Consider the following 288,358-nt stretch of genomic DNA (forward strand, 5'->3'; position numbering starts at 1 on the left):
CCCAGGCCGCTGCATGTCCCTGCACTGGCCCGGCCAACTCTAGAGGACTTTAGAGGCAGTGCAAACATGCTTTACGGAACGTTTGTGACCCTTCTGGGTCAGTGCAAGGAACTTGCGTCAGTCCAAGGCACACTCTGGATTGCGCCCTTAGTGGACTTTTTCTATTCCCCCCCCCCTTTTATTGTGCATGGAAAGCCATCGTATCAGAATATCAAGACTGTACTCAGTCCAATTTTGAAGCCTTCAGACATAGTATGAAACATTGTGTACTGCTGCTTTATTGAGTTTTTAGACCATTCTGAGAGTTGACTTATATCCTTCTCCTGCCTGTCTGCCATGGCCTGTGTCACTTCCTAATAACTGGGATTGCAGAAAGCAACAGAAGTATTAACCTCCTTCCAGTCAGAGGTTTCTATCTCCATATAATAGATGCTCAGACATTTTTTCATTGTCAAGGTCAGGGATGTACAATGTCTCAAGAGGGGCCTCTAATCCTGTGACAAAGATCTGAACAAGTGACTGGGAGCTGTGACTCCAAGAACACGACTCCAGCACAGCCTGGAACAAGGTGATTTCACAGATTTATGCCAAGTATAAAAGAAAGTGTTTCAGAAAAAAATCATACTGTCAATTACCAAAGTTACATTTTTTTAACCGTCGAGAGAAAACAGGGTGTGCATCAGAAGATATGTCACCAAAGTTGGGCTGGTGTGGAGTGACTCACTGTCTGTGACTTTCCAGTTGCATAACTGAGGCAGACGTGCATCTGTAGTGAAACTGGAGAAGAACATCGAGATTCTGATTCAAAGCTGTGCTGCGAATTCAGCACCCACCTGTCGTTTCTTCAACGACGGTCAAGAACAAGGTGTGTGTTAAAATTGACACTGTGGTGCATCTGCACACATTTACGATGCTCTATGCTGGCAAATCGCTGGCGTTGTGTCAACTGTGGCTTGAGCTTGTAGGCCCTGAGGTTTGAACTGCGAAGGAAAGGGAAGTGGCGTGGGGAAGAGAAGCATGCACAGAGGCTCTTTCAGGCAACCAGTTTACTTGATCTAACTGGAATGCTGCGCTAGCCCTAAAAGTGCTCATGCAATGGATGTGGTGGGCTCTTGCTGCAACAAGTGCGTGTATGCAGGATTGCAATAGGAGAGGGCTCCACAATGCATGGCTCACTGTGCTAAACACAGTCTAACAGTTTGTACCACAGCTTGTGGGGCACACAACTTCCCTGGACTTTTTTGGTATTTGCAGGCACACAACAAAAAGACAGTGGCCCTCCTAGGCTCCCATGCACGGATCTTGGCTGTGATCAGCTCAGCGGGTCATAAGTTGGGCAGGTCTGCGGTGGAGTATCTAGAATGACTAAATGTGCATTTTGTTTTTTGCCCAGTTTGCTTCAGTGGTCTATTCCATAGCAGTACATGGAACCTGCAGAAAGAACAAATGCAAAAAAGGTTAGATGGAGGGTGGAATAATAACGAGCTACATTTCAGACTAGCAGGATTAATACAGACAGTAGCAAAGCTAGAGGGGAAACGCTAAGTACTGCAGGAACTGCAAATCGCCATGTAAGTGGCTCCTCCCACTTACCACTGGAGCCATTGCGGGCAGCGGTGGCAACATGCAGGTGCTCGCAGAACCAATGGCAGCTCCTGTGCATTGTTATCACTGCCCATAACAGCTCTGACAGCGAGTGAGAGGGGCCGCTTACATAGTGCATTGCGGCACCTGCAGTACTTACTATTTTGCCCACCCACCCCCAGCTACATACTGAGTACAGTCCCCAGTGTGACTTGTGAGTGCTAGATGCTTGGTATCTCAGCAGATGTGACAGCAAAGGAATTTTCTAGGAGAGCCCTTGGCCTGGAATACACTTGTGGTTATTGTACCTCAGAAACCAACTTGGAAACGGTTTTGTGTAGTGTATGCAAGAAGAAAAGTGGAATGTATTCTTGGTACTAGAACAGCTCATTGTCTTACAAAAAAGCCTTACAAATGCCACAAAGTAGAGCAATCTGTCAGGAACATGTTTTAATATACCGAAAGACAATGGCTTACAGCCAACTAATACAAATGTAAGGACGCTTGCAGAAGATGAATTCCTCACACTCTTGTCTCCTCTGCACCCTCCAGAAAGTTGCTCTGGGTGACCAGAGGACCCTCAGGAAGAGGAATTGGATGGCCTGGGCTCTGGTCTGGGCAGGCTGGGAGCTGAAGGGGGAATCTAGCAAAATGAAGGGTTTCACCTTCCATTCAAACTAGTCTGCATACAACCCATGCATAATTTTTGAGCATTCAAAAGGACGTGCCCAACAGATTGTTCTTGGTGGCACTGTCTTTCTTTTCTGTTTGCTTGTTTTTGCTCTAGAAAACAATTGGGCTGATGGGTTAAATTCAGTATTAATTGTGAAAAGACACTCCTTTTGTTTCTATAGTTCTGAAAGGACAATGGAAACCTGCTCATCTCACCTACTCTTCATTGATCTTGCCTTATATAGAGTTTGCATCTTGTGATTAGCCTCCTGGTTGGACAGATCTGGGGCCAATTTGTGTGAGAGGCAATGATAACCTTTGCATTCATCACACATAGTTTTGCAACTGCCTCAGTGCCTGATTTCTGTACTTGGGTACATCAGCCACAGACGTTCCTTTGCCTGATGGATGATTCCATTTTTAGGAGAGGATACAGTACTCCCAGGGGAGAAAAAAATGGAAAAGAATGAGCCTGCTTTCTTAGTTCTGCCTCCATGTCCTTCCCCTTTCTTTGTTGCCTTCCTTACATTTATTATAAACTCTACATGGAAAGATCTTGTTCTATTAGCCCCAAAAACACTGATGGTGTTATACAAAAATCTCATCATCCCTACAAAAAATGCTTTTCTAGTTTTAGTACTAAGCTCATATGAAACCTATGCATTTGTTTCCAGAGAACTGCTTATATTTTCCCAATGATCGGTACAAACATCATGAGTTGTTTTTTTCCCCCCTGGAAATAAAAATGCTCCCATAACCCTCTGGATGCTGCAGCTACACATTTCCTGCTGGCTTCTCTTCTGTCATGGGGAAAAAATAGTTTTATCAGGTTTTAAGCCACAAAGTGTGAAGCTAGCTAAATTTGATTCTCCCTGCTGTTGTTGGAGTGTGTATGATTATCACAGGCACCTATTGGGTAGTATCTGTGACATCTCTGGTGATGAATGTAGCCTGCTTCCCCACCTCAACTTCCCCATGCACTGTAACATTTGGAAACTGCTCTCAAAAGGAAGAGTTAATGCCTCCTCATTTATCCAGTTTATCAGGCAAGCATTCATAGCATCCTTAAAAAGACTGTGTAAAAATGATTAGACCACAAGCTGTTTAGGATCCAATCTAGTCATTTTCATCAGTCCATTGACTTGTATGAGGCTAAAAGAAGCAGCTGTAATTTGAAATTAGGGAAATTGAGTGAACTTTTTTCCTCAGAGTGAGCCCTCCCTTCCCCAACTCCATTGTTGCAACTATTGAGCATCAAGAGCTGGATCACAGTCCATGTTATGGTTAGCACCAAAGGGGGAAGTCACTGCCCATTGCTTAGCAGAAATGCTTCACTATACCCAGCCTTAATGAGTGAGAAAGTGGCCCTCGGAATACTATCAACATTTGAAAAAGCATTTCTTTATGACAGTTTCTGACAATAAAACATGCCATTTTTTAAATCTGAAGAGGTTACTATTTCTGGAAATGAATCTTCCTGAGTGACTTTGGACCAGTCAGTATATTGCAGCCTTACCTACCTACCTCACAGGGTTCTGTGAGGTGGTTGTTGTGTGTAATCAATTTGTGTTTCCACATATTCTACAGTGACTTGCAATATGGTTTCTAGCCCATCCATGGAGTCAGTTGAAGCAGTTGCCCAACTCTGGGCATCCATCGCTTCCTTCCTCCACTGCTCCTCCTTCTCTTCTCCTCTGTGGCTTGGGAAAAAAAGAGGAGACAGAGAGGAGGAAGAAATGTGGAAGGGAGGAGGGAACTGAACTAGAATATTGGAGGGTGGGAAGGGCACAACATCGGATAAGGACAGGGCAACATTTGGCATGATACATTAGGCTTGAGGAGGTCTTGGGCCAGCTCTGACCATATTGCCTTAAATTTAATCCATTGTTTGTCCAAGTCCTGTACACATGGACAGAGTCACATGTTTGTAAAAGCTGTCTGCTGTTTGGGTTGGGGAACATCCCAGAGCAGCTGCGGACCTCCGCAGCCCAGCACCTGGGGCAAAGCTCCGTGATGGTGCCCCCCCACCGGCTATCACTGCCCCTCTGTGCAGATATCCTCCCCCCTACTCACCAGAGGCTCATGGAGCTTCGCGCAACCGCAGCCCATGCCAGAGAAACATCTGTGAGGTTCCCCGGCGCTATAAACTGTGCTTCCGGCAAACCGGAAGCACAGTTTCCGCCCCTGTCAGGAGCCTCAGAGAGGCTACCATGGGGTCCTTGTGGCCAACGCCTGGGGCATTTGCCCCATCAAACCCAACGGTAGGTACACAGCTGTCCCAGAGCTTGGTCAGACAAGCACAGAGATTGCCTCTCTCTTTGCCCCAATGCCTTTGAGTTTTCTGAGCTTTGACAACCATTATCGGTAGCCTGAAAAACATGCTCTGTGTCTGGCATTAGATAAAAAAATAAAATTGAATGCATATTGTGTACTTGTGCAGAAGCTTCTTTTCCATTCTGAGCTACAGAAGAGCTGCTGGGGGAAAGAACCATTAATCTGTTTTGAAATCAAAAGAGTTAGACAAACTCATATTCCAAATCAGATAACGCCCACATTTGGCAACATCACAAGTTAACTTTAAGTGAAGACAGGACCTGACAAACTAGCAACCTTCAGAGGACTTTTGCAGGCCAATCCTACCTAAATTCCTGCACAGCGTGCAGCAGCACCACCAGTGCAGCTTCTGCTGCACTCTGCTAGGGATTATCAGCTATGGGAAATCTCCTCAGGATAAGGGGACACAAGCTATTTTGCAAGGAGAGGAAGCAGTCAGGTCTGGGCAGTGAAAGGGGGATAGAATCCACTGTGAGCAACTGCTGCCAAGGTCCTCCCCCTCCCACCCCTGAATTGTTCCCTGCTGTCCATGCCTCAAACCATCCATGTTCCATCCCCATCTCCACCTGACTTGGGCACAGGCTAGGTTCACTGATGGCATGCAGAGCTGTCAGCCTTTTCTTCTTCTGATTCCAATACACTCAGCAGTGGCATGCCATTTAAAGTGCTGCAGAAGGATTTATGATGGCAGATCACAAGTTCCACCATCATAAATGCCACAAAGTATATGAGATGCAATTGGGCTCAGGATAGATTCAAGGAATTGCAGACAGAGCAGAGCACTGAACATTCCTTTTTTTTCTGAAGGATGTTGCAGCATCTCCTTACATGGAGTTTAGAGAAGCAACTGTACAGGGTTGATATCATGGAGAGTTCTGGACATTCTAGCCCAAGAGGATTGAATATATGATCTTTGTGTTTTTCCTCCAAATGTTTGATTCTGTGAAATTTCCATATTCTGGTGTAACTGCCATGTTTGTACATGCATGGAGTTATTCGGCTGATGAAAACATCTCCTGTTATAGTTTAGTTGTTCCTCATGTTGACTTGATGGTATATGTAATAGCTTCATACTCATAAGGCATCTTCAGTACTTTGTTATTCATTCAAGACCATGATTAAATTGCTGTGATATGGTGACTAATGATGATATATTAATGGATTGTGAACATAGTCTGCAGATTAATCAATTTAAGATTTCATCACCATTTCAAGCAATCTGTGTGGCTGAGACTGAAGGGCCGATACAATGGCTCCCTCCTTGCTACAATCCCATGCACTTTCCTGGGAGTAGGCCTCATTGAACATAATGGGATTTACTCCTCAGTAAAACCTGTATAGGATAGGGCTGCATGTCAATTTGATGAGCAATCCATTTCCAGATGGTTTTCCTTCCAGGATGCACACAAACCTACAGAATGTTTTATATTTTAGGGATCTTTATGACTTTACTGCGAGCGAAAAGCACCACAAGCAACTACTGTATATCCAACAGTGCTCAGCTGAAATCAATGACAGTGCATCTTTTAAATCCGGATCTCCTACAGCACTGATGGGATTTTAACTTATTCATAGTGTGTTATTAGAATAGCAGTATTTCATATATCATGTTCCCATGTTGATAAAAATAAGCATTCCTTTGTTTCCCTAGCTCAGGAACACAATTCTCATCTCCTTCTCACTTCCTCCTCCTCTGCTCCATTCCCTTTGTCCTTTGGGAATCCAGATATCAGCTGGAAGGTGGGAAGTGAAGGCAAGTGAACAGAGACAGTTGCCCCTTGCCAATCAGTCCCTGGAGGCAATCTCTTCAGTCAAACTCACAGATGGACCCGTTCTGCCTGATGACAAACATACCTGCAGCTCAGTTCCGTACAACTTCAGTCAGACGTAGGCCCTACTGATTAGTGAGGATTGCTTCCTAGTAAGTGTGCATTGCATGGCGGATTTGGTGTCAGTTCACACAACACATGGGCTGAATGAGTAAATATGAGTTGTGACTAAGTGGTTGTGTGATTTATTTGAGTTCCTATTGACCCTACTTTTCAACACAGCCTGGCGCATAATCATGCTGTCACTGTGACCAGAGTTCTGCTCCTTTCCCTGGGGCAGCCATTTTCAACCACTGTCTCTTGGCACATTGGTGTGCCGCAAATGGTCTCCAGGTGTGCTGCAAGAATTTTGGAGACGGTCATTTGTTAGTAGGGGATGTGAGCCCCCACTGGCAGCACAGTGTGCCTTGTGTTTGTGTCAAGGCACACCAGTATGATGGTGTGCCTTGATCATTTTAGTGCCTTGTCAGTGTGCAGTGAGATGAAAAATGTTGAAAAATCACTGCCCTGGGGTGTGCAAGTGGGCTTGAGTCTAGCTGGGTAGGATAAAATAACCTTTTTTGGAGTAAGTTCCATTGAAAACCACTGGGACTTACATCTTTGTAAGTATAATTAGAATTAGGATGTGGATGAGCTTAAAACCAGTGACATCAACTGTAATGAGTGATGTATTGCATTCAAAAACATTCAAGTACTGTTGCATGTATCACATGATCTATTATGTCCTTTCAAAACAACTAAATGCTTGAATGATTCATCATGATAAGGCCTCTCACAAGGTGCGTGAAATGAAAATTTTTTAATGGTGAGACACAACGACAGTTGCAGGATTGCAGTCATATAGTTTCACAATACTGATAACTGTCTGCTTTCACTAGACTACCATAGCAGGAGCTAGAACAGTAGAGTGTAGCTTTTAATATCTAATTGGTTTTCTCCATAGTGAGTGATTCAAAAAAGAAGATAGCATTTTGTCTCCCTCTGCCAGAAGTGGGGGAATGGTAATAGATCTACCACTTATAAACCACTGTCATCTAAATAGGAAATGTGTCTAGTTAATGGACCGGTATGTACCTCTCCATGAATGGCTCCAGCTCACTTCAGGTACAGATAGCTATGTTCTTTCAGAGGATCTCATTCATTGAGGATCTTGTTAGTAACAGGGAAATACAGCAAGCTAAAAGCTACATATCAGTTTTCTTTTCTTCTTTTTTTTAACATAGCACAGTAAAAAAAACAGTTACGGGAGTTATAATTGTCAGTCACAGTAGTTTTTTTATGTATATTTGCTATTCACACACTGCAGAATATTGCCAAGTTACCTCACTTGTGGGGACTGACAACATGGAGATACATGCATTCATGTGAGACCATATTCAATTATGTCTATACTGATTTAAGCACATTCATTTTTAAACATCTTCCAATAAAATTGACCCTTTTTAATATTTCTTCTTTTTTTGTTCATTGTTGTTTTTTCAGTTCGGTTGGCTTTTTCTTTAAAATCCACAAGCACGCACAAAATAAACTGTAAACAATTTTGACATTACACTTATGTACAAAGTGAACCACATAAGAAAAAAGTCGAAGAGGTAATTCAGTGGGTGCCACTTGATCTACATCAAAGTGCGGCAGACTGACTCAGCCCCGGCAAAGTCATGAATAGAAGTGCTCACATGAGGTCAGAAAAACGCAACATGAGCAAGGCCCCAAATAGATCACAATATCACAGAAGTCACAAAAGAAACACCAAATCCTGTGTCCACTGTGAAAATATTGCATTGTATGCATTTACTCATTTGTGTGTGGATAAGTATGCAGGAAATCTAAATAGCCAAGGATACAATTGGAAGGTCTTCCAATTAAAAGGTGGTGAGGGGGAAAGACCTCTTGCTACTCCTTCTATAGAAAGGTGCCCATACGTTTTGTCAAATGAGAAGCTCCGTTTCGGAACAGCGGCAATTTTGCCAATTTTGTCTCTAAAATAACACAACTTGATCCAATTCTTCTTCTGTAGACACAGAATGGCACTTTCCCTCTTATGTAGTCTTGAACCCTTACTATAGTGGTAACATCACATTTATGGAGAGCAACCCAAACCTATTTGTGGAAAAATCCTATTCAAGCTCATAATAAATTGCTTCCTAATCAATTGCACCATCATGAACATAGCTGATTTTTTAAAAATTACAATAGATTTCCTTGTCATCGAACACTATACATTTGAATTACCTGACTTTACTTGAATGAAAATAACTAGCCTACATAGGCTCTGTGTGTACAATGGGGCTTCAAGGGATCTCTGTTATTTCATGGAATCTTTAATTATAAGATCACTTTAGTTATTATAAGATCAGTTTAAAAGAACCTTTTGTTATAGGACCAGTTATAGGATCTTAAATGTAATTGATATAATGTTTTCCCAGTATTCTTCAAAATTCACATTTCGGACTATAACCAGTCACAGTATCTGTTTTCTACATAGTGTACAGTCAGCCTTATGCATAAGGGATTTATAAATTAAAAGTCCAATATTAACCATGACACTCAGAAGTAAGTCCCACCAATGTCAATAGAACTGATTTCCAAGTAAGTAGTGAAATGTGGAAACTTACCACCACCACCAAGGTCCCTTTGTTTTCAGTTCCTTGAACCTTCTCCTAAAGAGGATCTCCAGTTTTTACTTTGAAATTTCATTGTAGGTGAACCTTGGTAGTGATTCCAATCTGATGTTAATACCACTTCCCAATACATGGAGAGTTATTTTTAGCAGCCCCAGATTTCCAATCAGTGCTTGTGAATGGCAGGAAGAACCCACTGTAGGCTGTCAAACACTGCTTGTCTGACAGCCTACACGAACATTTTGACCCCAAGAAGAGAGAAAATTTAATTGAGTTTTCACATCCTTGAAATTCTTCAGATGTTTCCTTCAGGTTCCCAATTCAACTCAAATTTTAGATGGAATTTGGTAGCCACTGTATAAATCAGAATGCTTAGGATTCAAGTCTGAAGTCTACATGCATGTAAACTAATGAGGGAAAGAAGCCAATTAGAGAAAATACAACTGACAGAGGGAATTTCTTTAAAAAAAGTGATTTGACAAAATTCTGAGCATTGTCCAAAGCACTTGGATTCATTCCCATTTTCTCTTTTTTTCACCAAAAGAGTGATCAAATTGACTGTTCAGTAAAGGAATGAAAGTCTTCAATATGTCCTACTTTTGAAGGAACAATGAAATAAAATATTCTGTAAAACATTTATTAGATACACAAGAAAATATTGCACTTTTTGTTAATAGCTCTGATTCAATAGACTGGATGCTAGGCAGCTGGGAGGTCTAAATGGGAAATTGAAATAGAGTGCTACACACACTGTTCTTCAGGCCAATCTAGCAGCAAAGCATTCTTGTGCAGAGAGCCTGTCAATCAACAATTGAGCAGAAAAGGGCAAGTGGGAAAGAAAGTCTGAATCTACCCTTCCCTATTCCCTCTCCTGAATGGCTGGGGCAATTGGCTTTTTAAAAGGGTCTTGGTATGCTCTGCTGGGTTTAGGCTGGGTTGGGTCATTGTGTGCACAGCACACATTTGTGTATTCCACTCCCCGTTCAGCTTGGAATAGATACACTGAAGCCTGCTTTTGCGACCATACAGTCCCAAACTGGATTATGGCAAACATATATCGAAAAAGGCATCTTAAGAGTTCCTATGGGTTTATAAAAAGTTAACAGGTTCTCCTTTGTTCATCCCAGTGGGATTGTTTGTTTCCCTATACCTGGAACAATTAAAAAGAAATGTTCAAAGCAAGCAAAGTAATGTTTCTTAAGGCGATTGCAGGTTCTCCAAAAGAGAACCCTCCTTCCAATGAAACGGGGCGCTAGTTTACTGTGGTTGGCAAAGTTGTATTTCTTGCACTAACAGAACATTTCTTATGTTCTTATGGCTCCCATCATTCAGTGTAATCAACTACACTCCCCATGATGTTTGCAGGGAGTGAGTGATGGCAGTTGACTTCCAAGGTGCACTTGTGCATCTTATTTAGTATAGATATTTACAATAGACTTCTGAATAGTTATTCCAATATATATTTAAGAATATTGACGTTTGTTCCTAAAGGACTACAAAAATAAAAATCAAAGTAAAAAATTATGAGCAGCCATAACCATATAAGACACTTGTTCACTTACAGAACTGATGAAGTATGAGTTACAAATGAATGAATGGGCACGCCAAGGAAGCTGATTCTTTCCATTAATTCAAAAAAACACATGCACACATTGGACTTCTTTTCTACTAAGATGCAATCCTCAATGGGAGTTTTACTGCTTATTTAAATAGAAAGAGTTAATGTCAGAGAAGTATGTGACAGCCCAGGCTTTATGACAGCAGAACAGTGGTTCCACTGTCATAAATAGGTTTACAGCAGTGTGTGCAGCCATTCTGGAACCACCACCACGAACAGTGGCAGTGTCTGTAGCTGCTGTAGCTGGCTACTGGCAAAAGTGCAAGTAAGCCACTGTAGGGGACAGGCAGTGGGAGGAATGGTGCAGGGAGAGGGAGGAATGAGGGAGTGCCTGGGCAGGGAGGGGGGCAGACAAGAGACAGGGAGGGGTGGAAGGGTCAGGAAGGGGTGGATCATATTGGGACATTGGAGGCTTCCCTCAAGGTAAGAGAATGGAAGTTCCCTTATATTGAAAAGAGCTTAGGACTCCCCCCACCCCACTGGATGCAACACTCTCTCTACTGGTATGGCTGCATCAGAAGGGGGGATGTATTTAGAATTGGGCTGTTTAAAAGACAAATGGGTTCACAGCCATTAAAATGGAATCACTTGGCATTGATTTGAGATTCTAGTCAGGATATTATTGAAAACTCAAAATTGCACCTAATTATTGGAGGCAGGAAAATGGCTACCCCTTGGAAATGTACCCCTTGTAACAATGCAGGATATGCACACGAATGGCTACATCAGCCTCCTGAGAAAGGACCATAGAACAAACCAATGTTGAAATGAATTACATTGTTGAGCAACATTCCTCACTTCTGGGCTGTTTAAAGACAGAGCCAGTGTATAGTTGGTGGGACATCACCTCCAATTTTTACTCTGTTAATGCCTTTTACTCATAAGCAATCTATCTAAAATCAAGCAACACTTTAATGAGATTTCCGGCCAAATGCTCACAGGATAAAAATCTTTGGTGGTGCACCACTAACACTGCATCTGGGGTTGATACATATGAAGGAAACCAGTTCTTAACTACCGTAAGTTCCTTCTTTGCTCTTATTTTAAAGCTAACTGACAGCCCAATCCTGAACTGCCCAGGGCGCATGGCTGCAACGCTGCCAAAAATGGCTGCCGCCGCATCCTGCGCACTTCAGGTAGCTGCCAGCAGCTCCTTGGGATAAGGGGACTTTTGTAGAGAGAGTAGCTCTGCAATGGGGCTACTCGATTCACCACAAACCAGAAGGTTAGCAGTGAATCAAGCGCCTCCGTGTCGGGTGGTGTGCCCAACACAGAGGCTTTGGATCTGGTGGAGTGTTGCTCCACCAGTCCTGCCTCCCTCCCCACTCCCTCCCCCCGGAACGCCCTCCCTGCCTTCTCCCCACCTCCCATCTCCCCGTAACACCTACTCCCCACCCTCTGCCCACCCTCCGCTCACCTTCCCACTCCCTGGAACGCCTCCTCCCCGCCTCCCCCCAAGCCCCCACTTACCTCTCCACTGCTCAGCGGTCCGCACAACCACCGGGTGACAGAGGTTGGGTGCCCGCCCGGCGGTAGCCTGGTGCTGGGCTACCACCAGTGCTTGCCCAGCAGTAGGGTCCGCAAATGTGACTTATGGCACGGTTGCGACAGTGCATGCCAGCAGTGAGCCAGCGCGCCAAGCTCAGGATTGGGCTCTAAGTGAAAAAACACCCTACCACACTTCCCTACCATAGTCTCACTTCTTGTTCAGCCTGTAGTGCCAGAAACAACTAAAGCTCTGGCTAATGACCCTAGTTGCCTATGTTTAGCCTTCCCTTCCCTTTTGATTCATGTGAATCCTCAAAGAAGTCTTTCATCTCAGAGGTTTTATCAAGGGAATTTAAAAAAAAACTCATACCTGATTTTATGAATTTGCAATTTCCATTTAAAAAAAAACATATAAAGTGTACCATCTCAGACCAGGTATTTGTTATAGATGTGGGAACTCCCATGGGCACCAAGAGCTGGACCTGCCTGTGGAGAACTTCCCCATTCATTTCAGCGCAGTAAGCAGACAGAGCATGCCTCTATTTTCTCCATTCAAACAAAAGGGGCAAGGGGTCATTGTGCACCTCCAAGCACCAATGGGGCTCTGTACTGGACTATACGGTCCAGATTCAAGAGGAAAACCTGTTCCCACTCATGAAAAGGGCTGTTACTGACCCGGCAGGGCCAACCCACCCATTAGGCAGATCAAGGAGTTGCCTCAGACAACTGATTGGGTGGGATGCCACCTCTGTTCCTTTGCACCCTCCATCTTTGCCCCAGCTATTCCTGCACCTCCTCCTGTGCTCCCTGGATTACAAAAGGAAGAGGTGAATGGAGAGGAAGGGGAGAGGAGAGTGTGGTGGAGAGCAGCTCCTCTCCTCTATCTCCTTTTCAAATTAACTGTTCTGAAGAGGAAGAAGAGCAGTTCTCTTTGCGTACTGCTTCTAAGCAGTAGAGAAGGTGGTCGCTGGTGACTGCATCAATAACATCAACAACGGAGGCCTATGAGGAGTAAGTAAGCAGGTGGGTAGCATTTGGCATCCTGTTTCCACCTCAAACATCCACAGGTGTTGGGTTGCCTTGGGAGCCAAGCAGAAGAGTGTTACATGAAAAAAGTTACCCCAAATCCGGGGGAGTTCCTCTGTTTATGTAAACTCCGCTGCAAAATTTTGCATGTGCTTGATTCAGAGCTTTTTGTGGCTCACAGCAGTTGATGTGCAACCACATGTATTTTCTTATGCACCATGTTCCTCATTACTGTAAGGCAATGCCCAATAGATTGGGCCCCTGCAATGCAAGACATAAGAGTGCACAAAATATCACAAATACATTTCTCTTCCTGTTCACAATTCTTTGAAGCCAAGCCTATGTTTATAGGGTTGTGAACATCATAGTGAACATCATCTGTACTATATATGGGTGTATACATTTGATATACATACACCAGCTTGGTAATGGACATTCCATTTGAAGGATATTGTTTTCAGAATAAGTTCAGGACATCTAAAACAGGCCAAATAAGGACACATAAATCAAATTTATTTTGACTAATCTATTCTTAATGTGGTCTAACTTTTTACTGCAGAAATTAATCACTGACTGTACCATCCTATGTAAATGGATCCCCATTTTCAAGCACAGAAGATAATATTCAGCTCCTCTCTCTCCCCCCCCCCCCTTGTTGGGCAATTGTTTGCATTTACAGATTATAAAGAGAAACTGGCTGTTGTTTGCAGGGTTTCAGCTATATTGCAGCATCTGCAGCAGGAAAATAGTACGTGTGTTGCCTCATTGACAATCCAACATGCAAACAGTTGATAAATATAAGATAAATCCCTGCTGAAGTGCTATTGGTTGAATGAGCCCCTCACTCATTTTCCTCTATAATTTGCTATTGAGATGAATTAATGCTAGGATCTTTGTGACACACAGTGAGAAGAACTGCGAGCACATGATGATGCTGAGGAATGACTGATCCTTATCCAACTCTTCTAATAATGGAAAAGACTCATTTTAGATTTCCTACTGTTCTGCAGACCTGTCTGGTGGTGGCTGGGTTGCGATAGAAATATCACCTTCTCCCAAGCCTTAAGAGCATCAAAAACAACACCATTAGGTGGAACCCAACCAAAACCATATTATTGAAGGGAGTCATACAGTATCTATATAGTACATTTCAGGAGCTAGACTTGGACTCTGGAGGGGGCATCACTCGTACAAATTTATTTGGTACAAATGTTGTAAAAGGGAAATAAGGTGTGTTAATGAAAAAGTGTTTTGTTTAAGAACCAGAAGGCAAGAGGAAAGTAAAAGCCTGCATATATCTACAGGCATTTTCACTGGTGAGGAATTTGAGTATCTGAAACCTCTCCTTTGAGTACTCAGTCACTGATCATTAAGGTAAGTCTCCTGTTTGTCACTTTTACTCCTGCCAACCAATACTAACTGCCAATATTCTCTCTCTCAAAGTGTTTTAGTGATCTTCAAAGACTGATAGTAATGAGGCAAAGTTGTGCAGAGTCAGGCTTTGCTGAGTCCACAGAAACAGAATTCAAAATTTGATTTGTTTTATGCATTCTTCATACATTTCCTCTGTTTTAATACCTATTCCTGCCAGATCTGATAATGCACAGATCCCACATTCCAGAACAATGGGGGGGGGAGCATTTTCTGATTTCAGCATGGTAAATCAATCTGATATGCCTTTTTCTCTACTTTTTACTTGCTCACACATGTAAAAGGAAAATAATTTTGTAATAAGCTATTTTTAGGGCTCCTTCAAGCATGAACTGCTTCCCCATGGGACAATCCCAAGCTGACAAGAAATATCTCTCAACCCTGTGGGTGGAACCAATCATATGGGTCTTTCCCAATGAAGTGGCTTTCAGATGGAAAAGTACCATACTAACAGCCCTATGTACATATTGGTGGAATTTACATATAGCCTCCTGCTGTGGGATCAAGCTAGAGGGAGCAACTCTGATACTCCAACACATCTGAATTAAGAGAACCTGAAGCAGCCCCTAAGTGAGACTGAACAATGGTTTGGTTCCACCTGATCCCAAATATACAAGACACTGGAGTGTTTATGAAGCAAGAACAACCCTCAAGACTTATTCTGCAATAAATGGACTTTGAATCTAGAAGAGGTACTGCATTTGACTGAGGTTGAGATATATCACTGCCAATTCACTTGCAATGTCTCATCCATGCTGATTCCATTTCAGAAATATGGGAGAAAATTGCACTCATTAAATCAGGAGCCTTTGCTTCAATGCTGATGAAATAAATGATAACCATTCTTATGTATTACCCAGTAGCATAGCTAGAGGGGGAAATGGTAAATACTGCAGGAGCCACAACGTGCCATGTAAGTGGCCCCTCCCACTCGCCATCAGAGCCATGCTGGGCAGTGACAGCACAGGTACCAAATGGCATCTCCTACATATTGCCAACACTGCCCAGAATGGCTCCAATGGTGAATAGGAGGGGCCACTTACATTGTGGCACTTGCAATACTTATCATTTTGCGCCCACCCCTGCTATGCTATTGACTGTCCCCTCATGCATGCCTCATGGAATGTAGGACTTTGCTCTGAATTGCTGTGAAATAGTCTAGCAAGTCGTAGCTATGATGCGGAGGCTTTCCAGGCTAATTTGCAAAAGACTTGTTCCAGTATGCTTGCATTTAAGTCTGTTTCATTGAATTCATGTCCAATTAACAAAATCAGCATACATCGAAGTTCTCTGGTGTAAATGCTTTCTTGGACAAGCTGTTAAAAATGCCACTAACATGAAACATCATTTATGACTACTATACCCACTTCCTACAGCAGAGCATTTTATAAATGAAGCATTTTATAAATGAAGTGTTAGACGTGCCAAACTTTGAAGTTTACTTGTTTCCTCCAGTAGTTTTGAAGCCCTTAATATTTGTCTGAGTAACAATGTAGCAGGGTTGGGGGGGGGGAAATAAACCTTGAGAATAATTTAGAAATATTCCTTTGAAGTCCCCCTAGAATTTCACACTGAACTTCCCAATTCTCCCATTTTCATCCAGCAAAATTCTGCACCCCATTTCTGAACTTAGAAGTCAATTCTGCAAATCTATGCACACTTACCTGACAGTAAGCCCCACTGAAGTCAATGAATTTTGAATAGATTTACATTGGGTTGCCCATATAACTTCAATCTATTATTTCCTTGGAACTGATTTCCACAGAAGGGTATTCAAGTTTTTTTCCATAAGATAGCCATTTTCTTGCCTATTGAAAAGTTTGTTTGAAGGGGCTGCTGCATTGTCTGATGCTTACAGGAGATAAGTTTGTATTATGTCAAGTGCTGAGTGTTTGCACAGCTCCAGCTAATCTCCGGAGAGAGGTCCTTCTCCCACATCACACACATGCACTTACACACACATACACACGTCTCCAAGCATCTAGTGCCCGTCTCTCATTCATGGTGATGCTTTGTGTACAAATGCTAACTAGTAAGTGAACTTCTTACCCATGAAGGGGAGATCTACTGTGCTGAGAAGGCTGTTTCCATTAGTTGAGTGCATTTGGATTCTTTTCAATTTTTAATTTCATTTTCAAGTGCACGCAGCCAGAGTGGCATGTTGCCTGTCACTTGAACAATCAATTTCCTGCAAGTCAGAGTGCAACATGCATCTTGTTAGGCCTATCATGTCTTCTAATTGCATCTATGTGAAAAGGGGATGGTTGTCTGCTCTCTCTCCTTTTGTTTGGACCGAAGACATCTTGGCAGCAGTGCTTGGCAAAACTCAAATAAATCAGCAACTTAGCTGCTTGACCCATCAATGCACTTGCACAGAAGCAGCAGGGAGGGGGGATTCACTACCTCCATTTGCAATTGCCTTCTTTGATTTTAAATCTTTGTCTCCCGGATATTTGGATAATAGGACAACTCTATGGAGGGAGGAAGCGGATTGGTAGACAAAATAGCATACATTATACAAGGATGCCAGAAAATAAAAGGATCATTTTACACACAGCTAGAACTGATACTGGTCTCTTCCCGCACCCCCCACCCCCAGTTCCCAATGAAACAAAATAAGGCTTCAGGAAGAATCCTGCTACTGGAACAGAGTTGCCACTTTAAAAACAAAACCAAAAAAAGTGCCTTCCACTTGTGCCTTTAATAGACACCTGGTACATTACCTGTTGCCAACTTGTACTTGTTGCCAACAAGTGAGGTACATTAACAAAAAATTGCAGACAAATCATTTCTGATCTATTGAAGTGATAGGAAAATAAAGTGATAGGAAAAGATTTGCTTGCTTATTTTCTACATACATGTCAGGCTGCTATTAAGGGAACAGGAGTAGGGCCAGTAAAAAACCTTGGTAACCAGAGCAACAATCAACAAGTGTCGATTGAGCAACAATCAACAAGCGTTGAAAAAACAAGTGTACATGTATTGATGTGCATCCCAGAGTTCTTCTTTAGTACATACTTCAGCAACTCCCCCTGTTGAAACCCAGACTATTTTTTTTAAACTCTCCCAAGCGTTAACAACAGAAACTGAAGGGGCTGCTATGAAAATTGCTGAAATTGAGAAAAAAAAAAACTCAGATGCAAATCCACATGAAACACACTCTTTGCCCATGTGCTTGTCACTCCACTGGATTGCCACCACTGACTTGTCTGGTGTTTCTGAAATGCTGAGAGCAGTTTGTGCTCCACAGACATTCATGGTGTGCAAACAGAGCAAATCGGAACATCCAGATCAACCCCTGATACCAGATGAGTCGACTCTCCAGTTCAGAACAAGAAGGGAGCAAATGCTTCTTCTGTACATCATTCTACAGGGGTAACCAGAACATCTAAGGATCTCTAGTCATTGTCTTGAAAGAACACATAGTTAAAAGGAGGGAACAGAGAAATATTTCATGTGGCACATGACATATATACACTCTCTCCTAGTGTAAACTTGCATGACATAAATTTCTTCTACATCATTGGCGCCTGCCTAGCCCAGCCTCCTTCTTCCAAATAAATGACATTAAAAGAGAACTCAAGAAGGCATGCAGCTTAGAAAATCACCACGCGCACAAGCTCTGCCTGTTCATATGAGATTTTTTTTTCCGTTAGTGGCGCCACGATCATACTGCACATGTCTCTTGATCTCATTGTGCCTATGGCATTGCAAGCAGTTGGCTTTGTGTTAGGAGCTTAACAGATGAGTGCATTGTTAATCCTCCTACCACAGGGAGAAAAAAGGGAAAACAAATATTGTTATAGTGTGACTAGAAATGTTTCAGTGAAATAGGCAAATTAGGCAGTACTATAGCAATGGACTTTATGTTTTTGTGATCTAACAAAGTATTGTTACTATCTATTTCTGTATCATGTAGAATCCCATTCTGTAAATGGTTAATAAGCTGATATTCCCTGCCCCAGCCCCCACTCTATAGATGATACTTTCGCAATAGTTCAGATTGCCAGGGATGCTTCCGTTCTGGAAACCTGTCTGGGATTTTGATTTTGAGGAAATCCTGGATGCATTTTTCTAATTCTTCCTCAATGGACAGCTTTTCTTTCACTGCTTTTTTTTTGCTAGAGTTGGATTCCCTAGAGCCAGAGGTCAGAGTTCGGAGCAGGTCGCTTTTCCTCCGGATTTCGGACTGCTGAAGTAGCTGCACTGGGCCTTTCTTGATTGGTCGATCCAGAGTCTGTATATTAGACTGGCGGGTGACTGGGCCACAGATGACAGTCTCTTGAGGGGAGCTGGCTTCTGACTGGCTGTCACAGCTAGAAGTGGAGAGTTCATTACAGGATGTGCCACTTTCTCCTTCTTTATCTCCTTTGCCATTTTTGCAGCAGCAGTCACAGTGTGATGAAGACCACCTTGAAGGCTCACCTGGAAGGACAAACAAAGGGCATGGCAAGATTGCATTAGACCTGATGAGAACCAGAAGAGAGAGAGAGAGACATTCAGTGCAGCTTTCATTCATATGCTAACAAATACAACTTACTTCGCATATTGCATTATTGACATGATAAATGAAGTATATAAGTGAGTATGGAAGCTCTGCTGGGAAGAAAAATGACTGGTCTTGTGGTTTATCATCAGCCAGCTGGCAACCCTCTGGCATTAAAAAATGCTTATGACTGCAATTCTCTGACCAGTTACAGGCATTTAGGTTTGACTGCAATCAATAGGACTTAAGTGTGCCTAAGTGGGTTCAGCACTGGAGACTAAATATACCTTAATTGGTTTCTTGATTCATATTTTTTAAATGCTGAGCTGAAGATCATTCTGCCCAAAGTAATAATCCATGGCTAGGAGAAAGAACTAGAACAGATTTTTAAAAAACACCCTTCTGGATGAAATGCTGAGCTAATCATGGATTTAAATGTCATTTGCAAGATCTGTCCAAGTAAAACATAATTATCATTTCCAGCCTGTGGAGACCATAACCTTCATTTTGATCAAGCAAGCTAGAAACCAGTTCACTGAGTAATAGCTTTACACCAGTGACACAGAATCTACAAGCAAGAAATTAGGTCAGTTTTCTGAGATGCAAATCAGGTTGTTGTTTTTAATTTACTACATTTTACATCTCACCTTTCTTTCATCATGGTGGTGTGCATGGGGGTTCCTGGGTGATCACCCACCAAGGCATGAAATAGACCTACTTAACTTTAGCAAGGTAGTTGAATCATGTGCCCTGACCTGGAGCTCTGATTAGGCAGTAACGATGTTATCTTTCCCTCTAAAAGCCAGTTTCCAACATGATGTTATACTCTAGTTTGTACAATCTCCTGACCCTTTCATTCAAAGCCCTCCATGGCCTTGCCCCTTCTTACCTCTCAGCCCATATACCCAGTGGTGTTTCTAGGGGGGTGCGGACCGCACCGGGTGACGCACAAGAGGGGGTGACGTGCACTGGGAGGGTGACGCACTAAAATCATGGTGGTTGGGAGTAATACCATCATGTTATATACTGTTGGATGTGGAATGTCGAGCAGAATGCAATTCAAAAAATGGGAGTGAAATATCTCCTTTCTATCAAAAGTTATTGGCAAAAAACCAGAAAACAAAAAATGCATGGAGCCCAATGGAAAGAGAAACCAAGGGGTATCACGCATTTACTCGTGAGTAGGTGAACATGCCTTAGTCCATCTGAAAGGGCAGGCTGAGAGGAATCCAACAACACCAGAATGGTCCTGATCCAATGAATGCAGCCCCCAAAAAACACCCGAGAAGGAGGTCCCTCCCTCCAAGCTGGCGAATGTTTTGAGCCTATGGAAAGCAAAACTAAGCCACATGGTCACATTTACTCGCGAGTAAGCAAACGTGCCTTGGCTCCTGGGCAGGTCAGGCAAAGGGAAATGTGAGGCCACCAGAATGGTCCTGATTTGATGCAACTGGAGCTCAACAAATGCTCCAGAAGGCAGCCCCCCCCCCCCATAAAAAGAATGAAACAGGCTTGACAGGGCAAGGTGAAATTTTTTTCTGTTTTAGGTTGCAGTCCTATCCACACTTTCGTGGGAGTAAGCCCCACTGACTATAATGGGACTTACTTTTGAGTAGACAGGCATAGGATTGGGCTCTCAGACTTGCAAAGCCAGGTGGGTCCTGATAGTGATATGCTTGAAATATAAGAACTTAAATTGAACTGGGTACTGGGTAGGGGTGAAAATCGTACTGATTCTTTGGGGGGGGGTGTTATTGCAGGCAGGCTACAGAGAAAATTCACTTGGTGGGACAGGGCTGGCTTTCCCTTATTTATTGATTTTACTTTAATTTATTTATAATTATTTTAAATTTGCTTTATGATGGGTCCTGGACAGATTGTCATTCTAAGAAGTGGATCCCAGTGCTAAAAGCTTGAGAACTGCTCCAATAAGGTGTTAGTAAGTTGACACCCTGGGGGGAGGTGACACCACTAGTGATCAAAATCACTAAAATCAGAGTTTGGAGGAATAATACCATCAACAACAACAACAACAACAGTATTTATATACCGCTTTTCAACCATCATGTTATATATCAAGCAATGTGTAATTTCATGCAGAATGCGATGAAACAAACTACGTTGAAATATCTTTATCAAAAGGTACAGCCAAAAAACCAGTGGGGGCGGGGAAATGGTAGATCACCATGCCCACCACCTAGAGTGTTACCCCGCCCACTGCAGGGGGTGACACGCTGGCCTCCAGCACTGGGTGACGCAAACCCTAATGATGCCACTGCATACACCCTGTTAGTTACACTCCTGCCTGTGACCTTCAGTCCTCCAGCACGGCCACACTTGGCCTTCCAAAGACCTCCTGATCCCTCCAAAGACGCAGCCCTTCCCCCTTGCTGTCCCTTCTCCTAGTATTCCCTCCTAGTTCACCTGCATGATGACTCCTTCCTTCCTTCCTTCCTTCAAATTCTTCATCAAACCCCACCTTTTCCATGAAGCCTTTGGCATGACTCTCTAGTTCCATTATTTTAGTACAGCTAAGCCTGCACGTGTTCATGGAATAACAGCATATCCTTCCCCTAACGTCCCTCTCTCTCTTCCTCTCTCAATATCTTTTTGTCTGTTTCAGGACTGACCTTTCTCTGATGCAGAGAAAATAAAGCAATGGCACTTTATGCCATGATTCATAAAATCCATAAAATCCATAAAATCACCACAACCACCAAAAACCAGACCTAAGGCTGGGGCTATTCAGATAGGAGCAGGCCTGCTCCTCCATTAAAAGAAAAAAGGGGGCAGGGAATGGCCTCCACCCTCTACATGCCTATATGCCTCTTCTTACTTTTTCCAACACGAATGAAAGGCCAGAATTCATTCCTAGGCAGAAACTAAAGTATTGCATGTGGAAGCACTATTGCAGCAAGGACAAAACCTGCCTCCCAGCCCTGAAATGAAGGACCCAGCATGTGCTGTCAGAAATCCTGGAAGTCTCCACACACACTACTGATCATATCAATCAGCTATCATTTAAAAGGAAAACCATCTGGAAGCCCTCTAAAGCAGTGGTTCCCAAATGCTTTAGAGGCCCTAGGTCAGCAATTTTCAACCTTTTTCATCTCATGGCACACTGACAAGGCGCTAAAATGGTCAAGGCACACCATTCGTTTTTTGAACATTGACAAGACACATCATGCTGCTGGTAGGGGGCTCACGTCCCCCAATTGCCCTACTAATAAATGACCCTCCCCAAACTCCTGCAGCACACCTGCAGACCATCCACAGCACACCAATGAGCCACGGCACAGCAGTTGAAAATCGCTGCCCTAGAAACTGCCACCCGATAATCTGCCCTGTCAGTTTCACCAACCATCAAAAATTGGGTCACGACCCACTGGTGGATCCCAGAACCACTGCTCTAAAGAATATAAAACAATTTGCCAAAAATAACTAAATTCTTTCATATGACCATTTGGCTTGCCAGATCCTAAGCGCTATCCCTGATTTCAGGATAAGCCCTTGTTAAGCTGCCAAGTAAGAAGGCTTTCTGAGTCACAGCTGCAAAGGAGATTCACACCTGAAGCTAGAACAACCTCACTGTGTCACAATCGATGATTGTGTCATTTTTCAATAACCAGGCCTCAAGACGATTTGGAAGTCTTTCCATCTGGGACAATGTTTGTCACTTGACAGAACTCATAGCACATTCCAGAAGCATGTTGGTACTGAAAATGGTAATGTGGTCTCTTTCTTCTTGCACAGCACCAAGCAGATGGTCAGGATGAATCATTTGAATGGATAAGAGCTTGGCCTCTGCAGAAGCACCAGCCGATGACATTTTGCAGCATGAAGTAGAGCACCAAATGGTGTCCCCTTCTTCTGTGTCTTTTTTTTAAAGACTTATTACCATCACACCTCCAGTTCCTTCCTTCTTTCAAACATCTTTTCCTTCCTTCCTTTTCCACTAGGAAGGTTAGAGAAAAATAGCATGGTGCCATTTTGCCTTCCGTCCTCTATATGCCACCTACGGCAGGGGGTGCTGGTGGGCTGTCCTGCTGCCCCTAAAAACTAGCTCACAAACTGCCAACTGAAGGCCCAATCCAACTTCCCAGCACTGATGCAGCTGTGCCAATAGGGCACATGCTGCATTCTGATGTTGGGAGGGGGCAGTCACGGAGGCCTCCTCAAGGAATGTTTGTACCCTTAACTCAGGACTGCGCTGCTGCTGCATCGATGCTGGAAAGTTGGATAGGATTTCACTCTACTTTATGGTATTTAGTTAGTTTGTTTGTTTCTGGGTTAACGTTTACTTCACTGGAGACATTTCCTTCTATTGGACCATTCAAAACAAAAACATACAAAGGCCTGCTGGATTAGGAACAAAAAGATCTTGCTTGTCCAGCTGCGAGGAGTAACCCTCAGAGCACCCAGGACACTTATGTGCTTTCCGAGATTTTTCTGCACAGCAGCCACAGCTGTTAAATACACGGCAAACTGCTGATTCTGTTTCTCCCCATGAAGAAGCCACCATCACTGAAGTGGAACATGACATTGCAAACTCCTAGAGTGGTCATGCGTTTTTAAAATATGCATTGCTCAAACCTCCCACTATTTGCCTTTCCATTTCTCTATCCCCAAACATCTGATAAAAAAAAAATGCCTCACTTGTCATTTACAGAAATAGTGAGGGAAACAGCTTCTTTCCCCACCTTGCTACTTGTTCATCCGTGTTCATGATGAAGGAACCCAGCAGCCTGTGAGCTGTGTGGCTAATTTAATTTATAGACTGGCTTTGAGAGTCCTTCTGTATCTAGTCTGGAAAAAGTCAATAATGGCTAAATTGAATTTTTTTTATAATTCTTCTAGCTCTGGAAGAGTGATTACACACTGAAGTTTAGTAAAAACAAAAAAACAAAAACAGATCATGTGAAATTTTGGAAAAAAATGCATCTATGGGCCATATTGATTCACAATTCCTTAGTTTGTCGCTGACATTTTAACTCGATGGTAATTTTCTGCTGCTGGAACTACCTATTTTCCTTACCAAAAAACCCACAAAAAAATAGATTAACAACCACCATATTCCACAATCACAAAATGATTTGTTCCAACAAGCAACTGCCAACTTTCAACAGGCAAAAAACAACAACAATCATTCAAGAGCAAAGCACTAGATCAAAATGGATGTGACTGAGCTCTTGACAGATTCAGCACAGACATAAATCTTTCTTCCTCTTTTTTTGAGACACTTGTGCCACACAGCACATTCACAACGGGCATGAACACACTTCCAAAAATTCCTTTCTAGTCTGCCACTGTTCTAGCTAAGCATGCAATGCTACAGAATTCCATTTAGCACTTTACCTTCATCCAGACTCCTTTAGGGGCAAGTTTATATATTCAGCAGAATCAAGTGGGGAAAAAATAGCCTGCACCACTTCAGCATATGGAAGGTGATGTGACTGAATGCCTTGCTTCACCAGAAATTCTTCATGGGTAGAAAAACAGCAGAGTAGAAAGAAGACAAGGCTGAACCTTTCTTCATGACATGCTGGTTTGCTATGTATAGGTTTTTTACCCCCTTCACTACTTGGGGAGCCTGCAAGCATGCACTCCTCCCATTTGCAGCCTGAAGGCTTTACAACATGGTTCCGCTGAATGGGTAAACTAGTTTTGTTACTCATGAGAATAGGATATGGGCTAAAGGTTGCAAGCGTTCTACCAGACGAGCTTGACGTATTGAACTCCCCTGATCAAATGTTCGCAAGAAGAATCAAGAGAAGCATGAATGTGGCCACAAAAGGTCAGAGCTTGCTACCACTGATTCCTCGCAAAGGTTCGTTTTTGTGGAACCATTTAAGGCTTGCAAAGTGCTGGCCTTCTGTAGGCATGTTTGAGTTTTTGGAAGCAGCTGACTTGACAGGTTCACAAAGATTCATGCTTTCGTGGACATTCACTCAGAACACGCACATACAGAAGCTCAACTCAGTTTTGGATCAATGCTTGTGCATCCCTAAAGAAAAGACACAATGACTTGTTAAGCACAATAGTGGCTATATTTCATATGAATGACTGATAACAGAGGTGGGCCTAAGCCTACCAAATTTTGAGTCATGGCATCAAAACTTACAAGAGCTTAGTATTGGGCTTCACAAGGACTTAATAGTCCATTTGGCTTATTATGATTCCTAAATCCCTTGGTTGCCACTTCAGACTTCTCCCATATCATGCTTGAACTTCTTAGACTTGACTTCTGCCATGCCATTAGATTGCACATTTGGTGATCATCTTCAAATATTGCTATTCACCCATCTTATTCTGTGTTGCGTTCTCTTTTACAGGCCATTGTGTGATCGGTTGTGATAGTCATTGATAGTGGTCTCTTCCATTAGATGGCTAATGCCTAGAAATGTTTATTTCCTGAGAGTAAGACTGGGTTACCGCTTAACTGAACACAATGAATGGACTGAGTAATGTAAATAACACAGTTTTCAAACACCTCTACCAATGCCCCTTTCAGTTCAAGACAAGCAAGAAGTCCAGTTTGGCTAAGAATTCTTTAGCAGAGCATATCTGTAAATGCATGAAACTTTCAGAGTTCATAAATAATTTAACAAGGGAGCTGCGCCTCCAGTACTCAAGTAGGCCAAGTCAGTGATGTATGTATAATCAGAGCATAAGCCCTCAATCAGAAGATCTCTTACACCAAGCAATGTGTTATGGGTCATCTAATACAAGTGTTGATTCAGGTTTCTCCCAAGCCCAAATGACCAATAGGGTTTCTCACTTCAACTCCCAAATTCCAATGAAGTGCTCTTATCTTGATATTGACTGCTGCCAACTGACATTTATTTGTAATGCATTGCTGCTTGAGCCAAAGAAAGCAATGATCCTGTTGCAAATAAACAAACTAGCAATTTGCTTATGTGTTTGCTTCTTGCAATTCTGATTGGGCACCATCCTGTTAAAATGAACAGTGTGCCTTGGACAGAGGGGAAAACTCAAGCTGATTTCCTTCATCTGGAGGTGTAAACTGCATAGCTTTACTTTATTAGCCCAACAATTGACCACATCAGCCATGTGGTTTATGGAAGTAACAGAGAATGCAACTGCAGAGGTGTGTGTAGCTCAGTGGTAGATATTGCATACAGGCATTCCCAGGTTCAGCATTCAGGTAGGGCAGCGGGAGATCCCTGACTGAAATTCTGCTGCTGGCAGTCACTGTACTGAACTCGCTGGAACAGTCTGATTCAGTATAAGACAGCTTCATATGTCCCTGTGTAGAACTTAGGAGACAGTCAGACATGAGAATTTTAATCAAACTGCATGAGAATTCGAATGCCTGAAATGGTATATGAAAGTGCACAATTTTCCTTACTAGATTTCTTTATGATTGTTGTCAAAATGCTCTGTTTCCCGTCACTCACTGGAAACTTGCATTGGTCTACAGCTCCTACGTTATATGTATCCTTTTTTTTTTTTAAAAAAGCATCAAACTGATCCTTTGCTAGGCCAAGGAATCTGTGACAGCTGCTGGATTCCTCATGACTGATGACTACTCCAGCATTCCAAATAAGAGCAGATCATAGGACTAACCATGCCACACCAGTCCACGTTCTTCTCTCCAATTGTATCAAATATTCCTTTGCTAGAAGCAAACACACACACACAAAGACAGCTCTTAGATAACCTCTTCCAAAATGGAGGATTTTACTAAGAATCCCCATGATTTGGGGGCTTGTATCATGATGTACAACATTTTTTTCTTTCAATTTCAAGTACTACGTTCAGTCAACAGTGTTAAGAAATTTACAAATGGAGTTAGGCAAGGATAACTGAGGTATGGATAAGAAATTAAAATCAAGCTGCTTTTGATATGAACAGCATCACACCCTGTATCAATACTATACTGGACACCAATTGGTATGCAGTAAAAATACCTATAGCAGAGCACAAAAAATGTACATGTTCCAAAAAAAAAAACCCAAGCTGTTGTTAGAGGTTAAACAAGTCATGTACCATTCTGCCAGCACCACTGCAGGCCTCCACATGCGCTGGAACAGGTAGCAGAACAGCAGAGGGCTGCGGAAAGGCTGGGGGAGGGCAGGGAGTGGTATACCAGGGCGGGGGAAGGCAGGGAGCAGGTGGGGGATGGACAGATTGGGTCTGGGAAGGGAGCAGGATCAGTTGCACTGGCACACACCGTATCCTATCCCCCTTCCTGGGCCAGTCCACTGACATGGATCCACTTGAACTTGCGCTAATGATTTAGCAGGCACAGGTCTAAATAGACCCATTGCACGGCTCAGGGCATGAATGCCCCCTTACCTCGAAGAGACCTCCGACTGCAAAATTCCCTTGCAGGATACAGCGCAAGCCCCACTGGTCCCACTGCATCGACGCAGAGAAATTTCAATAAGATTTGGCTGTAAACCTCTAACATCAATGGCATCTTTTTAGTAGCATTGCTAATTATGTGACGAATAGACCACTATAAGCATGCCAAGCATAAAAGAATATTGCCTTTTTAATATGCTCTTTATGAGGATGACCACAGACAGAGCTGAGTTATAAAAAAAAAATGTGAACGATTCCTGCAAGTAATCTAGAATCAAACATTTATGTTCCTTCAAATAGTCAGCATAGTGAACAAATGATGTGACATTTGTGATATTAAAAGGGATGTGTCAGAGTCACACGTCCCTACACTCCACCTCTTAAATTAAAATGAAGATAATCGGGGGTTGACATGGTGTCTGTACAAGGACAACACTGTCTGTCATAACAATTTCAAGGTCTGTGGCATTAGCAATGGGTGTACTGCAGTTCCCACCTCCTTCCCACAGTCTTCCCCTTCAGTTCTGCCTCCCTGCCTTTTAAAAAGCAGAGGCTGATCCTGGAACAGAAGAACAGCCCTGCTCTGCCGGACCCTGAACTCTGTGTTGGCCGAAAGGCCTGACAGAGAGTCTCTCAAGTCTGTGCAGGCAAAATAACCAACACAGACTTGAGAAGCCCCATTGCAGGGCTTGGGGCTTTCCCCAGGGGAAGGGGTGCGAAAGTTCCCTTCCAGAGACCTCTGGTTGCTTCCTGGTGCCCACCGGAAACAGCAGTAGCAGCTTTGGCACTGCTGCTCCAGTAGGTGCCAGGAAGCTCAGGATTGGGTTATAAATCAGTTTTGTGGTTGGTGTTCAGGTGCCATCTGATTTCCTGATTGTAACTACTGACTAGATAGTTATTCAAAACAGTTCTTCAGAGCATGATACTGGGTTCAGCTGAGCATCACCACCACCACAGCCCTTGGGAACGAAAGCCTGCAGAGATCAGTTCCCAACCTTGAAGTTAAAAGGTAAGCCAATGGAAGCTGGACAGTTCCCACTGGCTTGCCAAACTGCTGGATCAAGACGCTGGAGTTTTATCTCATGGGAAGCAACATAATTATTGAGAAAGTGTATAGGGCATATTAATTATTCCCATTTTCTTTTGCCTGGTTGCCAACGGTATACTCATGGTGAGTAAAATCCACTGTGTTTCCACTTTATATATAATTTTGAAATGTTTCCTGAAACTCTCAGAGTCTTCTATACATCCTTCTCAATATCATAGCTACTGATTTAAAGTGGGTATGACTCCACAGATTCTGTTCTTCTCATTTATTTTGATGTTAATGGTTTCAGCATGTTAGCCTCAGGTTTCTAGATGACCTGAATTGCAAGTAGTATTTTTCCCCCCTCTTCTTGCTCTAAGTGTGTGAAGCTCATGGCTTACTCTGAAACCCTATGGCTGCATAATTATAAGAGAACCAATCAGGCTAACTAGGCCTGTGCACTACAGAATCTTCCGGGGAGAGGGAAAAGCAAAAAAGAATTAAGCAATAATGTATGAAGAAAAGATCTTTGCCAATCAGCATCAAATTAATTACTATCCAGAATAAGGGATATTTCAAATGATAGTTAAATAAGTGCCACTTTCCACATTTCTGTTACACATTCCAATGATAAAATACATCCATACTGATTTCTTGGCTTGCAGACCCTCTTTTACAAGCCTCTCAAAGATAGAAGGGTCTTTTTCTTCTTACTAAGGATGGAAAGGCTTGTTTGTGTCTTTGAAACTCTGGAAGCCCAAACACAGTCACATGCAAGTGCGCGCACACACTAAAGAAAGCATGTATCTATTTATTTCATAGTATTTCTGCACCCATTTCCTACAAAAGGGTATCCAAAGAGGTGCACAATTAATTAAAAACAAAACCAATTAAAACAATGTGGTTTAAAAAAAAAACCCAATAAAACAAACAGCATTAAAAAAAGCGGCCAGAGGTCAGTAAAGGCAAAAAATCAAATGCTCACTGAAATAAAAGTGTCTTAAGAGCCCATCTGTTGATGGGAAGAGAATGACCTGATCTGGGTCTCTCCTAGATCAACTGAGAAGACAGCACCAAAAAAAGTCCTCAATCTATTAACCACCAACCGCATAGTTAGTGATGAGGGGCCTGCTGTGTGATTCTTCCCCAGTATATCAGAGGTTAAGCATGAGATCTTGCTAATACCTGGCATCCAAGTTATGTAAGCTCACTGTCATGACCGGGGGTGGGGGTGGGGGTGGGAGATGGGGGTGGGAGATGGGGATGAGTAAAACAGTCAATGCCCTACAGGACTTACCATCTCCTATCTAGTAACTCCCTCACTTGAAATAACATCAGAAGAAGACGATAAAATCCCACTCTCTTTAATCACATGTAAGGAGATTCCTTTACAATGGTAACACATTCCACTGGTGACAAGATTCAGAAGCACTGAGCTGTTACTCCAGTAGCAGCTGTTTGACCCCATAACCAATGGAAATGCTCTGATGGGAATGGGGAGGGGCAAGAGATCATCACCATCTTATGTGCCACTTGGGCCAACAGAAACCCCAGAGGGATTACAGGTCGTATTTTGCTTGCTGGGTCTAACAAGAGACTAGTGTTTTCTAGACATTGCATCATCTTCAAACTACAGCACAAAATCGTTAGCCAAGAAACATAAACCAGTAAGATAACTAGAACTGCTCCGCTATCAATGCTTGCAATCCTATGCATGCACATTTCCTTTCGGACAGGTATCACTGAACTCACTGTCATCTGAATAAACATGGGCAGGACTAGTGTACAACAATTTCATTGGATCCAACTAAAAGCAGCTTCAAATATTAAGGGAAAGCACTGCCAACCTAAGGCACAAACGTTTCTGCATTCAGCTGGTAGTGCTGCTCTGTAGTAGTCAGAGCAAACTTGTACTGGAATGTGGTCCAGGGGGAGTCGAACTCCTTTGACGGCCAATGCAAGAAGGGAAGTTGAAATGGAAAGAGGACTTAGATTTTGAGAATCTGCAGAGTCCACCATAAGTTGTTCTGTATTTGGAGGCAATAAAGAGTTCCTGTTCATCTACTGCAATCTCTGTCATTCATTGAACAGAAACTGGAGCATCTCCCCACAGTCAGAGGCACAAGCTGGTCCCACATGAGGACATTTTTATGCATCTGACTGTAGGCAGAGGGGCATAATTATTCTCTGGACATCATGAAGAAGCCCAGTCAAAAAAATGTGGAAGAAACTGAGCCGAACTGGTGGCACTGCTCTATAATAAGAAAAAGAAATGGTATCTGTGTCTTCATTGGAACTCCCTTCCTTGAAGCCGGTCTAGCAATTAGAAATGCAGCTCGGTAATAACACCAATCCTTTTGCTCAGCTTCACGTGTTTCATGCTGGCATGATGTTTAAAAATGCCAGTTCTACAACTATATTTGAGAAGACTGCTTTATCAGGTTAGGCCGTCTGTTCCTGAGCAGCTGCTGCTGGGTCTTGCTAGATTGATTCTGTAGCCTAGGTGTCTAGAGTCTAATTCTACAATCAGGATTCATTATAGTGTTTGTAAATAATGACATACTATGATAGATGTGCAGTTCTGTTAATTACCACTTCCTTACAGGCTTAATGTGTAAGCCAGCACTTCCTCATTTTGTCAGGATGTTGAATCTTAGCGTCTGATCTTGCCTTTCCATGGCAAAGCTTGAAACGGAGTTCTCCCCATCAGGCAAGTCACACTCCATGTTTTCCGAGAGCCTCAGCCTCTCTCCAAAATTGCTTCTCTTGTTTCATGTTTGCATCTTTAGATCTCAGTATGTCCTTCTGCGTTGTTAAGGTAACTCAAAGTTTTTCAGTCTGATTTTGTAATATCAGTTTTGACAGGTGGTAGCAGGCAGGGGGAGTAGAAACACAGGGAAAATCACAGCAGTTACAAAAGTAGGGTTATTTGAGAGATAGTGAGTTGTCAAAGGTCACTAATCTAACTGGTTTTCCAAGATACAACCCATTTATCTCAACTTGTTTTGGAAAAATAAACCCTAAAAATATTGGAGGGGGTTGATGTGCCCTGGATCCCCACAGTGCTGAGTGAGCTTCATGCTCACTGCGAAATGCCTTGGAGGTGCCTGGTGCCTGAGCCGATCCAAAGAGAGGTAGGTCTCAGACAGCTACTTCTCAGTTTTCAGACTCTGATCCTGATCTACCACCACTTCTGTTCTTGTGGTCTTGGGCTGATGAAGGGGGCTCTTGAGCAGTTCTGGGGGGGGGCATCCAGACCCCCTCCCCGAATCGCAGGTTTCTTGGAGGGCATATCTATTGATTTCCTGTGGTTCCTCAAGGGCAAGATGGCGATTGGTGCCAGAGGCACCTGCAAATGCTTGCTCCTGAGAGAGAAACTTTTTTTTAAAACAGCCAAATTTCTAAAAACTCAACCTATACATTTATCAGTCAAAAATGCATCTGCCAGTTAAATGAATTCACCCAGTGAAGCACAGAGGTAAATGACTAAAAGCAAGATCCTAGTACTTTAGCACATTTCTGTGGAGAAAAAAGTTTCTACAGTACATGAAGTCATCGAAGTCTGAGCCTCATTGTAATGCCATTCTGATATATTTCGTGCCAGCCTGAGAGTCCCAGTCCAATAATAATCAGGATGTAAGTAACTGCATGGGTTTAGCTTAGATTTACACTGGTTCCTTTAGAATCGGAATATCTGATAAGAAGTGAGATGGAGAGAAAGACTCCACAATGCCAAGGCTAGTAATATTTCATTTTTTAAAATTCCACATAGCATTCTCCATCAAATTTAAATGCCAGGAGTAAGGTCATAACATCACAGAATATGTCATCAAGTTTTTTTATGACCCTATCCACCGAGAGAACCAATAAAATGATTGATTTCCAGGTCCGAGAGACAAGGTGATTCAGGGAAAAGACACAACCAAAGACCTGGCAGAATTTAACATTTAGAAGAAAGGCAGGAGAAAAACGTGTAAATTGGACCACAGTGTTGAGGATGGGGAAGAAATAAGAATATCATCCCAATGTACTTTGATATCTAATCTGGAGTGGAGGCCTAACTCAGGGCCAAATCCTATCCAATTTACCAGCTCTGGTGCAGCTGCAATTTGCACACAGTGCGCAGTGTTCAGGATTGGGCAGACAGTCTCTTCTTATTATTATTTTTCTGTCTTTGCTGTTTAATTTTGTAATGTGTGGCCTTTTTTTTCTCTCCTTCAAGATGGGTCCAAAGCAGCTAATATAAAACAAACAAACAAAAATTAAAAATGTTGCCCCCACCTTTAATTGTGGAGACCTCCCAGACAGTTGATGTCAGAAAGCTGAAAATAATAACAGTTTGAGCAAAGGATGTATGGTCTGGAGGCTGAGCTGTTGCCTTGACCGAAAAGGTTAAGCAGGATCAACTGCCTTAGATGCGAGACCCAAAGCCGAAGACCAATCTCTGTGGAGAAGTGTGAAGGAATGCAGAAGAGTTAGCGGGCAAGATAACATTTGACGTTTGATTTGCAACTGCCTGCGAAAGCTTGGAAGCTTAAAGGGCTGGCAAACCAGGACTACGCAATGAAGGAAAACCTCTGAAGAAATGGAGGGTTCTATTAGACTCTCATGGAACAATACTTGTAAAAACCCCATTGAAAAATGGGATTTATGACTAGCCTTGAATCTATGAGAAAGGTGGTATATAAATACTGTAATAAACAAACACAGCAGAGGTGCCCATTGTTATTTCTAATCTGCTGAGATTTCCCATGTCCTCCCAAACATGGGGAAGAACCAGTTAGTGAGGATAGGTGATAGAGAGGCTGGATTCCTGATTTCAGGTATGTGTGGTTATCCTCATGTTGCCAGTAGTGCAATATTTTAAATGCACAAATTCTCAATGCATTCTAAGTAAAAATTAGACTTTCTGCAAATTTCAAGCCCTGCAGGAAGTACATGCAGCTGCATAGGCTGAGCATATGTTGGGGATAATGGTAATAATAACAACACTGGACTGTAAAGGTCACATTTACATGATGCGTGCCCAGCACTTGGGGCATACGTGAGGAGCCATGGCATTGTTCTACAAATTACATACCTTTTTTTTAAAAAAAGTTCAAGTCAATTTCAGCTATGAAATGCATTCACCACACTGCCAAAAGAGCAAGTGTCTTTTAGAGTGCCTATGCTAAAAAAAATGCAGACTGCAGGCACAAGGTAGGCATCTAAGCTCATAATAGTCTCCATTGAAGTTGTGAGCAGAAGAACATTGTTGGGGCAAGGAAAATCACATTTGCATACTGCAAGATGGGGATGCTTGCACTGCAAGCCAAATATTGTCCACCTCCAGCAACATCACACATACAGCACAATCCTAACTTGCGCTGGAACAGGGAGGTCAACTAGCCTGCCCCGTATCCAGTGCGAGTTTCAGGCTGAAAGTGGCTCAGCCCAGGGTAAGGGATATGGCTTCCCCTTACCACCGGAAGAACTGCTGCAGCCCCAACGGATTTACTCGGATCTGTGCAACCTAAAGAGGTGGCGCAGATCTGAGCAGCCCAGAGCTTCCCCGGGCTTTCCAGAAACGGGGTCAGGATTCAGCACAAGGTCCTGGCCCCACCCCCCACTCACCCACTGCCTGCCCCTCCCACACCCTGGAACACCTCCTTCCCCCCTCCCCACCTCCCCAGACCGCCAAGCTGGCCGAGCTCAGCCAGCACGGACCTTCCTCCATCTGTCATCGCGGAGGCTGGATGCAGCCTCCATGGGCCAGCGCACATCTTTGCACTCAAGGAGGTGCAAACATGAATTATGGCACGTTTGCAACCTGCTGGGCTGGTGCAAAGGACTTGCACCTGCCCAGCGCAATCTTAGGATTGTGCTCATAGTGGGCTAATAATTTTGTATTTTCAGAAAGTGAAGCAATTGGGAGAAAGAAAACTAATCAGACAGACCATGGCAGTGGTGCTGGCTGAGTATGACTCAGTAGGAAACTGGAGTACTCCATGATCCTGGTTCTCACAATGCTGCTGCAAGACCCAAGAAAAAATCCAGCATCAGTTGACCTCATTGCTTCTGTTCAGTGGGAGGTGTCAAAGGGAAAGGGGGAATCACATTATTGAGTCAAAACTCTGGAACTGATTGTTGATTGATCTGTGTTGAATGTACAGTCTGCATTTTTTAGCGAAGGCACTCTAAAAGACACTTGTGGCAGTGTTGATTGATTTGAAAGTTCCAAACGGCAGAAGTTCCTCCTCCAAATTCCACATTTCCAAAATTTTAGTATATCCTGCACATGCCCGATCTCGTCTGATCTCAGAAGCTAAGCAGGGTCAGGCCTGGTTAGTACTTGGATGGGAGACTGCCTGGGACTACTGGGTGCTGTAGGCTTATACCATAGTCTTTCAAGACTGAAGGTTGCCCACCAGTTATCTCTGCTTCCCCCTACTTTACTTTACTCTGCTAAGAACAATGTCTAAAGTTAAACACCATCCTTGACTGAGAGTCCAATCCTATCCTCCTCCCCACTCCATTCCACTGGTGCAGCCACTCCAAAAATGGGCATGCTATAGTCAACTGGGAAGGGGGGGATCATGAGGCTTCAGCAGGGAAAGGGAATGTAAATGTTTTTACATCTCTGTAAGCCTCCCACTCCACAATGGGTCTCCTCAGACCTGTGCCAGCAAAATCTCTGGCCCAAGTCCGAAGAGAGAAAGGAGTGGATGATTACTAAAATGACTGCTGGGCTGGAGCACCTTCCTCATGAGGAAAGGCTATGGCGTTTGGGCCTCTTCAGCCTACAAAAGAGGCGCCTGAGGGGGGACATGATTGAAACATACAAAAGTATGCACAAGAAGGATAGAGTGGATAGAGAGATGCTCTTTTTCCTCCCATACAATGCCAGAACCAGGGGACATCCACTCAAATTGAGCGTTGGGAGAATTAGGACAGACAAAAGAAAATATTTCTTTACTCAGTATGTAGTTGGTCTGTGGAACTCCTTGCCACAGGATGTGGTGATGACATCGGACCTAGACACCTTTAAAAAGGGATTGGACAAATTTCTGGAGGAAAAAGCCATCAAGGGTTACAAGCCATGATGTGTATGTGCAACCTCCTGATTTTAGCAATGGGCTATGTCAAATGCAAGGAAGAGCACCAGGATGCAGGTCTCTTGTTATCAGGTGTGCCCCTTGGGGCATTTGGTGGGCCACTGTGCGATATAGGAAGCTGGACTAGATGGGCCTATAGCCCAATCCAGCAGGACTGTTCTTATGTTTTTATGTGGAGAGGATGCAGAAAAGGGGGATAGAATCCACAGAGTGCCATCACTGACAGATCCACCCCCTCCCACGATCTCTCCATCCTGTTCCATCCTCATCCCACCTCTGCCTTTCCTGCTCTGGAAGGTGACTGGAGATTCACTGGTGGACTGGGAGCACTGCTGCCTCATGAAGCAATGTTTCCAAAATTACCACTAGTGGAGCACTGCGCTCAACAACATAGTCCTGGCTCTCTCGGGATGGGATGGGTGTTGAGCTTGAACTTAAGCTTGAAATGTAATGCTGTTTTCTGAAAATGCATCCCAGACTTTATTTCATGTCATTCTGTTAAATGAAGGCATGTCAGTGTCAGAAGGATACCTCCACACATACAAGCATTAACCAACAGAGAACCCCAAACAGGTGAGCTAAATCAAAGGCTTCATTTGACTCAGCCCCTAAAATTCATATTTTAGTTAAAGTCTCTTCCATTAGAGAAAATGCTATTATATTATACTCTTCATTTTAAATATCCTTGCAAGCAAAATAATGAGCTGAAAGAACTAAAACTCTAAAGACCCCCATTTTGTATGAGACAAAAATTATGAGACCTGCGAGAACTCATTAAGAAAACATTGAGGAAAATTAAAGTTCTCCAGTAATGGCCTCCATAAGGGTCTAAGAGCTTTTTGTTTTCATTTGATTAAAGAACTATTGCCACTTTAAATTATGCTGCTTCTGGCACCCCCATGGCTCGGATGCATTCTCTGAGTGATAGATTTTCTCATAATAACACTGGTGCAGCCGAAGTAAGTAGTTTTCAAATGTACTGTTCTCATTTCTGAGAATGTCCTTACTCTTCCAAGAGTAAATAATCTCTGAGACAATCAAAAGCTTCCATTTGCACTGTATTCTAGCTTCATAAGAGAGTTGCTCCCTCCATTCTCTTCATTCAAACAGAGAGTCTGAGAAGCAAAAAAAAAAAAATCAGGAAGCTTTTCCTGTTTTCAAGAAGGAGCTTCCACCTAATAAACCTTAACGCTTCAGTAAAGCAGCTACCACGTTTTCCAGACTCACAAAGAGAGTCTGGTCCAACAAGAAGCTGACGGAACATACCAAGATCCAGGTCTACAGAGCTTGCGTCCTGAGTACACTTCTGCACTGCAGCGAGTCATGGACTCTTCACTCACAACAGGAGAGGAAACTGAATGCTTTCCACATGCGCTGCCTCCGACGTATTCTCGGCATCACCTGGCAGGACAAAGTTTCAAACAACACAGTCCTGGAACGTGCTGGAATCCCTAGCATGTATGCACTACTGAAACAGAGACGCCTGCGTTGGCTCGGTCATGTCGTGAGAATGGATGATGGCCGGATCCCAAAGGATCTCCTCTATGGAGAACTCGTGCAAGGAAAGCGCCCTACAGGTAGACCACAGCTGCGATACAAGGACATCTGCAAGAGGGATCTGAAGGCCTTAGGAGTGGACCTCAACAAGTGGGAAACCCTGGCCTCTGAGCGGCCCGCTTGGAGGCAGGCTGTGCAACATGGCCTTTCCCAGTTTGAAGAGACACTTGGCGAACAGTCTGAGGCTAAGAGGCAAAGAAGGAAGGCCCATAGCCAGGGAGACAGGCCAGGGACAGACTGCACTTGCTCCCAGTGTGGAAGGGATTGTCACTCCCGAATCGGCCTTTTCAGCCACACTAGACGCTGTTCCAGAACCACCTTTCAGAGCGCGATACCATAGTCTTTCGAGACTGAAGGTTGCCAACTACTAGTAGAGACTTGGTTTTTCTGGAGTATGTTTAAGGCAAGTATTTAAGATCACATTACACATTTTTGTTAACACAATTAGAATGGTTAATGTGGTAAAAAGGGAGGACTGTAGCAAATTTCAGCCCACATTTAGGCACTGGAGTTCCCGGGGGAGGTCCCAGGACGCGCCATCCCACCAGGGGGCGCCACAACCCTTCCCCACTGCAATTTTTTTCTTTACTTTTTTTACAGGGTCCCTTTTCGAGGTCTTAGAAGGCATTTTGCGGGCAGGGAGGCTGCCTTCTGAGGCCTCAGGAAAACCAAAAGACGGCACTTTCGGGCAGCACCAGGGCCAGGTTCGCAATTGCATTTAGGAATGGAATGAGTGATTCAACCACTCATTAGTGCCCATGAATACAGAAACAGGGCATGACAGTAATTTTGGATTACTTAAACCAGAATATGTGTGATTTTTGGATTGGACCAGCTGTTACCTTTCTGGTCCTTTGGTGCTCCAAAATAAGCTTGAGTTCTCTGTTCTTGCCTATCACATACTGAACTCCACAGAACCACACTTTGCTGTGACATTTGAAGCAGAAAACTGTTGTTCAAACACTTCACTTTCTACAAAACAGGCTTCCTAACTATAGTTTGATCCTGGTTTGCAATCCTAGTTTGTAAAGAGCACTCATAAACTAAGCCTGCCTACTGTGCTGCTGGGATTCACATTATGACCCACCATTTTGTGCTACTGGACACCATGCATGTGCATAGGCTTGCCATGTAAATAATGTATTTGTGAAGCCAACACACTAGCTGTCCCTAAACAAAAATGTTTTCTGAACAAGACTACTAAGAGCCCAAACCTATCCAACTTTCCAGCGCCAGTGCAGCTGCAATGCAGCCCCTAGGTGAGGGAACAAATATTCCCTTATCTTGTGGAGGCCTCCTTAATTCCTGTCCCACCACAGGATGCAACACACACACCCCATTGGCACATTTATACCAGGGCTGGAAAGTTGACTAGAATTTGTTCCCAATACCACTATGATTTCCAGTGGCTTTTTTCCTCCTCCTCCTCATTTCATTTAGTGAGTATGAATTTCCACTAGCCTGCGGAAGAAATTTACAGACCACCTCCTTTGTTCTTTTTTGTCTTAAAAGGAAAGGAAAGGCAATTAATGTGTCTATGTTCTGGGACACTGTTAAAGGTTTTTTCTTTGTATGCCCAGCAGCGAGTCTCGTCTTTCATCTTTTGTAAAATGCAGAAGTATCACATGGTAAATTTTTAAACTGGCTTTTGTCTTTGTATGTACATAATATACACCTCATTTCTCATTTGTTTCTTGGCACCGCCACAATTTTTATCACTTGAAATGGGAGAAAAGGCACTCTAGGAGATGGTGCTTAACTCCTTCTGCGACGGCCTTTCCCAGAAATACCCAAACCCCTCAAAAAATACTCAAAACCCTCAAAAAATTAAAATGCAAGGAGAATGATAGGACAACAGTTCTGAAGCTGCTGATAAATTAATGGCCCAATCCTACTGGGCCTCTTTGTTGGCAGAGGTCTGAGTAGACCCATTCAAGCAGTGGAGGCTTATCCCCAGGAAAGGCAAGAATGTTCTCTCAATCAGAAGAAACCTCCAGAACCGCCCCTATAGGATGAAGCATACAGGATTGGGCTGTAATACACACATACACAATTCTAATCATGGATTGCTCACATCACATGTACATTTGGCCCACAGAATCAGTAGTGTAGCTAGAGGAGGCACAAAACAGTAAGTACTGCAATGTGCAGTTTACGCGGCCCGCCCCACTCACCATCAGAGCCCTTCTGAGCAGCAATGGCAGTTTGCAGGAAATGCTATTTGGTTTGACAAGCACCTGCGCATTGCTGTCGCTGCTTGGAATGGTCCTGTCGGCGAGTGGGAGGGGTCGCTTACATGGCATGTTGCGGCACCTGCTGTACTTACTGTTTATGTCCCCCCAGCTATGCCACTGCTCAGAACATTCAGTCACTCAACTGGTCACTGTATCCCCAATTGGTCATTCACTTCAGCAGTTCACAGGTTGTGTGATTCCAATGCAGTCCAACCCATCTGTCAGTATTCACTATGACTTAGAACTGCAAAGAATGGGAGTGCTAAACATCTCCAGTCACAGCGTATAAATTTTCCTGGAGGTGTTATCCTTTCTACCTATTTTCAGGTAGAAAACAGCGGACAGGATGACGAAGCATGGCTTCTTCAGTGTGGCAACAAAGCTTTGCTATCCTTTTCCTTCTGTGATGGCATCTTAATGCATTTTTGCTCAGCCTACAGGTGTACACGTTTGGTCCCTGTTGCTAATATACAGCATTAACATAAGAACATAAGAACAACCCCACTGGATCAGGCCATAGGCCCATCTAGCCCAGCTTCCTGTATCTCACAGCGGCCCACCAAATGCCCCAGGGAGCACACCAGATAACAAGAGACCTGCATCCTGGTGCCCTCCCTTGCATCTGGCATTCTGACATAGCCCATTTCTAAAATCAGGAGGTTGCACATACACATCATGGCTTGTAACCCATAAGGGATTTTTCCTCCAGAAACTTGTCCAATCCCCTTTTAAAGACATCCAGGCCAGACGCCATCACCACATCCTGTGGCAAGGTGTTCCACAGACCGACCACACGCTGAGTAAAGAAATATTTTCTTTGGTCTGTTCTAACTCTCCCAACACTCAATTTTAGTGGATGTCCCCTGGTTCTGGTGTTATGTGAGTGTAAAGAGCATCTCTCTATCCACTCTGTCCATTCCCTGCATAATTTTGTATGTCTCAATCATGTCCCCCCTCAGGCGCCTCTTTTGTAGGCTGAAGAGGCCCAAACGCCGTAGCCTTTCCTCATAAGGAAGGTACCCCAGCCCAGTAATTGTCTTAGTTGCTCTCTTTTGCACCTTTTCCATTTCCACTATGTCTTTTTTGAGATGCGGCAACCAGAACTGGACACAATACTCCAGGTGTGGCCTTACCATCAATTTGTACAACAGCATTATAATATTAGCTGTTTTGTTCTCAATACCTTTTCTAATGATCCCAAGCATAGAATTGGCCTTCTTTACTGCCGCCGCACATTGGGTCGACACTTTCATCGACCTGTCCACCACCACCCCAAGATCAGATCTGTCACAGACAGCTCAGAACCCATCAGCCTATATCTAAGTTTTGATTTTTTGCCCCAATGTGCATGACCTTACACTTACTGACATTGAAGCACATCTGCCATTTTGCTGCCCATTCTGCCAGTCTGGAGAGATCCTTCTGGAGCTCCTCACAATCACTTCTGGTCTTCACCACTCGGAAAAGTTTGGTGTCATCTGCGAACTTAGCCACCTCACTGCTCACCCGTCTCCAGGTCATTTATGAAGAGGTTGAAAAGCACCAGTCCCAGGACAGATCCTTGGGGCACACCACTTTTCACTTCTCTCCATTGTGAAAATTGCCCATTGACACCCACTCTCTGTTTCCTGGTCTTCAACCAGTTCTCAATCCATGAGAGGACCTGTCCTCTAATTCCCTGTCTGTGGAGTTTTTTCAGTAGCCTTTGGTGAGGGACCGTGTCAAACACCTTCTGAAAGTCCAGATATATAATGTCTACGAGTTCTCCCGCATCCACATGCCTGTTGACCTTTTCAAAGAATTCTAAAAGGTTTGTGAGGCAAGACTTACCCTTACAGAAGCCATGCTGATTCTCCCTCAGCAAGGCCTGTTCGTCTATGTGTTTTGAGATTCTATCTTTGATGAGGCATTCCACCATCTTAACCGGTATAGATGTTAGGCTGACCGGCCTATAGTTTCCCGGGTCCCCCCTCTTTCCCTTTTTAAAGATAGGCGTGACATTTGCTATCCTCCAATCTTCTGGCACTGTGGCCGTTTTGAGGGACAAGTTGCATATCTTACTCAAGAGATCAGCAACTTCATTCTTCAATTCCTTAATAACTCTTGGGTGGATGCCATCAGGGCCCGGTGACTTATTGATCTTTAATTTATCAAAGAAGTCTGAAACATCTTCTCTTTTAACCTCTATCTGAGGTTAATTCCTTGGTAAGGAGTGTCCGTTCGGGTAGTGGTATCTGCCCGAGGTCTTCTGCCGTGAAGACAGATGCAAAGAACTCATTTAATTTCTCTGCCATCTCTAAGTCTCCTTTTATCTCCCCTTTCCCTCCCTCACCATCCAGTGGGCCAACCGCTTCTCTGGCGGGTTTCCTGCTTCTAACATATTTGAAGAAGCTTTTATTATTCCCCTTAATGTTGCTGGCCATGCGTTCCTCATAGTCTCGCTTGGCCTCCCGTATCACCTTCTTACATTTCTTTTGCCATAGTTTATGTTCCTTTTTATTCTCCTCATTAGGGCAAGACTTCCATTTACGGAAGGAAGCTTCCTTGCCCTTTACAGCCTCTCTAACTTGGCTTGTTAGCCATGCGGGCACCCTCCTGGACTTAGTGGAACCCTTCTTTCTTTGTGGTATACAGCTCTGCTGGGCCTCTATTACTGTTGTTTTAAGCAGCCTCCATGCACTCTGGAGAGAGTAGACTCTTTTTACCTTCCCTTTCAACCTCCTTCTAACCAGCCTCCTCATTTGAAGGAAGTCTGCCCGTCGGAAGTCAAGGGTTTTTGTGAGAGATTTGCCCAGTATTCTTCCCCCGACGTGCATGTTGAAACGGATCGCAGCATGATCACTATTCCTCAATGGCTCTGTAACATTGACATCTCTAATCGGGTCCTGTGTACTGCACAATCCAGAGTCACCTGTCCTCTGGTGGGCTCCATGGCAAGCTGCTCTAAGGCACAATCATTTAGCATGTCAAGGAATCCGGTCTCCTTTTTGTGACCAGAACACAAATTGACCCAGTCAATATGAGGATAGAAATGGGCAGAAATGGCTTAACAAAGAATGGGAACAGACAACTATCCTCCAGTGGATGGTGGAGATCATCCATGGTAACCGCAAGATCTTGCGATGTCCCTCAAAATGCAGGGCATGCAGCCACCCTGATCTCTGTGCACATTCTACAGAGAGGAGCAGAAATTTAGTCAGACTCTGGAGGCTTCTTCATATGACCAATTAAAGGGTGCCAGTTTGCTGAGCTGCAGCTTCGTCTTTGAAACAGAGAGGCATAATAAACAAAACTGCTGAGCAGCAAATGTTGGACTTAAATAGAAAGTGTGCGTGAGAGGAGGAGCAGGTGCAAAAGGCTTTTTGAAGAATGATTGGTACAGCAGGCTGCTGTGACACTTTTTTGACAATCTTGCCTGATAGAGATGGAGACTTGTTCTAGCTCTTTGCATCTGTGGGAATTTTCCCTTGAACTGTTTGTCTGCCATAAGAGATTTGTTTTTCATTCCTCATAGACTGTTTTTAAGGGAAATTTATTTATTTATCTATTTATTTATATCCCACCTTTCTCCTCAAAGGAACCCAAGGGAAATTTAGACTTTCTCATACTCTTACAGTGCAATCCTATGTGCACCTATTCAAAAGTCAGTGGGGTTTACATCCCAGTAAGTGGGTATAAGACTTGAGACCTCATTATCAGCTACACATAAATGACTGGGATATTTCAGGCAGTGATAATAAGCAAATAACAATGTAAGTAATTCCTTTATTTTCTCATTTGTCTTCTGGCTCTGTAGTTCATGCAGTGCATCAGAGCTATAATATTTTATTGCAAGAGATCCAACCAGTACATACAAACAGGATGTGATCTGCACCTTGTTTTATATCTTACAACTTTATCATTAGAGAGCAATCTTTTGAATGTTTAGTCAGAAATAAATCTCTCTTTATTCAGTGGAAACGACTCCCAGGTAAATGTCTATAGAACTGTAATCTTAAATGATTGATTTCCTAGGTAAATGTTTTTCTATATCTCCTTTGAAGCCTAAATATCTCTGATGCACATTATGAAGTGTTCTGTATACCTATAATACATTCTACCTATGATGCTTAAGGTAAAAAGTGTACCCGATGTTCAATGGAAGGTAGGAAATGTTTCTTTAAAGCTGAGGTATCAATCTGTGCGTCCCACCTCCCTGGTGAGGTGTGGCTAGCCTCCAGGGGCATCGACAGGTATCTCGGGGAGAGAGGCTGGGTTGGGCTGGGCTGGGCTGGGCTGTTCAGCTCAGCTGCACGTGTTGCCTTGCTGCTTTTCTGCAGCTGTGAACAAGGTGGGTGGGGCAGCATGAGGCTGGGAGGGCTGTGAAACATGGTGGGGGGAGATGGGAGAGAAGGGTGGCTGGGCAGGTAGAGGTGCTGCATCGTGGAATTCTCTCCATGTGCAACCTCACCCCAAGGACTACATTTCCCAGTGTGCTCCTTGCCCTGGGCATCCTGGGATTGGTCAAGACTGGAGGAGAGAAGAGTGCGGAGGTGCTGCATCTCATCAGCACAGGGTGCACTCCTGGCAGGCTTCAAAGTAAGTATAGGCAGTGCAGTGCTTTCCTCTATTTGGGAAAGAAGGAGCCAGCCTGCTCCTAGTGGGGGGGGGGGGTGTCCAAATGCCCCAGCCTGCATCCCTCTGTCTTGCCTGGGTGGAACAGGGGTGGCATCTGCATGTTGGGTGTATATGTGTGAGCAGCCCCCATCTACTTTGGGGTGAGATGTAATCTTGCTGGGTGTGGCTGCAATCCTTTGCACACTTTCCTAGGAGTGAGCCCCATTGACTCAAATAGGGCTTACTTCTGAGTAGACCTACATAGGCTTGGGGGTCTGTGTCAGCTTAACCAAAGATCCTCACCTTTCTCTTTTTCCTCCCCCTTCAAAAAAGAAAAAAGCCACTCTTGATGGCTTTGTTTCCAAAAATTGATTAAAAATAAATATCCCCATTCCTTTTTAGACATTCCCCTTTTTCCTCCTGCCTCCTTTTGAGGGGAGGGGGGTACTCTGTTGGCTGCTATTGTAAGACAAAAGGCACAATCCTAGCTAGGTCTACTCAGAAGTAAGTCCTATTGTGTTCAATGGGACTTACTTCCAGGAAAGTGGGGTTAGGATTCCAGCCAAACAGTCTCTGGGTCTCAGTTTGCATCAGTTTGCAATTAGCAGATACAAAACAAAGTCTTCCCCTCCCCCAGAAAATCCATCACTTCCCCCCTCCCTTTCCAAAACTCTCCAGGTGTGCTGCTAACAAACTCGGGGCACAATCCTAACCAGGTCTACTCAGAAGTAAGTCCTGTTTTGTTCAACGGGGCTTACTCTCAGGAAAGTGTGGTTAGGATTGCAGCCTCAGAGTGCTGGCAGCCTTGTTTCTAGTGTATAATTATAACACCCTCACCCCCATTTTGGGGGTAACTGAGGTGAGGTGTTGTAATGGGGAGCTGTGGCCAACAACTACACGGATCAGGGGAGGTGCAAGCTGGAAAAGTTTGAGAACCACTGTTTTAAAGTATACCAAACATCGACATTATATCAAGAGACTGCCTTCCCAAGGAAAGAAAATGTTTGAATGGTCAATTTATCTGTGGTAGGTAATTGTGCTATAGAATGTGAGAAATAAAACTAATAGCCACAGATGAATTATCTCAAAGAGCATAGGGCCAGATTGGAGACACTCTTGACTCATTGTAAAAAGCAATTATAGACGCAATCCTAATTATCAGCTAGGACCCAGGAGGGTCACAAACTTGCCATAAAGCACATCTGTGCCTCCTCATGTGTTGGCTGGGCTGGCTCAGGGACATGTACTGGCCCATGGAGGCCACATCCAGCCTCTGTGCCAGCGTGGAGAGGGAAGGCTGCACCAGCCAAGTTTGGCCAATGCAGGTGTCTGGGGAGGGCAGGGAGGGGGTGAGAGGGAGGCATTTTGGGGTTGGGCATTTCAGGGAACAGGTGGGTAGGAGTGGGAGGTATGGCTGGGACCCTGCAGTTTTGCTGGATCCCAAACTCATTCCCCAAGCAGCATGGAGCGGCTCCCAGCAGTGGCGTAGCTAGCCCAGTTGCTACCCGGTGCAAAGAAGATTCCGTAGCCCCCTTCCCCCACAATGACATCAAATTTAATTACCACGGGCTGCATTGTGGCTACATTGGAGCTGGAAAGTTGGACAAGATTGGGCCCTCAGAGCCCAATCCAATGCACGTCTACTCAGAAGTAAGTCCCATTATAGTAAATGGAACCTACTCCCAGGTAAATGTGAATAAGATTTCAGCCTTACTTACTTCTGTAAGTGACCACAAATCTAAAAGGCATATCTAATTTAGAGTCAATTCCTATGCCTGTCTACTCAGAAGTAAGTCCCATTGTGTTCAATGAGGCTTATTTCCAGGAAAGTGTGTATATCCAGTTTGAGAGGCGCAGGGAGCTGAGATGATCATACCAGCCAGCAATTTACCTATAGAATCTGGAATAGAATAGGGATCAATGAATTCTGAAGAAATGATGAGATGAAGATGGCCAGACCAGGTCAGGCCTGCTTTGGGTGGCACGTGCTCCCTGCTAGCCAGGCACCTCTTGCCTTGCCTTGCTGCTCCCTACTTCAGGTTCCTAAGCAGGCACAGGCAACCCACACAGGCCAAACCCACTATGTATCTACTCAGAAGTAAGTCCCATTATAGTCAGTGGGGCTTACTCCCAGGAAAGGGTGGAAAGGATTGCAGCCTTAGGTGCCTGTTTAAGAAGAGGGGAGGGAGAGAGTTTAAGAGCCTGATTCCATGCCTGTCTACTCAGAAGTAAGACCCATTATAGTCAATTGAGCTTACTCCCAGGAAAGTGTGGCTAGCATTGCAGATCGGCGAGTTGCAGGCGCGGAGTGAAGGGCTAAACTGTTGCTGCCCCCCCCCCGCACAGGTTTGTGTGCTGCTGCTTGTCGCGGTTCCAGTGCTGTGTGCATGCTTTGCTAGCACTGGGGCCACAACTGAGACTGGGTTGCAGGCACCGCGGAGCGGAGGAGCAACAAGAAGCACTCCTGTTGCCACAAGCTCCTCTCTCCTGCAGCCGAACTGTGAGCCCCTCGCCATGCACACAGCAGAAAGGAGAGACTCCGGCTTGGCTGCAGGAGAGGGGGGTGTGTGGCGTGGCAACGGGACTGCTTCTTGTTGATCCTCCGCTCCGTGGTGCCTGCAACCCACCCTCAGTCACCGGCCCCAGCGCTAGCAAAGTGCGCACACAGCACTGGGACCTGCGGCAAGCAGCTGCCGCTGCATAAGCAGCACACGGCCCCCAGGCAGCTGAGGTGGTGGTGGCGGCAGCAGCTGGGGAGGTGTGTGCTGCAGTTCCATCTCTACTGCTGGCTGGGGGGCAACACTTTAGTCTCGCCTATCTCCTGTGTGCACAGCACACATGCTGCGCACCCAGGAGACAGGCGAGACTAAAGTGTTGCCCCCTCCTTCCCCAGCTGGCAGCGCTGCTGGGGTGATCGCAGCAAGCAAGCAGCAGCAGCACACGCCATCCCCAGCTGCTGCCACCATCCTCTCAACTAAGAGGCTAACTCTTCCGCGATCCTGCAGCCCAATGTATGGTGCGGCAGCGAGGAGCGCAGGAGTCGACTGTTGCCCTCCCCTTAAGCTCCTCACTCCTCCGTGTGCCTGCAGCAGCCTGATTGGCACACGCAGGCATTGGGCTACAGGGTGGGAGGGGCTACAATGCACGGACTACAACTTGTAGCCCATGCGTTGTAGCCCCCCCACCCTGTAGCCTGGTGCATTTGCTACCCCCTGTACCCCCTTAGCTATGCCACTGGCTCCAAGCCTCTCTGTTCTCCTCAGACCTGTACCACCTCCTGAAGTGGCGCAGGTCCAAGGAGACCCATTGGGGCTGTGGTGGCTTACCCAGGGCTAAGGGACCTGGCCTGCCTGTTCCAGCACAAGATAGGATTGTGCTGTATCTTCCACAGTGCTAGGAAGTAGAAAATGATTTCACAGATTGACAGGATGCCCCTTGATGATGTTAGCGAGTAAAACACAAATAAAGATATATCCATATTTTCCACAATGTTCAAGGCTGTTGGAACTCAAGGTCAACCTTGCCATGAAACAATGTGAAGTCATTGCTTTGGGCAGTGCACTGATATTCCATTTGATCGACTCCAATCTTTGAGCTCCTATCAGATATAGGTTTGATAGCCCCTTCTCTCCCATGGCAACTGCAGTGGGTGGAGAGCAGTTTTTATTGAGTGAAGGATTCTTCACCTTCCAGGAGTGAAGGATTAAAAACAAAAACAAAAAACACTCCTCAGGAGTCCCAATCCCAGCTTCTGAGTCTGTCATTTAAAAACAGAAAGTTAAAGATCTGTCTTAATAGCATTTCAGTTTGACCCTCAGTCCAGAGCAGGTACAGGAGGGAGCATCATTTTGAAAAGGCTCTAATTGGTCTCAAATTCATGGAATCTAATACAGTGTGTGGATTAAAGATCACTTTTACAAGATGCTGGATTTCCACAACTAGATCTCAAAATGCATGCAGAGCAACGGAGGAAAAATACCATTATTTCAAACAGAAAATGTATGTTCCTTGGCAGCATTTCATGTGTTTTGTCAAATGTGCACTCAGCTAGAACTCAGTGCTGTTCTTGGCAAAGAGTTTACTGAGCCCGTGTTTACAGCACTTCCACTGAAGAATCTGAAGGGACTTGCAAGATATGGGGATTTCTTTTTCCCTACCAGACAACTTCTTGTACCCACAATAGATAAGATCAGGGTAGAAAATCAATCCCTGTGGCTGGCTGAGACCTCCATAGTTACCAAGGAAGAGCTGTTTGAGGAGCCAATCTGAACAGTGTGCACCAGCTCACTGCTGGTGCGCACTGTCACAAACATGCCGTAAGGCACATTTGCAGAAGTTACCATCAGCCCAGCATTGGAGCTGGCCCAGCACAAGTCCATGATGGGCCAGTGCCAGTCAGAGACCAACAGTCCGCTACCCAGCGCTCACCCGTAGCATCAAGCTCAGTTCCACTTAACTATGTCAGGCCTCACGGCCTGATATGAGGTGTTTTGACTCTGTGCCGGGTAAATAGCCAATGCAGAGTTGATAAGCCCCATTTCGGGGCTGTTTCCCTTACCTGGGGGAAGGGGATGAATGTCCCTTTCCCCCGAGGAGCTGCCACTGGCTGACAGGATGCCGCGGCAGCCATTTTGGCACTGCGGAGGCTCCGCACACCAGGCAGCTCAGGATTGGGCTGCCCGATGGCATGAAAGTGGCAATAATAAGTCCAGGCATAATAAGGTCAGAGACAACTTGATCAGATTCTTGTTAACTTCTGAATGTCAGTTTCTGACAGGAATAAGAATTCAGATCATGCAAGTCATGCATTTACAAACCCAGCAACACTTTATCAATGGTACTAATTTAACCATATGGTAATGGCTGTGGTTGTTGCAGTGGTTTTAAAAGCTGTTGGTCAGATTCTTCTTGGATCTGCAAAAAAAGGTTATTTGGTTGCCACCATTCCTGTATACAGCACATCACATTTCCATAAGTATTAGGAATCATATAAATATTTATGAAGCATTAAATCTCTGTCCACATAAATAAAATATTAACTGCACATTATTTCTCTTATTCTCCCTGTTGCACCATTCACCACAAGACGGTCATGTGCATGCCCATATAAGAAATATGTACACATTAACCCCCAAAACTTGTCAGTTGCAACACAGAGATTAAAATTCTTCAGAAATAAAATGAGTAAGTTACAAAATAACAAGCCACTCTCAAGTGTAGGAAAATGCCCTGCACTATCCAGACATGTCTTGGCAACTTCCAAATCAGATTATTGCAATGTGGTCTGCATAGTGCTATCCTTGAAGACTGTCTGGAAACTTTGATTAGTTCATAATGCTGCTGCCCATCTTTTAGCAAGCACATGCTGACAGACATATCACACCATTAATATGACATTCATATGTCAGCTCCATGGACGGACTACTGAGAGCCAGTGTGGTGCACTGATTAGACGCTAACAGCAAGGAGACCTGGGTTTAAATCCCCATTCCACCAGGTGACCTGTGGCCAGTCACTATCTCTCAATCTAGCCTACCCTACAGGGATGTTGTGAGAATAAAATAAAAGAACTGGGCGTGCATACCTGATCTCCTTGGAGGAATGATGGAATAAAACTGTAATAACTAGCAGTAATAATTAACAAAACCAGTGCATTTCTGGACCTGTTTCAAAGTGCTCCTTTCATCAATGAAGTCCTAAATTGTCTGGATCTGGAGTCTCTCAGGGTCTGTCTGTCACAGAGGTTGGGCAAGTAGCCTGGGTGTGGGTTCACAGAGAAAGGTAAGTTTTGGGTTAGCTTTCTTTATGCTGGAGCATGTTAGAAGGCAGCTTATGAAGTATTATGCTGCTGACTGTCCTACAATGTGGGTAATTCTATCCTATTACATAGGCTAGCTAACTTATTCTTGTCCTTGTAAGCTACTGAAAATGCATGATACTAATGTTTATGGAGCAAGAAGTTCACCCTTCAGAACTAACCTTTTCTTGTAATAAAGTTCTTCTATTTTGAAGATTAAGTGCAATCCATTTTTTTGACCAAGGGAATGTATTTCAAAAGAACCTGGGCACTTATGGTGTTATAAGCGGACCACATTATCCTCAAGGGTTAGGTGGATTAGGCTGGTGAAAGAGGGTGTGGGTTGCATCCTACCAGGGTTTGGAATTTCCCCTAATTTGCCCCTAATTTTTTGCCCTAATTTGCCCCAGCCATGTTAGTGATCAGGTCTGGGAAGAGGGTTAGGATATGGCATCTACCAGAACCCCTGATCCTGCCCCATCTGCCCATCCCATTCCCATCACTACCCCCACTGCCCTTTTTTACCTTCTCCCTGCCCTCCCCCCACTTCTACGCTGGACATACTTGGTCCTGCAAGTGTCCCTGCGGCCACTGGTACCAGTAGGAAGGCTGTGGCCTTCCCACTGGTACACCTGACCCTCCCACTGTCACAAAGCGCTTTACAGCACTTTTGTGACAGCGTGCACTGCCAGAAAACCAGCTCTTCTAAAGTTAAAACGTGTTCCATTGGTGCAGAAGAGGAATAGGATTGGGCCATAAGTTCATTTATTGATTGAACTACAGCAAACCCTTGATTTAATGGATGAATGGGGGAAGGGGTGTCGATTAATGCTAGAATTCTGTTAAATGCAAATGCATTTATGACAGTGCTTTCATGCATGTACAAAACATATATGACTAGTATTTAAAGAAGAAGAAAACTGTTATTTCCAAAGTCTGTTAAATCAAGGATTGAATGTTGTTCATATGTTCTGTTATAAATTGCTCTAAAGAATGGTTAGAAGCAGGATACAAATGCTGTAAATAAATAAATTCTTCATTCCCTTTAAAGATTATTCTCTGTATGCATGCATTGTTGTGCGCCAGCTGTGTTTCACTGTTCAGTGGTTTTCTTTTCCTTCCTCCTGCCTCTGTTGCCTGTGACCGTGTTCACTGTTAATACACAGAAGGCCTCCTATAGGACTTTGATGTCTTGCTTAGAGATTCTCAAAAGCCCTTTCATCTATGTAAGTTGTGGAGGGCTATGTTGCTTATCTGAAAATGGTTGTTACATAGCAATCATTAAAAGAAAACAAAACATTATCTTGAAAGTACTTTGTGAGAGCATAGACACCCTTCTGATCCCCCAGCATCAACCTGACTCTTTGACCAAACTCTGATATCCATGTGAACTTGAAACATCCCCTCTTGTCTTTAGCCAAGCCTGGATGCCTGTCAATGTACTAAATATTCGACCATTTTTGGTCAAACCCAGGCTCTTGCCTGAGCCACAAACATCAGGCCTACCTATAAATGATCCTGAACGCCCATCCAATATCCAAATGTCAGGTGAAGCCCAAGCATTGACCCAAACATTTTGCCTACCTTTTGGCTGAGCGCAGATGTCCTTCCTACTTCAAAAGTCATTCCTCAACTTTGACCAAGCCCAAAGTCTAAACCTTAAACATCACACTTCACAAGTCCAGGTAACCAGACCAAAGCCCAAACATTAGCCCTCACTTTTGGCCAAGCCCAGATATTCATCTAACCCTGAGATGCCAGCCATTCCACTTGCACAAACTGACACCTCAAAGCAGAGCATGTCAACTCTGTTGCACTATGTCATGCCTGTTTCTCCACTCCCTCCACTCACAGGGCTGTTCCATGTTGTGGGCTTTACAGCAACCTTGTATTTTGGTGCAACTAAACACATTAGAAAGCCAATGGGCTTCACAGATTCCCAATATGAGTATTCGTCACATAAAACCTTCAAAATCAGTATATCGTGGGAGGAGGTTATGGGTTCTTTGGGTTTTCACTGTAAATTCATTTCAATTACTAATCCCTTGCCCACTGATGCAAGCATGCCAAGAAGGTGCACATTGCACCCTATGGGGGGCAGTTAAAGAGGTCTCCTTGGGGTAAGTGAACATTTGTTCGCTTGCCCTGAGGAAACCTCCCATAGTTCTTATTGGACTCCTTGGTCCTTTGTCAACTATTTTGCTGGTTCAGGGCCAATGCTTATAAAGGCAGTGGAAAGGGAGAGAGGTAGGATTCAGTCATGCCACTGAATCTGCCCTCTCTATGCCCAGAAACTCCCTGTGCCTCCCCCTCCCATCCATGTTCTGCCTACCGCTTGCCCCCACTGCCACCGTATCTTTGACCAGTAGACATCAGCCTGGTTACTGGCCTGCACATACAGCCACGAGCAGCTGCGCTGGCAGCCTTGCTGCACTGGCTGGTGCCACCAGAGTGTGCAACAGTGTTGTGTAACTTCCCACAGGATTCAGGCACTTTTGCCTAGATTCTGCCAGCTCTGCTAACAGAATGAGCATGATCCTAGGATTGGGCTGTAAGAAGCTCAAAACAACCCAGTGATAAGTGTGAAATAAAGAGCTCTAATTAGATTTTGAAGTTACTATAAAATAGAAGCTGCCAGATACACTGTGATATAGAAGTTTGCTGTCCACAACATATCATGAAGCTATCCTACAGATATGTGTAGATCTGCATGAATACAGAAGCAAGTATTTTGCAGTAAGAGAATGACATCTGTCAGGAGCTTCAGGTAATGGATGCAGACATTTCTGCATATAGGCATAATCAGAATAGTTGAGCATTCTATCCTACCTCTAAATATAGAAGTATGACAGTGCCGTGAATGTTTATGGCATAAGTCCATAACCGAAATAAATATAGAAAAGAAACATTTTCTGTTAAGCCAGGGTAATTCTGTTAAATCCAAAGTAAAAAAGTACATATGAATACCACCATCAAGCATAATACCATCACCATAGAAAAATTCATCCTATATTCCTTGTGTCTCAAAAGCCATGCTCTTGCATGGAAAGCAGAGAGGTACTTTGATCCAGATCCCTACATGAGTCCTCAGGTACCGAAAGTTGTTCTTCCCTTTTCATTGCAAGAAGACTGGAGCTTGCTGTGCACAAAAGGTTGTGCGTGTGGAGCTGCCCTTCCACTGAAAATGAATCAAGAAGCCCTTGAAAGCATGAAGTCCCTGCTAACAAGCCAGGATGGCCACCCCTGTTAACTGGACACCATTTTTAGAACTCACTTATATTTCTTAAGGGGAGAACAACTGTCCCTAGTCAACCCAGCACAGCGTCCCTCTCAATGGGTGTTTGCTGGTGACTCCCTTAAATTTCATTTTGAATCCTCAAAGTCAAAGAATCATCTTTACATTTATTTTGCTATGTTAACCCCTTTGTGAACTTTTGTGGTTAGAATGCTCAAAAAGCAGTATATAAATATTCTCAAGAATAATGCACACATAGGACCTCTTGCATAAGAACTCTGTAGGAAATGGCCAACAAAGGACAAGGGGTTACATATACTCACATCAGGCTGTTCACATACTGTTACAAGTTTAATTGTAGGTGAACTTACAGTGCAAGCCTATACAGGTCTACTCAGAAGTACTCTTATGGTGTTCAATGGAACTTACTCCCAGGAAAGTGTGGATAGGATTGCAGTCAAGACTATCCAAACATCCAGGACCAGGGTTACAATCCTATGCACACATAACTGGAAGTAGACCCCATTCAACTTAATGGGGACTTACTGCTGAGTAGACATGATAGGAATGTCTACATAGTACATAGGAATGTACTATGCTTGTCTATGCAGAAGTAAGCCCCATTCACTTCAATGGGACTTAGTCACAGGTAAGTGTGGATAGGATTGTAGCCTTAGGGCCAAATCCTATCCAATTTTCCAGCACCAGTGTAGCCATGCCAATGGGGCATGTGCTGCATCCTATGGTGGGGGGGGGCGGCAATCATGGATGCCTCCTCCAGGTAAGGAAACATTTGTTCCCTTTCCGCAAGGCTGCACTGCAGCTGCACTGGCAATGGAAAGTTGGATAGGATTGGGCCCTTAGTGCACTTATTCTCAAAATACCCAGAATAGGATGATCTTTTCCCCCCAGAGCATCCCACAGGGTGTGCAGAACATCCAGCAATAGTGCATGACTTGTGGACAGCTCATCTAATCTCCAAGCTTGTCTGTAAGCAGATATGAAAGCTTGTTTCATTCTATTTTATCTGACTTTTAAATTTTCATGTCATTTTTTTCTTGTGTGTAGGTTTGTTGTTGTTTTTTAATCAAAAAAGAGAAATTTTTTGCCAAAGGGAACAGTGAATGTCAGATTTCTTGCTACAGATATGCAAATAGAACTGAATAAGTAATCCCAATATCTAAGTATATTTTTCTGTGGGAAAATACTTTATATTTACTGCATCAGTTGCTTTGCTATCAACAATAGTTTCAGAACAGGAATAGAGCCACACAGGTCGAATAGCAAGGCTTTGTCATATCAAGCAGCAAAAGCAGTGCAGGGACAAATAAAACGTATCTACTGCAGAGGATCCACAGTTCCAGTATTGTGGCCAAGAAGATTCAGCTATTTCCTTCTGGAATGACAGAGCATTTTAACCATAAAAGGTATCTTTTATGAGCAGTCAGTTCATGTTGATGGCTTGTGAAAAGACTGAATTTCTCCAGCTGTTTCTCTATTGGGCATCCTGTCAACATCTAGAGTTAAAGTTTTAAGCCAATATGGGATCCCAAACAACTAATCTTGCAATTTGATCAGCCTAAAGGGGTGGCTAGAGGGGAGTTTCTTACACCAAAACCTCCACTAGAGGTAGAATGTCATAATCTGGATCTGCAGACTGTGGGGGGATGGCTTGGGGCATCATCATGAGCTGTTGCTCTTTCTGGTTTTTAGGCAAATGTATAGTCCTAGATATTAATCAGAAGATTCCAACACTGAGCATGTGGTGACATAAGGATGTAAGTTCACCCTTAAAGAAGATTCCTAAAAGAAGCTTGAGATTATATGAATTTTAAAGTCAAAGTCATATAACTGTGAAATTTCTTAATTTCTGTGATAATAGCACAGGCTTCTCTGTCATTTTGCACATTATTCCCACTGAGCGAAGGTCTAAGTTCTTCAGTAGCATGCAGTCAGTGCTACCAGGTAATGCACAGCTAAGTACAGCTCCAAGACCATAAAGTGAAGCATTCAACACATGTTCACACATGTTCAACACATAAATCAGAATCAAAACATTGTTTCAGATACTGGTTGGAGGTAAACAACAGCTCCTGAATTCAGACATAACAGCAAACTGTAGTTTACTACAAGGTGAAAGTAAACATTTGTGTTCATCTCTCAGGCACAATAGAGAAGGGGAGAAGGAGTGCACATACTTGCGCCTTGTAGAGTCTCATGAACATTGCAGGAGAGCATAGTTTCCTATTATGGCTGTGCCAAGCCAAAACATGGAAGTAGATCTCCTAAAGACTCTAGTTCATGAATGGTTACTTCACTTGTATTTTCCATTCACTGTCCTTTCTGTCATTGCCATTTTTTATAGATTTTTAAGTACCTGAATTCTAGCTGTGATTCAATACACAACCATAATATAATCTTTGGAGAGTTTTCTTTTCTTGTCTAAAGGTTCAATACTGTCTTCGAGACACACCAGTTTATATGCATGTATGATGGTACAATGACAGTCCTGCCAGTTCAGAGACCCACTCACCAACCAATGCACCATGGATACCAGTCTAATACCAGAAAAGCACCAAGCTAACGTAGCTTGGATGTCATGCAGATGTCAGTGCAATTCCGCTGATGGAGAGGCAAAAACAGAGATTGATGTGTGGCATGGGAAGGATATAGAAGGGACGAGGCAGGGATGAGGAGGAAATGACATACACCATATCTAAAACCTCTTCGGAAAACAGACAAGTCTCTGACACCAGAAAATCGCTACACCAATGACAGGACTGGTATAGGTAGGAGTAACCCCATAAGGAACATTGGGGAATGGGGAAAACAGCTGAAAACTGCACCTCTTGGTGTCTCCCCTGCCCCACCCTCTTCCCTACAATAGAGCACAGGGTACAGACTACATTTGGCAGTTAGTCACGGCATACCAACTCCAATACTAAAGGCCCTGTCAGAGATGACAGCTCAGATGAGAAGACTTACAGCATGGGGCTATATACCTCTCTGGTCTCTCAAAGAGGAACTTTGGTGACAGGAACCATGATGATCTGGCACTTGCTACCAACTTCATGGTGATGACACATGGATGTCACACTAATCACAGGCTAGTGTCATAGTGATTGCATGCTGATATCACAGCAATGACACGCTGCCATTAGGATGTCATTCCATGCTGCGTCAGTGTTTCCATGAATGCTGGGGATCTTATTGGGAAAGGCTGTGTCAGTGTTGCTCTGCCAGGATGACTTGTTATGCCAGTGTCAGGGAACCATCAGTGTGGCATTGCCAGGTCAGACTTAGGATGTGACAGATGTCACGCAGGCCACTGGTGCAGCCTCTGAAAAGGGTTGGGCCATATGTAACAGTATGCCTAGACTGCCCTAGTCACTTTTGTTTTCAGCTTTGCAAAGTCTTCTTTCACACTTGGAAGCAAAAATAGTGGGACCTTTAAAAAAATATTAGGCATTATTCATACAGTAAATAAAAAATTGATTGCCTCTCAGGCTGTAGAAAAGGTAATGCCGGTAAAGTGACAATTTGATTTAGATCACTCATTCATGCATGCACAATGATTCCAAGAGTCTTTTGCATCCACACATGAATTAAACAGCGTATGATTGATGAGGGAGCAAGATCTAATTGGTGTTTTAATAAATACACTCCGACTTGATACTCTAGCTAGATTTATCAGCAGAAAATGCCCCTGTCTAAGTAAAATTATTAAGGTATAGTGCAGGAACAATGACAAATGCCATGGAAGTAATTGGCTGTAGTAACAGCTCTGGCAGTAAACGGGCATTTATTTGTTTTTCAGCACAAGAATCTTGAGTGAAAACCTAGAAGACAAGGAAGACTAAAGGATGTCCTGACACTCACAGCATTTCTTTCAGCTGTGCCCCATCCACATGCAGAGTAACATGCTCTTTGCCACAGCTGTCATCTCAAACCCATGTATTCCTGCACATATGACACTGGTCACATATAATCTACATAGATCAAGGTCCCCAGTCGTGTGTAGTCCAAAGGCACCACTGGGTTTCTGAAAAGAGATGGTAGACAACACCGAATGGTCATGGAGAAGGGAGGGACCAGTTACAAAGTGGCTATGAAAGGGGTGGGGCTCTGTACAGTTTATTTAATCAGCAAATTTTGATTTTGAAAACAAATACTGATCAAAAATTTGCCTGAAATGTTTGTATGATTGTTTGAACTAATGATACATTCTCTGAAGCCTTGGGACAGGTTTCTGGTTTAGACTTTCATAAAGCCGAAGTTTACAAGTTTATTTGCTCCCTGGCTTTTTTTTCTTAACCCATTTTTGCCCAGCCCACAGGTGTATACATTTGATCTCTGTTGTGTATATGCAACGTTGGGCAGAAATGACTTAAAAAGAAGCAAAAGAAAAAGAATTAGGGTTTGGATCTTGTTTTTATTTGAAGAACCTTCTTGGCCGTGCCTAATTTCTAAATTGAGTGGAACTGAGTTCATCATAGCTGAAAGCTCTTATTCTGAATGCACAGGAGTTGGATCAGAGGCACTCTGTACTTGCACTCTGTACAGAGGTGCTCCCTTCTTTGCTAACCTTTCAACTGATCCAGAACTTGACTCTGGCACTGAAAATGAGTTTGGCAATCCTATGCATGTCTTCTCAGAAGTCCCTCCCTGTATGTTCAGGAATATGTATACAGGATTTCAGCCTAAATTATAATTTAGCTCAAACAAAGTCCAAACTTTTATTCTTCAAATGTGTTAAAGCTGCAATCTGCACAAGCAAGCATGCATAGGATTGTGTCAAGAAACAGCAACAGAACTAAAGAAATAACTGCTTTCCTTCTGTTGTTTATCTGATTCAGATTAGAGCTCTAGGCAGCCTGAACAGTGTAATCAACATGTGTAAAGCAGATGGGGGGGGTGCTTGCTTTGCTTGCAGGAAGCACTAGGTGAACGTATTCAGATAAAGTCAACACTTTGAAAAGCAAAACACACAGCAACTTATCCACTGTTTAAGAACTCAATAAAAGGTTAAGAAGTGACTCAAGTCTTGACTGGTGCTGGCAACAAGAAAACTGCTGTAGCAGTGGCCAAGGCAACAGGATTGTGGACAGCCAGCACATGCCAAGAGAGTTCAATTCAGTTCTTAGTCCCCCTCACGCCGCCCCCCCCCATTTCACTACCCTGTGCTGAGAGGAAGAGGGACTTGTGCTGAAAGTGGAGACACAAAGGCAAGGCAAAACCAGGTGTCCCTTCAAACTTCTGGGCAGGCCAATCCAATGCTTCCCAATGCCCAGGGCTGCAGCAGTGCCAAAATGGTGACCACTGCATCCAGCAGGGCTGGGAAGCAGTGCCAGGTCTGCTCAGGGTAAGACCCAGGTGACCCCAATGGGTCTACTCAAATCTGCGCCTGCTATTGAGTGGGTACAGAATCAAAGAGATTGTGTCAGGTCTTCGGGGCCAGGAGGGTGGTCAGGATATGGTGGCAGAGCCTGCCACAGTCTCCACGCCCTCCCACCTCACTCTACCTTCCCCTGCCCTGGAACACCTCCTCCCTGCCCTGACTCACTGTTCCACTTCCTGGTGCTTGCCCAGAACTCTGAGCAGCATTCATCTGGCTTCCACCCGGTGCTGGTTCAGTGCGGGCTTATGCTGAGCCAGCACCAACCCAGCAGTAAGTGTCACAGGCATGCCTTATGGCACATTTGTAACACGGAGCACTGATGCTGCCCCGGCACTGACCTGCTAAGAATGGGCCCTTAGTCACTTAGGGCTGAGAAAAAGAGGACTCTCTCTTAAAGACAGGCCTCACACTGGCCCACCTCAGCCTGGAGTGGCCAAGGCCACAGCAGAGCATATTGAGGAGACACCATTTATGTTGTCTGACAAACAGATAAGTGAGAGAGAAGAGCAAGGAGAAAAGCAGGCAAGTGGTAGGAGTCATCTCCATGAATACTACTACCCCCCTTTGATGTCAGGTTGGGAACTCCTGAGCTACGTTAACATGTATATAACATGATAATGACTTCTTGAAAAATGATAGATAGTCCTTTCTCCCCCCCCCCCCACATTCAATATGTCACACAGAGGCATCTGGAGAATGTGTGACATCTGGTGCAGCACTTACCTGCATGAGCTTGGCATTTCAGAAGTTTGGGAGTGACATAATTATGTAATCATATCTCACGCAGACCTTCTGGACTGTCGCATTGCTTTACATGCTAAAAGCCCACATCTGGACTGCCTTGGACAGTGGTCTTCGGCCCTCTCCAGGCCCAGTTGCTTCATGTTCTCGCCAGTGAGCAAACATGATCCTTGATGAAAGCAAGAGGTGGCTGGGCTCAGGTGGTGTGGTGTTAGCCCCTCCTGAGGATGATAGCTGGCACAGCCTGCACCAACCACACCCCCATTTTTACACCACTGATATCACATAAGCCAATGTAATATGACTTAATGTAATGTGTTGGTCACAAAGCCTAGGAGCTCCATGTCATTTATCTGTTAGTGTAGTTGACTAAAAATGTCTTTTTTCAGGGTGAAGCAGCTGCGGCAAACCTGAGGGCATTGTCCCTGGCCATGCTGCCCCAATCTCTAATATAGCTTTTCATGGTTGTTAGCCAACTACAATATACAGTAGCAGATAGATGACATGTTTCTCTTAAGGAAGAGTGGAGAACGGGAAGGAAGGAAGCATGCTAAGCACTAGGTACTACTGCCCAAGATCAGCATGTGATCGCTGGCAGCTCATCTCTGGACTTTGACAAGGCCTCAGTCATTGGTATAGACCAGGGCAGAAGGTCTGGTCTAGAGGGTAGAGCCTCCGTTAGTCCAAAGATAACATCAGAAGGTCGCCAGTTCGAAGACACTGGCAGCGCCCTGAACGGCTGAGAATGGCGAGACCTTGAAGCAGCTGACAAGCCGAGCTGAGTGATTCCACCTGCTTTTGGTGTGAGCAAGAAGTGTCTTGGCTGCCCTCCATGTGAGAGATGGAGCTGCTTGTCAGCCTGCGTGAGAGAACTGGAGGCCAGAAGTGAGACCAAACCAGGAAGATCCATTCTGAAATGTTGTTGGTTCTTGAAAGAGAGAACCTCTATGATTGTAAAAATCCCCTTGAGGGATTTAGGAACGCCTGCATATGTAAACCGCATTGAATAAAGTCAGAGGAGTAATCTGATGACCAGAAAACTAGGTATTTATATACTGCCTATTAGTTATTATCCTTCAGGCGACTATGGTATCGTGCTCTGATAAGTGGTTCTGGAACAGCGTCTAGTGTGGGTGAAGAGGCCAATTTGGGAGTGACAATCCCTTCCATGCTGGGAGCAAATGTAGGCTGTCCCTGGTGTGTCTCCCTGGCTGTGGGCCTTCCTTCTTTGCCTCTTTGCCTCAGTCTGTTGGGCAAATGTCTACTGGGAGAGGCCATGCTGCACAGCCTGCCTCTAAGTGGGACGCTCAGAGGCCAAGGTTTCCCATCTGTTGAGGTCCATTCCTAAGGCCCTCAGATCCCTCTTGCAGATGTCCTTGTATCGCAGCTGTGGTCTACCTGTAGAGCACTTTCCCTGCATGAGTTCTCCATAGAGGAGATCCTTTGGGATCCGGCCATCACCCATTCTCATGACATGACCAAGCCAACGCAGGCGTTTCTCTTTCAGCAGTGCATACATGCTAGGGATTCCAGCTCGTTCCAGGACTGTGTTATTTGGAACTTTGTCCTGCGAGGTGATACCGAGGATGCGTCGGAGGCAGCGCATGTGGAAACCATTCAGTTTCCTCTCCTGTTGTGAGCAAAGAGTCCATGACTCGCTGCAGTACAGAAGTGTACTCAGGACGCAAGCTCTGTAGACCTGGATCTTGGTATGTTCCGTCAGCTTCTTGTTGGACCAGACTCTCTTTGTGAGAGAGTGGCACGGTCTGTCAGCAAACATTCCTGGAAAGCACATGTTCTCAGCAATCAGGAGTAGCAGGAATGAGACATAGACACAAAGATGGTTTTCCCCCAGCAGATCCAAGAATTCAACTTGCAAAAGAGACAGCGCCCTTCTTTTTAGACATGTCTATGGCCCTCTGGAAACAAAGATCAAGTATGGGATACGTCATATAGCATTAGTTGGGAAGTCCAAGTACTTTGCTTCAAGCATGAAACTCAGGATTTATTTTTTTTTCAAGACAGAACAAGTGGACATTTGGCTGTTTTTTCCAAAACACTGCTTTTCCCAGGCTGACAGCTAATGTCAGGTTGGCAGTGATATAGCAACCACTTATGGCTAACATCTGATTATAGGAGTGCCAAAAAAGAGCTGAAGCAACCAGTTGTTTTCATTTGGAAGAATATATGCTTCATGACATATTGGTTGGTTCACAAAAAATTGCTTCAGGATTGAAAGGGGGAAAAATGATTTTGTTTTCCAACCAAAACTTCGTTCTTTCAGTTTTCGATGCAGGGGAAAAGATAATCAATTTGATACCATGAAAATATTATATAGAGAATATGTTCATCGGTGGCTTTTCTCCAGAGTCCATGAATTCAGCATGGTACTCCACTTTACTTCAACAAGTATAATTTGGATGCAGGAACTGATTATCGCAATTCAGATCTACACCTAGATATTTGCTTCCTGCTGAGTGTGACGCTTCTTTTCAGCTCATGTCCTTTGACAAAAGTTTCAAGGGCAGCCCTTGAGCACTCCTGTTTATGGTATCATCAGTCCTGCTGCAGAACTTCACTCCTGCAGCTTGCTGGAAGGAGGTTCTCTCCTTGTTCCCACGGAACTTACTCATACTACCCACAATTAATGTAATGCTCATACGTTAAGGTTGACCCACCTGTTCATAATTCTGGATTATTCATTCATTCATTCAATTTGTAACCTGCCTTTCAATCCAGAGGGCACCCAAGGCAGCTAACAACAATTAAAATACATAAAAGATAACAAAAAAATACAAATAAAACTATAAAATAGAGAATAAAAATGACACAGCAGCAGCGATAACTGTTACACATGAGTGCATGTGCACAAACATAATATTCAGTGTTGGAATGTCAGCAAAAAAGTACTGACATTTCAATAAAGTGATTGATGAAATGAATGGTAAAAATTCCAGGTATTTTCCTTGGCAAAGTGTGAATTCATTTTCATTGTTTAAAATGGGAGAAAACTACTTTAGGGAATTTATCTCACTAAGGGCACAATCCTAACCAGGTCTACTCAGAAGTAAGTACTATTTTGTTCAATGGGGCTTACTCTCAGGAAAGTGTGGTTAGGATTGCAGCCTTATTCTGTCATAAAAGTCTCCATTTGCAGTACTAGATCCACACATGCAGTGATCCATGCTGGTTTGGAAGCAAACCTGTATGTGCCTTGTAGATGGTTGCTGAACCCTTCCCTGAATAGACTGAACTGATCATCTGCTGTGTACATGTGTTTGAGTGTGAACTGAATTCAGCCACCACCTTCTGAATCCTGACTTTTGGAATATGCAGCTACATCTGTTAAGCAGGTTACACATCACATTCTGAAGAGTGAGAGACAGAGAGGCAATCAAAGTTGCAGATGACACAAAAAGCTCCATGCTCACATTTCCCTTCCCATACATATCCTGAACAAATGGAGGGGAAACAGGATTGTCCCCAGTATCCCTTTACAAATGCCTGCTGAATGTGTGGGGGTATTGACCAGCAGGAGCAGACCCACATACATTCCAAACCTTCAGTGTACATGGGAGAATGTAAGTACAGTATAGTGCTATTGTGAATTTGCAGTACAGACCAGGGACAAAAACTCTTCTTGACTTCCTCTAACTACTCATAAGGTCTAAATTACCTAAATTTCCTAGAAAAGTTATCTAGGGATGACTGTGGAAAGTTTGGTGCAAATGTCAGATCTGTTATGCTGAAGCCATGAAAATGTTCTTTTAATTGTTTCCTTCATTTTAAAACTGTCAACTTTAATTATTAATTTTTTTAACCACTGGGCATACTTCATATGAAGACAAATTAGACATGCGTTGAAATAGGTGCACTCGAAATTACACTGAAATCCACCAAATAAAGGGAAATGATACTATGCCATAAAATTACACAACTTTCCTGCTCTCTCTCTCTTGCAGTGAGGTTTCAATCTTTTGGAACACACATCTTTGAATTGCAGCTCTGCCTTGTAGGATTGTTTATTTATCAATCACATTTATGTGCCACTCTTCTAAAGAGCTCCAGGTGATAAGACATGACTCTTTTCCCCTCCTTTTATCTTCACAACAATCCTGTAAGACAGGCTAGGCTGAACAATAATGAATGATCCTAGGATAACACAAACTCATTTGGTTAAGTCACAGTGCAAGCCAATGCATGTCAGAAGTAAGTCCTATTGAGTTCTGTGAAGCTTACTCTCAAGAAGGTGTACTTAGGATGGCAGCTTCAGTGTGTTACGTTTTGTAAAGTTTTTGCATAGGGTTACTAGATACAAAGTGGGACAAAGTACCTTTAACCATTATATAGAAAAGGGAATTTTGGCAGGTGCAGCTCAACATAGAAGGGTTTAAAAAGCAGCACCTGCCAAAATTTCCTCTTCTATACAATGCATAAAGCTATAGGCACTTTGTCCCCCTTTGCATTTGGTAACCCTAGTAATGCAGAATCCCATCAAGGTACCATATTTTTCACTCCATAAGACGCACCTGACCATAAGACGCACCTAGTTTTTAGAGGAGGAAAACAGGAAAAAAAATATTCTGAACCAAGTAGTGTAATAAAATATTTAATAAACTATAACAGAATAACATTTGAACCATGTAAAGTGAACAGCAGTCAACAGTGGCATTAAGTACCATTATCACTGTCATTAACAAATGGAGAGACTTAAAGGTTTGAGTACTCTAGTTTTCTGGAAACCCCAAGAACTCATCATCACTAGAGTCAGAATTTATGAAGCTCACAAAAGCAGGTGCACACAAATAGGGGATCACATTATCTTTCTGCTACAATGATGTTCTGCCAAATTCCAATCCACTGGGCCTCGTGCCTGCTTAAGGCTGATCAGTCCCCCTTGTGCAAGTCACCAGTGCAGCAAGCAAAAGTGAGTCCAGTTCTAGTCCACAGATGCCAAGTAAATCAGTCCCATTAATCAGAGTTGCCAAATCAGAGTCCAGAGCCAATAAGCCAAATTACAGTCCAAGGTCAGGTTCCAGGTAGGTTAGTCAAATCCGTCAGGGTATCCAAGTCCAATCACAATCCACAGTCAGATTCCAAATTCAATAAACCCAGTCAGTCTCCTCTTCAACCTGCACTCCTTCAAAACCCACAAACCCTTTCTGCCTCAGGTACTCCTTATATCCCTGAGGGCCCTATTGCCTTCCAGTGGCTGCAGCTGTGCAGCACACTCTGCTGGATGCCCAGGCCTTACCCTTAAAGGGGCCACTGCTGACACCACATCTACCTCCTCGCCAGTTCTTCCGTGATTCCAATACAAATGAACAAGTGGAAAGTCCAACCACAACTTGAATTCTCAAGACACAACAAACCTCTGGATTTATGGAGATTTACCTGGGGCTTGTGCAATAAGCAAACACTGGCATTCTGACCAAGGAGACAGTTTTTCCTTTGTGATGGGGGGGGGCTTACATTCAGATGCTGGATGAGGTGAGTGAAAGCGCCCCTCCCCTGCTGTGTGAGTGTGGGGGGGGGGCAGAGCATCTGTGTGTGTAAGAGAAGGGGGCAGCCTGTGTGTGTGAGAGAGGGGGAAAAGTGTTTGTGTTGCAGAGAAGTTGCGATGCTCCAGGCTTGGGGTGGGGGGAAAGAGAGGCTGTGATGCTCCAGGCTTGGGGAGGGGAAAGAGTCTGTGATGCTCTAGGCTTGGGGGGGGGGAAGCAAGAGTCTGTGATGCTCCAGGCTTGGGGGGGGGGAAGAGAGAAGCTGTGATGCTCCAGGCTTGGGGGGGGGAAGAGAGAAGCTGTGATGCTCTAGGCTTGGGGGGGAAGAGTCTGTGATGCTCTAGGCTTGGGGGGGGAGAGAAGCTGGGATGCTCCAGGCTTGGGGGGGAGAGAGAGAGGCTGTGATGCTCCAGGCTTTGGGGGGAGAGAGAGAGAGAGGCTGTGATGCTCCAGGTTTGGGGGGGAGAGAGAGGCTGTGATGCTCCAGGCTTTGGGGGGGGGGAGAGAGAGGCTGTGATGCTCCAGGCTTTGGGGGGGGAGAGAGAGGCTGTGATGCTCCAGGCTTGGGGTGGGGGGAAAGAGAGGCTGTGATGCTCCAGGCTTGGGGGGAGGAGAGAGAGGCTTTCCTGGGAGTAAGCCCCCCTGACTCTAATGGTACTTACTTCAGAGTAGGCATGCACAGGATTGGGCAGCAAGACTGCCACCCCACCCACGCTTTCCTGGGAGTGATCCCCACTGATTCTGAGACTTACTTCTGAGTAGACACACGGGCTTGGGCTCCCTCCAGTGCTGCCACAGTCCGGGCAGGCGCTGAGGGAATGCAGGAGCTACCCAGCCAGCTCAGCCTCTGACTGCCTGGGCAAGCAGAGCAGAGCAGAGCAGAGCGAGCGGGCAGGGGGCGGGGCCAGGGCCAGGGCGGAGGTTTTTTTGTTTTTGTTTTTTTTTTTGCAGTATTCGCTCCATAAGACGCACACACTTTTTCCCCCACTTTTTGGGGCGGAAAAAATGCATCTTATAGAGCGAAAAATACGGTAATTCTTATGCTCTCTATCAATCTTTCTGGAAAAGGAAAAGCTGATACTCTTAGAACTCTAATAAGATTGTCAATGGGTCTAGAGCTAATGACTGTATGAGGAAGAGATTGAAATTTGCCAAATTTCAAAGGCAGCACAATTTTGTGTCCCATTATGTTGACACATGCTTTAAAATCCCATTTTTAATCATTTTGTCCTATAACTAAATACTTACAGACACTGCATACTTGGCCTTTCAAGAAGCTTTTCACAAAGCTCCTCACAAAGGCTCCTGAGTAAACTAACCAATGATGGAATGAAAGGCCAGCTCCTTTTATGGATTGATAACTGGTTAAATAAGCGGAGTGCTGCCCCCAAATTCTAAACCCTCTCCCAAGCTGTGGAGCCCAACACGGGTCTCCTCAGTTCTGTGTCAATTAAGTAGCTGGTGTGGATCTGAGTAGACCTATTGGGGCCACTGGATTTCTACATGGGGTAAGGGATCCGATGTTCCCTTACCCTGAGGAGACTTCTGGCCACTGCTCTGGCACTGCAGGATACAATGGTGGCCATTTTGGTGCCACTGTACCATGCAGCCCTGCCAGAGCATAGGATTGGGCCCCAAGATGGCTAATATAGTATTGACCCATTGTAAATAACCATGTAGCCACATTTGGAATGTTCTGTGAAGTGCTGGTCACCACACCTCAAGAATAATACTGTAGAACTGGAAAAACTGAAAAGAGGGAAACCAAAATGATCAGAGAGCTTGGACACTTTCCTAATAAGGCTACAGCATTTGGGACTTCTAATAGGGTAATAAATGGGGTGTGATTGAGACCTATAAAATAATGCGTAATGTGGAAAGGCTGAATAGAGCAATATTTTTCTCCTCTCACAATACAATACTAGAACCAGGGGCCATTCAATAAAACTGATTGGTAGGAAATTTAGGATGGGCAAAAGGAGGTAGTTCACACAGCACATAATGAGTCTGTGGAATTCATTGTCACAAGATGAGGGCCATTAACCTGGGTAGCTTTAAAAAAGGTTGATGTTTATACACACTGTTATACATGCAGTATAAGGTCACCACGAATGCACTATAATAAAATCATGTTTCTTTGTATACGCACCAGTTTACTGAGCTGTGGAGGCTTCGACCTGAGTCACTGAGCTCTATTTGCAGAAGACATCCTTCTGAGGCTTGTGGAGGGATGGCTGCTTTTGGCAGCACTCTAGCCGACAGGTGTGTCCTTGATTATCAACAGTGCTGTGATGTATGTTGTTATTGAATGAGATGAACCATAACTTGTACATCTGGACGGTGCTGCAGTGTTCGGCGAGAATCCCTCCCGCCATCCCAGATTAGTAGGGAAAAAAAAGACTTGTTCAAATCGACGGAGAAAGTTTTTTTAAAATGTTTCATAAAAGAAGCTATCATGTCAAACATGTCCCTTACTTTGTGTAAAGCAGAGGTAAATACGTATGTAACCCCTCAGGCCATGTCGAAATTGTCAACACTTTACCTCAGGATATCTAATCCAGAGAAATGTTCTCACACTGTGGAAGCATAGAATTATATGTAGAGGGAAGATAAAGGAAAGCCTTTACTGGCAAGATACAGACATCAAACCCTCTGTTGTCTACGCATGGTTCAAAGTTCATGCACTCTTCATGTACTCACAACCTCATGGATCAGAAACTAGGATTTTTCAGAGTAAGAACTACATTGTCATTTTTAAACCTGTGGCTGTGTGGGTAGATGCTGCTCCTGACCCCCTCCCAATTATACAGAGTGTGCCTAGATCCCAGGTCCCTTTTTCCAGCCCCTGGTACATGGAGTGCCCTTCAACCTGACCCCCACCAGTTTTCTCCCTCCTCCATAATCCTCTCTTGCCCTTTCCCATCCCTGTATTGACTGTCTTCATCCCCCTCACCTTGCAGTAGGAGGTCATCACCTTCTTCCTTCTTCTCCTGGCTGTCCTACTCTGCCTTTTGAAGAGGATTTGAGACTAAATTGGAGGATGGAGAGGTTTTATTCCACCATACTCAATCTCTTCCGCCCCAGTTCTTCTTCCAAGCCCAGACTGTTTGTTGTAAAGTACTTCTCTGGCAGCCACTGTTGAGTTAGAGGAGGCTGGGAAGAAGGGCCACAAAGGCCTGGTGAAGTGGCCATTTAAGTGAATTGGCCTAGAACGCTATCTATGCTATCCACTGCCCAGGCAGAAACTTCACCGGGTCTCACAAATAGGCCAGCCTGCTGCTCTCTTTTACAGGAAAGGATTACTGAGATAACATGCTATCAATATAATTTGGACCACTTGAAATGCTCCATATAAATGCAATATAATATTATTAAAAGTTGTGTAAGGAACATAAATTGGGTTAGGATGTCTGTATTATCCATACAGGGATAATTTATTTCAAATATTTCTTTACTCAGCATGTGGCTGGTCTGTGGAACTCCTTGCCACAGGATGTGGTGACGGCATCTGGTCTGGATGCTTTTAAAAGGGGATTGGACAAGTTTCTGGAGGCAAAATCCATTACGGGTTACAAGCCATGATGTGTCTGTGCAGCCTCCTGATTTTAGAAATGGGCTATGTCAGATGCAAGGAATGGCACCAGGATGCAGGTCTCTTGTTATCAGGTATGCTCCCTGGGGCATTTGGTGGGGCCGCTGTGAGATACAGGAAGCTGGACTAGATGGGCCTATGGTCTGATCCAGTGGGGCTGTTCCTATGTTCCTATCATTCTATTGCTTCACTGATTTTGTCATTTTTTTTAACAATCTCTTTGATACAGCCTTGAGGACTGACATGAATTATTTCCATAGTTATCAGAAGTTATCGTAGCTTCAGAAATGTAATTTACTCTGCTACCTAGCTAGCCTTGTTTGTCACCATATACTTGCCATTCAGGTTTCGCACAGAATCCTTTGTGGTATTTCATGCTGACAATGTGCAGCAATAAATAACTTGTGCTCTTTTCAGCAGAGGCTGATTCCTTTTTAATAGAATTGCAGCAAGCTTCTCTTTTCTTCATAAGCAATTCCCTTAAAAAAATTGCATAGAGGCTTTCTTTATAATAAGCCCTTATAAGTGCCAAGTACTTCGTGTTTGGGCCCATAAATAGCATCCTTTAAAAAAAATCAACATCCAGGGCACACCTGGAGCCCAGCTTTTGTTCTCTCAACATTTCTGATAAATTATATCTAGATTAGCATCTTGGTTACAAAGAAAATACAAAGATGAAAACATAATGGCTTGGATCCAAAAATCCTTAGGCCAGATCACAGGCTGCTTATCCAACTTTTCTCAGTTTGTGTCCCTGTGATAGGGCAGGCAGTTCTGTCACTCAAAACAGAAGCCAAAGGTTCTACTGAGCATGTCCAAGCTGTTGGTTGTGACCAAGGAGGTCTTTGTATATTGGAATGCTCTGCAGAATAGGTGCAGAAAAGAATACTGCTTACTGAGAGAGCCCTGAAGTGTGTCTGAATTTATATTAATTTTAGAATACTGTCATGGCCATCGCCAAAGGTGCTGAAAATTCTTGGTGTTGCTTGGTGAGATGCTTGGAAAATTGTTGCTTGGTGAGATGCTAAGAGCATCTGCAAATTCCAGAGTCCAATGGGAAGAGGAAATGATTACTAAAGTGGTGTAAGCCTCCAGTATGAATAAGCCCTCAAAACAGGAATTGCAAAACATTCCTTACCTAGCAAGGGGAAGCATGCAACATCCTATCCCCCTTCAGACCTGCATGGATCAACTTGGACCTGCACCAGTGATATAGCTGGCACAGGTTTGAGTTGACCCATAGTAGCTGCCGGGGCTTACCCAGGAGCAAGGGGGCAAATGTCATCCTGAGAAGACCTCCATCTCTCAAAATTCCCCCACAGGATGTAGCATAGCCTGAGCCAGCACCACTGTATCGTCACACAAGAATTTAGTTAGGATTGGGCTGTAAAGAAATGTAAAGTTGATGTTGTTATTGTTCGAGTCTTAATGGGACATGACTATGGGAAGGGTGTCATGATGATGAGCTCTGTCATGTTAAAAGCTACCAACTTATGGCTATGACTGACAACCTCTGAAGCAGAACAAATCTACATCTTGTTTCCATTTGAAGCCCATATACTCTAGTGTCAAATTCCAGAGGACTGATGTACAACATGGTTATTAGGGAAATGCTACATATCCTATAATCAAGACTGGGCATATGGAAATTAAGCAAGGGGCTGTCTTCTGACAGCAAAATATAACATTTGAATATTCCTTAGAAGTTAATGAACCGATTCAGAAACACCAGCTCTGCATGCGTGGTCTTTTTCTGTCCAGCTCCATTCATGAAAATGTGTCTTCCTGCCCTTCGGTTCCCTAAGGAAGACTCTTGAGCCCACTCAATCTGCTCTTAAGGCACAGGGGAGCGTCTGGGATATCGTTGATTGGCCTGGAGAGGGAATCTGCATCAATCTCCAAGAGATGAATGAACGCAATCTTGGATATTTCAACAGGGCTTCTGGGAATTTCCATCATGACATTCTGATAGACAAAAGAAAATTCAGGAAAAACCTCAGTCAGAATTGGCAACCCTAGATGGGACTAGGGGTAATTAACAGAAATCAAGGTGGGGCATCTTGTATACAAAGTAATGCCTTTCCACTCCTGCTAGGTACCTTCGGATGTAACCCTTAGCTTTTATAGCATTTTAGCATGTCCACAAAAATTATACTGATAAATCTTACAAGGTTCTTACCTAAAAGGGGACTGTGGTGGAGAAAGAGTGGCTTATCTAAGGCTGTGGTGATATCTTAATTGGAGATATGGCTTAGTTTCTTACAGAATGGGTCTGTTTCTTTTCTAACTCATAATGACTCTTCACGTTTGCCTGTAAAGTGGTTTCAGCTGAAGTAGCTAGGGAAGTTGAACATGCTTTTTATTATCTGCTACCTCTCTTTTCACAAGAGGCTTTTAAGTGAACAGCACAGAGTATCCTGTTATGCATATAGTTCTTTGATATATCTTTCACCATCTTAGGGCGCAGTCCTAACCCACTTTCCAGCACTGACAAAAGGAGAATGTAGCTCCGAGGTAAGGCAAGAAACATTCCCTTACTTTGAGGAGGCCTCCGTGAGTGCCACCCAACTGCAGGATGCAGCACATGTCCCATTGGCACCGCTATGCCAGTGCTGGAAAGTTGGTTAGGATTTGGGCCTAAATCTCTTTTCATTTTTTTAAGTATACATTTATGCGCCCACACTTGTCCATGCATAATTTTGGTAAATTTGTATTAATTACTTCCAGTCATTTTCCCCCCTATGTTTTCCATTGTGTAGTTCTCAAATTGTAAGCAGAACCTTCAAGACTAGGAGACATCCATAAACCATTTGCCTTGATCTGAGATAAGAGTGAAAATAGCCATAATGCTCTTCTCAATGGCAGCTGCATGTTGAAATGACTTTTTCCAGGAATTACTGGAGCTAAAGGGCAGACTAGAACCCACAAAGTCCAGGAAATATAGAAAATGCCTTGTTATTTTCAGCCCACATATGTCCTCTTTTCTGAAAGCTACATCATCTAGTTGTTGTGTGAGAAGTATGTCCATCAGCATTTGCAATGCAGGTGGAACAAGAACTTTGCCAGTCCATGAAAGTTGAATAGTTGAGTTGACAAGAACGTAAAGCATTCATTGAACTTTGAAAAAAAATAAAGGTTTTGTTTATCTACTTAAAGTTTACTGGGAAACTTGTTTGCTTCTAATAAACCTCTTCAGTCTGGAAGGTTTGATTTATTAAGGGGGAGAAATGTAGCAGTGCTCTTCAGAACAATTAAATGAGATACTGACCAGGCAATCTTTTCAGCCACTCTGCTATTGCAACTGTTTTATACCATTAAAAAAAGAGAGAAGCCATTGAGAATATGTTTCCAGTGACCTTCTTACTGAAGAGGGCAGCCTCTTCAGAGAAATAGTGAGAATTGCTCTTCATTTTCTGCTCAAGCAAAGCAGTTCTCTCTACAAGTCGTTCCAATGTCCTTTCTCAAAGCACACTGTTGATTTTAAGAGGAACACAACAAGATTCTTGCTAGCCCTGGGTACTTCTATTTCCTCATCATATAAAAAAAATATATGCTGCCAAACAAGGGGAAACATATCCATTAACCATTGTAACCACTGCATTGTGCAGAGGGGGCATTGTATTCAAAAGATAAGGAAGGTACTGGTCTTACCCAGGTAGAATCAGGGTCACCTGCAAGCAGTAATTCCTTTTGAAAGAAACAAAAACAAAATCTCACAGGCAAGCAGTAGAAAAGATGCTTTAAAACAACATGAGTAAGTGAAAAGATGATGCTGGGAAGATTGTGCAGAGGCAATTTTGCTGATATGAATTATTATAGAGCCATTCTTTACCTTATGATGACCCAGATATGCTAATTATCTGGAGAAACTGGCTCAAGATAGTTTTTTAAAAGTTTTTAAATAGCTTTAAAATTAGTAGTTTCTAAATAGCTAGTCCCACACCAGAAAGATGAAAACCAGAAATGGGCCAAGACATTTTAGGGCCTGAGGCAGAACATCCAAATGATGTCCCTGCGATGGCAAAAAAATATTATAAAGAATTGGTTTTAGGGACCAGGTTGGCCCAGGATGAGAACCTAACCTAATGAAAGCCTTGGGTGGTCTGACAGGCAGGGAAACCAGAAAGGCCGGCAGGGACTCTGACTGCGTGACCACGGTGATGAGGTGGACAGTAGGGAAAGTGATGGTTCATCCAAATCACCACCTCCCTGTGATTAAAGAAAAATACTCCAGATTCCCTGGATTCAAAGGAAGGGACCTGGACATGCATGCTTCATGTCTTTACTATGTGGGTCCAGTATCACCCAAACCAAATAGCATCCAAACTGGCCCACACTGTTTCATTGCAGGAGCTTCTGTCATTAAACTCTGGAATAGTGCATCTATGAAAGCACTTGTATGATCAGAAAAAATGGTTTAGGAAGACTTCTTCCCTTTTATGTGTTGTGACATCACTGAAAAATAATATGCCACACAGAGGGGCCTCAAAAAATCTAGGAAACGGCCAATGTCAGCTTATGGGGAAAGACCTTTCCACCCATTACCATTCTTGTGACTTCATTGTATCACGGTCACAATTTAGGAACTGGCAGCCCAATCCTGAGCTGCCCGGAACGCGCAGCTTCAGCAGCACTTCAAATGGCTGCCACCGCATCCTACACGCCTTGGGCTGCCCCGGGCAGAGCCTTGGGAGAAGGGGACTTTTTCCCCTTCTCCCGGGTAAGGGGAGTAGCCCCGCAATGGAGCTACTCACTTTACCAACAACCTTTTGGTCAGTAAGGTAAATGCGTTCAAGTAGGGAGCCAAGCCCTACACAAACGGACAGGATCTGGTGGAGCAGAGCTCCAGCGGACCCGCCTCTTTGCCTCCCAGCTCCCTCCCCCGGAATACCTCCCACCTGCCCTCTCCCCACCCCCACCTCCCCCTGCCCTCTCTCCACCCTCTGCCCTCCCGGTCACACTGCCTCCCCGCCCCCCTTCCCACCCCCACTTACCGTGCCGTGGCTCTGCAGTCCATGAGACCACTGAGCAGCAGAGGCTGGGCACCTGGCCGGCATTAACCTGGCGCTAGCCCAGCGCCTGCCAGCACTGCTGCACCGAGCCCAGGATTGGGCTCATAATCTGCTGAACAAAATTCAGTGATAGATCCATTGATTGTGTCTGTGTACCACAGAGTAAATAACAGCCCCTTCTTTCTTTAATTGGTTATCAAAATCAGCTATTAATTTCCACTTCCTGTTTAGCATTCCATCTAGTTTTGTCAAACGTTCAGAATGTTGGCACCCTCCTTTCGTCACAGTACAGGTGTGACCCCTTATCTGCAGGGGTGCCGTTCGAGAACACCCTGCAGACAGCTGAAACTGTGGATATGGGCAGACACTCGTCCCCATAGTCCAGGGGGGTATGCCTTCCTGGAGGCAAAAGGAGTTCAGCTCCCCTGCCTCCAGAGGGGCTTCTGAGCCCAGCAGAAGCCAAGAATCACTATCCCCAGCTTCTGCCAGGCTCACACTAAGCTTTAGAGCTCAAAACGCGTGTCATCTGGTTTCACCGAGAAACTGCAAGTGATGTTTTTAATGCCTCATAAGGCATAAGAGGCCTGGAGAAGGTCTGGAAGGGCTTCCTCTCCAGGGCCTTCCCTCCAGGACTTCTTCAGGCCTCCCAATGCCTTATGAGGCATTAAAATGTCACTTCCAGTTTCTCCACGAAACTGGAGGTCCTGCGTTTTGAGCTCTAAAGCTCAGTCTGAGCCCAGCAGAGGTTGGGAAGAACTGTTCTCGGCCTCGGCTGAGCTCAGAAGCCCCTCCAGAGGCAAGTGCAGGGGGGTGGGGTGGACCCAATCTGCGGATTACTGAATCTGCAGATGTGTGATCTGCAGATATGGAGCTCCCCCTGTATAAGCATGAATGCTTATAGTGACCTGTTTTAAGCATTTAAAGAATGTTAATGGGTATGCGTGGCGGTGCACACAGGGTAGCTATTAATACAGGCACCCCTATATCTGCAGTTTCCATATCTGCAGGGGTGCCTGTGGAAAGATCCCTCGCAGATATGGGGGCATTGCTGTATGTGCTATCTTCTTGGGACCCTAACTCAGCACCAACCATTTTCTCAACTGGTAAACCTGCATAGATCATTGCCCACCATACTGTTCATACAACCTGTTGCAATGTTATGTGGGTTAGGGCACATATTCAACCATCATATTAGAAGATGAATATAATAGCATATATCCATACGCTCTGAAAATCACATGGGGAAACGTGATTAGAACAAAGCAGGAACTCTACCGAAATTAGATTAGTATGAAAGCTAGTAGAGGAACATGTCAACCCCTCAGATCCAGTAAGGATCATCTATGTCTGTGCCTGCTGAGGGAAGGGCAATGGCTCCTTTGCTTCTTTCCCCCAGTACTTTTGTGTCCCTCTCTGTGCTGTATTCACCCAGAGAGGACCCATGTCAGCTTGAGCACCATTGGGCTAGGGAGATATTTACATCAGCACACCAGACAAAAATTTGTTGTTTGTTGCACTACAGTCGGTATAAGTGCAAATGCAAGAGTCGGTCTTCTGTTCATTAAATACTTATAAAGATATACCCTGTCGCTCAGTTGCCCTCTCCAAACTTCTTTATTTTCAATCTGTTCCAAAGCTAAATGAAACCAGAGAAATCAGATAATATCACTTTGCACTAATGCACTAATGCATCAATAAATCCCCAAAAGCACAAGCACTGCCTGGCAATGTGGCAAACAGTAAATCAAAGGAGTAAAAAACTACTCAGTCTTTTCAGAGTTAAGAATATAAGAAGAGACCTGCAGGATCCAAGCAAAGGTCAAACATCCTTTTTCCAACAGTGGAATAGTGATGTAACGGCCAAGGTCAGCACCTGCCCTCCATGGCAAGAACTTGGGCACAATCCAAGACATAAAGGCTAGGCCCATCTTCCACCATCCTGATTATGCTGCCTCTGCAGTGAGAAGGTATCTCTCTCCCAGGCTGATTATTGCCAGCTGTGAACTTCAGCAACAGCCCCTCCACTGATGGATGACTGACACATGTTGGTCAATTAGCACCCCGCACCCCCAATATAACCGCCCTACTCTAACCCAACATTCACTTGACCCTCAACCTTCTCCATACCCCCGTGCCATTCCATGAAGTCCTTAAGTTTCATTTTACTCTCTGTTTTATTTGTGCACTTTATGCCTGTTTACTTTGTGCACTGGGAATAAAAAAAAAAATCCCTGCACTTGATTTGAGCTTGGTGTACTCCTTTCTCCCCATCTTTAAAAGAACTGCACAGGCTGTGGGCTGGTCCAAGGCAAGTGATTAATGAAAGTTCTAATAATCTGAGGGGAAAAAAAATAGAATGGCAATTATTTTACATAGGGAGCCACTGTGGCACAGTAGTTAAAATAGGATTAGTTAGACCCAGGCTCAAATCCCTTCCGACTCATGACATTCACTGAAAGCCCAATCCAACGCAAGTTCCCATGCAGCAGTGCCACCATTCCAACATGGTGCCTGCTGAATCCCACTGGGGAGTTTTGACCTCTGGAGGCCTCCTCGGGGTAAGGAGCTAAGGAGGCAATATTTGTTCTCTTGGTCTGGGGGGCAAGCTCATGCCGGCCTGCTGGGTTTACTTGGACCTGTGCCAGCTCTATAGCTGCCAATCCTATTCTAGCCACTGTGCCACAATGGCTATCAATGTAAAATAATAGCTGGCACAAGTCTGCATGGACCTCGGTTGAGGGATTGAGGCCAGGAAGGCAGTTAGGATTTGGAGGACACAGCTGCTGCTGAAACCACCCCTTCCCAATCCCAATCTGCCCTCCTCCCTGCCCCATAACTGCCCTGCTCTGCATATCCCCGCCTCTCTTCCACCTGCTACACATACTTACCAGGGGCCAGCAGGTGCCTGTTATCTGCTGGCATGTGGAGCTGGCTGTGCACTGCTTGTGGTGGTAGCCAGGTTGTATGAGCTAGTGAATTCCCTTTTGCAACAGCCAGGAAGTGACTAACACTCTCAGAATGTTCTTTCCAGTGGCTTACAGCACACATAGGATTGGACCATGAGTAACCTTAGAAAAGTCACTATCTTTCACTAACCTACCTCAAAGGATGGCAATGAAGTTAATTGGAGGGGGTAACCACGCACATTGCCCTGAACTGCTTAAAAGAAGTACAGGATAAAAATGTAAACAAAATAATACAGTCCTAAAGCTTTCCACATCCAGAGGCAGTATGCTCTGAATACCAGTGGCAGAGGGACAATGTCTTCTTCTCCTGCTTGTGGGCTTCCCAGAGGCAATTGGTTGGCCACTGTGGAGAACAGACTACTGAACTAGATGGGCCTTTGGCCTTGTCTAGCAGGGTTGCTCTTACGTTCTGGTACTATCAACCAGAAATGAGCTAAATTATGTCGATCTCACTTATCTGTGTCCTGGCAAATATCTGTAGAATCAGAGAATAAACAGAAGTGCTATTTAGATCAGATTATGTTGATGGGGTTTACATAAGGTTCACCACTGATGGGAAAATCTGATTACAAAACAATGAATATGTGTGCGTATGGGAAGGGTCAATCGTATTCAAGTATAATGGGGGGGGGAATACATAAGCTTCTGAATGAGTCAGCCAAAATTACAGGGGAGGGGCTCCTACTCCTGAACAGGGCTGGCCCTTCAATCAGCCCCAGAGTGACCATTGGTCCTGGTAGCACCTTGGGGGGATGCAAAAGGGTGGAAACCACACCGAACCTTGGGTTGGGTACTAGAGGGGCTCTAGTCAGCCTTGCGCCTGAATAACATCTAGAAAATTATATATTTTCCTCCTTGTGAGTGCAGCTCTGACCATACTCTGACTTCTTTCAGGGCTAATTCATGTGGTAACCCATTGCACACTTGCTTCTTGTACTGCACAAGCACCAGACAGCCCCACCTTGCCTGTGGGCCCTGGCATGGAATGCCAGAGAAGTGTTGGTCAGAGAAGTTTGACCAACACAGGGCCTGACAATTGACAAGGCACACTGCAATGACAGCAGGGGCTCACATCCCCCATTGACCCTACTAACAAATGTGCCAAACTCCTGCGGCACACCTGCAGACCACCCACAAATGTGCCACAGCACAGTGGGTGAAAATGACTACACTATATTGTTGCAGGTTACTCATAACAAGAGTAACAAAGCATTGAAAAAGAAGGCCGTTCCCTGGAGCCCTCCAAGTTGCTTTTGCAAAGAGTCAGAGAATATGCAAAAAAAAAAAAAAAAAGTTCAATGCAAACAGTTGGAAAGGACTCTAGTATAGCAAATCTCAATTTTATTCCCAAATCTTGGCAGCAAGTCTCCACCTGAGCAAGAGGAGTGCTTCTGAATTTGTCTTCCTGTTGTCGCAGTAATTGTCACTCAACTCAAGCAAATGATTTACTTATTCCAGCAGTTCACATATCAACACTTGGAGGCCTTATATTGTTCTCATGGGTCATTAGGATTTCCTGTCTGCTTTGCCACGGTTGTCCATGGTTGCAAAATGACTCATGCATACAGCCACCTGCCACCCATCTCATGCAGCATTACAAATTAGATCTCCTTAGAACAGCAGATCACACACACACTGCTTCATCCAGTCAACCTTTAGAGAACATCAAAGGAGGTGCCCCTGCTGATGACAGGTATTTTACATAATGCTATCCATTCAACCAGCACTGAAAGGATATAGGAGGGGAATTAGTGACATATTGCCTGACATTGTCATGATCCATGAGTGGCAGAAAATAGACACCATGTAACTAGGCAAGCTTCCATCTGGCAAGAAGATGGCTTTAACAAGCCGCACTCTGAAATGACAGCTAGTAGCAGAGAGTAGTAGAAAGTCAGATTGGAAAATTAGCTTTCTTCTTTCACATCTCCACCACAGGGGCAGCTGCCAATCACTGTCTCTGGAGGGAGGTTTATCTGGGTTCTCAACTACGGGCAAAGTCATGTTCGTCTGGGTTTTTAAAAAAAAGCATAAAAATGAATCAGTCTGTTATGGAGCTTTAAACAAATGTGAGGATGAGAAGCAAGCTGTTGCAAATTGGCACAGGCAATGCAGAATATTAATACAAAATGAAATGCTGCATTCCCAGTAAAATAGAGACATGAATTAACCCTTCCATCCTTGCCGTGCTTTTCAGGCCTGAAAGAACTTCATAGAAATGGTTGCAATCCAATTAGATACTTAAGAAGGACTTTAACAAACCTACAGATGATTAGGAGCTATTTATAGATACTTTATAAAACATACATATTTTTACAATTGTTTTCTTGTTTGGTTGCAAAGCCTTGACTTCATGATTATTCTCATAGGAGAGGAACTGAGGCTGAGAAAGAATGAATTGCCTAGGAATGTTCACTAAGGGCCCAATCCTATCCAACTTTCCAGCGCTGGTGCAACTGCAGTGCAGCCCCAAGGCAAGGGAGCAAATGTTTCTTTACCTTGTGGAGGCCTCCGAAACTACCCTCCCCCCACCCAATGCAGCACACACCCCATTGGAATAGCTACACCAGGGCTGGAAATTTGAATAGGTTTTGGCCCTAAGAGATCAATCCTATCCCACATCAGCCCGCATGATGCAGTGGCGCCAATGCAGTGCGTACTGCATGCAGTAGTGGGGGGGGGGCAACCAGACAGCCTGGGACAGTTAAGTAAAAATAATTTTACTTACAGCCACGTAAGCCACCTGGCCACCATGTTTACTTAGCCTCCTGGCCACTAATGGATCTCCTCAAACCTACACCAGCTAAATAGGCTGGAGTGGGATAGGATTTATCTCTTAGTGAACATTCCTAGCAATTCCTATTTAGCTGGCGTAAGGCCGAGTAGCCTCAGGGGGTGTGTCAGACTGGGAAAAGGGGGGTAGGATCTTGGTGTTCACTGTTGCTGCCAAGATCCTCTCCCTTCTGTACCCCTGGTTCAGCAGAGGGTACTCTTCTGTACCCTTCATCCTTATCTTCTCCATATCTCAGTAGCAGCTTATTCTCCTCCACCATGTTTGCCTCTGTCTCTCCTCGTCTCCCATTCCTTCTCTCTGTTGTCTCCTTCTGTGTGGAAATTTAGATTGCAAACTCCTCAGGGCATTCATTGATGTTACTTTGAAAAGCACTGAAAAGAAATGAATGTTTACCAAGTCTTGAAGTCCTAGTTACATACGCCTTGATGCAGGATCCCAATGGTCTTTTAGATTAATTTGAGTAAACCAGCATAAATGTGCAAGCCTCAGAGAAAAAGGAGACACAACTAGAGAAGGAATGAATGACACATTTCTCCTGAGAACTGTTTTGAGTGGCTCAGTCTACTAAAGCCCAGGATATGGTGACAAGATAAATATGTGAACAAGCAGATGTGAAAAGTCAAATACCTCATAAATGTGACCTTTTCTTCAGGCTGCAAAATGACTGGCTGGTCACTTTAATGTTCTCATTGCTGATAACTGGGAGAGACAAGGAAACGACCACCTAATCTAATTATAAAGATACCCAAAAGGTCAGGGTGGCATATAGATTACTATTATCTTTTACTGTACTGATATAGCACAAACATTCTTCCATATTACTATGCATCTCTCAGCCAACAGGAATTATTCAGACTAGTTATACTTGTTAGAATGTGACAGTGAGTGGATCTTAGTTCCCCTAGTTCATGGATATTATACTAAACACCCCCCTTTTTACACATTACAATTGATAATCTGACTTCTGGGAAGTTATTATTGCATCACTGTCAAAGTGAGGGATAGACTTAGGTGCGGCAAGCCTGACAATCTTGAGATCGGGATAATTGTTTTCCTTCTGTTACACTATGAAGAACCCTGTAAAGTCATCCAGGATGGGGAGAAAGGGATAGTCTTTCCCACAATCACTCCAAAACTAGAATAGTATACATTATAGGAGCATCACCCAAGATCCTATAATCACTCCAGCTTTTAGAATCTCCAGCAGAAGGCTATTTACCAGATGTTAAGAGTATGCCCAACTTCCGAGGAATGAAGAAACCTGATAAATCAATACATTGTGGATTGCCTCAGAATTTCATTCAGCTTTGCAAAATAAAGAGCCAATTACACCTGTAAATTCAGAAACTGAGTGCCATATGCTTGGGTTTATGACAATTTGCAAAAGACAGTTGTGTAACCAGGATGACGATGACTTTTTTCTTGTTTCTTATCTTGTTCCATTTCAGTTCACTGTTCCTGGACCAGCTTTAATGTAATGCCTAAGAATGAATGATGCCTCCTCATCATACATGGTGTATGGTGTGATTGCTATTGATGAATACCAGTGTGTATGGCTGCCCAAGCCCTGCTGGTTTATTTTAATAAATAAAACTATCCCATGCTATCCAGTTTAGTTCCACAGGGAGTGCAATCAACTTAGATGACCAATACACTGACACAGTGACAGCCAATCTTAGGGGCACACTGTGTCTCCAGAGCTTGTTTGTCATTTGAGCCATTTGAGCACGCCATTTGAGCAACCGGGCCTCTACCTCAAGCAGCAAGTAGCTGCAGCGACACACTAGTGGTCTTCCAGTGAGCCCCAGGGAGTAGGCAGGATGTCTGGATGGGCAGAACAAGGTGGGAAAGGGATGAAATGGAGTGCAAACCAGGGTAGATCAAGGCCAGAAGGGGATGGTATCAGCAGCAGTGGCACTACCAATATCCTATCCCAGGCAATGGCCTTAATGCACTTTCTGAAGTTCATTTGGACTTACACCAGAACAATCGCTGGTGCAGATCCAAGAAGACCAATTTGGGCAGCAGAGGTTTACCCAGAGGAGACTTCTGGGACTGTCCCCCTGCACAGGATGTAGTATGCTCTCTGGTGGCATGGCTGTCTTGGAGGGGGGTTGATAGGATTGGAGCTGTGAATCTTTCTGTCACAGTGACAGAATCTAATTTGCAATGGTCACGGATGGGTGCAGTCATGAAACTGCCTGACCACCTTGTCTAGCATACAAGTTTACTATAGGAACTGCCAGAAATGAGTTTAGTAGTGTTGTGTACCATAACACGTCTGATTTGGCTGAAGGGCAGGGCACATTGTAAATCAATCACACAAATAATTATACTTGTGCCATCCTGGATCTACACAGTCCATATATTCACAAAGCAAATCAGGTTATAATAACTCATCTGAATCAGTGGCAGTGCCAGTTAGCTTCAGGCCATTGAGTACTTGCGTGGTGGGGCCCATGTGTGAGACCCTACCCCCCTATGGCACAAACTTTTCTCCAGAGTGGTCTTTTCCTGCTCCCTCCCTTAGATTCATTCATTTCTCTCATCAATCTTTGAACAATCACATGGTGAGAAATCAAGTAGTGTACATACATGCATGTATATAATGGTTCCTAAGTTATTCAGGCTGACATTGCAGGAAAGTTTGGTCAGGAGACATTTGTATCTGAAAATGCTTCCACTGTGTAATTTCTGCTCGTTCCTTTCCAACACTACCTAGGCAGGCACTCTACTCTCCATTTTTTTTCTCCCTTTTCATTCATCTCAGTTTGTCCTTCCAGGAACTTTGGCTATTGGACCACTAGGTGCCACCAGTGCTCTATGTATTGGCAACCTTCAGTCTCGAAAGACTATGGTATCGCGCTCTGAAAGGTGGTTCTGGCACAGCGTCTAGTGTGGCTGAAAAGGCCAATCCGGGAGTGACAATCCCTTCCACACCGGGAGCAAGTGCAGTCTGTCCCTGGTCTGTCTCCCTGGCTATGGGCCTTCCTTCTTTGCCTCTTAGCCTCAGACTGTTGGCAAAGTGTCTCTTCAAACTGGGAAAGGCCATGCTGCACAGCCTGCCTCCAAGCGGGCCGCTCAGAGGCCAGGGTTTCCCACTTGTTGAGGTCCATCCCTAAGGCCTTCAGATCCCTCTTGCAGATGTCCTTGTATCGCAGCTGTGGTCTGCCTGTAGGGCGCTTTCCTTGCACGAGTTCTCCATAGAGGAGATCCTTTGGGATCCGGCCATCATCCATTCTCACGACATGACCAAGCCAACGCAGGCGTCTCTGTTTCAGCAGTGAATACATGCTAGGGATTCCAGCACGTTCCAGGACTGTGTTGTTTGGAACTTTGTCCTGCCAGGTGATGCCAAGGATGTGTCGGAGGCAGCGCATGTGGAAAGCGCTCAGTTTCCTCTCCTGTTGTGAGTGAAGAGTCTATGATTCGCTGCAGTACAGAAGTGTACTCAGGACGCAAGCTAGTTTCACCATATGGTTGGATCTTGTGGAGATCATGCCAATGAATCAAGGAGTCATTCTAAAGAAGGGCATACCAACCACACAGTAAACGACACAGCCAAGTTTATTTCAGTTTTATGTTACATCCGACACTTTTGTTAACCCCATTATTCCAAGGCCACTGGGCAATTTACCAGATCCCAAGTTTCAAAAGAAGGAGGCAGGGAAGCTGGCTGGAACTAGAAGATGTCTGAAAACAGCCTCGAGCTGATGGATTTTAAACTTTTCATGAATGCAGTTCATCATACAGCTGCACAATGAAAGATTTCCAGTCTCCACTTGACTGGAAAACATCCATATTAAAGACATGCAAGCAACCGTATAGTAAGATAATCTCCTGAGAAAATAAATGCAATTTTAGAAAGGCAGGGTTTTCAACTGTTGTAATCATTCTAATTACTTAACTATGTTTCTCTCTCTCTTTTTTATTTTAGGACCTCTAGGGTCTTTTTGCCATCTAATCAGCCATAGAAACAAAGTAATTTAGCTAAGTTTAAAAAGAAATTGCTTATTAGCACATGATACCACTTGGTAGCACATGAAAATCCAGGAAAACAAATGCCCCCTTCTCTATCATTTTCCCCAAAACAAGTGAAACTGGATATTTCAAAGGCTTATCTATCTAGTCCAAAGTACCTAACACAGTGAGGGAGGAAGACAGGTCTGATATAATGGGAGCTTTACAGATGAACAGGCGAATGAATGGAATGCTAGCACTTGGCGGAAGGAAGGAAAAGCAAATCAGTTCTCAAGAGAAGGCGCACAGCCATAGCAGGCAATTTTGTCCATTTCTAGCCTACCAATTAAAAGAGCCCTCAGATGACTCCTTTTTCCTCGAGATGGTGGCTATGTTGCTAAGCACCACTAAACCTGGGAATACCCTATTTGTCAAGAAGTGACGCTCAACATGCAATTTCCAAATGCTAAATGAACAGGCACGAAAGTGTCTCCATCAGGAAGGTCTGAAACAATAATTCAGACACTAGAAACACAGTTTAGAACAAAAATTAAGAAGGTTTCATTTTCAAGTTAATTTCAATTGCTCGCTCGCTCGCTCACTCACTCACTCAGAATATAATTAACAGGGTGCTTTATAAGTTAAAAACAAAGGGTAGCACCCTGACTATTTCTTCACCTTTGGGAGCTCTCTCCAGGAACAGAAGCTCTCTCTGGGATTTGAAGGAGCATTTCACTCATGCAAGAAACCCTATCCAATTAAACAATAAATAGTGACAACCACATAATATATACTGCCATGAAATCATTGTATTTCATGTGTGTTCTGTTCCTTTTTTTCTGTGGAGTTTTCCCTGTTTTCCTGTGGAATTCTGTACATGCCTCATGTACTTCTTCCCTCTCCCTACCTCTAGCTAGCAAAGCATTTCAGAGATTCTTTGTTTGCTGAAGCTTCATTTCCACCCCACTTCCTACAGAAAATCCAAGAATGTCTCCGGTTCCTGCCTGTCCTCCAGGCAAGGGAAAAGGTAGAGATCAAGCAGTTAGAAAGATACTGGCCAAAGTGACCAGCCAGCTGGCGCTCCTCCAGTCAAAGAGCAGGATGATGTCCTTCCAGCTGAGCAATAAACTCCCAAACAGACAGAAGTTCCCTCTTCTTCCTCCAGTCATTAAGAGGGAAGCCCACCAGTAACCCACACACTATGAGGGAACGAGTTGGTGTTTCCATCATCCAATGCACAGTTAAAGACATTGTAGGTAGTTGTGTTTTACTTTAGAATTGTCTAAAACTTTCAGCCGTTTTACAGACTTCTTTTATTCCAAGCTCATTCAAAATCTGAGCATCTGAGGCATCAAAATCTCATTCAAAATCTCATCAAGGCATCTCATTCAAAATCTGAGCATCTGAGGCAGATGCTCTGCGGGAAATAGCACATGCGTGAGATTCCTCAGCACCATCTGCTGGCCACTCATATGATTGCAGGTTGAATAATTGGCTAACACACAATTTGCCCCTGAAATTGGCAGGGCTAGAGGAGGACAGAACCGGTGGAGCTCCTGAGCTCTTTGTCGGGTTGCATGGCCCGACATGCAACTCTTTGATTCTATGGCAGCTCCAGAGCTGCCACAGAATTGGGAAGCCCCATTGTGGGGCTACTTTCCTTAACCAGGGGAAGGGGATGAATGTCCCCTTCCCTGAGGAGTAGCCAGTGGCTGCCTGGTTGCACTTAGGATGCCGCGGCAACCATTTTCAGTGCCATGGTAGCCCCATGCACTGGGCAGCTCAGGATTGGGCTGCCTATCACATCGTTGTTTAGTAATGGGAAACAGGGAATATATAGAGAAATAAATGAATAAATAAACCAGCCAGTCATTGGGACAATTCTGAGATTTAAAGGCTGGCAGGAGGGGGGGGGGGGAGCTTTGCCTGGTGCCAAAAGTAATCATTGCAAAGATACATAAAGGTGAAATGGTATAATTTAGCTTTTAAGAAAGCATCTGAACAAAATATTCAGAAATACCAATAGGACTGTTCTTTTTAGGTATATGTTCAAGTGTAACCATATCTTACATCTGATCTCAATGGAATGGACATCTGAGAAGGACATGCGATGTTTGTTTGTAATCTGCCTTTCTCCCTGAAGGGCACCCGAGGTGGCTAGCAATAATCCAATACATAAAATACAAAAAACCATAAAATACAGCTAATTATATATAAAATAGACAATAAAAACCAACAATATAAAACAAAGCACCCAGCAGTAAGAAATGTCAGTAAAAGACAATATAGAGCTTGTGCCTCAGCAATAAGCAACCCACCAGTGGGTTTGCGCTTTGTCTGAATTTTCCATGTCAATTTCATGATTGCCCATATTTGAATTGCTAATAAGAACCCAGTCATACATCACATGGCATCTTGTACAAGGCTTTTGCCCGTGCACCCACCAAATAAGCAGTTAAGACAGAGGCTTGGGGTTAATAATAATTGATTATAGAACTGCCACAAGGAGAAGACTAACTCCTTCCTAACATGCACTACTGGGGAAATGATGAGAGACTGTATACTCCCCAGATTAATAGGCAAGACCACCCTGACTTCAAGTATCAATCTATCTAAAAATGGTGCAAGCATTTCACAGTCAACCCTGAAGGGTCAAAGTGGCTGACTGTGCAGACTCCTGCAGGCCAGAAAGCACCTGATGCTACCTTTTGTAATCCAAGCCAGGGGGCTCTCCAGCCAGCCTTGCTAAGCCAGAAAACATCTGATGAGTAGTACTGGTTTACCCACTGACCTTGCTAACATCAACGTAAAACCAATCTGTACTGCATCAGTCCTGCAAAATCAATCTGCACCAGTGTACAAGCACCAGTGACCAAGAACCACTATAAGCCCATATATTATGGATCCCATGATAGGAAAAAGGAAACAAACCACCGGTGATAGTAACTACCTTCAGGCAATTCTTTGTTGCCTGAAGATTGCTGGCAACACATCATATGCAAGGTCTTTGTGGACATGTGATTGAACCCATGGTCATTCCAATGAAAAAGTCACAGAATACGTATTAGTGATATATGTGGCTGCGAGTATAAATAAATAAATAAATAAATAAATAAATAAATAAATTCCCCATTCTAGCTATCACTGGTTTCTATTTGAATTAATTCCCCACAACTTCCCAAGGTGATCCATCTAATCAGAGGCAGCCTTCTGTAATGATAACTTCAGAGGCGACAAACAGGTCATTATCATGTGATAACACGATGTCACAGCAATGGCATTACTGTGGGAAAATGTGATCACAGCCAATATTCCTGGAGGAAATAATGACTGGCTGTCATTAAGAGCACAACAGCTGTCACAAGCTCTAGTGGGAAATTGCAGGCAAGCACAGGATGGGATTTCAAATTAATCTGTGGCCATTTGTACTGGGATCCAAGTAATATTTCAAAACAGCACAAAACCAAGTATCCTTGAATGAGATGGAGGAAGGTCAATTCGCGCTCAGAATTTAAGACTGTTTTCATGTACAGATCACTTTGCGGACAGGGAAACTAATGAATCTCACCACACACAAGTGAAATTAGATTATTCTCGGCTTGAAATTGAAAAAAGGAACTGACTTGAAATATTCTGAAGATTAGTTAGTCAGTGGCAAGGTCGAGATTGGAACCAAAGGCCCAATCCTTGGCAGGGGATTAGCTCAGCAGAAGCGCTTCTGCTATTCGTGCAGAAGTTTGTGCCAGGTTTGATTTTCAAATTTGATTTCCAGGGAGGACAAAGAAAAATTCCTTTCTGAAACCCTGGAGGTCTGCTGATAATCAGTGTCAACAAAACTGAATGGGACAGTCCAAGTGTCTTACTCTGTACTGTACAAGCTGCACTACATCTGACAGTAAGTTGAGTCCAGTAATATGATGCAGAATTGAGAAGTAGCAGTATGACAAGGAATTGTCAGAAGCTTACTGAAATATAATTTTAAAAAATTTATAATACTTTGTTCTTTTTTTTTTTTTAAAGAAGAGTCACAGAAACAGAGCCAAACAAAGTTTAGGCTTGCGGCTTTTGTTGGTTAATAATTAATTCTGAATCAGATTGCAAAGGACTGGAGACAATGAAGCTATCTAGTTTTTGCTGACAAGTGATTTATTTCACAGTGAAATCTGGATCCTCATTAGATAATCAGGGAGACCTATGCAGTCTGGCAGTGCAAGCCCGAATATCTTTACTCAAAAATAACCCCTCTGAGTTCCATGGAAGATGATCCTAGAAAGGTGAAAAGAGGATTGCCTTAGTCAGTCACGTATAGAGCAGCAAGTGCAGTGGTCTGCAAAATGCTTTACCTTAACTACTTGTGATAAAAAATAGGAATAGCTTTTCTTGAATGGATATTAGAAATACTCTGTCCTAGAATAAACAGGCAGTCCAATCCTACATACCTCCTCCAATATCAATGCAGCAGCACCAATGGGTGTGCGCTGGTGAGCGTTGGGTCGCGGAGGCCTCCACAGCAGTTTTTCCTTAATCAACTTGCAAAGATGTAAAAGTCTTTCATTGACCTTGGCAGCTCTGGTTCTGCCAAGATATTTTTAGAGGACTTGCAGAGCAAGATGTCTTGCAAAGGTCTTTGCTTTGATTGTTTCTAAGGCAGCTCCAAAGGGGGTGGGGCCAGAAGGTGGATTCACAGAGGACTGTAATGTGACTTTGTGCCCAGTTATGGCCTTGGAAAGGTTAACACACTTCAGCAGCCAAGTGAGGGATTGGTTGCTGCAGTATTCTGATGGGATACCCCTTTCACAATTTCAGTTGTGACCAGGGCTTAATTGAAATTGAGGCTTACACCTTCTGACTTTGGACTCTGTTCTATTCATATTGGGGCAGCCACCATAATATCACAGATGTGTTTTGCACAGCTGACGCAGCTGATGTTCAAGAGCATTTATATGTCAGGTTATAAATCAGGCTTTGGTGTTGAATTTTCTCTACTTTATTATATGTTGGTGGCTTTGTTTTCTTGCAGGTAGTACTGATCTCCTGGCTCCAATCTGGATCTTAATCTGTGGCCATTCTTTGGGACTACAACAGAGCACATCACTCCTATATGGGGACCCAATTGGGCTTGGGAGACGTGGTTAATGTCACCTGAGTTGCCAGAATGTTATGGCCTTCCAAACGTTGCTGGAAGTTTGGGAATGCCTGAGGCAGGATAGTCGCCCTCCAGCTTGCGTGTATTCACTTGGAAGAGAATGTCCTGGAGCAGAGGACAAAATTGAACTTGAGCCATCAGGCAAGACATGATTTGGACATCATTCATTCTTTGGTCCATGCAGGAATTATTTTATAGTCTTGCATGCTGCAGACAAGAATGAGGTAGCAGGCTAAAGCTCCAAAAGCAAGTGACAAAGCAAGGTGCAAAGTTAACCTAGATATCAGGAAGGCAGTAGTGGCACCAGGTGGAGCTTATATTATGCACCTGCTATTGTCCACTCCCTGTCTCTTTTATTCAGGGGCAATGGAGTCCATCTGTCCAATGAAAGATCCAACCTACTCCTTGGCAGCAAGGTTTGCAAGAGTTTATAGCTGGAAGGTTGGAGAGAAGAAGAAATGCTAAGCAAGGCTAGCTTCAAGGCTAGTGGCACTGAAGGCATTGAAAAGGATTGGTGGCCACCTTCTTGTATTCAAGAGGGGAGGGGAAGGCTGGATTACAATCATTTGAAGGTAGTTGGCATGGGGGAAAGTGATTTGTCATCAGAGTTGCGTCTGTATCTACCTCATCTGGCTAGGAGGGCAGGTTAAACAGAGATATTACCTCCTTATCTAAAAGTTAGGAAGGAAGAGAGGATGATGGTCCATTGCTCATACCATGGGTGCATTTACTTGGGTAGAAGGTTGAAGAACTCGCAACATCTGGTCTAGAGGGTTGAGCCTCCATTTGCCTGAAGATAACATCCGAAGGTCACCAGTTCGAGGCCACCGGCACCATGCGACCTTGAAGCAGCAGACAAGCTGAGCTGAGCTATTCCATCTGCTCTGAGCGCGGGAGGATGGAGGCCAGAATGTGCAACCAGATCAAGAAAGAAACATCTGAATGTTGTGGTTTCTTGAAAGATAGAAACCTTATTTCAAATTGTAAAAATCCCTACAGGGATTTAAATTGCCTGCCTATGTAAACCACCTTGAATAAAGTCTAAGGAGAAATCTGAGGACCAAGAAAGGCAGTATGAAATAACTGTATTATTATTATTTATCCTAGTACCAGGATAGTTTCAAGCCTGAACTGTTGTGGAGCGGAGAAGTTAAGTATCAGATAGGATCTGCGGCAGATCATCCCTGGTTCTATTTAGCTGTGGCCCAATTTGAATCCATTTCAGTTGCCTCATATCTTTATTGGGTGTGGGGGCAATTGTTCATGTATCATCAAAGGCTTAATACTTCATGTCAGGTCCTCACACTTCTGGAAGAAAATGTAGCAGCCTTACATGGAGATAAATCTCTTCATATAAAATATTTAATTAATAGAGTGAAATTTCATTTCATGGATGCTTGCATTTTTGCTACGATAAGTGTTAGCTGATGACCAGTACATTATCCAATGCTGCCTAGGACAAAGCAGTCATTTGTCTATATTGCAGTCAAGCATACCAAATAGCCGAATACTATTTCTGCACAGCCCTGTAATGTTTGATGCATTAGTCCCCTACATGAATAATTTACAGCTACAGGGTCCATCATGTTGCCTGTATTAATGCAAAAACAAAACAAAAAAAATGCTCTGCGCTTGTTACTGTCTCACTGAGGCACTAGGCACGGGGAAAAGAATTGTCACTGTGCTTCTCAGGACACTGTTATTTGTATTTTATTAGAAGGCTCTCTTGCATTAAACAAACAGCAAATTAAAGCAAAAAATGTATTTACAGAACTTGGGAAAATAAATGGCTGTTGCATGTTTCAATGAACTGTTTTTACAAAAGAGGAGATATTTCTAATTGTGACATTGCATGGGAAATATTTTGTGCTCTACAATACCTTTGCTAGGCAAAACTAAGGGGAGGGGAGAAGAGGAAACCACATACAATGAAATCCATTTGGGTACTACAACTTAAACTGACTTAAAACCAGTTGAGTTACCATTCTGTTAGGGAACTTGGCACCTGGAGTTTGAGATGGGGAAGATAACCTTTTGACACATACACAGCCACTTATCTCCCAAAACTATAGTTTCCATGATTCTTGAAGTCATGACAATTCAGTCTGATTAAGTGTCTGGCTCAGATCATCCTTAGAAAGAGTACTGCATGCAAATATAGGCAGCACAAGCCCAAATTATTAGGTCATGTCTGAAAAAAAACAACACCTGGCAGGTGCTTACAGTTTGCCATCAGCAAGCAGAATTTTTGCCTATCTAACCTCATTCTGAAATCTGCACTTTTCCCTTGAATAAGGGAGATGAACATACCATTTGAAAGCCAGGTAAGCACACATAAAACATGTTATTTAGTGTGTTCACAATCTTTGTCATCACATCAGTGCCATGTTTCAACCCATAACATTCTTTTTTTGACCTAGAAATCCATAATACTGCTGAGGCTGAATTCAAAAACTTGTATAATTCTACATGTAAAGGCAAGCTACCAGGGCCATACAATCCATGGTTTCGGGTCTCTGCAGTAGGTCTTGGAACATATCACAGATGTGGGGGGTACAAGACAGTGGCTTTCCTCACCCACATCAGAATTCCAGAGGGATGATTTGCATCCCAAGAAGTTTCAGTTTCTGCCAAAACACAGCCACAACTTGCTGTCCCGCTCCCTGCCACCAAATTCAAAACTGCCAGCTGCTGCTTCTCTTCCACATAGGGTACTAACCTAACCAACATTCCAGCACTGGCATAGCTGTGCCAGTGGGGCATGTGCTGCATCCTGCAGTTGGGGGGCAGTCACGGAGCTCTCCTCAAGGTAAGGCAATGTTTGTTCTCAGAGTTGCATTGCCCTTAGCTCGCTGCAGGAAAGTTGGTTAGGATTGCACCCATAGTCTTTCAGGTAGTCATCTCAAACTGCACCCATTCAGGAGGGTTGCCCATCAGGAGACACCATGCCCAGACATTTACCGAGCATTAATTTCCTTTTGTCAAATCCTGGACTCTAATCAGGCAACACCATAGTGGAGAGTAAAACCCCAGTGATACATCCATTTGCAGCAATCAGACAGCAAAGTTATAACAGTATAATTTCTTTTTGTTGTTTCTCCATCACACAAATTTTGTGGCAATCTGATTGGACCAAATCAGTGGCCCATTTAGTCAGGCACCCTGTCTCTGATTGTTCATCCCTGAAAGACTCAAAAAAAGACAAATGGGAGGGAATCTTGAACACAGAGTGCATACATATGAATGGGTGGAGGGGGAAGTTCCAATATCTGCTGGACCTGGTCTCTGACCTGCACATATTCAAGGTCCCTATGCAGCTAGTCCTTGAAAAAACGTGGAGATCAGAAATGGGGTTATGCCTCCCCATCATGTGCACATCTGTATGCACTACAAACACCTGCACAGGACTTGGGCATAGTCCTTGCCTTAAAATCCCACTTGTATAGTTCTTCCTCATTTATATCTTGCTTTCCTTCACAGGAACTTTATAACTCTCATACTTTATCTCAGGGGTGTCCAAAGTTTTTGGCAGGAGGGCCACATCATCTCTCTGACACCGTGTCGGGAGCCGAATTAATTTACATTTCAAATTTGAATAAATTTACATAAATGAATATATTAAAGATGAACTTATATGAATGAATGAAGGTCTTGCAGTAGTTCAAGGCCTATAAAAGGCCTTGCACAAAGCAAGGCTGGCCTTTCCTTTCCTGCTGCTACTGCATCACAGATGTGAAACAACAAGCAATGGAGGGAGCCCTCATCCCACAGCTCACTCAAGAGGCCAAACAGTTGGCCTCACGCTGAGAGCAGTTCCATCGGGCCAGTGTGGGCTCCAACAAATCTCTGGAGGGCCAGAGGCTCATTGGAGGCTAGGGGCTCCCTGAGGGCCACATAGAGAGGCCTTGAGGGCTGCAAGTGGCCCCCGGGCCGGGGTTTGGACACCCCTGCTTTATCTTAACAATGACCTTGGGAGATAGATTAGGTGGGAGATTACAACTAGCTCAAGGCAGCTCAGAGTGCAATCCTAACTCTGTACTGGAGTGTCAAGAACATACTATAAAGCATGTTTGTGACTACTCCAGAGTTGGGGAGGGCAACACAAGGACATGCTTTGGCCTCCCTGCCCCAGGCTGGTATGTTTGTGCCAGTCAAGGGTGGCCAGTGCAGGGGTTGAATGAAATGGGAGGGTGGAACAGAGGTGTTTCGAGGCAGGGGAGGGCAGACCGGTGGGTGGACTAGGTCCAGGAGGGGAGTGGGACTAGCCTCCAACACTTAGGCTGGATCCTAACCTTCCACCCAGTCAGCCCAGAGTTGAACCTGTAGTTTTATGGGAAAAGGGAGGAAAAGAGATGCCAGTTGAGGCAGTTGATGGCAACATAAACGCTGTATGTGCACTAAACAAATGAAAAGAATAATACTTAACATGCATACAGAATATTCCAGCAGCACAAGGACCTCTATGGCAGTGCAAATGTTCTGCGGCACTGCTGGACTGCTGCCTCAAATGCTGAGAGGTGTGATGCCCATCGCAGCACCTCCAGGAGGTTCTGCTGGTATGGGTAAATTGGCAGTGGGGGTGGGCCATGGGCGGGGACGGGGAGTAATGAGGCATATTGGGGCAGGAATGGGATTTCAGGGGAGGGAGGGGTGAATCCAGTGAGCGTTGTGCACAGTGGATATTATATCCCATTTTTCTGCCCACCTCTCAGGTCTCCTTGGACTTTTCCCAGCAAAATGGCTGGTATAGGTCCACGGAGACCTATGGGTGATCAAGCAGCCTACCGGGGGGGGGGGTTAGTATATTTTTAATTACCTCCTGCAGGCTGTCCAATTGCCCATCTACCATAGCATGCAGCACACACTCTGTTGGTGCAGATGCATGCTTTAACGTTGTGAGGGATAGGACTGGACAGTAAAGTCTTATTTTCTCCTGTTCTCCCATTTACAAGTGGGGAACTAAGGCTGAGGGAATTGCTCACCTAATCCATGTGTGAGTTCATGGCAAAGGCAAAATTCAAACCATTCAAATCATGATTCACAGGTTCAGGCTCTCAGCCACTATGCTATTCTACCTCTTCAAATGTAAGATAAGGTGCATGCCTGGGCACCTGCTGTCCAACTAACAGCCACCCTGCCCAGTGCTGACACCAAGTTGCTGGGAGGCTTGGGGCAAAGTCCTGAACCAGGCTCCCCATTTAGCTTATACTCACCCCTGATGGTACAGTGGGTGCAGGGTGAGCATTCCAGGGTCAGCCCAGAGAAGTGGGTCTTTTAATGGACATAGACTGTCAGCCATGCCTACTACCATCCCTGAGCCTCCCACTGCTATTCATTCTTTCCTCCTCTACTTAGAATCATAGAGTTGGAAGGGGCCTAACAGGTCATGTAGTCCAACCCCTTGCCTGTAGCAGGAAGTCCTCCAGGAGCATCTCCAACAGGTGCTTGTCAAGCCTCTGCTTGAAGATCTCCAGTTCGGGTGAGTTCACCACCTCCCTCAGCAATCTGTTCCATTGCTGACCGCCTTTATTGTTGGGAATTTTTTCCTGATGTCCAGTCGGAATCTTGCGGTTTGTACCCGTTGGTTCTAGTCCTACTTTCCGAGGCAGCTGAGAACAAATCTGTCCCTTTTCCCATATGACAGTCCTTTAGGGATTTGAAGAGCACTGTCATATCCCCTCTCAGCCTTCTCTTCTCCAGGCTGAACATAGCAAGTTCCTCAACCTTTCTTCACAGGGCTTGTCCTCCAGCCCTCTCATCATCGCTTTGAGAACTTGCGGGTTCTCCGCTTGTAAATCTATTTTGTACAAAATGCATGTATGTTCTGCCTATACAAGTGGCTGGGGGGGGAGCATTATGGAGGTAACAGAGGAAAAAAGATTCACAAGACAAAAGTCCTTCATTTTCCAGAGTTTTGCAGAGATATTTCAGACCCACATCATTAACAATAAATGTGCATGTCAAGTTATGCCTGAGAAGTTCATTAGGGAATAGTTTGCTCTTTATGCAGTGCAATGCATTTTCTTAACCTTTAGCCTTCTTCCTAAAAAAAACTCTCAACTGATTCATACGAAACACCTTTTCAGAATTTATTTAAAGCTGCATTGAAATATATTTGCACCCAAGAGAAACTAATCTTAAAATACAAGGTTTTCATGGAAAAAATTTTAAGACCTGCATCCAAAACAGTTTTATATTCAAAATACAATAAAATGCCTTTCCATGTTTATGTCCAATCACAGAGCTATATGTAGGGATAGTATTGAACATTGGCTCAGAAACTGAAAACCAGAAAGCGAATTGTTCAACTGCTGCCTCTACTATGAACTCACTGATAACCTTAAAGTACCATTATCTGCCTGCCTGACTTCTCCGTCTGCAATATGAAGATAACAGAGACACTGACCTAATTCCAAAGTTCATTGTAAGATTATTGGGATATTGCATGTCAAAATGTTTTGAACATTCAAAGTGCTATATAAATGCTAAGAATTTATAAAGTTGGTCATTCCTTTTTTGAAGAGGTATATAAATACTCTTAATTATTAATATACTTACTTTGTTATATTATTATTATTAACAGTATTTATATACCGCTTTTCAACTAAAAGTTCACAAAGTGGTTTACAGAGAAAAATCAAATAATGGCTCCCTGTCCCAAAAGGGCTCACAATCTAAAATATATATACTCTTAATGATGATGATAATTCCTTTACATCAATAGTACTTGATTACAGTACTACTGGCTCCTGATTGGCTTACTATACAGTTATAGTATACTATAATATAGTATAACTATATATAGTACAGCTATATACAATATAACTATACAGTACAATAGTATTTTGATTACACTTCACCTCAAGCAGGGCTTTTCAAACTGGGGAGTCGCGACACCCTAGCCAGAGAGCCCTGGCCACTTTCCTCTTAAGGGGTGGGTACAGGGGGAGGTAGTAACGCGATCCCCAGGATCATGTCGCTAAGCCAGCTGCAGGGACTGGGATGCACTCACCAGTCCCTGCAGCAGCCTGTTGTGGCTTTCCAGCACTGGTGCAGCCACAATGCAGTCCCAAGGTAGGGGAACAAATGTTCCCCTACCTTGAGGAGGTCTCTGTGACTGCCTCTCTGCCTCAGGATGCAGTGCATGCCCCATTGGCAAGGGTGCACCAACACTGGAAAATTGGATAGGATTTGGCCCTCAGTCCTGTGCTAGTGCAATTGTTGGTGCAAATCTGAGGAGAAAAAGGGCAGGTGGAGTCTGCAGAGAAGGGGGATTGGATCTAGCATGTGCCATCATCATTGGATCCACCCCCTCCTGCAGCCTCCCCGCCCCCTTCCCTACCCAGTTTCCCCCTCCCTGCCCCTGCTGCCGCCTTCCCTGTTCCAGCAGGTGTAGGTAGCTTTGCCGATGAACTGGGAGCACTGCCAAAGCAGGCTGCAGCACCCCAAAATTGCCACTGATGGAGCACTCCTGCAGCCATTTTACAAACATCATAAAGTCCTGCATGTGGCGGCCCAGTTCTGGGTAGGATTGGGCTGTTAGAGATAGTTAATACTAGAGGGGTCTACTCCCATGACCAGTGCAGCATACAAGTAGGCCTGTCCTTAGTCACAGCTTCTCTCAATTTAAGAAAAAAATGTGCACAAAGTCCCTACAATCTGGAATGAAACAAGCCTGCACTATTGTAGGAGAAGGGATGTGTACTGGGTGTGCATGTGTCTTGCTTTTACAAAACATATCAGCAACCACAGTCTATTAGGAGGCTTGAACACTAGCCTTTAGTAAGCTAATCAGGAGCCAATATAACTGAACTACAGTGACCAGTTGAGATTTCTATATAGGTGCAACTGGGTCCGAAGGGCCATTTCACACATGCATGTTTATCACTTGATGACTGCAGCATGATGAGTTGCATGGGTGAAACTTGCATGTTCCATATTACATTCACAGCCTTTCTGTGTTTTATAAATGAAAGTCCACATAAAAGGAACATCTCTTTTGACGTAATGGTCAACACTCTCCATTTTCACACTGCTTCCCCAGATATATGTATGTTCTGCAAACCAGTCATTAGCCAAGACTTGCTACTTGTGTCTTCCCCAATGGGGGCTCCCCTGGGGGCTGGGGATAAGAATAGGCCCTCAGTTTGGCTGTACTTGTCATAAGAGGCGACTAAACAGCCACCGGGTAGATGGGACTCGTCAGCCTGGGAAGCCAGCTCATCTGAGAGAAGGAAAACTCTGATCCCAAACCTCCACTGCCTCATGGCTACATCCAGTTATGGAAAAGGCTTCAGGAGTCAACCTTGCAGCAAAATCTGGAGCCAGAGTCCCTAAGGCAGTTCATGGCTGAACACAGTCATGTTCTGGCAACTCCTGCGACACCGCTGGAACCACTGTATTGACTTCTGCCTTTCCATTGGACCATTTCAGCGATGTGAAGAGGGGCGATTTGCTGCATGGGAAACAGTCTATCCTCCATATCTACTTTACCCAGGCTTCGCGCACTGCAGAGGACACTCTGTCCAGAACCACCATTCAGAGCGCAATACCATAGTCTTCCGAAAATGAAGGATGCCAACAGAATGTTTAGATCACATACATGTATTCTCATGCTAAATAGTTAACTTAAGATTCTAGCTACTTGGTTTTATTCAATTCTATTGACCACAAACCGGAGCTGGTTAACTGTTTGGGATGCTTGTGTATGCCTCCTCTATCACCTTTCCTTTCTACCAAGATGATGCACATAGGCATTTAGTAGAGCAGATGCAACTCAATGCAAATTAGTCTCAGTAAATAATGCAAAGAAATAAGTTTACATTTTCTAGTAAGATGTAGTAGGCCGGGAAAACTCCCATAGCTACCTCCCATCATTTCCATTAAGGCAATGGAACTGACATTTTTAGGAAAAACAGAAATGGAGTTTTAAAACATTTGGGAAAACCCATTAAGTGATTTATCACACATCTGATGAAAATGTAATTTAACATTGAAGCTCTAAACAGAATTAAAATAAGCCCCGTGTGTTCATATTAACAGTAAAATATTTGACACTGAAAGTTATTGAAACAGCAAACAGTGTTGTTCTCTGATTATGGTAATGCAATAGATCACCATTTGGGCAATCATCCCAGAAGGAATCCCTTTGCATGCATATATTGAGGATGTTTTATAGCACCAGTAAATGCTGGTTGCCGAGTGCTGTGTGTGCAAAAAAGGAACACTCCCATGAGTTAAATCAGTCCCTGTCTGAACCCAGAACAAATTCTTAATCCTCTACAATCTTTTCTTTTAATTGCACAGAGTATGAGCATCATGTGAATACAAAAAAAGCTTCATTACGCTGCCTAATCGCAGACCACAAGCCATGCAAGGAGCAAATAAGGAATGAATATAGTTGAAAACTGTCATTATTTCTAGCAAAATGGCTGTGCTGGCTCCAGAGCACTGAATAATCTGCATATGATCCAAATTCCCACTAAAATAAATTGATTTCAAGTATTCTAGGCAATCCCATGCATTAGGCCGAAAATATGTCAAACCAGGACTGGCATCAAGAATGAGTATTACTGGGCAGTTTCCAAGAGCCCAGGGTCCTTAGATAAACTGGTGCTGATTCCACCTTTGTGCATCTAGCCTTTGCATGATAGTCACACAGAGCAATACTCTCAGGGCCTATCCAGGTAAGGAACAATGGATGCACCCCTAAAAGCTGGAGCCAATACTGTACCCTATAACAAGTAGTTAGTGGTATCACTAGGGTGGTGCAGACAGTACCAGGTGATGCATTGGGGGGGGGGGGTGACACCACTACTGGTCAAAATTTTGAAAATCTTGGTATTTTCACATAATACCATCATGTTACATATCATTCAGTGTGTAATTTAATGCAGAATGCAATGAAACAAACCATGTTGATATATCTGTATTCTACCAAATGTTATAGCCAAATAATCTGAAAAAGAAAACACAGCTGCTTTATGTAACAAAATGGGGATTTCTTTAACTCAGAACTGACCAAGGAGACTGATTGTGCCAAAGTGTGATGTGTTATTATGACACACAGGGAACCAATAAGGTTTTAGTGCGAGTCAGCTCTTACTTCTATGTATCCCAACTGTGTGATACTTGTTCATTTGTCTGTATCATCAAGTTGGTCACTGGTTTTTTTGTTGGTTACTGATATGTTGGGTGACGTGTACTATCATATATTTAAATAAATAAATAAATAAATAAATAAAAGTTAATGCGGGTTACACCAACCCTAGTGATGCTACTGCATTCAGGTGGTGTTTATGATATTGTAATTTTGGGAAAATACATGGTTGGCAACCTTCTGTCTTGAAAGACTGTGGTATTAGCCTACAGCACCCAGTATTCCCAGGTGGTCTCCCTTGCAAGTACTAACCAGGCCTGACCCTGCTTAGCTTCCAAGATCAGATGAGATCGGGCATGTGCAGGGTAACAGTTAATTGGCTTGGGAAAATAATTATTGGAGATTGGTATTCCTTTCTCACCCACCTCAGAAGGAGATTTTTCTGATAATTGTTCAGAGCTCAAATAACTCTACTCCTGCCAAGTTTTCACCCTCCCCTTATTTGCCTTAGTGGCAGCAGAACACCATATAAATGGCAGCAACAGCCAAAGCAGAATCCATGTGAGGAAGAGGCTCTCTCTCTCTCTCTCTCTCTCTCTCTCTCTCTCTCTCACACACACACACACACACACACACACACACACACACATTTGGCCCAAAGACCTTCTTCCTCTTGTCATCCTTCTCCAGTGCTGCTCTATTAAAACTGCTTAGGGATTGAAATACTTCTCCAGATCAGTGCACTGCAATACCTCTGGGGGGTGAACTACAAGTCCACTGCAGTTGTATTCAAATGCATCACTGCAAAAGGAAGTGAGGCATCACCTCTTTGGTCAGATACAGTAATTGGCAACAATGCTCTTTTACAATTGGTTCTTTCCAGTGCCCTGTTTATTATACCTACTTCCTTTGATAAATATATTATTTTGCACTAGTTTGATTCCAGTGTAGCTTTGCTATGTGCCTGGAGGGAGACTGATAGATGGATTGTCTGCCTAATGATTCTGTTTTACATCACAAAAGCAAGGCTGTTTTTAAATCACCTAGTAAAGGGACATTGTCTTTTAAATGGATTTTTGCCATCCACATGAGTTCTGGGAACAGAACCCTCACGAATAATAAGATTCAACCAGTATGTATTGAGCAAATTTTTGAACTGTCCAAGATGCAGCCTTGTTAGGGAGGAGGAGGGGCCAACAGTGGACAAAAAAACATGTCCCCAGGAGCTCCTGGGAGACAGTTTGTTTTCCCCCAAATACTGCAGGTCTGAAGAGGACCTGAAGATCTTTTTTAGGAGAGACAAGATCTTCATCAGTGCAGGTATCTGGGAAACTGAAAGCCCGACCTGGGGGGGGGGCTTTCTTCTCAGAGGAATCTAACCGTTTGTGACAGTATTGGGGGAGGTGCAGTGATCTGCAATCAAGCTGCTGGCTCGGTGCTGATATGCCATATGGAGGGGGAAAAAAGCATGAAGTGTAAAGTTTAAGCTGGAAATTTAAGATAAGCAAGTGTTAATATTGTCCCTGGCTCTGATTGACTGATTTGGCTAAAAGCCCTGGATATATTGGAGGCATTAACGAGAGACTTTTTAAGGAGGTTGAAAGTGCTTTATTTCTCTGTTGTGGAATAAATTGGTGGTGGATTATAATTACAACTATAACTTGGGTGTGAACTAAAATCCAGAATTATTCTTGGACATAATTGGATATAAATATAATTATCATTAGATTTGAAAGAGCTTTGTTTTCTCTGCACCAGAGACGGTGAGACTGTTTTCTTTCGTTTTGTTTTTCTCTCCGTTAACTGCACTGGACTGTTATCTGCAAGAGGTATGTAAGGAATGCGGATGGCAGAGTAGTAATGATGTGGTGGAAGTGAGGAGAATAATATGTTGTGGAAATCTAGTGGACTAGAGAGAAATTGCAAAATGGACTCTTTCAGAAATGTAGATACAGAAAATCTTGATTAATACGGAGAGATTGCTTGTTATGGAGCGACAACAGTTGAATTGGTCCTCGCAGATTCAAGCCAGTCTGGAGACTCTTTCCCAACAGATAGATGTCTGTAAGGAATAACTGGAAGATGTGAAGAAACAAGCAGAAGATAAACAAGGGAGTGAAAAAGCGGACAAGGAGGAAAATCAACAGGATGATCAACAGGATGAAGAAGAGGCACTGATGGAGATCAAGAAAGATAAGATGGACAGAGTAACAGGAGTGCACAAATCACAAAATTTGTTGGAAGAAGGAGAAAATATATCCCAGTTAACTGGAAGAATGAACACACCCTATATAAGAAAGTGTGGGTTTATCAGATTCTGTTATAGAGATAAATTGTTAAAGGTATTACAGGAGAAAAAATGGAAAGCAAGAAAGAAAAAGAACCCTGAGGGGTAATCTGAGGGTTAAAGAAAATTGGAGGATTTATTCAGCTAATGACAATGGCCCAAATTTATTTTTAAAAAAAAAAGAATATGTATGAAATTGATAAATATGAATTAGAATGTATTAAAAAAATATAGCTGGAAATGTAAACATGTGGAAGAATTGTTTTATATGTGGTTATTATGTCAAAGAAAAAAAGTGTAATTAGATTGGAGAATTAGATTGGAGTTGAAATAGTTGAGGTGATAATTTTGGTAATTAGATTATTTTGTTTTAATATTAATGAGTAATTGAAGTTAGTTTGTGTTTGGTAGAAAGTGAATATTTAGAAAATATAGTATAGGATATTAGGGAAAATTTATTGTATATTATAGAAATAAATGGATAAATTAATAAGAGGTAGAAATAGATGAGTAAGTAGATTAAGAGATATAGTATGATTAATTAGTAATGGTATATGGTATTTAGCACTCCTAAATGTATGTTATACGTTTGTATGTCTGTGTGTGTTAATAAAAAAAATACAAAACAAACAAACAAAAACAAGATGCAGCCTTGTTCACCCTGATTTGGATTCTGCTGTTATCCAGTTGCTTTCATGGAAAGTATTCCTCTCTCTAAATAATTATCAAGCAATTTCTTGTTAGTTTTCATTTTATTGGTTTCTACTTTTAGTCAAAGCATGCCAATTACTAGCTAATTACAAAGCATGGTACTGTGAGCACTCCAAACTGTTCCAACAAGCAATAAATTACAGAGCTACTGTTACTCCAATCATATAATCAGTCAAACATAAATATGCAATGAAAATGTAATTACATATTAATACATGCCATAATAGTTGCTTAAAGTCTTGGAAAAGGAGGAAAAAACACATTTCACTGCAATCATATGTTCTCCAAAGCAATACTTTGCATTAGATAGGCATCAACTGAAGGAGAATTGCACACCTCTACTTTGCATCAATTGAAGGTCATATTTCATCTCTGTAAGCAGTGCAACAGGTTCCAACCTCTGGGACAAGTTTTGATTAGCCCGAGACAGAATAAATGTTCAAAAATTATTAAACTAAAATTGTTTTGTAACCTTCAGCATGACATATATTTTAGCAAAACTAGCAGTAGTGCACTAATTCCGTTCTTGCACCAAGTAGGTGCAAGGGGTACACCAAGTAGGTTGAATTCTTTATTTCCCACCCCACATGCTATCATTCTACAAAAATTAATAGGCTAGCCTACAAAGAAAAGATCAGTATGGACTCCTACCATCTCACACACATTTAGGAGGAGATTTTCTAGTCTAAGAAAGAAAGTGCAGAGTCACTTCATGTTTTTCCTCCTTTGAAAATTTCTAACTTAGGCTGCAATTCTATACACATTTTCCTAGGCATAAGCCCCTCTAAACACAATGAAACTTACTTCTGAATAGATGTGCATAACGTTGTACTATAAGACACTATTTTTCAGAGGCTTTTTGTCCAGATTTTGAAAGATTTGAAATGAAAAGAAAATATAACACTGTTCATTATTAAGCACCAGATAAATGTTTCTTTTTCAATTGCAAATTCAACTTGACTTACATCAGGCCTAAAGTACCTTGTGACTCATCAAGTCAATCTTATGATCCTTGGTCACCAGTAAGGAAAAATAGGATGGGATCACGAATTAAACCACAGCATAGAAAGGAATCCTGATGCTATTAGTAAGATAGCATAATGATTCCTTTTTGTGCAGTGGTTTCGTCAATGCACATTTATGCTCATTTTGTAACCTGTAAGGTAGTGTTTTGCAAACTGAGGATCAGGACCCACTAGGTGGGTCGTGAGCCAATTTCAGAAGGGTGAAATAAAATCATTTCAATATTTTATTTTTAATATACGAATTAGACTTGATGCTACCCTGGTATGTGACTGCATTTGGGAAAATGATAGACCTGTACTTTGAATAAGCTACTATGTATATTCTTTTAACAATGATAGTAAATGGGACTTGCTCCTTGGTAAGTGTGGGTAGGATTGCAGCCTAGGATTGTTAAAAATTTTCCTGCTTGATGGTGTCACTTCCGGTCATGACATCACTTCTGGTGAGTCCTGACAGATTCTCATTCTAAAAAGTGGGTCTTGGTGCTAAATGTGTGAGAACCACTGCTGTAAGGTAACCTGTAAGGATACATTAAGCCGTTTCTGCCCAACGTTGCATATACGCAACAGAGATCAAATGTGTACACTTGTGGGTCAGGCAAAAATGGGTTTTGAAATACTGCTCTGATCCTTGGACAAAAGGAAAGAACTGCATGCACTGAGGTAAGTACCAATTCTTTATACTCCACTGAAATTCCAAATTAATTTTATAAGTTCTTCAAGTTAGGTTGGAAGACCAGCAGAAACATGGGGCAGAGTCAATCAATTGACCAACAAGAAAGTGTAATAAAGGGCGCAATCCTGCCCTTGACTTGGACCAGGAGGCTCGCAAACTTACCATAAGAAGCGTCGGCCTACGGAGGCTGACGGAAGCCTCTGCGCCAGATTCCTCCCAGTGCCTTGTGTCAGCTTGGATGTGCCAATGCAAGGACGAGGGGGAGGCGGGGGGGAGGCGGGAGGGGGGCCTTCCCTGGTGTGGGGAGGACAGGTGGTGGGCAGCCCTGGGGGCAGGCGAGAAGAGGGAGACGGGGCAATTAAGCTGGATCCCAACCCCCATTCCTGGGGAGAACAGAGAGATTTCAAGCCGCTCCGCTCTCCTTGGACTTGCGCCACCTCAAGAGGTGGCATGACGAAACCCATAGGCGCCAGCAGCCCTTACCCAGAGGTAAGGGGAAATGCTTCCCCTTGCCTCTGGCTGAGCCACTTGTGGCCACAATCCTGCACTGGATGCAACGCAAGCCTCTTGGCTTGCCTGTTCCAGCGCAGGATAGGATTGTGCCCAAAGAAGAATGGGAGGTAGCCACTCATCTCTTTAAAAACACAATTTCCTTTCTTCTTCCTCTGTTTACTCTCATCCCTATGTTTTTCACCTTCTTTCTTTCTCGTATTCCAGATATGTGGTCATGAGTTATATTAAGTGCAAGCTGCGTTCCCAACAATCATGCTATGATCCACAATTCAGCACCCAGGACAGCACAGACTACACTGCAACCTCTGCTTCTGTCCCTGGGTGACTTGACTGATACTGGCTGGTTACAATCAGAAATAATATATGGAACATGACAAACCGTTGGCTCAGCAAAGACATCAGTTCAGATGTTAATGGAAGCTTAAATACGGGTTTATGGCTCTGATTCATCCCCATGGCACCGGAATAAGCAAAACAGCAGCAAAACTGTAATTGACCTTTGCATTTCCAAAATCAGCTTTCAGTGCCGCAAAAATGTTGGCTCGCTTATTATGAAAATTAGCTCAGGATTCATAATTGTTTTCAAAAATTGAATATATTGGCATAGAGGGGGGAAGGGAAACCTCTACCTCACCATCCCTTGAGAAGCCCATGAAGAACATTTTATTTCAGTTCCTTACCTTTGCATATGGAAATGGCATCATACAAATACCGGTGGACTGTCAGCAAGCTAGGTTCATTCAAAAACTTTCCAGGGAATGGGAGGAGAGTCAACATCTGCTTCACAGCAATATCACTACAAATGCTACATGCTGCTGAGAGGAAACAGCCACTCTAAACTCATAGTCAAAGTGGTCACAGCACTTACATAATTGTCTTTCATTCGGCTTTAAACTACCAGGGAGAAATGGGCTTTGTTTTCATACTGGGTTTGCTTCTTGCCAATAGGTGCTTAAAGGGAACATCAACTCATCAATATAATCCTCTACATTACCTATTAACCCAATGATGTGCCAGCCTGTGCTCCCCAGTATTCTAGCTCAGCACTCTTACCCCCTCCACATTCCTCTCTGTCTCTTTTCAAATCCAGGTAATAGAAGAGAGGAGGAGCAGCAGCAGTGGAGGCATGTAGGTGGGCAGAGATGAGCACCCACCACCTTCAAGCAAGCACTTCAGTTGGCCACATGGATAGGCCGGCCCTGGTGTCTGTGTGTGTGTAAGCAGAACTCTTATGTCTCAATTTGTGCCCAAGGAACATGCCACCATTGGCAAAGAAAACAGCTGAAGCGCACATAAAACCTTAGGGATGCTGAAAAATGTGTCCCGGTCAAGCTCTACTCTTCAGTGCTAGAGACCATCTAGTAAGGGTACTGTGATCACTGCAGCAGATAAACTCAGCCATATATCCCAATCCTCATGTTCAACATTACCCAGCGCTTGCTAGTGCTGTGCATGATAGCTAATATTTATATTTTTAATATGGGGAAGATCACTGGAGTCCACTGTCTGTTTGACAAGTGTGCAGGGAGTACTCACACTGCTTGTTAAAACAGCTGCTAAGCCTGCAACCAAGTTGTAAATCTTTAATTAAAACAAATACGTATGATATTGCTATGTGCACTCCCCACTTCACTGATCAGTGAGAATGTTCAGGGGAAGTACTAACTGGATTCTGGCTTCCTTTGAAGGAGAGATCACTGGAGGCTTATGGGTCTTTGCAATATTTGCCTAGGCAGTCACTTCTGCGCTCCCCAGAGGAGACAGCACTGGTGGCTTCCTGTCCCCGTTCCTTCTCCGGTGAAGTCTCCCCTTCAAGGGGAGTTTCCACAGGAGAAGGAACAGGGGGTGCAAGCCACTGCAGTAAGAGCCCCCTCTTCCGGGGAAAACTCAGAAGTGATGTCACGTGACACAACGTCAAGTGACGTCATAACTTCACTGTCTTGGGCACTGGGGCAGGGAGACTAACTCAACATTAACAGGAAGCACTACAGGCTAGTTCATTTGTTCTTCATTTCAGCAGCAATTTTGCTTTGTTTAAAGAAGAAACACCAGCACTTCCAGTGCTAATATACAAAAACAAATGGATTCCATGCAGGGGGCGCCAGATTCACAGATAATCAAATCCGCTGATACCTGATCCGCAGATACAGAGGCTCTCCTGCATGTTTTGTGTGTGTGTGCGTGCAGGTCCAAGTTGCCCTATAGAGGCTGCTGGGGTTTACCCCAGGGGGAGGGAACAAACATCCCCTTGCCCTGAGGAGACCTCCAGCAGCCAAAACTCCAAAGCGGGATGCAGTCCCTGTTGATGCATCAGCATGCTATAGTGTGGAAAGGGATAGGACTGGGCAACTATTCTAAATATCTCCAAACACTATTCTCCTAAATATCTCTGCCAGTCCATCAGTTCTAAAGTAACAGGCATGTTTTTAGTAGAAAGTGTAATGGACAGATATCAGGGGACCATTGTAAATATGAGGAGTTACTAACCTCTCACAATTTGTCTGCTTGGCTGGCTCAGTGAGGCCTGCCGTTCAGGTGAACTTCACCACTTGACCTGCCTGCCTGCTCATTTGGCCAGGCCTGGGATCTGTAGGGCCACAGCTGCTCCTTTCCTGTAAGCCTGGAGCTGAGCCTATCACAAGTTCTCATACCACGCATTGCAAAAGGGCAAGGCCCAGAGTGGGGGGTGGCAGGGAGAGACCTGTCTGTGCATATATAACCCCAGAAATGCCAATGCCCTTTGGACTTCATGGTGGGCAGGGAACTGTGCAGGCATGCCGCAGAACTTGCCCCACTGGAATTTTCCACCGTTGTTCAGAAATTCCCAGTAAGCTGAAGGGCATTGTTTAAGCTTTTGTTTGCTCAGTTCCTGTTCCACATATATGCTTTCTTCTACTTACTCCATTTTCAGTACAGAAGCTCTCTTTTGCTTCAGTGTATCAGTCAATCTGACTCTTCCTAACATAAATTGTGATCTGGCTTTCCCAGCCAGCAGAGCCTGGCTGAACCAGCCATCAGATTTTAAGATGGAAAGTAAAGGCAAGCACAAAATGGTTAAAAGTTGCACTCTAAAAGTAATATATATGGATGAATTTTAGAATGTAAAGAGGTATTCAGATTCATTCACAGATGACAGTGTTTGTACAGAGCACTTCACTACACTGACAAGAGACTTAGAAGAGTGGAGTGTAAAATTAATCTGATTCAGAGATGATGGAATCAAAATATCAAATTGGAGAGCTGGGCTGACAATGGCAAAATAAAATTCACCAAAGACAAATGAAAAATTTTTTACATAGACCAGAAGAGCTGATAATGTAACGCACAAAATTTTGTAATGCACAAAATAACTGGCAAGGTAGCAACAAGAATCATGGCTTATAGTGAATAACAGTGATTACATAAATGTGATAGTATGTCCTAAAAAGACAAACAACAATAATCAAAATAGCTGGCGGGCATCCAAGTAACCTCATAGGGCTGGCTGGGCATTACTTGGGGTAAGGGGAAAAATATACCCCAGGCAGCACTAGTTAGGATTGAGCCAGCTTGGCGCACACATATACATTCATTCCTCACTCTGTCACAGTGAACTGCATAATGAAATATGCCATTGCTACAGACAGAATTTCCACATAATTCAATGGCAATGCAAATGGCATGGTACTTCCATTAAAAGCCAGTTTATACGCACGACTGCCAGTTGTCAGTGCCCAGTTCAGCTTGGGATCAGAGGATGCAAGGATGCTTACAGGATCATGTTCTGGCCTGAGAAAAAAAAACTCTTATATGAACCACGGGTGCACACACAGCTACCATGATTTCCCCAACTGCAGTAGCTCCCCCTCCTTTTCTTTTTAGTTGTTAGAACTGTGCCAACAGCAGCAGATATATATTTATCCAGTTCATACTCATGGTACCTGCCAGTGGCACCACCAAGCTGAAACACTAAAATATAACAAACAAAACTAATTTTTAAAAAACAGTGAGTAAGTTTTTGAATTCTTCTAAACATTTCTTCAAGCTAAGTTTTGGATAATTCAAATTTGCTCAGGACATACACTGTAATACCTCAAATGGCCCAACTAATGTTAGTGGGACCAACTAATGTTGGTGGGACCAGCATCTAAACAAGGCTTGAAAACAAGACAATCAAATGTAGCGGATAAGTAATGTAGCACAATCCAGGACTTGGGCTGGCGCAAGTTCCTTGTGCCAGCCCAGGAGGGTCACAAACATGCCATAAAGCACGTTTGCACCTCCTCAGGAGGAAGCTGGGCCGGCGCTCAAAGAAGCGCTGGCCTATAGAGGGTGACACAAGCCTCCTCACCAGCTTCTTCCATCCAGCCCAGCTGGGCTGACACAAGAAGGAAAGGTAGGGGGGGTGAGGCAGGGAGGGAGGCACTGCTGGACAGGGGGAGGGCAGGCGGCGGGCAGTGAGCGGGAGGTGGGGTTGGAATTTGGCAGTTATGCAGGATCCCAACCCCATTCCCAGGGAGGACGGAGCAGCTTCAAGTCACTCCACTCTCCTCGGACTTGTGCCACGTCAAGAGGAGGCACAAGCCCGAGGAGACCCATAGGGGCCAGTGGCCCTTACCCAGAGGTAAGGAGAAAAGTTTCCCCTTGCCTCTGGCTGAGCCGCTTATGGCCCCTATCCTGCACGGGATACAGCGCAAGCCTCTTGGCTTGCCTGTTCCAGTGCAGGATAGGTTTGCGCCCATAGATGCCTACAAAGGTTTCACTGCTTGATGAACTATCTGCCGCAGTGAGATTTAGTCCATGAAACTTATGCCTCAGTAGTGTGTCTTTAAGGTGCCACAAAACACTTGGAAAACTGAAAGTCCATTAAAGTATGATGTACCAAGACTACATAATTGAATATAGTACAATATTACATAAGAAATGAAGAGTGGTAATGTAAAAAAATAAACAGTATTCGGGGATTGGATTTTTATTTTGTTGCTCTTAAATGTTGCAAACTAGTGTACAATACATTAAAGTTGTGTTAAAATGTTTGTTACAACACCATTTTTAAAAAAATAAAGCTGAAGTGATTTGAATGTTCTCTTTTTCAGCACTAATAGACCAAAGGCAGATGGAAAATAAGTATCTTTCTAGTGGTTGAGCACAAATAACTCACTGAGGTAGATAGAACTGAAACAGATTTTGTTCCTACTACTCATAAAGGGGAAAAAATGATATGAAAGAACAAGGATGAAAAGATCAGAAAAAGTTGTCTGTAGCCCCGAGCTTCCCCAAGCCACCCACCCTAGTTCCACTTTTTATTCCAATTCCATTTTAGTTCAATAAACAGGGTCACTTCTAATGGGTCACTTATTTGGGAAGAAAAGCACGGTGCATGATAATAGGAAGTTAGATTTGACTAGTTCAAGGCAGCTGGCTGATATCCTCCAGCAGCAACAGACATGAGCCACTATGCCCTGACTCCCTTTACAGAAACACAGTCAAAGGCACAAACTGCAATCCAAATTCCAAATGCACTTTGAAGGGCTTTAAATTTCATCTAAAAGATGTTCTTGTTCTTTTTTTGACATCTGCTTGTTAATGATATTTTTAATCAACTCTGTAAATGATATATTTTCACATAACTGTGCTATTCAGTTTAATGTTGGCTCAGAGCACTCACACTCTGATATATTCAGAGCATTCATATACCACAGTCGTGAAAGGAGCCAAGAACAGTTCGCTTGTCATTATCCTTGAGTGGCTGGGTTCACATGACAGTGGTCGGTGGATACCCACCAGCATTGGTAAGACAGGAGGTGGGAGGGAGGTGGGGGTGGGCAGAATAGAGCGGGAAGGGGGAGAAATGGGGCAGAGATGGAGTGGGCAAGAGTCTGGTTTGGAGCCCGGATTAAGTATCAGCAGCACCGATATCCTATCCCCTGTCCCAGCCTCAATCCCCCTACCCAAGTTCATTCAGACGTGCCAATAGTTGGTGCATGTCCAAGTAGATCTGGTGGGCCAGCAAGGGCTTACCCCAAGGAGATCTTCAAGGCCTAAAACTCCCTTGTGGGATACAGAGCACACCTCTCCACACTGGGAGTTTCATAGTAGTGAGCTGCTAGTCTGTTTCTGCTCTGGAATTATTTGGCTCTTCATTGCTGTTTTGCTACCCTAACTTTCTTGTTTGGCAGTTTGATTGTTTTACTGTTATAATTATATAAAGTTTTATTCTGTATTGATTTAATATTTTTTTAATGCAAACTTTAGTTTTCCATTTTGGTTAGAAAAGGCAGGCTAAAAATCTTTTTAAATAAAAAATAATAATAAACTTGCCGAAAGAGAAGATGAGAATATAATGGCTTAAAACTACTGCAGGGATATTGGCTAAGCTTACTATGGAATATGCAACAATTTCACCTAGCAACAGATTGTTTTCTCATTCACAGAATGCAAGTGCAGATGCTACCCTTGGCCAGCCACCAAATTCTTGTACTCTGTGTTCTGTTGGAAAGGACCAAGATTTAACACAATTGCCATCAAAGGAAAAACAGTGCTGCAAACCTTCCTTTCAGTCTTTATTTTCCAAAACATGTTATTACTCTTGGTGGGAATGTATATCTCCCAAAACAAAGAATCTGGAACTTCCCGAACTGCCCACAAAAATCTTACAGAAGTGCTGGAAACTGGGGGCAAAAGAGTATGCTCTGTTTTTACATACTGGCAATTTTTAAACCAGAAGAAAAATCTATTAAGCACGGTCCTCAAAGTAGATACCAAAGGTCAAGTTAGTATCAATTATTGGCTCCCACCACAAGATTTCTTGTCTTGATTTGCTTGTGATAAAAATCTCACACATAACCCTGATGACAAATAACTTTTGGAAAAGTAGCTGTGTTACAGCCTAGTCCTAATGTCCTGTTGTGCCAGCGCAGGCCTCCCTGCTGTACTGGCTCAGGGTTAGGAATGCACTGTTAGTCTGTTGCTTCAAAGAATACATAGGAAAGGTTCATATTATATTGTCCTATCTCAGTGTCACACAGGAAGCCATGAGAAGTGATGTGGTGAATGACAAGTAGTACATGGGAAGAGGTGTGGAAAAGCAGTCCAAGTCCCAGGATCTCAGAGAACTCCAAGGGAGCAACTTGATCTGATGGAATCCTAGTTCCAACTGTGGTCTTATATGTCTCCTAGACCTGACCACCCATTTCAGGCTCCACCCCGCCACAACAGGGTGACATTCTTCAAAAGGGCAGCCTCCAAGCCTGGGTGGCCAGGCCTGCTGCCTCTTGGCCATCTTTCACCTCATGCACTCATCTTGGCAAACAGGCAACACAGGGTGAGAGATTCCTGACATGTCAGAATTTTGAACCTTGGTGGAGTCTGAGTTCAGCGGGACTCACTAGGGGTTGCATTCAGGTTTCTAGGAATCCTCATTGCTCAGTGTCCTCTCACTATCAGGGACTGGGCCCTTCACTTCAACCTCAGGCCTGGGGACCAACAAACTCCCTTGATGGATGCAGCAAAGCATTGGAACAAGGAGAATCTTCTTTCCCTGTAGCAACCTTCTTGGGAGGCTTGGAATCTTGGCCAAAGAGAAACTGTTCAATGGATTTCCCCACCACAAGTAGGTTAGGTGCTTTCATGACCTGTTCTTATGCTTACCTCTTCCCTGTCACCTTTGGTTCAGGCCATTCCCAGACACAACCTTTCCACCATGGCCATTTGCACCCCAGTGCAAATTTCCTATTAATCCTTCTGACTTTCACTGATCTTTCATACTTTCTTCCTTGCACCCCAAAACCTTTGTGTTCCTCGCCCAGATTCCTCTGGGAAGCCCAATTAATCAGCCTTCTTCCCCCCTCCCAGATTCCCCCCCCCTTTTTGCAGTGCCTCTTCTCCTACTAAGGAGCGCTGATCTTCTCTTTCCTTCTCATAATTGCTTTCCTTAGGGATCCACTGTTTGTGCTTGTTAGTGAAGAATTCCCCCCATACAGTTTAAAAGCAAGTATGCTGTGGGTCCCAGTTCAAATCCCGTTTTGGTTCTTAAGCACTTTTCATTAAACTTTGGTGTACCTTTACTCTTGCCTCAGTCATCCTTTCCCTGCCAAATTGCATAGATGTGCCATTGGCCAATACACTGGGTCTGCGCACGTGATTGCTTTTCCCATGTGCATGTTACTTGTGTTTTGCCTGTAACAACACAGTGAGATTTACTTCTAAGGAGACATGCATAGGATCACACTCTTAGCATCTGTCTAGCTGTGATGACCCTTACTGTTCATGATTGTTTAAAAAATAATAATAAAGTGAATCTTTATCGCTATTCATCCATCCAGGTTCAGAGTCTACTGGCATCTGACAAGTCTAGATAAGAATGAATAAAACATTTGTATTATACTGAGCTATAAGGGTAAACCAGTGACTGGGCTGTATCACTTAGACTGCAGGCAGGACTAACATGACTGAATGTTCTTCCATGTAAAAAAAGCTAGAATCCATTCTTCATTGGAGGTTCCCCCCCCCCCAGCCAGATAATGTGCACCTTGACATTCAGTCTGATGTCATTAGCAATGAGGCCACAGACAGTTTGTCTCTCATTTTTGGAGAGCAGTATAATAGTTTAATCTGAGGGCACAATCCTAACCAACTTTCTAACACTGGCATAGCTGTGCCAGTGGGGCATGTCTTGGGGGGGACAGTCATGAAGGCCTCCTCAAGGTACGGCAGTGTTTGTTTCCTTACCTTGAAGTTGCATTACTCTTAACTTGGTAGTGGAATGTTGGTTAGGATTGCACCCTAAGCCTGCCTTTTAAAAGATTGCACAAGTTCCTGTTACACTCAAACATGACCATCCTTTTCATCTTTTTAATTTCATTTATAATAATAAAGGAAAAAGGAAAGGAAAAACACAGTAAAAGAAGGAAAAAAGAGAAAACAGGCAACATTAAAGATTCATTAAAAAAATACAAAGAATACCACTAATAATGTAGCACAGGTGAAGCTGAATATTCTAATCACTTACAGTTTTATATATTAATAATCTAAATTACCACTCATATATACCTTATATCTCCAACAGCCCCTTTTATCTTCTCATTATAGGTATTCCATTTCCGATTATTATTTCCATCCTTTTCATAAACAAGACTTTTTGCCTTCAATCCACCACTGAATTTTTATATCTAGACTTGAGAGGGATAAACAAAGCTAGATCTGAAAAAGGAAAAATGAAGCACTCTACAACTTTCCATCTCCCTAACTAAGCTTCTTTGATCCAGCGGAATCCAGGTGTTTAAGACCACACAGACTGCTCGCTAGCATTGAAGTTTTATACTGCATTTGCTTGACCCACTAATGGAGTGCATCTCTTGCATGGTAATTTAAAACCTGCTTCTGTTGTGCAACATCCAGAATTTATGGCCACAAAAGAATGGAAAAAGAAGAGACAAATAAAAAGATACTCCTTCAGGGTTTCACTGGGTTAGCATTTATGCCCTAACCTTATTTACGTGCTGCACCCAAGGAATAAAATGAAGTAAATCAATGGCAAAGCACAAAATACTTCGTACCTCAGTACGCTTTGCAAGCCACAAACGAGGACAGCGTTCTTTAAATCAATCAGACATTTTATTGACATTCATGAGATTTTCCCAGAAGAGAATTGCAAAATAATCCTATGATTTGCTATCCAATCAAAAAACCCCACAGTAGCAACAACAAGCACATCATATAAACTGTATGTCACTGGTAGAAATGTGACATTTTCACCAAGGACACAACTTTTCAGTGTGCCTTTTGGGTTTCTATAAATATACATTGAGTGCCAGGGAAGATAAAATGGCAACCAAGAAGAGGTCATTTTCCCCACACTTTGTGGACTTTTGGTGCACAGGCTTGCCAAGTGGATGGGGAGATTTTCTTCATATCCCTGCCAACTTTGTTTTCTTTTGAGAAGGATGATGGCCAGGAAAAAAAATTCCTTAAATCAAAAGGCAAATCACATTATACGTTGATGACAGGATGCAGTCTTCTTTTATCCAGGCTAGCAGCCTATCGGAATATTGCCACTGCCCATGTGAACAAGCAGTAGGGACTGGGTAGAGGTAGGAGAGGCTGAATTTGTGAACCTTTCATTTGTACAGTTCTGTGGTTTTTAAAATATAGGATAAACAAGATGATCCCGGAGTTTTAGTTCCTGAGGTAGAATATTCAAATAGTGTTATCCCTTGTGGTAAAAATACATTACAGTAAAAGTTTTTTATCTGAAACACAAGGAACAGAGGTTCCCCTTTGCCCAAAGGTGACATGACACATAACAAGACTTTCATTAGAATGGCAAGCCCCCAGGCCTTCTGCACCTTCATTTACCAGACAGTGCCCTCTCTGCAATACCGTTCCACTCTCCTTTCTTCTTTGAGAGACCTCTCTAAGAATGGAGATCTTACAAGTCCTGCCACACAAGAGCCTTGAAAGGAAGCAAGTGGAACACCTCTGCTGCTAGAGGGCCCTGGTGAAGAAGAAAGGAAGGTGGGATGGCACTACAGAGGGAACTTGGTCAGAGAAATGAGGAAGTGGCAGGGGGCTTGCTTAAATGACACTTGATTAAGCAGCAAACACATGGGCATGTCTTTGCCATCCTGAGGTGTTAGGCAGAGATTCCTGTTAACCAAGTTTGCTGCATAACCAAATTCCAGTTGATGCTGCTATTAGTTTATTGCCTAATGGTCCAATCCTATCCCGGGCCAGCAGGTTGGATGCAGAGCTGCCGGCTGCTGCACCCAACTTCCTATTCCTAGGAAGAGGCCAGGTGAGAGCAGGAAAAAAAATTAACTGGTTGTATGTAACCTGTGGAAGGAACCCCCTGATGAGGTTTCCCAAAGCTATGCCATCTCTTTTGCTGGCGTAGCTCTGAGGAGCCTGCTAGGAGCATGTCTGGCTCAGGTTGGCGATTTCGGATAGAGCATCCACTGGCTTTGCTGGGATCAACCCGTCCTGCCTAAACCCTGCCCCTATCAATGCTGCCGTCAGCAGAACCTTGCCAGTGACTAGTCTGCACCATGCTGATGGTGGTACATGGCTTTCTGGCTGCTGTAGCAGTGGCAGCATGACACAGACTAGTAGAGGGCTTGCTGCAATGGTGGGACCTTCACAGCACTGGCATATCCTGCCATACACTGGTGCTACCAGTTGATAGGACTGGGCTGTAAAGAACCGACTGTGGAGTGTGCTTAATGGCACTCTCAAACCTGCCATCACTGAGAAATATTAGGACCTGATTGGCGTCATGATGTGAGACGTTCAATCACAGAACAAGTTGCCTTTGAACGCTAGAGAATCTCCCCTTGGAAGCTTTCAAGGAATGTGTGGACAAACATGGAAATCCTTTTTAAAAAAGGGATTACACTGGATTATCTACTCAGAACTTTCCCATTCTATGAAATGTGGCTTATTATTTGATGGAGCTTTTAATAAATCCCTATATTTAATTTGTCCCCGAGCTTTTGACTGAGAGGCTAATTTATCTTGATAATGTGCAAAGTTCTTCAGATTCTTGCTCCGAATGAGCTCTAACAGTTTAATAGCAGGAACACTATGAAGCTAATTAAAATGGGGTTTGTTGTATGCTATCTATTAGCCATCACCCTATGATAATCATCACCAGAGCAATGGAGAGGTCTTCAGAGTTTGTGGGGGACAGCATGACTGTCTAATGAAAAAGCCAAGCTTTGAAAATAAGAATACTCCTGTGTTAAATACTAAACCTCCAAGTTATTCTTTGTTCAGCTGTCATTCATCATTCATCAATCAGGCTTTCTATGATATTTCCACTCCTTCCATTCCTCCAATTGACAAAAGATTACTCCATTCTTCATACAGTCTACAGTTTTCAGTCATCTTTGACTGACATCTGACATCTCCAAACACCTTCTCCATAATGGCTTGAATAGTCATATAAATTCCATCTGTTATGATTCAAACATATAGCTCTTTGCTCGGGCAAAGGTTACATTCACAGTTCCACCTGTTCACATAGGGTGAAGGATTGGGGCTGGGGAGGAGAGCAGGCACTTACCATATCCCCCCCCCCCACACTGTGCCACCACTGACAGAGCCAGCTTCCTCACTGGTCCCTTCCTCTATGTGTGCTCCTTACAAAAAGCAGGAACTGAGGGGTGCATGGGAATTGCTCGCAATGCACTCCACATTTCTTGCTTGGTGGAGAAAGGAGCAATGTGAGAAGAAGCCAGGTGGCCAGATCACTGTGCTACAAGGATTGGAACATAGCAATCCTGTCCACATACCTGGCTCCTTCCTCTACACAGGCTCTTGAAGCTAAACAGAAAGCACTGAGAGCACTGGGATTGCTCTCAGCACACTCTCCATTTCCCACTTTGATTCATAAGCCCAGTGGAGGAAGGGGCAAGATTACGTTTTTCTCCGAATTGGGCTTGGCAAACAAAGCAAGACATGCCAAGCATGCTGGGAGCAATCCCAGTGTGATCTGCATTTCCTGTTTTGATTTAAGGAGGAAGTAGGCAGGTTAGGGGGCTTAGGGCTGGGGGTGGCACTGCTGGTAGGAAGGGTTGGCTGCATTATTGGGCTGCTATTAGGCAGCCAATAGCTTCAGCCAGCCCTGAATAGAACACTAACTATTCACCACAAAGAAAGAACCTGAGACTCAATACCGATGTCTCAGTAACTGAAGATACTGTTGTAAAAGTAGTTGCCACCTGCTCTTGAAGCTTCATAGAGTAGGCAGTATTGAACAATCCATCCTCAAACACACAAGATTCCTAATGCTTTTAAACTTTAAGAAAGCAAGACGTGTTGGTGCAACTCTGGGACCTTCTGACCAGATATACGGAGGTTCACATGTACCTGTAGGGCAGAGTTATTGTGTGGGGGCTTGAACCCTTACGACCTAAGGCCAGGGCCTAGCATAGTTTGTGATACCTAGGACTGCACGTACTCAGGCTTCCAAACCCGCTTCAGGCACAGGTGGCAACAGCAGCCCTTGCAAGTGGCAGTTGGGCAGGTGAATACCACCTGAGATCATCTTGTGTGTTCAAACAGGGAGACCAGTGAGCAGCTCATAACTTTCCAGCTGCAGCAGGTACTCCAACCTACCTCAAGGGCTAGAGAACTGAACTGAGGCATGGCCACCCATGACCCTGCTCTAGTTCTGCCTGATGTCTGTTTCTGTGTTGCATGCTAATCAAAGAATGCAACTGCTGATGCAGTGGTAGAAGACACTGTTTATGCTTCCATGACTAAAGCAGTTTGAGACAAATGAAGTCCCACTACATCTATCATCATCATCCTGAAGAAGAAGAAGAAGAAGAAGTCTTCTTCTTCAGAAGAAGAAGAAGTCTTCTTCTTCTTCTTCTTCTTCTTCTTCTTCTTCTTCTTCTTCTTCAGAAGAAGAAGAAGAAGAAGAAGAAGAAGAAGAAGAAGAATCCTTCCCATTCTTTGGTAAAGCACCCACATGTCCTAGAACTATAATCATTCAAAACCGACTTCCCAACTTCAGGTCATCAGTTGATCTTTCCGGTGATGTAAAGTCCTTCCCTAATTAATGCTAAGGGAATGGCGTTCATTCCAATTCAAGATGCTAGGTTGGCTTGTGGATTACAAATTAAATGTTAGCCAGATGCTCCTAAAGCCTACTCTCCAGTTTTGCTACTAATTTTAAGGTGCGATCATGGGCAAAAAAGCTTCAACTTTTTGAGTGAAATCATGTTCCACAAGAGATTGTATACAGTTCACCGGTGATGTCAACTAAGGCTTTTATTATCCCCTCCCCACCAAGTAGGGATGCTAATAAATATTGAAGGAGAGGCTACTGCAGTTACAAAATAATAGAAAATAAACCCCCCAAAATCAGAAATTCATATCCTATATGCCCCACAATAGATACTGCGGGAAAGTGAATACAACCAGGACCTGTAGTTGGGAACATTTTTATAGTAAGAAATTGGATGCCTTTTTGAGCTTCTGTAACCAAAAACAGTGTCCAACCAGAAGAAAAACTATCCACTTTTGTCAAAAGGAAAAGGCTGCAATAGTAGAATTCTATGTGTATGCATGGGGGAGAATTGTATGCGCAGCCAGAGGTGCCTTTGAAGTTTCCTCAGCAGCTGCTCACATGGCTGAATGGTCTTGCTGATTTAAAATCTGGAAACATTAAAGACATCTTGACTTTAGGCATGGTTCTGAAACCACAGGGGCAGATAGCTCTGGAGGTCTGCAGCTTAAGCCCCAAACTGCCTTTTTTCAATATTCAGAGGTTAGTTCTCTTCATTTAGCATATTTTCAACCTCCGCCTGCATTATAACACTGACAATGTTGCAAAGGCAACTGAAAGTAAGAATCTACACAGGATACTCACCATCACTGTAATATTATAACCCCACTGTGACTTATTCACCTGCTCGCGAGAGAGTTTGGGCAATAAGAGCTACCTTATTGTGGAAAATGCTGTCTTAGGAAGCAAGTACAAATGAATATTAACACCTAGACTTCTAAGGAAAGAGTCTGATGGAGACTATTTTGTGCTGTTCTCAAGTCTTATCACAATGCCCGTCTTTTACGCCTGGTTACTGTCCAGGACAAGATATTTCCATTTTATTTTATTTGCCTGAATTACAAACAGTGACAATAATATTTAACAGTCCACATACAAAAATGCTCCACAACAAGTAGGTCGTACACACAGGAGAAGAGATATAAATCAAAGTTTGCACTGCATAAAACACTTGTCCTTCACTGGGTACCACACCAAGGTGTTCAAGCAGCAGTACAAATGCTGTGTGTAGAGATGTGCTTTGTCAATTCTCCATTTTAGTACCAGTACAGTACTAGTGCAAATACGTTAATTTCAAACTTTATCAGTTGCTAATTTGTACCTGGCTCAGGTACCTGGCTGCTGACAGGTTGCTGGGGACCCCAGGACAAAGTCCTGTATTGATTTCCCCCATGGCACTCCCACCTTCTAATAGTACAAGGAACATTCCCACTGTCACCACTACTGAAGCTTTCAGGAGTTGGCGTGGCCAGGTAGTCCCTTGGATGCATATGGGCCCTCAACCAGTGCCCAAACCTGGTTGACTTCTGATGCCATCCCAGACTTGATGTATTGATGTATGTTTGATGTGTTAAGTATCCAGACTACGAAAAAGTAGACAAGCAGGACAAGAAAGGGGAACGGTTCTCCACAATGCTTGCTATTCTGGGGCAAGGATTCAGTAGAATGAACCCCAAAGGTGTTACTAAAGTCGAGATATGAGCCACTCCACTGGTGGTAAGTCTGTATTTCTGTTGCTCAGCTGAATGCAGGCAGTTTTTTTCATAAGGATAACCAGCAGTATACATCACCGCAATGAAAACCCGGTGACATATTAACCCACTTCCTAGCGTCATAAAGACTTTAATACTTTCCATTTCTCATATTTTATAGAAACATCATGTATACAGTGCTGCATAAAGATTTAATTATAATCAGTTAACAAAACCTCTTTGAGTTAATAAAAATCCAGAATGAATAGATGCAGATGCAACAAGGAACAATTTTGCATATCAATGAAATGCAAAGACAATGCATATAATCTTGGTGAAGTGCTGAATGCCTTTTTAACCAAATTAATGTTCTTAATTAGCTTCCATTCAAACAGTTAGTAAAATGCCTCTTTGTTTCTTAAGTGAAGAGGTTGCAGAGCAAAAGAACTTCAGGTTAGAGTCACTGCAGATCATTATTTTGTTTTAGTTTTTTAAAAATACAGCTCTTATACAATATCACACTGGTACATTTGAAAAGAACTTTAAGGCAGACATTGATGCATCTCTGTTTTTCAAAGCACTAATGACAGCAAACAGCCCAATCCTAGCCCCCCCCCCCCACATCAATACACCCATGTGCACACTGCATTCTCTGGTGAGGGGAGGCCAATGAGACACCCTGTAGGAGGTAATTAAGACCGTTTCGTACTTACCTCCTGGTAGGCTGCCTGATTGCCAATGGGTCTCCTCTGTCATGTGCCACCTATTTTGAAGGCATATGTCCAGGTACAGGAAAGGGGTGGAGAGGTTTTTAAAGGAGGGGATATGGTTCGGTGTGCGCAACTGCTGCTGGATTCACACCTTCTCACCACCTCCTTGCTCCATTCCTTCCCTCCCCTCCCAGAAAGGCCTCAGTTCCTCCCACTCCCTCCGCATCCCTCCCACTTCCCACCCCCACCACTGCCTTACCTGCCCTGATGGACAGAGGCCTCGCTGCCGGCCCACACGCACAGCTGCCAGCAACTTCAGTGGTAGCTTTGTTGTTCTTACTAGTGGTGTTGGTGAGTGTGATAACATTACATGACATTTACCAGGATCCAGGCACTTCCACTTGAATCCTGGCACTTCTGTCAGCAGGACATGGGTTCCTCTGGCAGAGGCTGTCAGATCGAGTTGGGCTGAAAGTGTAATTGAATCTAATACAGAATTGTTTTCATTCAGTTTGGGTCACTCTCATTTGGGTCACTCTCACAATTGATTTCAAACTTTCAATGTTATTAACATTTAAGCATCACAGTCAATTCCTGATCGTGCTGATTATATACATTATCACAGGTGATGCCTCTGTATCTGCAAGGGATCCATTCCTGGAAACCCCACAGATACAAAAAACTGCAGATAATGAAATGGGCAGTTTTCAGAGCTCACCTTTTCTCTGAATACAACCAGAGTCTTCCCATGCACAGGTTTACCGGTAGTCGTCAAATAAAAGCTCTGGGCAGCATTCTCAACCTCAGAAAACCTCTGAGGTTCAGAAAACCTCTCAGATGCACCAGAACAAGGGTCCAGTCACATTTGAGAGGTCTGCAGGGGGGCAATTTGGGGATTCAGCATCCACAATGAGGCAAATCCGCAGATGCCAAATCCATGGATAATGAGGCCCCACCTGTATATTGTTATTTATTGTGATATTAACTAAAGCGATGAAACCACATGGTCCCACTCTGGGAAATGTTTGACAGACCAGAACTTTCCACCACCCCTTCAGGATACCTCCTCTGTTTCAAATTCTGGAGTTCTTAGTTCCACCAACAAACTTGGGCCTGAGTTATCAATAACAAACCAGGAAAAAGATGCATACCAGGGACCAGGTAGAAACCAATGGTAATCTCTGATCTCCCTGTAAAGTATAATATGCTAAATGATGGCTATGATTTTCGCTCTTTCACATGACACAAGGCACAAGTGACTAGAAAGGCTATTTGCAATCTCTTGTTACAGATAATCTTTTCTTCTTATGGCAGCAAGATGAAATCATCTTCCACTTCACCACCCATCCCCATATCATTCAAGTTCTCTCTCTTTCATATTGTGAACAACAAAAACTGCACTGCTGAAAAAAATCAGTATCATTATTGTCTAAGCACACCCAGGCCCCGATTCAGCAAGTACAATTCATTTAGATGGCCCTATCATGTTACATCATGTATCACAGTATACCTTCTTTTATAAAAAAAAAATATATATATTTATTACAAATATAAATATATATACAGTAACCATTGCTAAGTGCACAGTGATCTGTGCTGAATTGAATTTGTGTGCAACTCCCTCCGAGATAATGCAGTCTGTCAATTATCTATCAACAATGTCAACTACCCTTTGGGTTGGTGGTGAAAGGACTTGATCGAACTCCCTTTCTCCTGCACAGATAACTGATGCGGAGTATTGACAAGACCAGCTGGGTCAACTGTCTGTAAGGGGATGGGCATGCCGAGTGCAACCTGCTGCTGTTGTAATGATCTTTGGAATCAGATCATGGCACAAGAGTCAAAACAGATAATGTGCTATAAAGCCTGTCCTCTCTATATAAACCAACTCTGATCAATGTGATACTAACCTAGGCAGATGAGGAAAAAAGTCCTCAGTGGTACAACAGTGTCAGAATTACAGTAATATCTCTCATGACATGGGGAGTGCATTCGAAAAAGTCGAGAGCTGTGCAAAATAGCATTATAGAGTGCATCGTCAATCGAACAGGCAGAAAAAGGGAGCTGATTGGCCCAGAATGCACAGCGTCAGCTGGCCAGATCACCTGACTATCACGCCGGGACAAAGAGTGGTGTAACAAATAAGTACTAAAGGAGGCAGAATTATGGGAGGTAATATTGTTGAATTGTAAAAACCAATGTTGCAAAAAGAAAAGGCTACAAAAATAGTACTACATGTTTCATGAGCTGGATTGAAACTACAGCAAAGTAGCTTTAGACTAGACACGAGAATTTCCTAACTATAAGAGCTATCCAGCACTGGAACAGTCTGCCTTGTACAATTGTGGGTGGTGCTTCCTCATTGGAGGTTTTAAAACAGAGGCTGTATGGCCATCTGTCAAAGACGCTGTACTGTACTGAGCAGTGGGTTGAACTAGAAGATCTCAAAGACACCTTCCAACTTTAATGGCCTAATTCTATCTAGGGCCGGCCTGCATGGTGCAAGAACACTGACGCAGCATAGGCTGCATCCTGTGGGTTGCCTGGAACCAGGCCAACTGGAGAAGGAAAGTAATTTTTTTAACTTTCCTCCTCAGTTGCTCCTTTGCCCCCTATGCAGGCCCCTATGGGCCTATGCAGATCTATGGCAGCTCATATTTATCACTGTTCAAGGGAAGGGAGCGTGTTGGGTCTGGAATGGAAGCATTAGATCTGGTGGGTGTTGCAGCCACCGAGATTCAACCCTGATTCACCCCCAGACAGGCCCAGCCCTATCCTTGAACCAATTTGCCGTGACCACCATTGATGATACCTGCATCAGTCACCAGTCTGCAGGCTGCTGCTGCTGGCATGTGACCTCCCACCCTTTGCACCACCGGTGGTGGTTCTATGCAGAATGGCAGAGCAGCTGCTGTACCAGCAACCTGCCAACATATCACATGGATAGGATTGGAGCATAAATTTAAGCTTCTATGATTTATGGAAAAAAAAATGCCCACATAATTGGATGAGCTACAACTGTAGATATATTCTACCAAACAAGGAAAATTTACTTTTTCTGCTCCAGATGGTGGCAAATATCATAGCCTCCAAAATCTATCATCTGCTCCTGGGACCCATTTCTTCCCAGAACCCATCAATAAGGAAATCAGCAGTGATTAGCTTTTAAGGAAGTTCCCTGAACACACAGTTATTTCATCCCATAACCATCAAAGCAATCAAAGATTAAGTAGAGAAGGAGGTAGCTGGTGGAATGTAATCAATGGTTTGCTGTGTAATCGGCATTAGAACTACTCCTATGTGAAGAATTAAACAAATTAGTAGAAAACCAACCATATTCAAATTTTAGCAAATGGATCCCTGTTGCTAGAGGTCATAGCGCTGTGGCACAAGGGTCTTAACATCAGCATGACCCCACGTCTTAAGTGACACACCAGCACTAGTACAGTGGCATCCTGCTCCATCTGCATGATTGCACTAGCAGTTGTCCCCAGTACCAAAATATATACCAATACCAGGTTAGGTCACTTGCACAGGTCAGGGAAGAAATGGAATCTGAGAAAACCACTTTATAAGGCACCCTAACAGAAAAATGGCAGGCGGATGTAAGAATCAGCAATACGTGGCATTGAGATACAGACCATGTACAATGCCAAGTACAAAAAGCTACCACATTTCCATGCTACCTAGCAGGACAGACACACTTAAGATTCTATGAAGCTCAGTAGTGGGAAGCAGTGAATCAGATAAATAAATGATTGGGTTAATCTGAGCTGTCTGCTGCCAGGGTCATACCAATTAGCCTTAAGAGCAGCTCATTCAGAAAGGGAGAACAGTGGAAAAATACATCAGAACGTTAGAAAAACCTGAAGATCCAGGATGTAGGAACCAAGAATGATGAATGGCTACACTGCAGTATTTCTATCTCAGCCTACTCCTAAAGACATTCCATGCTGTTATAGGGTCATTTAAAAAAAAACTGATTTGATCTTTCAGGCAAGAGACAATATCAGGAACAGGAGAAATGTTATATAACCAACATGAGAGTTGCTTGCTGATGGCAAGGTGGGACACTTTTAAGGCCCTGGGAGTGGTAAATACCACCAGTTTCACAGTGTGTGGGGCACCCAGTAAGGCAGAGGCAACAATAAGAATCTATCATCCAGAGGTGCTTAAGCAGCCTCCCCAACCCCCTTCTGTACTCAGACTTGCACCTCCAAAATTTCCTGATCTGCCACCCTCCTGCTAGATACAGTGTGCTCTATTTTGGTGCAAGTGGGGGTGGGGGGAAGGATAGGATTGGGCTGTATGACATTTATCCCACCTGCAACAATGAGACCTTTTCTAAAAACAATGAGTGTTTTTTATCAGAAGAAAGTGGCAGGTATCCCCAAGAGCCCAAGGAAAGTTGTTTGAACCAAACCATTGCCCTTGTGGAACCAGATACATGGGAACAACACTTGTTCTGATACAAGGTACTGTATTTCCACTCTCTGTTTCTGGAAGGTAAGATTTGCCATTTAAAAACATGCTTAAACCTGGGTGGACAATAACAGAGATAATCAGCAGAGGAACAATTGAAACATCTTCAAAGCCAGAGGTGCAGAGCTGAAGGTATGTAAGACTTAGATAACTCATCTGGATGAAATATGACCTTGGGGAAATTACTTTAATAGAGGTTAGGCAAGCAGAGGCAACAGAAAGAACAGACTTAATGAGTCTGGGAATAGAAGCAAAGTAAGGTGATTACCATTCTGTAACAAAGGAGGTTGTCTGTAGCCTCCCAAGAATCCCATTATGTTTAATGTATACACTCACATCTTCACAGAATAAATGAAACTTGTTCAGGAAATGGATGCATCTTTTCAGGAAGTTCAAGCTCTCAAATATACATCCCAAAGCTACACTAATTTTCAGTACCTTTCACAGGTAAAATATTCAATGTTATTTACCACATTGCAATGCCAGCACATGCTGCAACTGTCATTGGTGCATGTATGCAGGGATCACTTTTGGTTTTAGAACAGATCTGTCCACTGGGATAATTATCTCAGGCATGCATTTGTCATCCATCACTGTACAACAAGTAGTACAGTGGCTTAACACACACACAAAAGGTGCATATCCTGAAAAAAGCCCAAAATATGGTATATACCAAAATATGGTATATACTTTCCATACATTGATACATTGATGGTCCATCCTCACTGGGAATCTTTCCAGTGTGGCTTACACTTGCTTCATGTTTTTTGGTCTAGTGCTACTGTTATCCAGTGCTGCAGTCCCTGTTGTTTAAATGACCTGGATAAGGTATCTGATCAGCGAGTAACTGGTCGGCTGTGGGTTCTTTTGACATTGTATGGGATCCAGTGCATGATTCTGGTGCTCCATCAGTCGTCTGTTCAGCGGATGATGCGTCCTGCCCATCTGTGTCCTGCCCATCTGTGCTTTACAGAAGCCGTGTACTTGAGCAGGTCGTGGATCTTGGATTCTTGCTGGAGGTCTTGACTTCTGAGACCATGTTGCCATTGTTTTCAGCGATTCATCCTGAGGAGGCATCTTTCAAGTGCCCAGTGGGTGGTTCACATGGCAGTAACTATGGTCTTGTTATCGACCCATGTTTCTGTGGCATCGCAAAAAGTCGGAAGTACTATGGAGTCAGGCTCTCAGCTGCAGATCCTGGATCTGACTGGTGACTTCTTGAAGTGATCTCATGGCAGCCTATGCAGCTTTCCTTCGTCTCCATTGTATTGTTGCTGATAAGCACTATGTCATCTGCGAACCGCAGGTTTGAGAGCTTCTTTCCATTGATCAACAGGCCCTTATGGTCCCAGTCAAGTTGGTTCATGGCATACTGAAGGGCTGAGGTGAAGAGACCCTGTTGGACTCCTTTTTCAATACTTTACTTTTTCAATACTCCTTTTTCAGGTACTTTACAAGGCTCAGTTAATATAGGGAGGCATAATTCCCCAGCAGTAAGCCACATTGAAACCAGTTAAACTTTCTTCTGAGAATATAGAAATGCTCCATAGTCTCAGTTTCATATAACCTTTGTATATACCATGTCTCGTACTTTTAACCTAAAGTGAATTCTGCCTCTGATTGTGGCTTGACTGCAACACTAGATGGGAAGATGGTAATATGCTCTATGAGTTCTGAACTTTACTATGAGTTCAGAACTGGAGAACGAGAATTAGATGTTTGGGAAATATAGATTGTTCAGTTTTTGCATATGGATTTTGGCTGGCATAATGTGAGAGACCAAGCTCAACTACAGTTGAGCCCACTCAGTAACATACATAGACCAAGCAAGTACAAGTGGTAATCTAGTATATCAGCATAAAACATCTTTTCATGTAAGCATGCTATTTTCATAAGTTTTGATCTGGAACTCTAGATACGTAACTTCTTGCAACTGAACTCATTTGCCTTGTTTTGCAAGTACAGTGTTGTACATGGAAACACTGACCAGGTTGTCAATGCTTTAAGATTGGGTTGTGAGCCAATCTCAAGTGGGTTCCCACTCATTTCAATATTTTATTTTTAAAATATTTGACTTGATGCTACCATGGTATGTGACTGCATTTGAGAAAATGTTACAGATCTGTACTTTTAACAAGCTACTATGTATATTCTTTTAACAATGATCGTAAATGGGACTTGCTCCTGGGTAAGTATGGGTAGGATTGCAGCCTAGGATTGTTAAAAAAGTTCCTGCTTGATGATGTCACTTCCAGTCATGACATCACTTCCGGTGGGCCCTGACAGATTCTTATTCTAAAAAGTGGGTCCCGGTGCTAAATGTGTGAGAACACTACTTTAAGATAATGTTGGTCATATACTACCAAGATATCCTTTAATACTTGAGTGGTTTGGAGAATTGGCTAGATCTGAGACATACAGTGACAAAGGACAAACCACAAGTTCAATATTGAGTAGTATGAGTGATTTAACATTGAGTGATATTATCACTCAATATTGAGAGATTTAACTCAGGTTGGACCTGATACTTCTTTTAATAGGGAGGGAGCTGCCAGCTGTCTGCCAAAGTCTAAAGAACCTCTGTTTATCATTTTCAGTGTTTTTTTACTTTTTCACAACTGAATGGAGGGGAAAGTCAGAACACTTTGAGATCAGCTTCCCAGGGTATGACACCTACAACTTAAATAGCTTCAAGCACAGAGAAAAGTTACAACTGTGCCTCCTGCCCCACTCCTCCTCTCGCTCTCTCGTTCACCTTGCTTATCCACCTGCTGAGCAGCCAAGCAGGATTCCACCAAAGACAAACTAAGGCATTGGGTAAGGGGCCTGGGAGAGGATCTGGGTGAGATAAAGTGGCTGTAAGAACACTAAGAAATGCTATAATAAAATATGATATACAGGTGGAATCTTGGTATCCATGCATTTTCTTTCCTGGACCTGCATTGAACCAGACTTGGCCCAACCCGAACCCTACAACAGCATAAGAACATAAGAACATAAGAACAGCCCCACTGGATCAGGCCATAGGTCCATCTAGTCCAGTTTCCTGTATCTCACAGCGGCCCACCAAATGCCCCAGGGAGCACACCAGATAACAAGAGACCTCATCCTGGTGCCCTCCCCTACATCTGGCATTCTGACTTAACCCATTCCTAAAATCAGGAGGTTGCGCATACACATCAAGGCTTGTAACCCATAATGGATTTTTCCTCCAGAAACTCGTCCAATCCCCTTTTAAAGGCGTCTAGGCTAGACGCCAGCACCACATCCTGTGGCAAGGAGTTCCACAGACCGACCACGCGCTGAGTAAAGAAATATTTTCTTTTGTCTGTCCTAACCCGCCCAACACTCAATTTTAGTGGATGTCCCCTGGTTCTGTTATTATGTGAGAGTGTAAAGAGCATCTCCCTATCCACTCTGTCCATCCCCTGCATAATTTTGTATGTGGCCCAAACGCCACAGCCTTTCCTCATAAGGAAGGTGCCCCAGCCCCGTAATCATCTTAGTCGCTCTCTTTTGCACCTTTTCCATTTCCACTATGTCTTTTTGGAGATGTGGCGACCAGAACTGGACACAATACTCCAGGTGTGGCCTTACCATAGATTTGTACAACGGCATTATAATACTAACCGTTTTGTTCTCAATACCCTTCCTAATGATCCCAAGCATGGAATTGGCCTTCTTCACTGCCGCCGCACATTGGGTCGACACTTTCATCGACCTGTCCACCACCACCCCAAGATCTCTCTCCTGATCTGTCACAGACAGCTCAGAACCCATCAGCCTATATCTAAAGTTTTGATTTTTTGCCCCAATGTGCATGACTTTACACTTACTGACATTGAAGCGCATCTGCCATTTTGCTGCCCATTCTGCCAGTCTGGAGAGATCCTTCTGGAGCTCCTCACAATCACTTCTGGTCTTTACCACTCGGAAAAGTTTGGTGTCGTCTGCAAACTTAGCCACTTCACTGCTCAACCCTGTCTCCAGGTCATTTATGAAGAGGTTGAAAAGCACCGGTCCCAGGACAGATCCTTGGGGCACACCGCTTTTCACCTCTCTCCATTGTGAAAATTGCCCATTGACACCCACTCTCTGTTTCCTGGCCTCCAACCAGTTCTCAATCCACGAGAGGACCTGTCCTCTAATTCCCTGACTGTGGAGTTTTTTCAGTAGCCTTTGGTGAGGGACCGTGTCAAACGCCTTCTGAAAGTCCAGATATATAATGTCCACGGGTTCTCCCGCATCCATATGCCTGTTGACCTTTTCAAAGAATTCTATAAGGTTCGTGAGGCAAGACTTACCCTTACAGAAGCCATGCTGACTCTCCCTCAGCAAGGCCTGTTCGTCTATGTGTTTTGAGATCCTATCTTTGATGAGGCATTCCACCATCTTACCCGGTATGGATGTTAGGCTGACCGGCCTATAGTTTCCCGGGTCCCCCCTCTTTCCCTTTTTAAAAATAGGCGTGACATTTGCTATCCTCCAATCTTCTGGTACCGTGGCCGTTCTGGTACAGCAACCAAAGCTGTGCTCCAGTCACCTCCAAAGGGCTTTCTGAAGCCCACAGAGGCCACGCATGTTCACCCATGGCCTCTGAGGACTTCAGAATGTCTATTTCATGCCAAAAACCATCATTTCTGGTTTCCCTCGGAGCATAGCTCCAGTCACCTCCAGAGGCTTTAAGGGGCTGAAACTACAGATTTGCTTATCCATGGTTTTGTGTATCGGGGGCGGGGGTGTCTGAGAATGGATTTTAGGGTTTTAATAAAGCTAAGAATCCAGTAAACTGGATACTTTTCTTCTGCTCACATCCTCAAGATTTCATGACATTTATCTCTCATTAAGAATTTTGGAACTGGCAATGCTCAGTAAGGAAATTGGGACCCTTCATAAGACCTAATCAGTTCCACCAATAATTAGTAGCACACGTAATTAGCAACATGCAAATCTTGAGCAAGATATGGAAAAACCCGTTGAAAATACAGAGAGATGTTTTCTCCTTCCGTCTGTTTTGTATTCTAAACTATTCTACAGCATCTATTTCAGCAGCATATGGTGGTACGGTTCCTGTCAGCTCTTATTTTATGTAAAAGGCCTTATACCTGGGGAGGATTACAATTTCATATATCAGAACACATTGGTTGGGTACAGAAACATCAGCTGTGATGGTTCTGTCTGAATTAGCAAGTACCTTCTGGTACAATTTGTCCCTTGAAGAGGTTTTAGGGATTCAAAACAGGAAGATGCCAAAGCAATGAACTACCTATGAATTCCTCAGTATAGACAGGGTCCTGCTTGAGGGAAATGGGATAAAAATGTCATCATTCTATTTCTACCAAATACTGTTAGGGCCCAATCCAATCCAAAGTTCCAGTGCTGGTGCAGTGATGCCAACAGTATGTGCATTGCTTCCTATGATGCGGGGGTATCCATGGAGGCCTTCTCAAGGTAAAGAAATGTTTGTTGCCTTACATTGAGGCTTCATAAGTGTTGGAAAGTTGTTTAAGACTGGGCCTTCAGCCTGAGAATCTTATGTGAAAATGACTAAAAATGAGCTTTAAAGGGAAAATATAGGTGTAGGTGTGGAAGAACCAGTATCAAACTCCAGTTCCAAACCATGATGTTTACCTTGGTGGACTTGGCGAATTCATCATCTCGCAGACTTTTCTGAGAAAAGTAAAAAGTGAAGTATGTAGTGCACTGAGACATACTAAAGAAATAGTTAAACAATGAATTTTGGAACTTTGCATCTGGAAGTCCAGTCAAAGTTAATAGGACCATATCTTTTGAATAGAAATGGATCATCTCATAAGTCTGTACAACAGTGATTTTCAATCGTTTTCATCTCTCGGCACACTGACAAGGCACTAAAATTGTCAAGGCACACCATCAGTTTTTTGACATTTGACAAGGCACGCTGCTCTGCCAACAGGAGGCTTACATCCCCTACTAATGAACGGCCCTCCCTCAAACTCCTGCAGCACACCAGCAGATCATTCACAGTACACCAATGTGCTGCGGCACATGGGTTGAAAACTGCTGCTATACAATGACATTTCATCTTAAAAAATTAAGCTACACTCTTATGCATATCAGGGCCTATGCATCCTTATGCAATCTTATGCACACTTATCCTATGTATATCAGAGCCTATTCTGTGGCAGTAGCTAAGAGATCATACTTCTCTACCACCGTTGTGACCACAGAAAATCGTCCAGCTGAGCTCTTCCATGTGGTCTGTGGCCTACTCAATCTGGCCCCCCACCCTACTGATAGAAAGGAGCACACGCAGGTTCGCTGTGATGAGTCTGCAAAGCACTTCACGGATAAAGTTGATCAGATTCGGCACGACTTGGACGCCACATTAGGAGTATCTACAGATGTCCCTGGGGCATCTATCTATCCTACCTTTTTTTCAGCTTTTAGAACCTGTGGACAGGATTCTCTTAGCAGCCTTTTTATGAATCATCATTTTAACTGTGATCCAATTGAGCTTATTGTGTCTTATTGTTTTAAGTGTTTTAATGGTTTTAATTGTTTTAATATTGATGTTTTAGCATTTCTTGATCCATTGTATTGAAATATTATTTTATAAGCTGCCTTGAAGGACCTTAAGCAGGGTGGAAAGGTGGGGTATGTATGTATGTATGAATGTATGTATAAATAAATACCTGGGAGTAGGCTCCACTGAACACAATGGGACTTACTTCTGAGGAAATTTTGCATAGGATTGTGCTGTTATTTGGCAACTTGTGCCTTTTACTGTAGATCCAAAAACTGGCACAAGAGATGCACCATAAATATTCTCCTCCAATGTTTTCATTTCTTTTCATTAAAATTAAAACATGTTAATTGAAAATATTTAATATTTTTAAGACACTAAGGAGAAAGGCATAAGTGAGTAAATTAATTTTTTTCCCTCTTTAGATGGAAGAAATGTCATTGTACATTATTATTAAATACTGAAATACTTTAACTTAATGGCTGCCAGCATGAAAGAAAGAAAATATATGCTAAAAATTCATGGCACTCTTTTTCGCTGCTCTGTCACTGCTTTTACTTTAATGCTGGAATAAATACCACAAAATATGACTTGGTCTTGTTCATCTGCAATGGGGAAAGGGGGCTTTCAAATTTAATTGACTGCATATTAGCTATTACTGCCATTTTAGATTAACAGAACAATCATCAAAGAATGCAACAAATACTGTTACTGGGTAGTATGTACGAAACAAAATTTGGTTTATAATTGAGTTGATGCGGTCTTCCAGTCCAGTCACATTTTCATCTTTTGCTTCATTAAAATATACATATAGTGAGGTTATCCTTGTAGTTAGCAACAGAACTGTAGTGGTTTACTCTTCCAGTTTGGCAAATGAGGCTACAGTTCTCAAGCTATCACAGGATAATTCCATGGGTGATGGGGATAATTGTTGTTTTTAAAAACAGGCAGCAAAATTTGAGGTCAACAATTGGCTGCCCCAGAGGGGGTGTCATCCATGCCTGATCTCTAGATCCAGAGCAGCAAATAATAAGTCGTGATTCTGTTTCACTGCAGTTCCAATGCAAGTTTGCCTCCATATTCACCACTGAATTTTATTCTGAGCAATACGGAATGAACAAATGTGCTTTCTTGCGCCTGATTCTAGGTAAAGGTCAATAAGAAGTACAAGAGTGGTACTTTACATAAACTGCTGCCCAAACTAAGTCTCCAAGCAAATTGATACCAGGCTGTTCATCTACCACCTTGAAAAAATATCTAGTCATTCCAAGCTGAAAAGAAAGTATCAGACAAGTTACCCTTACTTCATACTGTACCTAGACTCATTTCAGTCTAGTCTCAGGTCTGGTTTGAGGATTGAAAATAATGAAAACACAACATTAAAACAAGAGAGAGTGGTTGCAACCCTGATGATTCTTCAAGACCTCTCAACAAATCTGTACATCCTCAACAACGGTAACTCCTGCTAACTGGGCAAGTGGTGGACCTTTTATATTTAGCTGGGGGAGAGCAACTGTTCCTCTTCACCCCAGCATAGCATCTTTTTCAGTGGTTTGTCCAGGGCCAAATTAAGCCAGTGTGGGGCCTGCAGCATATGTTATAAAGGGGCCCTCCCCGTCCCATTACACCCCTTCCCTTCCCCAACCCATCATCATCATCATTATCATAATCAGTATTTATATACCACTTTTCAACAAAAAGTTCAAAAAGCAGTTTACAGACAAAGGGCACAATCCCAACCCCTTATGTGAGTGCTTTCCAGCATTGGCATAGAGGTGCCAATGGGACATGTGCTGCATCCTGCCATTGGGTGTCACTCATGGAGGCCTCCTCTAAGTAAGGGAATGTTTGTTCACGTTCCTCAGAGCTGCATTGCCTATGTCAGTGCTGGAAAGCACTGACATAAGGGGTTAGGATTGCGCCCATAGTCAAATAACTAAACGGCTCCCTATCCCAAAAGGGCTCACAATCTAAAAAGATGCTGAAGAGCACCAGCAAACAGCTACTAGAAAAGACACTGTACTTGGGTGAAGAGGGATAGTTACCCATCCTCCTTCCATCCCTCCACTGGTCTGCACATAGCTTACCTGCTCCAGCACACGCTGGCCTTCTGAGGATGCTAGAAGGCTGGCACAGGCCTTCCCACCAGTGCCTTGAAATCTTTTGCTGTAGCAACATGCTTTCCTGCGTGTTTGCAACAGTCAGCAATGGCAGAGTACATGCTCCACTGGCGCTGAGGCACAATAGGATTGTGCCCACAGTAAAGTTAAATTTGAATGAAAGTAGTTATTCAAGCTCCAAGCTCCCCTCGGCTCCGGAGGGTGGCTTTTGCCTATATCCATGATTTCACTTAGCTGTGGGGGTTCCGGAATGGAACACCTGTATTGTAGCAAAATCCCTCAGAGCCTCCTTCGTACGATTGGAGTTTGGGGGCACTGCTTTGTGGTGGTTCAACTTCTTCCTGAAACAAGGGAGCTATCCTATTGGATTCCTAAGGGTTTGATATTGTCTCCCATGCTACTATTGTCTCTCTTCATTAAACCATTGGAAAAGGCTGTTAGGAGATGAGGGTTTGGTATAAGCAATATGCCAACACCCAATTCTACTTTGCCTTGTCATCAAATCCAGATGAAGCAATGAAATCCTTGAAACTGTCCATGTGGATAAGTTGTGGACCAAATCAGGGTGAATAATAAACTAATCCCAGACCAGATAAGGATGATAGTTGAGGATTCATTATTATTTATTTTATTTATTTATTCGATTTATATTCTGCCTTTCTCCCCAAAGGGCACCCAAGGTGGCTAACAATCAGGTTAAAAATACAAAACAACAGATAAACATAAAAAATACAAAACAGTTAAAAACAATTAAAACAAAATAAAATACATGGATAGAATACATAGCACGCAGTAAAAGACAAATTTATAAAAACAGCCTTTATGGTGCCTCAAAGGCTTTCCTGAATAAAAAAGTCTTCAGGCCCTGCCGGAACGCTAATAATGAGGAATATGCTCTCAATTCAAAGGGGAGGGAATTCCATAGTGTAGGTGCCACCACCGAAAAGGCCCTGTTTCTGGCCGCCACTCCCTTCACCACTCTGATGGCACAACCAACAGGGTCCCTTCTGATGACCTAAGAGAACGGACCGGATTATACGTAAGAAGGCAGTCTCTCAAATACGCTGGTCCCAAGCAGTTTAGGGCTTTAAAGGTCATAACCAGCACCTTGAATTCAGCCTGGAAGCAAATGGGCAGCCAGTGCAGCTGCCGGAGTAGCAGTGTGACAGAGTCAAACTGCCAACCCCCAGCAACTACATGAGCCGCCGCATTCTGCACTAGCTGTAGCTTCCGGACCGTCTTCAGGGGCAGCCCCACGTAGAGTGCGTTACAATAATCTAATCTTGATGTCACTACGGTATGGACCACCATGGCCAGATCCACCCGAGACAGGTATGGCCGCAGCTGGCGCACCAGCCGAAGCTGGGCAAAGGCACCCCTGGCCACAGCTGACACCTGGACATCCAGGAGAAGCTGCGAATCCAGGAAAACCCCCAAGCTACAAACCTGCTCTTTCAGAGGGAGTGCAACCCCATTCAGAGCAGGGCGATTAGAATGATATGCCTGTTCTGGAATGGTTCACCCTCCTCAGCTTTTGATACTTAATATGGTACCACTTTGCAGATTGTACCTGAGGCAGAAGCACTTATCACCACCCCCTAGGAGTACCACTGGAAGTTGCTTTTCCGACACATGTCTCCAAGCCTGCTTCTTTATCGTATCCCCCAGAGCACAGAAAGTGGAATTAGGGAATGTTGCTAAGCACATAACTGTGTTCTTGTAACATGCTACAAAATGCATTCGTCCATTACTGTCTAGGTCACGATGAGTGGACAGGGTGATTTTTTTGTTAGCAAAAGTGAAACTAGTGCATTAATATAGACTTATAGAAGGAGACAACAAAAATGTCCAGAACTTCCTTTTTCTTAGAAACATTTGACAAGTTCTGGTTTTGGGGAGGCCAACTCAAGCAAGCAAGATGAAAAATTGATACAGTGTGTCTCCAATATGCTTTAAGCCAGAGTTTCTCAAACTGTTGGTTAGGACCCATGAGGTGGGTCGCAAACCAATTTCAGGTGGGTCTCCATTCATTGCAATTTTTTATTTTTAATATATTAGACTTGATGCTACAATGGTATGTGACTGCATTTAGGAAAATGTTACAGATCTTTACTTTTAACAGGCTACTATGTATATGCTTTCAACAATGATAGTAAATGGGACTTACTCCTGGATAAGTGTGGGTAGGATTGCAGTCAAGAATTGTTAAAAGTTTTCCTGCTTGATGATGTCACTTCTGATCATGACATCACTTTTGATGGGTCCTGATGCTAAAAATGTGAGAACCACTGCTTTAAGCAAAAGCAAAGGCATACAAAATGTTTGCAACTGTGATTACCACTCAAAGAAAGGAGACAGGTGATCAGCAGACAGGTGATTACCACTCAAAGAAAGGAGTGATAAGAGGCAGATAATAAACAATCTCAAGACAAATGTATACTTGGGAATCAGGACTCAAAAAAATGTTGATGGCACTGTAAACTCACCTACCTGATGATCAGATTTTCAAAAAGTCTTATTGGTTTGTATCATGAAGTGATGCCACGACTGGATCTTCCTTTAAAAAATCAGTGGGGATAGGTCATATGGTTTAGAGCACAATCCTACCTTGAACTTGTGCTGGCACAGGCCCCCTGTGCCAGTTCCCAAGCATCGCAAATGTGCCATAAAACACATTTGTGGTAGGAGGAGGACATGTCGGCACAAGGATGTGCTCTAGATCCCATCCCATTGCACCAGATCCCATCCCTGCGCTGCCCAGACTAGGTAGATTTGTGTTGGCCAAGACAGGCCGGCACAGAGTGGTGGGAGCACAAGGCAGAGTCAGGGATAGGAGGGTGGACCTGGAGGCAGATTGGGCCTGGGAGGGGTGGTTGGCAGCAGCAGAATATATCAAACCCTAACTCCCCCACTCCTGGCCCAGGCAGCCTTACAGAGGTTACTTGAATGTGCACCAGCTATTTTGCTGGGGCAGATCCAAGTAGCCTCATAGCAGTGGCTGAAGCTTAACACAGGATAAGGGGAAAAATATCCCCGTAGACCAATGTGACCTCTAGATGCCTCCTAACCTGCACCAGATACAGCACGAGCCACTATGGGCTGCCAGTGCAGGATAGGACTGGGCTGTTAGGCCCCAATCCTATTCCCTGCCACCAGTGCTGATGCAGCTACACCAAAAAGGCACAATCTGCAACCACTGTTAGGGGGGGTGACCCAAGGGCAAATAGGAAGTAACAATTATTTCTACTTGCCTCTGCATAATCCCTGGGGAAGCCTATGGGTCTTCTTGGACATACTCCATCTCTTTCCGTGGCTTATGTCATGAAGAAAAAAGGGGTGAGGAGGTTTAAAACGAAGGGGATAAGATCCAGCTTGCACCATTACTGCTGGATCCACCCCACCACCACCTTGCCTTTCCTGGTTCTTCCCTGCCCAGTTATGCCCCCCTCCTACTCCCCCTCCCCACCCACAGCACACCCCACCACTGATTTACCAGTACTGGAGGTTCCAGGCAGGCAGTGGTTGCACTCTATACAGCATCATGTTTTGTGATGCCATAGGTTGGGCTGCATTGCTAGAACAGTTGTTCTATCAGTGCAGCCTGCTTTTAGGATTTGGCTCTTACTTATATGCAGAAGATTCTATTCTAATCATCTCCAGTTTAACAAGGAATTGTAGGATGGGTAAAGACTCCTACCCTGAAGCCATGGGCAGTGGCTAAAGAATGTTCTTCTGGAAAACAACAATGGGTGTTGGCGATTACCTTCATGCTCTTTGTGATCTTCCCAGAGCCATCAGGTTGAACCCTATAGGAAATATGATGTAAACCAAATGTATTTTTGGTCTAACTAATCCAACAGGACTCTTTTTATGATGAGGGCATTCCACACATAACAAGAAATTTCTTTCTATGTTTATCATTTAAATGGCACTTTAACTGTGCAAACATCTTTATAGTCTCACATTCACAGTAACTCTGTGAAGACGTTTGCTACTTATGTATTTTGCCATTTCATATCCCTCACCATCCCCAACAGTCTGGGCAGTTCACACAATTATTTAAATTGTTACATTCTTAAAAAAAGAAAAAAAACCTACAGCATTTCAGTTTCCTAAATAGCCCACCAAGCCTTCCAAAACAGCTGTTGCAGTGACCCTCAGAACAGCTGGCAGCTGTTATTTTTTCCCACTTTATTGATGGGTTATTGAAGGTGACATGCCTAGGGCCACTGAGTGCTCAGCTTTGTATATTACGTTTTATATTGAAGAATATAACACAGAGCACAAAATACAGATGTATAACATTTATAAAGGGCACTAATGTGCATGAATTGTAGCTTTTGGTAATAAAGTGGCTTGATATTTTTGAGATTACCACATACGTGTTATTTGGATTTAAAAGCAGCAGTTCACACACATTCTTGCTTTTCATAAAGAATGCTGTGTATATGTCTTTCGATCTTGGAAAACAGTTTTCCTCTATAAAAATATGCTGCAAGAAGCAGAAGCTAGGCAAGGTTTGCAATGAGTTTTGGCTGGAAACCGTACACAGGACATCCATGACTGTTAGTGTCCTCATTATATCTTGAGAAAATAAGATCAGGTGCACAAGCTTACTAAGAAATTCAGAGCTACCATGGCAGCAAGAACCTCCACATTTTTCTAAAATTTCAATTCAGGCAAGGCTACCTTGGAGCTTTTGAACATTTCAAAAACAAGGTGGGAGGAGTTGTCCATGATGAACAATCACATTAAGCATTCCAAATCAACAGATACAATGCACTGAAGGTATCCAACGCACTGCAGAGGCTGATGCAGAGACAGAGACAGCTTAACAAATGTTGGTTCCTAAGACAGAAAATCAAAGATGACTTTCCTCATGATCTTTACACTGCCGTGCAACAGTCATGGCAATTGGGTCACCTCGTTGAAATGACCTACAGTCATGGCCCTGTAGTAACCAGGCTTACAGCCCAATCGTAACCAACGTTCCAGTGCTGATAGAATTGTGACAACAGGGCACGCGCTGTATCCTGAGGTCAGGGAGGGGCAGTCACAGAGGCTTCCTCAAAGTAAAGAAATATCTGTTCCCATACTTTGGGTCTTCATTGCAGCTGCATTGGTGCTGGAAAGTTGGTTAGGATGGGGCTGTTAAAACCATATCACCTGATCCGATCCATCCTTATTTAGAAATAAATCCCGCTGTGTTCAACAGGCCTAACACCTGTGCAGCTCTGCACAGACTTGAAGCCTTAAAAGAGTTGTCTTGCTTCACACCAAAGCCACTGTCTGTGATCCCAGTTTTTTTCTGCACATTCTCAGCACTGTCACGGTTGATTTCCATTTACTGAGAAAGAAAGTGGAAAACAGATGCTGAAGAGGACTATGGTTAAAAGCCCCCGAAAAGGTTAAGAATATAACTAAAAATAGGCACACCATTTCATGTACCTGAGAGAGATATGCAGATCCTTTGGGGTTCTAAATATGACCCGGGGGGGGGGGGGAGAAGAGTTTATTTACCATAAATATCTCAGTTGTGCCAAACTTCTGCTGATACTAGTGAGAACAATTGTATCAAAAGAATAAAAGCTTTTTAATTCAGCAGCTCATGTACACATTGGGCATACACTGGGAGGAGGAAGAGGGTCTGTCCTCGTTTTAAATTTCCGAGCTTTTATCTCTTTAAGTTACACTTCCTATATTAAGAGTTACATAGTCAAGGGCACCTAAGAGGGCATTTCTTCCCAGAACTCATGTCCTGAGCTGGTGATACTAACCTCATTGTACTGAGGAAGGAGCAGGAAGGACAAATATGAAATCTTACTTTTAAATAAAGAATTCTAAACACACCTCACATTTCAGCTCACATCAGCAACTGCAAGCATTTACAGAGCAATCTGATGCATGTTCACTCAGAAATAAGTTCCACTGAGTTCAGTGGAACTCATTCCCAAGAAATGATTACAGCCACAATCACCCCCCGCCCCATTCCCTGATCATTTTAATTTCAAATCTTAACTTTTAAATGAGAGGAAAAAAAAAATTAAATTGCCGTGTGCTACAAGTCCTTTGTAGAACACAAGACTCCTTGGTGAGGAGCTGTCATTTTGTTTTCCTTTGGGCAAGAGGGAATCTGAAGTGTTAGAAATACATGAGCAACTGATAGGATAAAATGATATGGCAAATCACAGGGAAATGGAGCATAAATATAAAACATTTGATCATCGTAAAAGGTACTCAGTTAATGAAAATCTAGATTTGCCAGATATACATTGGATAAAATGATTCAAAATTGATTCAGAGCTACTTGTGTGGTGGTGCCAATCATTATTTGTGTCCATGTACGTAGCTAGCTTTTGATGTGCAAGACACATTTTTCTAAGCTTTTATCACACGCTGAATGATTAAAAAAAAAAATCCTGCTTTTCTTCATTTGCTATGTGCCAATTATAATTTGCTATTCTCCTGTCAGAAAAGTTGTCATCTAGTGAGGAAAAATAACAGAGTGTGAGTGTGAGTTACACCAAATGGGCCCAATTTTAGTGACTTGAGTGCTGGGTTTTGTTACAGAAATCCTTGCTCATTTCTGCACACCCCAAAACATTCTATGGATGACCTTGAGTTAAGTCACAGTCTCTCAGACAAACCTCCTTTTCAGTGCTGCACTGAAGATCAAATGAGTTATAACTAACTGCATGAGCCATTGGGAGCAAGCTGGGGTGCCAATGGAACAAAGACAAGGCTAACACACAAGTTTGTGAATCGGTCTGCTGCACACAGAGAAGCCTCTGGCTAGCTGTAGCAGATATCAGCTCTGACATTTCCAGTTGCCTGCTGGGGAACACAATTCCATCATCGCTGCTGTAGCCTCCTCCTCTTTGGAAGTCTCTTACTTCTTCAGAGAGCAGAAATGAGGAACAAGGAAGTCAGAGTGAGGGGAAAATGCTACCTCCTTCCGCTTGTCAGCTGCCCAAAGAAGCTAGATGAAAGAAAGGAAGATGAGTAGGCAATAGAGGTGGTTGTGGTAATAGTAAAGGCCAAGATTCAGGACCAGATTTAAGTCAATTGGATCAATTGCTCCCAACTGAGCTCCACCCCTATGGTGGCCCCACACTGGGGTAAGCTACTCTAGAGCTTAAATTCATTTGGTCCACTAACTCACATGCACTTTTAAAATGCACATTTTGATTGCTTTCCATTCTACCATAGGGACGTAAAGCCTATAATAAATTTTATTTATAATCTCTAAGATTCTATATACCCTGGCTGTGAACCTGGGGCCCCACAAAAATGTTTCCAATTGGGCCCCACAGCTCCTAATGCTGGCCCCGCTAAAAGAGTCAAAAAGAGGGATCTACAACTTCTGTCACAGTCAATGCCTGCTGTAAAAGCCAGGGGGTCATGTACTTTGTGCAGCATGCTTCTGTGTGAACCTGTCCAAACAGGCAAGGAAGTCAATACTAATATTTTTACAAACATCAAAAATTCAAGGTTGAGTTGTTTTGTTTTTGAAAAATCAGCACATTATCTCCCTGAGAAGACCTCAGTGTTATTCAATCAGATTAATCAGTAACTATAATAATGACTGGAATCATAAGAACCAGGAACAGTTTCAAATGACTACCTACATTCATCTTATTTAGAAGATCTGCTGACTATGACCAACCAGTCTTATGTACATGGTGCATTTGTCCTTCTGGCATCCAAATATTTTTTTAACCATCAGTTTAAATCTCAGTAGTTAGCTACAACAATTCAGATATGTTGTACTGCTGAGGGGCACTACCATCAGAAGGTATCCACTTTTATTCTGAAGAGTGATCTACATAACTAATGGAAGGCTGGGAAGGTTTGAATCTCAATGTGATCCAGCACCCTAATACAATGGCAGTGGCCCTGGGCATGAGCTGAAATCATAAATGTGTGAGATACAAGGACAAAATTGGCCTTTTCAATTTTACACCCTGACGTACAATACTCTGCTCTCAGTTCTCTATACGTTCTGACATTATCTTCACAGAGATTACAACCACAACCGTTGCTAATCCTTGCAATAGCAAACACAGCTATGGCTAAGGTAAGCAAGGTTACAATTTTTGACCTTTTTTCTTAGTTCCCAAATCACGGAGTTTGTTCAGGGTACTTGTCTTACTAGAATATAGACTAGGCAGCAATATATCAGGTATGCATGGTGAGCCTAGTCAACAACAACTCAGAATGTGTTTTCATCACACTCCAAGCAGTAGCAAGCTATTTAGTTTTGTTTATATGGTATCTTTAGTTGTGCTTCTCCTGCCATTTGAAGCAACTGACAATAAATACATCAAAACCAGAAACACTAATGAAAGGACATAACTCATGTTATTTATAGCTGCTCCCCCAAAATGAGCCACACTGTATCACTGTATGAAATACAGGGTATCCAATCCATGATTCTCAGACTGAATGCATACATATGCAATATTCCTTTGGGGTTTTTTTTTCAGATTGGCCAGGGAGTCAGATTAACCCTGCTAAAAATTCCACTGTTCTTTGATTTATCTCAAAATAGATTCCATTAGCAGAAATACTGATGACCTTTAAAAAAAATCTGAGATTCCAAGGCCACATTCATACACACTGGGGAGCAGGAGGGTAAGGACATTTTAGCAAGGAGGCAGAAAGATTCATTGCAAGGTTCAAAGGCACTCTCAATGCAACCAAGATTAAATTGCAATAAAGCAGTGTATTTTCAGAATATTTGTCATGGTCATTTTTTTTTTAACCACTTAATAATCAAGATATAGGTGTTTCTCTGTTCCTGAGAAACAGCATGCATGCATGAGATTCTAAACATCTAGCAAAACATTCTAGCGAAACCTAAGGAAACTATGAAAGGTATAAACACTCCTGTGATATATAATGGGCGGGTTGTCAGGTGAAACTACATTTTTTTGGCTCTAGCAAAGTAGCACTGTGTGCTTCATAGAGAAAAGTAACTCTTTACTCATGTTTAAGGTATGTATAAAAGAGTTGGCTATGTCAGTAAACTGTAGAATGTGCATGTCAACTAGTACCCAGTAACTTGTATCCAAAGATACAAGTTGCAGGGGCAGAATTTCACAAAATCAGGAAAAAGTTCCCCTTTGTGACTGGACGGGGGCACAGTGGCTAATACAGGGAGAATGGGATGGGGAAGTTGCTTGCCACAAGCTTCCTTGAATTTGCAGTTCTTTGAATACAAGCCAATGTCCCTACCTATGCGTAATGAGATTCATACGTTTGAGAAAATGGACTAGTTTTGGCTCTATGCTGCATATCTTTCTTCGGGTGTAATTCTAACCTGTGCCAGTAGAGTCAGGCCACAGCAGCCTACACTGTTTCCTACACAAGTTGTGAGGCTGCAGGAGGTCACCTCAGGGTAAGGGGATATTTTTTCCCTTACCTGATGTAACAACCAAGCCAGTTCTATGGGGCTACTTGGATCTGTGCTAGCTATTTAGGGCAAGGCCCAGGAGTGAGGGTTAGGATACAACATTCACTGCTGCCACCGATCCCACCCACCCCCATCCCCAGCCCAATGTTAATTAGCTTCCAAGCACAAGCAAGGAAGTCCCAGCTTTAGCCCTAGAAAGTTTTTTCAAAGCGAAGGTACATGAACTGCAATAATAGAGGAGATTTTGCCATTATTTAACTGAAAAAAACACCACTAGCTGCCACACAAATGATTCCTGTTGGGCTCAAGGTCTTTCCCATTTCATATTTACACATTAACACTGCAGTGCACCTAAACATGTAGTTGATCATTCAATGAGGAGCTCATATTCTCATGGTGAAGGCAGAAAGTCGCATAAGGTAATGGCAGCCTGACAGCACCCCTTATTTTGCATCAAGCAGAATCACCTGCAACATCAGTTTCTGACCTTGTGACATGCCACAGCAAATTAATAGTTTATGCCACCACCACCTCCATTCCCCTTATGCATCAGTGTCATGGAAGGCCAAACTGGAACCACAATCAGGTTCTTCCTATGCTCTTTTATCATTGTGCACCGATTTTACTAAGATATGTAATGTGTTTCCATTTTAGTTTCAGCATGTGGATCAAATAACTGCCTGGCTTTTTTTAATACTGAGTCTACATTTCAGTGATTTGCATTTAAATGTGTTGTCAGAGAACTTACAGAAATCTTTAATAAAACCACCGATTTGCATTTTAATGCACACTTTAAAAAGCGTTCTTGAGAAATTTTTAATGTGAACACAGGGTTATCGGAGCAATGTTCACATTTTGAGAGAAAATGAGAACTGTCGATCTACTGAGGAGAACAATTCAAACAAAATTAGCTTTCCTCAGATAGCACAGCATTATTGGATTGTGTTAAAAAAAACTAAGTATTGTACTGAAGCTGCAGATCTTGAGGGAAAAGCAAGTGCATCATAAATTTATTAAGGTTTTTAGGACACTCATCCCAGGGATTTGGAGTGGATAACAATACTGTACTCATACGCTTAGTAAAATACAAAAAACCATGTGAGAACTCCCTGCCCCCATCAAATTGGCTTCACTCTAGCCCCAAGAGAGAAATATTTGAGTATTTCCAGAAATGCTCTGGCTTAGATTGGATTCCAAGGAACATAAGTTCCATAACTGAACCAAAGTCACCAAGAAAACTTGTCTATGCATTCTTGTCACACAGGCTTATCCAGGATTGACATAATCCAGAGATAGCATGATTAGGAGCGTGATCCCAGTTCAGCTTGAAGTTGCAGGTGTGTGTGGGACAAACAAAATCCCTGAGGCAGAATATCAAACTGGTTGATTCAGTCAGCCTCATGGCTGGACCAGCCTTGAGCGCAGCTTTGACAGAATCTGATCAAACCACCCAAGCCTTCTCACCTCATGAAACTGACCACATTCTTGCCATGTGTTGCAAATCCAGGCAGCCAATGAGAACACCACAGGACTGAGAGCCTCTGTAACCAGAGGACACAGAACAAAATACAGGTGCAGCCTATTTATCCACGGATTTTTTTATCTGCAGATTTGTCTCAACGACAATGGGGTGGGGGAACCGAAAGTCCCACACACCTTTGCCCCCTTTGCCTTTTCCAGGCAGCCCAAAACACTGCAAAAAGGCTCAGACAGGGAAATAGCCCTGGAGCCATGGAAGAGGCTCCCCTTGAAAAGGAACACTAAGACTCTTGGAGCACCTGAGCCAGCAAAGAGGCTGAAGAGGGGGCAGAAAACCTCTGCAGCAAGGTGGAGCACTCTCTCTCTTTCTCTCACACACTCTCTCTCCCTCCCTCTCTCTCACACACAGGGGTAGCTTTGGTAGCAACAGAGGGGATTGCTTTAAAAAACCCAGGGAGTGTTTGCCAAATTCCCCCCCCCCCCCGATGGTGCAGGCTCTCCATGCTCCAGCCTATGGAAACAAAACAGCCCAGCAAAGGCTACAATCCTCTCCACACTTTCCCGGGATCCACACTTTCCTGGGAGTAAGCCCCATTGACTACAGTGGAGCTTACTTCTGAGTAGGCAGGCATAGGACTGGACTCTTAAAAGGTAAGCATCCCACCTGTGAAAGAAGTGGGACAGAAGCGGGAGGGCTGAGTATGGAGGGGAGGGGATTGATAACAGCTGCCTTAGTTTCCTTCCATCCAGAAGTGTCAGGCTGCAGTGTATTTGCGTAACTCTATGGGATTTAGCACAACACATTTTTTGTTAATCACGCTGAGTCACGGAACGGAACTAACGTGGATAAATAGGCTCCACCTGTATCCTCATGACAGGTGCTTCAGCCAAAATTATTTCTGCCTCATCTGGATACCACTGTAATAAGCTCACTTGCATGCACACACTGACCACAGCCAGATGGCAAGGAGTTGCAAGCCATCAGCATACTCATGGTACCTTTCTCTAATTCTTCATTAGGTGGGGTCCAGAGGTCTCATCTTCACACTGAACAGGAACAGGGGCTGTAGGTCTTCAGCAGGGAAGGCCCTGCTGATATGGCAAGCAACAAATAAATGATTAAAATCCCTCAATCTCTGGAGAGAAAAGAATATCTGCTTTTAGTTGCCTGGCTAATTAGAACTGTCTCCATTCTAAGTAACTGCGGGAAATTCTCAATAACCTGCAAGACTGGGCTCTATACAAGACATAGTCTTTGCTGCGTGTTCAGAATTATCAGTGGTGTTCACAGCGCTGGTCCTGGGCGCAGTGACCCATCACTCTCAGAGCAAATTCATGACTGCAGGATGGCTACTACTACTGTACCTCATCCTTATTTAGAAGAAAGAGACCTGAAACCTATTGTTGTTGCTGTTTAGCTTTTGTGTGAAAACCACATTGTCTCAGTGATGCTTTTTCTGTTTGGTATGCTTCACCTGCGATGTGGCAGTTATAAAGTTATAGCTTTCCCCCAGGAGAAAAACTGTGACTAAAGATTTCTATATTTTGAGCTGCAATTCTTACATCAGTGATGCACTGCGGCTTCCAAAAAACAAAACAAAACCTACTTCCTGGTGGATAGGCCTCCATGGCTACATTGCCTGATCTCATGCTTACTTCCTATGGGACCTCTGATGGAACTATAGTGCTGGCATGGAAAATAATCATGCAGCAAGAACCCAATAGGATCAGATATAAAGTAAGTTACAATATGATGAACAGCCTGAGCACCAGGGAACAGTCTAGAAGTAGCAGCCGTGTTGTACACATGAACTGCACCTGAGACAGATCTGAGAGAGAACACTGTGCCGCCAGCAAAAAAATGCTCTTGCTAAACCAGATGGACTCCCATTTCTGTCCCAGTCCTTCTGTTGTGCTTGGACTGACACAAAGGAGTCCCAGAGGTACATTCCCTTCACCATCCTTGCTTCTTTGGTGAAGAAATAACAGCCAGCAACAAACACCCCATAAAGTTTTTATGTTTGATCTTATTAAAATGGAATGTTGTTGAGTTTAGTCAGCATACAAATGGGCATGATTTCGAATACTCAAGAGGTGTGTGACATAGCAAAGTACAGACTTAGCACTTGTGGGGGAGTGGGTGGAACAATGGCCTTGGGGGAGAGGGTGCTTCTCCCCAGAGTATTACTCACTCTGTTTTCTTCCTCTAACATTGCCCACCCTAAAGCTGCTGTTAGCTGTGCTTTTCCCAGCAGGCATTTTGGTGAGTAGCACTTTAGCCTGGGAAAACAGCATAGGCTGGGAGAAAGGTTTGGCAGCACAGAAGTTCTCTGGGTTCATATTGGGAACAGAATTTGAAGAGTTTTAAATGTCCAATCCCCTATACAAAAGAAAAGAAAACCTCCAAAACCACAGACCAAAGACTCTCAAGTCCTGTCTCAGGAGCCTTAACTATCCCCACTCCCACCCACCCAACAAATCCTTTATTTACTCCAGCACCAGAGGGGAAGCTCCTGGCCTCAATAGTAGAGAAAGCAGTAAGTTTAAACCAAGAGTCTCCTTATCCAGCCTGTGTGATTATTGGGCTCTCCCAATTTTGGGGCCATCAGTTGCTGAGTTGTAATAGGAAGGCTGAAAAAGGTTGAAAGAAGTTACAGGCTCTTAACTCTTTCTAATGTTCTCTAATGTCCCTCATGACTGCTAGCTAGAGAGAAGCCAGGCAATGTGATAGAAGGGATGCTGATATATGAGCGAAGATCATTGATGGAAGTGATGTAGGCATGTGTGTTACACAGATAGGAAGGCCCTTCTGTTTGCACGTCTCTAAAACGGTATTGTTAGAATAGAGAGCATACAAAGGGACATAGAGCATACAAAGGACAGAAGTACAAAGAAGGGCTCCCAAAACAACCAGGGGCTTTTTAGCAGGGAGAAGGTGTGGTGAGAAAGAAACTACATGTGGTGCGATGAAACTAGATATGGCTTGGACTGGGAAGCAAAAAGCAAGAACCTTAAATTGACACAATATAATAATATCTAAGGTATCACCCAGAAAGACACAACATCTTAAGGAAGTTGAATAAGGATAAGGTCCCACTCCCAGCTTCAGTCCTTGGCATGCTCAGGTAGGGCTGGAATTTCTGGTAACATTCTGATTTGCAATCCTACATGAGCAGCCCAATCCTATCCAGTGCTGATGCAGCTGGACCATATGGTCCAAGTTGTATCCAAGCATGAGGACTGAGTAAGCTGGAGCTCTCCTCAGGTTAAGCTCTCCTCAGGTTATCCCATGTTGAGCCCCAGTCTTCCCAACAGGGTTACTGAGAACAGCACCAGCAAAACCGCTGGTATAAGTCTGAGAAGCTCTGTGTCCCACCTTCCTCCTGGCCCATGATCCACCCCATGGCACTCTCCCCCACCCCGTTACACCTGCTTAAAGACATCAGTTCCTGGTTAATGACATCACTTCTGGTGCTCAGTAGGCACCATGAGTACTAACTTCAGCTTTCAGTATGAAATGAGTTCAACATCCCTAATTTAAACTGTACAGCACTAGGCTTTATTTTTTTTCTCCAAACAGAAAGGCAATACGTTTCATGGGACTGTAGTTTTTATGAGGGCAACAGGAACACTGCAACTCCAAAAAGCCCTTTTCCATTTCTTTGTGTTTGGAGAAAAGAAAAATAAAGGCCAGGGCTGTGAATTAAACTCACTGCTTCCTCTGCCATTGAGGAATGAAGACAGGAAGTCCCCACTGCTGCTGGGATAAGTGAAAGGAGTGTTTGGGGGCTTGGAAGGGTGGTGGGGAGTGTGCATGTGGGATGAGATGCAGCTTGCAAAGACAGTTAGCGAACCTTGAAATGACTCAGTAACTGATCCCATTTTTTTATTTTTTTGGAGAAAGGATCGGAACCAGATCATTTGCAAGTCATTCAGAGGTGAAGTTCAACCATCGGATTCGTCTCAGGTTAAAACACACCCTGCAAAGCACTGCTGCTTTAGTCAGGTTTGCCCCTGCCATTTGCTTTTAAGTAACAAAAACACTAGGAGAGCCCATCTTCACTCTTCTCATAAGGCAGTAATTTTCAACCTTTTTCATCTCACGGCACACTGACAAGATACTAAAATTGTCAAGGCACACCTTTTGATAACTCTCAAAGCTCACTGTGTTGCTAGTGGGGGGCTCACATTCACCAATGACCCTACTAATAAATGATCCTCCCCCAAACTTCCATGGCACACCTGCAGACCATTCGCAACCCACCAGTGTGCCATGGCACAGTGGTTGAAAATGGTTGGCATAAGGTGTGATTTGGCATGCAGACTAGAGGACATGTTTTTTTCATAAAAAACAAAAGAAAAAAAACTTCAGCTGTTCTGACAAGCCATGCAGCTGACCAGCAGATGCAACTAGCTTGTAACCATCCTGCAGATGTCTGAAATTCTGTTTACATTCCTTTCCCTTCAAAGCCACACAATACTACAGTGTTTCACTATTATTATGCTAATCACAATCACACAGTCTGTCTTTAAATACAGAAAAACAATAATCTGTTTTCCTGATTATCAGCTTGACTTCACTATCAGAGCCTGCATGTAGTTAGCTTTGTAAGAAAACCCACTGTGAAAGCTGATGTCCCAGCTGTTGGTGGTGGAAGGGAGATACTTTTCACATCACACTGAGAATTTTGTTCAATGTAAGCTCAACTTGGTGGGGGGGGGGGGGGGAGATGGTAGCATAAAATAATCATTCTGGAAGCTGTTTGAGTTCTTTAACCCATTTTGTGAGGGGAGTTGGTGTGGAAGCTCATTATCTAGAAAGTACCAGATCTGCACAAGTTATAACCATCATAATTGGACATCTCCACAGTCATTATCCTGTTTAACTTAACCAGTATTTCTCAAACTGTGGGTCGGGACCCACTAGGTGGGTTGCGAGCCAATTTCAGGTGGGTCCCCATTCATTTCAATACTTTATTTTTAATATATTAGACTTGGTATGTGACTGCATTTAGAGAAATGTGACAGAACTGTCCTTTTAAAGGGCTATTACGTATATACTTTACTTTTAACAATGATAGTAAGTGGGACTTACTCCTGGCTAAGTGTAGGTAGGATTACAGCCTAGGATTGTTAAAAATTTTCTGCTTGATGATGTCACTTCCATTCATGACATCACTTCCAGCAGGTCCTGACAGATTCTCATTCTAAAAAGTGGGTCCCGGTACTAAAAGTTTGAGAACCACCAACTTAAACTGTTCAGTTTAACATAATGTTACAGTGGACATTTTTGGCAGAACATTCTTATACTCTCATCATGTGCCCACCACCACTTCCTCCATTGGGGGGCCCCTCTCTTTTCCCCTCTCAAATGTACTCATGATGCAAATTTAGAATAATGATGTTTGGTTTAATATAGCATGATGTTGATTCATGCTGTTACTTCAGGTGCCCCAAGGGATGAATCAGGAATACTCATAATTAGAAATTGGGTGGCAAGTAAATGCTCAGATGACAAAGTCTTGTTATTACAGAAACTCATATGTGCCATCTTGTCCAGCTGATTTTGTCTAATATGAAAACCAGAAGTGATTCATACATTGAGTTAATCCAGGCTGATTTCAAAATGTGTGAGAGTGCCTTAAGTGTTTGTTCACACTGAACCTGCCCCTAAGCACTCAAGGCAGTTGGAATCAAGCCAGAAGAGTGAAAAAGTACTAAGTTTGGTTGGTTTTGCAGCAGTACCAAGAATCGTTGAATGTCTTCAATCTGGCTAATAAGACAGCAGAGGAAGTTCTGAACACATCTGACATCTGGAATTTTTAAAAAATCAAATATCCTTTTTTAGACTTGAAACATTTTCAGGTCTGGGTTTTGCAGAGATGTTCTGCCTTACATTTAGTGACACCCCCAACAGCTACTACACAAAGAGTCTGGAAGACTGGGCTACAGTTCCTTAGTACTGTAACTTAGTATGGGAATTCCCATATCACTGAAATTTGTGACCTTTACAAAGTTGCCATTCTACCATCATTCTTGTATAACTTTTATTTCTTTTCCAAATTAAAAGTTTCATGTAAATGCAATGTTGATTGTGAAAGACTTTTAAAAGATGGAAGAGAGAGTATTCTGCAAAGTAGAAAAGGGAAAAGAAGCTATCAAAGGCACTTCTGTCATCCTTATGAGATCAATTCCTGTAGACTTCAAGAAGTTACTTGAAAGACAATGCCAGTGGGATAGAAGGCTGAGGATGAATGTCTCTTGCTACTAGACAAATGTGAGACAAAGCTGAAGCATTATCAAAAATAAATGATGAGAGGAAGCCAACACGCTTATTTTTAGAAAACAAGTCCCTCCTTAACAATGTTCCCTTCCTTTCACATTGCATCATATACACCTACTGATTCATGCAGCTTAACTTTAAATCATCTCTCCCTTTGACTGAAGTTTACGCTCTGGGATGACAGCCACATCTGTGGTTACTGGTCTGCTGCATTTGATTTGAGAATGTCTCCAGATATATCAGAAGCTATAGTTCTATATGGAAAAGAACTTGTAAGCTCAGATTTAGATTCATAATGGAAGAATTAATCCTGGAATAACATACTATTGCATAGTTTTAAGTGTTCATTCAAAATGTACATAAGACTAATACAGGTCGTGCCTCATTATCCATTCCGTTCCAGAACCCTAAATGGATTGGGGGGAAAAAACCAGTGGATACAAATCAGTGGAAAAATAGCTTTAAATACCCACTTCCAGATTTCTTGCTCCTCTGTTGTTGCCCCAGAATTAGTACAGACACAATGCCATCTTCAGCCACTAGATGGGGTGAATAATTAAATCTAATGGAATGAAATTATTATTATTTAACAGCGCAAAAGTAGGAAATTGGATTTTGGTGCTTTTTTCTTGTTACAAGGCATTTAAAGGTGGATCCCAGTATCAGTGGTGAGTCAAATCAGTGGATACTGTAAATCAGTATCCACTGGTGGGTATTTGGTGGGCCATTGTGAGATACAGGAAGCTGAACCAGATGGACCTTTGGCCAGATCCAGCAGGGCTGTTCTTATGTTGATACCAAGATCCCACCTATAGTAAGTAAAATACACTTTTAGTGCTTGCTGTTCCAAAACTACACCAGAGCAGGTGCGTGTGCGTACACACACACAAAAGGGAAAAAAGGCCCCCAAATACCTCTTTATGATGCAAAAATTATTTCTGCATGAATATCAAGGAGTCAGTGGTGCGTGCTGGAAATATAAGCATGTCAATAGAAAAAGAAACAGTGCAAACAATCAGCAGGGGCTTAGCTCAGTCATATTGCATCAATATTGCATGCAGAAGGTCCTGAGTTCAAGTTGTGGTATCTCCAGGTAAGTCAGAGAAAAAGTCTTCTCTGAAGCCTTGGAGGGCTGCTGCCAGTCATCCTCAACAATACTGAGACAGATGGACTGAGGGTCAGACTCAGTATAAAGCAGTTTCCTAATTTTGTAAACAGTGGCTCTGCATACTAGAAATTGAAAACCTTACACATACCCCACATCAATCTCAGGGAGCATGTGATGTCCAACAATTATTCTCCTGTAATTTATTGACTAAATTTCTGCTCCAAAAGGGCATTCAAAGCATTCAAATTATCTCCCCAAAAGGCATTCACAAAGCGGTAATATATTTGAGAAATATATTTCCAGGAAGTGCTTAATGTGGAAATGAGTCCTACTGCATGTCAACTCTGTGTCCTAATACAATACTGCCAACTGTTCTTTCAGGGATCATCCTGTTCTTCATCAAGCATGAAACCATGAGCTGTTACACAATGTTACAAATAAACTAGCAGAGGGATTTCATAACAGAACAGCTAGAAGTAATTCCCATCTTTCTACTCAGACATTTTCAAAAGCTTGTTACCATTCTCACCTTTAAAGCCATCACAGTAACCAAATAAAGGGCACAATCCTGACCAGGTCTACTCAGAAGTAAGTCCTTTTTTGTTCAATGGGGCTTACTCTCAGGAAACTGTGATTAGGATTGCAGACAAAATAGCTTTTTACATCCTGAATTACGTTTGCAATTCTGTTGCCAGAAAGTCTCTTATTTTACACGTAATTTGATTTACGGTACAATCCTATGCATGTCTACTCAGAAGTAAATTTCATAGAATTCAATGGGATTCCAGGAACACATGTATAGGATTTCACCCCTAGACATTTTTGGAAGAATGTGCTTGTTTAATGAATACCAAAACTAAATTTATGCTCACAAATTTTTGAAATGACACGATCAAACTTTCTGCACACTCCTACTTGTCTGGCTGTTTTTCCATCAACCATGCCTGGAAAACATCCATCTGCCTTGACTGGGAGCGTAAAGCTAAAAAGGCACAAAAGTGACACCACAATTGATGTGAAATTAAATGTGATCAACTGCCTTCAGAGAAGAGGGCGTGTATCAAATGTTGGCTGTGTGCTTGGTTTAGAGTGGGAGCACTGTCTGTATCATTTGAGACAGTGCTGAGAAGATAGAGAAAAGTGTTCAATCAGAAACATTTGTAAGTGCAAAGAAAACCACTTATGCTCACATTCTGTAATGGAACACAAGGGGCGAATTCCGGTAATCTGTCATTTTTTCATATGGTAAAAATATTTTTAATTTACGCATTTTGAGATATGTGCTGCTTTTCAAAAACATAATCCCCATGTAAAACGAGAGGTGTCTGTAGTTCTTTTCCATAATCTATGCCAGTCATTATTTATTTGCATTTGAGCTGTGTTGTGACTTGGTCAAAAGCATCTTCTAACGCCAGGACTTGAATCTTGGTGAATCAGCACAAAGTACTGTAAATCACAAACTGAAAGGGCAGGCTGTTTGCACAGGTTCCCTGGCTATTGACACCTTACTGACAGCCCAATCCTGAGCTGCCCGGGATGCGGGGCTGCAGCGGTGCTGAAAATGGCTGCTGCTGCATCCTATGAGCTCCAGGCAACCGCTGGCGGCTCCTCGAGAGAAGGGGACTTTCATCTCCCTCCTTGGGGTAAAATGAGTAGCCCCACAATGGGGCTACTCGATTCTCCACTGACTCAAAAGTTGGCGGAGAATTAAGAGCCTCCATGTCAGGCGGTGAGCCTGACACAGAGGCTCTGAATCCTGTGGAGCAAAGCTCCACTGGTCCCGCCTCCCTCCGGCCCCGCTCCTTCCCCCAGAATATCTCTTCCCTGCCCGCTCCCCCTATTCCCTGCTCCAGAACACTTCCCCCCACACCTCCACATACATCACTGCTGCTCGCCAGTCTGCGCGACCACCATGCAGCAGAGCTCCGGTGCTACTACCAGCAGAGTAGTTCTACCACCAGCAGAGCAACCACCAGCAGAGCACCAGCGCTAGGGACTGCAAATGTGCCTTACAGCATTTTTTGCAACAATGTGCGCTGTCAGTGAGCCAGCGTACCAAGCTCAGGATTGGGTTCCAAAATAGGAGAAAAAAACCAAATCATGTCACCAGGGGACGGGGAAGGCATCTTTTACCTCTACAGCCTCCACACCAAACCACAAAACAAACACTGCCTTGGTCTGTTTCTAGATTGGACAATATGCCACACAATTCTAATGCTACTTCCAGATGTTGCACTGAACCAATACGCAAAACAGGAAGTACCTCAATAAAGTGATACTTGCCATGAGAGAAGCACAGAGCTACTGTTTCAGGTTTGGCACACAGTGTTGATCTTTCTGTCCCATCTAGAATTAGCACTTATAGGTGCTAACAATGTGACCTTGAATGTAGGGGCCTTGGATGACTGGTACTGTGATTTAAGAATACCTACCATCCAGAAAATGATACTTTTAGAAGCCCCCCTTGAGCATTCTCAATCAAGAGAAGGTCAGCCGGTTCAAGTGTCCATGGGGAGAGGCAGAACTTTCTCCCTAGGCCAGGGTTTTTTAATTGGGGCGCCCCTGTGGGCCCTGGCCTGTTTCCCCTTAAGGGACGGGGGCAGCCTGGAGGCAGGGAAGAGGCAGCGGCGCAATCCCCAGGATCATGCTGCTCAGGGGTGCTGCAGGGGCTTGGGTTCACTTACCCGAGCCTCCTGCAGCCTCCCAGGGGTGCGGGGAGCCCTGCGCGCTCTTCTGCAGGGTTCCCCGCAGCTTTGAAAGCGAAAGCGGAGCAATCACACCCCGCCTCCGTTAAAGTGGAATGGCGCGCGATTGCTCCACTTTCACTTCTGAAGCTGCGGAGAACCCTGCAGAACATCGCGCAGGGCTCTCCACACCCCCGGGAGGCTGCAGGAGGCTCAGGTAAGTGGACTCAAGCCCCTGCAGCCCCCCTGAGCAGCGCGATCCTGGGGATCACGCCACTGCTTTCCCCCTGCCCCCCCCCCCGCCCCTGCAAGAACTTAGAGCAGCTCAAACTCTCCCTGAGAGTTTGAAAACTGCTGCCCTAGGCTATATGACATATATGATGAGGTTAAGGTTTTCAGGCAGATATATTAGGTGCTGTTTGTACTCAGATGGACATGTACTGAGCAGCTAAGTGAAAACGCAGATACCAAATACTTGAAAAGCTTTTGGCAAACTCTGTCCCTTTGAATTTCTCTAGCTTGATGCGTCTGTGAGATGATGCTATGTCAGTAGAGGTTAAAGACAATACATTCCATTATGGAGCCTGCTATGACAGGCCAACACACAGAGGATTGTCCTCAAAATGTTGTCGTCGTTCCTGCTGCTTTGTTCTTTAATGCAGATAAAGGAACACATTTTGAGCCATTTTTCCTAACTTGTTTATTGATTTTACCCCACACTTCCTCCAAGGAGCTCAGGGTGGTATACATTGCTCCTCCATGTCCTTTTATCCTCACAACCATCCTGTGAAGTAGGATAGGTTGAGAGATAGTGCCAGGCCAAAGGTTACCTTATCAGCTCCATGGCTGAGTGGAGATTTGAACTTGGGTCTTCCTGGTTCAAACCCAACACTCCAACCCAGTGGTACTCAAACCCACCAGTTTGTGTAAAGTCCCTCCTGCCCCTTTAAGGGGCAAAGGAGAGACAGCAATGTGATCCCCAGGATTGTGTCACTAAGGGGGGGCAAAGGGGGGTGTTTGTACTTACTGAGGGCTGCTGCAAGCTACAGGAGGTGCAGAGAGCCTCGCAGGGCTCTCTGAGGCTTAGAATGTTGGGGGAAAAGTAATCAGAAACAACTTTCGGTTTCACAATCGTAACCAGAAAGTGGCCTGTGATTGCTTTTTTTCCCCAACATTCGAGCCTCAAGGAGCCCTATGGAGGCTGTATGGGGCTTGCCACACCTCCTGCAGCTTGTAGCAGCCCTCAGTAAGTACAAACACCCCACTCTGCCCTGTTAGCAAAGTGATCCTGAGGATTGTGTCGCTGCCTTTGCCCCTCCCCTGCAAAGACTTACTTCCAGAGTTTTACTCCCAAGAAGTCTGAAATCTACTGTTCTAACCACTAGGCAACACTGGCTTTCAAATAACTACAGCCCAGATTAGCTGCACTATACTGCTGGTATGAGGAAGCTAGAATAAATTCTGAAGCCACTATCATTTCCACACTTTCTAATGAACAAGCTAACCAACAGAATTTTGCCCATTACTGGACCCACACAAATTCTTGCTTTGCACTTAGAACATGTTTCTGTACCCTATGTTAATTAATCCAAAAAGTTACTGTCAAGAGTTCCAGAAATCTTTCTTTGTTCCAATTTTCCATATTAACAGGCCAGGAACCATTTTGAGTAGCCGCGCCTTGCTGGACTAAGAGGAGGGGCTTATAAAGCTGGTCACCTGCATGATATCTGCTGCTATGTTCCTTCAAGACTGAGAGAAGCCAGGCACTAATTAGAAAATTGACTACAGTTGAGATTCCCCAGTTTAGAGGAGGATAGTGAGGTTGCATCAGCCAGTAACGTTAGTGTTATTATTTGATTTGTATTCTGCCTTTCTTTTCAAAGGGCACCCAAGGCGGCTAACAATAAAAACATTAAAATATAAAAAATGCAAATAAACATTAAAAATAAAAACAATTAAAAATTGTTATTAAAACAATTGTTATTAAAAGAATTTTTAAAAGTGTTCGAGAAGGTGCAGATAACCTCTGGTCTGGACTGAACAGGACACTATCAAAAGGTAGTCGAAAGGTACATAGCCTTGTTGATAAGGCCTAGCCGGGTCCTCTCATGATAATTCTACTATTGATTCCAGCTAGTATGGCTTATGGGAAGGGCCATACTTTGCTTAGCTATGGGGGGGGGCGCATATCTGCACATCCCATATCCATGGTTTCACTTATCCACAGGGGGTTCTGGATACGGGGGCATACCTGTACTTTACAGGTGAGAGAGAGTACATAAGAACATAAGAACAGCCCCACTGGATCAGGCCATAGGCCCATCTAGTCCAGCTTCCTGTATCTCACAGCGGCCCACCAAATGCCCCAGGGAGCACACCAGATAACAAGAGACCTCATCCTGGTGCTCTCCCCTACATCTGGCATTCTGACTTAACCCATTCCTAAAATCAGGAGGTTGCGCATACACATCATGGCTTGTACCCCATAATGGATTTTTCCTCCAGAAACTCGTCCAATCCCCTTTTAAAGGCGTCTAGGCTAGACGCCAGCACCACATCCTGTGGCAAGGAGTTCCACAGACCGACCACGCGCTGAGTAAAGAGTCAAACAGAAGTTAGTGTCTTTGTCTCAATTGCTCTAAACGCTCATGATTGAAACGTAACCTCATTTAAGTAACTTTATGCCATGTATAATCTAAAGAACTATGGTGTATAAAATTTATATAAACTAAACTATATAAATATAAATGATATAAAATAACTTTCTAAATAACTATAAAAATCTACAGATCTGTGAGAAATTCACCTAAATGCAGTCGTGGCCATTTTAGCCACATTATCATCTTTTCTCACTCTGCTTACTTTTCTTGTTGCACCACTAACACAAGAAAATGGAGATGCAATATCTCTCTCTGCAGCTCCCCTCCCTGATGCTTGACATGCTGCATTGTTTATAGCCAGATGCAAGAAACACTGGGAATTGTAGTTTTCCAGTGCTAGTGTAATTCCTAGTATTACTTGTGCCTGGTACATAGCCCAACACAGCATGTCAGGCATCAGGAAAGGGAAATGGGAAGAGAGAGAGAGAGATGTCCATTCCCCGACTGCCACCAGAGAAACAAGGAAGATAAGATCTCAGAGCCTTGGGATAGGCAGGTGGGTGGGTAGGAAAAGGAAACAGTGTTGCACACTTACAGAGGGAGGGATCAGACCTCTCTGTAGCTGAATGGCAGTGTACATACAGTTCAAAAGGAATGATTTTTGTCTCTCTGATTAGTGACACATTTTTCTGCCATGCTCCAGAGACCATGCATACACATGCTTCCTCCTCCCACAAGACAACTGTAAGACAGAGACTGTAGCTCATTAGTAGCACCAGCTTTGCATGCAGAAAGTCCCAGATTCAATTCCTGCAGTCTCCAAGTAGGGCAGGAAAAGACCGTCTGAAACTCCAGAGACTGCCTGTTAGTGCAGACACTATTGAGCTAAATGGACCAATGTCTGACCAGTCAGACTCTGACTCACTATGGCAGCTGCCTGTGGCCTTGCTATGCTCCCAATGACATCATCAGGATGAGCAACTATATCCCAAGCCAGCTATCTTCCAACCTGGGAGCTCATTGAATCCAAAACTGAGTGAGCGAAGTTTGCTCAGCACTAGTCAAGTGGCATGTATTTCACTACTGAGAGTTGCTTTGCCACCACCCTGTTCTCAGATGTGAGCACAATTTTCTTTCTTCTGAATCCAAGCAATCCTATTTAGAATCTGAATGCCAATCAAACACCTATATAATCTTTTTGGAAAGTAAATCAGAGACTTTTGTAGAAATATTATTGTCACAAAGAACTGTAGCAGAAAAGAAGCTTTGCAGTTTATTAACACTACCCATAATATGCTCTGTTCAATCATTTCATCTCTTGGGAGGAAGCATATTCCAACAATCAGAATCTTTCCAAAGAAGAAAATGCTGCATAATCCCATTACAAGCTGCTTTAAAAAGGCTTCCAGTATCTAGGCAAGAGCTACAGTATAATTGGAAACCTAATCTTAGATTACATTTTCAAAACAAGGTTTAAGCTCTTATTTAGCTAAATATCTGCAACTATCAGATGTGCGTGTGTCACCCAAAGCACTTCAAGATCCCAATAAAGAATCTGTTAAACTTTAACCACATGTTTGCTTTCCTGGGGGAAAAAAAAAAGGTCAGGGAGTCTGACAGCCTATGCATGTCTACTCAGAAGTAAGTCCCATTAAAGTCAATAGGGCTTACTTCCAGGAAAGTGTGGATAGGATTGGGCTGTGAGTTAGCAGTGCAATAGTGGACCTAATCCCTCAAAGGGCTAATTCCACTTCATGTTGCATTTAGAGGAGCAGCATTTACAAGGATCAGAAAGAAAGAACACTAGGAAGATCTCAACTAGAGTCTCAGAATTTTGCTCAGCAAAATTCTGTAAAAATTTTAACTAAACAGAAATAATTTGGAGAAAAGGGGTGAGGTTGAAAGTGAGAGAGGGCCTATACAATCATCCTACAAGCAAAGCCCCAATGTAGTTTGCTTGTGTAGATGGGAGAAAAGGTAATTTAGGAAAGTAAAGAGATGGTTTTCAAAAATTTAAATGGATATTGGAAAGAAGAGAGGGGAACACATTCATCAAGGATGAATAGCTTATATTCTATTGCTAAACAATTTGTCTTGCCCCCTCAAACAAATGGGAATCTGCCTTCTGAAGCTGAAACCAAATAAGTCCAATCCAAAATGTAACTGAAATGTCTCACTGAAATCAATGGATCAAATTAGTGCAATTTAGGGTACAATCCTAACCCACTTTCCAGCACCGACATAAAGGCAACACAGGTCCTAGGTAAGGAAACAAACATTCCCTTATTTTGAGGAGGGCTCCATGAGCGACCACTAACTGCAGGATGCAGCACATGTCCCATTGGCACAGCTATGCCACTGCTGGAAAGTGGGTTAGGATTTAGGCCGAAATTTCTTACAGTACATATCTACTCAGAATAAGAAACTGTATTCAATAGGGTTTGCTAGGCACATTTATCTCAGTGTAAGTCCCATGGAACATTTCTGTGTATACTTGCATAGTAGATTGTGTTGTCAGCCTATAACAAACGATGATTAATATTTCTGATTTGCAAAAGTTTCAATAATTTATGTAAAAAGTACAGATATTACGGACTTTCCCTAGATTATTGTATTTATTAAATACATGGGATGAGATTAAGAAAATTAGTTCTGCTATCTCCAATTACAATAGTAGAACAGAAAAGCTGTTACAGCTTTTCTAAATGGGAGGAAGTTCAAGTTGAACTTTTTAGACTAAGAACCATTTTGAAATATTATGGAAATATTTTTTTATGCATGAACCCTAACCATAACCTTCTACCAACAAATCTAAAAGGTAAATAATTCTGGAATAAGGTACAAGTGATATAAGACACCAAGTAGAACAAGAAAAACATAATCAGTTTAGAATTATTAATGATGGATGTGTGAACAGGGCCAAATTGATGCTTTATAGGTGCTGGTTTTGCACCCCAAAATGTTCTTTTCTGAAACAAAAAGGTAATAAGAGACCATGAATTTCCATATAAGTCATTACAATAGTAAATGTTTGGGGTTTGAAGGGTTATATTAAAATAATGCAAAGACTCCAAGAACCAATTAGTATTTTCAGTCAGAAATAAAACTTAATTTAATTGGAAAACTTTAACTTCACTATTGACATGTGGGTAACAAAAATGTGAAATATTTTACAAGAAGTGTACTAATTTAATAAGATTAAAGGAAGAGAGAGAAGGAAGGAGTTTTTTCATGCATAATTTTATTTTTAAAAAATAATTTTCAAATTAAAAAAAACAGGTCAAAGTGTATCAAGGGAAGTGCTCACTACTTAGAAAGCTCTTTGTATTAATTACAGGTGCAACCTCATTATCCGCAGTGGATCAGTTCCAGGACTCCCTGTAGGTAGGCAGATACAGGAGTCTACACCACTTCCAGTTTGACAAGCAAACTGGAAATTGCTTTCTGAGGCCTGTGGAAGCCTCCATGGGTTTCAGAAGCCTGCTGGAGACCTCAGAAAGCAATTTCCAATTTGAGTATAAAACCAGAAGTGACTTTCCCCGGTATCCACAGCATCTGCAATGAGTCGAATCCACAGATGCTGGATCCGTGGATACTGGGGATCTACTGTATTTCCAACTTTGCATTTCTAGTGCCAGCTCAAGACATTTTGCTGCTTGAAGCAGAGCACCAAATGATGCCCACTTCCTTTTCCTTCTCTTTGTCTTTTTCTTCTTTCCTGTTATATACCTCTTTCTCTCTTTCAAATCTTTCTTTCAGATCTCCCCCTCCTTTTTCTATTAGGAAGGAAAGAAGAAAAGCAGTATGATGCCATTTCTCCTTCCTTCCTCAGCAGGCCATGTGGGGCAGAGTGCTGAGTTGGCTGTGGTGCCACTTGTGATCTGGTACCTAGAATAACCCAGCTTCATGACAGACCCAGTCTACCAGCCTGTATTTTTCTTGTACTCTGTAGAATTTAAATATTGTGTATCTGTACTTTTGCTGAAGTAAATTCACAGGTGGCTAATGGGGCATCACTTTTTATTTATTTTTAATAATTTCACAATTTCAGAGGCATTTTGCTGGCTGGGGAGTGATGAAAGAAAATGGCTCTGGTCAGCATCAAATATGCACTGTGGTTTTACAAGTGAACAGTTAACAAAATTAAAAATCACAATGAGATGCTGAAACACTGACCTGCCCACAGACGGAACAGCTGTGCAAGTCGAGTTGAAAGCCCAGGGCTAGAGAAAGGCATGTGCTCTCTCCTCATAGTCTCCTGTCTTGCCAGCTGTTCAGAGACATCAGTGTGGTGGACTTCCACAGGCTCCACTGGGGACTGCCACTCAAAGGACATCAGGTGGCATATAGAAATAGGTACAAGAGGTTGAGATCAGGGGTGTTTAAAGGTAATGGGTTCCCTATTTATAGAACAAGCTATTAACCGGGATATTTACAGTAATGCCTGTGTGTCAGGTAGGCATGTGGGTAAGGCCAAAATGTTCATGGCGGTGTCAAGACAATTTAGAGGCGCAACTAAGGACTAAAGTACAATGCACTAGAAATGGTGCTAGCCCAAACTTTGTTATAGGGGAAGCAGCACATGTGCAACCATTCTGAGCCAGTGGTTCTCAAACGTTTAACACTGGGACCCACTTTCAAGTATAAGAATCTGTCAGGACCCACCAGAAATGATGTCATGACCGGAAGTGACATCATCAAGCAGGAACATTTTTAACAATCCTATTTAAAATCCTATTTTTAACAGCCTATTAACAATTATAGGCTGCAATCCTACCCACACTTACCCAGGAGTAAGTCCCATTTACTATCATTGATAAAAGCATATACATAGTAACAAAAGTACAGAGCAGTAACTTTTCCCTAAATGCAGTCACATACCATGGTACAATCAAGTCTAAAATATTAAAAATAAAATACTGAAATGAATTGGGACCCACCTGAAATTGGTTCACAACCAACCTAGTGGGTCCCGACCCACAGTTTGAGAAATACTGCTCCGAGTCATACACTATATGTCAAAGAGCCACATGTGGCTCACAAACTGCAGCTTGGCCACCCTTGCTCTACAGTGACCAGATGCTGGAGAAGACAGTGATTCTTTCTGTGCCTTTAAAATCTGGATAGAAAAGGGAATTTGGACAGTGCAACTGGTCAGGTAAGCATGAGAAAAACATGTCAATCAGCACAATACACCACCTCTGACCGTCTCCTTAGAAGTTTGCTGAAGACAGGGGCCAGGAGGACATCAGCTGGAACCAACACATGCCATGTTTATTACACTGGGTGCTTATTAGCTGAAGAACAAAACAGGAATATTTTAGATGCATCTAGAATCCTTTTCAATGTACTTTTTGGCACATTATATGTGTTTTTAAAAGGGTTGTAAATCACCCCTGAGTGTTAGGATTAAGATAGGTTTTAAAAAAAATGAATCAATAAATGAAATATTGAAGTTTGAATGAAAGGGTACTTTTGGACCGATGCATAAATGAAGCTGTAGCCATTGCTTCCAAGGGTAGATTGCCCACTGATTGCATCCCCTGTATATCTGAAAAATAAATCACTCTTGTGCCAGAAGCCCTTTATGTTACCATTTTACTGTTGGATTGCTACCGGACATGCTTAAGTTTAGTACTTTCGAGAGGTTTTTCATCACTGCCTATTGATTCAATGTCTGCCAAAGGAACAGGCAAGCATCATACAGGCTTTCCCACAAATAGAGGAAATTTAATATTTCAACAGAAGTGTTCGTGTTTAAAGTGAAAACAAGGAAAATATCCTGTGGCTGTAAAAACGATTTTATCAAGTGACGCCTTTGGGAGAAAATGTTCTTGATCTGAGGAAAGATAAGCTCCTTCCATTAGTAAACAGGGTAGTTCAGAAAACAAAGAGTGTTATCAGTGTTTTACTGTACCCACTTCCATTCACAAACTTTGGGCTTACTCTCACAACCATACTTGAGGTGAGGTGGAAATGTCACCACAAGGTGACACTTCATTCCTTATTCCACATGAGTCTGACACAGACCAGAAATTTGATGAACCCACATTCTCCCCCCTCCCTTTGCCTACGTGGTTCCAGTGAATTTCAGCCCAATCCCACACCCCTTCCCCACCAGTGTAACTAGCATTGTGTGGGCAAAGGCTGCTTTACAGCAGTGACAAGACAGCCTCCACCAATGCATGCTGCAGGCCCACTGTCAGGGAGGCCAGAGCAGCCTCCCACATACCAGTGCACCCATGGAGACCCGCCAGAGCAGGTGAACCTGCAAGGGGGGGCTATTTTTATTTAGCGTATGGCATATAGTACATGGACTTATATAACAATTAAACATAGGGGGTTGGAGAAAAGCAAGGAAGGGGTTGATTGGGGAGCGGGTGTTAGAATGAGGGAGGATTGGGCAGGATTGTGATGGGGCGGAGAGGAGGACAGATTAGGCCTGGGAGGGTGCAGAATTGGCACCAGCGCATACTGAATCCTGATGCCCTTCCTGAGCCTGATCCGCCTTCCCAGGTCAAGGCAGACTTGTGCCAGTGATTGAGATGATACAGATCTGAGTTGACCTATAGTGGTAGCTGGGGCTTACCCTGAGGAGGCCTCCAGCAGCCAAAAATCCCTCCCAAGATACAGCGGTAGTTGCACCATTGCATCGTCGCGTGAGGATTTAGATAGGATTGCGCTGTCTGTTATGTAAATACATCTTTATCTCAGTAATGCCAATATTTTGTGTTGTATTGTGAAGAATGACTGGTATGTCCCAACAAGTGCATTAAATAACTGGATGCAGCCATAAGTCAAACAAGTCTAACTTACAGGGAGAGCTACTATACACACTACATCACTGACTGATTCACTGAACAGACCTGTCCTCCTCCTGGAACTGAATAATTATATCGCATCTTTGGAAAATTCACTTATTCCTGATCAAAAGCCATAGCAAGATTGCCATCCCTCAAAGATAGCATGCTTGGAATGATGGCTCAAGCAAAAATATCGCATTCTATCCTACATACAGAAACATTCTATCCTACATCCTACATCGCATTCTATCCTGCCATCTATCCTATCGCATTCTATCCTACATACAGAAACAGTATTTTATCCTTCTACAAACAGAAGCCACCATTTCACACAAGGGGGTGGGAATTTTTGCTGAGTCCTCCATAGCCCTACAGCAACACATAGAACCCTGTTTAGGAAAGTCTCAACATCACAGAATAGTTTTTCAGGCAACATCCTCTTACAGTTTTCTAGTATGTGTGGAGAAAAGCATGTCTGCATTGTTCCCAGAATAAGCCTGAAGAAAATGTTACGAACCACAAAAGCAATGTCAATCCTCTGAACTGCTTTTCCCAGTGGTTTTGCACCCATTTCCTTGAACAGTCACAAGAGTGAGGGCAAGAAGCTAGTATGCAGAAAGGATTACTGTTTATCACTCAGAAGCCCAGATGTGATCACCCAGTTGTTCCCGGTACTGGTTTTTTCCCCCCTTACTTAAACTGCCCCTTTCATTTATTATACTCCTAACTTTATAAGTTACTGCCACATAAAAAATACTCTGATTTTTTTGGTGCTTTCCTGGGGAGGGGGGAGAACCGCTGTCATCATGTTGCTCAAAAATGTGGAAACTGCAGAAATTGACCCAGAAGGTGGAATTTATTGTTTCAATGAAATGAAAGTAACATGATTTTTGACAAGTCTGACAAGCTAACAAGCTGGTTACTGTGATTTTTTTTTTTTAAGAAGCGCACACTACCTTAAAGCAACTTATCATGTAACCTGTGGAGAAGTGAAAACACAGACCATGGAAGCTTCAAAAGTGGCAACCAGCTGAGCAATTAACCTGTGGCGATAGCACAGTATGTGGGGCAGAACGCAATTAGTTCCTCTTATCAATTCTCACAAAACCATGCTTGTCAAAAAGTGGGTATCTAACCAAACACAGCTGCATGTCTACTCAGAAGTGTCTCTAGGAGTACAATCCTATGTATGTCTACTCAGAAGTAAGTACCATCAAGCACAACGGACAGGACTGCATTGTGCTGCACATGTGATTACTGTTCACATTACATCAAAGTGACCAAGATAGTACAGCACTGTTTATGAGGCAGGTGTGCTCAACAGACACAACTACAAGTTGATTCTGTACTTTCAGCACATCTGCCTCAAAAACAGTACCATTATCTGGGACACACAAAAAAAATTAGTAGTGAATGGACCACCTGCTCAGTTTGAAGCAACACGCAAAACCAAATTTGCCTCAGGTCTATCTGCTTTCCAAGTGGTTCCCCTCCCCCCAGCTGCTCCAACCCCTCCTCCTTTTCATATAACCCACTGCCTCATGCTGCGACTCTCTGACTCAGCTGGTCCCCAGGGGCTCTCCTGCTTTACTGCACATTGTCTTTCCATGTAAAGTGCAATTTTATTTCCACTTCATGGTCACCTTCTCTCTCTTATCCCATTAGCTGGAAGCGGTGATGGGATCAAAGGGAAGGAAGAGAAGAACGCACCCTTTGCTTGCTGCAGCCTGGTGGAAGTGCTAGAGGGCTCCATTCCCAGAAAAGTGAGTAAGTATTGGCCCAGCTCTGGTGTTGAACAGTCAACAATTATAAATTGTGGTCAGCAAAGTGCTAGCGAGCTAACAAGAGCTGTTTCAGCCCCACGGAAACAAAGAACTTGTGAGCTTTAGGAGTGGCACTACCTACCATTGGTGGTCCACCCAAAGGCTCTGACAGGCTTTCCGGAGACTGTCTAGGCAAACTACATGCAAAATAAAAGATGCGTATCTGTGTTCTTCCTTCCTTTCACATATCCAGGTATCATGGTGACAGGTGACACATAACAAAATGGAGAGCTGTGGACTAAAATTCAGTTTCCTAGTGTTTTTGATACCAATGGAATAGTTCTGAAATATGAGCAGAGAGAGAGGGGGGAGGGTGCTGGCTATAATACAAAGTTGATAAAACACAAAAGGAAAAACAGTCACAGAAGGAATCTGTATTCACAATCCTAAAAACTAACAGATATAGTAACATTTTATTCTGCAAGAAGAAAAATACAGGAGTTGTTTTTTTTCCCTTTTTAAACCTGAAAAGGATAAACATATACACAAATGTACTATGCCCTTTGTGCATATAGTATAATTTAACAGAAGAATATTGTTCATTAAAATAAGAAACCTTCCTTACCCCTACAACAGAAGCTGTGTTTCTGACACAGGTATGTCTCAGTCCTTCTGTTGTATGACAGATAGTCATATGCCATAAACCTTTTAAAAGGCTTATGGTGGGCATGTTGCACAAAATAATTTGGAGGAATGTGCGTGTATTTTTATATATAAATGCCAATTTGATTGTACTTTTTATGTGTAGTGCACCTTCTTCTATAAAAGAGGCACAATGTACCAAAATACGCAGTACAGTACAGTGATCTTCTAGCAGGAGGAGAAGAAGCACATGGGTTGCTTTGCAGAAAGCATTAACACACTCTTCCCCCCCCCCCAACATAGGTCTCTTGCAATTCCCTCCAAAACAGACACTCTCATTGTTGTCACCGGTGAATGGGAAAGAACAACAACAGGGGGCACCAAATCGCTCAGACCTGAAGGCTCTGAGTGCGAGTGTGTAGACAGCTCCTCAGTGAAATTGCTGCAATATGCTTCCCATATTACAACAGGCTACCAAGTGTTAAAATGAAAACTGTTTTAGATATTTTTTCCCCTTTCACAGAGCAATGCATCTGGCTTCTGTAGGTCCTCTTTCCATCCTAGCATAAAGCGCAGGAATTAATATTTCATAGCTACTTAATCCACTCATTCAGAAACAGAAATGCAGACTTTCAAATATTTATGCTTCAGAGGCAAAACATGGCACATTGAATTAGTGCATTGTGCTTTATCCTCTGCCACCGATTTATGATTCACTCCAGATCAGGCAACTATTTTTTTCTAAAGTTCCAAGAGGAATCAACAGTGAGATGGCGATATAAATATATGATTTGAAGTACATTATTTTTTTCCATTTTGTTTCTCATTATATTCTTGTTCCATTAACTTATACGTATTTTGTAAGTTTATTAAAACATTTTTGAGGCATTAAAGTGGTATAAGAAACCAAAGGAGAAGAATTCTGATGCAGATTCCCAGTGTTAACACTGTTAAATGCAGGATACTAGCTTTGTTTCCTAATGTAATTTATCTGTAAAATTAAACAGTCTTGTTATGAACCCCCACTTTACAATGGGTTCACTTTACAATGAAATCATTTTACAATGCACTGTCCTAAGTGTCACTATACAAGTTATTCGCTTTACAATCAATATTCCCTGAAAGGGGTCTGTGCCTCTAAATGGGGACTCCTTAACCTGCTGTGTGGCAGGGTGGGAGCAGGGCATCTTCTGATGTTCTGCTATGACACCATATGTCATCATGAACTTCCAGTTCAGACAAACTCCAAGGAGCCTGCCTTTGAGATGCATGGTCACGCAGCGTAGAAGAAACAATGTTTACAATGGGCTCACAATTGCCTCCAACAGGACCTTGTGGGTAATAGGTAAGCCAGTCAGCAATGCAAATGCAAGCATTTGGCGGCATTTCATCCAATAGCAGAGTTTTTGACATCTTGGCTTTGTGTATGGATATAGCCAATGAAAACACTGATGCAAACACAAGACTTACAGGTGGCATCTCAGTGTTTTGAACACCATGGTTGTGAGTACTGAGGGAAGGATACAGATTTGTAATTTGTGTTTTATAATTACCATATTGTGTGATAAGTATGGCCCCTAAAGAGTGCAAGAGGCAACTTTCAAATCATATTTTAGAGAGGAAAGTAGCTTAGTTCTGTGGTAGACACTTCAGCTTCCGAGGTCATTGAATGAATTACCAAAAAACAGTGTGTTATTTGATTCATGTTACAATATTTTCACAATACAAAGGTGTCACCAGAATGGATTGCCATAGTAAATCAGGGGTCCACTGTATACAATGACTGAAAGAAGAGCAAACAAGCTATATTTCACATGAACAATGGATTGATCTAGAGCAGGGGTCTCCAACCCTAGCCCGGGGCCCAGATGCGGCCCATGGCGAGCCTCTATCTGGCCTGCGGCCAGCCCCTGATTCCCTGAGAGCCTCTGGACCAGTTGACCAAACACAACCAGAGTTGTGCTTGAGGGGTGGGAGAATGGGGGTCCATTTAAGTGTGTGCTTTACTTCTTGGACTTTGTTTGTGCTTGGAGAAGTCCTCAGCATTTGAGCCCATTCATTTATTCATTCATCTGAGTTCCGTCTCTAATATATTTATTTAAATTTTAAATTTAATTTTTTTCCAGCCCTCGACACTGTGCCAGATATTTGATGCAGCCCTTTGGCCAAAACGTTTAGAGACCACTGATCTGGAGCATATGAAGCTGCATTACAGAGTCACAGTGCCAGCCTCAGGTTGCTGTAGGCTCAGGCACAAACCCCTAAAATGGGTTTGTGCTGTATCCAGCGCAGGATAGGGCCAGAGGCAGCTCAGCCAGAAGTAAGGGGAAACATAAGCGCTGCTAGCCCAAATAGCCCATCCTGTTCCAGCGCAGGATAAGATTGCACCCTCAGTCACTATTCTAGCAGTGGCTTGCCAGGGTTTCAGACAGGGGTCTTTCCTGGAGACACCAAGCACTGAACCTGAGGTCTTCTGCATGCAAGAGCTCTATCACTGAGCTACAGTGATGTTATTAGTGCCAGCACTAGGTCACAGGAAGCCCTGGAACAAAGCCCTACATTAGTTCCATCCCATGTGGCAGGTTGAGCAAAAAAAAAAAACAAAAAAACTCTTGATCAGTTGGGAGCACAAGAAGCTGAAGGCCCACAGGAGTCTCTGGTTCTTTTTCCATCCCACACTCATCCCAATGAGAACATTCTCCAGAGACCATATGATGACATGTGGCATCTCTAATTTGTAGACTAGGATGCCATAATCTAGGGTGCCACATTTGTAGACTAGCATGCCACAGCAAGATCACAGGTCTCTTATGGCGTGCAGAGGTTAGCTCAGCCGGGAGGAATCCAGGATACCACCGCTGCATGAAGTAAATGCTAAGAGTCCACATTACCACATCCCTGACTGCAAAAGAAGGTTAAGACAAACGATTGCAACATATACAGGCCCATTCTCCTTATCTGCGGATTTGGGACCCGAAGGTTTAACACACTGCGGGTTCTGAACCCGTGGTAGAGGGCCATACTTGAGCTCCAGGGAACAATCAGAGGTGTTCTCCAGTAATATCTGGGAGGCTTTCTGAGGCTCACAGAGGCCTTTGCGGGCCTTTGAAATATCTCTGGACATGACCAGAGAATATCTTCTGTTGCATCCAGAGGCCATATCAGATCAACCTGCAAATTTGCTTATCTATGGGTTGAAACCAGGAACAGATCCCCCACAGATACCAAAGTCTGACTGTACTGTGTCTGGAATTGCTGAAGCAAAGAAGGAAGGGGTTCAGGATGCTGGTGGGAGTAAATAAGGAGGTGTCAGTATGGTATTGGATTGAGCTCAGTATTGTCAGCCCTGAGCAACACATAAGGTCTTAAAACCAGCTTTCATAGGGCCACAGGTGGCAATTCCTCACAAGCACACTCTTCCACATGCAGCTCCTGCTACCAGATCAAGCTAATGGGCCTTAACTGGTGGAGTCTAGATACCCAGAACATTACAGCTGAAGTGAAGAATAGCAAACACTTTGAGTACAACTGATTATAATTCTGACTTGTTTGTCTTGCATATCTTTTTGCCCTTTTATCTCTTGCATTGTGCTCTGACCACTCAAAGAGCTAGATTGTAGAAGTTTGTAAGTGACCTTTACTGCAATAATATATATTGCCTGCACTGCCTCTGAAAAGGCCGTCTCCTGCCTGCATTGTTTTCAACCACCACACTGTTAAAGTTAGAATGTTTTGAAATGACCACTCTGACCACAGTTCCTCCCTGATAATTCTGCCCCTATGACTGCACTCAGAAGCTGTCCAAACATTTTAAAAGACATTGTTTTACCTAATTGCCTATTGTGTCAAATGAATAAAAGAGCAAAAGATTCTAATTTAAAAAAACAAAAACCAAAGAAGTAAAAAAGCCTACATTAGCATTTAAATAGATACTTGGGGGCTTTTTAAAATGCTGATTATTTACTCAGTTGGCCTTAACAGCCCATTAGCAGTGCAAATTCATATCATGGGACTTTTTAAAGAAGCGTGGTCTTTAACCTGACAGACCCTGTTGATAGCATACAAGTTCACAAAGTTGTATCACAGAAAGAAAAAAAGGGTAATTCAGAAGAGAAAATTCATCCTTGCAGAATATGGTAATATAACCCAAGATAGGACACCATCTTTCTCTTTCGTCGCTTGAATGAAGGAATCACTATGTGCTACATTTTCAGTTTTTTCTTTTTCTTTTAAAACAATAGTGTGGGAGAGCACCCACAAAATCATGGGTGGGAGATATGGGGGGGGGGCTTTATCATTTTGATTTTGCCAAAGTTCCAATCTCCCACCCAGATTTTTTTAATTTTTAAAAGTTTCAGCTGAAAGTCAATGAAAACATTTTTCTTAATTAAAACTGAGGACAGCTGCACAGCCACATGAAAATCACCCACCTACACCCGAACCAAGCCCAAGACTGAGAGAAATGGCGACTGATCCAAAATAGCGGACCCCATCACCACACGGGACGAACTTTAAAGAAGAAGAAGATGTGAGGACAGCATTACTGAGAGCTATGTCCTAAAGCTACTTGCCCTGCTGTTGTTTTACCCCATTGCAGGTGCTCCCCCTGCACTGTTAAAAGAAATATCCACATGCACACACCAAGCTACACTACATATTTCACCTCACAGCCCCTGACAACTCACCAACCCCTCCTCATCGCCATTCACAAGGGTGTTGATGAGGAGGATAAGGCAGGTATGTCTGACTGGGTGGCACTGTACTTAACCACTCAGCCATGAAGTGTGAGACTCCCAATCAACCAGAGATGCCAGAAAAGGGGACAGTCTCCTATTTGAAAGGGGCCAGACCTACTTTTACTTGGCTACCTTTCTTTGGCCTGGAGAGAAAGAACTGTGTGAAGAGCAAGGAGAGAGCAGTGGGGAGTGAAGGAGCATTATAGCACCTCTGTGACCACTGATGCTGTTGCTCATTGCATAGTTTGGTGATTGAGGAAAGTTACCTCAGCAAGGCAGGTATGTGGCAGGGGGCTTGAAACAGCAGTGTAGTTTGGAGGGCAGGAAAGCAGGCAGATTTCTCCTCCTTCCTAGGGTGTGATTGGTCACAGGGGATTCCTGCTTAGGGAAGGAATCATGGTAGAAATGCAGACCAAAAAGGCTTCAGGGACTAGTGTTGGTTATGCTTTCTTGGCAAACCCATCTCTTTGGGTGTTTGTATGAGAGGCCCCCTAACTCATTGGGGAGGTGTACTGATAAGTCAGAAGTTCAGAGGCTGCCACTCAGGATATCTCACCTCCATTCCGAAATAAAAAGAATTAGGGGCAGAAACTCCAACCTGCCCAGTTCCCCTGAACGGAGAATGATGCTGGGGTGGATCACTAGCTCTGGTAGGATGCATAGCCTGCCTGGCTTTTATTAACGCAGTTGTGTGTTTAGCTTCCTCTGAGAGTATTCATGGTGCACAGGAGACCTGCGAAGAAGGGAACCAAGAAATGAGCTGCCTTGCCTGTGCAAATGAAGAATATTAATATTTATTATCTATTTGAATTTTTTTTTCACTAATAAATATGCATTTGTTCTAGTTTACATACATTCTTTTCTTGGAATTCAAGAGATTATCTCTGCACGCTTTGATTGGAGGTTGTCAAAACAGCACCATTTCAGACTTTAAAAAGGAACCAGCATCTCAGTGCAGTCCACTGCAAAGTGCATACTGAACTCATAGAGGAATGAGGTTCCTTGTGCATTTCCTGGAACAGGCAGCTCCATGCATGCGTAAGAAGATAAGGAGAGCCCCACTGGATCAGGCCGAAGGTCCAGCTTCCTGTATCGCACAGTGGCCCACCAGATGCCTCAGCAAGCACACAAGACAACAAGAGATTGCATCCTGGTGCTCCCCTTGTAACATTCCAGGTTCCAGTAAAAAGAGGAAACCCCTTGTGGTTGTCAGAACTTCATGTGCCTATTGAAACTCTCTGAACCCACAACGCAGAGTTATAACACAATTCAAAGTACGTGAAGGAAGAACATGAGATTTTATCCATCCAATTTTTCAGAAACAAAGGGGTTGTCCTACTGACCTCCACCACCACTATCATCATCATTGATTAACCAACACATTCAAGTGCACAGGGGCATATTACCCTTGCAGTCTCTAGTTATTGCCCAAGAAAGACAGAGGCAAATACAAAGTTCTAAAGGGCAAATATCAATTATGAGAAGATACCTTCTCCAACAACTTCTCATGCCTCTTTAACTCTTTGAAAACTCTCTAATATACTTGTGAATTGTGCCAAAAGCAAAAATTAAGAAACAACTACTTTTAACTCCTTTTAAAAGTAGTCTATCCTAACTGTTCCCACTTGCCTATTTTCATTTACTGAAAAGATGCATCAAGGGCACATTTACAAAATCAGTTAACATGGATGAGTCATCATAAAAACACAAGAATTGCCTTGGTGTACCAGAACAAGTTTCTTTGCACCAGAGCTAGTGAGAGTCATCTACATGAACCAATCTGCCTTTATATAATCAGTTGTTTGGGTAGTAGTAAAAAGAATAAACTTTTCCATACTCTCCTCCCCCAAAATGAAATAATGATTTTTTTTTTTCCTGTACTGGTGGCTACAAGAATCCTACAGTAATTACACTTGACTAAATAAAGCCAAACACTGAATTTTGAGATCCACTGCCATATGGACTAAATGAATCATAAGATACCTTACCCATGTACTGTACTTTGTTTTAACATCTGCACTATGTGTGTTAAGGTTTGACTTATCACACTTTTAAGTGATCTGGAGAGCCTGGACTTTAGCAAGCGTTGGAGATTATATCTTAGAAATAAGAACAGAGTCACATGGTCAAACAAACATGAACCCGTCTAAGTCTCTGATTGATCACCCTGTCATTTTAGTGAATGGGAAGGTGCTCTGCCTCTGTAGTGTTTGCATGTGACCCACTGTAGTACTAAATTGGTAGGAAAGATATGCTTGTGGTTACTGCAGTTTCTCCAGGCTGCTTAAAGAGAAAAAAATGCAAACAGCTCAGGAAGCAAGTGTACTAGTCCTGGTAGATGTAGACGGAATCCTTCCCAGGGAATAAGGGGTGGACTTTGCTTTTTGTTTAAGCCTTGCAACAAAGCAAAGGAAACAGCAGTACAGTACAGCCTGCTGATGTGGACAGTTGAACAGCACTTTACTGTTAAAGATAACCTACTGCTGTCGGAAAAACAGTAAGAACATACCCTCCGATCATATCAGCCCTGAACTCTCAGACCTGCTTCTTCTTTATGTATTATGGAAAAGGCTCTGAACTTCCCAGCTATCCCCTCTTCACTGGCCTTGTTCAACAAAAAGCTTGCATTGGCTCATGATTCTCACTGTAACTTTGCTCTTACCTTCTGGTATACAACTGAGCCATAACGTGGGAAACAGCTTCTCCATTCTCCAACATTGTGTTGCTCAGATCTCTATTTCGGAACTGTCACCGCAAGGAAATATTTCAGACTGCCTGGCAGGAGAATTGTTCTCCTTGGTGACAAAGAGGGCAATTTTCCCCAAGAGGAAAATGAGCCTCAACACACAGTGTTCACCTCTGGAGAACAAAGCAACTGTAATTGTGCCAGGCAGATTCTCCTCAGCAGTCATGGCTGCCAGGATTTCAGCAAGAGTCCCACAACAACAGGTCTGATATGAAACTGTGGGGACAGCCATATTGTGAGAGAAGGTGGGGGGAAAAGGGAGAGAGAATGAAATGTAGGTGCATGTGTGTGGGAGAAGGTCTTTAGCACTAAATTAAAGAGAAGGGGGAGACATCATGGAAGTGTTTGACAAGGACAGCCACAATAACAGTAATCATAAAGTAATTTATGCCTAACCTACTTGAAATAAAAATAACAAGTACACAAGTTCAGCGCTTGGGCTAACTGCATCTCATGCGCGTTTCATTTAAATCCTGACGCCATCTGCTCAGCTGAAATTTTCATACTGTACCCAATATGCCAAATCACAGTTACGTGACTAAGGACAGCAGCCTCCTCGTTTACAAAATAACTTGCTGCCCTGTTTGAATGAAATGAAGAACCAAGGGTGATCAACTTGCAGCATGCCAACTTGGCAAGAGGACAGCCGGAGCCCGTACGGAATGCGCAGGCACACACCCTTGGTGAGGCTGAAGGAACTGGCTAACTGATGGGGAGAATGCAAAATTATCCATCAGTATAGCAAACTGTAAAGACCAAACAAAATGTGGGGGGGGGGGTTTGTAATTCAGCCTATTACAGATGCGGAACCAAGGCATCACACTGGTGAGGGGAGGGGCGCAGGGAACATTTCCCCCTCTGAAGCAGAATCAGAAGGAAAAGTCCTTTGCCAGATGGATGGCAAGTTCCCACTTCCAAGCGCACACGCAATGCCACACAGCCCCATGAAGAAAGGTCCTGCCTCTGCACTGGTTAGGATCAACCTTAATTTGTGCAATGCAACATAACAAAACCGTCTATTCGTGCTATAGTTCTGCATAGTGGTAGGTAGCAAATCAAACAGGTAGCCGAACCCTATTGGGCACTTGCAGCAGCAGATCTCCCAATCCACCACTGTAAATTCCGGTGCAGTGCCACAATAGGCATGCTATTGTCCTATGCTGCTGGATAACTGGCGCAAGCAGCCAGTAGGCTTATATATGCACCAACAGCTCACCCAGTCCATTCCAGAGCAAGTAAGGCGGCATTGGTAGCAGGACATGTGCAGTTTGGGGGAGGATCAGGGCAGAGAGCAGGTCAAGCAGGGACAGATCTCAGCAGCAGCAGCATACCAGGATCCTATCCACCTTTTCTGGCCTGGGCTCACCCTCCTGAGGCTTCTCGAACTTGCCACTTAAATAGCGGGGTCTGGGAAGGTCCAGGGAGACCCATTGGCAGTCAAGCGGCCTACCAAGGCTAATTAAATACAATTTTTACATAGGATACAGCATACACTCCATTAGAATGACTGCATTGCGTACACTGGTAGGATATAGGATTGGAGCCTGTAACTAGTTTTTCTTCCAGTGATTCTTACAGTGTAGGCAACTTTTGCCTTCCATTATTTATTCATCTGAGAACACTATGGAAGATCACCAGTGGCTTTGTGCTTCAGTTTAGGCCTGATCTATGCATGTATATAATGAGACATTCTAGAATGAAGGGATTTAAACCTCACAAGACAAATTGCTGTGAGACAAAGCGTACAATCCTGAGGTGCCCTTGGGCCAGACTTGCGCCAGCCCAGGAGGGTTGTAAACGTGCCGTAAAGCACGTTTGCACCTCCTTGGGAGTAAGCTGCGTTGGTGCACAGAGGCTGAATCCACCTCCGTGGTGGCTTACTCTGTGAGCCTTGTGTCAGCCCAGCTGGGGTGGGTGAGAGGGAGGTGGGAGGGAGGTGTTCCTGTGTGGGGAGAAGATGGGCAGTGGGCGGCCCCAGGGGCAGACAGGTGGGGAGACAAGGCTGGGATCCGGCAATTATGCTTTAAGCCCCCTGCTCTCTTCTGACTTGTGCCACCTCAGGAGGTAGTGCAAGTCCAAGGAGACACATAGGGGCCAACGTGCTTTACCCGGAGGTAAGGGGAAAAGTTTTCCCTTGCCTCTGGCAGATCTGCTTTGGGCCACTCTCCTGAGCTGGATATAGCACAAGTCTTTTGGCTTGCCTATTCCAGCTCAGGGTAGGATTGCACCCAAAGTTGCATAGGTCCTGCCCACATCGGGCAAAAATAGGTTTCAGTGGATTTTAGATTGGTCCAAAACTATAATCTCAATGACAAGACCAGAGATGCAAAAGAAGTCCTATTAACTGCCCAAGGAGCAATGTCTGAAATTTTAGGTTAGTGTCAAATGTTCCCTATAACAATCTTTTTTGTGTGCAAGCAACCATATTTCCTGAGTTGTGAAAAGGTCAAGGTTCCAATCAACTACTCTGTTTTTGTGTTCCATACCAGATATTTCCACAACCCTGGAGGCAAAGCACAGGGTCAGCAAGATCATGCATACTCATCTCTATCTGCATGAACTCACAGGTGGGTCACTCAAAACTACAAACAACTTATGTCCCAGGGAACAGCACAGATAGTTAGGTGCATAAACCCCTAAAACATTTATTCAGATTACTGAAAGTGCATAAATAAACTCTAATTCAAATTCACTGCCTCAAGGAACTGATGTATATATTTTCCTGTAATTATTTATTTACTCCCTGTCAGCCAGTGTTTTGGTTTTCATTCTGCAGAGTGACGAGCTGTTGCTAAATTTTCAAATTCATTCAGGCAGGCAAAGTGAGAAAGCAAATAACTTTCTGCAGTTTGCTTCCCCCGAGACTTATCCCTGTCCCTCATGCTTTTTTAAAAAATTCATATTCTGAAAAATATAACTAGATTGAAAATCTTAAATCTGTTCACATTAATTTCAGACTCAATGACACATAAATATGGTGCTGACATTGCCAGTGGCAGCAAGGACTATCCATTCTGCGGTATGGCTACATAGAGACCCTAAGAAAATAAGAACAGCCCCACTGGATCAGGCCATAGGCCCATCTAGTCCAGCTTCCTGTATCTCACAGCGGCCCACCAAATGCCCCAGGGAGCACCCCAGATAACAAGAGACCTCATCCTGGTGCCCTCCCTTGCATCTGGCACTCTGACATAACCCATTTCTAAAATCAGGAGGTTGCGCATACACATCATGGCTTGTACCCCATAATGGATATTTCCTCCAGAAACTTGTCCAATCCCCTTTTAAAGGCGTCCAGGCTAGACGCCAGCACCACATCCTGTGGCAAGGAGTTCCACAGACCGACCACACGCCGAGTAAAGAAATATTTTCTTTTGTCTGTCCTAACCCGCCCAACACTCAATTTGAGTGGATGTCCCCTGGTTCTGGTATTATGTGAGAGTGTAAAGAGCATCTCCCTATCCACTCTGTCCATCCCCTGCATAATTTTGTATGTCTCAATCATGTCCCCCCTCAGGCGTCTCTTTTCTAGGCTGAAGAGGCCCAAACGCTGTAGCCTTTCCTCATAAGGAAGGTGCCCCAGCCCCGTAATCATCTTAGTCTCTCTCTTCAGACCCTGGATCTGAAGCCCCCACCAGAAATATAAGAAGGCTGCTTAGCTTCCACAGATTCCTAAATACATCACTACTCCATGACACTACTTTCTGAATCAACATAAGAACATAAGAAGAGCCCTGCTCAATCAGGCCAATCTAGTCCAGCTTCCTGTATAGTACAATCTAGTCCAATGGCCCACCAGATGCCTCAGGGAGACGCAAGACGAGACCTGCATCCTGGTGCTAAACCCTTGCACCTGATCTTCTGAGATAGTCTACAAACCAGGAGATTGCACGTACCCATTATGACTTGTAACCTGTGATGGAACTTTTCTTATAGAAATCTGTCCAATCCCCTTCTAAAGGCATCTAGGCCAGACACTATCACCACACCCTGTGGCAAGGAGTTTCACAGATTTAGGCTGCAATCGTAACCACACTTTTCTGAGAGTAAGCCCCATTGAACAAAATAGGACTTACTTCTGAGCAGACCTAGTTAGGATTGTGCCCCAAGTCATACACTTAGTAAAGAAATTTTTTTTGGTTCTAACTCTCCCAACTCTCAATTTAATGGATGTCCCCTGCTCTTCCAGATTGAAGAGTCCCAAACACTGAAGCCTTTCCTCATAAGGGAGGTGCCCCAGCCCAGTAATCATTTTGGTCACTCTCTTCTACACCTTTTCTATTTCCACTATATCCCTTTTGAGATGTAGTGACCAGAACTGTACGCAATACTCCAGGTATAGAATGCCTTACAAATGATTTGTACAGTGGTGTTATAATATTGGTGGTTTTATCCTCAATTCCTTTTTTAATTATTCCAAGCATGGAATTAGCCTTCTTCACCACTGCCGCACATTGGATCAACAATTTCATCGAGCTGTCCAACAGCACCCCCTCTCCTGATCTGACACAGACAGCTCAGAACCCATTTGCTGATATAGATGAAGTTTCAATTTTTTGCCCCAATGTACATTACTTTACACTTACTTATATTGAAATGCATTTGCCATTTTGCTGTCCATTCTCCCAGGTTGGAGAGAGCCTTCTGGAGCTTTTCACAATCTGCTCCTTACCACTCAGAAAAGTTTAGTGTCATCTGCAAACTAGGCCACCTTGCTACTTATCCCTGTCTCCAGGTCATTTATGAACAAGTTGAAAAGCAACAGTCCCAGGACAGATCACTGGGCACATCTCACCTCTCTCCACTGTGAACACTGCCCATTTGAGTTCCTTTTGAATGATGGGTTTTGCCCAAACAACTGCTGCTGCTGTTCATGATTTGAATCAGGCTAGATATTTACTGAAGTGCCAGAAATAATGGCTACCATTTTCTCTCGGAAGATAGGAGGGAGTGTGTAAAAGTTATTAGAGTTGTCACCAAAATGTCAACACTGCAAAGTTCAAAACAAAACTGGATGTTCCTCCGGCAAAACTTATGCAGGAAGGTCAAAGGAAAGCAAAAGGAATTGCGATCAGATTTGCTAGGGCTCTTGCTCTGTTTGGAAGACAAAACAACTTGGACTAGCCTTCAGAATATGTATGGAAACCACATCCAAGTGGAAAGAGGAGTCCCGGAGAAAAAATTAAACAAAACCACGGTCAAGTGGCATCACAAAAGTGTGCAAAACAAAAACTCCCCCTAACAATTATGAGATGGGGGAGGGGGAGACGATATTCTGATCAGCTGGGTGCTACACCCAAAAGTGGGAGGTCTTAACCATTACTCTTGCCTTTTCAAATCATAAGAATAAAATACATTTAATGGTCATTCTCCCTCTTTCTTCAAGGGATTCTGGAACTGTAATTCTGTGAGCAGATTGGCTAGGGACCTTGAACAAAGGATTAGCACCCTAAAACTATAAATCTCAGGGTTCTTTCAGGGAAACCATGTCACTGAAATTGATATACAGTATATCCCTTTTAGACTATAGCAGTGATAGGCCTTCACACAGAGAGAAAGAGACAGAGAAAAGGAAAAAAAAATCAGCCTTTTTTCCAAATCACTGACATGACTTGGTTGCTAATTCACCACCTGTTTGATATTAGCATGAATAAAAATGCAACAGATGCCACCAAAGAAGAAGAAAAAGGATCACAATTATTGGAGCTGAGAGTCCTTATCACGCATCTCATCTATATAATCAGGACAAAATCATTCTGCTTTTTAACTGAGGAAATCTCTGCTGGGGTTATTTTCTAGACACGCCATTTCAGAGATGAAAAAGTGAACAAGCCAACATCATTTTCTTATTGGATGGACTGGTTTCCAGTGTAGATGGATTTATCACAAGTCAATCAAAGCAGTCAGCACAATTCTGCACCTGTGTCTTTTTGCTTTTGTTTGCAAAGAACTGCAGAGCTCAGTTGTTTTATATTCATTACCCACTTCCGTTAGGAAAATATCCAACACGTAGAACAAAAGCAGGCATCTATTCCTAAGTTCCACCTACCCTTTCCCCTGGAATGCTATTTTTGTATGCGCGACAAATACGGGTATACAAAAATGGGGGGTGGGATGACACATAAAACACATTCAACCTTTCCCCCTCTCACATACACATCCATCACCTGGAGTGGCAGAGCCCAGAAAAAGTCTCACCATTCAATTCTGCTGAATGTAAAAAGTAGCTCTAAAAACACTGAAATCACTCTGAGCTTCTCCAACAAACAAAGCCACCTGGGAAAGATCTTTGTTAGCTAAATCAGAAAGAGTGACTTGAAGCAGTACAAGAAGATAGCTTCACATGAAAGCTCATAGAACAGCCTGTATTCTGGCAAATTCTGGAATTTCTTGGACGTTTATCAGGAATTCCTAATGAGAAGACTGTAAGCTTCCCAGAACCATCTGGTGAGCCACTATGTGAGAAAGGAAGCTGGACTAAACAGACCTTTAGGGTCTTCCCACAAGGTTCTTCTTACATCTTAAGGAATGCTAATGGCATACAAGCTTCCATAAAAAGGGAAGAGGTCACTTGTCCACAAATACCGATCTCCCACTGCAATGTGCAGTTACAAAGGAAACCTGAATACTGAGTACTGTATATTCTAGAGCAGTGTTTCTCAACCAGTGGTACTTATACCACCAGTGGTACTTGAGGTGGTATCCAGTGGTACTTGCAGGAACCGGAGACTCCTTCCATCTGGCAGTAAGACCAGCAATGCAATGTGACAAATAGCAATAGGAAGCTTGGCTTGCCGGGCTGAGCTCCATTGTGTGCTTTTTTGCATGCTTGAAAAGCCCTCCCATCTTCCCTGAGCATCTTACTGACGTTTGTTGCGTCGTGTTTGGCCTCCCAATCCAGAAGTAATAGGCGATAACATTACCAGTTACTTCTGGTGGTACTTCCAATAGTGGACCATGTGAAGTGGTACAGTGGGGGACAAACATTGAGAAACACTGTTCTAGGGTGCACATGGAACTGCCGTGAAACCCATCAGGCCTGGCTAGTCCTTCATGCTAACTGAGCGTTCACTCTAAACCCTGCAGTGCACAGAACTTTTGTGGTAGGTGCTGCAGATTCCTTGAAAAGCAAGTCAATGTAGAAAACACTACACTGATTGAAGAGAAGTTCAAAAAAGTACTGATGTAATCCAGCATACAGGCTTCACTGAATCCGAGAGCAGAAAGGTAGACAATATAGTGATTTGTTTCTAATATTACATAAATGCATACATAATGGATTTTTTCCACATAAACATAACAGTTTTGATATAATTTGGCTCTACTGAAAATCACAAATGAAGAAGATATTCCTAGATAGGGACTTGGGAGCTGATACACACACCAGTTTGGCTAACAGTAGCCCTCCTGGCTTTATTGCAATAACTTTAGGCTTACATAGCTTCCCAAAGAAAAAAGTTCATTTTGTTGAACACTAGGAAATTGGTCCTTCCTTGAATAAGAACATAAGAACATCCCCACTGGATCAGGCCATAGGCCCATCTAGTCCAGCTTCCTGTATCTCACAGCGGCCCACCAAATGCCCCAGGGAGCACACCTGATAACAAGAGACCTACATCCTGGTGCCCTCCCTTGCATCTGACAAAGCCCATTTCTAAAATCAGGAGGTTGCACATACACATCATGGCTTGTAACTCGTAATGGATTTTTCCTTCACAAACTTGTCCAATCCCCTTTTAAAGGCATCCAGGCCAGATGCCGTCACCACATCCTGCGGCAAGGAGTTCCACAGACCAACCACACTCTGAGTAAAGAAATATTTTCTTTTGTCTGTCCTAACTCTCCCAACACTCAATTTTAGAGGATGTCCCCTGGTTCTGGTATTATGTGAGAGTGTAAAGAGCATCTCTCTATCCACTCTGTGCATCCCCTGCATAATTTTGTATGTCTCAATCATGTCCCCCCTCAGGCATCTCTTTTCTAGGCTGAAGAGGCCCAAACGCCATAGCCTTTCCTCATAAGGAAGGTGCCCCAGCCCAGCAATCATCTTAGTCGCTCTCTTTTGCACTTTTTCCATTTCCACTATATCCTTTTTGAGAATCAACTGTCACTTGTGAAAATGGCAGTAAAGCAGGTCACGATGCATCATACAAGCCAATTTCCAACACTTCAGCAGAGGAAAACCATGTGCACGTCACAATACATGAGAAATATACACGTCTTTTTTATGGTACGCACATTTGACAGGAAGCCATAGCTGGGGGCAAGTTGTCACTACGTGTATGTACTGCAAAATACAGAAATTCATACAGTATTTGCCATTCCTTCCAGTGTACATGCCTAACACTGAAGTGATAGATGTGTGGGGAAAAGAGCACACCATGTGACATATCAGTCCGTCTTCAGCTCTAAGGGTTCAGGGCAAGTAAACTAAACACAGCTACATAGGGTAAGTACAATCCTGTGCGTGTGTTTGCCTTTTTTGTAACGAAACTAATTTCTTCATCATTCAGAAATGTCACAAAACCTAAGATCTTTTCCCTTTCAGTTCTGGCATTCTTTCAAAAGCAATTCCTAAAAAAGTTCATACAGCAAGACAAATGTCTGCCCGGCTTTGATAAGGAATATAGTCAGTGTGGAACCCAGATGGGAGCATTTTCTTCCAAAGACCATGTGGATTGTTACGAGTTGTTCTTAAAAGGTTTGTACAATAAGGGCAAGCTTAAAAAGCCACCTACAGTCTCTAATGCTTAATTTGATCTTATCCTAACCTTTCAGAGCCGCAGCCCAAGTTGTCCTGACTTCAGAACTGTGAGAAAAGGAATTTGTTCCCTTGGCTGTAGTCTTGTGCATGTTTGCTTCAATAACCTTCCATCAAGTTTTTCACATATTACATAGTTCTGTGACTTCCTCAAGTAAAAATCACACAACAAAAGTCTGTCATTTTTCATTCTATTTCCATGCACTAATCCTTTGTGCACTCCATTTCATTCTATTTCCATGCACTAATCCAACCCCTAATGCACTATTTCCATGCATTAATTTCCATGCACTAATTCCTTGAGTGATTATCAACCACTGTGCTGTGGCACACTGGTGTGCTGTGGGACTTTGGGAAGGGTCATTTATTATTAAGGCAATTGGGGGATTTGAGCCCCTTGACACCTTTTAGCACCTTGATAGTGTGCCGTGAGATGAAAAAGGTTGAAAATCACGACCTTAGATTAATGGTAATGTGTCATCTTTGATATAGATGAAACTTGAATCTTAGAAGTGATGCTCCTGAACAACCAGCAGACTGTGTGTAAACCATGAGAAGATGGTAATGCCGAATTTGTGAGGCAGGAATGGAGGAGACACCCAGGTGGGGAGAAGTGCATAGAGGTGAAGAAAAAATAGGGTGAAACAGAATTGACCACGCAGAGCTGATTCACATCTAGTAATCTTTATCAGCAAGGACTAGACCTTATTAGAAGTTCAAATGTTAGCAGAGCTTTCCTTGAAATGGAATGAAAGATCCCTCTCCAGAGATCTGTAGAGGGTGAGAACGGCTCCAGTGAATGAGATCCATAATATCGGATCTGATCACAGTTGATAAAGTCAAAATACTGGTCTTAGGTTCTGCAACATTTCTGAATGATAAAGAAATTAGTTTAGTTACAAAAAAGACAAACACATAAAGTCAAATTCAATTCCTTGAGTGGTTTGAATTCCCAGAATACAGCATGAGATCTACCTGCATGTTTGATAGCTAAAGAAAGCATTTGCCTTAACCAAAATTAAGAGAGTGAAGTATGCTTGCCCTAGTTACTGATTTGATAAAAGACTGCCATGCCTTTTCAAAACTATGGCTGTGTTCGTTTTTCAGCTTCCAGAGCTGGAGGTGCTAGGGTCGCATTCGTTTCTCAGGTTCTAGCATGCTCATCATGCTAGACATCTTTCCTGCAAGCACAGGGCTAGCAAACATGGCTGCCTCCATGAATAATGTTACCATGTTGCTCTGTTCCAAAGAAACAACTGGGTGCAGCCATCCTGTATGACAAATAGGGGAGGTGATGGAGGAAGGGCTTTTGGACAAGCCATTCTTTCTCAATATTTTAAAAGCATTATACAGAAGTTAATAAGTTCAAGGTTACTTTAATAACCATAAAGCAATGATTAAACATCCAAGAACACCCTGAAGTATGTTCAACAGCATTTTCCTTCCATTTTTTTTAATGCTAGAGGCAATTCACGGCCCAATCCTATCCAACTTTCCAGCACCAGTGCAACCGCAATGCAGACTCAAGGTAAGAGAACAAAGGTTCCCATACCTTGAGGAGGCATCTGTGACTGCCTCCCCACCAAAGGATGCAGTGTATGCCCCATTGGCGCAGCTGCACTGACATTGGAAAATTGGATAGGACTGGGCCCTCAGTGACTTCCAGCTATTTTCTAGCCAAAAACTAACGCAGCCTATGTTGGCTGGCCTCCATGAGACACATGGTCTTTTGTCTTATAAACCCAGAACTCTGGAATACCTTCCCAAAAGGCTATGCTGCTCCCTCCCTATAATCCTTCCAGTGGAAGGTTATGACCCTCCTTTTGTGATTTGCCTTCAAAAGTCAAGCTGCTAAATTCAAATTGTTCATTTTGTTGCTTTGGCTTTGTTTTACAATGCTTTCACTCTAAGTTGTTTGATGCTACTGTATTTTTATTGACTTATAAATTATTTGTAATCTGATTGTTTGATATATTAATGCAATCTGTTCTATAGATTATTTGCATGCCACATTGGAAATTCATATTCTTGTAAATGAATAAATAAAATAAAGTCTGACTGCATTGATCAGAAAAGCAGAAATGTCAAAAAATATTTTGGAGTTGCCTACCCATTATCTAACATTTCAAAAATATAGATCCTACGTGTTGTGAAGCTTCTAGAAGTCATTTTAATATTGTACTGTACAGTACCTGTATAGTATTTTTGTTCACAGCTTTAGAGTCTGTTAAAGGAAGAGTGGCACACACGGTTTTTTTAAAATAAATAAATAAGCAAACAAGCTGCTAGAAAATATAGCTAGTAGAAGGGAAACATGTCTCATGGTTGGAAAGCAAGATAAAGAAAATTAAATGACAACTGCTATTCAGTCTGTGGTAATGAAAATACTTTGTGGTGACTCTTGCCTTCAAGAAAATAAAACAGCAGTTAATCCCTTTAAGCAGTGCAGTGCAGTAACATGTGCCTGATTATGTTGTAAACTTACAAACAAAATGTTTTAAAATTAGGGAGGAGGAGAATAAGTTGCTGCTTGGCTGGCTTGGTTTTTCGTTCAATTGGTTTGGGATGTGATGCTGGGGAGAAGAATACATTTACATTTCACAGCCCTTCAGTGATAGACAGTGGATGATTTGAAATTGAAATGCCCTTTGAAGGAAGACTGAAAACGTACTCATGGAGTGTACACGGTTTTCGTCTGCTGGCTCTCAACAAGGTGCCATTTGTTATGGCTTCAGTGCATGGACTTGCTTTTAAAGCTAAAATGTTCCTTGGAGTGTTAAGTGCTTTCTCCTCAGGAACCGCTAAGATGTGATGCAAAAATCACCAGCACCTCAAACAAAGTACTGAGTGAGCTCACAGCTCCCGTCTATTACAAAAGGACCTCAAGGGTCTGGAGGGAGCTACTAAAACATTCTTCACTGTGCAGATGAAGTTTTTCAGCTACTCAGTCAACAAGGTATTTTCCTAAGGGAATGCTGGGGTGTGTGGAATATGTCGATTTCTGCAAGAATGATGCACTTTCATTTTTAGCGGGGGGTGTGTTTTTTGGTTTATTTTTTGTTTTTGTTAAAGACAATTGGTTGCCTCCACAGCAAACATTAACCTTGGCAAATCACTCTGCATGATGGCAGATTCAGCAGAAACCCTGGATGTTTTTTAGCATTAGTAATTTATGAACCAACCTCCTCGGGCTGTTTGTCTATTACAGCTGTACAGTTTCCGCATCAACATCAGGTTATTAAGGAATTGAAGAATGAAGTTGCAGATCTCTTGACTAAGGTATGCAACTTGTCCCTCAAAACAGCCATGGTACCAGAAGATTGGAGGATAGCAAATGTCACGCCTATTTTTAAAAAGGGAAAGAGGGGGGACCCGGGAAACTATAGGCCGGTCAGCCTAACATCCATACCGGGTAAGATGGTGGAATGCCTCATCAAAGATAGGATCTCAAAACACATAGACGAACAGGCCTTGCTGAGGGAGAGTCAGCATGGCTTCTGTAAGGGTAAGTCTTGCCTCACAAACCTTATAGAATTCTTTGAAAAGGTCAACAGGCATGTGGATGCGGGAGAACCCGTGGACATTATATATCTGGACTTTCAGAAGGCATTTGACACGGTCCCTCACCAAAGGCTACTGAAAAAACTCCACAGTCAGGGAATTAGAGGACAGGTCCTCTCGTGGATTGAGAACTGGTTGGAGGCCAGGAAGCAGCGAGTGGGTGTCAATGGGCAATTTTCACAATGGAGAGAGGTGAAAAGCGGTGTGCCCCAAGGATCTGTCCTGGGACCGGTGCTTTTCAACCTCTTCATAAATGACCTGGAGACAGGGTTGAGCAGTGAAGTGGCTAAGTTTGCAGACGACACCAAACTTTTCCGAGTGGTAAAGACCAGAAGTGATTGTGAGGAGCTCCAGAAGGATCTCTCCAGACTGGCAGAATGGGCAGCAAAATGGCAGATGCGCTTCAATGTCAGTAAGTGTAAAGTCATGCACATTGGGGCAAAAAATCAAAACTTTAGATATAGGCTGATGGGTTCTGAGCTGTCTGTGACAGATCAGGAGAGAGATCTTGGGGTGGTGGTGGACAGGTCGATGAAAGTGTCGACCCAATGTGCGGCGGCAGTGAAGAAGGCCAATTCTATGCTTGGGATCATTAGGAAGGGTATTGAGAACAAAACGGCTAGTATTATAATGCCGTTGTACAAATCGATGGTAAGGCCACACCTGGAGTATTGTGTCCAGTTCTGGTCGCCGCATCTCAAAAAAGACATAGTGGAAATGGAAAAGGTGCAAAAGAGAGCGACTAAGATGATTACGGGGCTGGGGCACCTTCCTTATGAGGAAAGGCTACGGCGTTTGGGCCTCTTCAGCCTAGAAAAGAGACGCTTGAGGGGGGACATGATTGAGACATACAAAATTATGCAGGGGATGGACAGAGTGGATAGGGAGATGCTCTTTACACTCTCACATAATACCAGAACCAGGGGACATCCACTAAAATTGAGTGTTGGGCGGGTTAGGACAGACAAAAGAAAATATTTCTTTACTCAGCGTGTGGTCGGTCTGTGGAACTCCTTGCCACAGGATGTGGTGCTGGCGTCTAGCCTAGACGCCTTTAAAAGGGGATTGGACGAGTTTCTGGAGGAAAAATCCATTATGGGGTACAAGCCATGATGTGTATGCGCAACCTCCTGATTTTAGGAATGGGTTAAGTCAGAATGCCAGATGTAGGGGAGAGCACCAGGACGAGGTCTCTTGTTATCTGGTGTGCTCCCTGGGGCATTTGGTGGGCCGCTGTGAGATACAGGAAGCTGGACTAGATGGGCCTATGGCCTGATCCAGTGGGGCTGTTCTTATGTTCTTATGTTCTTATGTAGGTTTAAAGTTTACACATGAAAAGCCACTTTATAGGACTAACACTCAAATGGAAAATTACAAGCCCAAAATGGATAAAGTACTCTAAGAAACTCATTTATATTCATGGGTATCTCACAACTGTTCACTGTAACCAAGTGATTGAAATATAAACATCTTATCCTGTTCTACAATAGTAGTTTACCCATTAAAAATATTACTAGAAGGCTAACATAACTATACTTCCTCCAGAGAAACAGAATATACGCCGTGTTCCAGGTGCCAAGAGGAAATATCCAAGTACCTAGAATGGTAACTGAATGTATTTAAGCAACCACCTGCTTAAATATACTATATTTCTGGACTCAAGTCTACAGTGGAGCCCAGATGGATGCAGTCAGCAGTTCACCCTTTGTGACTCCACAGAACATTAGCAACAGGAGGGATCTGTCAGGCTCACAGGAAGTTACAGGACAGAGCAGGTCATGTGAAGAAGCCCAATCCTTTTCAGGGTCTGGCTTGCTCTTTGATCTGAGCAGCAAGGGAACTCAAAGTATCTGACCTGCCCTGGACCTCTCCAGGGGTGGGGTCCCCTGAAGACCCCAGGATGGGAGGTCTGAGGTGAAAAATGACTACCCTTTGACTGAATTATGTTTACATGAGGATTCCACATAACCCAACTCGTTATTGATTTCTCACTTCCATCCTCTTTCCTTCAAGCTCCTCAGCACAAGGGTATAGAGTGCCAAGATAAAGTCTTGCCAGGGTATAAAGTCTTGCCAGGAAACTGCTCTGAAATCTGCCCACTCACCAATCCTTGGATCTATTTACCTTTACCCAAACCTCAGCTTGTCCTTGACTATACACACCTGCCTCTGGTCCTCTGGAACACAATTTGCTGGGTCTGAAACCTTGCCCTTAGCTTGCTTTCCCACACACGTTGTTACAGACATTAGGTTCTGACAAAAAGCTTAAGACCAAACTGCTGGACACACCTGGGACCATGGATTGGCAACAGCTCTCTTTGTACTGTTTCTTAGTGATCTGGGGAAGGCGGAAAGGACGTATACACATTGCTAGGTGACCTCACTCCACAGGTTTTCAATATTACCTTCTCAGAGATAAGTCTGCAGCTGCATACTTATTCTACCTCCATTTTTTGGGTTAGTTGAAGGAAAGTAAAGTGTATGCCAAAACAGACAGTGAATGAGCGGAAGAGTTCTTGAACAAGTTGCTCAAGTAACAGACCTGTCAGCACACAGCCCCTCTTCCCCTCCCCCCCCCCCGCACTCCCTACAATACAAGTAATCAAAAACATAATAAAAAGTTGCTACTCTTACTGCCCAATACTGTGTGGCTGTCCTGCTGGTGGAACTAGTGTTCTGTCCGTGCTCACTGTCGCAAGGCAGCCATAAAGGGCATTCCATCTGCACATGTTGCTGGAGCACCTGCAGGAAGGCCAGAGTTCTCCTGCAAACATAGCACTGGCTGCCCAGTTCTCCTGCACACATGGTCATAGCGCTGACTGCCCACCAGAGCAGATAAGCCAGCACAAGAGGTGTGGAGGAGGCTGGAATGGGGGAAGCTTCAGGACAAAGTGGATCTGGCAGCAATAACACACGCCAATCCTACCCTCCTTATCTGAAGCCTTTCTGAAGCCTCCCTGCCCTCTCTCTCTTCTTAGACTTGCACCAGTGAAATTGCTGGTGCAGTTCTAAAGACACCCTTTGCGGGGCAGGATTTAATCCCCTTTTCCTTCCAAAGCCTTCCACAATGCCCTCCTGCTGGATACAGTGCACAACCTTTGGGCACAGCTACACTGGTGGGGTTGGGGGGAAGGATAGGTTTGAGCCATTAATCCAACAAAAGCCCCCAACACCCAAACACTCTTGGTCTATGCAGAAATACAAATGTGCTTTGAGAAGCTTTTATAGTTTGTACGAGGCATCAGGTAAACAAGCAAAAATCCAAGAGTGTCTGTTCCAATATGTGGGAGCATTTTTGCTATTAGAGCATTTTTATGGTCTTTTATATTCCTTATATGGAAGAAAGAATCCAGAAAATGGAAAAGTACAGGAAGATGCTGCTGGTGCAATTTCAGTACAAAAACATTAAAGCTGTCCATTTCTTCCTGATTTTGCTTCTGCTTCTCTTACCCAGAGTGATGCTACAAGTTAACCTATCAAAAAGCCAAACTTATTGGACCAGGAAAAAGCACCAAATGAATAGACTGTCATGTGTCTTCCATCCTTAACAAGCAAAAAGATAGCCAGCCAGCCAGCACTCTCACTCTCTAATTTCTCTCCATGTCTCCATATCAGCATTCCACAAAAGAATCAGAAATCTTCACAATGCTCTGGACCAAGATGCTTTTCTTCTAGGCAAGTGTGGAGGAACTCTGTAGTTTTTTTAATATGTAATTTATGCATGTCATTTTAATTTTTTTTAATGACCCAGTGAATATGGTACCATAGAGTCCCATGTTTGTTGTCTCCTGGTAAATTCCAGGTATGCCCAATTAGAAGATGGATTCTTTGCCTTCCAATCAAACACACATCCACTTGGAATAAAATAATCCATCAGAATTCTTCTTCATGGTATATCCATCAACAAATAAGGACAGTTTGTTTTACCATCATTTCTGGAATCATGCTCAAGAAAATGGGGCTAACATGAGGACATTGCTTTGAACAAAGCTGGACTTTGCATGCAGAAGGCCCTAGGTTTAATCCCTGGTATCTCCAGATAGGGCTGGGAAAGACCCGAGTCTGAAATTCACTCTCAATCAGTGTAAACAAGTGGTCTGTAACCTTTTTTGTATAACAATCTCAATAAATAAGTCCCACAAGGACTTACCGGGTTCCCTACTCCCATGTAGAAGTTTGGGAACCACTGCTGCAGACAATACTGAACTAGATAGATTAATAGTGTGACTTGGTACAAGACAGCTTAATAGGCTCATAGGTTCAAGCAACTAAGGGCCCAATTCTATCCAACTTTCCAGCTCTGGTGTAGCCACAGTGCAGCCCCGTGATAAGGGAACACATGCCCCATACCTTGAGAAGGCCTCAGTGACTGTCCCTCCACCCCACAATGCAGTGCACACCCCATTGGCACAACTGCACCAGCACTGGAAAATTGGTTAGGATTGGGCCCCAAGGCTGCAATCCTACACATACTTTCCTGGGTGTAAGCCCTATTGAACACAATCAGACTTACTTCTGAGTAGGCATGCATAGGATTGTGCTATAAATCACAAACCACCAGGAAAACAAAACAGACAATAAAATTTGCCAAACAGATCTGGGGAACATCCCTTTCTACGCCTGAATATGATTATCAAGAGTATAAACAACATCTATCCACTTTGCAAGGACACTTTCAGTTCTGCTTAAGGGAACACCTGCCCTCTGTAAGAGGATGCTATTTTGCTTCCATCCATTTCCATCTTGTACACAGTCTGTCTTGCACTCTGGCACTGCACAAATCGACAGCATTTGAACTTCCTCCCTCCCACTCTTCCTCTCGCCCACTCGGCATACTTCAGAACTCTGGCTCTCATGAGAGATCATTACATTTTGGAACAATCAGCAGTTCATTTCATATATTCCATTGTGCAATGCTGTAACTTTTAAAATGTGCTTTGCCATTAAATAATACTGTGAGCTATTAAGGGCAAGGTGATTGCATATTTTAAGTGGCTTTATCCAACAATGCAATAGCTCCTCCACATGAGAGACAAATCCATCAAAAAAGAATAAGGAATCCAACAGGTTCAATTTTGTCAAGACTCATGGTACATAGAGTGAAGGTCTAATAGACCTTATCTCCTGCTTTAGGTCTCCAAATATGTTTTGCCGTATCTGTGTCCACAGTAATTAAAATGTAATTTTAATTTTTAAAATTTTAATTTTAAAGTAGTTTTAAAGTAATTAAAAATGTATATATTCCCAACTTCAAGGTAAAGAAAATATTTTTTCTCATGGAGATTGACACAATCAATTTCTTTTTTGCAATACTGGATAACAAACTGATTTTTAAAATTCAGTTGATGAACTTGATGCAGTTCTAAGCAAAGTTAAGACAATGATTTTGCTTTTCAAAGTACAGCGTTGAAGGAGCATGAATACAATTTCATATCTGGTCAGTATCTTATGCAATAGAAACATGCAATGGTAGTGCTATATAAATAAATAAATACTGATCAGGAGGCAAGATGTGCAGATCTTGCAATCCCGGAATGTGCAGATCCAAACCGGGAATGAATTTTGGAAATTCTGTTGGTTAAATAGAAATTAAAGGGGAGTGAGACAAAGTGCAGAGCAAGCCATAAGAAACACAGTAAGTCTTTTCAGCCCTACTTGGGAGTATGAACCACTGAATTCAGTAGGAATTGCATAGGGACAATTCAGTAGGAATTGCATAGGGACTGAATCAGCCCCCACAATTTGGTAGCCTCATTTGCCAGCTGTGTGGCTCCACCCTCATCCCTCTTTCACCACTGCTTTGAATGACTGGCAAAAATCAGCAATTCTGCCCATGGATGAAAGTCAATGATCCGGACATCAGGCTGCTGTGCAGCAATGTTGTTGTGATGGCATCGCAACAAGCCATCTGAACAAGCACTTAGCATTGGCAGCATGTGTCTTACATTCCAGTTATACTATAATACTGTCTCTATGTGAATGCAGATAAGACTTATTAATTAAATGCTGTCTCAAGCTTTATTCAGATAGAAATTGCAACACATTGTGGTTGGTTAAATTAGACTTGGGTAAAGCAGGCTACCCGAATACCCTCAAGATTTCCTTTGCATTTGTTGTTAAAGGTCATAAATCTGAATTCTAAGTAGATACCAATTATTGCTCACTATCAAATACCAGCTTCCACCCAATAGCTTACATTCCTTTAACCACAAATAATTTGATGAGAACCCCATAACTGTCTCTTAATATTCATATCAGACCTTAATGGCAAGCTGAATAAACCAAACAGTGTTTTGTTGAAAGAATAAGGTGAAAATGGGGCCACAACCCACAGGGCTGCTATAATGAATGGCAGTAAAAATTACTCGAAGGCTCACAAAGTCTGTCAATTAATTTTCTGCCTACAGTCATTGCCATGGATGTCTCAAAGTCTCCTTTGAACATTACAGCTATCCAAGATGCTTTATCTGTGTGGTTGCAAAGGCAAGGCAAGCCTTAAGGAAATGTGCATAACACTCTCAAATTAAAAAGACAAAAAAAAAAACATCCAGACTTGTTCAAACTTTGAAAATGTGTCTTAGAATATTGGTGATGCTGATCTGTATGTATCGCTGAACTCAGTATGTGAACTGTTATTGAAGTGGGCAGTCCAATCCTATGCTTCCCGGCACCAAAGTGGCTACTGCTGTATCCAGTGGGCACTGGGAAGCTGCCAGGTGTCTCCTGAGGAAAGCCCCAGCCCCAGCCCGAGCAATGGGTCTCCTTGCATCTACACCAGCTATTTTGCTGGTGCAGATGCAAGAGCCCCCATGTCGGGCCTTCCAGCCCAACACAGAGTTCAGGATCCAGCAGAGCACCAGTCCCACCCCCTCCTTCCTCCACCCTGCCCTCATTCCACCCTCCCCCTGCCCCCTCCAGAGGCCATAACGCCACCTGGCAGTCTCACTTACCCCTGGCAGTGGCACATCCTCCTCCTGCCTATGCTGGACCGGACACCTGACTGTTGTCGATCCAGCACCAGCATTCCCTATTCTCCAGGTGCCTGTAAACGTGCTTCACAGCACATTTATGGCACCCACCACTGGCACAAGGTAGGTATAGGATTGGACCTTCAATCAGTAGCTCCCAGCTGTCATTTGCTTAACTCAGAGAATGAATAGTAGTCCATCAAAATGAAGAAGAGGGTGAAGGACAGCTGTAAACTCACCAACCTCACACACCAAACCTCAGCACCAGTTGATGTGCAGGGCTAGTGGCCCCACTGAATCATCACACACAAGGACCTTTCTCAGTGTCTCTCATTTTATTGCCTACTGTATCATCTCCACACTCCTGAGAAAGAGTGAAGTCTCCCGAGTGAAGTGCAGTCACTGTCCTTCAGAGAAAGTACTTCAGACTTAGATCCAACCCACAGAAACCAGCAGTAACTGGTTGGCAAATTGACAAATTGATGATTCCTGCTATTACATCTTCCCCAAGTTGAACCATTCATATGGATTGGCTTACCTCTGTAAAAGTGTGTTTGTTGCATCAGCATCCAGGACTGGCTCCAGATTTTGGGGAGTTTGTCAGATGCAGATGAGAGCCTGACAAAAGGTCATCCGTAAACTTCCTTTATTTGAAAGGGTAGCTGAACTTACAAACCAAAAGTTGTGCTTAAGGCGGAATAGTTTAAAATTAGTTTTGCAACATGCCATCTTTATATAACGTTGCCACATTCCCCAAGGAAATAGTATTTGCCATGAATATACTGTATACACAATAGGAATGAGGGCATTTAATGTTCGCCCTTGCCTTACACTGCAATTGAGTTCAACACAATAGTTGGGAGAGAGGAACATTAGAGAACAAGCTTGTTTTTGTCAAAAACCTTGTTCTGCCAAGGGTGTAATTTTGAAGCAATGCAAAAATAAGTTCTCTCTAAGCATATAAATCATGGCTGAGTACAGCTATACCTTGACTTTCACCCACTTGACTTTCATAGCTTTGCTCTTTCAGCCATTTTCAGTTATAGCCACATTTTAGATTTCGTCCACACACTTTCCTATTTTGTCCAATCTTATCCAAGCTTCCACGATGTTCTTATGTTTATGTTTTGTTTTTTTTATTTCTGTTTATTTAGGTTTCGCTTGTGTGATAGTTATTTCCTTTTTTCGCTGGCCAGAATAAATTTGCAAGCTAAATAAGACTATGCTTTGACATTCATCCATTTTTGACCAGTGGCATAGCTAGATCATTTGACCCTCGGGGCCCATAAATTTTTGACACCCTCCCCCCTTACAAAAAAATTAATTAATCTGGCCTTTAAATCCAGGTGGGAGCCCAGGTCTACCCACCCAGCAAACTTCAGCCACAGAAGCCAAAGTTCAACCAGGAGCCCAGGTCTAACCCAACTGGAAAAGAAGGCTTCAGAGGGCAGTCAGAATGGGAGCCCAAGTCTATCCAGCAGGTAGATCTGGGCTCCAAGTCCAGGTCCACCCACCCAACAAACCTCAGCCACAGAGGCCAAAGTTCAACCGAGAGCCCAGATCTACCTGTCTGTTTGACCAGGGCTTTGGAGTTAAGAGTTTCATTTCCCCTCCCCCCCCCCCGAGAACACAAACACTCGATCCATCCCCAACTCAGTGAAGTACTGCCCCTGCATCTGGAGGTTCATTGTAGTAAACATGGTTAATAACCACTCATAAACTACAGATCCCTATGAATGTTTAGAATCCACAATGTTTAGAAGCCAAGACCAACAACATCCAACCTTACCACCAGCAGCATCACTAGGGTTGGTGTCACCCAGTCTGGCAATTCATGGTGGCGCCCCCATTTATTTACCAAACCAATCAGTAACCAACAACAACAAAAAAACAGTGGCCAACTTGATGATACTCACACAACTAAATGAGTTTTAGCTCTGATACATGGAAAAGGGTTAGGGCTGACATCTTATTAGAGGTGGAGCCTATTTATCCGCGTTAATTCTGTTCTGTGACTCGGCGCGATTAACAAAAAATGCATTGTGCTAAATGCCATAGAGTTACGCAAATTCACTGCAGCCTGACGCTTCCGGATGGAAGGAAACTAAGGCAGCTGTTATCAATCCCCTCCTCTCCGCACCGTACTCAGCCCTCCTGTTGCCAGCTGTCCTGCTTCTTTCACAGTTGGAATGGTGAGCTTGCTTGGGAAGCCTCGTCCTCTGTGTCCTGGGCGGCCACCCAACAGCGCTGCAGGTTCTCCTCCTTGCTGCTGCGGCTCCTGCAGCCCTCCCTGGCCACCATCATGGAAGCTCCTCTGCCCCAGAGCATTCTGGGACTTGTAGTCTGACTCTCTGCTCACCCCTCACCTGTCTCTCCAAGGCTTCCCAAAGCTTGCTTGTGAAGGCTTGCTGCAGCAGGAGAGCCTGCATCATGGGGGTGGGGCGGAATTTGGCAAACACTCCCTGGGTTTTTTAAAGCAATCCCCTCTCCTCCCCCTCCTGCCTCCTCCTCCTGAGCCCTCCCCATTGCCAGCTGTCCCACTTCTTTCACAAGTGGGATGCTGAGCTTTTCAGAGTCCAGCCCTATGCATTTCTACTCAGAAGTAAGCCCCATTGTAGTCAATGGGGCTTACTCCCAGGAAAGTGTGGAGAGGATCGTAAGCTATATCTCATGCTTTGTTTGGTGTGAAGGCTTGTCTGTGTCGGTGATTGCCTGCATCATCTGGGGGGGGGATTTGGCAAACACTCTCTGGGTTTTTTAAAGCAATCCCCTCTGTTACTACCACACCTGCCCCTGTGTGTGTGACTTTCAGTACCGAACACCCGGAGACAAATCAGCAGATAAAAAATCCATAGATAAATAGGCTGCACCTGTAGTTCCATGCTGTGTCATAATAACACCTCATTAGCTCTCATAACCCTCAGGCTCATTAGTCAGTTTTGAGTTAAGCAAATTCACTTTTTACAACATAAGGCAATTGTGTTTCCTTTTCTGGTTAAATTGGCTATAGCTTTTAATATAACACAGATATTTCAATGTGGTTTGTTTCATTGCTATAAATTACACATCAAATGGTATATAACATGAATATTATTCCTAAAAACCACAATTTCCACAATTTTGGTCACTAGTGGTGTCACCCCCCAGGGTGTCACCTTATTGACACCATATTGGTTCCATGCTGTGTCATAATGACATCACATTGGCTCTTCAAATAATCAGTCACATTTGTCCATTTTGAGTTAAGAAAATCTACTTTTTGTTACATAAGACAATTGTATTTTTGTTTTCTGGTTTTTTGACAATAACTTTTGATAGATATTGATATTTTGATATCGATAACTTACAGATATTGATAACTTTTGATATTTCACTCTGGTTTGTTTCATTGAATTCTACCATAAATTACACTTCGAATGGTATATAACATAATGGGATTATTGCTAATAAGTGCTATTTTGGTCACTAGTGGTGTCACCCCATTGCAGCTTGGAACTTGGGGCTTGCGGCCCCTCTTGGCCCCCCCTTTTTATGCCACTGTTTTTGACTTTCCCCTATGCTCTGGTTCCAAACCAGATGAAAGTGCATGATATTGCTGTATTTCAACATTTGTAATCAGAGAAGCACCTTGAAGATTGGTTCTTTACTCATAATACCACATTTGTATAGTGCCGTTTTCCACACGCAGAGCTATTACCTTGATGAAATCCTAACAATCACATAGAGTGTGATTGTTGGAATTGTAGTATATATTTATGCTTTTATCTCAAAGGTGCATAAATGTTGTTGTGCTGTAGCACAATGACAATAAAGTTATTACTACTACTACGTAGCTTGCCTAAGGCCACTTTCTGAGAATGCATGGCAGAGGCAAAATCTGAACCAGAGGAGTCCTCACTTGCAGCCCAGTCTCTTAGTCACTACTCCACAACACCTTTACTCTTTACTCAATAGATAAAGCTCGGTCTCCATTTTTATTAAGTCTGACGTCTGATTCATATACTACCAGAGTGTATGGAAGTTACTTTTACGTCACTCGGGACCCAGTCCTATCTAACATTCCAGTGCTGATGTAGGCATGCCAACGGGGCATGCATTGCTTCCTGCGGTAGGGAGGCAGTCACAGAGACTTCCTCAAGGTAAGGGAATGTTTGTTACCTTACATTGGGGCTGCACTGCAGCTGCATTGGTGCTGGAAAGTTGGAGAGGACTGGGCCCTGAATCTTAAATCATGTGGGTAACAATTGTGATTATCCCTTCCTTCCTTCCTTCCTTCACATCCCTTCTAAAACTCACCTCTTCCATGAAGGCTTTGACACTGTGCCTTATGCCCAATTCCTCCCCCCCCCCCCCCGTATCATCATCATTAGTCTCATTTATGCTGCAATTTAGTATGCTGTGGAGCACAAACAGCCCAGGATCTGGCCATGTAGGAAAACTGGGATCCACAATGTACTGTACTGACAAAAAAAAAACCTATCATTCATTCCACCCAGAACTGAACAAAAGGGGATTGAATTTGGGGCAATGTGACAATCAGACTCCAGAAAATGCAAGGGGGCAGGAAAATAGAGAGGACAAAAAAGCACTGACCCATGGGAAGAAAAAGGGGGCATGACCCTGGCTTCTCTGCTAGATTAGCTTTGGGTGACAGGGAAGAGACAGCTGGAACCCGCAGCACCAAAAAAGAGCCACAGCCTATGGTCCGTTTTTGAATGGCACCTCATCCTCTGGGCAATCTTTTATTCCAAGATACTCCACACAGAGAGCCTAATCTCTGGATCTGTTAAATAATGGACCCAACGTACGCACAGGCACAGCCTGCCTCCCAATTCCCCCTTGCACTGGCCTAGTTTAAAGCTGGAGCATAGCCCAGCCGCTCTGAACACACACGTTGCACTGTCATCCTGTTTTTTTCCTCTTCATCCCCTATCCCAACTCACCACCAAGGCAGAAACATTCTGCTGCGCAGGCTGCCTTTTCCAAGTACAAAGTGAATACAAACCTCCCACTAGAACCTTGGGTGCCTCCATATATCCTCCATAAAGAGCTATACTGCTCATTTCAGAAGTTATTCACTACACTTAAAACTATCAAAGTTAAATGATCAAGGGAGCATCCACCTTTCTTCATCTTTTTTAACCCATCTGGCTGTTTTTGAACAGATTGACTGTTGCATTTCATTTTTTTTTCCTTTTTAATTTGTATCTCAGCAATGGCTTAATCAATTAAGGATCTGAAATATGACTTACAGCAGCATGTCTCACTACCCTTTAAAAATATGAGTGTTTTGCAGATTTGCAGGCTCCCTCTGCCTTTTCAGAGGAGGAGTTAAGCCGATCAACCAAAAACATCTTTGCAGGTAGCTAACTAGTTTAGAATACCTCCCACTGTTTCGGCCCATTAACCCAAGCACAACAGCTTGATGAATTAATGCTTATATAGGCACAGTTGGCAGCTCCTAATTAAATAATTATGGCCATGCAGCTGCAAAGATGCTGGAATGTCCCGCCAGAAAACCAGCTGTCAGTTTTATTGGTCCTAAGAGTTTTGAAAAAGGAATTTTGGAAATTTGATGTACAGGGGCTCTGACTACCCCAGACATGCTCAGCATGGATTGCCAGGATTCTTACATTTGAATATCTAAGACAAGATTACATGCAGTTACACAGAGATAACGGCTACAGCCCCAGGAAGTCATAAATTGCTCTGCAGCATGTATAATGTAAATTAATATAATTATTAGAGAAAATGTTATAATTACCTGCTGTTGCACAGAGCAAATTTACATTCTGAGACCTGGTTAAGGCATTCCAAATTGATAAATGCAGTGGAGAGGGGAAAAATCTCACAGTCAACTTTCTTAAAACAAGGTACTCCCCTAATATGCAATATAGTGCTACAAATGACCACTTAACTGAAACTGGAAAAGGTACAGAGGAAAGCAACCAAAATGATTAGTGAGTTTGGGCAACTCCCTTGTGAAGAAAAGCTACAACATTTGGGGCATTTCAGTCTAGAACAGGGGTCTCCAAACCCCGGCCCAGGGGCCAGATGCGGCCCGCAGCAAGCCTCTTTCCAGCCTGCAGCCAACTTCCTGTCTCCTGAAAGCCTCTGGTCCACTCAACTGAACATGACCAGAACTATGCTCTGATTGGGTCTGGAGGGTATTCTGAGCGCCAGGGAGGTTGAACGAATGAGCCCATTCATTCATTAATTCAATCATCTAAGTTCCATCTCTAATTTATTTATTTAACTTCTCTATTTAAATTTTTTTTCCAGCCCTTCACACCACATCAGATATTTGATGCAGCCCTCTGGCCAAAAAGTTTGGAGACCCCTGGTCTAGAATATTGGTTCCCAGATGTTTTAGCAGGACTCGCTTTTTAAAACACTTATCAGGATCCACCTAGTTTTACCAGACTTGTAAAAAGGTACACTAGAAAGAAATAATAATTTATAAGCAGTAATAACCATAAAAAAACCCTTGAACTTTTTCTCTCTATATTTACCCAGGTTTGCAAAAGCCCTGCTCCTTATAGAACAGTTAGCAGCCATCTTGCAAACTGCAAGAGCTAAGCTCTTTGCAGGGTAAATAGCAGCTACAGCATCTGATGTTTCAATAGCCTCAGAGCTTGAGGCAATTAGTTGAATTAGTTGAGTAGACTCAACTTGCTGTTCCCATCACATACTTGCCTTGCCACATCTGGACATATTGCCTGAGCCCTGCCTGCTGAGTTGGCAGGAGTTGATTCTGGAAGTAAAAAACATTTAGTATAAAGAGGAGACAACTAAACTGGGTCCACTAAGTGGGCGAAATGAAAAATTTCACCTGCATGCAGAATGTAAGGAAAATAAAATCTGCCTCTTTATACAAAAATGTTATCCTCCCTGATTTTATAAATACTCTAAAACAGGGCCTTCCAAACCCCAACCCAGGAGCTGGATCCAGGGTTTGGAGTAGCCCTTCCACCCTGTGACCGGCACTTACTGTTCTGCCAGGTCACCACATGACGTCTACTGAGATCGGGGGATAGGGACACTCTGGGCAGTTGCATCTGCCCAGATGTCCTGTTACACAGCCTGCTGGGACTCCAGGCAGCAGGCATGACTGCCCAGAGTGTCCCAGTCTCCCGATCTCAGCAGACGTCATGTGGCAATATGGTTGATCAGTTAGCCCCAGTTCAACCAGGGACCACTTTTTCGTAACACCTTATTTGTGAGTTTGGCGACCACTGCTCTAAAAGAATGCCAGGAAGAATGGAAATATCCATAGATAGGTGTGTCTGCATTTATACATGCACCCTCTAATATTTGTCAAAAGAAATGAAGTACCTCTTACAAGTCATTGGCATGGGATCGAGCAGCTTGCACAACCCACTAAAGCATTTTCAAAACCTGTCAAAATGCACATTTCCCTTTTACCTAGAAAAGTCACATCTAGATATCAACAAAACTTTCCTCACTAAACATACCTATTGATATAATTTTCAGAATGTTAAAACCCAACAAATAGGGAAGCAGTAGATCCACCTGCCCCCCCCCAAACAAATGCAAGAAAGATGGTGTGTTAAAATGTCCACCAAAAATGTCCACATAATGGCAAAAATCAGGTACCAGATGTTAGCAGAGTGGCAAAAACATGCAGACTGGCATCAGCAGGAATGTGTGTAAAAAGTAGGAGAGCCCAAAATATGGTTGAGGGCAGGAAATGTGGTTTTTAAACCCAGCCCTTACACAAAAGAGTTGGAAATGCATCAATCAATGGCAGCTTCACCCTCCTATCAGCTATGAGACACAATGCTGTGGAACACTGAGCTGCTTCAGACTCCTCAACTCTGGGAAACTGCTCAACTCAACGGTTGCAGGAGTCCCTGGTACCTCTTGTGGGAGTTGCAACAGTCCCTGGTAGGAAGCCATGATGCATTCCTCACACCCAGTATTCCCAGGCCAGGAGCCGCTGCAACTGTTTCCATCCATCACAGCAGCACACCCATTTGTTGCATGTTATCTGGCTGTGCTGTGTCTCAAACCTAAGTAGGCCTGGCAGTTGCTCAGCTCCCTGCACTAGTAATTGAGAACGGAAAGCAGCACCATTATAGCAAAACCCATCTGTGCCCAACTGTCAAATTGCAGAGGTTCACAACTTTTTTATTGGGAGAATAACATACATGAGAGAGATGCAAAAAAAAAAAAAAAAAGGAGAAAAATTATTTCTATGGAGAAAATGACTCTCTAAAATCTGGATGTTTCAGAGTAAAGGAAAAACAAAGATAAAATTTGGAACGATAAACAGGCAAAGGAATCATATATCAGAGCAGTTTTATATTCCATTGACTTGTGTTCCTTCAAGAACCTGTAAACATCCTTTTGCCACATTTTATTTTTTCTCTATTGTCTCTTCTTTTCTTGACCTGTGATTATAACTTTGAAATTTTAATTTTTTCTTAAGTTCAATAATATCAAAGTAGGACTTTGAAAGCCAGGCTCTAATACTTTCCCTTTGGTTCTATGTTTGTTTTTAAAAGTTTTTTTTTCTCCCCATAAAAACAGGAACAAAAAGTTAGATGTTAATGCACTGTCTGAATACAGATTATGTTAATCACAAAACATCATAAATCTCTGACATATCCTAATCATCACATAGCTTCAGATCCAGATTTCAGATTAATAATCAGCTAAAACTCCAGTAATTTTGTAGATCAACTGTTTCTGAAAACGACTATGAACACCAGTAAACATCACCAATGAATTCGGTCCAGTTGATTTTTTGTTATAGCTCCAATTACTTTCCATGTGAATTATTTTAAAAAAATATTACAAGATCAATTAACAAATGGGCACATAAAATCTCAAAAATACAGGACACCTTTCTAGACATCTAAGACAAGTATCTCAGTACGCTGGATGCCTGGTGAACTAATATGAATATTTGTGCTTACTATGCATTAGTTACTACTAAGGCCAATTAGAGAACCACAGCTCTATTTCTGCACTCTTTTCAAATCTACAATCAAACTACCACAAACCTCTCCTTTAAATAGTTATGTAGAGTGCAGCAGGTAAATAGGATGAGAAGCGCTGATATTTCATTTCACAAAACAAACTTTTTTTGTTTGTTAATGGTACCTAATGTTAATGGTACCATTAATTACCTAATGGTAATATTGAACATCTGGTTGTGCTAATGAACCAATTAATCCTTCACCCATTCAAAGTTCACAGCTTGAAGACCAAGTACTACTAAAGAAGTACAGAATGAAAACTACCCTGGTGTGACCATTGATAAAAGTCCCATTCTCCACCCCACTACCCCAGCCCCCATAACACCAAACTTGGAAAAAGTTAACAAAGCTGTGAAGTGATCCGCTGAAAAAAATGAGTGCAAACACAGTAGGTAATCTGATGAGATTCCAGCCAGCAGAGTAAATTTATCCAGCAAGAAAGAACATTTATGATGGAGACACCAAAGCAAAAATGTAGCCGCCTCACTGTTCCTGGTACGTGCTATTAAAGCACAGACTGTATTTATGAAAAAGATCCCTATAAGTAGATTTGACTTTCTCTTCTCTGCATAGAAGCATGTGAGTTTTGTTGACAGATGGCTTGGCTGACTGTGTGATTATTACCAGACATTTATTACCTTTGTAAACCGAATCTCATTTGAAGACTTTCTGTAATTAAATCAGCCGTGCCTTTGCAAACCCTGACTTTACATTAAACGAGTCCTCAGAAGACACGCGAGGTGATAGTTCACCACGACGGATGGGGTAGCAGCAGCTTCTCTGTGTGCGATTGTGTGGGGAATAAAGGCAGGAGGGAAATTTTGGCAGTCTGTGCTGCCATCTAGCCAAGACCACGCCACTAAATACAACATCTGTGTGTGTTCAAATTAAGACTTACATATATATCTCCTTTGCACCCGCATCTTACAGACTAAAACTCCAGCTAAAGCTAAAGATTCTTATGACATTTGATCAAGTCAGGAAGGCAGCTGCCCAAAGCAACAAGACTCCAAGCACACAGTCTGACTTTTGCACCCAAACCACCACCACACCAGAGGCCTCCTGTACTTACGGTAGAAGACGTATTCTGTGTAGCTGGACCAAACTTTGTCATCGGTGTACTGATTGACAAAAGAAGCCGTCACTGAGGAATTACAGGCGACCATGTGGAATCCGCATTCTGACAACATGTCAAAAGCCCTCTCCAGGTGCCTGAACTTCAGGTAGAACCTGGAAGTATATCTATCTGGAGCCCGGTCTGGGTCTCTGCTCTCATTCAAACTTTCGCCAAAAACTTCTTTCACTAGAGCAATCCTTCCACAAACTAAAATCCTGGGGACTCTTCTGAACTTGGCATCGGCTTGGGTTTCCCGGCCCATGCTGCACGACCCTCTGTAGCCAATGGTAATGAAGCCCCACTTTCGATCTGAAGGTAAAAGCGAGGATGGGGCACAAATTCTTGTGTCGCTGCTTTGGGAAATCTCCTCGTAGTCACTATGGCAGTAGTCATCAGGGCTTTGCTTGATCTCATCAGGAGTCAGAAGTTTCACCAAGTCTGGGAGCTGAAAGTACTCCGCTTCTCTCTTCAGCCTCCCTCTTTCTGGAAAGTGGTCCGGCAGGACCACCTGCTTGTCCCTGAGATAGTCCAAAACGTATCGGAAGAGGAAGCCATCTCTGTCAATGAAAATCCTGCCTTTTGAATCCTTTGCTAGGTCATTGACCATCTCTCGCTTGGCGGTGAACATTTTCCAAAGCAGGGAGTGGGGGATTCCTATTAAAGTTGAGTGGCGAGTGAAGTATACCTGACCACCCACATTCAGTTCTATCACCTCTGGGAAGGAATGGGCAGGTGTCCCTTGTTCTCTAGGAGGGATGTAAGTCCTGCAGTTTCCACTCAATGCCATGGTACTTTTAAGCAAACTGACCACAAGTTGTGGCAGAACTGTCACTCACATCCAAGGTTCCAATGAGGCTCCTCTACCCATTCCCCCAAGGTTCTCTTAACACTTAAGGTGATGGAGGGGGAAACTGAAAGAAGCCTGAGATAGTTATTTCTCAGTTGTCCAGAAATGCGGGTGACAACAGCTTGCCAAGTGGGTTTAACCTTAAACAGTAGATGAAGAATGCTTAGTTCACAGAATGCAATCAAATAATCAGATCTGCCATCAAAGCCCAAAACAGCAGGATTAAGCCACAGTGATGATTATTCACGAGCCTGTTGAAGGGGGAGCAAAATATGAAATTATTATTTCTCTATGCACACCAAAAGAATTTAGAAGAGTCAGAAACCCCTAAGTTTGGATGCTTGACTGCAACACCAATTTCAGGGACTATTTATCTTGGAAAATAATTTTTAAAAAAAGATTTTCTGGGGAGTTGTTAAATAGCCCTTGAAAGAGTTAATAAGAAAGCACTGCACATTTCAGTTTGCATAAGCATCTAATTTAGAATATGTAAATGAGGGGAGAGAAGCATCAAGTCTTACCTTGGTTACAGCTGATGCCAGTTCTCTTGAAGGGAAGCAGCATTCTCTAAGCAACCCCAAAACCAGCACAGAGGCAAAGTGAGTCTGGTGAGTAACAAATCCAAAGCAGGAAAGGGACTGAGAAGGTTAGCTGAGTCCATTTGGCAAGATCCATGCAGCACTGAAGAGTTAAACCCAAGTACGGGAAAGTTAAGCAGAATCAGCCACAAAGAGAAACAGAGCTAAGTAGCAATTCACTGAGAAAAGGCAAAAACAGCATACATCCCAGTCAGGATCCCTTTGGACAGGAGAGATTTTCAGAAGGACCTTGGTTCAGATGACTTGCTGAAAGCCCAGATTAGGAGAACAGCACCGACAGATTTCAGGGGGCATCCCATTGTGGTACCCTCTCCATCAGGAAGGACAGAGAACCTCCCATCTTTCCCAGCCAGCTTCAGAGAGCACAAGGTTGCAGCAGCTGTTTGAAAGGATGCCCAGGGAAGCTGCTTGCTCTGCTTTCAGTACCCAAGCTCCTGCTCTCGTTGCTGAGCTGGGTGGTTCCACAGTTCCCAGTGCAGTTCAGATGCTGTTGTTTCAGCAGTGCAGGGAAGAAACCATCCAGGGAAATGACTATTACATCATCTTAAAGGAATATGGCTTTGAGAAAGCCTGAGCAACCTGGAGAGGGGTGGGACTCCCTAGTTCATTTTCTCTCCTTTACATTTTTTTCCAGGAGTTGCAGAAGGAGAAACACTGCATGAGATTGACACAGAGAGCTATTTCCAAATCAACCAACAATTCTCCAACATGAAAGGGCCCGTTCCAGATTTTGCCTCTTGCAGAGCTCTATAATTTGTGCCTACAATCAGTTCTTTCCTATTCTAAAACACAGATCTTTCTCTCGCCTGTTGCACGAACGTTTAACTGCATGGATAAATTGCATCCCTCTGCAGTACTTATGCAAAATGAAACCTTGTGGGTTTGTACTGTTCCTCTAAAGGCACACGGAACAAATTAAACTATAATAAACATGTACGTGAAATGTTGATTTTTCTCTCCTCCCTTCCCCACCTACATAGGAAAATGTCAGCCGTTTCACACTCAATTAACTCATAATGATCTGACAACCCTCTAAACTAAAGTAGCCAAATATAAATATGTGTGTGATCACACATACACACAAAACTATCCTGGCAAGAATGGGTTTGCAACCAAACACTTGCTGAGATACGGGTGTGTGTGAGTGTGTGAGAGAAAGAACAGGAACGACTGTTCTGCTGTGTTGGTCATCTTGTTTGAAAAAGGGTAGATGAGAAGCCAAACTATATCTGTGGAATAAAATACCATACTTAATTTCACTGTGAGAAACTCCAAGTCTAATGCAATGCCTTTAAAAACAGTATTAGCTGTACCACCTTAACACACTGAGGCAGAACAGTAACTATAACCAACAATACAACTCCAGATTTTATAAGGCCCCTTTGCTAAGAATGAACTCGTACTAATTCTGTGATTGCTGATGAAGTCCTGAGGGTGCAGCTGACTATTGATTCACAGGACAGAATAATCGCTTCATCACAATGCCTCTCTGACTCTGGATCTAGAATACCCACAATGGCCTATATGACTTGCTTCAATAATTCCTTTTGTTGTTGTTGTTGATTTGTTTGTTTTTTTAAATAGACAAGTTTTCTAAAAACTTGCCCTTGACACATGTTCAATACACAAATAAAACGAGATCAGACACTTCATACTATGATTTGCCTATGGTCCAGCAAATATTCTAACAAACAGGTATTGCACTGCCGAGCTTGGATTTTTCAACCTGGCAAGCAGACCATTCAAGTCAAATTTCTAAGCCTTACTACTGTAATATAATCTTTCAAGACAAGAGATCCCTTGGTTAGTAACACTCGGTTATGAGTCTCCCTATATAGCTAAGGGTTTTCTGACCATACTGCACACTCACGGCCCAATCTTATCCACGCTCTCCTGGGAGTAAGCCCCATTGACTTAAATGGGACTTACTTCTGAGTAGACATGGATAGGATTGGACTATCAATATCTTAATGCCCTTTGATTTTGTTTCTTAACTAAAGTCATGTGCTGACTACAACATTCACCTGCTGTCCTCTCAATAATTTTGCCCCAGCAAAATCCAAAGTTATAAGTGTCATTTTGCATGTTACAGCACCACCTAATGGCTCTATGATGTAATGACAATGTCCTTAAGAACCCATAGACTACAAGAACGGCTTCATTTTCATGCAGTACTGACAGATGCCATTAAGATGTATGTATTTATGTAACCACATGAACATATGATGAAAAGCTTACCACAGCACACGCACATGGTAAACTAGACATGCGTAAGTTTGTCTTTTTTTAAAATCAATACTTTATTATACAAAAAATCCTTCTTATACAGAAAAACAAAATCCTTAAAAGGTACATCATTACTTAAAACATCACATTGTCATATTGCCACACATGATGACATATATGGTTTTTTCCTACAATGAGGTTGTACCTACTTAATAAAAGAAGTTTATGTGAAGGAGTCTGATAGATTCACAAACCATCCCGGAAGCAGGAGCAACAGTACATTTTTATGGGTCTCATTTTGGTACAATTCAGTTTGGTCCAATAATGTTAAGAGATGGTCTAATTATCACAGCACATTTTGTACTATTCTAGCCTAACTAAATTTATGTGCTTATCTAGGAATTGTTAGGAACAGGTCAGGAAAAATACTGGTGCTGAGAAGTACCGTCCTTTGCAAATCTTTGGAAGATATAGTTTGAGAAATCCAACCATTATGGAGCCTAAGGGCCCAATCCTATGCATGTCTACTCTGAAATAAATCCCATTATAGTCAGTGGGGCTTACTTCCAGGTAAGAGTGGATAGGATTGGGCTGCAAGTCTCTTTTGTTTAAACCTGATTCTGTGCGGGCTTAAATCTATTTCAGTTCAACAAAGCATTAAGCATTGTTAATGCACAAACCTATTACCTGAATTCCTGACAAAGCACTGTTAAGTGATGTACAATGCAAAAGTTTTGGTAATAAAAATAGAACAATCATAGGATCAATACAATCGAAATGCAGAAACAAACATTTAAAAGACAGCATCAGGGGAATATCCCATCAAACAGCCACCTTAAAAAAAAAACCAAAAAAGCAAAAACAAATGCAAACCATTCCATAAAGCCTACAGCAGTCAAGCAAATAGAAAAGTCTTTATCTACCACTGAAAAATGAATGGGAAATGGGCAGAATTTCTTAGGAAAGTGAAGCCCTGGCCCAGTAGGGAATATAAACATGAAAGTTGAATTGCAAGCATATACTACTTGCTAGAATGAATGAATGAATGCTTGGGGGCACAAATGGGCACAAATGAGCACAACCAGGAAGCACAGGAGAGACTAAGCAGCCCTCTCTCCAGTCTGCAAATCCTCCCCTCTAAGCATCCTTTGCCCTCGAATTCCATAACCTAGCAAGGAGGGGTCTGGGACCAAACATTTGTCAAGATCACCTCATAAAGGGATAGGTAATCCAGGCTCAGCTCATTTACAGCTTTATAGGAAATAACCAGGATCTCCTATTAGGCCTGGAAATAGCATAGAAGTTAATGTATTTAATGTTTTTATGCTTGGGCTTCCCTACAGTATAAGTCAGCAACAAATCAGTTGCTTTAACTTGCACTCTAAACTCTAAATTTAAAGTTTTAAATTATGTCTTATAGTTGTTTTAAAGTTTGTTTTAATATTTTAAAGTTTTATTGATTTTTAGGGCACAGTATGATTCTTTTAACTGTCATTTTATTTATTTGTTCTTGCCCCTTTGTAAGCCATTTTGAGTCCAAGGGGAGAGAAAGGCAGGGCATGAATGCAATAAATAAATTTTATCAGAAAAAAAGGGTAAGCAGAATTTTGCATGATAGCTGTACCTTCCAATTCATTTTCAAGGGAACTCTCCATAGAGTGGTCCATGATCATCTGTTCAAAAGGTTACCAGAGCATGGATAACAGTGACCAATTCCCATCAATATTACTGTAGTAATTACTAGTAGAATTGCAACAACTGGCAAGATTCAGGCATAAGAATTATGGGCACATGACTGCTTTTTTAAACAACGTAACTAAGGCTGCAATCCTAACCAACTTTCCAGCACTGACATAAGGACAATGCAACTCCGAAGTAAGGGAACAAATTTTGCCTTACGTTGAGGAGGCCTCCGTGATTGGCCCCCAACTGCAGGATGCAGCACACACCCCACTGGCACAGCTATGCCAGTGCTGGAAAGTTGGTTAGGATTGCGCCCTAACAGCATAATTCTAAAGACAAGCTTAGCCAGCACAAGTAACTCCTACAATACCAATCTAACTGCTTCCATATCATTACTCTGTAACATGTGCTGCAAGTGAAATAAAACAGAAATTTCTGCTCACTGAAAAGAGATGGAGCATTGCTATTATACGTGATGGTTACCTTCACAATCATGGATACACTTCTGTAGAGTTTGGCTATGTCATTATCTATAAATTAAATTATAATTTAAATATGATCTGGGAGGCCTAAATTATGCAACGACACGGTTGCTAAACACAACGTATGCTGAGTCTAGGCCTGTCATTAAATTTAAATACGTAAAACATTGTTTGGCACCATAAGTACTTGAAAAAAGTACAGTACTTTTTCAGGCAGTGTTTGGGGGGAAAAAGTGGGGGTGCATGCTTTACCTGTGGAAAATGAAGGGAAACCTCAAAGTGCAGGGAAAAACAATGTATTCAAAGCAACTCCAGATAAAAGCATTGCCATCCCCTGACATATTTTGAAGGGGAAAAAATGAGTCATCAAAAACTGTTTTATCTTTTCTAGTTCAGCTCTGAGGTAAAAATAAATTTCAAAACGCATCAGATGAAGAGAAGTTTTTCATTTGGAATTTGTCAGTAAATACCTTTCTACCGCTTTGGGATTTCCCCTTGTTTTTCACAGACTCTGCACTCAGGCTGCCCCTCTCTCTTGTTTGGTCATTGCATCCTCTCTAATGAACTTTTAATTACCTGCAATGGGCAGCCCAAACCTGAGCTGCCCGGGGCGCCCAGCCTTGGCAGCACTGAGAAGGGCTGCTACCGAATCCTGCACCTCCCGAGCTACCGCAGAAGGTGCCTCGGGAAAAGGGAACTTCCATCCCCTTCCCCCGAGTAAAGCAAGCAGCCCTGCAATGGGGTTACTCATTGGTCCTCTTGGTCGGCGGTAAGGTAAAGGCGCTTGTGTAGCGTGTGCAGCCCTATACGAGCACCTTGGATCCTGCAGAGCGGAGCCACTGGAGACCCGCCTCCCATCCCTCCCACGCCTCCAGCTCTGGGAGACCGCCCCACGTTAGCCTAGCACCGGCTGGCACTGGGCTAGCATGGGCAGGAGCCCGATGGTGAGGCTCCCAAACGTGCCTTACGGAACATTTGCAACAGTGCTCGGCAGGATGGAGCCGTGCTGCCGAGCACAGAATTGGGCCCTTAGGCAGTAGAATATTATTATGTTCGTAAACCAAACAAAGATTTTTCTGTGAATACTTCTGTCAATTCAGACCAATAAGCAGAGAAATGAAAATGGCTCTAATTTGTCTTGTAAGGGATGAATCAGACAATATTATGCCCCACGCATGAATTTTCGTGCATGCTGAGGTTGGGACCAGGGCCCTTCCCTTTGCTTTTCTCAACTTGATGAAAAATCCCCTCAATTGCTTGGGAGGACGGTCCATCTAAACTGGCTCCTTCCACACACTGCTAAACCTCCTTTGAAAGTTACTCATGAAACCTGATCCTATGCATCCTACTCTGAAGTAAGCTCTCCCTCGCTGCTGGTTGCTGGGGGCCCTGGGCAAAAGCCCTGCACCAAGGGTCTCATGACACACTGACCTCTACCACAGCCACCACTTCCACCACTACTGAAAGTTTAGGGGTGATCAGTGCCTGACCTGCCTGATATCGCAACACCACCCCTGTTCACACTTTGTGTTGAATGGTGTTTAATCCCAGATAAGTCTGCATAGGATTGCATGCTAAATCTCACTTGCTTCACTGGATTCAACAAATCAGTCAAGCCAAACTACTCCCACTGCTTCCAAAATGTGTGCTTTTTTAGGAAATGTGTTGAAGCTGCGATTCTGTGTATTCTGAATCTATAAATGACAACTCTCGCTTTCAGTTGAAGTTCTTCAAGGGTCTGTTATTGTCGCGGGTCTTCTTCCCTTTAACTCTTTCCACTTAGTTCCATTACGTACTTGCTCTTTATCTCTTTGACACCAACTACCCAAATCTTTTCCGTTTTGCTTTTGATCTATGTCTGCTTGCCTTGTGGAATTGGATATTTTCTCCTTGTCAGGCAAGCAGCAGCATTTCAGAGTGGAGGAGGACTTTCAATTAGGAAATTGAGACTAGTGATTTAACATGCACTTAATTTTTTTGTCTCCCCTAATAACCAATTTACAAATGGTTAAACACTTCCTGAAAATCTGTTTTCTCAATTAACCATCAATCTCTGCCTCTTTTTATTCTTTATTCTCTTACTTTCTCCTTCCAAATTGTTATATAAACACCGTAAGCCTGTAGGCAGCATTTGTTCTCTCTAACTTAATTTCTGTTCAGCACCTACTGTTGAGGCACTTTATAAATAATAAATATTATTATATGATGCAACTCTCATAAAGTTGAATGAAATCAGTTTTTATAAAGGCACCAGCCCAGTGCTCAGAATGGGTGAAAGTCTGAAACAGAAGACCACAGACTGAGGTGTGTTCTCATAGTTATGCAGCCTTGGTAGTTGCCCTGGACAAAAGGTTGCTTTTAAAAGCATTTCTCTCTCATCATGTAATTTAGCAAAGTGCTAACAAGAGTTGATTTATGTCCATTTTACAGTCATGTCACTATTGTTTGTGAATGAACCTATATTTAATTTCAGAATTTGTGTCTGACCTAGGAGAACACTCTTACAAATCCAGTCCAGCTTCCACTCTAAGCTCACAATGATTCTTTACTAACACAAGTAGGACACAAGACATGGGTTGGCACTAAATAGCAGTGGATAGTTAAATGGTAAAATCTTTCTGCAAATATTTCTAGTGGTTCCCAAACTCTGGATAGGGACCCACTAGTGGGTCGTGACCTGATTCTTGGTGGATCTCCAAAGGGTGATGGAAATATCAGATCTCATTGCCTCAAGCCCTGAAGTTGTTCAAAAATTAGATACTGTAGCTGCTAATTACCCTGCAAAGAGCTTAGCTCCTGCAGTTTGCAAGCATGTGTAAATACAGGTGTGCACCACTTAACAACTGTTTGCTTAATGACAGATCACATTGACAGTGGTAAAAGCACAATAATGATGCTCTTAATGAGGCAATCGCAACTCCCATAGCCTGCAGCAGAATGTCTGTTTATACAACGAGGCTCTCAATGCAAAGAAGAGGCAAGCTATCTCCAGTAACCTGGGTAGCCAGCTAGTGTCTGGCAGGGAGTGTCTGTTTACACATCAAAGGCAATAAATGGGACTGAATGTTCACTTAATGACCTAACTGCATAACGGGAATAAGAATGTATCCCCATCGTTAAGTGGTGCACACCTGTATAAATAAATGTTATTTATATAAATGTTTGAGGGTCTTTTTTCTGGTTATTATTAAATATAATATTTTAAATAAATAAATTTCTAGCTCTCCTTTTTTTAAAGTCTGGCAAACCTAGTCGGGTCCCAACAGGGTGTCATTTTAAAAAGTGGGTCCCGGTGCTAAAAAGTTTGGGAACCACTGCTTTAAACACGTTTCTCTCATGTCCCAATTTAGGTTGCCAAGCACACTACATTTTTCCCATCTTTGACAGAGTTTTGAAAACTGGCAGAGAACAACTCCTAGTTCTTGAAGTCTGACAAGAAAGGGTATAAGCAAACTGTTGAAATAACAGGCTGTCCCCTGATTCAGTGGTATGATTTACAAGTGCTTAACTGCTCACAAGTGCTTAACTGTCCTCTTTCCCCTGGGGGCTGGGGATAAGAATAGGCCCTCAGTTTGGCTGTACTTGTTGTAAGAGGCGACTAAACAGCCACCAGGTAGATGGGACTCCTTAGCCTGGGAAGGCAGCTCATCTGAGAGAAGGAAAACTCTGATCCCAAACCTCCACTGCCTTGTGGCTACATCCAGTTATGGAAAAGGCTTCAGGAGTCAACCTCGAGGCAAAATCCAGAGCCGGAGTCCCTGAGGCAGTTCATGGCTGAACACAGTCACGTTCTGGCAACTCCTGCGACGCCGCTGGAACCAACCATATTGGCCTCTGCTTTTCCATTGGACCATTTCAGCGATGTGGAGAGGAGGGATTTGCTGCATGGGAAACAATCTATCCTCCATACCTACTTTACCCAGGCTTCATGCACTAGAGAGGACACTCTGTTCCAGAACCACCATTCAGAGCGCGATACCATAGTCTTCCAAGACTGAAGGATGCCAACAAACTGCTCACATGGAGTAGCACCTACAAATGTGAAATCCTAAATAAATTTTTCACCTCTATTAATGGCAGTCTTTAGCAATTGGCACTTACCAAGTAGAAATGCCTTAACCTTTATGTAACAAAGTGATCTGGTTTCCATGTTGTAATATCCATATTTGCAGTGTATTGAAAACATGAAACAATCACCCTGGCCCTGGATTTGCCCCAACTGGGTCAAATATTTCTTTTATAAACACTATTGAGCTGAATCCTATTCTTGTAACTTTCAGAAACTCCCTATTTCATGTCATGTGCAGGTATAATACTACGTTTACTCAGAAGTAACTCCCACTGTATTCAAAGGGGCTTATTCTCATGTAAGTGTGCATAGGATTGGAGTCCAATGGCCCAATCCTATGGGCCATTTACAACAGCAAATCTATCAATCTGCTGTTGTAAATGGTCCTGTGATGGTCCTGTGATGTAAGTGTTGCAATGAAATCATCAAATCACGTGGAACAGAATCACAGGTTGAAATGGCCAGGGATTCTGCATGCATGTCAGAACTTCCTGAACACTCCACTGGCCCAGGTAAGGTGGTGGAGGGGACAGTATGAGGCAGGGAGGGGGGCAGAACTCAACAGCAAAAACTCATGTCAGATACTATCTCCTATTTTCCAAGCCAAACTGTCCCCTTCCTTTCCTTCATCTTACATCAGTGTGGGTCCAAGGAAACCCATTGATAGATTTTTTGTTAAAGATACATAAAAATACAAAACACCACTTTTTGGTGTTAAAATATCTGAATAGAAACACAAACACTGCATTGTATTGTTTACGATATTTTCAGCATTGCTGACACTATCCCCCAGCGAGTACATTTTTAAAGCTGTATCACCTATATCACTGTATCACCCATATCACCCACCTAGTACAATTATAATTATAATTTATTAAAATGCACCCTTGGAATAAAAACACCACAATTTGTTATTTTAGACAAGGCGTTTGGGGCGGGAATCACCCCTCCCGCCAAAAAACACCCCTAACCACTGGTGACTAGGCAAACTATGAAAGAGGTAAGTAAAAAAAAATTTTACTGGGAGCCTGATTGGGTCTTCTCCTCTGCATGCACCATAATCTCCCTTGGCGTGGCTGCAAACTATGGATTGGGGGGTTTGAATTTGGGCTATTAATGATACAAGGAGGATTTGAACCACATTCTGATAACCATTTTCTCTACCGTAATCCCCCGGAAGTCAATGGGACTATTCTGGAGTACAGCCTTAGAATAGTCTTATTTTTAACATGCACACATCAGTCCAACACACACAGTTAACTTTGCTTCTCCACTCACCTACAATGAATAATACAGCACGTGCCCTGGAGAAGCTGAGATCAGTCACCAAAGCATAAAGCTATTTCAGTGTAAAGCTGTACAATAATCTTTTGAGACCTTTACATGAAAGTTTAAATAGAAGACTGACTTGCCTTCTGTGTACTTGTACAACATAGGATGAAATTAAAAATGCCTGTAATCAGTTGAAAGGGGGTTACAGAGCTCAGAATAAATAAGTAAACATGGTGGACTACAAATGCATTATCAGCGTGGTAGAAATTCTGATGAATGTTAGCTCTGCAAGACAGATTAAATATGAACATGCTCACTAGGAGTTACACTTGAGTCACCTGAACATGACCCAGGTGACCGAGCTTTACAAAGCTCATTTTGGCTTTGTAAAAGTGAAAATGAGTAGGAGAGGGGCTAAAGGTAAAATCAATTCTTGATCCATAGCCAAGGTGCCAGGATGCTATACAGTTCAATATTTCATGTTTCTTTTCCTAGGAAATTCAAGTATGCAAAACACAGTACAATCTTTTTCCTTTGGATGCACATCTCAAGACATTCTCATGCACCTCTCCTAATTGTTCATTGGGGCTTGAACAGAGCCAATTATATTTTCCAGTAGATGGAGATATACCTGCATTAAAAACATACTTTTTATGATGGGTCAAATTCAACTTCTTTTTTCCTTTACATAATCATTTAAGCTTAGATATGCATCATGGATCTTTTCAGGCATTAAATGATGCACAAACACCCCTTAGAATACTTATATAAATCTAAGATACCTTTGGACCAAATAGGCATTAATTGCATTCAAATTATCTCTGCCCAAATAGGGCATCAGTAACTGGAAAGTCTGCTTCAAAACTCTAATGGCAATATCCTTTATCCCCTATGTAAAAGGAAATGTGGTCAACACTTGATCAAGGGTTCTAACAAAGTCTGATGGAAATCTGAAGGAAATGGTAAGGTTATTTTCTTCTCATGCAATCACTTTCTTTGATGATGATCTACAAATCAAGCCACCACAACAAATCCACTTACTGTTGTTAATGGGTATGAGTGCATGATTCTTGATTGTAAGAATCGAGCAGATCATGCCAGCACTACGTGTGATCCACCACCAGTAAAGTTCACCAGCCATGTGTGGTGACTAGACTCATGAAGTTCTTGGCTTTGCTATCAGCCCAGTGGGGTTGATGAGTACCTGGTAGACCACAATACATACACTAGATCAGGGATGTCAAACTCATTTCATACCGAGGGCCGAATAGCATTCATGATGCCTATTGAGAGCCGAAAGTGATGTCATTAGGTAGGAAGTGATGTCATTAAACAGATCATAAACAAAAATAAGCACTTTTTCTCACGTAGGAACTCATTAGCTACAGATGATAGAAGAGAAAACACGCAAATTTTGATCATATTTCAAGATATTGGAGAGCCCAATTTTCATGTGGGCTGCTCTTTCAGCAGTAATACCCCAGCACTGCTCAGTAGCCAAAAGTCTGAGGCCCAGATAAAAAGCTTCCACAGGCCGCACTCTGTCCCGGGCCTTATGTTTGATACCCCTGCACTAGATGCATTTGACATGGAGACCACAGGTTGCATTATTTTGTAACAGTCACTGAACATTTTTGCTCTAATTATTGGGTGTTTTTTTCCTTGGGTGTATTATTAAACTATTCAAATCCGTGTAATATTCAGGATCGTGAATGAGTGATTGCCAAAGAATCACTGGGCTCACATGAAGCAAAAGAAAAATATCAGAAATCTGCTGAGTGAATGGTCACATAATTTAATGCAAAATTAACTTACTTGCTAAGTTTCTCATGGATCTCCCTCCCCCAAGATAACTGAAAAAAGATCATCTTGCAATTTTAAAAAATAGTCATGCGAATCAATCCTAAGATTGCATCAGTAGCATACAGAATATTTTCAGAACTTTCTATTATGTTCATTTACGGTTCTTCTAGTCAGTAATTTCCATTTTTTAAATAACACATATATACATATATATTAACCTCTACTGGAATTCATAATAAAAGAACAAAGTTTTAAAATAAATAGCTGCAGAAGCAATATTTCATTCATGGACAAAATCTGTGGTTCAAGATAAAGTGCTTATTGACAAACTGCAATGTTAAAAAAAAAGAAAGAAAAAGGAATGATCTGACTTCACAAGGTATATAAATCCTGGCAACTGTGCATCTAAAACTCATCCTCTGACAGACAAAGGAAGATTTAAACATGCTGTAAAACCAAGCAAGACATATTGATCAAAGGTTGCTCTGCAATATCAATCATACAGTGTAAAAATCAACGGAAAAATGGCTGCAGGTATTTTGCTAACTCAGAGAATACCCAGAAATGTATATAAGCCCAACCTCTCTAGACCAGAAGTGTCAAACATAAGGCCCATGGGCCGGATGCAGCCCACGGAAGTTCCTTATTTGGCCCTCGGGCCAGCACCACCATCAGCTGCTGATTTGTTGAGGTGTCACTGCTAAAAAAGCATCTACGTGGTAACTGGGCTCTCCTACACAGTGGCATAACTAATGGAGTGCAGGAGGTAGCAACTTCACCGGGCATCAAGCTTTAGGGGAGCAGCAAGCTGAACTTGACCCTAGTGACCAAAATTGTGCAAATCTTGGTATGTATGAATAGTACCGTCATGTTATATATCATTGGAAAGGTAATTTAATGCATAATGCAAAGAAACAAACTGCATTGGAATATCTGTATTCTATCAAACGTTATGGCCAATTAACTAGAAAATGAAAACAATTGCCTTATAGAACAAAAGGTGGATTTTCTTAAATCAAAACTGACCTATGAGACTGATTGTTCTGAGAGCCAATGAGATGTTATTATGATAAAGCATGGAACCAATAAGGTGTTAATATGAGTCAGCTCTCACTTCCATGTATCATAATATAGTTATCCCTGCTAACTGGGTAAAAGGCACTTTTTCTAATGATGTCCCTCTTAAATTGAGCAAGGGGAGAATAATCATCCCTCTTTGCACACTGTCTTGAACTTATCAGGGGCACACTTTTTATTTATTTACTTAATTTGATTTTGTCTGGGGCGGCTACAAATCTTCTTTGACCCCAGGTAGCAGATAGATGCCTTAGCTATGCCACTGACTAGGGGGAGGCAGTAGAGTAATTAGGTGGCAAACTGCTGGGGGGAGACACCTGGAGTATTGTGTCCAGTTCTGGTCGCCGCATCTCCAAAAAGACATAGTGGAAATGGAAAAGGTGCAAAAGAGAGCAACTAAGATGATTGCTGGGCTGGGGCACCTTCCTTATGAGGAAAGGCTACAGCGTTTGGGCCTCTTCAGCCTAGAAAAGAGACGCCTGAGGGGGGACATGATTGAGACATACAAAATTATGCAGGGGATGGACAGAGTGGATAGGGAGATGCTCTTTACACTCTCACATAACACCAGAACCAGGGGACATCCACTAAAATTGAGTGTTGGGAGAGTTAGAACAGACAAAAGAAAATATTTCTTTACTCAGCGTGTGGTTGGTCTGTGGAACTCTTTGCCACAGGATGTGGTGATGGCGACTGACCTGGACGCCTTTAAAAGGGAATTGGACAAGTTTCTGGAGGAAAAATCCATTACGGGGTACAAGCCATGATGTGTATGTACAACCTCCTGATTTTTGAAATGGGCTATGTCAGAATGCTAGATGCAAGGGAGAGCACCAGGATGCAGGTCTCTTGTTATCTGGTGTGCTCCTTGGGGCATTTGGTGGGCCGCTGTGAGATACAGGAAGCTGGACTAGATGGGCCTATGGCCTGATCCAGTGGGGCTGTTCTTATGTTCCTCCCAATTTTCACTTTTTAAAAAGCCCAGGTGTGACGTCACTTCCGGCTGTGACGTCACTTCACAACATTTTGAGCAACATTTTGAGCTTGGCACCGGGCTATACAATCATTAGCTACACCACTGCTCCCACATCTTCAAGATGTGATCAAGATTTGTGTATTTCCTCTTTGGTCATTTGCAGCCAATGAGTTTCCTAGCTAAAAACAAAGTACTTATTTCTAGTCGTGATGCTCAATTCGTGCTCAATTACACCAGCCTTCAGCAGGCACCATTAATGCTATTTGGCCTGCTGTATGAAACAAGTTTGACACCCCCGCTCTAGACAGAACTGAGTTCAACTAAAAATTAAACCATTTTGTATTACTGAGGGACAAAGAAGGAAATGGTCACTAGCTCTATTTGGTGGCAGTAATATGTTTCTTATCATATTTTATTCCGCTTCTGTCCTGAGTTCAGTCAAACATTTCAAGGAATATGAGGGAGAGATTCCTCCCCCCCCCCCCACACGCACATCCAAAAGACTGGACAGAAGGAGAGAAGTAATATGGGGTGGCATTGCTGTTGTACTAGAAGTCTACTCTGCAGACGCTGTGCTACTACATTGCTGTTTTCATTAACAAGTTGATGAAGGAGTCATTCCATCCATCAGTGTAATACAAATATAATTTTGCTCTAAGGGTTATACTGCAGTTAAAAAAATTCATTTAAATCGATCAGATTTTCAGAAAAAAATATTATCCATTCCCTTAAAGTTTTTCTCATGAACTGACATATTATTAATCTGTGTCTTGCCACCTACAGAATTTCACTTTTAAATTATGCAATACCTTTTTCTAGTGAATTGATCTTTAGAAGTGTTGTACATAACAAAACACTTCCTTTGATTATCAAAACAAGCAATGTACACTAGAGGGTCATCCAGCTTGTCAGCCTCGATGTGCCCAAGGTCTAGACTGTGGATTTATAAATCTAGCATTAACAGCAGTTTGCTCATTAGATCTCTGCCTACAAGATGAGACTTGCTGACAAAATTCAGCAAAAAGCAGTTTAGTATTTTCCAAAAACCGAATATAAACAATTTTAATTATTGCAAAATCTGCCATGCTTTCAGCAAATGTTTTAATTAATATTTTAATCCATTTTTGCAAGAACTATCTACAGACTCACAGCTAAAAATAATATGTAGGAGGACCTCCCTCCTGGCAGAGAAATTAAATGAGTTCTTTGCATATGTCTTCACGGCAGAAGACCTCGGGCAGATACCGCTGCCCAAACGGCCCCTCCTGACCGAGGAGTTAAGTCAGATAGAGGTTAAAAGAGAAGATGTTTCAGACCTCATTGATAAATTAAAGATCAATAAGTCACCGGGCCCTGATGGCATCCACCCAAGGGTTATTAAGGAATTGAAGAATGAAGTTGCAGATCTCTTGACTAAGGTATGCAACTTGTCCCTCAAAACTGCCACGGTGCCAGAAGATTGGAGGATAGCAAATGTCACGCCTATTTTTAAAAAGGGAAAGAGGGGGGACCCGGGAAACTATAGGCCGGTCAGCCTAACATCCATACCGGGTAAGATGGTGGAATGCCTCATCAAAGATAGGATCTCAAAACACATAGACGAACAGGCCTTGCTGAGGGAGAGTCAGCATGGCTTCTGTAAGGGTAAGTCTTGCCTCACGAACCTTATAGAATTCTTTGAAAAGGTCAACAGGCATGTGGATGCGGGAGAACCCGTGGACATTATATATCTGGACTTTCAGAAGGCGTTTGACACGGTCCCTCACCAAAGGCTACTGAAAAGCTCCACAGTCAGGGAATTAGAGGACAGGTCCTCTCGTGGATTGACAACTGGTTGGAGGCCAGTTCAATGGGCAATTTTCACAATGGAGAGAGGTGAAAAGCGGTGTGCCCCAAGGATCTGTCCAGGGACCGGTGCTTTTCAACCTCTTCATAAATGACCTGGAGACAGGGTTGAGCAGTGAAGTGGCTAAGTTTGCAGACGACACCAAACTTTTCTGAGTGGTAAAGACCAGAAGTGATTGTGAGGAGCTCCAGAAGGATCTCTCCAGACTGGCAGAATGGGCAGCAAAATGGCAGATGCGCTTCAATGTCGGTAAGTGTAAAGTCATGCACATTGGGGCAAAAAATCAAAACTTTAGATATAGGCTGATGGGTTCTGAGCTGTCTGTGACAGATCAGGAGAGAGATCTTGGGGTGGTGGTGGACAGGTCGATGAAAGTGTCGACCCAATGTGCGGCGGCAGTGAAGAAGGCCAATTCTATGCTTGGGATCATTAGGAAGGGTATTGAGAACAAAACGGCTAGTATTATAATGCCGTTGTACAAATCGATGGTAAGGCCACACCTGGAGTATTGTGTCCAGTTCTGGTCGCCGCATCTCCAAAAAGACATAGTGGAAATGGAAAAGGTGCAAAAGAGAGCGACTAAGATGATTACGGGGCTGGGGCACCTTCCTTATGAGGAAAGGCTGCGGTATTTAGGCCTCTTCAGCCTAGAAAAGAGACGCTTGAGGGGGGACATGATTGAGACATACAAAATTATGCAGGGGATGGACAGAGTGGATAGGGAGATGCTCTTTACACTCTCACATAATACCAGAACCAGGGGACATCCACTAAAATTGAGTGTTGGGAGAGTTAGGACAGACAAAAGAAAATATTTCTTTACTCAGCGCTTGGTCGGTCTGTGGAACTACTTGCCACAGGATGTTGTGCTGGCGTCTAGCCTAGACGCCTTTAAAGGGGGATTGGACGAGTTTCTGGAGGAAAAATCCATTATGGGGTACAAGCCATGATGTGTATGCGCAACCTCCTGATTTTAGGAATGGGTTAAGTCAGAATGCCAGATGTAGGGGAGGGCACCAGGATGAGGTCTCTTGTTATCTGGTGTGCTCCCTGGGGCATTTGGTGGGCCGCTGTGAGATACAGGAAGCTGGACTAGATGGGCCTATGGCCTGATCCAGTGGGGCTGTTCTTATGTTCTTATGTTCTCCCATCTGAATTATCTAAATATTCATACAAACCAGATTTTGTTATTGCAAAGGATGGATGATGAAGCTACTGGCTAACTATACCACAGGGGCACTATGGTCCTTTCAGAAGAGGTGAGGTAGACCTATGTGAGGAGGGAGAAATTTAGCATCACCACAACGTGTTGCCTATGACAGCACTTTACATTGCTCCTACTGGAATATTGTGCCCCCTGCTATGGGCAATCTTCCTTCAGTGCATGGGGCCAGCTGTCATTCTCAGTTGCAGTCAGTTTGTCCTATAAAAAAAGCAAGCTCCTACTGAAACATACAGGGCTACTGAAACAGGCTGCATTCAGAAGCACAACTGGAAGTGGAAGTAAAATATGTTATTTACCTATGACACTGGTGTCCCCAGAGGTTTCCCACTCAAATAGTGGTCCTTCCCTATGCATAGCAAAAGCCTTCAAAAAGCATTCCTTACACTGCTGTTTCCCAGCACCCCTATTTGTGAAGTTTCCGACACATCTTTGGTCAAGCATCAATGCTACAAACGCATGGCACCTTTACCCAATTTGACATCACACAAGATTACAAGGAAACAAGGAAAGACAGTAGTTCATAGATGTGACTTTGGCAAGGCTTTGTTTGGGACCAAGATAACTTACCCCATTTCTGTGAAGCTCAAGGACACTGAGTTGCAGGATCCTCTGTTGCTAGTTAAGAGCCCCTCATGGATTTTGCCTTTGCCTTCTTGCCCAGCTGAGGATGTGGTAGCTAGGTTTGGATGGTCTTAGCTTGATCTTGATTATGGGTTTGGAGAGGACCATTGGAGGTGTGAAGCTCTTTTGTTTTACAAAAGTTGTTTTTCCCCCAAACTTATGAGTCCAGGGAGATAGCTTTAGGGCCCAATCCTATCCAACTTTCTAGCACCAGTGCAGCTGCAATGCAGCCCTGAGGTAAGGGAACAAATGCTCTAATACCTTGAAGAGGTCTCTGTGAGTGCCTCCCTACCACAGGATGTAGTGCATGCCCCATTAGCACAGTTGCACTGGCACTGCAAAATTGGATAGGACTGGGCCCTTAAGCACCACACACTGAATATGCTGTTCCAGCTAGATTTGAGACTAAAAAGCTTCATCTGCATTTGGGAGACACAAAAACACCATTTACATTTAAGGAGCAAGCAGGTCCTTATTTGAATTTAGAATGTCAGACTCCATGGATCAATTAAGGAAAGGTGGGGGTGATTATATGGTTCAATAAGTGTGGCCTTCCTAGTCTTTCTTCCTAGAAATCTATGACTTCTTGCCATCAGTCCTGTTAATATAGGCATGTTACTTGCTCTTGCCCTTTGCTTTCCAGGCAGGCACCTAGCAACAAATACACAGGCATAGATGCATGTCTGTTGCACATTCTAAATTAAAGAAAATAAGCAAAAATAAAATATTGATCATGTAGCACACTGGAGAGTAAGATACACAAAGCTATTTTAATATAAATTATACTTATAAAATCATGCTTATACAGAAAGCAACTGTTGAACCTTGTTAGAGTTTAATGATAAACTGCAGACATTAACTTAAAAGACTGCCCACAATTTCTACTGCTAAAAAAACAGAGAGAAAAGCTCATAATGCAGATGGCTTAACAAGCTACATCACAGTGGGAATTATATTACCCCATATGCCATTTTTTCTGGAGGAAGGTATCAGTGTCCTAGGAGCCTCAGTTGGAATCATGAGAACCACCCTGCATGCTGCAATTCTCTGCTGAGAAGGGAATCACCACAAACATCTCTAAAGAACTAGTGCTATTAGTCCCAGAAAGTAAAATAGGTTGTGCCTTTAAGGGATCTGCTTCTGATGATGATTACTTTTGCATTTTACACATGTGAAACTGAAAGGCAGCTAATTCTCAATTATACACAGACTAGCCCCAGCATTTGCAACAGCAAATACAAATGCACTTTTATACACTAGTCCTAAATACAAGGGCCATGCTATTTCTAACCTTGATACCAGCAAAACATTAGGCTTTGCAATATTGTACAGGTGTGTTATTTGGCATATTACATTCTAAGTAAGCATTCACATGCTGGCACAGGAAACTGTTGGACATGACATGCCTGTGTCAGTAGAATTTGCTCCTGGCTCACAGGGAACAAATTCATTCTATTGAAGCCAAGGTAGCTGACAGGAAGAAGCTCAGAGAGATATGTAGATCAGAACTTCAGGGATTCTCCTCTTGGGCTGACAACTCTACAGCTGCCACAGAGATTCTGAATGTCATTCTGAAAAAGAGGAAAATGATCCTTTCAGATGACCCATTCTTTAGACCAGGGTTGCTCTAACTGTAGCCCTGGAGGGCTGGATCCAGTGTCTGTGTGGATCTGCCTGCCTGGTGAGTGGGCCTTTCAGTTCCACCTGGGTGCCACACAAAGTCCCCCTCAATCGGGGACAGGGATGCTCTGGGCGGTTGTGTCTGTCCAGATGTCCTGTTGCATGGCCTTCTTCTGAAAGAGAAGGACTTGGCACGACACCCAGGCAGAACACTTGAATGTGAACCTTACCCCCCCCCATTCTGAGCACACAGCAGTTGCTCGTTTGAGTACCGCTGCTTTAGACAGAGTGACCCCAAACCCTCTTAGAGCAGGGATGTCAAGCTTGTTTCACACAGAGGGCTGAAGTTAGCACTCATGGGGCCTGCTGAGGGCCAGAAGTGACATCATTAAGCAGAAAGTGATATCATGAAACAGATGATGGTCAGAAATAAGCACTTTGTACTCACATAAAAGAAACTCATTCGCTGCAATTGACAGAAGAGAAAATGTGCAAAATGGACAAACCTGTGGACCATTCACAGCACACCAATGTGCCTTGGCACACTGGTTGAAAATCGCTGCTATAGGGCAGAAATGCCCAACTGGGGGTATGTGTACCCCCAGGGGTACATGCCAGGACCTTTAGGGGCACTTGAGAAAAAACTGAATAATGGCAGAAAAATGCAGGTCTTATCAGAATGCCTTGTGGGGCTGGCATTACAATGCCTAGGGGGGCTAATATAAGGGGTACAATTTATGGGAATAGATTGCCAAGGGGCACACAAGCAAAAAAATGTTGGGAACCACTGCTCTGGGGCATGAAAAGTTTGGGAACTACTGCACTAAACTGTTGTGAGACAAGAAGCAGTGTGAGTGCACAGCGCCCAGTCAATGGCTGCAGAGCAGATAACCAGATAGAAAAGTGCATGCCTCAACTGAGCATCCCCCAGTCTCTTTTTCCAGTCTCTAAATGCCTCAGGAGTCCCTCTTTATGCAAAAATAAAAATAAAGTCTTAGGCTGCAATCCTAACCTCACTTTCCTGGGAGTAAGTTCCATTGAATACAATACGACTTACTTCTGAGTAGACCTGCTTAGGGTTGTGCCCTCAGTCGAGATTTATACTAAGACTTTACGAACTGAGGGCACAAGCCAAACCAGGTCTACTCGGAAGTAAGTCCTATTTTGTTCAATGGGGCTTACTCTCAGGAAAGTGTGGTTAGGACTGCAGCCTGACTCCATTAAATGCAAGCAGAGGAATAACCACTGTGATTACCCCCAGGGCAACAACACTCACAGTCCAATCCTATCCACACTTTCCTGGGAGTAAGCCCCATTGACTCTAATGGGACTTACTTCTGAGTAGACATGCAAAGGATTGGGCTGTCACTACCATCAGAACTCAGCAGGAGAGAACACTGCTGGGCATGGAACGCGGTAGGAGAGTCAGAAGCAAACACAACGTTCCATGCCAGCCTTCGCTGAGAAAAAGTCCCATTCGCTTCCGCGCATGCACAAACGGCTCAGTTCCGGGCTAGACGTCGTTCCCACTGCGCATGCTCACACCATCCCGAGTCGGAGTGGGTTACTGCGCATACTCGGCTTCTCCGCAGCGGGATGTGCTCTTTGTTTTTTTTAAGCAAACTGGGAACATAGAGACGACTGGGATAGAGCGGCCGGCCTCAGGAAACACCCTTTTGTACTGCGCATGCGCCGCGGTGCCTTGTTGATCCGGAAGTGGTTGTGCTTCTTAAGGTAGCTGACACGTAGCGTCCAAGTAAGCGGGTAGAGAGGGGAGGAGGGTCTCTGAGGGTGGGAGCCGCTGGGAGCCTCCACGGGTGAACTGGGGTGGAGGTGCGGTTGGTGACCATCCCTGGCCCCTCTCTTGGCAACTGGGGCCTGGTGGGGCTGGCTGGCTGGCTGGGCCTCCTTCCCCCCACCTTCCCTCGCCTCACAGCCCTCGCTCGCCTTTCAGGGCTCTTCACAAGAAACAGGACCGATTTGCTGGGTTCTCAAGAACCCAGCGTGTAATTCTTCCTTGGTTTATCTGTGGAACTCCCTGCCACAGGATGAGGAAAGAACTGCAGCGTTTGGGGCTCTTCAGTCTAGAAAAAAGGCCCCTGAGCAGAGGGGGGGCTTAATTAAGGCATACAAAATCATGCAGGGGATGGATGGGGGGTGCCCTTTTCCCTCTCAGACAGCACCAGAACTAGGGGATGACCACTAAATTTGAGTGTTGGGGGAGTCAGGATAGACAAGAAAATATTTCTTTACCCAATGTGTGGTTGGTCTGTGGAACTCCCTGCCACAGGAAGTAGTGATGGCATATTGCCCAGATCCCTTTAAGAGGGGGTTGGACAAAATTCTGGAGGAAAAGTCCCATCACAGCTTGCAAGCTGTGATAGGCATGTGCAACCTCCTGATTTCAGAAGCAGGCTGCCTCAGAATGCCAGATGCAAGGGAGGGCACCAGGATGCAGGTCTCCTGTTGTCTTGTGTGCTCCCTGAGGCATTTGATGGATCTCTGGGAGGTACAGGGTGATGGACTAGATGGGTCTTTGGCCTGGTCCAGCATGGCTCTCTTCTTATGTTCTTAACCAGGTTGTGGCTTTTAGATGGCTTCTCAAGTGTGTGCTTCCCCCCCCCCAAGCCTTTTTCAAATGCAAGGGAGGGCACCAGGATGCAAGCCTCTTGTTGTCTGGTGTGCTCCCTGGGACATTTGGTGGGCCGCTGTGAAATACAGGAAGCTGGACTAGGTGGGCCTATGGCCTGATCCAGTGGGGCTGTTCATGTTCTTTTTTCCTTTTGGTTTTGCCAGGGAGTTTGGCTGCCTCAGCACCATATTCAAACAGAAAAGAGCACAGATTCTTTGAACCCAAATAAGGTTTGGGTACCTGCTGTTGGAAACTATGCTTTCTCCATATAGTGTGGGGACCTTTTAAGTACAGTTAGAGCAGTGTTCTTCAACCTGTGGGTTGGAACCCCAATGGGTTATTTGTGGTGTCACAGCAACCTTTCAAAGCCTGCCACCGTGACCACCTTTTCCCTCTTTCTGCCCCAGCCTACCTGGAAGACAGAGGCAGGTGTGGGCAGAACAGGTTCCAGGAGGGGGAGCAGGATCAGAGGTGGGTCCCCAGACTCATATTTTATTTATTTATGTATTTGTTTGGATGGTGGCATGAAAAAGGTTGTAGACCACTGTGTTAGAGGTTATGACTAAAAAAGGAAAAGAGAAAACTGGATATCTGTTGTATTGAAATTAAGTCTGCAGTGCACATTTCTTTGCAATCTCTTCTTAAGAACTAGATGCTCTGAAACATCATTATTCTCACTGCAGTGGATAGAAAAGTGCTTTAGAAGTGGATAGAATGGTGGAGCCATTGGTCAGTCAAGCTCAGTATTGTCTGCCTGCTTCATAGAATCTCCTTCCAGGGTTTCAGGGAAAATCGTGATGAAAGACCTCTGTGGAGATGCTAGGGATTGAACGTGGGGCCTTCTGCATGGAAAACTTGTGCCTTACCACTGAATTATAAATGAAATAATCTGACTTTTTGATGCACTTCATGTATTAAACATATGGAGCTGCCTTGTAAAACTGAATAAAACTTTTAGGCTATCCTGACAGACAGCAGCTCAGTTGGGTTTCATGTGGGACCTTCTCAACCCTGAAACATGATAGTTTTGTCTGGGATCTCTTGCCCATAAGCTAGTAGTAGTCATAGTAATTATTTAATTAATATGCTGTTTTTCATTATGGGATTAGATACACTTGCATTTTATTTTTTCTTCAATTTTGTTAGTTCTTTCTCAAAGGCAATCACAATTAAACATTATGTATAACATAGTTATACATTCTACAATCAAACAAAACCACAGGGCTATGGCCCTTTTAGATGTCAGAATTGCAGAAATTGTTACAATGCTGCAAGTATCATTAAAACAGCTAGTTTTAGGACAAATGGTGGGTGTTAAGAAAGCCTTGTCCTAATATATCTCAAGCATTCTTTGCAATAATGTTAATGGTTTCATGCTGCTATCATTGTTCTCCATTCTAGCAGTTAAATGTCTTTCTACTTGCTGGCAGTAACTCAGTAAGTAGCCCTATTCTACTTAACAGCTGGCCTGCTAGCCTCCCTAGGGAGGCAGGACGCACAGGTTGAATACCTCAGCCTTTATGGTAAAATCTTGTTTAAGGTTATCTTTTTATCTCTGCAGTTATTTAAAAAAATGCTTTTTGGTGAAAGCATTTTGTATAATGCTTGAAGGGGCTAGTTTATCATCTGAAGCTGTGCAATCACTCTGCCTCTAGGCCTGGATAAAATTACAAGAACTTTGGTCAGTATTGGAATACGTTGAAATAAAATTTATTTTACAGAGAGGCTGACATGTCTGGATTTGACCACTTCAATACAGAATTCTATCAGACAAGTTACAGCATTGATGATCAAGCACAGTCACCGGATTATGGAGGAGGAACATACAATAGGTACCTTGGGTTTCTTTTGCTGTTCTAGTAATCAGAATCATATTGCAATCTGTTTTTGGCTTAAACACACAAATGTTCTTAATTTCTTAAAATCAAATACATGTGCTTTAAGGTTAAAGAACTGATTATTTGTACATTGAAAGAAAAATACCTTTTTTACTTAGTGATTTATTTTGTAGTAGTACATATGGAGGGAGCCCTGTCTACATATTGCCATTGTGCACAATAGCCTGTGGTACACTTGCTGAAAGGGTGACCATCACTGGTTTAAAGTTCATAGAAAAGTTTTGAAAGATAAGTACTTAAAAATGCATTGCTTTGAATATTTTTAATAACCTACTGAGAATGTGGTACTTAAATTCTTCTAGACCATAACATTTCTCTTTACATTTTAAGTAAAAGTTGCCTGTATGGAGGCTTGCTTACAAATTGAAAATGAGTACTAATAGTGACAACTTCCCTTCTACAAGACCAGTTGTACTAGTGTATGTCACAATGGATACTCAGTCATTATAAATGTCACAGATGTTGAAGGGGTTGTTTAAGTTTACATGATTCAGCTATTTAATCGGGACTGATATGACTTGGACTTGAAATACATTAAAGATCTTGAAAACAACTTTGGTAATGTATAGTGTTGTATTAGCCTTGGCTGATCATTTAAATGTTAATGAAAACATTGGTCAGTTATTTTGGACACTGGACTACACCAAAGCAGTAATGATTCCCTTCCTTCTCTCCCAACAGTTGTAATAGAACTAATTTTGTTAAATATTTTTGAAGCGTTACAAACCACTGCATTTCAGATAAACGTTAGGAAGACTCCTGCTTTCTTTGTTAGTAGAAATATAGTTATACATTCTTCTCCAGTGTTTGCTTCTCCAGTCAAGTACTGAGCACTAATATGGAAATACCTCTAAAAGTGAGTAGATACATTTGAGGGATAGAAAGCATCACAGTGTCTAGGAACAAAGAGACTTATCAGGCTGCATGTTTACTTGGAAGTACATCCCATTGATTTCATTGGGACTCACTCCTAGGTATGCACGAGATTGTAGCCTGAGTCTTGTAAGCAACTATAGTGTGTTCACAAGTGCTATTACTGATTAGCAGTATAATTTGTTTTCTGCAGACAATATGATGGCTATGAGTATTCTCAGAGAGGTGGCTACGTCCCTCCAGAGATGATGCATCAACAACAGCCTTACACTGGTCAGATTTTTCAGCCAACGTCAACATACACCCCATCTTCACCACAATCGTTCTATGGAAGCAACTTTGAAGATGAGCCACCCTTACTAGAAGGTTTGATGTATTTGATGCAATCCTTCATATTTAATATATATGGAGAAACCTGCAATAGTGACTGTTATCTTGTATGTGTGCTCTCCCGACCCAGTCCTAAACTACATGGTGCAGCAGGCCTGCATGGCCTCCACTGCCTCCAGCACAGCTTTGGAGGTGGCTGGAGGTCTCCTCAGGGTAAGTGGGAAAAATTCCTCAAATAATGCCCCAGCCTGCCCTATGGGGCTACTCATATTTCCACCAGCTGTTTAGCTGGTGGAAGTCCAAGCAGCCCGGTGTAATGCTAGCTGGCCTGGGAGGGGGTTTAGGATATATGGAGACCTGCTCCACTGATCCCACCTCACCCCAAGGCCAGATTCATCCCTATTCTGCCCTGACTCTGCCCCAGAATGCCCCCTCCCTTCACTGCCCAGCAAAAAACCTTCTCTCCACCAGTGAGCTAAATGCAGCATCAGCAGGGCAGCACAGGCCTCTCAACTGGTGCTGCGTACTCTCTGGGTGTTACAACATGCCTTATGGCATATTTGCGACCCACTCCACGGGCACAGGGACTGTTGTGCCAGCGCATCTTCAGTTGAGGATTGGGCTCTCAGGCATTACATAGGAAGGAAAGGTACTTTTGAGTTTTTGTTAATTTTTCTAAGTTGACTTTTTTAAGTTTCAGTGTATTTTCTTAACTAACTTCTTCCAATTTGTTAATGAAATTAAATGGAAAGAAAGTAAGCATAGAAATAGAGCGGTTTTTTGTTTTGTGTTTTTAAAGTAGAAAAGCTTAAAGTGCAATTTAAAAAATTATGGTAATATTTCCCATAACACCCATTCCTGTAGCTCTGTTTTGCTACAGTGCTGTTTATGCTGGGTGTGATTGACAGCTATTGTAGCCACTGAAACCAGTGTGCTGTGAGGCATGTGGAACCAGTCAGCACCGGTTTCGTTTCTCCTCATCATCAGTGTCTCCCATAGCTCTGTTGCACTGAGCGTTATTTTTAGCTATTGAAGATATTGCTAAACTTGGTTTCTGTTTGATATTTTGTTCTGCTAGCAGCCTTTTGATTGGTAAAGCAGTCCAATGACCATGTACAATGATGATATCTCACTACTGACAAATCAGTAAAATACTGTATTTTTATCTGAAGAATTAGGGATCAATTTTGACCACATCTGGCAGAAGACTCTCACAGTACTACACCCATTAAAAGCAGCTGATGGAAGCATCATGAATGAAACGGATTTGGCAGGACCCATGGTGTTTTGTTTAGCATTTGGTGCCACATTATTGCTGGTAAGATAACTGTGGTGAGTGTGTCCCCTACATCAGTTCAGAAGATGTAAGAGAAAAATGAATAGCTGCAAACTCAGAATTTTCTGACAGGTGTGGCTTTTAAAAATATAAATAAATTCATAATGAGGCTGTTAAGGTTGCAAAACAATATTGACAACAATTATCTGGGTTCATTGTATACACATGCTTTTATAGAAATTGGTGTGTTTCAATCATACATAATGGGTAGCAACATTTAAACTTTATGCCAAGGTATCTGCGTATCAAAGTTTGCAGGCTATATCTCAGTGCCACGAGCACCTGTACATGCTTTATTGAGGTAACACGGGGGGGTGTATGTGTGAGAAATACTCTGAAAGGTCCCCATTAGCTTTGAAGTGTCCTCATCCAGCGTTCAGTGGAGAATGTCCCCATGTGGCATAGGGCAGCTGCTCTTTGAAAAACAGGCATTCTGAGCCCTATTGGGTGCATAGAACTTGTTGCACAGGTTTTTTTGGATCCAGACCATTGAGCACTTACATCAGGCTTGCTGCAGTTTTCAGAATCAACAGCAGCAGGAACTTTGGGCAGAGGTTAGGGCTATCACCATTTTGTTTCCCCAGTCCTTTCTGCCTCTCTGACTTACTGAGAAGAATAAAAAACAGCTGCCAGGGGCCATTATTCCATATATGTCCTAGTGGGGGAGAAGCCCCACCTTGTCTGCTGCCAACCGGCCATTTTCAGGGTGAAGGTTAGATCAAACCTCCTGCAGTTGTCTGAACTGTCAGCATCAGCAACAACTCCTATTTTCTGTTTCTATTTTTATATAAACCATTTTCAGAAGTCTTGGCCTGAAAGACAGCGTACAAATCACTCAAATACATACATTTAGTTCCTCTTGGAAGGGTTTTTCTTCTCTTGAAAACTTCTCTTTAAAAACGTTTGCACTGATCTAGAGAACCTCGTGGCATGCCTGTGCAGATTTCTGCACACCCTGTATGCCTTTTTATTGACTCTCAAACAGTACTCTTATTAAAAACTTCCTAGTGGCATGAGAGACATCAACTTCTGTTTGGAAAGGTTTGTATAAAGCAGACCTTGCTTTGATCCACTGTTTCCCTCTTTATGTTTAAATGTCTCTCTTCAAGAACCATAGCATGTATATATTATAGCAGTGGTTCTCAAACTTTTTAGAGGCCCTAGAAGCTGCTGCCTGATTTATAAATACTAAGGATTGTAGCTCTAAAGGTGATTGGGCAGCAGTGGTTCATCTCCCCCCCCCCCCAGTAGCAGCTTGTTCAGCCCTTGATGCACATAGCCTAATCCTCCCTATCAGTTTCACAAACCACCAAAATTTGGTCCCCGACCCACAGTTTGAGAACCATTGTATAAGATTTGGATTTCTGCAAGAATACAAACCCAAAATTCCAATTATTGAACTGCCCTCTTTTTGCCTCTTTCCATTTTCCTCTTCCTTTGCAACAAACTGTGTAAAATTACCATATAAACATTTATTTTAAGAAAACAAGGTAATAAAAAATTCTAAACCTTGTTCTTGGATATGCTGCCTGTTAATGTAGCCTTGTCACCTTTCTCTTTTGGAGTTTGTGTGAGAGGCAAAATTTCCTAGAAAACAAAATTTCCTACAAAGCATGTATGTTAAATTCTATTTTTTTTTTCTCTCTCTCTCTCTCCTAGGCTGGCAAGATTCAATTTGGCTATGTGTATGGAATTAGTACAATTGGGTGCTTAGGCATGTTCTGTCTCCTAAACTTAATGAGTATGACGGGTGTCTCGTTTGGCTGCGTTGCTAGTGTTCTAGGATACTGTCTCCTTCCTATGATCATCCTTTCCAGCTTTGCTGTTGTATTTTCCCTACAGTAAGTATGACTATCAAAAGTTGTTGGTGGAGTGACATTCCATTTCACCTTAAACTAAAGTATGGTTTTAGGCCATAAATTCCTGTTATGGCTAGATACACGTGGGGTGTCATGAACCAGGAAAGATTGGGAACTCTGATCTACACATTTGTGTAATTTTTTTTCATGGCTTCCCAAGGCCAAAAGAAATACCTTGAAAATACTTGTTCCCCTTGAAAATTTAAAAGATCCCACAGCACTCCTGTGAGCTTGCTGTGGTGCCCTCGGGCACTGTACCGCCCAGTTCAGGAACAGCAGGTGTAGATTTAAATGGTTTTTATTCACAGATCTAAGCATCTAATATTATAGACTTTTAAGTGGCTGTTTCCGGACTTTCTTTGAGTTTATAGAGTATCTTTATTGAAATTGTCAAAATTGTCAGACCTTCTGTTTTGTGATGGTAAAGATTGGATTGTTGTATATTTGTCAAAAAAGGTTTTGCGCTATTTTTAAATTGGTAACACTTCACATCTTCAGTTTTTTATTTACTCCAGAAATACATGATGCATAATGAATATCTTTCTCAGCGACGCAACGGTTTGCATCCCAAGAGAGGGGGGGAAAAAAATCATTTCCGACCTGAAGCCTCAAACAGTTATTCCTTGCTTTAACCTGTCCTTCCCTTGTAGGAAGAAAAAATGACCTTTCATAGGTATGGTCTAATCTCAGCAATACCATAGTCCTGATGGCTTTCATTATCTTCATTAACATACAGAAACACAGCAAAATGAAGCACTGCAGTATTTAAAGTTAGAGCAGAAGTCTTGCTTAATTGGCATTTTGTTAACAGGCACTTCTGCTGGCCTGTAGTAGCAGGCAACATTGCTGGTTAGCAAAGCTTCTGTCAGCCTTCTCTCTCCCTATTCCTGGCTTGCCGCTGGTGTCTTTCTACACTCATTCCTTACTCATGGGAGCCCTGCTTAGGAAGTAGAATGTTTCAATTCCTAGAAGACCCTTGTGAGGAAGAAAGGAGGGCTGAGCAGCAATATAGTAGCAAGCCCTATCTGGGAAGCGAGGGAAGGGTCTGGCAGAGTCTTGGTTAGCTGGTCAAGTAAAAGCTTTATCTGGCATTTCTGGTTAATCGGCAACCCCCATTCCCTATAGATGCCATTTAATTTACTATACAAGATTTCCACAAATGCTTATAGTTAATGCCTTCAGTGTCTAGGGCACCTATTGCTTTGTACTGGATTAGTTAAAGACAACTGGGTATGTTGCTGGCTATTGTATCTTTTTTTCCTGCCTTCCTAAATGGGTATCACAGGCCGTAGCAATTCATAACTCTTTTTCATTATGATCTCTTAGAAAGAATAGACAAGACTTTGTTAAGATACACAGTTATGTGAAGCTGCTACTCAGTGTTCTAATTTTGTTTTTCAGGGGTATGATGGGGATAATTCTTGCTGCTGGAATTATTGGATGGTGTAGCTTTTCAGCCTCCAAACTCTTCATCTCAGCCCTAGCAATGGAGGGACAACAACTTCTAGTAGCATATCCCTGTGCTTTATTATATGGGGTCTTTGCCCTCATCTCTGTGTTTTGAACGGACTCTCTTCACTATTGGACTTTAAAGGGCCAAACTAAAAGCCTTCATTTGAGACCAGGAAGTACTGTTGGGTCACTGTCATGCAAGGTTAATGCTTGAATTGTCTCCTGGAACAGCAGAAACAAACATGTTTCTTTTTCTTGGACTCTTGAATACGGTTCTGTATTGACCTGTGATGTTTAGAAGCTTTAATACAGGTTCATTCTTATGCTATTTAAAATGTAAAGTTTCTTTCCCTCTCTATAGCCTCTGGCACAATGTTCCTATTTTCAACATTTTGTAGTTCATCAGTTTTTATGGATAAGAGGAACTGAATTGTTAACTTTGCAACTGCTTTCTCACACCAGCACACAACAATCCTAAACAAACGATATACATTCCTCTTGCTTTATTTCCCCTATAAGTTAACAAACTAGAAAACTTTTATCTCAGTAAAATTCCATGTTAAAGCAAACCCTAACAGACAACTTTTCAAAAGTTTACAGCATCTACCTAGAGTAAACAACTCTGTTTACAGTAAGGGTTCCAAAGGCTTTCCAGGCTCAAAAGATAGTGTGTTTAAATATTTCCATTTGTATGTATTTTGTTAATAGTTCTATCAGCTTGTATCAATCTGAGAAGATGCTTGTTTTGATGCTAAATATCAAGTTAACCGTTCAGTAGTTCAACAAGTCAGCCTGTTTCAGAAACAGCTTTGACAAATGTCAGTATTGCTGTCTAGTAAAAAATTCATGGATTAAAGCTCCCCAGAATGCTTTTTGAAGATGTTTTAATTGGATGTTTAACAACTCTTCCTTTGCAATCTTGGCCAAGCTTAAATAGCCAAGATACTCATTTCTTTAAATGAAGTGGGATTTGTGCCCATTGGAACAAATATTACAATAAATCATGGAGTGCTTAAATTCAATTACATTTGCCAATTTAGCAACTTCATAGTTGTAAGCTGCATCATAACTATCAAGAAATGCTAAATGTTGCAATCCTAACAATGTTATGCCCCACATGACAAATGAATATTTGACTACAAGTTGTGATCCACATGAAAACTTGCATGTCATTGAGAAAGGAGTAATTATTTTTAAATCATATTTGAAATGGGTGCGATCTGTTTCTAAAGATGTTCCTTTGTCACACTGGTTTAAATTCTGAGTACCCCATTGAGCTTTATAGAAGAACCAATGTAACTTGACTATAAACTCTCTTGTCAACAAATAATTGTATGTCTGTTTTTCTCCCCCTTGTACCACTGCACATTTCTCCACGTGATCCATTTTCATGTAGCCTGCAGTTGTTGGCTAAACTTAATAAATGTCTTGCAAGAAATTCAGATGACCATGCACAATCAAATCTTCAGTCTTTTCAAACCAAATTGTTTGATGTTACAGTTCTGCTATAAAATGCATATTGGTCTTCTAGCAATACCATTTTAGCATAGAAGGATAGGACAATATTTACGTGAATATTTTTTCCTACCTGGTGTAAGAAGAAAGGAAGGCTCACGCTCATGTCTACTCTCACCTCATTCTTCCCAGGTTGAATAGTGAACCTGGCTAGCACTGCAGTCCTAAACCAACTTACCTTGGTATAACTGCCATTGAGCAAAATGGGACTTCTGAGTCAACATGTAGAGGGTTATACTGTTGGCTATACAGTGTATATTTTTTCCAAATGTTTATACTGCCCTTCCTCTTTTTGTCTTCACAACAACCCTGTGAGGTAGGTGAGTCTAAGAGATAGTTACTGACCCAAGGTCACCCTGGAAGCTTCATGGCTGAGCAGGGATTTGAACCAGAATTTTACAGGTCTAAGTCCAACTCCTGAACCACTGTACCATCCTGGCTCCCTATGGAGTCCACACTGTCACACCAGACCCCTTTGGCAGCTGTATGGCACAGCAGTGACATCTTCTGGTGTTTGGTGATGACATGCATCACTGGCTTGTAGGTTGCCAAGCTGTGTAAAGCTCAGCTTCAAGCTGTGTGGCTGTGCAGCTTACCAGGAATACTGACCGTAGGATATATATGAGTTCAAGAGATTGCACTATTCTGAGATTTGTGATTTAAAATGTGAGGCTGTGGCTCCCAGGAATTCCTTGCATTCTTATTTTATTTAATCAGTATTTAACATTGCTCACTGAATTTTAAGGACTGCATAGGGAGTGGGGGCAATCTATAGTTTCTCCCCCCCACTCCTAAACATTTTTTATCTGTAAGCTGTCTTTAATAAAAATAACAGTATCTATGTTCTGCCTTTCTCTTGAATGATGTCCAAGACAGCTTATATATATTAAATCTAATTTTTTTGAAAGTATTACTGAAAGCTGATTCCAACTTTTGACCATGTATCCCTAAATCTAATTTTTGTGAAAGTATTACTGAAACCCCAACTTTGACCATGTATCCCTTTTAACAGGTGGCTCACCTGTGATCATTGCGCAGCTTGATATTTCAGCTAGGGCCAACTGGAGGTAGTGTAATTTAGCACCCTAAGTCACCTGAGTATAGTGGCCTTATATGGTTATTTTTCTTGAGGAAAGCTTAAAGTTCAGGACTTCCACTGAATGTGTTGAATTGGATGTGCTGTCCAAGTGATGTCAATTCCCAATAAATATTCTTAGAATTCTCATGTTAGACATCTTAAAAGTTTAGAAACAGGACTTGATATCTTAATCATGTAGTTGTGGTTTTTAAAAAATCCCTGTAAGCATGTAACCAGAATTACCCCCTCCCCACCCAGCTTCAAATTACACTGGGCTTTAGAAGTCTTCCCCCCCCCCCCTTCATTATAGGTGAGGTAACATTCTGATCAGGGTGAAGAATGATTGGAAGCTAGTTATGCAGTCTTCTTGATCTTGATCTCTAGGGAGTAAATACACAAATTGGTACAGAATTTTAATGAGACTTAAGTACAGTATGTATGACATACATAAATATGGCATAATATATATCCATTGATGTCTCATAAATCTTAATGTCTTTCATGAATATTCAGACTATTCCACATGAAGGCTCTGTAGTGCACAGGGATATTTAGCAATAAGCCATTCTAAAAACATTAATTTGAAAAGTATATTTTAAAATATTTTACAACATTTATATCTAGCTGTAAAATGTTGTATTTTACAACATAAATTGATTTATATTGATTTCTTGCTGAATTGACCTAGGATGGATTACAAGAAAAATAACAGACATAGTAAAAATATATAGACAATCCAAAGCAGCAATACAAAAAGAAGCAAGTTATATTTTTCATAACAATTTTATAACATATAGTCATTTTATTACAAATGAGAGGCAAGACGCCATAGCAAAAAGTAAATTTTGAGCTAGAAATACTTTTCAAAAAAACATTCTTAAACAATGTCCTATTCTGATTTTGGTTGTATTCTGGTACATCTGCCCCATTGTACAAAGTTCTTAATAAAGAACATTACCTATTCATAGATCACAATGTCCTGCTTGTGTAACTAAATTAAAACGATTAATTTTTCAAATGAGAGCTAATTATATTCCAAACTGTTCTAATAAATACAAAAGCTTAAATTTGTCCCAGAGCACATTGGGTTCCAATACTAAAATGTTATATTTTTGTGAATTAGCTAATCGTTCTGCTTGGAATTTTTAAAAAATAATTAGTTATGACGTCAGCAGTTAGCATGGTGACTAGCTGTGATGCATTAATAGCATTTTTTTGCAGTTAGGAGCATTAAGTGTACTTCTTGAAAAAGAAATATGACACTTGGAATATTTGAATTTTGGCTCTTATATAAACATACATCTTTAGAATACCAATGTTGACATTTTTTAAAAACTAGGGGGAAGAGTTCAGTCATAGCAGTTGCAATTTGGGTAGCAACCCCACCACTAATCATTTCACCTGTGCTGAGATTAGATGAATTGTGGTCAGTTAGTTCAGTTTTCATCACACTTTCATCTGTGTTGGTGTTTTACACATATTCATGCTAGGGATATTTCTAAGGGCCCAATCCTATCCTTTCCTGCTGTCTCGCACTACAGCAGTGCCAGAATGGCTGTGTCCTGTGGGGCCAGGGAAGCTGCCAGAGAACATAACATAAGAACATAAGAACAGCCCCACTGGATCAGGCCATAGGCCCATCTAGTCCAGCTTCCTGTATCTCACAGCGGCCCACCAAATGCCCCAGGGAGCACACCAGATAACAAGAGAACTCATCCTGGTGCCCTCCCTTGCATCTGGCATTCTGACTTAACCCATTTCTAAAATCAGGAGGTTGCACATACACAACATGGCTTGTACCCCGTAATGGATTTTTCCTCCAGAAACTTGTCCAATCCCCTTTTAAAGGCGTCTAGGCTAGACGCCAGCACCACATCCTGTGGCAAGGAGTTCCACAGACTGACCACACGCTGAGTAAAGAAATATTTTCTTTTGTCTGTCCTAACCCGTCCAACACTCAGTTTTAGCAGAAGTCCCCTGGTTCTGGTATTATGTGAGAGTGTAAAGAGCATCTCCCTATCCACTCTGTCCATCGACTGCATAATTTTGTATGTCTCAATCATGTCCCCCCTCAGGCGTCTCTTTTCTAGGCTGAAGAGGCCCAAATACCTCAGCCTTTCCTCATAAGGAAGGTGCCCCAGCCCCGTAATCATCTTAGTCGCTCTCTTTTGCACCTTTTCCATTTCCACTATGTCTTTTTGGAGATGCGGCGACCAGAACTGGACACAATACTCCAGGTGTGGCCTTACCATAGATTTGTACAACGGCATTATAATATTAGCCGTTTTGTTCTCAATACCCTTCCTAATGATCCCAAGCATAGAATTGGCCTTCTTCACTGCCGCTGCACATTGGGTTGACACTTTCATCGACCTGTCCACCACCACCCCAAGATGTCTCTCCTGATCTGTCACAGACAGCTCAGAACCCATCAGCCTATATCTAAAGTTTTGATTTTTTGCCCCAATGTGCATGACTTTACACTTACTGACATTGAAGCGCATCTGCCATTTTGCTGCCCATTCTGCCAGTCTGGAGAGATCCTTCTGGAGCTCCTCACAATCACTTCTGGTCTTCTCGGAAAAGTTTGGTGTCGTCTGCAAACTTAGCCACTCCACTGCTCAACCCTGTCTCCAGGTCATTTATGAAGAGGTTGAAAAGTACCAGTCCCAGGACAGATCCTTGGGGCACACCGCTTTTCACCTCTCTCCTTTGTGAAAATTGCCCATTGACACCCACTTTCTGCTTCCTGGCCTCCAATCAGTTCTCAATCCAGGAGAGGACCTGTCCTCTAATTCCCTGACTGTGGAGCTTTTCAGTAGCCTTTGGTGAGGGACCGTGTCAAACGCCTTCTGAAAGTCCAGATATATAATGTCCACGGGTTCTCCCGCATCCACATGCCTGTTGACCTTTTCAAAGAATTCTATAAGGTTTGTGAGGCAAGACTTACCCTTACAGAAGCCATGCTGACTCTCCCTCAGCAAGGCCTGTTCGTCTATGTGTTTTGAGATCCTATCTTTGATGAGGCATTCCACCATCTTACCCGGTATGGATGTTAGGCTGACCGGCCTATAGTTTCCCGGGACCCCCTCTTTCCCTTTTTAAAAATAGGGGTGCACTGGTTCCCTTATCTTGTGTAGCGTTCCAGTAGCTGCGATGGCTCTATTTAGATCTGCGCAAGCTTTTTAGCTGGTGCAAATCCAAGGAGACCTGTGTCGGGCTCCACAGCTCTGGAGGAGGGACAGGATTCTGCAGCAGCTTCTGCTGCTGTGCCCGCCCCCCTTGCAGGCCCAGTCTGTCCTCCAATGATTTTATTGGTTCTCTGGAATATAAATATCAAGTGGCAAAAGCAGTTTGCACAACCCTTTCTTTTTGTTAAATAAAACATGGGTAGTTGACCTGGAAAGACCTGTGGGGCAAAATGCAGCTGAATGGGTAACCTTGGACCAAAAAACAGCAAAAGTGAAAAAGACATACTCATTCTGGTCTTCTACTTTAATTTGCAGTCTCCAGGTTTGCTTTTTGCAAAAGAAGGCAAGGCCATTGTACACACTACTGAGTACTGTGTGTCCATTGGCCCTCAGACAATCTTCCAGTTAAGCCATTTGTTTGTATACTAACTTCACTATGACACATTTCTGATGTACACATTTCAGACTCTTGATATGCTGGCCATGTTTCTGTTTCCATATACACATCCTCGGCATCACCTGGCAGGACAAAGTTCCAAACAACACAGTCCTGGAACGTGCTGGAATCCCTAGCATGTATTCACTGCTGAAACAGAGACGCCTGCGTTGGCTTGGTCATGTCGTGAGAATGGATGATGGCCGGATCCCAAAGGATCTCCTCTATGGAGAACTCGTGCAAGGAAAGCGCCCTACAGGTAGACCACAGCTGCGATACAAGGACATCTGCAAGAGGGATCTGAAGGCCTTAGGGATGGACCTCAACAAGTGGGAAACCCTGGCCTCTGAGCGGCCCGCTTGGAGGCAGGCTGTGCAGCATGGCCTTTCCCAGTTTGAAGAGACACTTTGCCAACAGTCTGAGGCTAAGAGGCAAAGAAGGAAGGCCCATAGCCAGGGAGACAGACCAGGGACAGACTGCACTTGCTCCCGGTGTGGAAGGGATTGTCACTCCTGGATTGGCCTTTTCAGCCACACTAGACGCTGTGCCAGAACCACCTTTCAGAGCGCGATACCATAGTCTTTCGAGACTGAAGGTTGCCAATACATATACACAGAGCTCCATATACTTCAACTGGGCTGCTGTTGACTTGAAGAGAAGATTTGTACATATGTTCTCTGTGTACTAACTGTAGGTCTCCCATGTGCATAAGGAATCCTGAGATAAGACTGCTAATGCTTTTCTCCCTATGCTGATTGATTTTCCACCCATCTTCTGAAAGGTTTTGTGATTATTCTACTTTGCTGTGAATTGTGAGTCACTCTATTCCAAAATCTGAGTATGGAAATTGCTGCTATCAGTGCCTTCTATAGACATTACTTCTGTGTCTCATTTTCACTTCCATTGTAAATTTTGGTGGTTCTTCAAGTTACTGCATTTGTTTAGAAGTGATGTAAGTTACTTATTATATATCATTTGACTTGTCCGTATGGTGATCTGAATTTTCCAACCTGTCCAGCATAATCCAACACTTTATTCTTTGGATATCTTTTGCTCATTTGGAGACACATCACATGCAAGTTAATTTAACTGTCTGGAAAAAAAAAAAAAGTTCAAAACCACTAGTTGATATATTAAAGTCTACAGATTGCTCATAATTCTGTTATGGAACATTTTGTGTGACTGCCATCTCAGGACAACCAGCACTATGTATGAAGGAACATACTCATATGAAAATTATTTATGTAAATAGAACCACCAACTTGTTTAAACAAACTGATAAAGGCATTGCAGGTTACATGGCTGCTGCCTGGTAATATATTTTTTAAAAATGGTAAGATGGAGTTTAGTAGAAGCTAAAGTATACCTGCAGATGCATTAATAATGCTAAACCTAATTTGTGATTGGAAACTACAGTACATCACTCTCCATACAGGTGCAGACAACATATAGTAAGCTTTTAAATAGTTACAGCAGGGCTGACCTATCAATGAGGCCAATTGAGGTGGTTGCTTCCGACAGCTTGGACCAGCCCTGAGTTACAGCATGGTTCCCAGTTTCAGAATTTACCCTAATTCTAGCTAGAGCAGTGATTTTCAACCAGTGTGTTGTGACACTTTGGTGTGCTGTGAATGGTTCACAGGTGTGCCGTGGGAATTTGGGGGAGGGCCATTTATTAGTAGAGCCATTGGGGGATATGAGCCCCCTACTAGCAGCACAATGAGCCATGTCAGTTATCAAAAGGTGTGCCTTGACCATTTTAGTGCCTTGTCAATGTAACACAAGATGAAAAAAAGTTGAAAATCACTGAGATAGAGCATAATTGGGATCTAATAAGCAATTTAGAAGCACCAAACAGTTGGGCATCTGCAATGGGATTATTTGTTGTCTTTGAGCAGCTGATACTCTGGTCATATGACAAAACATATTTGAAAAAGTGGGTGGCCTGTGGCAGGGGAGTGCTGCTGCTCAAGGCATATACCCCAGGCCTTCTTGGGTGTACAGAGCTTATTGTGCAGTTCCTATGGGCTCCAATTCCCGGCCCATAGCCATAACCCCCCCACTTCCCCAACAGACCCTGATTTCTAATGGAAACATGGGATGGTGCTATCCTTCCAAATTTCAAATTTCAGTTATGGACAGATATTTATCATGTAACAACTGCTTCCATGATGGCTTTAAAAGGGGATTAGACAAGTTTCTGGAGGAAAAAGCCATCACGGGTTACAAGCCATGATGTGTATGTGCGACCTCCTGATTTTAGAAATGGGCTATGTCAGAAGGCCAGATGCAAGGGAGGGCACCAGGATGCAGGTCTCTTGTTGTTGTGTGCTCCCTCAGGCATTTGATGGGCCACTGTGAGATACAGGAAGATGGGCCTTTGGCCTGATCCAGTGGGGCTCTTCTTATGTTCTTATGACTTCCATGTATGATCTGTTAGCCGGCAAAGGGTACAGCTTGGTATTACATCAATGAAGAAACCCCAAACCAAGCAAAGGGAATCCACATGGGGAAAAACTGTCTAAGCAGGCTGGATGTCGATGTGACTCTAGCTGTGGATCTGCCTTGTGTTGCCCACTCAGACATGAAGCTCTTAACACAAACCTTTCCCTTCCTTGCAGGTGCAGATAGAAATGTGAATACCTGAGACCAGTGCAAATATGCGTCCCAACAAGCTGCCCTGACCTAGCAGTCAAGGGAAATGATCTTGCAGGCTAGTTTGGTGGCACTTGAAGTTGATCAGTGTAGAAGTTTTACAATTTGCTGTACTGTAGCCCTTAGTAACACTTTGGGCACAATCCTGACCAGCACATGTGCCTGACCTGCACATCACTGTTGTGAAAGTGCTGTAAAGCACTTTTGCACCAACTTAGGAGCCTGTGCACTGGCCTCTGGACACTGTGCCAAACCCCATTGGACCTACACAAAAAGTCTGTCTGCGTCAGCCAAGCTAGGTCAGCAAGGCGGTCTGGGGAGAGTGTGCAGGGGGCGGAGAGGAGTCGTTTAGGGGTGGGGAGGGAGGGCAGTGGATGGGCAGCAGGTGGGGCAGAGCCAGGATCCAACACTTATGCCAGATACTAACCCCGTTCCCAGGCAGCCTGGGGCAGCTCGGAGTGTTCAGATCTGCACCACCTCTTTTGAGGAAAAAGGTTCAAAATGTATGATTGTCACAGCGCAGACTTCTGTGGAGGATCCTGCACACTGCCTTTTGCTCTCAGAACTACTTAAGAATGACATCATTAACATTCATTCATTGGACTAGAGAGGCAGGATGTCAATTTGGATGCCAACATTACCAGCTTCCAATTTATTTCAGGGGAAGCATTCAGCATATTTAACTCTCTCCAGTTGAAATAAGTGAAACTTCAGCACTTTTATCTTGGCTGGACCGTGCCCTTATTTATTGTTAAAATTTATACATTCCCTTTTCCAAGCATCCAGTGTGCAAAGCATAAAGATCATTTTTTAAAAAAATGCAGAATATATTTAATCTTTTATTTGCAAACTGCCTCTGCTAGCAATATGTGAACTCAACTCTGGTTCAACATTATGCACACTTCAATTTCAGCTTTTCATCGTCCAGACACTTGGAATCTGTAGCTGACATCACTGTAACTTTTCACATGCCCTTAGCAAAAGTATAAAGATAGTTATTCTGATGTTGTGGCTGGGGAGAAAGAAGGGAATGGAAAGTGCAGAAACAACTGTTAAACAGCTTAACATCTACTGTGTTTCCCCAAAAATAGTGTGTTTTTTTGAGCCCAAAAAAACTCACTAGGTCTTATTTTCAGGGTAGGTCATATTTTTTTTAATGTACAACAATCCACAGTCATTCATGTACAAAAATATACCTTACAAAAATATCCCCTCAGCACCCAGGAGGATGCTTGCCTGCCTGTCTACTCAGAAGTCAGTCCCTTTATAGTTAATGGGACTCACTCCCTGGAAGGTGTGGAGAGCCTCAGAGCCCGGTAGGCAGGGTTGCCTGGCTTGCTGCTTCTCGCCTCAGCTCCTCTCAGCATCCTCTGCCCAAGGCAGCACAGCAGGAGCTTTCTAGGTGGTGCATGGGAGTGCAGCATTCCCGGTCACGTTGTCCACCCGCCAGATATTTCAATGTGGTTTGTTTCATTGCATTCTGCATGAAAGTACGCATTGATGGATAGTCTTATTCCTCCAAATTCTGATTTTAGTGGTTTTGAAAACTTAGAGAGAGAGAGAGAGACACACACACACACACGCACACGCACACACACACACCCGTGTCAACTTACTAACACCTTATTGTAGCAGTTCTCAAACTTTTAGCACTGGGACCCACTGTTTAGAATGACAATCTGTCCAGGACTCTTTGGAAGTGATGTCATGGCCAGAAGTGACATCATCAAGCAAATTAAAATAAATAATTATAAATAATTAAATTAAAATAATTAAATAAGGGGGAGCCAGTCCTGTTCCACCAAGTGAATCTACTCTGAAGTAAGTCCTATTGTGGTCAATGGGGCTTACTCACAGGAAAGTGTGGGTAGGATTGCAGCCTGTGAGCCCAATCCCATGCATGTCTACTCTGAAGTAAGTCCTATTGTGGTCAATGGGGCTTACTCACAGGAAAGTGTGGGTAGGATTGCAGTCTGTGAGCCCAATCCCATGCATGTCTACTCTGAAGTAAGTCCCATAGTGGTCAAAGGAGCTGTAGTCTACTTGCAATAACAACCCCCCAAAAATAATCAGTGAGCCCTCCCCAGTGCCCAGTTTAAAGATCTTCTGTTTCAGGCATATCAAGATAAAGACCCTCCTGGTTTTGCAAGTGCAAAATATAAAACTTTCCCCTTACCATTCAAGACTCTTTTTTTGTTTTTTTTTGGGGGGGGAGGCTGCCTTCTGGAGCAGCTCCATCAGATCAGGACCCTTTTGGTGTCCTCACATTCCCCTTTGCCTGGCCTGACCAGCAGCCAAGGCACATCTGCCTACTCATGAGTAAACGCGACTGTGAGGCTGCTTTGCTTTCCATAGGGCTCCATAGACTGGGAGGGAGGCAGCTGGGAGGGAGGAACCTCCTTCTCCGGTGTTTTTGGGGGGTGCACTCATTGGATGAGGACCATTCTGATGTCCTTGGAGCCTCTCAGCCTGCCTCAACTAAGGCAAGTCTGCCTACTCACGAGTAAATGCAGCCACGTGACTTCATTTCGGGCTCAGACTCACAGCTAGGAGGGGGGAGCTTCTCGGGTGTTTTTGGGGGGCTGCATTTATTGGATCGGGACCATTCTGGTGTTGTTGGATTCCTCTTAGCCTGCCCTTTCTGACAGACCATGGCAAGCATGCCTACTCATGAGTAAATGCATGATACGGCTCACTTTCACTTTCCACAGGGTTCCATGCATTTTTTCCTTCCGGCTTTTTGGCCATAACCTTTGAACGAAAGGAGCTATTTCAATTCTGCTTTTTGCATTGCACTCCCCTGGCCATTCCACATCCAGCAGTGTATGGCATGATGCGGTAGCTCCTAACCCCAGAATGTTAGCGCGTACTCCCCCCAGGGTGCATCACCCCCCCAGCGCATCACCTGGTGCGGCCCGCACCCCCTGCACCCCTCTAGCGATGCCAGTGGGAGCAGTCCTGTTCTGATCACTTCCTTCTCACCACCTCCTTGCCTAGAAGGAGAGCTGGGACAAGTTAGAGCAGAGAATATTGAGCTAGGTGGACCAACAGTCTGCGACTGTATAAGGCAGCTTCCTGTGTTCACAAGATAATCTGGAGTAATATTAAATTTAAGAAAAATTTACTATTTTATATGTACCTATCCTTCACTGTCTCTTCCTCACCTCACCCATTTCTCCCCACCCAGTAACACCCAAATCCTCTCACTCCCTCCCCTACTTGCCCACAGACCACCCCCACTACTCACTGGCACTGGGGGTCTAGGCAAGACATTCCAGCAATGCACTGGCCATGTGCTATATGGCATTGCATTTTGTGATGCTGTAGGTCTGGCTGCGCTGCCAAAATGCTAGTTCCAGCAACGCAGCCCAGTCCTAGGATCCAGCTGTTTGCATTCTTTCTCTCTTAGCTTTTCAGCTACAGTATCTTGTGTCTAGGAGTGGTTAACTTGGGGTGCATTAGAGAAAGAATGCAACAGCAGAGAACGCTAATGGCCAAGGAGATTAGAATGCTCATTGACCATGATCATATCTGTTATATAGTGGGTCCATGCGAATAAAGGAAGGCATAGAGATAACAACTCAATATGTTTATTCCATCTTCAGAACAGGACCTGGCAATGAATCTGACACAAAGCAAACTTTTACAGCCTTTAGCTCCGCCCAGACTCCCCATGATTGATGCAATTGAAACATTAACTAGAGAGCCAATTGGATGGTAGGATTTCAATTGGCCATAAGTCTGGGCCAATTAGTTATGCAGGATTTCAATCCTGCATAACTTGCATACATAACAATATCAACAATGCTGGAATCTGGCTGCCACTGTGGAAACTGCTAAGTTAAGGCTACATCCAGATGGAAGCTTTCCCAAAGGTTGATTCCACTTTCCAGCAAATAGAAAGCACTCTGAGTGCATACCACTTTTATTTTTAATAACAGACTTTCCATTACAGGACCAGCAGCAAGCATCCCTGCTGGCATCTTGCTCATAGGCCAGGTGATAAAAATAGACTTGGAATCCCTTTTCACACATGCACCTTTCTACACATTTGTTAATGCCACCCAGACAAAAAAATAAAAATAAAAAAACCCAAGAAAAAAATAAGCAAACACAAATTGCACATAAATCCTATGCTGTGAATAGTTTATTGTTGAAATTGAAAATGTTTGATGCCGCTCATTGATGTTTGCCTAATGATTTGCCTAATGAAGGACCACTTCATCTTCCCCATCAGCAAAATATTTGCAGACTTTAATGGATATTATCAATTAAGTTTTTGATTAGCTAGAATGCCAATTCCAGCTAATCAAATATTTAACAACCCTGAGTTAAAAAGGAGAGTCGTCACTTCGCTTTTCAAAAGACTGCATACGATCTAGCTCAAACATGAACAATACGGAGAGGATTTGAAGACAGTTTCCTGGCAAGTCCCAGCCTCAATATCATTTGTTACTGAATGTTTATTAATACTTGCTGCAGAGGATCATGCATTACCCTAAGAAACAATAGTTTTCTGCAGCAAATCAATGAGTGAGTGAACTTAAGCTGGGAGGAAGTGACCAATCATGTCACCTCTAGACTGAAAAAAGAAGATGATACTTCACAGCCTCCATTTCTGCCATGCAGTTGACTCCAAGTCAAAGGACAAGCTAAGCAGAACATTTCATTTTTTGCTATGCATTTTCCCACAACAACATTCTTGACACTACGCTTTATTCACCTGCTGAGCTAAACTTCTGGATTGTTCTATTGATGTCTATAGGGTGTCCTGGGAGAGACAAAAATGGCATCCAGTAGGAAGTTTCCTATGGAGAAATGGGGCCCTCTGGGTATTTCCTTACCTGGTAGTCTATGGCACCTTTCACCATAGATACACTGAACCTAAAGCGACCCCTCAGTGACCAGAAGTCTTGGATTGCGTGCCGCTCTAGCTTTTTCTAGCTTGGCTTTATGGTCTAGCTTGGCTTTCTGGTCACACGGAACCAGAGCTCCATCAGTTGAGGGCTGGCTTCTCTCTTCAGTGCCAGAGTCAAGTGAACAGCGGAGGGTCGCACGAGACGGCAACGGGTGTCTGCGGGCTTCCAATGGCGAAGGGGGGGAGGTTTGGGCCTGACTGGGCCAACATGGATATGATGCACCTTTGGGCATCAGAAGCTACCAGCTACACCCATCACACTGCCACCCACAAAACCTGTCTGAGGGCCCCGAAAGCCACAGGCACAGTTGTGGATGGTCCCTAAACTGGTGATTTTCAACCTTCATCACAAGGCATTCAAAGGGTCAAGGCACACTGTCAGGTTTTTGACCACTGACAAGGCACACTGCGCTGCCGGTGGGGGGCTCAAACACCCCAACGGCCCTACTGAGAAATGACCTTCCCCAAAATTCCTGGGGCACACCTGTGGACCACTCATGGCACACCAATGTGCCACAGCACGATGGTTGAAAGTGGCTGCCCTAAAATCACCAGGTCCCAAGTTGTCTGCTTCCAAGGCTTTGAAAACTGAAGACTGAAAACTGAAACTGAACTTCTTCCAGAAGGAAAAAACTCACCCAGTGTAACTGCCATCAGTTTCTTCAGTTTGCTTCTTGCCTTCATCAGTTGCGGTTAACAAATTAGTCATAGGCTATGGAAAGTCTTCTTCACGACTTCTCTTCAGTGCTCCGCAGCCATAATTACAAGGCCTGACTTTTAGCATCAACAGTGGCTGATGCTCTCCTGAAGCAGTTCCCTGTTTGTTCCAGGGCTTGTCGGATCAGTGGAAAGTCTTTGAGTCTTTCTTTGCGTGATGCATTCAGCCAGAATTCAGCAATCATGTGCAGACAAAATGCAGGATGGTCATAAGATATCTTCATTGTTTTTGAGAGACTCAAGAATTTTAAGAACACACTACTTCTTGGTCCTAGCAGTTTTCCTGCGTCGGTGCAGGGTTCACTGTTCTGCAAGCCACACGCCATTTGGAATGGTCCTGGGTGTCTTCTGGGGCGATGTCGAGTGCCTGCAAGTCTTCTTTCAACCAGTCAAGTCACCACTTCTTCAGTTTTCCTTGTGGACGGCATCCAGTTGGAGATAGCTGATATGTCATCTTCGCCACACTCGCCTCATCACTCCGAATAACATGATCGTACTAGCGGACTCTTGCTTCACACATCTTGTTGGCAATTGGCGCAACCCCCTTCATTGTCATATGTCCTCATTCATGACTTGGTCCCACCATGTGAGACCGAGGGATCAGCAGAGCATCTTCATTTCCATAACATGGAGAACCTGTTCATGTTTGGTAGACGCTGGCCTACCAAATGAGAGACATTGGATGAGCGACATTCCACCAGATCCTGAACCTCCACGTCAGGCTTGGAACTTGACACAGAGGGTTTTATCTCAGGTAGCCCCATCGAGCAGCCTTTACCTGGGGAAGGGAACAAAAGTTCCCTTGTCCTGAGGTGCCGCCTGTGGCTGCCTTGGGTGTGTAGGATGTGGTGGCAGCCATGCGTCCAGGGTGCTCGGGCTTGGGCTCTTAGTCAGAGCTTGTCTTTGGATACAACCCAAAGCTTTTTTGCAATTTTGATTATCCAAAAGTGATCATTAGCGTTTTCTGAGACTCTTAATGCTCCACTCCTCTGTCAGACCCATGCCTGGGGTGTTGAGGTGATTCACTCTCTTCCCCCGTGTGTTTCCTGTGCCTGCATGCATGCCTACACACACACATACAACTTGCCTTTTTTGCCATTGCTGCTTGTTGTCCTTGTCATCTTCCTGTCGTTCCCTATTTTTAAAAGGAAGAGTCTGGGCAAGAGGCAGTGAGAAGCTCTAAGACAGCCACTGGGCTATCCCCACTGCTACTTCCCAAGCTCTTCCTTTTTTAAGATGGGGCATGAAGATGACAAGAAGCAGCTGCCACAAGGAGGGCCAGCAGAGTCAGGTAGGTCGCTAACCGAGTCAGTGAGTGAGTGGTGGGCTGAAGGAGATAGTGGGCAGCCAATCAGCTGAGGGAGGCAATACACATCTGGCTACCTGAGGCAGCGGATTGGTGGGAAGTAGCAGGCAGATGTGCCAATCTGCCACCTTGCACAATCCAGTGCCTGAACTTCACCAGGTTCCACAAGCAGCCTGGCCCTGTTTATCACCCATAATTTCATTTCGGCTTCATCAAATAGTTTCTTCTGTTTGGTGCTTCTAAAATGTGGTAAACGTGAGCACCGTTTCGATATAACCTCACACCTGAATAGGTATTTTTTGCAAAACATATCTCGAAGCTATTGAAAAAACCCTTTGGGCGCAATCCTAACCCCTTATGTCAGTGCTTTCCAGCATTGACATAAGAGCAATGCAGCTCTGAGGTCAGGAAACAAACATTCCCTTATTTTGAGGAGGCCTCCCCCACTGCAGGATGCAGCACACGTCCCATTGGCACCGCTATGCCAGTGCTGGAAAGCACTGACATAAGGGATTAGGACTGAGCCCTAAATGTTGCAACCACCAGTTTCACTTGTTATGTTTCTAGTTCTCCACTGGGTGGGCCCACAGCATACCAAATCAATTCCACTGTGCAGCTTATCCATTCACAAGCTACAACAGCTGATACAAGAAAAGATTTATTTTCTTCTTTCATCCTCAGACCTATCAATAGGAATTCAGCAACTGAGCGGCTAAACTCACCACTTTAGCAATTCAGGGCCTCTGTTTCCTGCAAAACACAAGGGATTTGTTTTAATCATGGCCTTTCAAATTAGCACAGATGCTGTTGCAAGCCTCAGTGAGCTGGGTAACCCTGGTGATGGACGAGAAAGCATTGCTACTTCATGGTATGTGCTTAATGCTCCAGTTTTGCAGTCTAAGCCAATCTTCACTCTTATAAAATCAGCTCAGTTTCTGTTGCAAGGACAGACTCAAAAAAAGAATACTCCTGCCTCCTTCCACTTGAATTTGATTACATTTTCCTCATGTAATCCAAATTTAGGGAATATTCTCATTTTATTCAGCCAATATTGTACAGTCAGAAAGGCTTTTTGTGATATATGGACAAGTGATCTACAGTATATATCTTGTACAGTATTCCCTCTCTATCATATTAATATTTTCTATCTCTCTATCATGTTAATATTAATATGACTACATCACAGTCACTATATTGATATTTTTATGTGATGTACCCATTCTCTTCAAAGCATATCTCCCAACACCAAAAGACCTGCCGCTTCTCCCCTCTGAAACTGTATCATCCCTCTGTTCTTCTATGAGCTGACCCTCAATAACTAAAATCTTTTCCCTATGTGGAAAATCTCTACACACATACACCAAAAAGCATCGCTTACACAGGCACCAGTCCACAATCACTGGCAGTCCACAATCACAAAAAGCTACCTGAGACAAAGATCGCACTCCTATGCATGAGTTTAATGGGACTTACTCCCAAAAAAATCTGTATAGGATGCAGTGAGTAAGCCCCACTGAACACAAAAGGGCTGAATGACTTCTGAGTAGACATGCATTCGATTGTGCAGTAAGGATATGTCGTTCCCTTCAGGGCATTGTCTGCAGTAAAAGAAGTCCATGCCTTCTTAATTTATAAGTAGTAATTTATAACAAAGAAGAAACAAGAACACGACCATCCATGTCCTTTTAAAAACAGAACCTGAAAAAGAGAATAGCAATAAAGCAGTAACATTTCTAGTGTTTGTGTCACCCAGTGCAGGAGGCCAGCACAACACCCCCCATGATTGAACCTCCTCTCATGCAGTGGGTGGGGCAACTCCCTGGGTGGTAGTCTGGTGATGCACTATTACCCCGCCCCACTTTTTTCCTATAACGTTTGATAGAATAGAAATATTTCAATGTGGTTTGTTTTATTGCACGTTTTCCAGACTCACAAAGAGAGTCTGGTTCAACAAGAAGCTGACGGAACATACCAAGATCCAGGTCTACAGAGCTTGCATCCTGAGTACACTTCTGTACTGCAGCGAGTCATGGACTCCTCGCTCTCAACAGGAGAGGAAACTGAACGCTTTCCACATGCGCTGCCTCCAGTGCATCCTTGGCATCACCTGGCAGGACAAAGTTCCAAACAACACAGTCCTGGAACGAGCTGGAATCCCTAGCATGTACGCACTGCTGAAACAGAGACGCCTGCGTTGGCTCGGTCATGTCGTGAGAATGGGCGATGGTTGGATCCCAAAGGATCTCCTCTATGGAGAAGTCGTGCAAGGAAAGCGCCCTACAGGTAGACCACAGCTGCGATACAAGGACATCTGCAAGAGGGATCTGAAGGCCTTAGGAGTGGACCTCAACAAGTGGAAAACCCTGACCTCTGAGCGGCCCGCTTGGAGGCAGGCTGTGCAGCATGGCCTTTCCCAGTTTGAAGAGACACTTGGCCAACAGTCTGAGGCTAAGAGGCAAAGAAGGAAGGCCCATAGCCAGGGAGACAGACCAGGGACAGACTGCACTTGCTCCCAGTGTGGAAGGGATTGTCACTCCCGAATCGGCCTTTTCAGCCACACTAGACGCTGTTCCAGAACCACTTTTCAGAGCACGATACCATAGTCTTTCGAGACTGAAGGTTGCCAACAATAACATGAAATTAAGTATTGATTGATATATGATGTGATGGCGTTATTCAAAAATACCAAGATTTTAAAAACGTTGGTTAGTAGTGGTGTCACCCCCGTGCACATCACCCAGTGTGGCCTGCAACCCCACACCCCCTAGCAACACCACTGCAATAAAGAAAAAAGGGACATTTTTTACATGTGTCCATGCTGATTAGATCTTACAAGCTTTGCCCTTTTTTTTATCAAGGGATGACTGCTGCTGGTTTGGAGTTCTATTGTGATGTTTTAGTGTTTATATTGTAAATTATATTTTTAAATGTGATTTTATGATTCTGTGAACTTCTTCGAGTGCGTTTTGTGAAGAAGAGCAGGACGCAAAATGAGTAAATAAAAAAGTATGCATAATATTCTGTTTTTATATCTATTGTAGTCACAACATTCATACCTCTCTTCACAGGTCACTCCCAACTATAAAAATCTTTCATAGGTTTGTAAAAACATAAAGGACATGTTGGAAAGGACATGTTGTAGAGGACATAGTGGAAAAGCACTGAGCCTGTTTTCCTTCAGTTGTTGTTACACATGTTTCAGAGCCATTAGCAATGGAAATCTACCAAATTAATAACAAAAGATTATTTCTAAAATCCACTTTTGAACTCAACAGATGTCATTTAGAACCTGTATCATATGATAAAGAACACTGAGGGCGCAATCCTAACCCCTTATGTCACTGCTTTCCAGCACTGACATAAGGGCAATGCAGTCTGAAGTAAGGGAATAAACATTCCCTTACTTTGAGGAGGCCTCCGTGAGTGACACTCAACTGCAGGATGCAGCACACATCCCATTGGCACCGCTATGGCAGTGCTGGAAAGCACTGACATAAGGAGTTAAGATTGCGCCCTGAATTGTTTTACAAGATTTTAAACTTTTGCATTGACAGGCTTCGACTGTGGCATTCATATATATTCTAGAAAACTTTTCACCAAGTATAAAAGGAATATTCTTTTTAAAAATGTAAATTAATTTGCTTTAAATTTAAAGTAAGAAAATATTTCTGTACGGTCATGCTACAGATAAAAACAGTATAAAATATCATGGTCAATATCATGTAATGATTCTCATCTTTGGCAGCAAACCTATACACACTTACTTAGGAGTAAAGCCCATTAATCTCAGTGGAGCTTAATTCTGAGTAAACATAGGATTGCAGTGTTTGTATGGTAGCAATTTCTGATTTGATCTAAACATACTGCAAGTCAGTTCCATTGCTTTCATTCAAAGTAAATGGCTTCAGATTCAACTTTTACAGTACCAAAATGCATTAACTGGCATTGCCCATTAGATCACTCAAACAATCTCTCTGCAGTAATAAATAGGTTAAATTGAAGTTCTTTTTAAATTAGTGTTGCAATAATGTCCTAGTTGCAGTTCTAACAGCCAGCTTTGGCCATGCAAAATGTCTGTGCTTGCATGGTCTTGACAGCAAGAGATGCCAATTTTGCTTTTCAACCACACCTTTTCTGTGTTCCATGTTGAATCCTGATCTGGAGGATCCTGGGGCTTTAGGAGCAGATTTTCAGGGCTTCAAGGCAAGGAGAGAAGCTGGAAAAGTTCCAGTGCATCTTGCATCCCATCTCTGCCCACCCCTGCCCACAAAAGGGGAAAGGGTAATATATGTGTTATTACTCAATCAGGCTGCAATTTCAATTACCAGTAAACATGGAGACAAATGCAAAATGTTTCTGGGTGGTTGAAGAGTGGTTAATGAGAACTTTAATGAACTCAACATCTTTAGTTTTTGTTTGTTTAATTTTTGCTTTATTAAAAAGAGATAATAATCTGATTTTTTTTTCCCCAGTAGATGCTTCAAATGTTAATTATCAACAAGAGAAGATAATCCAGCATCTTGGCAATTCTCTATGGCTACTGTGGCAGATTTATTGGATCACAGCTGGAAGCATTTATATTTGGTGTGACTTTCTTGTTCAGAGGCTATTTGTCCTAATTAGAAGTTCTTGGTTCAGACAAGATTAGGAGATGCAGAGGATAGAGCATCCACACTTAGTCGCAGCCAGTGACAAATGTTGCATTTTCCCGTACACATTCTTGTGGCATTCTTCCCAGAATCATTTTTCAGCATTTCGGCAAGCAACTCATTTGGTTTCTGTTTACAAGAGCCCCAGGCTGGTCCTTGAAGATTCCAAACATTGATGTGTCCCTCATTAAAGGGCAATGAAAGTCAAGCATGTAAGGCCACTCCATTGTCCCTGATCCTTTTCTAAATCCAAATCTTATTCAGATAAGTTGGATAGCCAAGAAAACGGAAGGCAGAAAAACAGGCTTTCTACTGTATATTGCCGTTCTCAGGGTTTATCAATATTTAATCCAAGATTCCTATTCAGGTTAAATGCTCATGTACTAAGATTTATACCTACACCAGTTTGCACCACTTTCACCTCTTGACTATTTAAAACAGCTTTGAAATAGACCAGAGGTGTTTGCAGCAACTGTTACCCTGCACGTGCCTGCTCTTGTCTGATCTTGGAAGCTAAGCAGGGTCAGGCCTGGTTAGTACTTGGATGGGAGACCGCCTGGGAATACCAGGTGCTGTAGGCTTATACCATAGTCTTTCGAGACTGAAGGTTGCCAACCTGCAGGGGTGTCTAAACTTTTAGGCCACACGGCCACATCAAATATCTGGCATGGTGTTGAGGGCCAGAAAAATAATTAATTTTAAATATAAAATTTAAATAAATACATTAGAAACATCAGAAAACATAAGGCCTTCAGATGACCCTAAAATGTCACTTCTAATTTTCAGGAAAACCAGGAAGTGATGTCTTTAGACCAGCCATTTTCAACCACTGTGCCGTGGCACACTGGTGTGCCGTGAATGGTCCCCAGGTGTGCTGCGGGAATTTGGGAGAAGGTCATTTATCAATAGGACCATTGGGAGATGTGAGCCCCCATTCACAGCACAGTGTGCCTTGTCAATTGTCAAAAAGCTGATGGTGTGCCTTGACCATTTTAGTGCCTTGCCTGTGTGCCACAAGATGAAAAAGGTTGAAAATCACTGCTTTAGACCTTTAGAAGGCATTCTGAGGGGAGGCGCATGGCCTCCCCAGCCCTCAGCACACCCTCCAGATACAACTGGAGCACAAACTCTGGTCACATTCAGGTGAGCGGGCCTGAGGCTTGTCACGGGCCACATCTGGCCCCTGGGCTGGGGTTCGTAGATCCCTGAAATAAACAATGCACTCTCGAGCACATTATCTGTCAGTACAAATACCTTTTTATCATTCACAGGAGAAAATGTCAAATCACATTTTCTTGTCTTCACACATTATTTGCAAACACAAGGTATTGTCCATTTGTATGAACATCTCCATCATTTCACAAAGAAGGGAATATATGCATGAGGAAGACCTACCACTGGTTTAACAACATACAAACTTAGCGCCTTTGCAGTCAAGAACCAGTTGTTTTTTATAGACACAGTTGAATGCAAAGATGGGGAAGTCAATTAAACCAAAAGTTAAACATTCCACTTTACATTATGATGGTCATCATCCTTCAGATCTGTAAAGGAGATTGCACACCCTGAATCCTTCAGAATTCATTACCAATTCATTTCCATGTCACAGAAAATAATAACTCTCCTAATATTTTGAGAGACATCAAAAGTAATCTAGAAGAAGCTACACCAGCATTTCTTGAACAACATTCCAGGATTTTCCAAAATGGAATTAAAGTCCATTTTGGTTTAACTCCATTTTGGAGTTAGTTTGAGCTGCACATGTCTTGGGAAAGAGAGCGTGTTCACAACACCAGATACATCTCATAGATGTGCCGCTGCATATCTTCCTTCCCAACCAAGTACATCTGCCCCACTTCTGACATCCTTGGACCAGAGGCATAACGCTTTGCCCTGGTGCCCGGGGCAGCAACATCACACAACATTGCAACATCCATGCAATGTTGCCAAGTCACTGCCCAGCTTCTCCCCAAGGGCGGGGCTCCTTGTGCCTTATCCTGGCTTCTGTAATGAGTCTCAGCCTTCACAGAAGTTGGGACCGGGTGCTGCAAAGCCAGTCAAGCCCTGCCCTCAAGGAGAATATTACTTAATGTTCTCCCTGAGGGCGGGGCTTAACACACCTCCTCCCAGCTTCTGTAAAGGATAGAAGTCTTCACAGAAGCTGGGACAGAGCAATGTGAAGCCAACTCCACTCTGCTCTTGGGAAGAACATTACTTAATGTTCTGTCCAAGGGCTGAGCTTTGTGTGCCTCCTCCCAGCTGGGAAGCTTCCTAGCCTCCCAGTTGGGAGCCTTCATAAAAACCAGGATGGTGTGTGGTGAAGCCATCAGCATCCCATCTTCAGGAGACGCTGGGCAGAGGTGACTGGGCAGACCCTATGGGGGCAGTCAAGTGCCCCCCCCCCCCGTGTGGCACTACGTGCCCTTCAGATACATCCACCCAAGATACATCACTGCCTTGGACATCCACATGGAAACATAACATTCAAATAGGGTCTATGCAAGTAAAATCCAGTGTGGGGGAAGCCCATTGCACATAAAAATCGACCGCATTATCTGGGTGTACATGTATTTGATTTTGTAGGTGTGAATGTTGTTCAATCAATACAGCCTTGTGTGGATATATGGGAAAGTTGGAGGCAGTACAGGCATACTGGATTGGAAAGTAAGGAAGACATGTTGTCATTTCCCACTACAAGTATAGGATGGATCCAGGAATATGAGGGCGCAATCCCAACCAACTTTCCAGCTTTAACCTAGCTGTGCCAATGTGGTGTGCACTGCATCCTGCAGTGGGAGGTAGTCAAGGGGGGCCTCCTCAAGGTAAGGGCATGTTTGTTACCTTACTTTAGGCCTGCATTGCAGTTAGGTCAGTGCTGGATTACGGGGCTGGGGCACCTTCCTTATGAGGAAAGGCTACAGCGTTTGGGCCTCTTCAGCCTAGAAAAGAGATGCCTCAGGGGGGACATGATTGAGACATACAAAATTATGCAGGGGATGGACAGAGTGAATAGGGAGATGCTCTTTACACTCTCACATAACACCAGAAGCAGGAGACATCCACTAAAATTGAGTGTTGGGAGAGTTAGAACAGACAAGAGAAAATATTTCTTTACTCAGTGTGTGGTTGGTCTGTGGAACTCCTTGCCACAGGATGTGGTGACAGCATCTGGCCTGGGCGCCTTTAAAACGGGATTGGACAAATTTCTGGAGGAAAAATCCATTACGGGGTACAAGCCATGATGTGTGTGCGCAACCTCCTGATTTTAGAAATGGGCTATGTCAGAAGGCCAGATGCAAGGGAGGGCACCAGGATGAGGTCTCTTGTTATCTGGTGTGCTCTCTGTATCGCTGTGAGATACAGGAAGCTGGACTAGATGGCCCTATGGCCTGATCCAGTGGGGCTGTTCTTATGTTCTTATGTTATGTTCTTATGGATTAGAGGTTAGGATTGTGCCCTGTGTCTACTGATTTGGCCCAGTTACAGTTTTGGTTCATTGGAGTCTTATTTGTTATGCTAACAGAAATAGGTACATGAATATATTAATCCTAATTTTACGTTGATACATCAACATTGTGATGATCTAAAACAGATGGCTGAGATTGTGAGACTAGAACAGCACATCTGCTAAAACTATGGAAATAATTTTTTAACCTCCCCCCCCCCCCCATATTATTCTTCAGTCTAATCCTCCCCATGTTTTAAATCTTTCTCTGCTTTTTCTTTGGCAATTACTGTAACATTCTGCTCTAAAAGATGTGCTCATACAGGAGATGCAATATTTCAATGTATCAGCTCACACAACTGAACAGAATTTTAATTGCTCTGACTCATCCCATATAGCAACTCCTTCACCCCTTGCCCAGGCTCATTTCCTTTTTACTGTTATTATATTTCCCTGCAAAATGCTTAAAGTAATGGAAACATATGGAAAAAGAGGACAATTTGCACATGTTCTTTTTTTAATCTATTGCATGCCTGTACTGGTTTCCTTGAAGAATTTTAAGTGGGAAGGAACCCCAGCAAGGTCTCCAATCTTATAAGGAGGTAAACAGCACTTTACAGGGTTCCGCTGATGAAAATGAGAACCAAAAGAAGTAAAAGCAAGCCCAAAATTGCATTATCTTGATGTTTTAGTGTTTAGTCAAAGAGTACGTTTCAGGGGGAACAGATTTCCTCAGCTTTCCTGCACAGTTATAAATCATTATACTGCACACTGAGCGAAAGATATGTCATAAGTTCATCCCTGAAGAATTTTTTTCTTGGCAAGATTCTGTCCCAATACTATGTAGGGCTTTATTCCGGCACATTAAATATTGGTGAAATGGAAGCAAGTTGAACTTTTCAAACCCAGAAGTATACATACTGTTTAATTATACGTGCAAAACCCCAGTTTAAATTCTCAATTTCTGAACATTCTAATTAAGCTGGACGCAATTTCTGTCAATTACAGCACCTAGTCCTACAAAACAAGTATATTCTGCAGAATGCAATCACTGGTACTTTCCTAATATTGTACAGGCAGCAGTTCTCAAACTTACTGTGGTCATGGCACCCTTCTTTCGTGATGGCTTCTTCTTCCCCATTCTCCTGGGCACTGCCATCTTGGATTGTGCAAGATGTTGTGTGATTCTTGCGAGATCTTGCTTGATCCAAGATGGAGGCACCTGGGAAAGCCAGGAAGAAGAGGCCACAGGGGACATCCTGCAACACCCCTGTGATTTTGTCATGGCACCCTCAGGGGCCACAGTACACAGTTTGGGAACCACTGTGATACAGGTGTTTTTGTTTATTAACTGCCTGAGGGTACAATTCTATCCAACTTTCCGGTGTCAATGGGGCATGTGCCGCATCCTGTAGGGTGGGGGGCAGTCACAAAGGCCTTCTCAAAGTATGGGAACATTTGTTCCCTTACCTTGGGGCTGCACTGTGGTTGCACCAGTGCTGGAAAATTGGGCCCTGAGGTTGCAAACACTTATTTGGAACTCTATGGATCTTATTTTTAAGCACACATGCATAGGACTGTGCTATGAATGCTGTTTCATGGATCAGCATCCAATAAAGCTTGGCATGTTAGGTGAATAACAGCTTAATCCAAACTAAGTCCACACATAACAATGCAGCGGTGCTACTGCTGTATCCGCAGGGGTGTTTGGGCCGCTGAAGGCATCGTCAGGATAACAGAACATTTGTTTCCTTTTCCTGGGGTAAGTCCTAGTAGTTACTCAATAGCTGGCACAAGTCTGCATTTAGCTGTGCAGGCAGATTAGGCCTGGGAAAAGGGTTAAGATTCAGCAGGTAATGATACTGCCGAATCCACCACCTTCCTGGGTCCGATCTGCCCTCGTCCCTGCCTCATCACTGTTCCATTCCACCCATCCCCATTCCATTCCCCATCCTGTCCTGCCTCTCCTACCAGCCGACCTTATACGGCAGATCTTCAGCTGTTTGTTGGCTCCCAGGAGGCTGCTCCGTCTTGTCCACTAATGGCCCAGCAGAGCACACCATCTGCAGTTGTTTTACAAATACCGTAAAGCAGTTGCTGCTGGTGAAATGCACATACTGTTGCCAGCCTGGTACCATAGGATTGGGCCATAAATAACTTAATGATAGCATCATTCTTTCCATACTTAGAATAAACTTTGCTAGATAAGTAAACCATTCCTAGAATCAGTCTTGTTCTATGGACTAAGCCAGTGGTTTTCAAATTTTTCCAGCCCACGGCTCCCCTGATCCTTGTGGCCATTGGCCACAGCTCCCCATTACATCACCTCACCTCAGTTACCCCCAAAATGGGGATGGAGGTATAATTACACATTAGAAACAAGGCTGCCAGCACTCTGAGGCTGCAATCCAAATCACACATCATCATCATCATCATCATCATCATCATCATCATTACTATTACTATTACTATTACTATTACTATTACTATTACTATTACTACTATTATTATTAATAGTATTTATATACCGCTTTTCAACTAAAAGTTCACAAAGCGGTTTACAGAGAAAAATCAAATAACTAAATGGCTCCCTGTCCCAAAAGGGCTCACAATCTAAAAAGATGCAAATGAATACCAGCAGACAGCCACTAGAACAGACAGTGCTGGGGTGTGAGGTGGGCCAATTACTCTCCCCCTGCTAAAAAAGGTGCACCCACTTGAAAAATTGCCTCTTACCCAATTAGCAGGGGTTCAGATAAAGACCTGAGATAAAGCCTCATTGAACAAAATAGGACTTACTTCTGAGTAGACCTGGTTAGGATTGTGCCCTGAGTTTGTTAGCAGCACACCTTGACGGTTTTGGAAAGGGACGTGTTTTTTCTTTCTTGTAAGGGGGGGAAGTGATGAATTTGCTGGGGGAGAAGACTTTGTTTTGTGTGTATCTGCTAATTGTTGCTCTTCTTGCTGAATATGGACAAGGCGGTGTTGTAAATGGCATTCTTGAAATGTTCCCATCTGTTGGATGCATTTGCGTCAGCCGGGCCTGGAAGAGATTCCTCAAGCACTCGTGCAAATTCCTCCACTTTTCTCTGATCCTGGGTCTTGCTGGTATCAATGCGAGGTCTTCCTTCCTTTTTCGTGTGATACAGTCCAAAGTCCAGCTGAAATGTCTGTGTGACTTCCTCTTTGCCGACGATGCAGCTGTCACTACCCACTCTACCAAAGATCTCCAGCAGTTCATGGATCGATTTAGCAAGGCCTGCCAAGATTTTGGACTGACGATCAGCCTGAAGAAAACACAGGTCATGGTTCAGAATGTGGACTCACCTTCCTGAATTACAATCTCTGCGCATGAACTGGAGGTTGTCCATGACTTTGTGTACCTTGGCTCAACCATCTCCAACACTCTTTCTCTCGATACCGAGCTAAACAAACGCATCGGTAAAGCAGCTACCACGTTTTCCAGACTCACAAAGAGAGTCTGGTCCAACAAGAAGCTGACAGAACATACCAAGATCCAGGTCTACAGAGCTTGCGCCCTGAGTACACTTCTGTACTGCAGTGAGTCATAGACTCTTTGCTCACAACAGGCGAGGAAACTGAACGCTTTCCACATGCGCTGCCTCCAACGCATCCTTGGCATCACCTGGCAGGACAAAGTTCCAAACAACACAGTCCTGGAACGAGCTGGAATCCCCAGCATGTATGCACTGCTGAAACAGAGACGCCTGCATTGGCTCGGTCATGTCGTGAGAATGGATGATGGCCAGATCCCAAAGGATCTCCTCTATGGAGAACTCGTGCAAGGAAAGCACCCTACAGGTAGACCACAGCTGCGATACAAGGACATCTGCAAGAGGGATCTGAGGGCCTTAGGAGTGGACCTCAACAGGTGGGAAACCCTGGCCTCTGAGCGACCCACTTGGAGGCAGGCTGTGCAGCATTTCCAGTTTGAAGAGACACTTGGCCAACAGACTGAGGCAAAGAAGGAAGGCCCATAGCCAGGGAGATAGACCAGGGACAGACTGCACTTGCTCCCAGTGTGGAAGGGATTGTCACTCCCAAATCGGCCTTTGCAGCCACACTAGATGCTGTTCCAGAACCACCAATCAGAGCGTGATACCAGAGTCTCTCGAGACTGAAGGTTGCCAACAACAACATCTGCTAATTGCAAACTGATGTGAAACTGAGACCCAGAGTCTGTTTGGCTGCAATCCTAACCTCACTTTCCTAGGAGTCCCATTGAACACAATAGGACTTACTTCTGAGTAGACCTAGCTAGGATTGTGCCTTTTGTCTTATAATAGCAGCCAACATGGGAAGTACCCCCCCCCCCAAAAAAAAAGGAGGCAGGAGGAAAAAGGGGGATGGCTGAAAAGGAATAGATATTTTTATTTTTTAATCAATTTTTGGAGACAAAACGTGACTGATCAAGAGCGGCTTTTTTTCTTTTTTGAAGGGGGAGGAAAAAGAGAAAGGTGAAGATCCTTGGTTAAGCTGACACAGAGCCCAAACCTATGTAGGTCTACTCAGAAGTAAGTCCAATTTGAGTCAATGGGGCTTATTCCCAGGAAAGTGTGGATAGGATTGCAGCCACACCGAGCAAGATTACAACTCACCCCAAAGTAGATGGGGGCTGCTCACACACATACACACCAACATGCAGATGCCACCCCTATTCCCCCCGGGCAAGACAGAGGAATGCAGGCTGTGGCATTTGGACACCTCCCCCCCAGAAAGAGCAGGCTGGGCTCCCTCCTTCCCAAGCGGAGGAAAGCGCTGCGTTGCCTGTACTTACTGGTGGAGCTCTCTCTAGGTCAGGCTTCCCTCCCGGTTTGAAGCCTGCCGGGAGCTTGCCCTGTGCTGATGAGATGCAGTACCTCCGCCACTGCTCAGCCAGCCTTCTCTAGGTTTGGTGGGGAGGCTCCACCACCTCCCCCCACCATGTTTCACATGCCCTCCCCACCTCACACTGCCCCACCCACCGCATTCACAGCCGCCTCAGCAGCAAGTCAGGAGGCAGCACATGCAGCTGAACTGAGTAGCTATGGCCACCTCTCTCCCCAAGATGCCTCACGAAGCCTCTGGGGGCTAGCCACGCCTCCCTAGGGAGCCCCAACGCAGGGACTGAATACCTCAGGACTCAGCATTTTAGCCAAGGCCTCTGTTTTTGTTGCATCTGGTTTTAACCTTTCCTTGATTAGTGTATGTCCTGAGTATTTCCGATCTGAAATGCAAATTTGCATTTTCTTTTAGTAGTTGTTTCCTTCCTTTCTCAGCATTTGGTTAGAACTCACTTCAGCTTCTCATTATATCCACGCTTGGATTTTTCCCACACTGAGGTATCACCCATCCAGGGTAGTCTGGATCATGTCTCAGGGTACTCTAAAGGAACATGATATTGCTACCTTGCTAAAGGTAAGTAGGTCCAGGACTAGCCAGTGCCTGGCTAGGTGACCAGCTGGAAACCTCATGCACAAGTACATTGAGTTCCATGATGGAAGAAGATTGAGCAATGTAATAAAATAAAAATACATAATGCATTTAGCCATCAATTGTTTGTTGAGCCATCTTTTGATATGCCACTGAAACTGAAGAGATACTTCATGGTGTTCTTGCAGTTCTATAGTTGCCAAATGACATGCTGAAAATGTACATGCTCCCCGACTTACAGGCATCCAATTTATGGTTAGGTGTGTTGGCACGTTCACACCGGTGGAGTACATTCTTTGTTGGTGTGTCTGTGCAGGGCTAGCAAGAACCAGCTGTTCCATCCTATATTGGTTTCAAGTTAGGTAAGGATCTCTGGAAACTAATGGTATTGGGCTAATGGACTAAATTCAGCATGACCACTCCTTATATCTTATAGGAGAGGACAAAATAACAATCAGCCCAAAGATCACTCCATCTGACTCAAATATGGTGATGAGTTAGACTTTCACAGTGGGATAAAAACCCATCCACTAAAACAATTTCATATTTATTGGTGGAAGAGACTACAAACTGTGAACAAGGAGGTCTGCTTCTGCATAGATGTGTATTGGATTAGGATTGCCACTTTTCCAGAAATGACTCTGTTTCTTCAGGGTCTATCCCCCATCCAGCAAATAGATTATAAAGGCTGAAATCCTGTACACACTTACCTGGGAGTGTTCCATTGAATTCAGTGGGGCTTACTTCTGAGTAGACATGCATAGAGTTGCATTGAAAGATTAATTTCAGTCCATTTCTGGTCCACCAGAAATGCCCTGGTGCCCTGACCCTTTCTTGTGGAGCCACAGTCAAAGCTAGACGTCCCTTCCCACCATTTTTCAAGGGCTGGCAATCTTGGGACATCATCAGGCTCAGAAATTGGATATATCCAACCTTGTGAACATATATTGGAGACATATGTATTATAGAATATATATACCAAATAGATGTAGTAAGTCATGGTTCCCTGATGTGTGTTCCATTGGCTGTCTTATTTTCTGAGTGTTTCACACACACACACACACACACACACACACACACACAGTGTCATTACAGTTGCAATAGTCATGATTTTTGGTTCCCCCTCCTCCACCCAGTGTGATAACAACAACATGCACACACGGGGGGGGGGGGGAGAGAGAGAGAGAGAGAGAGAAAATTTCCCACAGGAAGCATTGGTATAAACTAGGGGTGTCCAAACTTTCTGGCACAAGGACTGCATCGCATATCTGACAGTGTCAAGGTCCGGAAAATAAATAAGTAACAAATACATGGAGGACGGATGTTCTGAGAGTTTGATTGACATCAATAAGTGGATGAGGGTGGAAGGAGGGGGGAGCAGAGGGCAAAACCAATTTGCACAGGAAAATAGGGGAATGGATTTTGAAAAGCATCAAGCAACCCATGACTCAAATCTCAAACTTTTTTGTTTTAATTAACATTGTACAGTATTTATATTCCTGGTTTCTCAGCATTGGTATATATCTCATTCAGCCACTAGAGGTCGGCACCTCTAGTGGCTGAATATAGCATATACCTGGAAGCGCATCTTATTTTTAGCCCTGAGAGGCTGAGGAACCTTGGCCACTGGAAAAAAATCCTCCTGGGGGCTGAATTCTCCTGCGGGCTGGGGTTTGGACACCCCTGGTATAAATATAGCAAACACATCTTCCACTTTAAAATGTCCTAGTTTGAAGTTTCACTCCATCAGCATTGTTAGTGGTTCACAGATCCCTCTGGTTGTTGCATTTCTTTGCTATTACTTGTTCTTTTTGCTCCTTTAAATGATTTTTTTTTCTGCTGACTGAGTGAAAATTGGGAAGCAAGAAAGAGATAGGAAAGAATTTTGAATACACTATCTATCCATTTTCAGTACTTGATGTCATCGCACTAAAACTCAAAACATCATTCTCACTACTTTTTTTTAACTCCATGTAGTAATACAGCAGGAAGTAGGCTTTGTGACAATTATTTTTCCCCATGGAAACTGACAGCCTAATCCAACCAGTAGTTCCTTCCATTACAAACCAGATAGGGTTGATGTTTGGATAGCAAGAACGGTGTCAGTATCGTTGCTATGGTCATGATTTTTGGTTGTCTTCCCCCCCCCCATATTCTGATTAAAACAACAGCAGTGAAGGAAAACCTTTGGGCAGGTGTGATTTCAGTATTTGGAGCTGATATACATAATATACTAGCTGGCTAATGACTGACTTGAGAGACAGGCAGGTTTCATGCATTTAAGCTATTAGCAGCTTCCGTCTGTACAAACATTATGCTGTTTGAGTCTTATAGCTCTACCTTAATATCTTAATATCTGCCTAAGGGCCCAATCCTATCTAACTTTCCTAGCACCGGTGCAGTCACAATGTAGCCCCGAGATAAGGGAACAAATGTTTCCTTAACTTGAGGAGACCTTTGTGACTGCCTCTCCACCACAGGATTCAGCATACTCTCCATTGGCACAGCTGCACCAGCACTGGAAAATTCGATAGGATTGGGCTCTTAATATCTTACAGCCAATTTCTAATACTCTGCTACCTAGAATAATTTCTTCCACTTTTAAGTCTAGAATAAGTTCACCCAATGACCACAGTTACAAGTCCTCAAATATAACCTCTGATCTCATACCTCATCTTTTCAAGCCTGTACTGCATATGGCATGTTTACCATACTAGATCCTCCCATTAGATACTTTGTTTCCATGGGAAGTATTAATAAATCATTGCCATCTCTGAGAAAGATGCATTAATATATGATTGTTATATCTTACACAGAAGAAGGTTCAGTTTGTTACAAAAGTCATTCTCTGAGAGCAGGTAAACAAACAAATGACTGCAACTATTTATTTATTTATTTATTTATTTAAGACTGTATATCCCACCTTTTCATATTACCAGTATACTTGTTGGCAACCTTCAGTTTCGAAAGACTATGGTATCGCACTCTGAATGGTGGTTCTGGAAAAGCATCTAGTGTGGCTGAAAAAGCTGATTTGGGAGTGACAATCCCTTCCACACCGGGAGCAAGTGCAGTCTGTCCCTGGTCTGTCTCCCTGGCTATGGGCCTTCCTTCTTTGCCTCTTTGCCTCAGACTGTTGGCCAAGTGTCTCTTCAAACTGGGAAAGGCCATGCTGCACAGCCTGCCTCCAAGCGGGCTGCTCAGAGGCCAGGATTTCCCACCTGTTGAGGTCCACACCACTATAGGGAGGCTTAAAATAGTATAAAATGCTCAAGTAAACAATAAAAACCAACATTCCAATCACAAATCAAAACATTTTTCAAAAGCAGAAAATGAAAACTCAGCATAAGTAGATCTTTAAAATGAAACATCTTGGCATTAAGAAAATCTTAGGCACCAAGTGAGACTTTGTGGGGAAGTTTTTCAAATACAGGGGCCAAAATTCAAAAGGATGTCTCTCTCTGGTAACCACCCACCTGACTTGGGATGGTGGGAGTTCCTAGAGGAGTGCCTCCAAAGGTGACTTTAGAATGCAGGCAGCAGGGGTAGGCCCAAAGTTCTCTAGATTGGGCAATGACCAAGGCCCATGCTCATCAGAGGACTCACTTGGCTGGGCCAAAACTTGATCTCTTAGTACTGGAGACAGGCCAGGGACAGACTGCACTTGCTCCCAGTGTGGAAGGGATTGTCACTCCCGAATCGGCCTTTTCAGCCACACTAGACGCTGTTCCAGAACCACCTTTCAGAGCGCGATACCATAGTCTTTCGAGACTGAAGGTTGCCAACTACTAGTACTGGTGGAAGTGACAGTGTTCAACGTACCATTAGGGATGGGAATGGAGCACCATGGGAAGCAGGCCTTTGTCCCAGGACTCCTAGTATAGTGGCACCAGCACTGATGGGCTGGTTTGTGTGGAAGTCCTTCAAATATTTTTGCTGGACAAGCCACATTAGGATTGCAAAATCACAATTTTAACACTAGCAGCAAGACCTATAGAATATTTCACCTGACAGAAATTTGTTGCAATGTATTGATCTGAAATTTCAGGTACAAAATATTGTACATGGACATAGTTTCAAATTAGGTAGTATTCATTCAATTACATAAGCAATGACCGTGCAAGCATTTTATTTTAGTAACGTAACTACAAATACATTTATAACACCACTGTTAATCTACATTCCACACACAAGACAAAAACATGTAAAGCAATGTTCTTCAACCAGTGAGATCGTGAAGCCTCATTTGGGGTGTGGTGGCAACCTTTCAAAACCTGTGAAAGAGATGTGGCACTGCCCAGTGAACAGGTTTACTACCTTGCTATGAAAGTAAGAAAGCAAAACTAGAGGACAAAGACAGTCAGAAATATAAAGCAACCAACAGCACCATCCTAATAGAGCACTGGCCTAGAGTATGGCAATCGTGCCATAAAGCATGTTCGCAACTACTTGAGGCAAGGGGAAAAATATGCCCTTACTCCAAGGAGACTTCCAGCCTGCTCCTTGCCTATTCTGAATACAGTGTAGGCTGTGTGGCCTGGCTGTGCCAGCACAGGTTAGGATTGTGCTGGGAGAGTCCTCAGCTTTAAACCAACTTACTATCATGGTTCCAACAGCATGTAAATCACAGTAAAACATAGTCAAATTCAACAAACCCTCAAAACTTGTTTGTAAATTCAAACAATTTACCAAAAAACGCATGTATTGAATTATCCATAACAATATAGAATCTAGTTAAGAAGGGTCTTTCTTTTCCCCAGTAGATAAAACAGACATCCTTCAATAAGACATAATTTTTGCACCATTTTTGCAATGAGTAGGTAAGGGAGAAGGGAAACTATTGGTCATTGGATCCCTCCATTAACAATATAGCAATGAAGAACTTGTCAAGAATTTGTAAAGAGCTCTGGGGCAAGGAACAGAGAGCAGCGACCTAAAAAAATAGAGCAACCCTGCAATAAAAGAGAAAAGCTATAGATTTCTTTCAGGTTGAAGAATTTTGTAAAAATTCTAGAAAAAAGCAACTTAAAAAAATCAGAAATTCTATTAAAAGCAAGAATAATGCTTCTTATTGAAAATACTTATGAAGTTATTAAGTTGTTCTACTTGCCATTATGGGTTCCTTTTTATTAAAAGTTTTTGCAGAATGCCTATTAACCGAAGAAACTGAATTGGGTGTGGGGGAGCGTTCCAGTGGGTCAAGATTTAGGCTGCAGCTGCTGTCACCCTATCAATCATAATTCAATTCCCATTTCTGGAGAATCTTCTTCATGATGAATACGTTCGCTGAGAAAATCTTCAGACACTCTCTCTTTAGCTGTATTGACATGACCGACCAGTAACCCCTAAAGAAGATTGTCTTCGTGTAAAGACATTAGAAAACATCAATTCAGCACAGCAGAAGTGCGCGGAAGTGGCTGCTTCTGAGGAAAGCATGTCCAAATGACTTTCAGTCTTCTTTCGTGCTAGTCTTATTAGGATTGCAAGCTGTGCACTCCAGTACTATAGTTGTTTACTCAGAAATCAAGCAGATTGAGTTCAATGGAGCTTACTCCCAAGAAAGTATGGATAAGGCTCCAACCTTATTTGACAACCAAAAAGAGTTCATTAATGAATCAGTGGGCACTCATTTCTATCAGAAGGGCCTAGTTTTAATTGGCAGGACTGAAAAGTAAGGGCGCACTTGTTTATTTTGGGCAGGAGGTCTGGTCTGGAGGGTAGAGCCTCTGTTAGCCCGAAGATAACATCAGAAGGTCGCCAGTTCGAGGACACCTGCAGCTCCCTCAAAGGCTGAGAATGGCAAGACCTTGAAGCAGCTGACAAGCCCAGCTGAGTGATTCCACCTGCTCTTGGTGTGAGCAAGAAGCGTCTTGGCTGCCCTCCATGTGAGAGATGGAGCTGCTTGTCAGCCTGCGTGGGAGAACTGGGGGCCAGAAGTGAGACCAAACCAGGAAGATCCATTCTGAAATGTTGTTGGTTCTTGAAAGAGAGAACCTCTATGATTGTAAAAATCCCCTTGAGGGATTTGGAAATGCCTGCCTATGTAAACCGCCTTGAAAAAAGTCAGAGGAGTAATCCGATGACCAGAAAGGCAGTATATAAATACCTATTTATTTATTTATTTATTTATTTATTTATTTATTTATTTATTTATTTTTGCAGGTTATTGAGATTTTGTTAACTTTTACTTCCTGTTAAACTTCAATCTATTCTCTTCAAGCATTCAGGCTGCTGGCAGCCTGCCCACATCATGCTATAAGCTTGAATGCTTATAGCAACCTGTTAAAGCAAGGAACACTTTGCCAGTAAGCCTCTAAAGAACGCTAATGGAATAGAAGGCCAGTGGATGCTCGGATAATCGGATCCATAGATATGGGGGCTGTCTGTGTGTGTATATATATATATATAAGGCTGCCATGACTCATATGGCAACTGTATGGCTACAGAACTATCCCTGTGTGAGCCCTTGTGCGTACATGGACCACGAACATGTGCCCCACCAGGACCCGTGTATGGCACTGTCCCCACACAGGACAGAAATGTGGATTGTAAAAAAATAATAGATATATAAATACCCATCACCATTCCAGTTAAATATCTATTCTACAACTTTTACATTACTTTACTGCTGAACTTTGAACCCCATTAGGTAGAGTACTGATTACGGGGCTGGGGCACCTTCCTTATGAGGAAAGGCTACAGCGTTTGGGCCTCTTCAGCCTAGAAAAGAGACGCTTGAGGGGGGACATGATTGAGACATACAAAATTATGCAGGGGATGGACAGAGTGGATAGAGAGATGCTCTTTACACTCTCACATAATACCAGAACCAGGGGACATCCACTAAAATTGAGTGTTGGGCGGGTTAGGACAGACAAAAGAAAATATTTCTTTACTCAGCGCGTGGTCAGTCTGTGGAACTCCTTGCCACAGGATGTGGTGCTGGCGTCTAGCCTAGACGCCTTTAAAAGGGGATTGGACGAGTTTCTGGAGGAAAAATCCATTATGGGGTACAAGCCATGATGTGTATGCGCAACCTCCTGATTTTAGGAATGGGTTAAGTCAGAATGCCAGATGTAGGGGAGAGCACCAGGACGAGGTCTCTTGTTATCTGGTGTGCTCCCTGGGGCATTTGGTGGGCCGCTGTGAGATACAGGAAGCTGGACTAGATGGGCCTATGGCCTGATCCAGTGGGGCTGTTCTTATGTTCTTATGTTCTTATGTTACTACTTCTCAAAACTTTATACATGCTTCAGTCTTAAAGGCAACACTGTTCTTTGTGTCCTGACATTTCTTTCCACTTTCCAAAGTTAGAACTCAAGGTCAGGTCACAGTCACTTGATTGTGCAATGAATTTTCAAGGGATTCTCTCCCACATGTGTGCCAAAGTAGTGTTACTCATTATTTGAATCAGCAGCAGGGGGGAATTGCAGATAGATACATTTCAGAATTTATACATACACTCTTCCATATATCATCTTCTCTGTATCCTGTTGTGCAAGGAAGAATATTTGTCATGACATGTTTGACATTCAAAACAAAAACAAAAAAAAGACTGAATCTTTATTCCACATGAGTTCAAAGCAATTGACTACAGGCCTGAACATAGCTTCACTGACAAGAGAAAAGTTTGCCTTAGTTGCACCAGAGTTTATATGACCACTTTCCTTCCCACAGCATGTGTAGGGGAAAACTAGGGAAAGAGAGAAAACCCTTTATATTAATAAATTTAACCTACTAATCTGTTAGCAGGCAGACTCCACTGAAAAACAGGACTTTACACACCATAAGATGGCCAATGAATCTTGTCCAAGACTAGTAGCTCCCATCCTGTTTACATTGTTTTCCCAACTCCCCCACCCAGGACAACAATGACAACACCCCTCGGAACTGCACGTGGAATTCAGTTATTACCTTATTTTGAAATGTACTAAAGTCTTGATGTAGTAATTTTAATATGCTGTATTCATGTAGTGAGATGTTTGCGCAGAGGAACCTCATGTGGAAATAACAAATGTGAATATTTGATTTTTCCACAGGGAACCTCTCTCTCGCAGAAACATCTTGAAATACTGTTTAGTATTTCACTGTTTAGTGGGGGCAGCTTTAAACCAATTGGCCCAATTGCTCCCATTTGGTCCATGCACCTAAGAGGTAATCACACACTAGGTAATGCACACTAGGGTAATCTACTCCAGTTCGTTTACTTATAGGCTTACATGTGTGCAATTTTGTATTAAAATGTACTTCGATTCATTAAGTCACATGCACTTTTTAAGCACATGTTTTGAGTGATTTCCATTCTACCATAGAGATAACATGTATAGTAAATTTTATTTATCTCTCTAAGATTTGACAGACTTTGGTTATGAACCTGGGTCCCCGCAAAAATATTTCCAATTGGGACTTGCAGCTCCTAAGGCCGGCCCTGCTGTTTAGTTACTACATGACAACATCATAGCGTCCTAGAATAATATGACATTGGCCTTGTTTAAATGTTTGCATCTGCTTCTAGTATTATCCACCATTTCCAGAACAGCAGCTCTTCTATACATACTCTAAAGTCTCCCCTGGCCTTTGTGTCATCTCCCTGGTGCCACTTGGATGGGCTATGAAATCATGACAGGACAAAGGATTGTGCTCCCACCCAACAATTCCCTTGAGCTGGTATAGTATTGTGGCTAAGAGACAGGACTGTCCTAGCAATGAGGCCAACAGATAGGCTTGCTTTGAGCTGCAAGTTGGGGGGTAGCAGCAAACTGATAAGGGGTGCCTTACATTCCACATCTGCCCACTACCCCCCTGTAATGAAAGATCAGAAGATCATCAGGTAGATGATGTGGTGTTGACAGCGATTCCATGTTTTGACAGCCGTTTGACAGAAAGGCAATGGCAGGGCTGGCTCCACAGCTGTAATCAATCAAGGCCAATGGACACCTGAGCTTCATTTGACCTGGATGGGACTTCAAATGGGCATGGACTAACAAGGTAGCTCACAGCTGAGCTGCATCTTGGACTTTTACAAGGGGATGCAAGGATAAAAGGCAGCTTCAGAAGGACACAGCCCAGACCTACAGGCAGATGCGGACTTCCACAACCCCACACCAGGGGCAAAGCTCCGTGATGGCACCCCCCACGGGCTATCACCGTCCCCATGCAGAAATCTGCCCCCCTACTTACCAGAGGCTGACGGAGCCTTGCCCAACCTTCTCCCATGCCGGGGAAACCTCTGTGAGGTTCCCCTGCGCTATCAACTGTGCTTCCAGCAAACCAGAAGCACAGTTTCCGCCCCCGTCGGGAGCCTCAGAGAGGTTTCCGTGGGGTCCTAGTGGCCAGCGCCTGGGTCATTTGCCCCAGGAAAGTCTATGGCAGGCACGCAACTGCCTACAGGACGGGACAGACCTACGGGACACGGACGAACCTACACCCACATAGGGAGAAGGGGACTGCCAGAACTCTTCTGGAGGACGCACAGAGGAAGGGACTGCCAGGACCCTGCTGGAGGAGACCCTGCTGGAGAGGACACAGAGGAGGGACTCTGCCACACTGGACTGGACTGGGAAGACTGTACGGTACTTTGGAGACTGGACTTGGACTGGAGGCTTTGGACCTTTACTCACTAAGTTAAGAGGAGGTTTGGGGAGGGGAAAGCCTCTGAACAAGAGGAATTGCAGGGAGTGTCTATGTTTCTAGCAATAAATTACTGTTAATTTCTCAAATGGATAAGGAGTTTTGGTCCTTCCTTTGCACACCGCAGCTGCTGTTCTTGGAGTAGGGATTAATTAGCCAAAAAGTGGGCACTGGGAGATGGAATATTTTGGACGGGACAAATTGGTGTAGTCGGCAAAATTCGAACCTATTGGACAAGACACACACCCCCAACCCACCATCTACTGAGCTACTTCAATCAAAGCATGTGCTCCTCTACCTCTTCATATTAGGTGCAGAGGAAGGAGGCAGTGTTGGAACTCAAAGTAAGGGGGAAGATGGCTGTCTCCTTTTCCTTGCCCACACCTGGCTGCTTTTCTAAGCTCTAATTTACTCCTGCCATGAACTCACTTACAGCCCAATCCAGTGCCACCCCCTGATGCCAGCCCTTTCCATTCTCCATTCTTAGAATCCATTCCAACATGGTATTACTCCTCCTGAGTGCTACACTGCAAGGGACAGACTAACCACTGACAAAGCCTCCTTCAAACAGAACTCACCCTTAATGTGAATCTCAAAATCACCCAAATGAACAGCAAAGAAGTAGAAAATAAACATAATTTCACTCTTGGACATCAGTGTGCCCTAATGCAAGTACTGACTAGTGTGACCTCTTCATCAATTGAGGTATACTTTAACTGATAAGAGTTTGGGTGTGAACATGATAATGATCTCTGATGCAGTGGTGTAGCTAATGATCATGTAGCCTGGTGCCAAACTCAAAATGTTGCCCCAGAAGTGATGTCACAACTGGAAGTGATGTCATGCCTGAGCTTTTTTAAAAGTGAAAATTGGGAGAAAATCTGCCTCGTCCCCCCAGCAGCTTGCCACCCACTTGCTTTGCTGCCTCCCCCCAGTCAGTGGCATAACTAAAGCATCTATCTGCTATCTGGGGTCAAAGATTTGTAGCCCCCCCCCTGCCAGACAAAATCAAATTTAATTAAATAAATAAATAAATAAAAGGTGTACCCCTGATTGGTTCGAGACGCTGTGCTGGGGTGGTTTCATGCTGTATCATGATAACATGTCATTGGCTCTCAGAACAATCAGTCTCATAGGTTGGTTTTGAGTTAAGAAAATCCACTTTTTGTTCCATACGGTTTTTCACTTTCTAGTTAATCTGCCATAGCTTTTGACAGAATACAGATATTCCAATGCGGTTTGCTTCATTGCATTCAGCATTAAATTACCTTTCCAATGATATATAACATGACAGTATTATTCATATGTACCAAGATTTTCGCAATTTTGGTCACTAGTGTCAAGCTCAGCTTGTTGCCCCCCTAAAGCCTGATGCCCGGTGCAGCTGCTACCCCCTGCACCCCCTTAGCTACACTGCTGCTCTGATGAAGAAATCCTCTCTTCAGTCTTCCTTTTCCAAATAGCTAGCAAACTAGCAGTCACTTATAAAGTGATCATATACAGTTCTGATAACATGTGAATTTACATGTTACTTAGTTACTACATGTTATGCAGTTTTAGCATTTTTGTTTGTTTGTTTTTTGTTTATTGAATTTGTTTCTGCATGTAAATTAACCAACATAGACACAGGTGTGAGGGAAAATCATTTCAGGACAAGTAAGTTATTTTGCTTCTTAGTCATCAGATGCCTTTTGAAGCTCTCCAAAGGTCATGAGAAACTTTATAAATTACATCACTGATTTTGAGGACAGAAGCAGAAAATAATGCCTGAATAACCCTCAGAACTGATTCCCTGTCTGGGTCATATCTGTTGGATAAAGAGTTTGATTTAGACCAATCTTGCTTGAGAACGACCGCTAGTCAATTTTTCACATGTTTGTCTTGTTGGCAGCATTAGACAAGACAAAGAAACAGGTGGGAGCTACAGGAACATCAAGATACACTGAGGCAATACAAATCAAGGTAGAAAGAACACCATAGTCTTGTTATTGATTTGTAACCTGGTCTTAGATACTGATGCTGCTTTATAAGCTTATAATGTTCCTCCCTCCCGTTACCTCAAAGTACTTTAAAATTTTACAAGAATCATTTCCTTTATCCCACAGTGTTACGGACTATGGGATATTTTCAACAATAGTGATAATAGAATTTATATAGCACATTTCAAGACACGATACACCCTCATTTAATCTTCATATTCTAGATGGGGCGCACACTCAGTGGCTTACACAATCAAGGAAAGAAAACCTTCAAATTCAATTACAAAAGCGAGTCAATGCAAAAGCATACAGGGTTGCAGTCAAGGACAATTCATAGTGAATGCCCAATCCTACCCCCCACCTGCACTAGCGTTCCAGCACAACAGCGTGCTTTGCTGGATTGCGAAACGCAGTGCACTGTCACACGTACTGAGCCATAATGCTACAAATGGCAAGCGGTGCCATGTGGCAGCAGCTCATCTGACTTGAAGGAATGAAGCAGGGCAAGAGAATTGGAAAGGGGCATGTTGTGAGGCAGCACACAAGTGTGACTATCCAGTCTGCACTGGCAAAGTGGCTTTGGCTGCACTTAGGGACAGAAGCAAAGGAGAACGGTTGGAAGAAGGGAGGGAGTAGGGGGTTACTGATATCGGATGCTGGCTTGGCAATGGTGGTCCTCGAATGATGGATGGGATTGTGGTGGCTTAATGCAGCACCATTCTGTGGATCAACAAAGGACAAGCCAATATCAAAGCAGCAACAGGAAGACAACAGCATGTGTTGTTCTACAGCTTTTTATATCTCTCTCATGGGACTCTATGGAATCCTTTGTGGGTGAGCTCGTCAAGAAACTTGTGACTTGATGGTCCTTGTTGGCTTATTCCTGGTCCTAAATAGATCCTTCAATTGTTCTCATACCTGGCTGAGGGTTCAGAGCTAGCTCAAGAGGCCAGTTACTACACCAGCATGGCTCTTTATTGAATTTGGCCATGGAGTTGATGGGGACACTAAGTCTAGGGATCTTTCTTCTGTATTGCTAATGATTTGTTTACTCCAGCCAGGACACTCCCAGTTGGCCACGGTATGTTCCAAGTAGCAGGCAAAGCTCTATCCCAACTAGTCTGAAAGAGTGAGGTGAGGAGGGGTGACTGCACTGACAATTAAAAGCATAGTCTTCCTCAAGGCCTGTGGCTCTAAGTGCTGTCGATCACATTGTTGGCCTGGCTTGTGGTCTCTTAGCAGGCACCCAGCAACATATACATGTCTACACAGGTATTTCCCATTACATGTTTTAAATAAAAAGGCTTGTCAGGCACCTGTGGTCATTTTCTTAGATACTTTTAGCATAGATACAGTTATATGTTCTATGCGAAGTGATACACTCATTACAAAGACTTGTGCAAAATGCCACGTTTCTACACTCAGGTCTTCATCAGTAATAGTCTGGCCATTGAGTGCATTTATGGCAGAGACTGGAACTGGGGATTTTGTATATCTAGCTTGATCCAGAGTAGTGAAATGAGACAAAATGAGTGCTAGCAACTTTTGCTCTCTATCATTTCTGTCCCTCACCAATCTCTTACCATGAATCCAGGAGTAGTGTCAGGGTCAGCCAGGCTGGACACTAATCAATGGTCCACACTGATTACAGGGTTGATTACCCCCTCCACTCATGGTAGCATTGGTAAGAGTTGGCTGAGAGACTTATGTTGCCATTGAGCCTGCCACCCCCATCTACAAATGGGAACATCTCCAAGAGGTCACTATTTCCTCACAGAACCTCTGTGAGGTGCTCTCTTTGGCTAGTGGGAAAGAAAAGCTGCTTCCTCTCTGTTTCTACAAAATGCTGCCATTGGCCAGTGGAGAGGAGAAATTGCTGCCTGCTACTGGCAGGGCTCAGCAGGGCTGAGGGTCAATATGCAAATCTTTGCCCCAAGAGGACCTCGAGCAAGTTCATGCTGGCACTGCATGAACCAGTGGAGACCATGTATCTACTGGCTGGTACAGATCAACGACTACTGACTGGGGAAATATTAATACTCTCTGCATTACTTTCTAGAGTTTTTTGGTATATAAATGTGGGATTTCAAATTCATGCTGTCATAATGACAGGGAATTAAAAGCAGTCCATTGACAACTTTGCTTGTCCTGGCAGAAAAAGAAGACAGTTTTGCTTTTACTTTTGGCTGGTTCCACTCTTGCTAAAACACAGCAAATGTGTTCAGTGACTTCCAAGAAATATTTTAAGCACAGTAAAAGATTTGTTTTGACTGAGGAGTGTACTTTTTTGAACTTTTCAGCTATTTCCACACACTTTCTGATGTCCTATGATTGATAGAAGCTTGGAAATCTCTATATTGACTAATTATTTCCTCCCTAAACAAAAGGCTGCTGAATGAGGTGACTTTGGGTGAACATTTGAAAGAATTCTTAAAGCCACTCATGAACCATTGTACCACTCTCTGTGCATAAAATGGATAGAGAAAAGGAGAACGGAAAACTCTCAGTTTAGATTGTCTCTGCAGCTCAAGGAACAGCTTATGGCCCAATCTTATTCAGATTCTGTGCCAATGGTGCATGGATACCAGCACGACTTCTGTCATATCCTGAGTTCTGTCCTGCAATGCCACTTCAACAGTGCACCATCACCAGCGCTACGCATCTGTGTGACATCTCTGTGTTATTGTGCGATGTCCAAGGAGATAATCACTGTACCCAACTCTGGTGGCCAGAGAAGCCTTGCCAGGGTGAACTGAGCAGGGGCAAGTGCCAGTTGCATCGCTGAGGGAGTCACAGGGGTCACAGGACCCCAGGTGGCACTCTTCCATCACGTCCACTGGGGTCTTGCCCCCTTCACTCACCCCCATGCCCACTCCAAATGCAACTGGAGTTAACTCCACAAATGTCCAGAGATGTTCTGAAGCCTTCAGGAGGCCTTAAAATGTCACTTCCAGTTTTTTTGGGAAAACATTTTTATGTCTATAGAAGGCCTTCTAAGGCCTGGGGAAGCTGTTTGCAGCCTCCCCAGGTCTCAGAAGGCCTTATAAGGGCATAAAAATGTCACTTCTGGTTTCCCCCTGAAAACCAGAAGTGACATTCTAAGCCCTCCCAAAGACCTTCTGAGGCCCAGGCAGGCTGTGTGCAGCCTCCCTGTGTCTCAGAACACCCTACAGATGCTGTTTGAATGGGGTGCAGGGGCAAGCGAGGGGAGTGGCCCTGAAAGGTGTGTCCCAGGGCGGCACTCCTTCCAGCTATGCCACTGGCAAGTGCAGGGCCAGTGACTGGCCAATTCTGTGGAGATACTCCCCATGAGCCACTAGGAATGAGAAACATTGGGGAATGCCAAAGGACACCACACACACCTTTATACAAGGATGCACACACACCCCCACAGGAGTTGCAGTGACATCAACAGCGAAAGGGTAAAAAATAACTGCTAAGAACTCCTGTACCCAGCATTCAAGTCCCTACTGTATCTAAGGACAGGATTGAGCTGTTAGGAAAACAAGCCAGAATGCTCAATTGAGTGGGTCAAGTCTGACCTTCTAGAAGAGGCATGCACAATTCATCATGTGACCCTCCACATCAAGCACATTCTTCCAGCTATGTAGTGGCCAATTAACAGCAATGGGCCACTAACTGCGGTTTTCAAACTCTCCAGGAGTTTGGAAACTGCAGTAAGTTCTTGCAGGGCAGGGCAGGGGAGGCAGTGGGAGTGAGGGGAAGCTGCAGGGACTCAGGGGGGCTGCAGGGACTGGGATGCACTCACGTCCCTGCAGCAGCATCCTGGGGGTGCGGGGAGCCCTGTGTGAGTGTCTGCAGGGCTCCCCAGGCTTCTAAAAGTGAAAGTGGAGCGATTGCGCTCCACTTCTGGTTTTGCGGAGGTGGAGCGCGATCACTCACTTTCACTTTTGGAAGGCTGGGGAGCCCTGCAGACACTTGCGCAGGGCTCCCCACACCCCGGGAAGGCTGCTGCAGGGACTGGTGAGTGCATCCCAGTCCTTGCAGCTCCCTGAGTGATGTGATCCTGGGGATCATGTTGCTGCCTTCCTCCCTGCCCCGCCCCTTAAGGGGGCAGAGGCCAAGGCCTTCAGGCTGGAACATTGCGATGCCCCAGTTTGAATACCACTGCACTCACTGATTAGTACACTTTGTAGTGTAGTGTACTAATTCATATTTCAAGCAGCAAAAATGACAGGTGGGTCAATTTATGGCTGCTGGGCTACTTCTGGCTTTTGAGGTCACAAGTTATGTGGGCCTTCTATAGACAAAGGCAAAAAGAAGTCCAGAACACTCCACAACCTAAGATAAATGGCATTTAAAAACTGTTTTGGGACCACCGCTTTCAAAAGTAGAACAAATAAGGGTGGTGATCAAATCCATGCATTTATTGTAAATCCAAATGTTGCAAGTCAGAAGTGGGAAGCCAAGAAGCGAAGCCATACAGAGCGCTCTCTCTGGCTGACTTTTATTACAATCTGGGGCTCCCTCCTTGAAAGACAATTCATTGGTGGGTTACAAATCACCAGTTGTTCCAGATGATGCAATCCCATACATCATATAAATCATATACAATTCACATACCCCCAGCAGTCAGCAAATGGCACTGCACTTTCAATTTCGCTCAAAACCTGACCTCACCATCTCATAAACATCGCATGACTTACTTCGGCCTTCGAAATGCAACATGATTGTTGCTAAAAACAAAAATTGCTATCTTCTGCATTTTCTCTGAGAACTTGACTTTTGCAACGTGAACCGGAATGACTTTGATGTGAACCAGAAAATAGCTTTGATATGTTGTCTTAAACCTTTAATGCTGTTAGACTACCACAACTAACTTAAAATATTACTACTTGCTAGTCACACTTGTGTAGGCACCAAACTGGCTTTAATATGAAGAACAAAAATATAAGGAGAGCTAAGCTGAAAGCACTGACCCTCTATATGAGATCTGGTGTATATATTGCTTTCTAGCATTTGTGTGTGCAAGTGGTGCTCTGAAGAAGCCTTCAAACCAAAAAGTTCAAACTGCTGGAATATTTTTTTTTCTGTGGTTTGAAAACAAAGGCTATTCATTCAAATGCATTCTTATCTTGTTCTGCTGAGAACACTGGACATGCTGCCAAGTCCAGCTACTGCTTGACTTGTACGAAACCAAAACCATTTTAACCATTTTTTTTAAACTCAAACTTAACATTCAGAGAGAGAGACCATGCTGTCTACGTTTCGGGTAAGCATCCTATACCATAACTAACAGTCCTTTATACCTTGTATCAATTTGTCACAAACAAAATGGCTACTGCAGTCATCTGCATTGGCCTTTAGGGTCAGCTAAATATGGCCAAATTTGGCTATCCACCAGTTAGTATACATTCATCGTTGGAAGCCTGACTTTATCCAATGTATTTCCACTTTCAACATGCTGATTAAAATGGTGAAATATCTTCAACAATTTACGGCCTTATCTTGCTAAGTGCAAAGTGAACCCTCAAATCTTGTTGAAGCAGTTAGAATCACTCATACTGTCAACACATCAGGCCGCCATCATTTATGCTCCAATTCTATCCCCCATCAGCCCATGTGATGCAGTGGCACCAATGGAGTGCTTGTTGCATCTTGTGGTGGTGGAGGATGTGACCAGAAGCCTGGGAGAGGTAAGTAAAAATATTTTTGACTTACCTCCCCATTAGCTGCCTGGTCAGCAATGGGTCTCCTCAGGCCTAAACCACCTATTTAGCTGGTGTCCAAGGGGGGGGGGGAGGGGGTGTCAGGTCAGGAAATGGGGGCTAGGATCCCATTGTGCATGACTTCTGTTGATCCACCTCCTGCCCCCACCTCTTGCCTTCCCTGCTCCCTGTCCTGTTCCTCTGATCCTGATCCTCCCCTGAACTGCCCCACCCACCCTATCTGCTCTGGCATGGTCTGGGTGAGCTATTGGTGCATGCAGTTTGCCCTGGCAGTCCTGCAGCAAGCAGCAACAGCACACCTTTTGCAATGCCAGATCAGGAGTTACAGCAGCAGATCACAAGATCCAACACTCTAAACCCGAGACTGGATTAGGTTGTAAGTTAATTCAGCAGCTCATTATTGCCTATGATAGTGCAGTTGTTTTTATTTCTTTTTTTTTTTTTTTCTTTTGGCATAGCACATTTTTTATCAGACGTATTTTACTCTGGAGAAAAAAAATTGCCACTGAATTTAAGTAAACAAAATACGCTGCTGGTGAAATGAGTCACAATATTATCTAATCCCTGTAGAAATAAGTGGGCAGCATAATTCACACCAGCCACTTATTAGCAGTCAATCCCTTTATTCCTCTTTTTGCTCTGTGTGTGTGTGTGTGTGTGTGTGTGGTCACAGTGCCAGCACTTTAATGGCACTTTCCCCTGAATTTTTTTGCTAAGGCTAATTTCTTTACTTTTGTCAGTCACATCTAGGGAACTTCAACAACTAGTCCAAAACATTATTCATCCAGACAGAGTTCAGAAGAAGCTTTGAATAAGAACATGAGGCTGTTCATAGGGTTTTTGTGAAAAGTAGGAGCAGCAGCATTAATTTACAGCACAGTCCTATACAAAGCTACTCAGAAGTAAGTCCTACTGAGTTCAATGAGACTTAACCTTAATTAAGTGTGCACAGAACTGTAGCCTTAATCAGATTGGATATAGGCAACTCAGTGCTAGTCACCAGAACCACACATGGAGGCACTTATGATGGGGAAGAGAGGATAAGAGAGAGTCAAGTTGGTCAAAATGTCTCCTAAGAAAGTGAATTCTAACTAAGCACCATTAATCAAGGACACAAGTTAGTGGTGATTAACTGAAGTCCCTTTAATCTCAATGAGATTAAGAAATCCTATCTTGTTTAGAATACAACTCTCAGTACTTAAAGTGTGCTGCAGATTCAGATAATTTAATCCCAAAGATGGTGAACAGTAATATCAAAACTGTATTCAAAAAGAAACAACAGTTATATCTTTAAATAAAAAACCCTGCAAGAAACAGCATCAGCAAAACTAAAGCCTGATGCAGACAAAAATGGCAGTATGAGAACATCAATTTGTTTCCCCACCCAAGGTTCTACCCAACACCCAAGTATTCACTACCAACTACACAAATGAGCAGTGCTTAAGCCAGGCACACTTCCAGAATATTCTAAATGCATGACACCATGATTGAAAAAGCCTTTTCTTCCCTGGTAAGTTGCTCCACATGTGATGGTAATATGACATGGAATAAGGTCTCAAATGTTGACTTGAATGTGTAGAAAGGCATGTTGTTATTTGGATGCAATGTTCCCAGCAGGACAGTGTAATGTGTGCTCTCAAACGCAGTGTAATGTCCAGTCACCTGAGACCTCTTCAGGTGCCCCTCTATGGTTCTTGTAGGAGGTGTGGTCCTTAACACTATTTCCTTCTACCCCTCATATTTTCTCTTGCTTCCACACTATTGGAGAAGAAGGAAGTGCAGTCCCAGGGCTCTGTGCCTGATAGGCCATCCTCACCAGCCTTCCACACAAAGGGAACAGCTGTACTATGGTTCCAAAGTAGAAAGGCCTCAGGTCTCAAATTAGAAGGTGTATGGATGCAACTATAAACTGTGAGTAAAGTATTTCTTACGAAACTTTAACCAAACTTCCATTCCTGTGTATGTTTTATTATTTATAGCAACTAGCTGGGTGGTGGGATATCCTACCATAGGAAGGGGTGCTTTTGCTGATTGTTGTCCCCATTCCCCCCCCCCCCCGTCCCTGCACTTCCAACAAGGCATACATGGGATGAGATGGTCTTTGGATACCTTGCTTCCAAATTATAAACACAACATTGCTCTTGGCATTTTAAAAAGCTGCAGGCCCAACTGTAGGCAATCACAATATAATATGTCTTGGGCTTAATAAAGGTAAATTACTATAAGGAAGCATTTGGATTAAACCAATCACAGCAGTAGCTCCAATTCCCCAGTATTTTTAGACAGTGATCTCAAGCTTCTTATGACAATTGCCTGAACTGACTCCAAGGCTTTCAGAACGTAAAAAGTCAGAGAGCTAAGAGAAAAGCTCCACAGACTTTGCTACCTGGTACTGGGCAGAATGCTTAAATTAAAGCTAAATGACAAAATACCTTAGATGATTGGAGAGAGCTAAGCTCACTGAAGAAATGGAAAGTGGCTATGTAATGTAATGTAATGTAAGTAATGGCAAGAGGTCTGGTCTAGAGGGTAGAGCCTATGTTAGCTAGATGATAACATCTGAAGGTTGCCAGTTTGAGGCCACTGGCAGCTCTGTGAATGGCAAGACCGTGAAGCAGCTGACAAGCTGAGCTGAGTTATTCCACCTGCTCTTTGGTGTGAGCAAAGAAGCGTCTCAGTTGCCCTGCAAGTGAGAAATGAAGGAGCTGTTTGTCAGCCAGCGTGGGAGGCAGCTGGGGGCCAGAAGTGATACCAGATACCAGACTGTGAAAGATCCATTTGAAAAGTTGTGCGTTTCTTAAAAGATAGAACCACTCTGTTATTGTAAAAATCCCCTCGGATTAGAGATCACCTGCCTATGTGAACCGCCTTGAATAAAGTCAGAGGAGTAATCTGATGACCAGAAAGGCAGTATATAAATACCAGTATTATTATTATTATTATTATTATTATTATTATTAATTAATGGGTTGTTGGGAATCTGGTTACATGCAAGTGAATTAATACTTGTACTCAGCATTTGGTGCCAAAATGGGAGTTTAACTTCAATAGGATTCATGAAGCAGGCATTATAATGTTGCACTTTTGCTTAGCCTGATAGCTTCTGTTACCACTATTTTCAGGTTGTGTAACCACTATTATCTCATTTTAAACATGCATTAATCCAGTTCAGGTCTCTAACAATCATGCTATTTTGCTGGATATCTGCTTCTTCCATTTTTGTTACAGCTCTTCTATTTTCATTCTAAAAAACTTTGACATGATGTCTAATGGTAGAGAAGAATATTCTTGTGGCTAGGACATTGAACTAAGATTTCAGAGAAGGATGTTATACCTCAATTTGAAAGGGTTTAAAAAAAAAAAATTTTCCAAAATGTATGAAGTTACCTTGATTCATCTAACACACAATTTTCTGTTTTGACTTTCAAAGGCTCTCCAGGTTTTCAGATGGGCTCTTTCCCCAGAACTACCTGGAGATACCAGGAATTGAATCTGGGACTTGCTGCATGGAAAGCATGTGTTGTAATACTGTGTTATGGTCCCGCCTCTTACAGTTAGAATACAGTGAATGCTTCTTTTCCAGAACATTACAGTGCCACAACATTGCAAGGTGCAGAGATTACAGCTTTATAGTGTTTCTTGGGTTTTTTAAACCATGGCAGTGTGATCTGCCAGCCACAGAAAGAGTAAATGTCATAAAGAGATATAGCACAAGGGTGGCTGCCTCAGCATGCTCCATAACCTCCTATGACTCTGTTTAGAGGACCCTTGTTCAGAATGTGTCTGTCACGTGGTCTCACAACATCCATTTAAGCTGCAGCTGGAAAACTCCAAGACTGCACCAGCGGTAGATGGGCAGACCAATCCTAACAGTGTCAGTGCAGCCGGGTGCAGCGGTGCCAAATGGTGATCACTGTATCCAGCTGGTCCTCAGGGGCTGCAGGAGGTCTCCTTGGCGGAAGGGGACTTGTCTCCTTGGCGGAAGGGGACTTGGAAGTAAGGGCACAGGGGCTGCAATGGGTCTCCTCCAGTCTGCACTGGCAATTTTGCCAATGCAGACTGGAGGAGCTCCATGTTGGGCATTTCAGCCAGACATGGAGCATTGGATATGGTGGAGCAGGGCTCTGCCAGTCCCACCCGCCCCAGTTCTTACCCCTGCCCCACCCTCTCCTTACTCTGAAATGCCTTCCCTCCTGCCCAGAAACCCCATATCACCACCCAGCAGGGCGCCTTACTGCTGGTGCTCCTCCTCTGACAACCTCCCAGTGCTGGTCCTAGCACTAATGCACCTAGCTCTCCCGGTGCCATAAATGTGCTTTATGGCACATTTATGGCACCCAGCACCAGCACTGGAGCTCAGTGCCAGTACTGGGAGTGGATGGGATTGGGCTCTCAAGTCCCTATACTTATCCTATACATTCTATTCCTGTAGAATTTAGTAGGACCACTGGCACACCCTCCCCACAACACAATGGTATGTATAAATTCTATTTGGACTTGCAGTATTGGCCTCCAGAACTGCTGCTGGAATGTCACAGTGGTAAAACCCAGTGGTGCCTGTCTGTAGTTTAATTCATTAAAGAAAATTTCCAGTGAATAAGCCTGTTTTAGAAATTGAGCCACCATGGAACTTTGATAACATAGTGTTGGACAAAACATGTTAATGGTCAATGGGTGATGATTGAAGTCTTTTGCCTTAAGCCTCTTGAATGAGAAAATGAAACAGGAAAAGCACACAACTTGGTAAGCAACTTGTAACGCATACAAGCTAGGAATCTTTCACAACAGGCACCTTTCATGTCTGTTCCTCAATACATAAATCAGATTTGTGTACCTCTAGGCAGTCCTGTCTTTTTAAACCCTCTTCTTTCATACATATTTTACAGGAGACAGAAGAAATGCTCCTCTGCTCATATCGGGAGTGCGATTTGGGATTCTAGGGTGCATTATATTATCTTGCAAATTGTGTGCTTGCATTAAGATTTTTCTCTGTATAATTTTCAAATTAATCATATTTGCATAGCCCCGTAATTCTGATCCATGAATAATTTGTGATTGCAGTTCAACTTCAAAGTTCAGTACAGCTAGACAAACCATATAAGCCCCTTTAAAACTTCATAAAACAATCCACTGCCAGAGCTGCAATTATGGATTTGGTTTTTCCACCCTCAGCATGCTTGTCCCATCCATATGTGTATGAGAAAATTATGCCCAGATACAAGAGGATGCATTTAACTTGTTGAGTGTTATGCCTGGCTATATTCCAGTTCAGCACTGGGAAAAGAAGGCCTCCATTTTCTCCTAGCAAGCATTGTCTGAACTCTTTACGGCCTGAAAAGAGGCAAACCAAGTATGCAAGGAGTCTGAGATTGGCCTGGATCCTGCTTTAGGCAGAGGCAACATATTGCAGTGGATGGCGTGTCCAAGGGCACATTGCCTCCCCCGTTCCTTAGTCACACAGATATATGTGTGCGCGCTCTATAGAGGACAGGATCAAAGGTATATAAACAATTACGCTCTAATAAAACTGATTAGTGGCAGTGTAATTACTCGGCCTGTAAACTGGTGTTTCAAATGATATTAACTGGCATTATGAACAGTCATATCCTTTGGTGGCATCATCCCTTTTTAACCCTTTTTTCCCCCCTTGAATAATTTTAACAACTTTTGTGAAGGCTTTTATTTCCTTGATTTCCCTTCTTTCTATACACCTTGAATCTGAATATTTAAGTACACAACACCACTGCTGTCCCTGTACTTGCTGTGACCAAACAAAGGGCCAAGATTTTCTTAGAGCACAATTCTAGCCAGGTCTACACAGAAGTACGTCTTATTTTGTTCAATGGGGCTTACTCTCAGGAAAGTGTGGTTAGGATTGCTGCCGTATAAACACAACCATGTTTTATAATGAGTTGGTCCCTGCTTATGCCATATTCTGTGTTTTAGGCCTGTAGTTAACATAAGAACAGCCCCACTGGATCAGGCCATAGGCCCATCTAGTCCAGCTTCCTGTATCTCACAGCGGCCCACCAAATGCCCCAGGGAGCACACCAGATAACAAGAGACCTCATCCTGGTGCCCTCCCTTGCATCTGGCATTCTGATACATAGCTCCTTTCTAAAATCAGGAGGTTGCACATACACATCATGGCTTGTAACCCATAATGGATTTTTCCTCCAGAAACTTGTCCAATCCCCTTTTAAAGGCATCCAGGTCAGATGCCATCACCACATCCTGTGGCAAGGAGTTCCACAGACCAACCACACACTGAGTAAAGAAATATTTTCTTTGGTCTGTTCTAACTCTCCCAACACTCAATTTTAGTGGATGTCCCCTGGTTCTGGTGTTATGTGAGAGTGTAAAGAGCATCTCCCTATCCACTCTGTCCATTCCCTGCATAATTTTGTATGTCTCAATCATGTCCCCCCTCAGGCACCTCTTTTCTAGGCTGAAGAGGCTCAAACTCCGTAGCCTTTCCTCATAGGAAAGGAGCTAAACTTAGGAAAGGGGCTAGCCCTCATAGGAAAGGGGTTAGTTAAACTTAGTAGTAGTTAAACATCCATCTATAGCGGCCGCTTTTTGCTGGATCTTTGCTTATCCTGAGTAGCAGGTGCTTTGCTTTCTAACTAATCTCTTACTTCCATTATCCACTCCAGTTAATGCCCCTGAGAGCTGCTTTGTATATAACAGGTCGTGATGTAAGGATTACATTTAATTTTTCTTATTACAACAGCCTAAGGCACCTTGGTAATAATGTCAATCCATCCCACTACCAGACTGTTAGACTCTTGGCAATGATTACACAGTAGAACACCACAAGATCTGAAAATGAAAACCACGTGTTCCAGACTTCTTTGTCCCATCATATGCCATAACTCAAGGCTACATTTTTCTAGCTGTATGGATCCCAACACTGAAAGGGAAAGTATACATGAAGGACAGCGTGACCACAAGCAAACATGCTGAGGACACTAGAAATGTTAGTTTAGTTCTTGAACTCCTGGCTGTGTGTGGCATTTTTTGATCTATAAATAATAATAGAATTTTGCACCTGTGCAGGACTTTTTGATCATTCAAAGCACTTTGCGTGTATCATCTTGAAGCACCCTGTACAAGAAACCTGTAACATCAGTAGGTATAGTAACCCCCATATTGTACCTGAGGCCGAGGAGGAGTAGCCATCTAGTCAGTCCAAGTCAGAGATAGGATCTGAATCAGAGAAGTCTTGACATGTACCTCAGTTTTTTAGCCACCTTTTCCTAAAATCACAATTATGTTTGCATACAGGGGCTCCTCATGTGGAAACCTTGAATGCTTCCTGCTATGTGCAAAGATCTGATCCACTGAGCTAATGCTCTGCACCTCCACCCCTGACAACAAGCAGTTAACATTTCCATTGCTCTTTGCTTTTCAAAAAGGTGCTGGACCCACCTGTTCCACCAAGCTTTAGGCTTCTGAGCTGCTCAGTATCTGCTACTGCTGGGGTGTTCTTGTTTGCTTTTAATGACCATTTTAAATTGATTTAAGCCATTTCTGTCCAATGTTGCATATATGCAAGAGGGACCAAATGTGTACACCTGTGGGCCAGGCAAAAATGAGTTAAATTAGTATTTTAGGTTTTTCATACTCCTGTAAGCCACCTTAAGATTACCTAGAGAAAGGAAGAATAGAAACAAATGAATAAACAAGCACTGACTTGTTGAATTACAGTCCCATCCTATGCTTCTCGGTGCCCGCTGGAGCAGCAGTGCTAAAGCAAATGCAAAACCGGAAGTGGTCACAATTTTGAGTGTCTCCGCAGTGTGGGGACCCTGCGGAGGCTAGTGCGGGCACTCCCCACAGCCCCGGGGGGCTGTTGCAGGCTCTGGTAAGTGGTAGCAAGCCCCTGCACCCCTCCAAAGCAGTGCGATCCAGTGGATCACATCACTGCCTTCCCCCCTGTGGCTCAAACTCTCACTGAAAGTTTGAGAACCACTGCCTTATAGTTTTTCCCTTATAGCAGCTATTTGTGGCAAAGGTTGATATTTCTGATCATTCATTGAAAGGATACATGTTTACATGCCTGTGTGCTGCTGAATAAGGTTTCCTTCCCCTCCCCTTCCCTCCCTTGCATTCCCTCCCATTTCCGTGCACAGGCTCATACTCAGGTTGAACCATGTGAATTATTCTGTTTCCATGCCTTAATTTGTTTTGCAAGCAGTCGGACTCTTCATTAGACATTGCTTAAATGTAGCTTAAATAGGACTGAAGGCTTATGACACAGCATTAGCTAATCTGTGGGGTGCCAAATGTATTATCCTTTAAAATGTCAGAGAAGAATAGAAGCCGAACATGAAGTTAAGCATGCTCATTGGAAAAAAATCTCAAATAAAAGCACTATCAGTGGCTAACACAGAGTTGTTGTATAAAAGAAATCTGAAGTGCTTAGAATGACAAACCAATTGTTTTTTGTAAATGAAAAAAGGCACACAGATCACTACATGTTCTGCTAAAGGTATAGTTTGTTTACTGCTTGACATAATGATTGCATTTAAATTTTTCTTATTTCAAGGTGCCTAAGTGTTCTGCCAAATTCTCGACTCCTGCCGACCACGGCAATTTGTCCCGTCCAAATATCCCAACTCATAAGAACTTAAGAACATAAGAACATAAGAACAGCCCCACTGGATCAGGCCATAGGCCCATCTAGTCCAGCTTCCTGTATCTCACAGCGGCCTACCAAATGCCCCAGGGAGCACACCAGATAACAAGAGACCTCATCCTGGTGCTCTCCCCTACATCTGGCATTCTGACTTAACCCATTCCTAAAATCAGGAGGTTGCGCATACACATCATGGCTTGTACCCCATAATGGATTTTTCCTCCAGAAACTCGTCCAATCC

The 288,358-nt window shown here is 43.2% G+C and overlaps 2 protein-coding genes and 1 pseudogene across 4 annotated transcripts; 2 read left to right on the forward strand and 1 right to left on the reverse strand.

Annotated features, from left to right (window-relative positions):
• Positions 1 to 18,576: 18,576 nt before the first annotated feature.
• KCTD16 (potassium channel tetramerization domain containing 16) lies at positions 18,577 to 202,895 on the reverse strand. Its single transcript, XM_066617349.1, has 2 exons — positions 202,064 to 202,895; positions 18,577 to 19,028 (listed from the first exon to the last, which is right to left on the reverse strand). Exons 1-2 carry the CDS (start codon positions 202,893 to 202,895, stop codon positions 18,577 to 18,579), a joined length of 1,284 nt encoding a protein of 427 aa, XP_066473446.1.
• Positions 202,896 to 224,149: 21,254 nt separating this feature from the next.
• Positions 224,150 to 233,726, forward strand: YIPF5 (Yip1 domain family member 5). Of its 3 annotated transcripts, XM_066615907.1 has the most exons (7): positions 224,185 to 224,210; positions 225,494 to 225,557; positions 226,808 to 226,918; positions 228,051 to 228,223; positions 229,360 to 229,505; positions 231,183 to 231,364; positions 232,784 to 233,726. In XM_066615907.1, the coding sequence occupies exons 3-7, from the start codon at positions 226,818 to 226,820 to the stop codon at positions 232,944 to 232,946; spliced, it is 765 nt and encodes a 254-aa protein (XP_066472004.1). In that variant the 5' UTR covers positions 224,185 to 224,210; positions 225,494 to 225,557; positions 226,808 to 226,817; the 3' UTR covers positions 232,947 to 233,726. The 3 variants fall into 3 exon arrangements, with proteins under 3 accessions (XP_066472006.1, XP_066472005.1, XP_066472004.1); XM_066615909.1 differs by lacking the exon at positions 225,494 to 225,557 and having other exon boundaries at positions 224,150 to 224,188; XM_066615908.1 differs by lacking the exon at positions 225,494 to 225,557 and having other exon boundaries at positions 224,167 to 224,210.
• A 20,034-nt stretch (positions 233,727 to 253,760) lies between these two features.
• On the forward strand, positions 253,761 to 253,880 carry LOC136642651 (5S ribosomal RNA; annotated as a pseudogene).
• Positions 253,881 to 288,358: the final 34,478 nt, after the last annotated feature.

This window comes from Tiliqua scincoides, chromosome 2, assembly GCF_035046505.1.
Source record: "Tiliqua scincoides isolate rTilSci1 chromosome 2, rTilSci1.hap2, whole genome shotgun sequence".
Classification (NCBI taxonomy): domain Eukaryota; kingdom Metazoa; phylum Chordata; class Lepidosauria; order Squamata; family Scincidae; genus Tiliqua; species Tiliqua scincoides.

What these genes read in the sequence shown, in the direction of transcription:
- KCTD16 (XM_066617349.1), bottom strand. Translation starts at nt 202,895, where the DNA reads ATGGCATTGAGTGGAAACTGCAGGACTTACATCCCTCCTAGAGAACAA. An exon ending in CACAGAATACGTCTTCTACC is followed by an intron (nt 19,029 to 202,063) that starts GTAAGTACAGGA and finishes TTGTCCTTCCAG; the next exon opens with GTGAGCCTTCAAGGTGGTCT.
- YIPF5 (XM_066615909.1), top strand. Translation starts at nt 226,818, where the DNA reads ATGTCTGGATTTGACCACTTCAATACAGAATTCTATCAGACAAGTTAC. An exon ending in TGAGCCACCCTTACTAGAAG is followed by an intron (nt 228,224 to 229,359) that starts GTTTGATGTATT and finishes TTTTATCTGAAG; the next exon opens with AATTAGGGATCAATTTTGAC. An exon ending in TTGGTGCCACATTATTGCTG is followed by an intron (nt 229,506 to 231,182) that starts GTAAGATAACTG and finishes TCTCTCTCCTAG; the next exon opens with GCTGGCAAGATTCAATTTGG.